This window comes from Notamacropus eugenii, chromosome 4 (assembly GCF_028372415.1).
Source record: "Notamacropus eugenii isolate mMacEug1 chromosome 4, mMacEug1.pri_v2, whole genome shotgun sequence".
Classification (NCBI taxonomy): domain Eukaryota; kingdom Metazoa; phylum Chordata; class Mammalia; order Diprotodontia; family Macropodidae; genus Notamacropus; species Notamacropus eugenii.
In genome coordinates, this window is record NC_092875.1 from 442950062 (window position 1) to 443238419 (window position 288358).

The 288358-nt window shown below is 37.6% G+C and overlaps 1 protein-coding gene and 1 long non-coding RNA gene across 2 annotated transcripts; one reads left to right on the top strand and one right to left on the bottom strand.

The window, feature by feature from the left end:
• Positions 1 to 45571: 45571 nt before the first annotated feature.
• On the bottom strand, positions 45572 to 131506 carry LOC140501929 (uncharacterized). Its single transcript, XR_011966438.1, has 4 exons — positions 131394 to 131506; positions 62686 to 62792; positions 61081 to 61189; positions 45572 to 45740 (listed from the first exon to the last, which is right to left on the bottom strand). It is a non-coding gene; the product is annotated as an uncharacterized lncRNA (long non-coding RNA).
• A 193-nt stretch (positions 131507 to 131699) lies between these two features.
• Positions 131700 to 224708, top strand: ELL2 (elongation factor for RNA polymerase II 2). Its single transcript, XM_072606066.1, has 12 exons — positions 131700 to 132130; positions 152682 to 152729; positions 190947 to 191068; positions 195307 to 195470; positions 202171 to 202430; positions 207704 to 207828; positions 208004 to 208097; positions 211096 to 211696; positions 214543 to 214609; positions 220701 to 220872; positions 223078 to 223122; positions 223210 to 224708. Exons 1-12 carry the CDS (start codon positions 131978 to 131980, stop codon positions 223324 to 223326), a joined length of 1968 nt encoding a protein of 655 aa, XP_072462167.1. The 5' UTR covers positions 131700 to 131977; the 3' UTR covers positions 223327 to 224708.
• The last annotated feature ends 63650 nt before the right edge of the window (positions 224709 to 288358 follow it).

The window sequence follows — 288358 nt, forward strand, 5'->3', positions numbered from 1 at the left end:
AAACTTTCATGAACAACAACAAAAACTAAGATGTTTAAATATTTGCTTTTGGAGTAATTTGGGGATTGGTAGAACAACGTCCTAAAAGCAAATACCTAAATTCAGAAAACATCTTGTGTGCTTCTCAAATGGAGGATAATGCTTCCATGAGAACTAAGCAACCTTGCTAAATCAAGTCTTATTGAATGAATACCATAATTTGAATTGCTTCTCTTCCAATGTCCAGAGGTGTTAATTGCACAAGAGTAAATAACAGACAATTAAAAATTTCCTCCACTCTTAACCAAATTAAAGCTAAAATGTCTTAAATTTTGGGTGCCATATTTGTTCTTTCAGTCAGAAACATTAGCCATCATAGATAAGACAACCTAGTGAGAAACGTAACATCAGGTTTAAAACTACAATCATTTAAATACCCAACAAGCTCTAATAATCAATAAGCAATTAGTTACAGTAAAGAAGGTATCTGAATCCAACTCCAGATAAAAGTTTTTAAGTATTAAGAAACCTGAAATGTTTTTCACACACCTTATAGATATACATTCAAGAAATGCTGTATCTCAGGAAGACACCTTTGACTAGTCTGAACTTTTATTAGGATCTTTACAATGGATATAATATGAAAGGGAATATGATGGTCTTCATTATGTCCCTGCAAAGACAGAAAAGGTTTGGGGAAAAAAGGGAAAGAGTAAAGGAAACCAAAATCAGTTTCTATTGCCCCAATTAATCAGTACCAACTATGTTATCAGTACCAATACTATATCACTAGACACAGGGAGAGTGTGTCATTTCAGTTTTAACTTGTTTAACAGCAGAAAGTATTTTGTATTCTAGGCCTTTTTCCTTTCCCCCAAAAGCCACATCCTCTAACATTTTTGCAAACATAGTACAGTCGCATTCATCCAAATCCAATTACTTTAAGATAATTCATCCTGGGCTGGGTTGAAGTTTATCTTGGACCCCCATGAAGAAAATATTTGCTAAACAATTTAATAGTATAAGCAAAGCTCTACTTGAATCATTTAACCTAATTAAGATTAAAATAATTTTTAAGACCTTAAGTAAATTGGTTGTATATAAATGCATACTGAAAAATTACTCTAATGATTTATTTCAGATTTCAGTTTTAAAATACTGATATCAAAGCATGAAGCATCATGGTTTTTAAAGTATTCAATAATCCAAACTTCCCTCATTTGACTATATATGAAGTTCAAAATAGTAAGGTTTTACTTTATATAAAACACAAAAGGGAGATATAACTGAGGAGAAGGGGCAGCTAGCTATTTGTCGTATAGAGCCCCAAGGCCAGAAAGCAGTAAGCCAATGGGCTGATAAGTGTGATTCCCACAGAGACCTACAGCCATTCAGTGACACTGGAATGATCCATAAGCCAATGTCACAGCATAACCACTTCTTGTTTCTAATTGTCAACAAGCTTTTCACAATCCTCTTATTATACCCCTAAGCCCCCCCAAAAACTGCACATGTTTAGAGATAATATCACCTGGTAAGCCCCACAATACAATCAATCTGACTAAATTCAAGCACTGCTATGAGTCTCAGGTCATGGACAACTAGATCCCAAGTACTTTAGAAGTCTTTTGTTTGCTGAAAATGAATTTTAAAATCTGTCTTTTAAACTATCATATGATATTGCATCCATGAGGAGAGGCACTATCAAATCAGTCTTTCTACAAATTATTCCTGGATACATCTTGTCCTTACCACCCCTTCATTCCATACTGTTTTCGCAAATCCAGCCCTTTCTAAATATACAATCAGATGAAACTGAAACTTTTTTTTTAATTTAAAAGCTATCATAATATAAGCTTTTCAGAAAACACAAGTAATTTGTGACTAAATCGCTTTATTCATCTGTGTGTAGGTTGTAACTATACTTCTTTGGGAAACAATGAGCAAACCTTTACTCCTACTTGGCAACTATTTTACCAAGTCTATTGAAAATAAAACAAGTCAAGCAGAATATTGTGTTATACACTGAAGATACAAATAAAAGCAAAAATAAAAGACATCCCCTGCCCACAAGGAGCTTGTATTCTAGTAGGAGAAGACAACACATAAAATAGAGGTAAAAGGGGGTGGGATGATATCTACAAGATGGTGGCAGCAAAGTCTGAAGGGCGAGAAGCCCAGTTGAGAGGGTAATATAGATTCTATTACAACTGTAACATATTCTCTTTGGCCCCATTCTCTCAGGGTCAGGCCTGCTGCATCTCCCATCAGAGTTCCAGAGGAGCATTCTCAGGATGGCAGATGGGAGGGATGGGAGGTGGGGAATCTTGTTCATTACCATCACGAACCTGGACCAGCTGTCTGACTTCCCTCCATTGTGAGGGGCAGTGACTAGAACCTTAGTAAGTTAACCACTTGCCATTAATGACTTTTGCAAAGATAGAACAAGAAAAAACATACAAATAGTTACCCCAATAATTCAAGGACATACTCTCCCTTACACTCCTACACAATTCTGAAGAAGTAAGCTCAAACTTAGCTGAGTTCCTACATAGTTTTGGTTCCATCTAGTTCACATCCAAAAGAGTTAAGATTTCTAAGTAAATCCGCATTTCTGTTTTCACTGGCATGCATTTGGAAGGCACTCTCAAAGACTGAAGACCATTTCTTGTTCCTCCAACATCAGGGCAAGGCTGGCAGCAACATCCATCCTGATTTCCACCTTTCAGATTCACTCTCCCAACTTGAAGGTTTGGAGACTGCAATCCCTGAACCTAAAACAGAAAAGAATGAACAAAAGGGTCAAGGACCAAGGCCTGTATTGGAGGGCCATGAGGCCTCAGCCTGGGAAGAAGGCACTAAAGACCTCTTTCCCTTGCTGCATAGTCTCTCACTGAATACCTTGAAAGAGTCTTCCATTTGCAAATACAGAAAAGAGAGAGCTGGCTGAAGCTGATATAGACTTTTTTTAAAGATGCTGACTGTTCTAGCAACATAGCCAATAGAAAAACCTCCTCCCAACCACTTAATTAACCAACTAGAACCAGTTGTACATATATCCCACAGTTTCTCAAAGCACTTCCTTCAACACCCTCATGATTCTCCTAGAAAACGTCTCCCCAAAGGCCTCTCTACATGAAGAGATGCTATCTGAGCAAGCTCATGTATCTGTACGTAAGCCAGACTGCCATTACATAACATTGTGAATAATACATAAATCTTTTTTTATTGATCTATCTATATGAATTTCATGGTTTAGGCTTACATGATTGAAAACTAAATGGATGCAGTTCCAAGTCTGAAAAGTTTTGAAGCAATCTCACAATGCCCTAACCTGAATGATGCAAGTGGGACTTAGAAGGCAAATTGACACTCCCCCCACCCAAAGTGGGGAGGATGGCTAAAGGTCTAGACTCCAGGAGGTGATGGGAGGGTAATTGGTTCACTAATACTCAAGTCTCTGTTCAACCACCATAGTATGAGGAAGTCAAAACCACAACAAATCTTTTCCTACAGCTCCGGTCCTATGGGAAGACATTCAAGCCAATGATTCCCAAGGGAAGGAGTAAGGCTACTGTACCACCAATATGCTAGTCCTAGAGGAGACTTAACTATTTGTAAAACTGTTCAACCGGCACTTTGCCCCATGCAAGGTTATCATCAGATGATCTAGCAATGGGTCATTGCTGGTTGGTTGGTTGCTTGCTTGTTGTCTGTTCTCAAAAAGGACCAAAATGACATCACCATGATAAAGTGAAGTTTCAGTGTGTCCAGCTGTGGCTGATCAGACCAATACGAGCTCTGAATGCTCTACCAAAGGTTGGGCACACATATTTTTAGGATGGATACTCCAAATTTGCACATCCTACATTTACTTTGTGCTGTCTCAATTCTGCTTCACTCATAGAGCACAGCACCCTTCCTGATGTGGGCACGCCATGCTGAGTGGTCCTGTGCCAGTGTCTCCCATGTTGCACAGTCAAATCCAAAGTTCTTAAGAGAGACCTTGAGAGCGTCCTTGTATCACTTCTTCTGACCACCTACCCCATGTGAGTTCTCCATAAAATAGTCTTTTTGGCAAGCATACATTTTGCATTGGAACATCATCACCAGTCTGTCAGAGTTTCATTCTCTGAAGCATAGTTTGAATGCTTGGCAGTTTAGTTTGAGCAAGGATTTCAGTGTCTGGTACCTTATCCTGCCAAGTGATCTTCAGAATCTTCCTAAGACAGTTCAAATGGAAGCAATTCAGTTTCCTGGCATGGCACTGGTAGACTGTTCATGTTTCACAGGCATATAACAATGAGGTCAGCACAAGCTCTGTAGACCTTCAGTTTGGTGGTCAGTCTAATATTTCTCTCCTAAAGTTTTCTTTGGAGCCTTCCAAACACTGAGCTAGCTATGGCAATGCATGTGTCACCCTCATTGTCAATGTGTACATCCCTAGAAAGTACACTACCAAGGTAAGTGAACCTATCCACAGCATTTAAAATTTCTCCATTTATTGTAACTGATGGTTCCACTTATGTATGGTGTGGTGTGGCTGATGGAGCACCTGTGTTTTCTTGGTGTTAATTATTAGGCCAAAATTAGCACAGGCAGCAGAGAATTGATCCATACTTCATTGTATCTCAGCTTCAGAGGCTGCATTGAATGCACAATCATCTGCAAACAGAAAATCATGCACCAATACTCCCTCCACTTTGGTCTTGGCTTGTAGCCTTTCCAAATTGAAGAATTTACCATCAGCAAGGTAGCTGACCTTCAGGCTGTGTTCCTTCTCATTGAACGAATTTGACAATATGGCTGAAAACATCATACTAAAAAGCATGGGAACAAGCACACAGCCCTATTTCACTCCACTGGTGACTGGGAGGGCACAAGAGCATTGTCCACTATCCAGAACCCAGGCAAACATGCTATCATGAAATTGATGTACAATACCGATGAACTTCTCTGGGCAACCAAATTTTGATATAATTTTCCATAAGCCCTCACAACTAACAGTATCAAAAGCCTTGGTCAGATCTACAAATGATGTGTACAGACTGCAGTTCTGTTCCTGGCATTTCTCCTGGAGTTGTTGGGCAGCAAACACCATATCGAATAGTTTAATGGATCATCGTAGGTTTGGTATGAAGGAGGTATTCTATTGGCCTAAGAGATAGAATCTCTATAAGTTTCTACCACAGGAGTAGGGAACTTGTGGCCTCAAGGGCACATGGGTCTTTCTAAGTTCTCAAGTGCAGTCCTTTAACTGAATCCAAACTTCACAGAATAAATCCCTTTAACCTCTACATGTGTTCCCTTGGTGTGTCTACTCTTACACACATATGTGGTGTATATATGTGAGAGAGTTGTCTCAGAGGCTCATACATAGCCATAGACTCTAACAATGTATCCTAAAATATTTGATCCTAAAAATAAAACTTGTGCCATGGCAGTACTATTTTTTAAATAACTTAGAAATGTCCTCATGTTAATAAAAAGAATTTGTTCTATGAAGTTTGAATTCAATCAAAGGACTGCACTCAAGGACCTAGAGGGCCACATGTGGCCTTGAGGCCACAGGCTCCCCATGCCTGCTATGACCACAAGAGGGTTGGGACTCTTTTCACATGTGGTTGAAGTTCCCTAAGACCAGAAAAAGGATACACATGACCTACAAAACTGGAGGGAAATGCAGACAACCTACAAGGGTATATTGCCTTTCTCCACCTCCCTTTCCATAGTCAACTTGTACAAAGCCACTTGGGCATACACCTGCTTAGCCTGGGTCAAGTAGATGAATAGCTTGCCACTACCACTATATTCTCATCTAAGTGGAAGTTCTCAGCCTTTGGCTAACCCATGTCTATGCATGAAGAGAGAAGGATGAATGTAGACAGAGTTGATGGAGAGTGGAGAAGCCTCTTAGAATTCTTCCACACACTCTTATCATCCTATACTGGTCACATATGTCCTAACTAGCAAAAAAAAAATAGTAAAGATAGTAGTATATTACATCTGTCTTCCCTGCTGTGGCTCCCTTGCCCCACTGTGTAATGATACTACTCTTTTTATTGAACCCTTCCTCTCTCACTCTTCCTGAAACCAAAATCTTAGCAGTTCTCACAGTAAATAAGTACTATGGACAAGACCAAAGAATTGGAGATTAAAAGGAAATTGGACATAACTCGAAGCCACTGGAGATTTGATCAGAAAGGATGCCAGCATGGAATGGCAGCTGGATCTCCCTGTTAGGGTCTACTCTTTCTCAACAAGCATTACCCTGAGTTCAAATCCAGCCTCAGACACTTGACACTAGCTGTGTGACCCTGAACAAGTCACTTAACCCTTGCAAAAAAAACAAATAAACAATGAGAAAGCTATGATAAGAAGTATCTGGAGATCCCTGCCAGTGACAAAATACTAGGCCAAAAGGCATTATGGTCAGGAACTTCATTTTACACCAGTTAGTGAATCCATGCTTCATGCCCTGCGGAGGAGAAAATCAGAAAAGGATTGGCTTGATATGTGAGGGACCTGTCTTTCAAAACAAAAAACATAGCTTAAATTTGGGGGCTTGGAGTAAAAGACAGATGGCCCACCCCTTGTACCTCAGCTGAGAATCCAGATGAAACCAGAAGTGGAAAGCAGAAAAAAGCTCTAAAACTACATTCCCAAAGGAGCCATACCTAGAAACCACCATGGGGCCCGTGATGTACTATCCAACAGTGACCATATGAAACCAGGAGAACCAAAACCTGGCGAAAAGTCTATACTGTAGTTATGTACCTGAGAGAAACTGTGGCAAAGATGGAAGCCATGATACATAAGACCAATGAGAAGCAGACTCAGAGGGAAAAGTCTGATTATATCACCAGAAAACATTGGTGACCTACTCACACATGTGCTCCATGTATGTACCTCTCTACATGTGTTCCCTTGATGTGTCTACTCTTACCACAGATGTGGCATGTACTTGTGAGAGAGTTGTTCCAGAGGCTTATGGGGGAAGTCTTCTCATGTCATTTTTCTTACTAAGGTACTTCATTAAAAGTCTTAGCTTTCAACGAATTGCAGACTCTGGTTCACTAGTAAAGGAATATCAATGACAGCTCATGCACTATGGCTTTTGTACAGTTGTAGACACACAGCATATCTTGAACCAATGAAAGTTAATAGGGAGGAACTCACATGTTGACTGGGGAAGAGGGTCCCCAGGTGCTACATAAATAATCAGCTTGTCAAATGGGAGAAATGGGCTTGTGAAGCCAGCTCAGGGTTTTAACCAGACTATATAAAAAATAGCCTCATAAATCAGCATGACTTGTGAAAGTTAAAGATAAACCATGTTTGCTTACACATTCAGTAGACAGAAAACAAGAACCATTTGTTAATTACCACCAGGAGACCTGGGAAAAGGAAATAAATGGAATGGATCTCTTTCTGATGGATTCTTTCCTTGTTATGCCCTAGAAGAAAAGATCATACCAAAAAGATAATTATAAAGTTGATTTAGACCCCTGTACAACTTTCAAGCCAAGAATCTGAAAGTCTTTTTAATACAGACCAAAAATTAAATGACAATTTAATAAGATAGTTTTCAGTATGTAGTATAGACATCAAATATAAAACAGATCTATTGTAATTTTTACAAGATAACTTCATGGTCACTTTAATATGCCCTACACCATCATAATTTCAAGTTGCTACTTAAACATACATTTTTTTAAATGGAGAAACTGAGATAGCAAAAGACTATGTGTATATCATCCTAGGGGCATACAGAGGCCAGGGCTAATCAGAATTATCTATGGGTTCTAGTCTTCGGTACAGCTAATTGGTTGAATACCTTCATAGACAGGGATATATGAAGAAATGTTTACCAACTGGCTTGTTGGGGCTGGCGAAATGAGGGGGAAGGAAAATATATACATGGTACACTTCTAAGCTTAATTTGCTTTATTAACATTGTCTCCTTCATTTTCTTTAGTCTAAATAATCAATAGAACAGTAAATCAATCCCGGATTTGTAGCATTTGCTGATTTTCATAGGTATAAATGCTCACAGTGAAAATATAACAGTCAACTTACAAGACTGGCTCCAGTACGCATGTCCTCGGTTGCAGATTAAATAAGGCAGAGAAGTAATCAGTGCTTTCCGCACTTTTTATGATATGCTCACTCACCTCAAGACCACCACAGGCCCCAGATGGTCATTGGCCTATGAAGCCTCGGCCCAATTGTAAAGGACGTGAAGCTTGTCTTTGGTGTTTCCAATGCTCCCCTTTCTGTGTTCTCCATCCTTGGGCTGCGCCCTCTCTTCTTATCTTCCAAAAAGCACTTACTTTCTCTCCTTATCTTTTCTCCTATATTCTAAATACATGCTCTGAGAGAAAAAAACGAATAACTTCATCCACCCTTGATGGACAAGTAATTGGTAAGGTTTAATAATGAAAGCAGTTTCACCCTGTATATATAGTAGGCTGCCCACTCTGTTTTTTATCAAAATTGCACTTTCCCAACAAAATATAACATATGCTATATATATTAATTATATATACTATATGGAGTGCATATATATTATGTATTAATTATGTACACTATATAGTTGCATATATAGGGTATACATGCTATATATTAATTATATATGCATACTATACAGTTATCCCTTGCAACTTTCCCCACCATGTTTCAACATACCACGGGTCAGCATAAGATATTAAAAGGGAATTTTGGGGAGTTTTGCAGAAGCTACAGACAATATATGAAGGCTATCAGATAACACAGAAAAAGTTTAGAAACTCAGAAATGCATTAAATACATGTATAGCATTGTAGAATATTAACTCAAGTTTTACAACATCATAAAAGAAAAAGAAAAAATTCAAGCTTCTTCTCTGGTATGAAGGAGGTGGCCAAAAGATTTTACACAGATTTTTCAAATTGCAGGGAAAGTGGGGTGGGCAGACACACCCCTGCCCCTGGTATGTGGAAGAATTAATTCTATAGTTAAGTATATACCACATATATCACATATTACATAGCCATACTATATATAGTTATATATATGATATGAATTGTAATTCATTCTATATAGAATTGCATGTGTAGCATATACATATATGTACTACAATTAATTATTGATAATTAATAATAAAGCTTGAATTTGTCTAGTACTTTATGGTTTGCACATCCTGTGCATCTGTTACCTCACTTGATACTCATAACAAACCTATGGAGCAGGTGCTATTATTACCCCCTTTTATAGATGACAAAACTGGGGCTGACAGAGGTTAAATGACTTGCCCAAGGTCACCTAGCATTCTGGTGATATCAGAACTGATGTTGAGTACTTGAGGTATAGGAGAGAAGATAAAGAGAAAGTAGGGACTCGGGGCTAGGGACATTTGCTTTAGATGTATTTTTGTCAACTCCACATGCAAGGTTAAACAGTCTTCCTTCTTCAAAACATTTTGCCCTTTGACCCACCACCATTGAGTTAGTATGGAACATACTGAGACTCATGTAAGTCAGTTGCTGAACTTTAATCTGAATATAATGAGGATGTTCCTGATGTTACTGATTCTTCCCCCTCCCAGTAGGTAGTAAAATTCCTTCTCAGAGAATAGCAAAAGCCTCTATGACTTGGACAGTGGTGCAACCCATCCCAAGAAAAGCCAATTCCTTTTCTATTCCCTTTCTCTCTTCCTTTTTTGCCTCAGGCTAGTGTTCTGATCACATTTCTGAAGGGTTCAATCAACTGAAATTGAGACCACAGAAAGAAAGTGCTGAAGACATGAAGAATTAGTTTGGCTTCCTGCCCCCATTTCACATCATTTTTATTCTCATGGACAACATTCCATTCCAGTCCCCTTGTATTGCCTAAGAATGCATGCAAAGAAGACACCCTTTTCTTGCTATTCAGATAAAGACAAGATGGCAGTTGTGTAAAAGAAGCCTAGGATTCTGCAATTCTTTTATCATCACTGCCTAAAGTATAATGGTCACCAAGTCATCCAGAAATCGGAAGTTTGGGCTTTTTGTTTTGTTTTTTAAAGCAACTACATTACTTTTTTTGCTGTCTAAAAATGCTGTCATGACACTTAATACTGAGTTTTTTCTGGAAACTAGATGGTCATCAAAGCAGATGGGAAAATACAAATATTTAAATAAAAACTCCTTGAATTTTTTCTAAGAGAAAGTCTGTAACTAGGACTTTTTGTACCACTCTCCACTAAGGAAAAGCAGGGAAGACAGAGACCCTGGATTATGGTGAAGTGCATGAATGTTGAAGGCACTCAGCCTTGTGGATCATCTGATAGCTTCCACTGTGTCTAAAGAGTCACTGATTAAGTACCTACTAGTACAAGGTATTGGGGAAACAAAGACAAAACAAACGATTCCTGCTCTCAAGATCTCTATATGCTAGTGGGAGGATGACCTGTAAATTGATGAGTATACACACACACACACACACACACACACACACACACACACATTTGTTGTATCATTTCAGCCATGTCCGACTCTTTGTGACCCCATTTTGGAGTTTTCTTGGCAGACAGAGGAGTGGTTTGCCATTTCCTTCTCTAATTCATTTTCCAGACGAGGAAACTATGGCAAACAGGGTAAAGTGACTTGCCCAGGTTCACACTGAAAGTAAGTGTCTGCAGAAGGACTTGAACTCAGGAAGGTGAGGTTTCTTGATTCCAAGCCCAGAGGAACTACATAGCTTTATATGTGTGTATGTTTGTGTCTGTGTGTATGCACATACACACAAAAACACACATATACATACGTATATATGAATAATGTATGTGTATATGTGTGTGCATTTGTCTGTAAAGACTAAAAACAACTGGAGGATCAGGAAAAGGATTCCCACAAAAGTTAGTACATATGTTGAACTTTGAAGGTTTCTAGTAAATATAAGTGAGGAAGGAATATATTCTAGGTATTGAGATAGCTTATGCAAAAGCATAGAGATGGAAGATTTAATACCACATGTGGGAAAGAGCAAGCAGGTCACTTTGGCTCAATGCAAATGTGAAACAAGACTGGCAAGATAACCTGGAACAAGTCTGTGAAGGGATTTAAAAGCCAAGTTGAGGAGTTTGTATTTTGTTCTACTGGTTATAGGGAGCCATGGAAGTTCTTGAGTAGAGACATTATGTGACCAGATATATGCTTTATGAAGATTATCTTGGGAACTGTGTGAAAGATAGATTGGAACAGGAAAATCCTGGAAACCAGAAGTACAGTTCTTGCCATAGTATAGATAAGAGGTGATAAGGGTAAACTACGATGCAGCCTCGTGAGTAGAAAGGAAGAGATGACATAAACTTGACAACATGAGAAGAATGAGAGAAAAGAAAGAGTGCAGGATGATGTGAACTTGAATGACTGGAAAGATAGTGGTGTCCGCTACAGAAATAGGGAATTTTTGAGGAGGAGAGGGTTGGAGGGGGCGGATAGTTATTGATTTCTCATTTAGATGTGCTGATTTTGAAGTGCACGTGGGACATCCAATTGGAGATGTCCAGTGACTCAGTGGAAAAAGCCCTAATGATGAACCCAGAGTCACAGGGTCCAGGGCTGGATCTCAACTCTGACCCTAACCACCCACATGTCTTTGGACAGATTCCTCAACTTCTCTGGGCTTCAGTTCCCTCATTTATAAAATATTAAGGCCTGGATGACTTCTAAGTTTCCTTCTAGTGCCTTATTTATGATCCCCAAATCCGATAATATAAGACTGAAAATCAAGAGAGCAATGATGGCTATATGTATAGCTCTGGAAGTCATCTACATAGAGATGATAAAGATTTTCAAGAGAGAGGGTGCGGAGAGAGAAGAGTACCCAAGAGAGATCCTTGAAAGACAACCAAGACATTGATAATGATCTAGCAGAGATGGAGAAAGAGAACCAGGAAAGAGCAGCAGGAGATGAAGAAGAGGTGGAGTCAGGGAATGTTGCCTAAGTTGAGGAAAGCTATAGAAGATGGTGTGTGACTATTCCTGCTAAGTAGGTACTAATGAGGTTATTCATCCATTCAGCAAGACAGTCATTGAAGGAGTGAGGTATGATACATTTCTCTGCCCACCCATCTTTTTCCTTTGCTACCACTATGCCCATCTACTTAAGAGAAACTCTCTCTCTGATCACATTGATGGTGGGTAAAGTTTGACCCCAAACAGAAAGTGGCAAAGGGCCAGGACCTTTCCTTTAGGCACTGAAGTGGTGGGAGTGAGAGCCAGGGCTGTGGATCTGATCTTAGAGCAGAAGGCAAAAGGAAAAGTAACCATCATTATGAGTCTTTAAGTATCTATACCACTCCAGTATCTGTATCAACCAAAACATTCACTCTCGGGCATGGCAATAGGAAGACCTGATCCCTGAGATGATCTCATAGATCCTGATCTCATAGATCATAGAAAAGGCACCCCATACCACCCATCTGACCCCAGGGTCAAGTGCAGGTGCTGGTTCTCAGCAGCTTCAGGGATCATCTAGTCTTTACCCTTATCCCTGACTAGCCTCAGATTGGGCAAGGAAAGTCCCCAATGGGTCACTTGTAGGTCACCTTGGTTCCTTGTAGGAACCTAAGTTTCCTTTAGGAACAAGGTAATAAAGAGCCAAGGCCCTAATGGAGCCATCCCCACTAGAAAAGTGAGGACTACCAGTGTTCCCATTGTCTGTTTATGTTCACATGCTGTCCTGCCCATGAAAAAGAGAGCTCCTTGAGGGCAGTCTCTTTCTATCCCCAAAGCTTATCATGATGCCTGGCCCACAGTAAGTGTTTAATGAATGTTTGACTGATTGAAAGACTTTCTTGAACCTTGAGTACTGCAGCCCTCCGTGGCCAGAAAGGTTGGAAAAGACTGGCTCAAAACAAATGGGTAGGAGCTTGTCCTAACTCTCCCCCATAACTGGCATCACAACCATTTCTCCAATACTTGTGGTACTAATTTGGTGCCCTTTATAGTTGGTCAAGTAAAGCCCTGTTTGACCTACTCTGGCAATACTTTTGCTGACTCCATCACTGTGAAGGCATTTGCTTTTTGTTGAATAATGTTCAGCCTGAATCGCATAGAAGACTAAAAAAGTAAAAGAATTAACAAATATGAGACAAAATGCCATCTTCCTCCATGTTTTTATTTTTTCCCATTTCTAATTCATATCTATTTTACACAGGCAACACTGTTATCAACATGGTTCAGTATTGTAGATTTGTATAAGGTTTTGCTAAGCCCACCCTTCCCCAGTCTTGCCCCTTGTACCCTAAAAGAGAAGGCAGCAGAGTCATCCAAAACACTAAAGTAATTGGACGAGACTCCACAGCCCAAGAGAACAATGTTGTCAAATTGACACCAGCTGTGAAAAGCCTTCAAGAGTCTAACTGGATATTTTTTCCCATTTGGCCTGGCTTCATTAGCAGGATGGCTAGGGTACTGCTGTTTTCTTTTTTTAAGGACTTAATTAATTGGAAATGCTGAATGGAAAAGGAGGTAGTAAAATGAGGGCACTCAATTCTCAAGATTTCTACTTTATTCCAATGTTTTTACTGCCCATGGAGCTAGCTAACATCCAGAGCAAAGGGCTTTTAAATAATGCTGAGCAGGAATTAAGTTTGGTCATTTTGGAGAGTCACTGAAAAACCAATTCAAATGCTATTAGATGCCCCCTGATTAAGTACTAGTAAGTGTTCATGAATTTAGCCAGTATCCTGGGTGCAATGGGATTCTGGATACAGAAACAAGTTTAAAAAATTAATTACCAGGGAAGACACAGAGAACATTCACTACAGAACATAGCATGTAACAGAGGATTGAATGGCTTATAGACACACATACACACACAAACACACACACCCCTCCACTTGAAATCAAAACTCTGCCAAAATTTAAAAAACACCATCATGTCTGGAAAGTCACTGTGAGACACCTTGATCCTATAGTCTCCAGCACAAGACAAAAATAGCAAAAAGATTTCTTACATAAGAGCAAGAAAAAAAAGGCAGGATTGTTTTAAGATCTTCACTTCATATATAATAAAATCAAAATGTTAATCCCTACTTTTACCTGCAAAATAGTGATTTAACTATAATAACATGACAAGACGTGCAATTTACGAACCTTTCTTCTAATTCAACAAAGAGATCTTTAGGAGTTGTACCTGTAGTGCCGTAACAAATCAATCTTTCTGCAAAAAAATCAGAGTGCTATTTAGTGCAGAGCAAGACTTTTTATTTGTGGTAGGGAGTTAATATAAGGGCAAGGTCATTGTCCCAACCTGCTGAAATTCCAAGAAAGACCTCCCACGTGCTACGTACGTGCCTATTTCTGCCCAGGTGGAAGTGGACATTTTCTTCTAACTGTTCTACTGTTCTTAGATTGCATACATTTTCCAGGTCTTTTTTTTTTTTTCCTGTAAGCAAGGGGGGAGGAAACCTAACACATTGCTTTCAATTTTATTTTTTCTTCTCAGTAATTTTTTTAAAAAAAGATCCAGTTTCAATTTTTCAAATGCCTAGAGGAAACTCACAGAAACACAGCAAAAATTAAAAAAGCTTTTCTGAGAAAAATGTGAACTTTCCTAATATTCCAGATGAAAAGCAAGTTGGGGGTTATTTTTAAAAAATCCCTTAGTTTAGGGTAAGTGTTAGGAAAACTTTCTGTAACATTTTAGGTTAGTGTCAGCCCTTGGGATTATGGCTTTTGGTAAACATAGTATTTATCACCATTTGAGAGTAATAAAGCTGCAGCTTTTGTTTTGCAATCTCCTTTCTTGGCTGGATTTAGTCCTGTGGAATAATGGGAAAGTCTGTGTTTATTTTGTGGCTATTTAATTAATGGGTTTTATTTTACATTTCCTGGTTGGTCTCTTTTTCCCATTGGGGTGCTAGGGGGGTAGGGTGGGAGGGAAAGAGGAAGGGTTAAATGAGTAATGTCAGCAGGACACTGTCAGCATCCCTAATGGTAGGATTAAAACTAACAATGGAGTTTGTGGATACTTTATGTGTTATATTTATACAGACCTCAAATTTAATCAATTTTTTCTTAGTTCTCTTTGGTATGAGAAATCTGTCCTTTGTGAGCTTATCTCAATATAGGTACTATATGTCTTCCCGGCATTTCAGTTGCCTGGCTATCATTTAAAACCTATAAATTAACAAATAGGGTGAAAGTAATCACACCTAGTATACACAGGACCCATTATTTTGGTTCTCTCAGTCATTGTCAGTCAGTCAAGGAGCATTTTTAAGTGCCTACAATGTGCCAGTCATTGTGCTCTTAGCATAAAGGACTTTATAATACAGAGAAAGTGAACAGTTTACTAGGATGACTGAGACCAGGAAGTGAACTTAAAAGGTCATGGAGTTCAACCTGTCATTTTACAGTGGAGGAAACTGAGGCCCAGAAAGGTTAAGTGATTTTTGCAAAGTGTCATAAGCAGGAAGTACCTGGGATGGACATCAAACCCAATTTTTCCTCCAACTTGCAGATTCCAAAACTAGTTTTCCACTACCCCAAACCACCTTTCTGAGTTCATGAAGGCAAGAAGATCTGGGTACCTCAAACAAGAGGATGCCGCCTTACCTTTATCTAGCGCTGGCCATCTGGCATTAATAAAATATTGAGGATTATACATTTGGACTGTGATCAAAGAAGCAGCATAGGTAACTGTCAAACTTGTCAGTGTCAACGAAATGCATTATTTGAACTCTCCTCACAAAATGACACTCATCGGATGACATATAATCAAAGTACAAGGAAAATAAGTAAATTCTTGATAGTTTATATCCAGATTTCTCACACACACACACACACACACACACACACACACACACAAATGAGCCGCTATTTTTTACTGTTTTTTCAGAGACATTTTTTTTGTTATTGTTGTTCAGTTGTGTCTGGTTTGGTTGTTTGGTTTGTTTTGTTTTTTTTTTTACCGTACTTGGGGTCTTCTTGGCAAAGATACTGGAGTAGTTTGCCATTTTTTTTTTCCAGCTCATTTTAGAGATGAAGAAACTGAGGCAAATGGGGTTAAGTGACTTGCCCAGAGTCACATAGCTAGTAAGTGTCTGCAGTCAGATTTGAACTCAGGGAGATGAGTGTTCCTGACTCCAGACCCAGCACTGTGCCACCTAGCTGCCCCAGGGATGATCTATGTCAGATCATTATCTTGATCAATAAACAAGTATTTGTTAAGTGCTTACTATTTGCCAGGCACTGGAACTGGCACTGGTGATGTAAATACAAAGAATGAAGCAATTCCTACTCCCACTGCTACTTGTTCATGGGGAAAACAGGAAATGAGTGGCAGATAGGAGGGTAATATACACTGACACCAACCATATGGTAGTATTAAACTCCTCCCAAAGCCTTCCTTCATCAAGGACTTTGAACTTTCCAAGTAGCTCTCCATTTTCCATCATGGTTCTGCTTGGCTTCAACTACTTCAAATATTATGCCTTCCCCTGCCCCCTGAGGTACCATGTGGTGGCCTCCCTTATCCCTTATCCCCCTGCTTTTCAGCTTCCTTTTGTGTATTGTTTTTCCCTCTTACTTTTGAAAGCTCCTTTTTCTTGTCACTATCTTTCTTTTTCTTATCCCTAGCACTTAGCCCCGTGCCTGGTACAATATATGCCTATTGAACTGAACATAAGTGAAAAGTAAATTAAAGCAGTAAGTCACACCCATCTTATTCCTTTCCCTTTGGACCCAGAGTACAAGGTATGTGAGAATCTATATATGGAAAAACATCCAGGACAGATGCTACAGGAGGAGCCTATTCTGGCCCCTCTCCTTCTTTATTTGAAGCTAAGGGAGGGAGCCATGAATACATACCAATCCAAATGGTAAGAAAAAAACTGCTAAAGAAACATACTTCTTGTTTGGATAGATCCTTGAATAAAAGCAAAGGACACTTTTCTTGCATCTCTGAAAGATCGTAGGAAGCATCAGACTATGAGTTGCTCATCTTTGTTTTCTCCTTATTTTAGAGATTAAAACACATGAGAGTTGGTGGTTTCATCCTTGTAGGGAGTATCAGAATACCTTTCTCTCAGCTCTTTTGTGAATACTTTATGACAGGAATTGGGTTTTTTATGATATTAGCCCATAACCCTTGGCAATATGACACACCATTTGGAAAAGCTTCATTATCTATGAGGTTATTCAGGTACAGATCTACTTCACATAATTATATTTAATTTTTAGATTACTATACTTAATTGAAAATGAACAATTATGAGGTTTTTACAAATATGGACATTATTACAAGAACTTTTCTTGCCAATTTAAAAAAAAATGAACCTTCTAAATTATATGCCAAAACAAAGGCCCAAATACTAATTAAGAGTTCTTATAAATATGTATAGCCATAGTATGGCTGATACTCTTCTGGTTCAGTTGTTTCAGTCCTGTCTCACTCTTTGTGACCTGAGTTTTTTTTGCAAAGATACTTGAGCAATTGGCTACTTCCTTCTCCAGCTCATTTTACAGAAGAGAAAATGGAGGCAAACAGGGTTAAGTGACTTGTTCAGGGTGACATAACTAGTAAGTAAGTACCTAAGGCCAGATTTGAATTCTGGAAAATTTGTCTTTTTTAAAAAAATTTTTAATTTTATTTTTAATTTACAGAATAAATTAAGAATTTCCATAACATAGTACAATAAGAAAGGTGATTACTTATGAAACTGTAAACCTACTATGTACAACTTATTATTCCTTTCAAATATATAACAAAATTATCATGTAAATTTCCTTTTTCTTCCCATACTCCCACCCTAGAAATGACTACTATTAGATATAAACAGATACACAGCATATGTGTGTATGTATATTATGTATGTGTAAATTTATTCTATAAACACTTATATTTACCAGTTTTTTTGGATGCAGATAGAGTCTTCATATGTCATTTATAATTAATTTGGGTATTTATCATAGTCAAAATAATTTATTTACTCAAAGTCATTCTTAAAATAATATTGCTCTTTCTGTATACAATATTCTCTTGGTTGTGCTCATTTCAACCTTCATTATTTTGTGCAAGTCTTCCCACATTTTCCTAAAAATCATTGGGTTCATCATTTCTCATAGCATAGTAATATTCCCTTATGTTTATATACTCACAACTTGTTCATCCATTCCCCAATTGATGGACATCCCTGCAATTTCCAGTTCTTTGCACCACAAAGAGAACTGCTACAAACCTCAGAATACATAGGTTCTTTCCTTTTTCCCTAATTAGGGAAAATAGGGATGATGAGTCTTCCTGACTCCAGGCCTGCCAGTCTATCAATTCTATCACCAGTATGGATGATGAGCCTGCTTTAACACTAAAAATTATTGTTTTGAAATAATTTTGTATGGTCAAAAATTAGAACACATTTGTAATTACTCTCCAAAAAAGTTTATTTTAGATCAACAAAAACTACTGTTTCATTTGGCTATTCATTTTCAACAAAGAATTTTTTATGTGAAATTGAGGGCTCCAAGAAGGTAAGCAGGGGTATACCAGCATTGTTACCTCTGTTTTCATTCTAGGAGACTTAGCAGTTATCAATAATTCTTTGTCTTCGTTGATAGATTTACAGATGCTCTGAACTTTCAGTATTTTTCTGCAAGATTTATGTTACAGGTTTTCTATACTTATTTGTATAGAAATATGTATATGTATGTATACATATGTATATATGTAAAGACTAAGAAATTAAAGATCAGGAAAAATGAAATATTAATTCAGTGATAATTAAGGTGCTTTTAAAAAAGGGGGGGGGGATCCTGTCCTTTTAGTACCACTAAAGAATTAGTGCAGAATGGCTGTTCTAAATAGCTCATCTTTGGAAACAAATGTGAATGGAATATATAATGAAGGATGCTTTCATGTATGACTGAATTTCATTACAGTTATTTCACCTTTCAGATGTGGTCCAAAATCTGCTGCCCTCAGTTCCCAAACAGTTTGCTTCATTTGCTCCATTAGCTAAGCTCCAGTGATGAAATCAGCAATACTATGTGTTTGAAACATTAAAAGAAAGGGGGGAAAGTGAAAGCCACTCATGCAAGGTATGATTTACTGAGACTCTTAGGGAAAGCTTTGTTGAAGAGGTGATACTTGAGATAACAAAGATTCTGGAAGATAGATACAAGGAGGGAATGTATATCAGGCATGGAGTAAATGCACAGAGATTGTAGGTGAAATGTCAAGTTCATGAAATAGCTAATAGTAAAGTTTTATTGGAAGATCAAGTTCATTAAAGGGGCAATCTGAAACAAAACTGAAAAAGCAGATGGAAGCCAGATGAAGAGCTTTAATGCTAAACTAAAGAGTTTGTCTTTCATCTAATAGATAATGGGGAGCCATTGAAGGCTTTTGAGCAAGGGAGTGATATGGTCAGACCTCTCCCAAGGAGATTATTTTAGCAGTTGTGTGCATGAGATGTTTAGGAGATTGAAAGGTTAAGGGAATATAAGATCTTCCCTGTCCATTTATAGGCCTAGGTAACCACATGTGTTCCCTTTTTTCCTTGGAACAGGGCTGAGCTCTCAGGTCTAAAGGTGCACAGGTATTTCAGTCATGGATGTGTTGCTGCTTTGAACTCTATCCCAGTTAACAGCTGTGATACATTCTGTGTTGAGTCACACAGGCTTTCACACCTTTTGCCACAGAGCCAGGTAGGCACTGAGTCACATGAGTTGTGATGCCTTCTAGTTCTGAGCATATTAGTTGAAAACTACATATACTAGGAAGTTAGTATTTTACTTTGGGGCTTACTCATGGGAAGAATATTTCTTTGCGATTTGACCAGATGAGACTCTGGGTAACCATTGTTAAGGGTCCTCTCACCCCCAGCTTTGTGAACCCAGATGCTGGTGTTCCCTGGTCTCGTGATTATGTAACTATTACTCTGTTTAGACAGTTGAAGTCTTGTCTATTGGATTCTTTCGTGGATGCTCCCTTCTCTCTACTTATATATCTTTCTCATTGTTTAATTAAAGTAAGATTATTAATCCCTTTGAAGCTATCTTTTCTTTAGAAAAGCAGATCAAGAACCTGCATTAACAGCTCTCCTATGTGCTGGTGTTATTGGTCTTACATCCCCACAGCAGCTACTGGTAGCATTAATACTACAGAGATAGATTAGGTAACTGATTGGACATGAAAGAAAAGGCAAAAGCAAGTCTTCCTTACAAACCTGGGTGACTAAGAGGATCATGGTGCTCATAATGAAAATGAGGATGTTTAGAGAAGTTTAGGAAGGGAGAGAGATCAATAATGCCCTGATCTATGTACCAGCTAAAAAAAAAAGTGCTGCTTGTGCAAGTGCATTGAATGAATAGCTGGGTATGTGTATATCAGATATACCATGTTGGTCTGAATGTCTTTTCCAAACTTTCTCAAATTAGCTGGTGTAAAATCCAAGTATGACCTAAAATCAGGTATTTTTTACAAACTGATACATTATAATGCATCAGCAATTTCTAAATAAACAATATACCTGTCTCCCTGAAAAAAACCTCCTAATATGGTGATTATAACTGTGAATAAAAATAAATTTCTATTTTTTTAGTTTTTTGACTTAAAAAAATTCATTTTTAACTTCAATAATTTGGAACTGATATTCACCGTGACCTGAGTATTGTTGCCTTTTCATGTTACCTTCAGTCTAATCACTGCCTATATTTTTTTTGTTAATCCTTTCTTCACTATTGTTCAGCTCACAGAAGTCTTCCTGTTTCTATAAGTTCTTCATACTTGTGGTTTCTTATGATATTGTAGCATTCCACTGTATTCATGAGCCACAGGATGCTTCCACATTACATTAAGGTAAGGAATTAGTTATTCTTTACAATTATTGGGCACCTCATTTGTTCCTAGTTTTCTGTTATTCCAGACAGGGTTGCTGTGAATATTTTGGCATATGTGGAATTTTCCTTTTTTCTTGTAATTTTTCTTGCAATTTTCTTGTAATTGGCCTCCTTGGGACATAAACCCAACAGAGTAATCTTCTATCCAAGACAGTGACCAGTTTATTAACTTTACTCACATGATGCCAAATTGGTTTTTCAAGTCTAAGAGCAAAAAGTCCAAAGCTGGGGAGAGATTTGCATAGAATGACTAAGAGGCAGGGCAGAGCCAAGATGGCAGACTAGAAAGATGCACATATTCTAGCTCTTCCCCCACAGCCCATAAAATACCTGTAAAGAATGACTCTTAACAAATTACAGAGCAGCAGAAGCCACAGAACAATGGAGTGGAGGAGACTTCCAGCCCAGGGTAACCTGAAAGGTCGACGGGAAAGGTCTGTGACACTGGACATGGAGCCCAGCCCAGGCTAGACCACACAGCACCGGGAGGAGGACTGGAGCAGGTCTCGGGGGTGGAATACCCAGCAGCAGTGGTTTACAGATCTGTCAATCCACAGGCACCAAAGGTCAGTTAGAGGGCTTTTTCAGCTGGCCGAGAAGGGAGCAGAGTCCTGCCATAGCTCCAGTCCAAGGTGGCATGGCAGAGGTCTCAGCAGGCAGCAGCTCCCACAACAGGCAGCAGCTGACATCCATTGTTGAAGACCTCATCATAAAGCCCCTGGGGGAATTGAGCACATAATCTGAACCTCAGCCTGGAGCCAGGCCAGGGAGTAAACTGCTCTGCCATGATTATGCCACCTTGGAGAAACTGAGATCTTACAGGTCCCCAACATTGAGAAAGAACTCAAAAGTCAAGTAGCTGGTTGGGAACATGCACAAAAAAGGTGGGGAAAATGACTACAGAAGGTTACTTTCTTGGCAAACAGTTATCTTCTCCCATTCTTTTGGATGAGGAAAAATAATGCTTACCACCTAGGAAAGAAATAAAAGTCAAGGCTTCTGTATTCCAAACATCCAAAATAAGTATTCAGTGGTCTCAGGCCATAGAAGAGCTCAAAAAAGATTTTGAAAATCAAATAAGAGAGGTGGAGGAAAAACTGGGAAGAGAAATGAGAGAGATGCAAGAAAATCACAAAAAGCGAGTCAACAGCTTGCTAAAGTAAACCCCCAAAAAATGCTGAATAAAATAACACTTTTTAAAATAGGCTAACTCAATTGGCAAAAGAGGTCCAAAAAGTCAATGAGGAGAAGAATACTTTAAAAAGCAGAATTAGTCAAATGGAAAAGGAGGTTCAAAAACTCATTGAAGAAAATAGTTCTTTAAAAATTAGAATGGAGCAGATGGAAGCCAATGACTTGATGAGAAACCAATAACTTACAAAATAAAACCAAAAGAATGAAAAAATAGAAGACAATGTAAAAGATCTCATTGGAAAAACAACTGACCTGGAAAATAGATCCAGGAGGGACAATTTAAAAATTATGGGCCTACCTGAAAGCCATGATCAAAAAAAGAGCCTAGACATCATCTTTCACGAAATTATCAAAGAAAACTGCCCTGATATTCTAGAACCAGAGGGAAGAATAACAATCACCTCCTGAAAGAGATTCAGAAAGAAAAACTCCTAGGAATATTGTAATCAAATTCCAGAGTTTCCAGGTCAAGAACAAAATATTGCAAGCAGCCAGAAAAAAACAATTTGAATATTGGGAAGTAGAGTCAGGATAACACAAGATCTAGCAGCTTCTACATTAAGGGATCAAAGGGCGTGGAATAAGATATTCCAGAAGTCAAAGGAACTAGGATTAAAACCAAGAATCACCTACCCAGCAAAACTGAGTTTAATACTTAGGGGAAAATGGTCTTTCAATGAAATAGAGGACTTTTAAGCATTCTTGATGAAAAGACTAGAGCTGAATAGAAAATTTGACTTTCAAACACAAGAATCAAGGGAAGCATGAAAAGGTAAACAGGAAAGAGAAATCATAAGGGACTTACTAAAGTTTAACTGTTTACATTCATTCCTACATGGAAAGATATTTGTAACTCTTGAGACTTTTCTCAGTATTAGGGTAGTTAGAGAGATTACATATATAGACATATATAGACAGAGAGCACAGGGTGAGTTGAAAAATAAAATTAAGGGGTGAGAAAGAAATATATTGGGAGGGGAAAGGGGGAAATGGAATGGGGCAAAGTATCTCTCATAAAAGAGGCAAGAAAAAGTATTTTCAATGAAGAGAAAAAAGGGGGAGGTGACAGGGAAAAAATGAAGTTTACTGTCATCACATTTGACTCAAGGAAGGAATAATATGAAAACCTATCTTACACTACAGGAAAGTAGAGGAGAGAGGAATAAGTGGGGTGGGGGGGATGATGGAAGGGAGGGCAAATGGGAGGAGGGAGCAATTAGAAGTAAGCACTCTTCAGGAGGGACAAGGTCAAAAGAGAGAATAGAAGAAATGGGGGACAGGATAGGATGGAGGGAAATACAGTTAGTCTTACACAACATGATTATTATGCAACTCATTTGCAAAACTACACATATATAGCCTATATTGAATTGTTTGCTTTCTCAGTGGGGATGGGTGGGGAAGGAGGAAGGAAGAGAAGTTGGAACTCAAAGTTTTAGGAACAAATGTTGAATATTGTTCCTGCATACAACTGAGAAATAAGAAATACAGGTAATGGGGTATAGAAATCTATCTTGCCCCACATGACAAAAGAGAAGAAGGGGATAAGTGAAGGGAGACTTGTGAGAAGGGAGGGCAGATTGGTGGAACGGATAATCAGAATGCTCGGCATTTTGAGGTCAGGGGAGGGGAGAGATGGGGAGAAAATTTGTAACTCAAAATTTTGTGGAAATGAATGTTGAAAACTTAAAATAAATTAATTAATAATTTTTTAAAAAAAAGAAAAAGACCAAGAAGGAAAGGCATGAAAGTATTGATGACTGATATTAGGAATCAGAATAAGATAGCAAGTTTTTTTTTTTAATAACAACATTATGTCCCTGTCATACTGAGTTATACCAATGACCCTGAGTGATCAAGAAAAAGTTAAATTATACTCAGTATATTATGTTTAAGAAGCCAAGAAAAGGAGGCAGAGCCAAGATGGCGGAGTAGAAAGACGCACATACACATAGCTCCGAATCCACAACCCATAGAACATCTGTAAAAAGGAACTCACGGTGAATTCTGGAGCAGCAGAGGCCACAGAACAGTGGAGCGAAGGAGATTTCTCTTCCAGAGGGACCAGCAAACCTCTCGCAAAAGGTACTTTGCACCACAGACTGGGAGCCAAGCACAGCCCTGCTGCGGCCGCGGCACCGAGAGGAACAGATCCGAGCGGGCTTCAGGGACAGAATCTCCAGCAGCCATGCGGGTCCCTCCCTCCACCCACAGGTGACGGGGGTCAGTGAGAGGGTCTCTTTGGTGGGTCGAGAGGGGAGTGGGGTGCCCCCATAACTCAGGCCCCCTCGGGAGGCAACAGCGGAGACGGGAGCAGACCGGGGCTCCTCAAGCAGGCAGAAGCTCAGATCCATTGTTGAAGGTCTCTGCATAAACCCCCTGAGGGAACTGAGCCTGTGAGGTGGCCCTGCTCCAACCTGAGCACCTGAACTTAATCTCACACTGAATAGCAGCCCTGCCCCCACCCCAAGCCCTGAGGCTGGGAAGCAGCATTTGAATCTCAGACCCCAAGCGCTGGCTGGGCGGATCAGGAGGCGAAGTGGGTGTGAAGAGAATATTCAGAAGTCAAGTCACTGGCTGGGAAAATCCCAGAAAAGGGAAAAAAACCAGGACTATAGAGGGTTACTTTCTTGGTGAACAGGTTTCTCCTCCCCTCCTTTTGCATGAGGAGGAGCGGTGCTCACCATCAGGGAAGGACACAGAAGTCAGGACTTCTGTATCGCAGCCCACTAAATGGGATCAGACCTGGGAAAAGCTCAAAAAGAGCTCAGAAAATTTTGAAAATTATGTTAGAGAGGTGGAGGAAAAACTGGGAAGAGCAATGAAAGACTTGCAAGCAATGTATGAACAGCAGGTCAGCACCCTGCTAAAGGAGACCCACAAAAATGCTGAAGAAAACAACACCCTGAAAAATAGGCTAACTCAATTGGCAAAGGAGGTTCAAGAAGCCAATGAGGAGAAGAATGCTTTCAAAAGCAGAATTAGCCAAATGGAAAAGGAGATTCAAAAGCTCAATGAAGAAAATAGTTCTTTCAAAATTAGAATGGAACAGATGGAGGCTAATGACTTTATGAGAAACCAAGAAATCACAAAACAAAACCAAAAGAATGAAAAAATGGAAGATAATGTGAAATATCTCATTGGAAAAACAACTGACCTGGAAAATAGATCCAGGAGAGACAATTTAAAAATGATGGGACTACCTGAAAGCCATGATCAAAAAAAGAGCCTAGACATCATCTTTCATGAAATTATCAAGGAAAACTGCCCTAATATTCTAGAACCAGAGGGCAAAATAAATATTGAAAGAATCCACCGATCACCACCTGAAAAAGATCCAAAAAGAGAAACTCCTAGGAATATTGTGGCCAAATTCCAGACTTCCCAGGTCAAGGAGAAAATATTGCAAGCAGCTAGAAAGAAACAATTCAAGTATTGTGGAAATACAATCAGGATAACAAAAGATCTAGCAGCTTCTACATTAAGGGATCAAAGAGCATGGAATAGGATATTCCAGAAGTCAAAGCAACTAGGACTAAAACCAAGAGTCACCTACCCAGCAAAACTGACTATAATACTTCAGGGGAAAAATTGGTCTTTCAATGAAACAGGGGACTTTCAAGCATTCTTGAGGAAAAGACCAGAGCTGAAAAGAAAATTTGACTTTCAAACACAAGAATGAAGAGAAGCATGAAAAGGTGAACAGCAAAGAGAAGTCATAAGGGACTTACTAAAGTTGAACTGTTTACATTCCTACATGTAAAGACAATATTTGTAACTCTTGAAACTTTTCAGTATCTGGGTACTGGGTGGGAGTACACACACACACACACACACACACACACACACGCACGCACGCACACGCACACACACAGAGAGACAGAATGCACAGAGTGAATTGAAGAGGATGGGATCATATCTTAAATGAAATCAAGTATTGAGAGAGAAATATATTGGGAGGAGAAAGGGAGAAATGGAATGGGGCAAATTATCTCTCATAAAAGAGGCAAGCAAAAGACTTATTAGTGGAGGGATAAAGAGGGGAGGTGAGAGAAAAACATGAAGTCTACTCTCATCACATTCCACTAAAGGAAGGAATAAAATGCACACTCATTTTGGTATGAAAACCTATCTTACGATACAGGAAAGTGGGGGATAAGGGGATAAGCAGGGTGGGGGGGATGATGGAAGGGAGGGCATGGGGAGGAGGGAGCAATTTGAGGTCAACACTCAGGGGAGGGACAGGATCAAAAGAGAATAGAAGTAATGGGGGACAGGATAGGATGGAGGGAAATATAGTTAGTCTTATACAACACAACTACTATGGAAGTCATTTGCAAAACTACACAGATCTGGCCTATATTGAATTGCTTGCCTTCCAAAGGGAAGGGGTGGGGAGGGAGGGAGGTAAAGAAGTTGGAACTCAAAGTGTTAGGAACAACTGTCGAGTAATGTTCTTGCCACTAGGAAATAAGAAATACAGGTGAAGGGGTATAGAAAGTTATCTGGCCCTACAGGACAAAAGAGAAGATGGAGACAAAGGCAGAGAGGGATGATAGAAGAGAGAGCAGATTGGTCATAGGGGCAATTAGAATGCTTGGTGTTTGGGGGGGAGGGGACAAAAGGGGAGAAAATTCGGAACCCAAAATTTTGTTAAAATGAATGTTAAAAGTTAAATAAATAAATGGAAAGAAGCCAAGGAAAGCATGTAATATATTTGGGTAAAATTTACCATATATATGTATATATATGCATATATATTGCTTAAAGAGGATAAACTAAATCACATTACTAACTTATCCACTTTCTCAAGGAATGAGATGTTCTAGATCAGGGGTGTTAAACATGGCCCATGGGCCACATGTTGCCTGCAAAACTCCGAAGAGTGGCTGGAACTAGATTAAAATGTAAAAGGGAAGCGTTTAACAAAATAAAAATACAATACAACATAAATTGTGAGGATTGGAAGCTCAATTCCGTGTGGATGGTCTCGAGCGGGTAAAAGTGGGACTTCTAAATCTTAGAGTCTTACGAGGCCCTCCATGAACAGCGGGGATTCTAGAAGGTCAGACTGAGCCAGCTCGGCTAGCTCGGGTATTTCCGCCTCTCCCCGGGAGATACGTGATAGGTGGAGTCTCCCTGCCCTCGAGGTCGTCCGGGATCTGGGCACACTATTGTTATCTAACAGCACGGTATTTAGATGCAAACTGTGCGGCTGAAGGTTAAGTAGGATTGAGGAAGCCTGAAAGCTCTCTTAGCACGTGAGGAGCCAAGAGGACAGTAGGCTCCGCTTCTTTTCTTTCCTCTCTCCCCTCCCCCTCTCTCCCCGCTTGTACTTCTACTTCCAATCCCTTAAGATCTTAGCCTCCTTAGGAAATCTCCCCCTCTTCCTCCTAAGGAAGACCCCCCTGCACTTGTAACTAGACCCTGAAATAAAGCTCAACCCTTGTTCGACTCTGGAACGTCCTTTCTCTCATATGAGCATCCGGTTTTGGCCAACCGAAGACCTCGGAGGTGAGGTAAGAAGACTCGGGTAGCCCACACAGGCCTCTAGGCCTGGCAATAAATAATGTGAAATGGGTAGTTTCAGAGGAAACTGGGAAAAACCCATTAAACTGATGCAGAACAAAGAGGGCAGAACTAGAATACTTTATACAATGACAGTAGCATTATAGAGAAAAAACAATTTTGAAAAACTTTAGAACTCTGAGCAAAGCATTGACAAACCACATGTCCAGAAGACAAAAGTTGGAACATACTGTTCATCTCTTGCTAGAGAGGGGATAAACCTAAAACTCAGACAGAAACATCTCTATCTTTTCCAGCAAGGCCAATGTCGGAATTTGTTTCCTCAGACTTGAGGGTTTTGGTTTTTGCTTGTTTGTTGTTCAATTGGGAGGAGGAAAAGGAAGGAACAGATTATGAAGTCACATAAAAAGAAGTAAATGCATTTATTTTTAAAAGGGCTTCAACTTCATTGTTCAAGAGATATTTTTCCACTGACATCACTGGGTTCATAAATCTTTTCTTAATCCAACACCCTCTTTCTCAAATAATTTTGACTATACTTGAAAGCAAATAAATGAGGTTTCCATGCACTACGTTATTCTTATGATTGTTTTCACTGAGCTTGCTTGTCTCCTAGTCTGGGTCTTTGGTTGGAAGCAACGGGCAGGGGAATGAGTGTACATTTTCCTCAGCAGTTTTTGTTGGAACAAGTAATAGAGCTCAACACCATGCTTTACAGAATTACAAATGTATGTGTTTAAAGCCTGCATATCTTCTGCATGACTAGTCTATGGCAAAGTATTCTTTATAAGATGCTAATAACAGAAAAGAAGGATTAGCTGGAAGATTAAGTACATAGGTAGTACTGTTTCCAGAGAGTAAAACAAAGCAATGCCACAGTTGATTTAGATTTTTGTGTTCAGTCATATCCAACTCTTCATGACCCCATTTGGAATTTTCTTGGCAAAGATAATGTGTTTTGCCATTTCTTTCTACAGCTCATTTTACAGATGGAGACTAAGGCAAAACAAGGTTAAGTGACTTGCCCAGGATCATACAGCTAGCAAGTGTTTGAGGCTGGATTTGAACTCAGGAAGAATCTTCTCCAGACAGCACTCTATATACTGTGCTACCTAACTGCTCCTCATTTTGATTGGTAAATTAAATGGAGTAAACTTAAATAATTCTCCAGATTGGACTTATCAACTAATTTGGGACATTTTCAAAATACAGTATGCTGAAAGCTTTGGCTTACTATGTGGTATACACCTATGTAAACTGAATATTGATACTATTTTTTTAATTTACAAGAGTGACCTATATTTAATACTTCCAGTGACTTAATTTACTGGGCTATGTCAGGTTCTATTAATTCTAATATTTGTGCTAATTTTTTATATTTCAATACTTGTTAGATTTGTGATCTTATCCAGGTACCTACTCCATCCAACAATGCAAATTACAGATCATCCACACCTGCCCATCCTGTGCAATTTTTGGCCGGATCCTCTATAAAATCATGAAAGCCAGCCCTCCCAAGGTGCTAAGGTTCCTTCTCTCTTTCTCTAGACACTACATGGATTCTAACTGAGTATGTGAAGTTTCCACCAGTTATCCTCTATTTTTACTAAGAGCCCATTTTTTTTGTTTTTACATTTTTTTAAACTATGAAAATCTTAACTCTAAGTAAATAAAATCATTAAACAGTCCATAATCTTAAAGAACCAAAGGCAGAATTTCTTATTTGTGGTTCCAGTTATATCTCTGTCTTGTTATGAAATGTTATTGATTTATGGACAGTGTGGGCTGGTCTGTTGTTTTTTTCAAATTTTAAGTAGTAATTACAACAATCTCCCCTCCCACCCCACCCCATGAACAGAGAATATAGATTTTGTTAAACTCTGGCCATTAGGGATCCAAACAGAAAAAATGAAACAATCCTTGCCTCGAAGGAATTTACATTCTAAAAGGAAAGATACTTCATATAAATCAAATATACATCATATAAAAAAGCAAAAGCCAAATAATTTTAGGAGGGGAGGAAAGATCATCATTGGAAAAATCAGGAAAGACCTCCTTTAGGAGGTGACATCTCAGTTTTGCTTTAAAAGAAGCCAGGGATTCTTTCAGGTCGGGGGGAAAAGAGTACATTTCAGACAGGTATAAAGACATGGAAGTAGGAAATGAAATGTCATATGTAAAGCCAGTCAGACTAGAAGAAGTAGGCATGGAAGGAAACTAATATGAAACAAGACTTGAAAGGTAAGGGTGAGCCAGATAGCGAAGGCCAGACAAAGGAATATGTATTTTAACCTAGAGTCACTGAAGAGTTTTTAGTAGGGAATGGGATGGTCAAATCTGTGCTTTAGGAATATGAAATTGGCAACTATTTGGAGAATGGCTCGGAGATAGGAAAAAATGGAGACATGAAAATGAATTAGGAGGCTTTGCAACAGTCAGTGTGGGAGTTATATCTGTGTGTATCTACATATCTATATCAGTTTCTAATTTATACGCATATAGATTATCTATATCTATAGATATACCACTATATATATATACTACATATAGTAGATATATAGTATTTCTAGATATACTATATATCTACCATACACAGATTATATATATATAGTGGATATAGACATAACAGATATAGAGTAGAAATAGATATCTATAGTAGAAATGCAATTATATCCACTGTAGATATAGATTATCTGTATAAAGATATCTATAGAGAGACTATATGACAGATGTCAATATAGCACATAGAAGATGTAGCTATATAGTACATATGCATATATATCATCCATATCTATAGATATCTATATACAGATAATCTATTATCTACAGTAGATATAGTACTAACAAATCTATTGTAGATATTGATTATCTGTACATAGTAGATATAGTAGATATAGATTATCTGTATATGGATATCTATAGATAATAGAAAAAATCATCTATATGCATCTAGACTAGATATTGATGTAGATATCCACCAAGCTGGATACGATAGAAAGAAGCCATAGTGCAGTAAGAAGAATATCAGGAGAAATTATTAAAACTTGAACAAGACCTAGTCAAAGAAAGGAGCCAGCAATAAATCCACGGCCTCAGATACTTAATTGTGAATGTACAGAGTAGGGTTAACAAGCAAATTTAAAGAGATCCCAATGCAAAAACAAATTTGACCTCATAGGTATCACCAAAAGTAGAGGGGATGAAGCCCTTGACTGAAATATGGCTCAGAGGCAGTGTACTTTTTTCAAAAGGCACAGGATTGGTAAGAATGGGTGAGATAAAGTACAATTATATATTAAGAAGACATACTTAGAAAATTATTAATTTTATGTAGATTACATGATGGGTCAGAGAACCCTAGAGAGTCAAGTAAAATTTAATTGAAAACAATAACTTCATAAAGTAGCAGTATACAAATAAATCCATAAAAATCATCACCATTTCTACATATTACCCATAAAACCAACAGGAAGAGATAAAGAAACATTTAAAACAATGATAAAATATATAAAATATTTGGGGATTTACCTAGTAAATTTACCAAATTTACCTACCAAATTTACCAAGAAACATACAGGAATGATACAAACCGCAAAACACTGTTGACATAAAAAAGAACGTAAATAATTATGGAAATATTACTCATGGGTAGGCTGAGCTAATATGATAAAAATGACAACACTACCTATATGATTTTACATATTCAATGCCACACCAATAAAACTATCAAGGGATTATTTAATAGAGCTACAAAAAGTCATTAAAAAATAACCTGAGGGAACAAAAGGTCAAAAATCTCAAAGGAAATAAGGAAAAAAGTGGGAAAGAAGGGAACCTAACAGTACTAGATATCAAACTACAAAGCAGCAGTTTTTAAAATGATTTGATACTAGTTAGAAGATGGAGAAGTCAAACAGGGGAATAAATCAGATACAAAATACATAGCTGCTAAGCTTCTATTAAATCCATAGCCTCTGCTACTGGAGTAAGGACTCACTATCTGACAGAAAACTGTTGGAAAAACGAGACAGCAATCTGGCAGAAATTGGGCTTGGACCAACATCGTGTACTAAGTTAAACTCCAAATAGATACATGACTTAGCTATAAAAGGTCATATAATCAACAAATTAGCTAAGCAAAGAAAAAATATCTTTTGCATCTGTGGATAGGGGAAGTCATGACACACAGAAATAGAAAGAATCACAAAAGATAAAACGGACAATTTTGTTTACATCAAATTCTAAATGTTTTTATACAAATAAGACCAATGCAGTTAAGAAGGGAAACAGTTAACTTGGAAAAGCTGTTTGCAGGAATGTTTTTTATAAAGACCTCTTTTCAAGAAACTGACTCCAGGGGAGGAGCCAAGATGGCGGAGTAGAAAGACACACATATGCTAGCTCCGAACCCACAGCCCATAAAATATCTGTAAAGAAGAACTCCCAACAAATTCTGAAACAGCAGAAGCCACAGAACAATGGAGTGGATGAGATTTCTGTTCCAGAGAGCCCTGAAAACAGGTTTGTCATGTACCAGACCCAGAGCAGAGCTCAGCCCTGCCTTGGCCGCGCAGCACCGAGAGGAGCAAATGCGAGCAGGCTTCAGGGACAGAATCTCCAGCAGCAGCGCAGGTCCCTCCACCCACAGGTGCCAGGGGTGAGTGAGAGAGTCTTTTTGGCCCACTGGGAGGGGAGCAAGATGTCTCCATGGCTCAGGCCCCTTTGGGAGGCAGCAGCAGAGGCAGCAGCAGACAAGGGCTCCCCAAGCAGGCAGGAGCCCGGATCCATTGTTGAAGGTCTTCGCATAAACCCCCTGAGGGAACTAAGCCCCATGTGGCAGCCCTGCTCCAACCTGAGCACCTGAACTTAATCTCACACTGAATAGCAGCCCTGCCCCCAGTGAAAGCCCTGAGGCTGGGAAGCAGCATTTGAATTTCAGACCCCAAGTGCTGGCTGGATGGATCTGGAGGCAAGGTGGGGGTGGAGAGGACATTCAGAAGTCAAGTCACTGGCTGGGAAAATGCCCAGAAAAGGGGAAAAAAAATAAGACCATAGAAGGTTGCTTTCTTGGTGAACAGATATCTCCTCCCTTCCTTTCTGATGAGGAAGAACAAGGCTTGCCATCAGGAAAAGACACAGTAGTCAAGGCTTCTGTATCCCAAACACCCAGAATAAATATTCAATGGGCTCAGGCCATGGAAGAGGTCAAAAAGGATTTTGAAAATCAAGTTAGAAAGGTGGAGGAAAAACTGGGAAGAGAAATGAGAGATGCAAAAAAAAAGCAGGTCAACACCTTGCTAAAGGAGACCCAAAAAAATGCTGAAGAAAATAAGGCCTTGAAAAATAGGCTAACTCAATTGGCAAAAGAGGGTCAAAAAGCCAATGAGGAGAAGAAGGCTTTCAAAAGCAGAATTAGCCAAATGGAAAAGGAGGTTCAAAAGCTCACTGAAGAAAACAGTTCTTTCAAAATTAGAATGGAACAGATGGAGGCTAATGACTTTATGAGAAACCAAGAAATCACAAAACAAAACCAAAAGAATGAAAAAATGGAAGATAATGTGAAATATCTCATTGGAAAAACAACTGACCTGGAAAATAGATCCAGGAGAGACAATTTAAAAATTATGGGACTACCTGAAAGCCATGATCAAAAAAAGAACCTAGACATCATCTTTCATGAAATTATCAAAGAAAACTGCCCTGAGATTCTAGAACCAGACAGAGGGCAAAATAAGTATTCAAGGAATCCACTGATCACCACCTCAAAGAGATCCAAAAAGAGAAACTCCTAGGAATATTGTGGCCAAATTCCAGAGTTCCCAGGTCAAGGAGAAAATATTGCAAGCAGCTAGAAAGAAACAATTCAAGTATTGTGGAAATACAATCAGGATAACACAAGATCTAGCAGCTTCTACATTAAGGGATCAAAGAGCATGGAATAGGATATTCCAGAAGTCAAAGCAACTAGGACTAAAACCAAGAATCACCTACCCAGCAAAACTGACTATAATACTTCAGGGGAAAAAAATGGTCTTTCAATGAAACAGAGGACTTTCAAGCATTCTTGATGAAAAGACCAGAGCTGAAAAGAAAATTTGACTTTCAAACACAAGAATGAAGAGAAGCATGAAAAGGTAAACAGCAAAGAGAAGTCATAAGGGACTTACTAAAGTTGAACTGTTTACATTCCTACATGGAAAGACAATATTTGTAACTCTTGAAATTTTTCAGTATCTGGGTAGTTGGTGGGATTACGCGCGCACACACACACACACACACACACACACACACACACAGAAAGAGCACAGAGTGAATTGAAGAGGATGGGATCATATCTTTAAAAAATGAAATTAAGGGGTGAGAGAGAAATATATTGGGGCAATAAAGGGAGAAATGGATTGGGGCAAATTATCTCATAAAAGAGGCAAGTAAAAGACTTTTCAGTGGAGGGAAAAAGGGGGGAGGTGAGAGAAAAAACATGAAGCTTACTCTCATCACATTCCACTAAAGGAAGGAATAAAATGCACACTCATTTTGGTATGAAAACCTATCTTACAATACAGGAAAGTGGGGGAGAAGGGAATAAGCAGAGTGGGGGGGATGGTGGAAGAGAGGGCAGTGGGAAGAGGGAGCACTCAGGGAGGGATAGGATCAAAAGAGAGAATAGAAACAATGGGGGGCAGGATAGGACGGAGGGAAATATAGTTAGTCTTACACAACACGACTATTATGGAAGTCATTTGCAAAACTACACAGATATGGCCTATATTGAATTGCTTGCCTTCCCAAAGGGAATGGGTGGGGAGAGAGGGATGAAGAGAAGTTGGAACTCAAAGTTTTAGGAACAACTGTTGAGTACTGTTCTTGCTACTAGGAAATAAGAAACACAGGCAATAGGGTATAGAAAGTTATCTGGCCCTACAGGACAAAAGAGAAGATAGGGACAAGGGAAGGGAGGGATGATAGAAGAGAGGGCAGATTGGTGATAGGGGCAATTAGAATGCTCAGTGTTTTAGGGTAGGGGGAGGGGACAAATGGGGAGAAAATTTGGAACCCAAAATTTTGTGAAAATGAATGTTAAAAGTTAAATAAATAAATTAAAAAAGAAAAAAAACTGACTCCAATTCTTAAGATTAAGAGCCATTCTCCAAGTGATAAGTGATCAAAGGATATTAACAGTCAGTTCTCAAGTGAGGAAATTCAAGCTATCAAAAGTCATATTTTTAAAAATTTACCAAATTACTAATAATTAGAGAATAACAAATTATAGTAATTATAAGATTATGTCTCACACCATTCAAACTGATGATAAAAAAAGAAAATTTAAAATGTTGAAGAGACTTCAGGAAAACAGCTACATTGGTACACTTGTGGCAGAGCCATGAATTGGACCAGCTTTTCTGGAAAGAAATTCAGAACTATGTAACACAGGTTGCTAAACTATAAATAACTTTTGGCCTAGAAATATCATTACTAGATCTCTGCATCAAAGAGAAGAAAGAGGAAAAGGATCCATTAATAAAAAAAACATCTAGACCAGCTCTTTTTGTGATGACAAAGCACTGGAAACTAAGGAAGCACCCATCAATTGGGAAATGGCTAAACAAATTATAACACATGAATATAACAGAACACAATTGTGCCTTATGAAATGACCAAAAAAAGAATGGTTTCTGAGAAACCTGGGGAGACTTGTATGAACTGATGCAGTGTAAAAATAGCAGAATCAGAACAATTTATATAGTAACAACAACATGGTAAAAACAACTTTGAAAGACTTAAGAATTCTGATCAATATGATGATCAACCATAATTATAGAGAAATAATAATATAGAATGCTATCCAACTCCTGACAGAGAGGGGATATGTTCAATGTGTGGACTAAGATATGTATTTGGACATAGTCAATGTGGTAATTTGTTTTGTTTATGCTTACTTGCTACAAGAGTTTTGTTTTCCTCCTCCTCCCCCAGAAGGAGAGACAAAGAGAACATAAATGCTTATTAATTTTTTAAATTAATTTTTAAAATGTGATCAAATTCAAGAACCAGAATATGAAAGCATAATGGTAAGTAAGGTAAAGATCAGTGGAACAGAGGGAGAGTTTCAGGGACCTCATTAACCAACTTAGATGTTTTAAAGAGATATTCCAAATATGAAAGCAAGACTGATAGCAAAAGATCTACATAAAAAAATGAAAGAGAGAAGGTCTTCTCTTTTCTCTAAAGGAGATAATGTTCAAACTGGAAAGCACAGAACCAAAACTATTAATAGATCATAAATATCCAGGTTAAGTAGTAATAGCTCCTAGTTGACTTTGATGAGTTCAAGTCATCAGGATCAGATGAATCACATACTATTTATGATAGAACTGGTAGGTGCCATTGCTGAGTCCTTGAAAGGAATTTGTTAAAGATTGTGGAAAGCCAAAGAAGAGCCTCAGGACTGGAGGAAGGTAAATGTTTCCATTTTCAAAATAAGGAAGAGAATAGAGTCTGTGAACTGTAGGCAGTGAACCTGACTTTAATTCTGGCAAAACTCTAGAATGTATTATTAAAGAGATGGTTAGTGAAAGAAGAAGTGGTTATCATGAAGGACCAGCATAGCCTCAGCAATAACACATTATGCCAGGCAAAACACATTCTTTTTTTTTTTTAAGAAATTATTTAACTGGTGTATCAAAGGATTGCAGAACATACTGTTTATCTAGATTTAACAAAGCATTCAACAAAGTATCTCATGCTATTCCTTTGGAAAGATGAATGATGGACAATATAGTACCATTAGGTAGATTCAAGACTGGTTCAATGGTAAGACACAAAGAATAGTCATTAATGGTTCCATGACATCTAGAAAGGAAATGCTCCTGTGTTGTTCAAAACTTTTTAGCATGATTTGAATAAAGGCATACTTGGCATTCTTATTCAATTCACAGATAATACAAAACTAGAAGGGGAAGTTAACACACTGAATAACAATCAAGATTCATAAAGATCTTGACAGGTTTGAACATTGGGCCAATTCTAATAAGAGTGATAGGGATAAATGTAGTTGTATTGTTAGCTTTTTAAAAAAGGCAAGTTCACAAATAGAAGATGAGGAAAATCTGGTCAACAGGTCACCTAAAAAAATAAAGGATAGGGGGCAGAGCCAAGATGGTGGAGTAGAAAGAGGGACCTGCTCTAGCTCTCCTCCCACAGCCCATAAAATACCTGTAAAAGATGACTAAACAAATTCTACAGCAGCAGAAGCTACAAAGCGACAGAGTAAAAGAGATTTCCAGCCCAAGGCAGTCTGGAAGGCCTATAGGAAAGGTCTATTGCACTTGTCTTGAAGCAAAGCGCAGCCAACAGAGCGCAGCCTTGGTCTTGCATGCAGCATGTACCAGACCAGGCTTCAGGGCATGGAATCATGGGCAGCAGATGTAGTTTCCAGATTTCTCAACCTACATATGCCAAAGACAGATCCAAAGGTCAGTCAGACAGCTCTTTCACTTGGGTGAGAAGGGAGCAGGATCCTGCCCTAACCCCAGCCCCAGGCAGCTGTAGTCCATCCATTTTAGAAGCTGTCAGCCAAAAGATCCTGGGGGAATTGAGCTGCTGATCTGAATCTCAGCCCTGAGTGGCAATCCTGGGGTGAGGAAGAGTACTGGCTGGTGGAGCTGGTAGAGGTTCTGGACAGAAAATCCTACTTACAGATCCTGGGCAGAATAGTGCTTGTGTTTGCTCCCAGACCAGAGTACAGGCCAGGAGAGGAGTAAACTCCTCTCCCTTGATTGTGCCACCTTGGAGGAACTGAGAACTTACAGGTCCCCAGAGTATACCCTCCACTTGACAAAGGGTTCAAAAGTCAAGTAACTGACTGGGGAAATGCCCAAAAAAGGGGGAAAAAATAAGACTAGAGAAGGCTACTTACTTGGTGAACATCCTTTCAGATGAGGAAGAACAAAGCATATCATCAGAGGAAGATATAAAAGTCAAGACTTCTGCATTCAAAACCTTCAAAGAAAATAGACAATGGTCTCAGGGCATGGAAGAGCTCAAAAAGGATTTTGAAAATCAAGTAAGAAAGGCAGAGGAAAAATTAAGAAGAGGAATGAGAGTGATGCAAGAAAATCATGAAAAGCAAGTCAACAGCCTGCTAAAAGAGACCCAAACCCAAATGGCAAAAGAAGTCCAAAAACCCAAAGAGGAGAAGAATGCTTCAAAAAGCAGAATTAGCCAAATGGAAAAGGAGGTTCAAAAGGTCACTGAAGAAAATAGTTCTTTAAAAATGAGAATGGAACAGATGGAGACTAATGACTTTATGAGAAACCAAGAAATTACAAAACAAAACCAAAAGAATGAAAAAATAGAAGACAATGTGAAATATCTCATTGGAAAAACAACTGACTTGGAAAACAGATCTAGGAGAAACAATTTAAAAATTATGGGACTACCTGAAAACCATGATGAAAAACTGAGTGTAGACATCATCTTTCATGAAATTATCAAGGAAAACTGCCCTGATATTCTGGAACCAGAGAGAAAAATAAATATTGAAAGAATCCACCAATCACCTCCTAAAAGAGATCCCAAAAGGAAAACTCCTAGGAATATTGTAGCCAAATTCCAGAATTCCCAGGTCAAGGAGAAAATATTGCAAGCAACTAGAAAAAAACAATTCGAGTGTTGTGGAAATACAATCAGGATAACACAAGATCTAGCAGCTTCTACATTAAGGAATTGAAGAGCTTGGAAGAGGATATTCCAGATGTCAAAGGAACTAGGATTAAAACCAAGAATCACCTACCTAGCAAAACTAAGTATAATACTTTAGGGGAAAGAAATGGTCATTCAATGAAATAGAGGACTTTCAAGCTTTCTTGATGAAAAGACTAAAGCAGAATAGAAAATTTGACTTTCAAACACAAGAATCAAGAGAAGCATGAAAAGATAAACAGAAAAGAGAAATCATTGTTGGGGGTGTAAGCTCAGTTTCATGTGGACAGTCTCGGGCAGGTAAAAGGTGAGGACTTCTAAACCTTAGAGTTCTCATGAGGCCCCCCAGGGAACAGCTGGGAATTGAGGCGTGAGACCCAGGCTATCTCGCGCACTTCTGCCACTTCCCCGTGGGAAACTTGCTGGGGAGAGCATCCCACCCTTGAGATTAATCCATGGTCTGAGCACACCTGTTGTTGTCTAGCTAAAGGCTGAGAGCAGGCACGGTATTCAGGTGCAAACTATGCGGCGGGAGAGCTTAAGTAGGGTCAGGAAAACCTGAAGGCGCTCTTCGCGCTGAGGGGCCCTTAGAGGGCGGAAGGTCCCTCCCCTCTCCCACTCCCATTCTCTTGCTGTACGATCTTTGCCTCCTTGGGAGGAGGAGGATTCCTCTCTCCTGAGGAAGAATTCACCCTGCACATGTAACCAAGATCCTGAATAAAGCCTAACCCTTGTTCGACTCTGGAAAGTCTCTTCTCTCGATACGTTTATCCAGTTTGGCCGCCAAAGACCTGCGACAGGTAAGGTAAGATTCGGGTAGCCCATTGGCCTCTAGACCAGACAAATCATAAAGGACTTACTAAAGTTGAACTGCTTACATTCCTACATGGAAAGATAATATTTGTAATTCTTGAAACTTTTCTCAATATTTGGGTAGTTAGAGGGATCATATACATACATATATAGACAAAAGGCACAGGGTAAGTTGAATAGGAAGGGATGATATCTAAAAAATAAAATTAAGGGGTGAGAGAGGAATATATTGGGAAGAGAAAGAAAGAAATGGACTAGGGCAAATTATCTCTCATAAAGAGGTAAGAAAAAGCTTTTTCATCGGAGGGGAAAAGGGGAGAAGGTGAGAGGGAAAAAGTGAAGCTTATTCTCATCACATTTAGCTTACAGTGGGAATAACATGAACACTCAATTTGGTATGAAAATCTATCTTACACTGCAGTAAAGTAGGGGAGAAGGGGATAAGTCAGGTGTGTGGTGGGATGACAGAAGGGAGAGCAAATGGGAGGAGGGAGTAATTAGAAGTAAAAACTTTGGAGGAGGGAGAAAATGAAAAGAAAATAGAATAAATGGGGGGCAGGAGGGAGGGAAATATAGTTAGTCTTTTGCAACATGACTTATATTATGCAAGTCTTTTGCATTGACTACACATGTATGGCCTATATTGCATTGCTTGCTTTCTCAGTGGGGAGAGAAGGGAGGAAGGGAGAGAAGTTGGAACTCAGAGTTTTAGGAACAAATGTTGAGAACTGTTTTTGCATGCATCTGGGAAATAAGAAATACAGATAATGAGATATAGAAATCTATCTTGCCCTACAAAAAAAAGAGAGAAGATGGGGATAAAGGAATGGAGGGGTGTGATAGAAAGGAAGGCAGATTGGGGGAAGGGGTAATCAGAATGCATGGTGTCTTGGGAGAGACGGGTGGAAAATTTGGAACTCAAAATCTTGTGGAAATGAATGTTCAAAACTAAAAATAAATTAATTAATTAAAGTTTTTTTTTAAAAAAGATGGATTTTTGTGAACAAGTTCTGTGGGAATCAACAGTATCATATGATATAAGGTAATGAGATCTTGGGCAGCTAGATAGCACAATAGATAAAGTACCAGGCCTAGTGTCAGGAAGACATCTTCCTTAGTGTCTGTAGACCCTGGGCAAGTCACTTCACTCTGTTACCCTCAGTTTCCTTACCTGTAAAATGAGCTGGAGAAGGAAATGCCAAATAACTCCAGTATCTTTGCCAAGAAAACCCCAAATGGGGCCACAAAGAATAAGACACAACTGAAAAATGATACAACAACAAGATCTTGGGGTGCATTGGAGGGTATATTCCTGCAGAAATAGTGGTCCTACTCACATTTAGAGGATTTTATTCATTTCTGAGCAGTACACCAAAAGGCACTGATATTCTAGAGATCAAAGGAAAGCAATTAGGATAGTGAAGGTCCTCTAGTTCATATTATTTGCACCTCATGGTGGACACCTCTGGGGTGGAGGAAGAGGGGCTGTAATGGGAGTTAAAAATCTTCTCCACACGTTGATAGGCCTCTCAGGTGGGACTATTGAGACTTGTTTCCTATGAAGGCCCACACTGATTTTTCTGATTGCTAATGAGGCACTGGGTCACAAGGGGGCCTGCCTTCCAGCTCTAAAAAGAGTATACATATTCTGAGGTGAGATTTTGCTTTGGGTCTTAGTTTTTGGAAGAAGGTTGGTATGCCAGATGACACTCTGGGCAACTGTTTTAAGAAGCCACCCACCCCCCCCCCCCCCATCCCTAGCTTTGAAAACGCAGATGTTGATGCTTCTCTGTCTGATAATGATGCATGCGTTGCCTATGGTCAGACAGTTAGAAGCCCTGTTTGTCTGTCTTTCTGTTTGTATTCTCTGTGTTGGTATATGTCATTAAAGTAAGATTGTTTATGCCTCTTAAAGTTGCTTTCCTTTTAGAAAAGCAGACCTAAGAACCTGTGCACCAGGCCCTCCTGGGTGCCAGGGTGCTTGCTGAGACAGGGGTGCATGATAATTTTGTTGTATGTTTGAAAAGAATAGCAAGTTGTATATAGCAGATTTGCAGTTTTGTGTGTAATTATCTTTTTTATTGTACTATGTTATGAAAATGCTTGTTTATTCCACAAATTAAAAATATCTGAAGATTGTTGAAAAGGTAAGGAATGCTTACCCTGAAGAACAGAACACCTGGGGATGAGGGTGGGAGTGGGGAATTAGTGGAGGATCATTACAACTGTTCATGTTTTTCAAAGATTGTCATCTGGAAGAGGAATTAGATTTGTTCTGTTAGACTTTGGAAGGTAGAATTCAAAGCAATGAATGGAAATTCCAGAGAAGCTAACTTAAGCTTGACATAAGAAATAAAGTCATAACAATGGATGTATTCATAACAATGGATGGTAAAGAAGTAAAGGCACTAATGGGGTACATGTAGGAGGGCGAGTTGTTCTCTACCCATCTCCACCCCTACCCCATAATCACAAATGACAAGATATTTACGTGTTAATATGTTGTTATCCTTTTCAGAAATATGGACATGTTTCTCTGAATTTGAAGGGCCAATGACAAGGGTGTACACAAGTCAGCTCTACCTGTTTGTGAGAATGGAGCCATTTGTTAAATTTTCAGCATGAACATTTAAACCTCAGAAATTGGCCAGTGTTACAAATAAGGGCTTGATTTATTGTTTTCATGATTGTCTAGACTTAAGAAAGTGATGGAGAAAATGTTAATAATGCTGTTTAAACTTCAAAGGGTGTTTTATGCACATTTTTTTCCAGTGAGCCAATTGTTAAACATTTGCCAGCACATCTCTGACTATGCTGGTTGGCAGTAAATACTGGCTGTACTCTGAGGGCCATTTAAAGGTTAAATTTCCACATATATACACAAAAATATGTATGTGTGTCATATATAATTATATTATTATAATATCTCATGTTATTTTTTCAAGTCAGTTGAGGCACAAGCCATCAGTCAAGGAAGAACCTGGCCCCTGAGAAAGAATAGTTCTTGGGAAGGGTGAGACTGAGGGGAGAGGAGAGGATTTCTCTCAACTCTGCCCCAATGGCATTTGCAGGTACATTGTAAGTAACACAACACCCAGACAGAAGGCCAAATGAGCCACCTGCCCAGCAGAGACAATGCCCTAGGGGGATATGAGGACTCCATCAGGAAACAGAGGACATTGAGCGCCTGAGCTCTTGAGGCACCAATTGCCTTGGTCATATGTGTGTGTTTCTTACTTATGTGCTTCATTACCATTATATTCCAAGATCTTGCCCCTTACCCCACAAATGCTATGTATATTTGTGGAAAAATATACCCCAGGTTCATGGGGGAAATGTTTTATAGCTACTATGCTTGCTATGCCTTTTCCTAGTAAATACTTTTCCTCTGAGCTAATCATCTACTGACTTATTCTTCAAGAGAAACTTACAGGTGGAGGGTTCATAAGCTATAATTTTAGCAGCACAGGGTCTATAAACCTAAGGGCAGCTGAGGACAAAACCTGCAAGTGCCAAAGTGGGAAGCAGCCCAGAGAGGGTGATCCAGGTAGACCACAGAAGAGATTTTTTTCAGGTGTGAGTAGGATTAGATGCCCACTGAAATTCCTTCCAACTGTAAAATTCTACAATTATCTGCTGCCAAAAACTTTTGTACTAGGGACTAAAGGACTATAAATCAGCAACCATCTCCGTAGCATCTACTATGTGCTAGGTTCTGGGAATACAAATGAAAAAATGTAAGTTTCTATTCTCAAGGAGCTTAGAACCTCTCAGAGGAGACAACATATAGAAAATAAAGACAGAGTAGTTGAACATAAGGTAATTCAGCACCAGTAGTTGGGAGGTTCAGGAAAGACTTGATATGGTGGTGCTGGTGTTATTAGAGCCAAGTCTAAGTGAAGTAGAGATGGGGAGGGAGGGCTCATTGTGCACTGGGAATGACCAGTGCAAAGACGGGGAGACTGAATGTCTTGTGTGAGGAACAGAGAGAAAATTAATTTGGTTAGGTCACAGAGTATGGAAAATGGAATAATGTATAATGAAGCTAGAGAGGTAAGGTTGAGACCAGTGGTGAAAGGTTTTAAAAACTAAATAGAGGAATTTATATTGTATCCTAAAGGCAATGGGAAGTCATTGGAAATTATTGAGTAGGAGAGTGGCATGGTCAGATCTGCACTTAAGGAAGATCATCTTGGCAATGACATGAAAGGCAGGCTGGAATAGGAAGAGAATTGAGGCAGGATGAGCAATGAGGAGGCCACTGCAATGGGACAAGGAAAAGATGATGAGGTCCTAAACTAAGATGATAGATTGTGAGTAATGAGAGGGGATGAATGCAAGATGTTATAAAGTTAAAAACTAGAGGATCATCATTACAAAGAAGACACAACAGCAGCATATGTCTTTGTCTTCTAGAGGCTTTTAATCTTATACCACTTGGTGAAGTTCCAAGAGAGGGACACAGACAGCAAGCGATGTCATAACTCAGAAAAGTAAGAGGTCACTGTGGACTGGAATGAGCAGGGAAGGCAGGAATTGGACAGTTTTTTAAATAGAGAATGGCTTGTTTTTTATAAAATCACAGGATTTAGATCTAGAAGGGACCTTAGAGATTAACCTACTTGCTTAATTCTTCTTTTTGAAAATGACAGAGTATTTAAGTACTTACTATTAATAGATACTAATGATAGAAGACTTTGATCCTCAGCTTGATGGTTGGTATGTTATAGACAGTTTTTTTAGGGAGGAAGAGGGGGTGAAAATCTGATTTCCTCAGATTATCTTGTGACTGAACCAAAACTTTCTAGCTTCTGCTGAATTAGAATGGAACAAAACTTTCATTTTCATATGGTTCATGTAAACTGTAAGGATACTTAGCCCAATTCCCACTCTCATTATGAACTGGGCCTCCAAAATTTAGCTGTATTGCCCCCTCTGGGTTCTAGTGATACGTCTGATGGGTCAGGGATAATACTCTAATGCAATTGGCTCAAGCCCCCATTGGAGTGTTTCCCTTCAAAGTTATCAGCTGAAAATCATTTAGTCAGCTAGCCTTAAGTAACTTTTAGAAAGGAGTTGCCAAGGTGGTATAGTAAAAACATCCTCCTAAAAATCTATATCACACTCTTACATAATAAGTATATGTAGACACCAGGGGAGGGTGCAACTCACTCATTTTACAAATGAGGAAAATAAGACCCACAAAGGAAAACTAACTTTTGCCTAACTTCATATAGAGAGCAACTGGCAATGACCAGGTTCTCTAACTCCAAATCCAGTGACATATGGGAAGATAATTAAACTCATTTAATAATAAGGTAACCAAATTATGGTATCCTAACTAGCACATTCTAAAGGCACTATGAGAAAAAAAAAGTGAAACACATTTTCTAAAAACTAAACACACAGCACTTACTAAATTTTTAAAAAATGAATTAAGATCATAACTGCTTTCCTGTTTTGTTATATTAGGCTTATAATTTTAACAATGTACAGGAAATTCTCAAGAGTCCTTCATAAATGCATAAAACAAAAAAAGATCCTAGAACATTCAACATAGTTAACAAAGAACCTCATCTAATACAACAATTTGAGCTAAAGGACCCTGTAAAAAGAAAGTAGAAGAATTTTTCAACTATTAGGTCAATAATATAATTATTTCCCTAATTATTTTTATCAGGTTGAAATTATGGTGTCATTTGTTCAGAACAACTGGCCTACATGTGGAATTTCTCAGTAAGAAATAAATATTATGAGACTTCATCAAGATTTTTAGCTCTAATAATAGAATAATCACATCTATTTCAATTAATGAAAATCACAGAAATATCTCCACAATACTTTTACAAAATATTCAAACATTAGTAGATATAATCTCTCTGATAAATGATGATAGAATATAGATCCCTTGAGTCTTGTCTCTCATTAGTACTACTCAGTGGCAACAAATGGGAGAAAGAGAAATCCCTCCTATACTGCTGCCATTTTATTGCCAAAAGGGTTATATTGTCCCCAAATTATGCTATCTAAAGATATCTTGACATTGTCAAAATAAAAGAAAAATGAACAAGTAATAGTTACACACTCTTTTAAATTACCTCCAAACAGGATGGCTCCTTTGGTACTAATGCTCCAGACTACCTATACCTCTTGTTCAGGGCACAACTAGTTAATTTTCCGTGAGAGTTCAATACGACATACAGAAGCTGACAACTGTTGATAGTACTGGAGTTTGAGGGAATAGATCCATAAACTCAGTGGTGTGAGGTTACCTTCAAACAATTCAAAATACAATCTACCCACATTTTCTTATCTGGTGTGATTTTTGTCCCTGTTTTCCCATAAATCCTCCATAAAAGACCCACCATTCTGAAGGAATGACTTTAGCTCTTTCAATATTTTATCAGTGCTAGAGCAGTCCTTGGGATGTTCATCTATTGTGGTTACTTGCTGTCTCTCTATGGTTCATACAACATATGGTTCTATTTTTATATTTTGTTCTATGGTTCTATTATTAAGTTCCATGAACGGCATCCTTTATACCCATTAGAGTATTGTATCACTAAGGATAATACATGGTACCATTTTCCTTTGCATTATCCACAATTTTGATCCTTTAGAAATTGTAGTATTCTCATATCCATATATCACCACCTAGAGAAAAGATGAGAGTTTTGTGTTAGGAAAAGATCTGGGGATTATTGAAAGCACTGTACAATTTCATTCTTTATTTAAATTTTTCTCATTTTTATCTTTTGTTTTTATATTATCTTCATTTCCAAATATATTCCTCTTCTCTGTCTTACCCAGAAAATCATTCTGTGTAGGAAAGAATTTTCAAAAGACAAAAAAAAGGAGTCTAGCAAAAACCAACATACTGACTAAGTCTGACCATATTCTTCATTGATAGTTTCCCATCTCTGCCAAGAAAGGAGGAAAGTGCATTTTCTCATTTCTTCTTTGAGGCCAAGTTTGATCATTAAAATTACACAGCATTTAGATTTTGGAGATTGTTGCTTTTTTCATTTATATTGCCGTAGTCATCATACATATTGTTTTCCTGGTTCTACTTAGTTCATTTTTGCATCAATTCATATAAGCCTTCCCACACGTTTCTCTATTTTTTACATTCATCATTTCATAATAATATTTAATTACATTTGTATACTACAGTTTGCTTGGCCATTTCCCAATTGGTGGACATCTACCTTATTTCTATGTATTTGCTAATACAGCACAAAACTGCTACTATAAATATTTTTATGTATGTGGGACCTTTCTTTCTCTCTTGAACCTCCTTGAGATATGCCCAGTAATTGAATCTCTGGCCAAAAGGTATGGATAGCTTGATCATTTTTTTTTTCAGATAATTCCAAATGGCTTTCCAGAATAGTTTGATCAATTCACAACTCCAGTAAAAACCTTTTAATTTGTAGTAATATTCTATTACATTCATCAACTACAATGTACACAACCATTCTTCAGTTTAGGGGCAAATACTTTGTTTCTAGACTTTTGTTACTAGACAGAAAATACACTACATGGTTTTTTAAGGGTGCTTTTTGTCTTTGGCATCCATCTAAATCCTGTTTCCCTGACCACCACCAAATCCTCACCCCATGTTAAACAGGATCTATATGCTAGCCTATGACTGTTCAAAGCTCTCCCTCTGCCACTTCTTACTCACTGCAAAACAGTCTTCCCCATACTTTCCACTGTCTAGTCAAAAACTACCATTACTTCAGTGTGGTTGACCTTAACTGGCTGTACCATATTTCTCCACATAATCATTGCAGATTTTATGCCAGTTTTTTTTGCCAAAAAGTGGGGTGCAACCATTCTGTGAAGCTTTTAAAAATTGTGCCAGTATTCAACTGATTTAATAGATAGAGAACTGGAACTGAATTCAATTCCTGTCTCAGTGCCCAGAGAAAGTCACTTAATCTCTTTCAGCCTGAATTTCCCTACCTATAAAATTGAAATAATAATGGCATCTATCCTTTAGAATTATTGTGAGGATCAAACAAGAACACTTAGATACTTTACTCACCTTAAAATGTTATATTATTATTAAATGTTAAATTATTATATATGAATAATATTTTACATATATTATGTATTAATTATATCAATATGGCATGTGATATAATATATAAATTATAAATTATTAAATGTTAGTTGTTATTATTCTGACTCCTGCTGCTGACTAAATTAAAGATCTAGGAGAGTTTGATTTCAAAACATTCCTCTCCCATTGAAAGAAAACAATTTTTAAGGTAGGACTGCATGTTTACTTCTAAATTAGCCAAACAAAAGCAACTAGAAGTGCAAAACTTGTTAAATGAATGTCTCCTTTGAAGTCAAAGCAAGAAACAAAAAGGCAGAAATAAAAATAGTTACAATAACAATTATAAGAGGTAGGGGATAATTTGGAAAGTTCCCTGATCCAATTTTATTTTAAAGGGTTTAAAGATAGTGATTCTTTGTGTCATCGGATGGGCACCTTCACAATGAGAAAGTGAGCATGCCCAGTGGCATTCTCTTAAGAAGCCAGGAGACAGTTCTTTACTGGGGTTCAGGACCTGGGCCTGCCCTCCAAATAATTAGTTTAGGACTCTGAGAACAGACTCTTGTCAGAGAAGCCATCTCTTGGTTCTTTCATCCTTTTTTTGTCTTTATTCTCTATAGAACATAGGCCACTTTCTAGCAGAACTGAACTTGCATTCTGAGAATGAGGTAGGAAGTCTTGAGCATGTATAGTCTCCTTCCTTAGGAAATGGTAGTGGTTGCCTTAGGACAGAAGTATATGGTGAAGACAGACATACTTGCCCACAAAGCCTCAGAAGAGGACTCAAAGTGGACTTTCCTTACCCAAGAGAAAGCAGTAGCCAGGGCAATAAGAGAATCCCCCCAAAGAAGCAGCATGAGAAGGAATGTATTTGTCCACCCAACAAATGCTCCTAGGAGGAGAGTTCATGAATGTTCCTGAACCCAAACCTCCTGTGTAAGGGAAGAGGGATTTTGATTCCCTAGCCAATGAAAGCTTTCTGAGGGTAATTTCAGTTTTAGAGATTGCCTTGAGAGTGGGTTTAAGTTCAAGAGTTCAGAGACCTTACCTTCTGGAGAGAAGAAAAATTTCTAAGCAGTATTCCTCTTAGAGAAAGAAGAGGATTACCAGCCAGAGGAAGACTGAGTGAGATTAAAAGCTGTGGTACAGAGAAGTAGATGCAAATGGATCCTCCCCTCCCCAACCCTGCCTTTAGTGAGTTATTTGGACATTGTAGGAGCCACGAGAAAGAGGTTGCCTGTCCACCTGTCCATCAGTACCAAAATTTGTTTGCTTTCCAACAGGGATCCAAAAGACAAGAGGCTTCTAAACAGATACCCTCACCCCTTACCATTAGACCTGCTCTGTCTATATATCATTGCAGTAGCAAGGGATGACAAATGCCCAATCTCCTGTGCCTCTTCCATAATACTGTTTTTATCCTTGCTGTCCTCTAATAAGTTTGATGAACAATCTGATCAACTCCCCCTTACACAACAGAAAAATAATAATGATCATTACCATCTTCTTCCCACCTTGCATTTATCCATTACTTCATGGATTACAGAGAGAGAGAGAGAAATATATGTCAATCTAGATTTCTCTAGATAAATAAATCTATATATTAATATCTATATAATACATAAATTATGCATGTATATATGTATATCTCTAATAGCTCAGCTGAGTGTCAATTCTCTGAGCCAGACTTGGAGGTGGGTAGAGAAAGGCAGTGGAAAGAGCAGGAAAGAACCAACATGTAGCAAGAAGGAACATAGCCAAACTTCTGTCCACACAATTCCTCTCAATAGATTTAGAAAATGCACCAGACTGAATCCTGATAGAGAATTCCAGAAAAAGTTACAGTGAGTCCATTGTCTTGCCCAGGTCTGCATAGCAAGACAGACAAGGAGATCTGTTGGTACCAGGGACTGGATCTGGGCAGCAGCATGCAGCCTAGGGAGGGGCCATGCACTAGGGAAAAAAGAGGTCCCAAGCTCACATGGGGATAGCCCCAACCCATGCTAGGTGTCCAAGTGACAACCAGCTACTTTTTCACCCACTATTCAATTCTGGGTCACAAATCCAGGGCAGTCTGAGAAGAGGATCTGTATATGGAAAGTGTGGGGGAGGGATGGGGCAGGGTACTGTTCCCAGCAGGCAGGCACTGTACACTGTAAAGGAGGAAATTCAAAAGCAAGCAGCAGTGGTTTGGTTCAGATCCCAGGAACAGAGCAAGATCTCAGTTCTAGCCTCTAACAGAGGAATAAGCAGGATAGGAATCCCAAACCAAGGGAGTCCTGCAGTTCTGTCACTCTGAACCAGTAGAATTTCCTGGCTAACTGATGGGGGCTGTGTCCAGCAGCTTTCTTTGTTGCTGTGATCAAAACCCAGGCCAGGAACTTGCACAGCTCAGACCAAAGGGTAGCAATCAGACTTTTTCCTGGATCAGACCACTTTGGGAACCCTCAAAACTTGAAGGTCCCCAGCCTGTCCCTGAGATTCTGGAATAACACAACACTAAATACCCCAAGAAATCAACAAGATGAGCCTAGGCCTTCCCTCCCAGTGTAGCAGAGCCCAGTCCTAATATCAAAACCAAAGTCAGGACATAGGCTGGAAGAATGAAAAAAAAACCCTGCCATAAAGGAGCTATTATGTTGGCAGAGATACTCAAGGCACAAACACAGAAGAAAAGAATGACTCCAAAACATATAGAAGCAAAGTCTTAGAGAAAAATAGATTGGGCACAAACAACTAGAATTTTAAAAAGTTTTCTTAAATGCTTTTATAAATGAAACAAGGGAGCTTGAGGGGAAAATGAGGGGGCGGAGCCAAGATGGTAGAGTAGAAGGATGGACCTGCTCTTAGCTCTACCCCCAAAGCCCATAAAATACCTGTGAAAAATGACTCTAAAATAATCTAGAGCAGCAGAAGCCACAAAACGACAGAGTGAAAGAGATTTCCAGTCCAAGACAGCCTGGGAGGCTGACAGGAGAAGTCTATCACACCAGGCTCGGAGCAGAATGCAGTCCATGGAGGAGAGTCCAGCCTTGACTGTGCAGCATGGCAGGGACAGGACTGACACAGGCATCAGGGTGCGGAATCACAGGTAGCAGTTGTGGTTCCCAGATCTCTCAACCCACAAACGCCAAAGACAGCTTCAAAGGCCAGTAAGAAAGCTCTTTCACCTGGGTGAGAAGGGAGCAAGGTCCAGCTGTAGCCCCTTGCCATGGAACTCACCGCACCACAGCATCCATTTTTCAAGCCATCCCTCTAATCCACCCCATCTACCCCAGGGGAATTGAGCCACTGATCTGAATATCAGGCCTGAGTGGCAGTCCTGGGACGAGGAGGAGTACTGGTGTGGTGGAGCTAGAGGCAGTTGTGGAAAGGGAACCCTATGCATAGATTCTGGGCAGAAAAACTTGTGGTTGCTCCCAGACCAGAGCACAGGACAGGAGAGGAGCTTACTCCTCTCCCTTGATTGCACCATCTTGGAGGAACTGAAAACTTACAGGTCCCTAAAGCATACGCTCTACTTGACAAAGGACTCAAAAGTCAAGTAACTGGTGGGGAAAATGCCAAAAAAAAAATGGGGGAAAAATAAGACTATAGAAGATGATTTTCTTGGTGAACAGGTATTTTCCTCTATCCTTTGAGATGAGGAAGAACAAAGCATACCATTAGAGGAAGACATCAAAGTTAAGGCTTCTTCATCCAAAACCTCCAAAATAAATTTTCAATGGTCTCAGTCCATGGAAGAGCTCAAAAAAGATTTTGGAAATCAAATAAGAGAGGTGGAGGAAAAATTGGGAAGAGAAATGAGAGTGATACAAGAAAATCATGAAAAGTGAGTCAACAGTTTGCTAAAGGAGACCCAAAAAAATGCTGAAGAAAATAACACCTTTAAAACTAGACTAACCCAAATAGCAAAAGAGGTTCAAAAAGGCAATGAGGAGAAGAACGCTTTAAAAAACAAAATTAGCCAAATGGAAAAGGAGGTTTAAAAGTTCACTGATGAAAATAGTTCTTTAAAAATTAGAATGTAGCAGATGGAAGCTAGTGACTTTATGAGAAATCAAGAAATTACAAAACAAAACCAAAAGAAAGAAAAAATTGAATTTCATTTTCCAAATTCCAATTTCATTGGAAAAACAACTGACCTGGAAAATGGATACAGGAGAGATAATTTAAAAATTATGGGGCCACTTGAGAGCCATGAAGAAAAACAGAGCATAGACATCATGTTTCATGAAATTATCAAGTGGGAAATGAGGGAAAAAATAAGAGTTATAGAAGAAAGAATTGGAAAGGGAAATAACAGCATGGCACAAGAGGTACAAAATTTTGCCCATGACTCCATAAGACAATAGGAAATACTAAAATAAATAAAGTCAAAAGGCTGAGGAAAATGTAAGGTACTGTAACATCAAGGATCCCAGTATGCACAGGAGGACCTGCTGCACAGATTCTTAGATCTGCTTTTCTAAAAGGAAAGCAACTTTTGAGGGGTCAACAATCTACTTTAATGAAGCACATATATCATTCACTTAGTTCAGGGGCACAAGCCAGTACTCTGAACTTCAGAGAAAATACAAACTAGAATTGCAAACAGAAAGACCTACAGATAAGGCTTCCAACTGTCTGACTATAGGTAATACCTACATTGTTACCAGAGAAAAAAGTACCAACACCTGGGTTTTCAAAGCTAGGAGACTCCTAAGCAGCTTCCCAGAGTCTCATCTGGCCAAATAAACACTTCCAATGAGTAAGGCCCAAAGCAAAACCTCACCTCAAAGTATATATACTCTTTTTCAGGGCTGGTGGGTACAATGACCCTGTGCCTAATTAGAAATTAGCAAAGGTATCTGAGATCTATTAATGGGCAGGCAAGATCTTTAAATCTTTCTCCCCAGCCACCATTAACATCACACTAACCTTATCAGTATCTAATAGCAAAAAAAAATTTGTTTAGAAAACAGATCAAGGAGGAAAAAAATTAAGAATCACTGGATTATCTGAGTACCATAACAAACAAATAAAAATCCCTAGACATTCTATTTCAAGAAATCTTCAAAGAAAACTGCCCAGGTCTTCTAGAACCTGTAGGCAGAGCAGAAATAAAAAATATACACTGGTCACCTCCTAAAAGAAAACACAAAATGAAAACTTCCAGGAACATCACAGGCAAAATCCAGAGCTTCTAGGTCAAAGAAAAAGTACTGCCAGGTGCCAAAAAGAAAGAATTTAAGTAATGAGGAGCCGCAGTCAGGATCACCTATGATTTAGCAGCCTCCACTATAAAAGAACAGAGAACTCAGAATATAACAGTCTAAAATCAATCAACAAATATTTATTAAGCAGATACTATGTGCCAGGAAGAGTGCTAAAGGATAAGGATTAAAAAAAGACACAAAAGACAGTCCCTGACCTCAAGGAGTTTACCATCTAATGGGAGAAGCATATATACAAAGTAAAGTGTTAGTGGGATAGATAGAAATAATAAATATAGGGAAGGTACAAGAATTAAGAGGAGTTTGGAAAAGGCTTCCTGTAAAAGGTATAATTTTAGTTTGGACTTAAAGAAATCCAGGGAGGTCAGAGTAGTCAGATGAGAGGAAGGAAAGCATTTTAGGTAAGAGGGACAGTCAGAGAAAATGCCTGGAGCTGTCTTGTTTGCAAAATAGCCAGGAAGAGTACATGGCAGGGAGTAGGATGTAAGTAGCCTGGAAAGGCAGGAGGAAGGTTAGGTTATGAAGGGCTTTTAATGCCAAACAGAGGATTTTATTTTTAATCCTGAAGATCATAAGAAGTCAGTGGAGTTTACTGAGTGGGGACCTGGGGTATGCGACACATGATCAGACCTGCCCTTTAAGAAAATCACTTTGGCATCTGAATAGAAGATTAATTGGAGTGAGAGAAACTTGAGACTGGCAGACCCACCAGCAGGCTGTTACAGTAACTGAGGTGGGAGGTGATGAGGGCCTGCCCTAGAAGTGGCAATGTCAGAGGAGAGAAGGAGATATTTTGACACAAATTGGATTGGGGGTACAGGGGAAGGAGCAGATAAGAGGATGAGAAATCCAGAACGACTCCTAGATTGTAAGCCTGAGGAACTAGGAGGATTGTGTTCCCCTCTACAATAATTGGGAAGGTAGGAATGGGGGAGGGATTAGGGGGAAAGAAAATAAGTTCTGTTTCAAACATATTGAGTTTAAGACATCTACTCAACATCCTACAGACAGCTAGGTGACATAGTGGCTATAGTGCTGGACCTCGAGTCAGATCCATCTTCCTGAGTTCAAACCATTCAAATCTAGCTTCAACCCCCTACTAGCTGTGTAATCATAAGCAAGACACTTAACCCTGTTTGCCTCAGTTCCTCATCTGTAAAATGAGCTGGAGAAGGAAATGGCAAACCCCTCCAGGCTATCTGCCAAGAAAACCTCAAGTAGGGTCATGAGGAAACTGAAATGACCCAACAACAACAACACCCCCTTGAGGTCTGGGACCATGTTATTTTTTTCATTTTGGAGAAGGAAATGGCAAACCACTCCAGTATGTTTGCCAAGAAAACCCCAAACAGGGTCACAAAGACTCAAACATGACTGAAACAAAAGAATGACAATTCAACATCCAGGTTGAGATGTCTGAAAGGAAGTTAGAGATGTGACATTGGAGGGTAGCAGAAAGTTTGGGGCAGGATAGGTAGCTTTGAGAATCATCAGTGTAGAGATAGTCATGAAATCTATGGGAGTTAATGCAATCACCAAGTGAAGGAGTATAAGGGAAGAAGAGAAGAAAGCCCAGGACAGAACCCTGAGGGATACCTACAGTGAGAGGGCATGACCTAAGGAGACAGAAGAGGGGTCAGATAGGTAGGAGAAAACCAGGAGAGAACAGTGATCCGAAAACTTAGAGAGAAGAAAGCATCAAGGAGGTGAGATCAATAATGTCAAAGGCTGCAGAGAGGTCAAGGAGAATGAGAAGTGAGAAAAAGACATTGGATTTGATAAGTAAGCGATCATTAATATCTTTGAAGAGAGCCATTTCAGTGGAGTAAAAAGGTCAGAAGCTGGATTGTAAAGGGTTAAGAAGAGAGTGACAAGAGAAATTGAAGGCACCAATTGTGGATGGCCTTTTCAAGGAGTTTAGCTACAAAAAGCAAAAGATATAAAATGATAGTTAGTGGGGATGGAAGGATCAAATAAGAGTCTTCTTCAGAATGAGGAGATATGGTTGTGTTTGTAGGCAGTAGGAAATGAGCAGTAGACAAAAGAGATTGGATATAAGTGAAAGAATGGAATGACAGAGCAGGAAATCTATTGGAAGAGAAGGGATTGAAAGAGATCATTTGAACAAGTGGTAAGGAGAAGGCCACTTCATCATGTGTGACAAGGATGAAGGAGGAAATAATGGCAGAAGGCATTAGGAAATGAGAAAGAGGGGGAAAGAGGGAGCTCACAGTGAATGGCTTCAATTTTTTTCTGTAAAATATGAAGCAAGGTTCTCAGCTGAGAGAGTAGGTAGAGGGGGAGTCACAGAAGGGATGAAAGGTTTAGAAGAACCAATGTAGCAGATAATGACTTGATAGTAAAAGACAATGGATACAGACAAGAATTTCAGCAAAACTGAGTTGCTACAGAGGGTAAAAAATGGACATTCAATGAAATAGAGGACTTCTAAGCATTCCTGAAGAGAAGACCAGAGAGCTGTGGAGAAACTTTGAAAATCAAACACAGGAGTTAGAAGGAAATATAGGAAGGTGAACATGAATGAACAGTAATAAAGGATTAAACAAGGACAGATGGATTAAATTCAATTATGGCAAGATGATACATGAGTCCCCTTTGAGCCCTGTCATCATTAGGGATCATACATAAAGGGAGTCCAATTGGACAAGATTGGGAAGCCCTCTGTTTCATCTTGATTACTTTAAGAAAAATGGAAGAGAGAAGAAGTATATTGTCAGTGGAAGGAAGAAAAGTGAAGTTAGGGAAAATCATTTCACATAATTAAACTGCACAAGAAGATATCTGTAGACAGGACAGGTATTATTGTCTTCATTTCAGAGATGAAGACAATGTGGATCAGAGAGGTTAAGTGACTTATCCAAGGTCAAAATCAAGTGGTGGAAAGAAAACTCAAACCTGACTCAAATTCTGTTGTTTTTTCTATTCAGTACATGTCCACAAATTAAAGGGAGTTTTCGTGCATTCAGAAATTACTTCTGGTTAGAAATTTTTTATTTTTAATCTTACCTCACTAAATAAGCAATCAGCAAACACTTATTAAGTCCCTACTATGTTCCAGGCACAGTGCTAGATGCTGAGATTAAACAGTCCCTGAATGGGGGAAGCTTATAATCTAGCTGGGGGGGACATAGATCCATGTCTATATCTAGAGATCTACATAGATACAGATATAGGCACATACAAAATAGATATGAAATGTATAATGGAGGGGGGATGTGAGGTATTAGCAGCCAGGAATATTAGCAAAGGTTTTATGTATAAGATGAAGCTTGAGCCAAACCTTGAAGCAAACTAGGGATTCTAAATGGCAGAGATGAGGAGGGAGTTCATGAGGGACAGCTAAGACAAAGGCACAAAGATGAGAGATGAAGTATGATGTGTGAGGAACAGAAAGAAGGCCTATTTGTTGGGATGTATCCATGTTCATAAAGTGGAGTGATGTGTAATAAGGCTGAAAAGGTAGGATGGGGTCAGGTCATGAAAGGCTTTCAATGTCAAATAGAAGCATTTATATTTGATCCTATCTTGACATAATAGGGAGTCACTGATGTATTGATACATGATCTTTAAGAAAATCACTTTCATATCCATGTGGAAGATAAACTGAAGTAGGGTAACTTGTAAAGAGACCAGCTTGAAAGTTATTACAGTAATCCAGTAGAAAAATGATGCAAGTTTGAACCCATACAAAAATGTTCAATTTCAGCTGCCTTCACAGCCCTTAGCACAAATTGTTCTCTTCCCACCATTACACTGGTGGAAGTCTTTACATGCTTGGGAGTAGACGTTGCCCTAACTCGCCAACAGGTTTGAGGCATGTTGGTTACCCTCAACCTGGTTTAGCCTATCTTCCCACACAGAATGGGGCTACTTTGCATAAGCTACAGTTTCTTGGAACCACAGGTAAGAGTTGAATACCAGGTGAACATCAAAGATAGATAAGCAGCCCTGAAAAGGGTTCAGCAAACCCTCACACCAGAGGTGCTAGTCCTCCCTGCACACTCCGTATACCCCAGGTGCTATATAAATGTTAGCTATGCAGGTACATATACACATGTATGTATTTCTTGTTCTATTGAATAAATGTTTATTGATTGATCGTGGGTCAATTATTTAATCTCTAAATGCCCTAGGTAATTCTCTGAGAGGTAAGTTATGAGTTGTTGTTTTGTGTTTTATTTTTTTTAATTTAATTAATTTATTTCTTTTCAGTTTTCAACAATCACTTCCATGAGTTTTAAATTTTCTCCCCCTTTTCCCCCTCCCTCCTCAAGGCAGCATGCAAACTTATACGGGTTCTATACATATGTTCTTATTAAACACATTTTCACCTTAGTCATGTTGCCTAGAAGAATTAAAACGAATGGGAGAAACCATGAGAAAAAAATAAAACAAAACAAAGTATAACACAAGAGAAAATAGTCTGCTTCGTTCTGCATTCTGATTCCATAGTTCTTTCTGTGGATATGGATGGCATTTTGCATCATGAGTCCTTTGGGAATGTTTTAGGTCCTTGCATTGCTGTGGAAGGCTAAGTCTATCAGAAACAGTCCTTGAATACTGTGGCTCTTATTGTGTATAATGTTCTCCTGGTTCTGCTCATTTCACTCAGCATCAGTTCATATAAGCCTTTCCAGGCTTTTCTGAAGTCCAACTGTCCATCATTTCTTATAGCACAATAGTATTCCATTACATTCATATACCACAACTTGTTCAGCCATTTTCCAGTTGATGGACATCTCCTCGGATGTTCTTGGCCACCACAAAAAGAGCTTCTATAAATATTTTTGTACATGTGGGACCTTTTTTCATTTTTATGATCTCTTTCAGATACAGCCCTAGAAAAGATATTGCTAGGTCAAAAGGTATGCAAATATGTATGTATTTCTAGGGAAAGAGCTAGAAATTCTACATTTATTATTTTTTGTGTGTGTCACATTGTACTGTGACTTCTTCTTCCAATAGGCCTAGAAGTCACAGTGACTTAATAGTTGCCATTCATTAATTAATGCAAAATTCATTAAATATAAGACTTTTGCAAATAAAGCCTTGCTATTTGATTTCTTCAGTTTATAGAACAATTAATGGATATAGATATTAACCTAATAATTCTATATGAGAGCATTTTTTACCTTAATTCCCTACATATTCCTAAAAAAGTGCTCTCCATTTCATTTTTTTAGAAATACTTATTTGTACTATATTACAAAAATTAATATTATCCTTCTAAACATATTTCTCATACATCTAACTAAACCATCTACATTGGATTAATTCCTGGGAAATGTTCTAATATTCTCAGCAGGAAATTAGCTTAGGTTTTCATCATAAAACATCTAGAGACATCTTAAAATTGTTTGTGTCTCCAACTATTTTAAACCATACACATTTCTATTCTAGCATTCTCCAAAATACAGTTTGGCAGCCATGTGTGGTACAGTAAGGATTTCTGATAGTATTTTCCTTTCTCACTGGGCCCTGCTTTCCACAGTCCAATGTTAGCATAAGGTATGAAAAATGACTATTGAAGAAAAAACAGACAAGAAATTCAGAAGACATTATAGGTATGACTATAATATTTTTGTTTTAAAGATTGCCTGAGAATAGACATGCTACAATGGACAGGTAGTTAAATGCAATTAAATAAACTCCATGCTAATATTCCTGAACTCTCAAGAACATTGCAAAGGTATAAGTACTTTTCCTGTCTCCAAATGTCATAATTTCCTTACTATATTCTAGATCATTGAAGGCTAGCCTATTCTCTTAAGCTAAGTAGAAAATGTGTTAAAGGAGGTAAGGGATGGGAAGGAAAGAAATGGGATGGTTTATTCTTCTTACTAATAGTTTTTAAAGCAAGGGACAGTGTAATATAGGGGATGGTATACTGTCATCTGGAAAGCAGAATGCCATCCCACTTCACCTCCTCCTTCCAGAGCACAATGAGAATACATATTAACCTCTCTATGGGTTGAAATTATGTTCTATTCACGTTTGCATCTGTTATAGCACCAATCATAAAACCCAGGAGGTACTCAATAAATATTGTTGAAATAATCATTCTTTTATGACGCCCCTTAGTTTTATCCTCTTTATATACCTATGGCTTTACTCCTATGGGTAATTCCCTCTATGAACACAGATTGCAACCTTTCTACAACTTGACAAGCAGTCTTTAAGAGTAGCCAAGAAATCCCTCAGCCTGCAATCATACTGGTGATGGACCCCTCCAACCTTCGCTAGGCTAGTCCTCAGATGACAGACTAGCTGAGGTGGCACGTGATGACTTTCCAACCAATTCCTACCAACAGGCTCTGTTAGAGCGTAAGCTCCACTAGCATGGATTTCAAGAATTCAGGGTCACATCACGTTGGGACAGCTAAGCACATAACTGGTACATAAACGTTCCAGAGTTTGCCACTGCTATGATTTGACAAGAATGAAGAATTCCGAGAAACATTGGAACACTTCCATGAATCAATGCAGAGGGAAGGCAACCTGATCTAGCCAAACAATATAGCCGATGATTGCAACAATATAAATTCAAATAACGAGATCCAAACTGCGTGCTGGACAATTTTAACGACCAAGTTGGACTGTAGAAAACCATAGAGAAAATGCTCTTTCCACTTTTCATTGGCTAAATGGAGAGACTACAGGGTTCCATATGCTTTCAGACATAGTCAATGTGGGCGTTGCTTGGCTCTGTTGACGTATTTTTTTTTTCTTTTTTAATCTTTGTTACAAGGGAAGGCTCGCTGAATGGTATGGGTGGGGATGGTGAGATATATATGGAAATAAATGTGCTATAAAGACAAAAGACAAAATACAAGTTTTAATTATCTATAACACCAGTAATAATAACAACAGGTTCACCTCTGCACAATGATAAGACATCAGAGAAGGACATTAGAGGACAGTTTCGTAATTACATACTAATTCAGCACTGTTATCCAACTTAAACAAGGAGAAAAAGGCATTCTAAAGGAAAACTCAAGAAATAAAGCATTAAAATAATAAAACTGAATAAACAATAGTGATAGCTAGCAGTTATATAATGCTTTAAGGTTTGCAAAGTACTTTACAAAAATTATCTCATTTTAATCTCACAACAATACTGGAAGGTAAATGCTGTTATTTTCCCCATTTTACAGATGAGAAAACTGAAACTTTAGAAGTTAAGTGACATGGTTAGGGTTACACAATCAGTAAGTATCTGATTTGAACTCAGGTTTTCTTGGCTTTAAAGTCAGAAAATCTGAACTCACTTTCTGACTATCATACTTATTTCATGTGTGAACTTGGGCAAGTCCTGTAGTTTCTCTGGGCCTCAGTTTCCCCATCTGTAAAATAAAGAGGTTGGAAGAGATAATTTCTAAGCCTCCTTCTAGCTCTTAATCTATGATCCTAAATTATTTAACCTCTCAATTCTCCACCCCTACCCCAAGTTGCAGAGCAGAGGCCAATCTATCCCATCAGACTATGAACTCCTTGAGAACAGGGACAGGTTTTTGGTTTTTGGTCTTTCTTTGCATCCCTAATATTTAGCACAGAGTTCATTAGAAGACAATTTTCTCATAGGAAGCTACCCATATCAATGAAATCATAGGTCTAGTGGCAGGGGGGGAGGGAGATAAGGGAGAAATGGGCATAATATTGGTCTAAGATGATAAAGAGATGTCATCTACATAGTATCAGGCATAATGAGAAGATCATTCTCCATGCTTCCCTAATATTTTATCCTTCAACCAGTAATTGGCATTTATGGAATAAATGCATATTTATAGTATGAGAAACAAAGGTTCAAAGGGCACTCTTGAAATCACCATGGACTGTTCACAGGCAAGTCAGAATCACAACTGTTTACACATAATGAAAGCATATTGGTCAATTAATTGAGGAACAAGGCATCCAGACCACCTTTTAAAACCTCTCAGGAATATCTGATAATTATGTGATTACAGTTTATCCAAAGTACAAGATTTAAAGTTGGTGATGCCAAAAAAGAAAAGAAAATTACAGGTCATTATACCAATTAGAACTTTTAAAATGCTTGGATATTGAGCTATTGTTGGACTGTCATTTTCAAATGTTCTGTCGACAAAAATGAGGCCAGAATATGTGCAGAAGGATTTCCTGTGGTATTGAGTTTAGGACATAATCTGCTCCTCTTAGTGAACAGTACACAGAGTACCAAATGACAAAAACTACCTTAGACCACATTTTCTTTTGACATATCTATAAAATAATCTAGTCTCTTTAGACAACTTTTCCTTTTCTTCCTCACTGGTTATCATTGTTTGTGTTAACAGAATTTTGGTCTTGAGAGATTATTTCCTCTGCAGAATTTTAGTCATAGCATCCCTACATACCCTTTTCCTGAATTCTTTAAAAAAAAAAATTAGCTCATCAAAATTTATGGTCAGTCTCAGAGTACACATGGTTTTCCTCTCTCAAAGATGACTGTGGTCAGTTTCCTCTCAAGGTTCTCGTTATTTTTACTTCAGCGTCAAGTCCGGAAGTCACTCCCCTTATTGCTTGTGACTTCAATAGTGTGGGAGAGGAGGAGGCTTGGAGTAGCCATGGATAATTCACAAAGAATGTTAATCTACTTGTGGACAGATCAAGACATTATCAACTAGATAAGTAATTCATTCATTCATTAAACAAATGTTTATTTTACACATACTGTTATGGCAGCCTCCCAGTGGGTAGCAGGTGCCTGGTCTGTTTTTTTTCCTTCACTGCAGATTCTGTATCTTCAGGAACCAGAGACCCAGAAGTGTGCAGCTGAATACCTAGCATATGGAGGAAAAGGGAATTAAAACAAGCTGTCTGTGTCATGCTAAGTCAACAGTTATTGACATTTTTACTTTTAAAAGGCACCTTGCATCTTGTTCCCTCACCCTTCTCACTTTTGCTCTTTGGTGTTCAATGTCCCTGATGGGTACGAAAGGTAAAGCCTTTCATAACCTGACCCCTTCCTACTTTCCCAGTCATCTTTCACCTTCCTCCCCTCACATACTCTGATATGCTACGACATGGCCTCCTGGCTATTTTTCCCTCTCCCAGTTCCAGGCACTTTCACTGGATGTCCTCCCTCCACACACACCCCCAAACATTGTTCTCCTCATTCCCACCTCCTAACTTCCCTGACTTCTTTCAAGTCCTGTCTTAAGTTTTACCTTCTGCAAAAAGCCTTTCCTCTTTAATCTTAGTGCCTTCTCTCTGATTATCGCCAACTTATCCTGCAGGGATTGGTTTATTTACAGCTGTTTTGATACTGACTCCACCATTATACTATAAGTTCCTTGAAGATAGGAACTGTTTTTTGCTCTTTTTTTTGTTGTTGTTAATTTCTCAGGGCGTGGCACAGTAGGGCATAACATAGCAGATACTTCATAGGCTAGTTGACTAACTCATTCTCCTAGTGATACAACTGTAGAACTTGAAGATCATCCTGCATTGGATTCCCTGCAGGGGTGGGGAACTTGCAGGTCGCAGGGTCACACGTGGCCTTCTAGGTCCTTGGGTGCAGCCTTTTGACCGAGTCCAAGTTTTACAGAATAAATTCTTTTATCAAGGGGATTTGTTCTGTGATGTTTGGATTCAGTCAAAGGGCCATACTTGAGAATCCAGAGGGTCACATGTGACCTTGAGGCTGCAGATTCCCCACCCTTGTAGCCTAGGAGGATATTCCTCTTCCTTTAGTTGAAAGGTTGATTGAATAGAGGTATTCTCACCTGGTTAAGGCAATTAATCAGGGAAATCCCTTAATCAATTTCCATATACTCTTCTTAACTGGGAAATACTTATCCAAATGAATGTTTGATCAGTCAAAAAAAATTATTAAATTATTTATGTATTTAGTAAATGTTTATAAATGCATTTATTAAAATGCATATTATGTGCCAAGTATTGTGTTGGGCGGTGGGGATACAAATTCAAAAGTGAGACAGTCCCTGTTCTCAGACAACTTAGATTCTGACCCCAATCTATCTTTCCAGAATTAACATATGTTATTTTCCTTCACATCCTTTGTGACACAGCCAAACTGGTCCATTTGAGGGTTGTCACACAGGACACTAAGGTACCCCACATGCCTGCAATGTACCCCCCCTTCTTGTTTGCATCTTACAGTACCTAGTTTTCTTCAAAACTTAGCTCAAGTCTGACAGAGGGCAGCAGAGAGAATGAAGGCGAGCAGCAGATGCTTTACAGTGTTTACTATTGTAATTAATTCTGCGCCAAGTACAGTACTATAAGTAAATAAGCATATTTTCTCTCTTCTTACCTGTAGGCAGCTCTCTTACTCTATGGTCATGTGATTAAGGCTCATGAAATATAGCAAGTTCATGAAGGAAGTAGAGTTTGTCAGAGGAAAGGTCTCAGGTCCTGACTCTGAATGAGGAAATCCACAATAATTCACACTTTTATCATACAATGAATCTGAGTGGCCATTGAGAGAGGGGTGCTAAGAGGAGGGGATGGAGAGGGAAAAGTTGGTGACCCTCCGTGAACCATGAGCGTGAGCAACAGTGGCCATGAGACTCCCAACACCTGATGTTGAACATGGCCAAGAAAGTGACTACAAACGGCACTGGTGGTGAGATCCTTGAAATCCTTGGGGAGAGTCATTTCAGTTGATTGGTGATATCCAGGAATCTAGGACTTGCAAAGTGAGTGAGAAGACAAGAGAAGGAGGGAATGGACACACACTGCATTATCTAGAAATTTGGCTGCAAAGGGATGAAAACTCCAATTTTAATTAGTTATTTTTGCTAACTAGGTGTTACTTAGGTATATTCAAAATGAAGTATTTATTAATTACTAACTATGAACAAGACACTGTGCTAAGCTCTGGAGATACATATAGAAAACTAAGACTTCCTGTTCTCCAGGAGTTTCAAAGTCTATTGAGGGAGACAACAAATATGGAAAGTTTCAGCTGTAGTCAGATGGAAAGGTTCCATGGTCCTTAAGGTAGAGAGGAAAAGTAGACGTTAATACCTCTTCATTAATGTCATCTCCACTGATTAAAAAAAAATCGTATCCATTTCTGATGTTGAACCATTTGCCAGGGGCAAAGATTTTAGTGGTGAGAACTTTCTTTTCTTAGTCTTCAGCAGCTGTGGCTATAGCATCTGCGGCTATAGCATCTGCAGGAGCAATTACCAGGCCACATTTCCACAGAGATTGCTTCCCAGGATAATGTCTGAGAGCACTGGCCTAGAAACATTGCTATTCTGAAGACTCCTGAGTTCAGGGTCCTAAGCTGTCCCTATCAGGAACCAAAGGAAACTAAAGGACAAGGTGGTGGGGCTGGTTTGACTTGAGTGGCATTTACTTCCTTCTGTTTCTCCTTCTGGGTGCCTTGCTGCTTCAGCTAGGCTAGCTTGCCTACCCTGTGCATAGTAGTAGGTTGGCAGTTGGTGGAGATGGCTGGCCCCTTCTCTACAGGAATTGTGGAAATTGTGGACAATTTCCTGAATGATGTCCATGGGAATTGTACTAGAAGCAGTGGTGGTCTGGGGCATTCTGCCACTCCAAGAGTTTCTATACCTATATGCTTTCTGGTGGCAACTGGTCAGCTGTTGTTATGATGGTAAAGAAAATGTTGGACCTCCCCCTCACACTGATTTCTCATCTCATTGGTGGCTGTGAGGGTTGAGCAGGAAGCAGAATGACAAGTGTGGCAGTCAGAGAAGGTGGGTCTATACCTTTTGACCACCACAGTCCCTGAGTGCATGTAAGTATAACTCTTCCAAGGAGTGAAGAGGGTGGAAGTAGGAGCTTACTCACATTGGAAGAGGGATTAGATTTCCTCTGTTTGGCCCCCAAACTATGAAAATGACTGGAGACTGCAAAGAGGCAAAAAAAAAAAAAAAAAAAACCCAACAACTTAGTAAGAATAAGAGCCATCCAAAAGTAGAATGGACAGCCTTGGAAGACAGAACTTTACTCCTTATTGGGGGCTGCAGAAAAGTTAGATATCTACTTTTTGGATATGCTCTAGAAGGGATTGCTTTTGTAGTATGAGTTAGACTAGATGGCCACCAGGGTCCTTTCCAACTCTAAAATTCTATCATTTTATGATTACACGAAAAGCCTTTGTATGCTAAATATATACATATGTATATGTAATAGGAGAAAAGCTAAAATCAACACACATTATTATACTACAATGAATATTAACTATACAATATTAACTCTTCAGGAATTCCAGATCAATGCCACACAGTGGGGCCTTGGTCCAATATAAAGAGGAAGCCCTGCGCAGAGTGCTTTCTAGAGGAAATAGAGCCCCGAGACATGTATTCTGACATTTACTGGGCATGTGGGGGCTGATAGTGGACAAGTCACACAGGTTCACTTCTCATCCATAAAGTTTCCAGCAAGTGATAGGAGGGCAAGGTAGTGCATAGAAGTATAACAGAGGAGGCAGGAGGGACAGGAAACAAGAGATAGGCACAAACATAAAACAAAGATCAACAATCTGTTTGGAAAGTATATGTGTGTGTGTGTGTGTATACATATATATACATATATGTCTATTTATACACCTATAGCTATAGAGAAATACATCCAAACAATTGTAGCCCTGGTGGGGAGGGGAAGAACAAAGTAAAAAAGGGCACAGCAGAGAACAAAAGAAAACTTACAAGGAAGCAAAGAAAAGATGGACAGTTCTCAACACCAAGTGTATTATTTATCATACAGGCTTTCTTGAAATGAAAATTTATTGCTACATATTTTGAATCCTCTCTTATGTTCTGCTATGCACAACATGCTTTTTTTTTTCTTTCTTACTTTGTATTTAAGTTCCAGTATTTAAGTTTATGATATGTCTTTGTTTCTTTTCTCTATTCTGTATTTGTGTTCTGGCGCTTAAGTTTTTAAACTAAAATTTAAAAAAATAAAATAAAGTTTCCCCATCTCTAAAGGGAAGGATTTAAGAACCTATCTTGGAGAAGACAAAGTCAGGTGTTTAGCTGGGGTTAGGGTCTTGAGAGAATTCAAAGGGTGCCAAATTGGGCTCTGGTGAAATGGCTATCCATCCACAGTACAGAAGGTGAAATGGGAGGTAGAGGAGTTTCCATACCTAGCTTGGTCCACCCCACGCTCCTTCAATCCTACACTCTCTTCCCAATCTGGGGGATTTTGAGCCAAGCAACTCTGCCATAGATAGTCTCTAAAACCCAAAGTTATAGGTGATCTGCAACAATAGAGGGAGTTTCCACACTAGGAATTTCCCATCCTGATACATGAGCAGATAGCTTCTTGGACTGCATGTGCATATACATATACATGTACATGTATGTGTATAGATGTGTGTGTTGTGGTTTGATCATCTCAATATATTTTCTGTGGTGTCAGAAAATAAACAAAAGTAGTGGCGCTATTAATGGTAGCTTCATATATAGGAGGTGGATGACAATAACAAGTACTTTCCCTCAGAATTGTTCAGCTACATCTTCCTAGGGAGTTCAAGTTCAACAACAAATATCTAAGAGAGGGGTAGGTAACCTATGGCCTCGAGGCCTCATGTGACCCTTGAGGCCCTTCCATCAAAGGGGCACACTTGAGAAACTAGAGGGCCCCACGTGGCCTTCAGGCCGAAGGTTCACTACCCCTAAAAGAGATCCCAAGGACCCCACTGAAGTAACCATTCACACAATAAGAGTGACAACACAAACTAGACTTCCTTTTTTGTCCCTCTATTGAAGGTCTAAACCTTATGCTTCTACTTATTAAAGTCCCATGGTTTCCCATTCTTAGGATCAGTGGGTCATAGAATTAGAGATAGGAGATATTTCAGAAACTATCTGGTCCAAGTCCCTCATTTTATAAATGAACCAACTACGACCCAAGGAGGGAAACAGACTTGCACAAGGCCACACACGTTTTCTGTGACAGAGGCAGGATCTTGAATTTAGGTCCTGTGACTCTCAAGGCAGTATTCTGTCCACTGCATCAAGCTGCCTTAAGTAGTGCCTTAAGGGAATGTTGTAGGTGATGTCATAATCATGGCTAACACTTTCTACATATTAATGTCCTTTGATCCTCAAGTCATCCTTGTGAGGTAGATACTATTTTTATCCCCATTTTATAGATGAAGAAACTAAGGTGAAATGACTTGCCCAGGGTCAAACAGCTAATAAATATTGGAGATAGGATTGAAACTCAAGTCTTATGGATGGGAATTAGGACGAAAGGGTAAGGGTGGCATCAAAGATTGCTACATGAAGGACAAGACGAAATAGTGAAAACCTAACTCTACCTATTATTCATAAAGGTGAATGTGACTTGGGAAAGCAATTGCTAAATCGAAATCAAATGCTTGAGGCAAAGAGCAATCAAATAATTCTATAAATAACAAATATTTAAATCTCTTAATTTATACACAGTACATAATTTGGTAACAACCATGGACAAATATGATCTAAGGAAGCTATGGAATCATGGTAATGGCTACTGAAAAATGAAACTTCAGACTAATCCCAAGAACTTATTCAGTCAAGGTATATAAAATGCTCAGCAGGATAGCAGGCATTCTCAAATGGTACAACTCCCTGTAAGGTTAATGGTGGGTACAGGGAAGAATTAAAGATCTTGACACTTTTTACTAATTTCTAATGAGGCACAGGGTCATGATGGTCATGCCCTCCAGCCCTGAAGAGAGTATATATACACTGAGGTGAGGTTTTACTTTGGGGCTTATTTTTTGGAAGAAAGTTGGTGTGCCAGATGAGACTCTGGGCAGCCATTTTAAGGAGCCCCCTGGCTTTGAAAATCCAGGTGTTGGTACTTCTCTCTCTGGTAATGATGTAAGCCCTGTCTGTTGGTCTTTGTGTTTGTAATTTCTGTTTGTATTTTCTCTGAAGTTCAGGGTGCTGACTTTTTCCCTGAATTAAGTGAATGATATATGTGCTTGATTAAAATGATTGTTGACCCCTCAAAAGTTGCTTTCCTTTTAGAAAAACAGATCTAAAAACCTATGGAGAAGGCCCTCCTGTGTATGCTGAGGTCCTTACTGTTACACTTCCACATAAAGACTGTAGAGTTACATGAATTTTATTTTAAAGCCTTCAAATTACACAATTACTGGCATAAAAAAAGCAGTCTCTCTTCCATTAAGGGAAGAAAACATTCAAGTTCAGTCCACAGCAGCAAAGATTTCCAGAGTTCTCTGTGTGGCTTTCATGTGTGGCAGGACTGGTGCTTGTCCAACACTATTTTTTTCTCTTCATTTGAATTTAAAGGTTATGTATTCATGAAGAGAGGTGAATTAATTTTTCATAAGTATATGTCCCATAGTTAAAAGGAAAACTCTAGGTCATGAATTTGAATTCATCAAAACCATTCTTAAAATATACTAGAAACATGCCTTTTATCTTTGCCAGAATGTTATATACCATAGTTTCCTAACCAATGAGAAAATTTGATTTAAAAAAAGTTTGTCCAAGAAATAATCTGTTAATATTTTGGACTCCAGTCAAGTAAGTTAGCTAAATAAGTCTGCTATCTAATTTGCTAGATCTACCTCTCTGATTCTGACCTTGTTGTGCCCTTTGTCTAGAATGTTCCCTCCCCCCTCTTTCTCTCTCTCTCTAGTCAGATGACTCCCCAATCTACACATCCAGCCAAAGTCTCTCCCCTGAGTTTCAGTCTCATATCACCAATTGCTTATTGGATATTTTAAGGAAGATGTCTTAAAACATTTTAAACTCAATATGTCTAAAACTGAACTCATCTTTCTCCCTAAATCCTCCCTTCTTCCAAACTTTCATATTTCTGTCGAAGGTACCAGCGTCCTTTTGGTATTTCAGACTTGTAATCTGAACATTATCCTAGACTCCTCACTATTCCTCATCCCATATAGACAAGTTGCCAACACTTGCTATTTCTGCCATTACAAGTTCTCTCATTTCAAACACCTTCTATACACTCTCACAGCTATCGCCTTATTTCAAGGTCTTATCACCTTTCACCTAGATTACTGCAACCACCTCTTAATTAGTCTCCTTGCCTCAAGTCTCTTCCCACTTCAGTCCATCCTACACACTATTATCAAAGTAATTTTCCTTAAATAGAGATCCAACCATATGCTGCCTCTACTCAACCAACCTCAGTGACTTCCAGTTATCTTTAGAATAAAATAAAATCACCTCTGTTTAGCTTTTAAAACCTTACATAGCCTGGTCTCAACCTACTTTTCCAGACTGGTTGAATATTACTTTTCCTCCTGCACTCAACAATCCAGTTAAACTGGTGTTCCCTCTGTTCCTCACATATGACATTCCTGTCTTTGTGCCATTGCACTGGCTACCCCCTATGCCTGGTATGTATATCCTCCATATTTCTGCCATAGAGACTTTCCCTGCCTCTAAGATGCAGTTCAGACACAATCTTCTGCACTAAGCCAACTTATTCTTATTCTCCAACTCCTAGCGCCCTTACTTCTACAGTATTTTGTACAGAATGTCCCACAAGTTTTATTGACTTTAGCAAGACAGTTAATAAGACTTTTGGGGTACCAACTGCTTTGTATACATAGATGTATTTATTAACTTTATAATTATGTTATATGTATTGGTATATATACCTGCTGCCTCCTCCATTAGAATGTAAGCTCATTACAGGTAGATAGGGATCATTTAATTCTTGCTCCCTATAACCCCAGTGCCCAGCACAGTGCCTGACACATAGTAGACACTTAAATACCTGTTGACTTTAACTTGAGACCTTCCTCCAAGTTGAACCATTGATGACTTCTCTTGAGTTCCAATCATTCAACCAGTTCTAAATCATTTACTTGAGCCACCATGTAGTCCATCTCTCTCCATCTTATCCACAAACATAATAACATGGCTAAAATCCCAGATAGACTTTGTCTACATCGTTCCCCTTGTTCATCAGTCAGATTAAACTATCCAAAAAGAAATAAAGTCAGTCTAGTTAAGAGGGCTTCTTAACCTGGAGTATATAAGCTTTTTGTTTTTAAAATAATTTGAGAACTATAATATGATTAGTTTTCTTTGCAGCTCTATGTATTTTGTTTTATGCATTTAAATACATTATTGTGAAAAGACTTCACTAGAATGCCAAAGAAGCCTATGACACAAGAATCTTGGGCTAAAATGACCTGCTCTAGATAAAGCCATGTAGCTTCTTAATGACCAGTGTTTCTTTTGTAATTACTCACAATCCCTTTCATAATATACTTTAGAAATTTTCCAGGAAAAGAAGTTAAGTTCACTAGTCTTAAACTCTCGTTTTAAAATGTAGGACATTTGCCCTTTTATAACTCCAAGCCTCCAAAATATTTTAAAGATCACTGACAGCAACTCAGCACTTACATCTGCCAGTTTTTTCATTATTCTAAGGCAATGGCATCAAACTGAAACAGAAAAAGGGCCACCAAACTATACTTAAGGATAGAAAACCACATTTTATTGTATTTTTATTTGTTTTGCTAAATATTTTCCCAATTACATTTTAATCTGGTTCAAGTTAAACTTCGGAGTGTTGCAGTTCACAATGTAGACTACAGGAGGAATGTTAGACACCTCCAAGATCTAACATATAGTTAGTTCATCTCATCCAGATGACCTGAATTCACTGAAACCATTGAGATGCCACACGACTCCTTTACGTTGGGGGTGCACTCCCTGCTGGCCATTTTTGTCCTATTCCTTACCATCCAAAGAGTATTCTCTTTGGTGATCATAGAAAAGGAGAAAGGACCTACATGTACAAAAATGTTTACAGCAGCTCTTTTTGTGGTGGCAAAGAATTGAAAAGTGAGGGGACAGATGCCCATCAATTAGGGAATGGTTGAACAGGTTGTGGTATATGAATGTAATGGAATACTATTGTGCAATAAGAAATGATGAGCAGGCAGACTTCAGAAAATCTGGAAAGATTTACATGAACTGATGCAGAGTAAAGTGAGTAGAACCAGGAGAACATTGCACACAGTAACAGCAACATTATATGATGATCTACTATAATAGACTTAGCTCTTCTTAGCAATACTATGACCCAAGACAATTCCAAAAGAATGATAGAAAATGTTATCCACATCCAGAGAAAGAACTGATGGAGTCTGAATGCAGGTTGAAGCATAGTATTTTTCCTTTATTTTTTTCAGTTTTTTCCTTTAGTTCTGTTTCTTCTTTCACAACATGACTAATATGGAAATATGTTTTACACAAAAGCACATATATAACTTATATAAAATTGTTTTCCCTCTTAGGGAGGAGAGAGGGGAAGAGGGAGAGAGAAAAATTTGGAACTCGAAATCTTATTTTAAAAATGAATGTTAAAAATTGTCTTCACATGTAATTGGGAAAAATAAAATACTATTTTTTAAAAAATGAGTATTCTCTTTGGAAGAAAGAACAGAAAAAAAATAAATAGGTCAGCCTTCTTAGCACCATTCATTATCATCAACCCATATACCCTAATCAGGGTTATCAGGTTTAGAAATAAAATTTCCTTTGTTATTCCTTCCAACAATTAAAAGATTAAATAACGATTAATATAAATCACCAATTTATTCACCGCTCTGCTTTTGAGAGAGAAAATGCCAGCAAGTTTTTGAAGTCTTCTTTCACCACAAAAATCATAATTCTGTGAAAGGTGTGAGGGTTGTTTGCAGTGGAGAGAGCCCCAGCCTGGAGTCAGGAAGATCTGGGCTCAAATCCAGCCTTAGACACTAACTGTGTGACCCTAGGAAAGGCCTGTTTAATCTCATTTTCCTCGTCTGTAAAATGAGTTGGAGAAGGAAATGGCAAAGAGTCAGAAACACCTGAAACAACTGAATAACAACAACTGGTCTGGGAAGAGAAAGTGTCAGTAGATTTGGGAGTCTTCTTTTATCACATTTAAAACCATAGATCTATGAAAGGTCTGCAGTCTGTTCCCCAAATTCTACACCTAATTTCTCCTTCTGCCTACAGATCATCTGTAATAACACTTCTGTTTTCATTTCCACCAAGATGCCTTTCCTGGTCCTTTCCCCCAACTCCCTGCCATTTCTAATACCTCTAATAACAATAATAATGATAAATAATTCCTTCCCTCTACAACAACACCCCCCTTTCCCACCCCTGCAGCCTTTTAAGGGTATAAATATCTTGAATGTACATAATTATTGGCATGCTTTCCCCACCATTAAAATTTAAATACCTTGAGTCTAGAAACCATGATTTTGCCCTTTTATGTATCCTTAGTACATTGCCTGGCATACAGTAAGTGTTTAATAAATGTTTGTGGAACGACTGACTTAACTGATTGTTTTTTCTGTTTTTTAGTATTTTTTTATGTTACACTTTGAATTCCAAGCTGTCTCTCCCCTCCCTCCCAACCCCACACTAGAGGAGGCCAACTTTTGACACAGATATATATATGAAACCATACAGTACATACTTCCATATATCAGTTCTTTCTCTGGAGGTAGATAGCCATCTTTCTTCATAGGTCCTTTGTAGTTGATTTGAATATTCATATAACTCAGAATAGCTTAGTCATTCACAGTTACTGTATACAATAGTCTCTTGGTTCTGCTTGTTTTACTCTTCATTATTTCATGCAAGTCTTTCCATGTTTTTCAAAATCAACCTGCTCATCATTTCTTATAGCACAGCAGTATTTCATCACAATCGCATACCACAACTTATTCAGCCACTCCCAAGTGATGGGCATCCCCTCAGTTTCCAGTTTGTTTCCACCACAAAGAGAGCTGCTATAAATATTTTAGAACATATAGGTCATTTTCCTTTTTTCTTGAGCACTTTGGGGAACAGACCGAATAATGGTACTGCTAGGTCAAATTGTATACACAGTTTTATAAAACTCTTTGGGCATAATTCCAGATTGCACTCCAAAATAGTTGGATCAGTACACAACTTCAACAACAGTGTACTAATGTCCCAATTTTTCCATATCCCCTCCAACATTTATCATTTCCCCTTCTATCCTTTTAGCCAGTCTTGTAGGTGACAGATGGCATTTCAAAGTTGTTTTAATTTGCATTTCTCTGATCAATAATGATTTAGACAATTTTTTCATGTGATTATATAGAGCTTTCATTTTTTCTTCCAAACACTAGCTGTTCATCTTTTGGCAATTTATGAATTGGGAATGACTCATATTCTTATAAATTTGACAACATTCTCTATATATTTGAGATACAGGGACTTTATCTGAGAAACTGTAAATTTTCAGCTCCCCTCCCCCCAAATCTCTGCTTTCCCTCTAATATTCACTACATTGGTTTTATTTGTACAAAAATCAAATTTAATGTAATCAAAATTATACATTTTAAATCTCACAATACTCTCTATTTCTTATTTATTCATAAGTTCTTCTTCTATTCATAAATCTGATAGATAAGGTGTTCCATGTTCTAATTCACTTAAGATATCTACCTTTAGGTTTGGATCATGAATTCCTTTTGACCTTAGCTTGGTAAATGGTGTAAGATATTGTTCCATGCCTAGTTTCTGCTAGACTGCTTTCCAGTTTGCCCAACATTTTTACAAAATGGTGAATTTTTATCCCAAAAGCTTAATTCTTTACATTTATGAAACATTAGGTTACTATAATAATTTACTACTGTGTACTGTAAATCTACTCTACTCCACTGATCCACCATTCTATTTCTTAACCACTACTAGATAGTTTTCATAATTACTTTGATAATTACCAGTTTAAGATCTGGTACTGCTTGACCTCCTTCCTTTACATTTTTCCCACATTAATTCCTTTGATATTCGTGACCTTCTGTTCCTCCAAACGAATTTTGGTTTTTTTTTTTAGTTCAATAAAATGGTTTTTCAGCCACTTCATTGGGATGGCACTGAATAAGTAAATTAGTTTAGGTAGACTTCTCATTTTTATTATATTGGCTCACCCCCCACCATGAACAATTGCTATTTCTCTATTTAAGTCAGATTTTATTTGTATAAAAAGTGTTTTATAATAATGTTCATATAGTTCCTGGGTTCATCTTGACAGGTATACCTTTGGGTATTTTATATTGTCTATGGTTATTTAAAATGATCTCTTCTTGTAGGGCTTTATTAGTGAAACATAGAAATGCTGATGATTAATGCAGGTTTATTTTATATCCTGCTACTTTGCTAAAATTCTTGATTGTTTCAACTAGGCTGTTGTTGTTGTTGTTTAATCTCTAGGATTTTCAAAAACTTCAATCATATCATCTGCAAAAAGAAATAGTTTTATTGCCTCATTACCCATTCTGATTCTTTCAATTTCTTTTTCTTCTCATTGCTATTGCCAGCATTTCTAGTACAATATTGGAAAATATTGATGATGATGGGTATCCTTCTCTCATTCCTGATCTTATTGGGAAGTTTATCCCCATTATAGACAATGCTTGCTGATGATTTTAGGTAAATGTTTCTTATTTTAAGGAAAAATCTATTTATACCTATGCTTTCAAGTGTTTTTAATAGGAATGAGTATTGTACTTTGTCAAAAGCTTTTTCTACATCTATGGTGATAACCACATGACTTTTTTGTTTTATTATTAATATAATCAATTGTGTTCATAGTTTTTTTATATTGAACTAGCCCTCCATTGCTGGTACAAATTCCACTTGGTCACAATGTATAATCTCTGAAATATATTGTTGTAGTCTCCTACTTAGTATTTTATTTAGGATTTTTGCATCAATATTCATTAATGAAAATGTCCTATAATTTTCTTTATCTATTTTTGCTCTTCTGATTTGTGTATTAACACCATAATTGTTTTGTAAAAGGAGTTTAGTAGGACTCCTTTACCTATACTTCCAAAAAATTTTTTTAATTTTAGAATTAGTTGATCTTCAAATGTTTGATAGAATTCACTTATAAATCCATCTGGTCCTAATGCTTTTCTCTTAGGACGCACATTTATGGGTTGCTCAATTTCTTTTTCTAAAATATGTTTATTTAGATATTTTATTTCCTCTTCTGTTAATCTGGGCAGCTTATATTTTTGTAAGTATTCTTCCATTTCACTTAAATGTTAAATTTATTGGCATATAATTGGGCAAAATAATCCTAATAATTACTTTAATTTCATCTTCATTAATTGTGTATTCACCCTTGTCATTTTTTATTATGGTGATTTGATTTTCTTCTCTGTTTTTTAAAAACCATATTATCCAATGGCTTATCAATTCTATTGGGTTTTTATATGAAACCAACTTCTAGTTTTATTTATTAATTAAATGGTTTTCTTACATTCAATTTTATTAACTGCACCTTTAATTTTTTCAAGATTTTCAGTTTGGTATTTGATTGAGGATTTTTAATTTGTTCTGTTCCTAGGTTCCTTTTTTCAAACTGCATACCCAAGTAATCTGCTTTTTCTCTCTTTTATTGATGTAAACATTTAGAGATCCAAAATTTCCTCTGATTACTGCTTTTGCTGCCTCCCATAAGTTTTGAATTGTCTCATTATTATCATTTTCTTTAATATAATTATTTGTTTCTAGATGTGTTCTTTAACCCATTCATTCTTTAAGAATAGGTCAGTTAGTCTCCAATTACATTTTAATCCCTGTTTCTGTGGTACTTTATTAAATGTAATTTTTATTGCATTATGATTTGAAAAGGGTGCATTTAATATTTCTGCTTTTCTGTATTTAACTGTAAAGCTTTTATAGACTAATATAGGATCAATTTTTGTAAAGGTACCATTACACAAGGAATATTTCTTTCTATTCCCATTTAATTCTCTCTAGATGTCTATCATATATAGTTTATCTAAGATCTATTCATCTCCTTGAATTCTTTCTTATTTAATTTTAAATAGATTTATCTTGTTCTAAGAGGGGAAGATTGTAATCCTCCCATTGTCATAGTTTTCCTATTAATTTCCACCTGTAATTCATTTAACGTTTCCTTTAAAAACTTGGATGCTATAGATTTTGGTGCATATATGTTATTACTTCATTATCTATGGCATCTTTCAACATAATATAGTCTCTCTGCTTATCATTTTCATTAAATCTGTTTTGGTTTGTATTTTTTCTGAGATCATGATTACTACCCCTGCTTTTTCTTACATCAACTGAAGCATAATAAATTCTACTTCAGCCCTTTATTTTTACTCTACATATGTCTCTCATTTTAAAATATGTTTCTTATACACAACATGCTGTTGGATTCTGAGTTTTGATCCATTCTGCTATTGTTTCCATTTTATGGGTGAGTTCATCCCGTTCACATTAAAAGTTATAATTAGTAGCTGTGTATTTCCCTCCATTCTATTTTTCCACAGTATTTACTTTCTTTCTCTCTTTTTTTACCCCACCTCTCCTCAGAAGTCTAATTTACTTCTGATCACAGTCTCCCTAACCCACACACCCTTCTAATAACCCCTTTCTTATCCTAACCCCTTGCCCTCCTATTTCTTAATCCACACATCCTTCAAAGAGTCCCTTCCCTTATCCTATCCTTCCATCCTATTTCTAAGTTAAGAAGACCTTTATACACTACTATATGCATATATTATTCCCTTTTTTAACCCAGTTCCAGGGAGAATAAGGTTTCTACATCACCAACCCTCCACTCTATCCTCTCCTTCACTGTAACAATTCTCCCATCCACAACTCTTTCGTATGAGATAATTTGCTCCATTTTACCTCTCCCTACCCAATTTTATTTTGTTGGATCATCCTATCATAATCAACTCAACCCCAAGCCTCTATCCATGCATACACAGTCTTTCAAACTACTCTAGTAATGATAACATTCTTAAGAGTTACAAATATCATTTTCCCAAATAAGAAGTAAACCATTTAACCTTGTTAAATCCCTTATAATTAGACTTTCATGTTTACCTTCTTATGTTTCTCCTGATTCTTGTAAGTCAGATTTTCTATTCACTTCTGGATATTTCCTCAAGAAAAAGTCCTCCTTTAGTTCATTAAATATCCACTTTTTCCTTACAGGTCTAGACTCAAGCTTTGCTGCCATATCATCTGCTCTTAGGAATATCATATTTCAAGACCTTTGGTCTTTAAAAGTAGAAGCTGCTCAATCTTGTGTTATCCTGACTATAGCTCCACAATATTTAAATTATTTTTTTCCAGTTGCTTATAATTTTTTCTCCTTGACCTGGGAGTTTTGAAATTTAGCTATAATGTTCTTTTGAGGTTTCATTTTGGTATCTCTTTTAGGCAATGATTGGTGGGGTTTTTTTAATTTCTATTTTACTCTCTAGCTCTAAAACTTCAGGGAAATTTTCTTTAATAATTTCTCAGAATATAGTATCTAGACACTTTACACACACACACAAACATACACATACATACGCACATACAGTGTATGTACATATATATGTGTATGTATGTATGTATGTATATATACACACACACACATGTGTGTATACATATGATATATAGGAATTTTCAGGTAGTCCAAAAATTCTTATATTGTCTCTCTCTAATGTGTTTTCCAGTTCAGTTGTTTTTCTACTGAGATGTTTCACATTCTCTTCTACTTTTTCATTCTTTTGATTTTGTTTTGTTATTTTATGGTGTCTTATGAAGTCATTAGCTTCCTTTTGCCTTTCTTATTTTTAAGGCATTAATTTCTTTGGTAAGTTTTTGTATCTCTTTTTTCAGTTGTTTGATTTTCTTTCCATAATTTCCTTGATTTTCTTGCATTACTCTCTTTTACCAATTTTTCCTCTCTCACTTAATTTTTAAAGTTTTTTAAAGCTCTTCCAAGGATTCCTTTTAGGCTTGTGACCAATTTACATTTTTCTTTGAAGCTTTACAAGTAGCTGTTTTGACTTCATTGTCTTCTTCTGAGCTTGAACTCTGATCTAATCTATCACCATAGTAGTCATCTATAGTCAAGTTCATTCTCTGTTATTTGCTCTTTTTTTTAATGGCCTATTTCTTGCCTGTTAACTTCATGTTAGGGTTGTGCTCTGCTCCCAGGATGTGGGGGATAATGTCTCAGGCTTCAGGGCTTTTATACTATTGTTTGCTTTTTTGATTCTTCCAATGTTCTGTGATTCAAAGCCAAGTGTGATCACTATTTCTCCAACTTACATCTTGGTCTATGAATGACCTTAGATATTCCTCTTCTATCCTTGACCCTTGACCAGAGTCCCCAGCACCTCCTCCGTGCCAAATGCTCTTCGTTCCTGTGGTCCCTTAGGCAACTGCGGACATCTGCTTGTTCCTCTGCCCTGGAATGGAAACCAGGGAATCCTTTCTCCTGTGAGTGACCATAACCCACAGGGCCCCCACACCTTTATAAGACTGAATTAACCACTCCTCCTCACTGGTAGCCACAACCAGGACCTGCCTAGTCAATGTGACCCAGCATTCAGCACCAGCAATCCTCTGCCCCCAATCTTCCCCTGATCAGCTGCCCAATTCTCAAAACCTCCATGGGGCAAAAGCTGAGGATGCCACAGATACAGCTGCCCCCAGGGCTTGCTGTTTGTTGACTTGGGTGGCATCTGCTAGGTAGTATCTGCACTTTGCTCTGACCGGGTTAACACCCTGGGAGTTGAGATCTTTCCTAACATCATCCCAAGTTGTCTTTGCCTGGACAACAACTTTACCCTGACTTTGAATTACTCTTGCTGCTCCAAAATTCATATTAAGGCATTATTTTAAGTTACTGGGGGGGGGGGGGGGGAGAAAAATTTCGGAGATCCAGGTAATTTCCCGCCTTATTCCACCATCTTCCCACAATTCCCTTTAACTGATTTTTAATCACATGCTACCTGCCATGTTTTCTTGTACTTCTCCACAAAACTTTGTGTATATGCAGCACCTCTAGCCCCCACTGAATGGTTCAGATTAAGAGGGATGTTCAGCAAGATTCCAGGATCTTCCTACCCTTCTTCCATGTTTGTATGTTTTTCTTACACACCTGAATTATGTGAAATAATAAATTCCCCCATCTTCTTCCTCATTCCTTTTCTAGTATACTTTCCTGTCTTTCCTTTCCTCTTTTAAAGTCAACAAAATAGAACAAAATCAAATTCTGGTCCTGTGCTTATATGTTCCTTAACTCCCTTTTTGCTTTTTGAAAATAGTGGGATTCTGAACTGATTCTTTTCTCCCTCTATTAGATCAAAAGTACTTCATCATTATTTAATCCCTTCCAATTGTTGGGTATATTTACCTTTCCAGATTTTTCTTGACTCCTATTTATTTGCATTTCAAAGTTTCTATTCAACTATATTCTTTTCCTCAGGCAAGCTTGAAAATTTTCTATACTAATAAAGGCTCTATTCTAGTAAAAGTTCATTTTTCCCGAAATAGTTATGCTGTTTTGAAGAAAAAAAAGCTGTTCTTGATTATAAGCCTTTATATATTGCCTTTTGGATTCTAGTAATCACAGCACAGTGTCCTGTCATTCTGACTGTGGTTCTTTCATTTTTGAACTCTTTCTGTTTACTTGCAATAATTTTTTCTTTGACTTGGAAACTCTGGGTTTTGGCTATGACATTCCTAGGTGTTATAGTTTTGAGATTTCAGTAAGGAAGTGATTTTTCTTTTTTTACTTTGTCCTCTGGTTCTAACAGATCTGGGTAATTTTACAGTTTTCAAAATAAAAAATACAGGGTTGGGTTTTTTTTTTGTTTTCTTTAATTTTTTGATTGATTGGTTATGGCCTTCAGTGAATCTAATAGTTCTGAAAATCTCTCTTCTTGATCCTTTTTTTAATGCAAATATTTTTCATCGTGGTTCCCTTATATTTTCTTCTATTTTTTTCTATTTTTTGACCTTGCCCTAATATTTCTTATGGAATTGTTGAATTGATTACTCTATTTCATTTTTAGGGGAATTCAATAATTGTGTGAGATAGTCTATCTTCTCTGTCTTAAAATTTTCCATTTTCTTCCCATTCTTTCCACTCTGAAGTACTTATTTCAAGTCAAATTCCATTTTTTCATCTATTTCATTTTCTCTAGCAAATGGCAGTCCTTATGGATAAACCATTTCCCCCCTTAAGACTTTGTTTTTACTTTTTCTGGAATTACTCTCTTCTTTTGAGTTTACCACTTGGGCCTCAGTTAACCTATGATATTTCTTCAAAGTCTTCTGTTGATTCATATTTCCAATCTCGGTCTTTGCATTGTGACTTTTTTTCCAGAAGCAAGCTCCAACATCATTGGCATTCTTGGATTGGTTGGATAGGCACTGTATGATTTTGTCTTCTTTATAGTCTGTATACTGCTGTTATAGCTATTCTGGATAATATGATTGGTATGACACCTCACCTTCTGCCTCAAACCTTGGTCTTGGTCTATCTCTGTGTACTTTTTGTGCAATCTCCAATTGATAATTTGTTACATATCCTGCTGGGGTACTGACAGGCCAGCCTGATCTTTGGGATTGTGCTAGCTCTGGCCTTTCCTTATTCTCCCTTCTCCCAGAGCAAGTGCAATGTTGGCCCTATCTCCTGATGAGATTCTCAATGCTCCAATGACTGCATGAGGTTAGCCCTATCTTCCTTCAGAGTGACCTATAAGGGAAGTCTCTCTTCATCCATTTCTGTTTGGACAGTCTTGGATTGCAATTTTATGTCAGACCCCATTTACCACAAATTGTTTTGGTTTTTGATCCACCTCTCACCTCACCCTGTAACAGCCTCATTCACAGCACTCATTGGCTTCCTTTTCTCTTACCAGAGGTCCCACTGAATTTCCCAGTGTAAGACCTTCCCCATGACCCATAGTCTTCAGGACTATTTATTTGAGTTTATGAGGGTTTCCTGGCTCAGCCTATCACTGTAAGACTATCATAGCTCAAACTGAATTCTCTGGTGCAAGTCCTGTCCAAGGTTCTGATGGATTCTGTCTTTTTGTGAAATTGTAAACTGAGGCTAAGAAATTACCTCTCTTTCTCTTTTGTTTTCATGATCATTGCCCTCTTTTGAGATATTTGCTGGAGTGAATGTAAGACTGCTAGACTTCTCAATAGCCTTTACACATTACCATCTTAACCAGTGTCTCTCTTCATCCAATGTTTTTCCATTAAAGATAATGCTTGTTCTTGGGTTTTGATAGTTACTGTAAAAGTCCATTTACTCCTATGCTTTCCAGAGTTTTTAACATAAATGTCAGAAGTTATGGTGATTTTTATCATTTTTAATCATTTTATTATTAATCTAGTCTATTATTTAGATCGTTTTCCTAATATTGAACTGATCTTGAATTTTTTTATATAAATCCAACCTGGTCATAGAAAACAATCTTTTTCATATGTTGCTATAGACTCTTTGCTAATATTTTACTTAATATTTTTTGCAGCAATATTCACTATATATATTGAATTATAGTTTTCTTGTTTTATTTCTCCCTGGTTTAGGTATTAGGACTATATTTGATATATAGAAGAGTTTCATAGGATGCTTTTCTTTTCTCTATTTTTGCAACTTATGTGATATTGGGGTCAGCAGTTCTTAGAGCATTTCACTTGTAAATCCATCTTGGTTTGTTTTCTTTTTTCCTTTGAGAGCTCCTTAATGGTTTCATCAATTTATTTTTCTGTAATTGGCTATTTAAATTTTCTACTTCTTGTTCTGAAGCAGAAATTTTTGAGGGCATAAGAACTTTAATATTTCTTTAGAGCTCAGTTTAGTGATCAAGTAGTAAGTGAAAACAAAGGCTGTTCTGGGAAAGTCATACTGAAGTTAAGAATGATTTTCACTGTGACCCTACAAACAACCCAAATCAGCAACCTTTACTAGCATGCTTTGGCTATTTCTCATAAATATTTTATTAATAATAATTATTATTATGCACTTATTAATAATAATAATTGTGCGCTTTTTATTATTAACAAGAATAATAACATACTTAAGGCAACCCATCTTTTGAGGCTGAAGTGTAATCTTTCAATATTAAAAAAATAACTATCTGTTTATTAGAGTGGCTTCCTAACGTAGTCTTAGAGGTTCAAAAGTTACTCTGCCTTATCTCCCCCATTTTCTGTTGGTAAGTTTAACTATGCCATTGAAAATCAGGAAAATCATCCTAAATCTATCATTTAACATAAGACAGTTTATGAGGACTTATTGATAAATTATAAATTATGTTTATAGTCAATTTTGTTTAAGACAGATAGTGGTTGATATGTTCTGGAAAGTATTGGCTGAAACTGGCATTTTTTTTCCTATTTCATATGACAAATGTAAGATATATTTTATTAAGTCTACTTAAGTTTTGTTTAAGAATATAAACTTGTACATGAGATGATTTGTAAAGTTGCTACCTCAGTGCCATGTTTTTTCTAACTAGGTGTCCTATGGATTTTCTGGAGCTTTTGAGTGGGAGGGGGTAAACAGGAACAGGAATCTTTTCTGTCAGTCTTCATTGCCTTCATGTCTACTACCATGTTAATCTTCTTGCCCCAGAGTCCAACTGTAAATATTGAGATGATGAGACTTTAGCTACTTGGAGAGGATGAAACTTTTGCTAAAAACAGCAAACTAAAAGAAGCTCCAGTATTATTAATTAAATAATATTAACTAATCTTCATAGGGGCAACTTGTGGCAGTGGATAGAGCAGTGAGCCTCAAGTCAGAAAGACCTGAGTTCAAATCCAACTTCAGATACTCACTAGCTATATGATCCTGGCCAAATCACTTAACCTTTATTTGCCTCAGTTTCCTTAACAGCAAAATGGGGATAATAATAGCATCTACTTCTCAGGGCTATCATGAGGACCAAATTATACCAAAAGTGTAAAGACACTTAGCACACTGGCTGGCACATAGTAGGCACTATATAAATGCTTATTCCCTCATGCCCTCCCCATACCCCTTCTTTGACTTTGTATTGCCCCAGAATGGGCCATCTCCAGTCGTCCTGATGAATATCAGGCCACTGGACCCAAATGACTCAGGAGAAGAAAGTGAGGCTGGTGACCTTGCACAGCCCTCCCTCACTCAAATCAAAGTCAAGTGCAAGTCATGTCATCATCTTGATGTCATGGTCTCTTCGAGAACGAAGGACAAACACAACAATTGCCCCAGAATAACTATTTTTTGTAAGAGATTTTGTATTTTACACATGAGGTAGAATAGGAAATATAAAAAAGAACTCGAAAGGACAGACTCCTCTCCTCTCTCTGCTCTATAACTCATACAAGTTTTTCCCCTAGAGAAAGCCAATCAGGCAGTTGCCTATGATTTGGAGGCCAGTTTGGCTAGATTCTCTAGGTTTAAAAGTTCCTACTTTAATATGAAATTTCACCTATTATTTTTTAACTCAAGTTAATTTTTCTTTGTATTGCTTTTGTATTAGTTGCCTTTACTGCACTTAATATGACTAAGTCTCATGGCAGATGGGAGCTAAATGTGTGATTTCTAAAAGAATAATAAAATGATTATGTGGATACCTTGCTAATTCAGTCAGCAATTTAATTAACTTTTAAAAACCAATGTATTAACAAGCTCTTATCATATAACACTTTTGGAACTTTGTTCATTAATAGTGACACTGTATCTTAATTTACTCTGTGCCTCATGAATGTCCTAGAATTCAGAAGGAAGGCTGAATGTGAAACAAGAAAAATGGGACTGGTAAAGATCAAGTCTGTTCTGGGGAAACAGCACCGGATTTAAGACTGCTTTACTCTGATTTCATACCAAACAGTCCAAGTTGGCAATCCTATACTAATATGATGACTATTTCCTATACGTGTTTTATTAATAACAATAATCATATTCCAAAGATATCTCATCTTTTGGGATCCGCAAGTGAATTATTTGCCTAACTAAAACTAGACCTACCTAGGCAAAATTTAAAATTCCTGGCATTTGTTTAAGGTTCTTCTAATTGAAAATATGAGTGAAGACTGAGTAACAGAGATTTCTTATGATGTTTAACTGCCAGAATTCATATTTTATGCTAATTTACTTTAAAGAGACAGGCAAAATCTAGTGAAAATAAAACCAAGGCTTAAAATTTTGAAGTCTAAAGATCCCCTGGAGTGGAATCATTCTTAGCATTTTCTTCTTTTATTTCTCTGTGCTCTCTATTCACTCTGGCTTTTTTTTTCAGTCCTCTTTGAAGATTTTAGCATTTATTACTTTTTAAAAATACAAACAACATACCTTCAAACTGTCCAGACTGAAGTTTGGACTTCAAGCTATAGGGTGACTTTGCCTCATTCTTGACCTGTCCTTTTCAGAAGATAACAAAAACATACACATACACACACACACATATAACTATATGTATACACAGACATATATACATATGTACATATCTCTCTATGTGCATATACATATATATATGTACATTTTGAGGTATACAAATCACTTTATAAGTATCTCATTTGATCCTTATAACTCTAAGAGGGAGATACTATTATTATCCTCATGAGGAAACTGAGGCAGATAGCGGTTAAGTGACTTGATCAGGGTCGCACAGCTAGTAAGTGTCTGAGGCCAGAATTGGACTCAGGTCTTCCTGACTCCAGGCCCAGGCTCTATCCATGGTGACTATCTCACAGCCTCAAATAGAAAATGGCAAATCAAGGCAAAACAAAATTAGGTGTGTCTTATATGCTAAGCCCCAGAGAAGATAGTTTTGAGTGAAGAAGATCTGAGTTTTACTGGCTCTTACCACACAAGTGCAGCTTTCTCTTTACAATAATTTACAACAGTTCCATATGAAATGTTTTCATTGAAGCATGTGGAGCTGTTGTAGCTAAAAGAACACCTCCAAGGCACTAATTCACTTTGCTTCAGAATATACACAAAAGATAAAGAGCAGCTGGGCTATGTGTTGATGAATAGTGAGATGATTTCCACAGAACATTTTACAGCAACAAATCATCTCTAAGGATAATCTAGAACAAACAAAAATTATTTCTATTTTTACTCCATTATGCCAGGAAAGAAAAAGTATTTGGTTAGTCTCAAGGATAAAGTCTACAACAGCATTTTCTATTTTTAAGACAATTTAGGCACCTGAATTGTTGACATTTTTGCCCGCCTACCAGAACCCAATTTAGTGGTCTTCCTACCCCAAGGCAGCCTACGGGACAAATAAATGTGGGTTGAAGCTATATAGGTGGACTCTTATAACCACTTACAATGTGTTCTAAATTCCTCTATTTAACTTCTTCTCACAAATCTCATTTTCTCCTTTTATTTCATTGCTTTGGAATAATCTCAGCCTTCAGACAAAAAGAAGAAACCTGCTCTGAAAGCTGAAAATAACTTTAGATTACTCTAATGGAGCATGATTAGGAATTCTGAAGAAACTTTAGACTTGGTGAGATCCCCTTTCAACCTGGTACCTGTATGTTTCTCTCTCTTTGCATCTGTAGGTAAGCATAGGTAAGATGGATCTTGTTCCCAGAAACCTTGGAGGCATGAAAATACTGGAGGGATTATAGAGGATGTTGGTCAACTGAGCAATGAACAATTGCTTCCTATTTCTGTAGCACTAGGCCTCAGTGAGTTCCTCCCTAATTCCTGACTCTATCATACCTTCATTTGTTCTAAAGAGTCCATCTATGCTTCCAGTCATAGAGGCAGAAAATAAAATTCTATATCTCTATCTCTCCATACTTCTAGGAGCTCCATCACTGATCTGGAAACTAGAAGATCTGAGTTCTGATTCTAGCTCTTCTAATAATTTCATATGTCATCTTGGGTAAAGTCATTTATTTTTTCTGGACCTCAAGTTCCCTTGCCTATAAAATGAGTATGTTGAACTAGAACCCACACAAATAGAAAAATCTATGATTCTTAAAAAGAAAGCTGAAGTAGGGATAGATCTCCCTCATTTCACAGCTTCTTTGATTAGGAAGTCAGATCTGAGCTCCCCTCTGTGCTAGGGGGCTCTATTCTCATGGATAAGGCCACGGGGTCTGCTTCATCAAGACATATGTTCATTTTGAGGCTATCCTCTCTGTCTCTCTCTTCTCTTTTGTGCTAAAGAACCATTGACATCTGCTGCTGTTGACAGGAGGCAGGACCTCTGGCTCCAGCAGCATCAAAAGCAAAGCAAAACAGTTGGAAAACACCAAGGCCTACCCCTTTTTCATTGACTTTTCTCTTGTTTCTATATACCTGTAGATGAGTTTAGAGATTAACAAGCAATGGAGACATCCAACTAGTTACATTAAAAAATCTCCCGTGGTTTGGAAGTGATACCTACTATTTAGCATATTATTTAAAGCAGACTTTTACCTTGGTCTTACATATTATAGGATTCTATAGACACTAGACTGGAACTGCTGTATGTGGGCAGGGGGAATAAAAGGGAAAGGGGGCTAGCATTCATATGGAAAAGTTCAGAAATATCTATCTTAGGGTTTTGAGAATTCTTTATATTTTCAAAGTTCTTTATAACAGTTAGGATTAGTAATTCCCTGTCACCAAGATAAGGTGGTGAAATTATATTGTTTGACAGAAAACAAAGGTTGAAATGCTTTCAGCCCCAAAAAATATAATCAAAGATGAGGTGTTTTATTTATAAAATAACAAACTTTAAAATATCGAGCTCTTTCCTTATTATTTTGAAAATACTTAAAATAATTTAGGACATTTCACTTCTGAGTTAAAATTTAAATAAAAATTAATTAAACTTACAAATTTCAAAATGTGGAATTAGTCTGTATTTGCCACAAAGTTCATATAAACATAAATGCTCCACTTACAACTACCTCATTTAGCAAAACACAGGACCAAGAGCATCTAGGGAGTATCAAAGTCTGAAGAGTACCTTCAATATCTGATAATGTTTCAAATTATTACATGCTAAAAACCTTGAAATAGTCACATTCTTTAAAGCAACTGTAATGATTCACAATGGAGAAGGGACCACCTACCACTTATGTTTATTTTGTACATATTTCATCATCTTTGAACACTTTCAGTAGATGATATTATTATGCGATTTTCCAGTTTTAAAATGTGAAAACATGGTACCTCTTCACCATTTTTCATTATTTAGAAACTTCATACTTTTCTGTTATGTACTATGAGGCTGGAACATACTTCAGTGACCAAAAGTTGCCTCCCCACCCACCTGGAGGGTAAAATACTATAATTCATGTTTAGTAGGGAAGATGGTTTTGGTTCATATAGTTACTTTCCCAGCTGAAATAACACAGCAGATTAGTGCTGTTTGAACACTGTTAATTGTTGCAAGTTCTTAGACTTAGTAAACAAGCCAAATTGGCCAGAAACCAAATAGTAACCCAAACAGTCTTCTTTTGATAAGATAAACACTGTAACCTCAAAATTCTTGTTGGATTAAATCTTTCAGTTGTATGGAAATAGATTTTTTTAACTTTTATTATTTTTTAAGTAGACTATACATCTAAAAAGAATTTGGAATGAACTGGGACATTTGAGGAAAGAATTTTCACTTATCCAGCCTTCACTAAGTTAAAGGTCATTGTAGCTAATGCCTGATTCAGTGATGCTGGTTCTATACCTTTATCCCATGGGAATTTAACTTCAGAGGTAGACTAGTTCAAAATAGAAACTCCTTACTTACAAGGTCATGCTGTGTTTTCTCATTTCTGCTTGGGCAGCTACATAGAAACAGTCAGAAGCCTAACCAGGGCACAACAGGCTTTTAATGTATAATATATCTGATTTGTTTCAGTCAATTTTTGCAAAATCTTGGAACTGAAATACTTACGTAGGAATGTAGAATGTTAGAAAGAACTTTAGAGACTGTCTTTTCTGGATAAAATTGTACAACTGCTGAGGTATTTTTACTACTACAACATCTGAGACTTTTACAGTTGTTTTCGAGCTTACAGAACATTTGAGATATTTGATTTCAAAGTCTTTACTTGGTCTTTCATCCTCTGGTTATATATATTGCTGGGTCAAGCCCATCCCCTTAGTCATAGAGAATGACTGCTGGAATCAGCTCAGCATACCTAGATTTTGTTCTGTGTTTAGTAGGTTTTAAATATGAGCACAGCAAACGATTTTCTTCTCAACACCTCTCCTCGAAATCTTTAATCAAGTAGATAATAAAGTCAGTACCCTATCAGCCAGTTAGCACAGAGAAAAATCCATTTCTCAGGTACAGATTGTACCACTGATCCCCAGCAATCTTTCATAAAGGGTGAGATAGAAGACAGTGTAATCCATTATACCATACAACAGCATGCTGGCATGAATATTTTATGCTTAGGGATGATAAATATATTTTGGTTTTCCAAGTTTCCTAATTAATGATGGCATATTAGGCTTTTAAATAGTTTTCATCAATGTTTCCAAATTAGCATTGTAACGCAGCTCCATGAGCACTTTGCATTCTAAGGCTTCTAATCTAAAATGAACAACGGTGACAAGGAAAAGAGTATACAGAGCCAAATTAGCCCTTGGATAGCTCTAACGATCCACAAGAAAATACAAAGTGACAAATGGTCAATTTATTCCAAAAAAGCATAAAAGAGAAGTGAGCTTCCTTAAGTTTAAGCATTTTAGTCACTGAGTATTAATGGGGGGAAAACATAGGCATAATGAAAAAATAGCACATTTTCAATACATTCTTTCACATAGTAACTTATGTGCTTTATAAGTACTTAGGCTCTAAGAGAGCTGCTAGGTGGTACAGTAAATAGAGTGCTGGAGCCAGGGTCAAGAAGACTCATCTTCCTGAGTTCAAATCCATCCTCAGACACTAGCTATGGGATTCTGGGCAAGTCACTTAACCCTGTTTGCTTCAGTTTCCTCATCTATAAAATGAACTGGAGAAGGAAATGGCAAACCATTCCAGCATCTTTGTCAAGAAAAATCCCAAATGGGATAGCAAAGAGTCAGACATGACTGAACAACAAAAAGCTTGTAAGAAGTAGATGATTCTCTAAATTCACTCCACTTTGCGTCTGCTGCCCTACCTGGTCTCAACTCCATGGAAGAAGATGACACTCCCAGAAAAAGCTCATCATTTCACAACTCACCACTTTGCTATTAACTCAAGCCTTGATTGACCACCTCTTTTCAGTCTCCTTTCCCCTCTAATGGGAGGGTTGGAAGGCAGAGTCCCAAACTCCTCCCAATGCCTTCCTGTATAGAGGATAGAAACTGAACTCTCTCAGGTCACTCCACTTTTCAGCTGATGCTTAGTCTGGTTTCAACTCCAAGGTGTAAGATACCCCCTGACATTCTTCCACTTCTCCCTCCCTTTTCAGGTCCCTTTTGTGTTGTCTCCCTTTTTGAACTGTGGGCTCTTTTAGGGCAAGGGCTATCTTTCCTTTTATTAATTGTATCCCTAGCACTTTGCACATGCCTGGCACATTTTTTGTTCAGTCATTTTCACTCTGACTCTTCAGATACTAGAATGGTTTGCCATTCCCTTTTCCAGCTCATTTTACAGGTGACAAAACAGAAGCCAATAGGGTTAAATGACTTGCCAAGGGTCACCCAGCTAATAAGTGTCTGAGGTCAGATTTGAACTTTGGACGAGTCTTCCTGACTCCGGTCCAGCACTCTATACACTGCTCCACTTAGCTGCCTTTGCCTGGAACATAGAGTAGATGCTTAATAAATGTTTATTGGATGGAAGTTAGTATCACACTTCATCTTTCCATGTTATGTTATCTAACAGTCAGCTTTCTCAGATTTTTTCCTACTATACTTCTACCAGAAAAAAAACCAGGCAGGTTTTTGAAGTATTCTGTAGGAGATGATGTCCTCAGAGTCACACAGTTGACTACGCAGTCATATATAGTTTATTTATGTATACAGTTTATTTACTATAAAAAGGCCTTTGATGTGGTAGAACAAAATATCACTTTAAAGATTTTCCTTCAACAAGAGACCTTTCTCCTGTGCATGTGTCAAAAGCATGTAAAATAATATCCTTAAAAGCTGTAACAATAGGTAATATTGTTCAGTACTCTATTAATATTAATTAAGGTGTAAAATAGGAAGACATCTGCTTATCAAAGGTATTTGCCACCTTCATAGAAAATGCTCAGTGCAGATTCCCTCTTCCCTCGGGCACTCAAATTTATAAATAAAATGTGTTGATCATATCAAGTCTCAAAACCCCCAAATGAGATATATAATCCTTTTAAACGATTTGACCCACAAAGAAAAACCAACTGGTGAAAGAAGTCCTATCATGTAGACTAAGATATGCAGATAGATTGATAATTCATAGAGTTGGTCCATCAGTACATATTTCTTGGACAGACACTGTGTACAGATAGGGATTAGGGTCCAGAATTGTTGTTTGTCCTTCATTCTCGAAGAGGACAGATGATATCACAAGGGTAATGACTTGTGCATGAGTCAGATTAAAGTGAGACAGAACTGCACCAAGAGGTCAACCTCACTCTCTCCTTCAGAGCCATCCAAGTCCAGTGGCAAGACAAAAGTCAAGATGACTTGGTCATGGAGGAAAGCAAACTGAAATGCTTTTAACCATCTTTTGGAAATATTCTCTTCTAATTTCTCCTCTGATTTGTCATAGATCCAGAATAATGGAGGCCTATTTAAAAAGATTTTCCTTCATAGCTGAAGGTTTTTCTCTTAACTTTTTATAAAATTTGCTGTTTGGTACTGACATTCTGAAATTTAATTATTACCTATTTTGGTTTCAAGTATGAGATTTCTCTCTGAGGGCGATCTGTGGATATAATCAAGAAGATTTTACCATCGATATGCAAAACTTCTAGGCGGTTTCTTTCCACCATTTCATGTGGTATGATATTCAAAAATTTTTATTTATCACATTTTTCTGGAAGACTGATGATGTTTCCATAATCTCTGCACATTCTGTCTTTGAAGTCAGTTGTTTTAACTTGTATATAATTTACATTTTTTCCAAGTTGTTTTTTTTGCTTCTCTTTTATATGATTTCCTTACATTTCATTTTTTTTTTTTTTTTGGTTCTAAATCTGTCTTTCTCTTTTCTTGGAGCCTCTGTCATCTTGGAGACATTCTTTATGGTGTGTTACAAGTTGTTTACTCTCTTGTTTTCATATTTATTTTCACTTTGAGTATTCTGTTTGCTGATCTAATTTTTCACCCTAAAGTTCTTTTTTTATCATATTTCTCTTTTAAAGCATTCTGGGATATCTTGATGTTATTTCAGGATCACAGGAGAATCTGAAGAATGTATTGTTTTGTTCTTTTTTATTATTATTATTAATGAGATCTATTAATTCCCTGGGCAGCTAGGTGGAGCAACGAAGACTGCAGGGCCTAGAGTCAGGAAGACTCATCTTCCTGAGTTCAAATCCATCCTCAAACACTTACTAGCTGTGTGACCCTGGGCAAGCCACTTAACCCTGTCTGCTTCAGTTACTTCATTTGCAAAATGAGCCAGAGAAGGAAATGGCAAACGACTCCAGTATCTTTGCCAAGAAAATTCCAAATAGGGTCATGAAGAGTCAGATATGACTGAACAATACTGAGAGTCAGACGTGACTGAACAACAGGGATTCACTATCCTTTAAATGAGGGCTCCCAAATGTTTTTTGTGTAATGGACCCCTTCTCACAATAATGCTTTTAAATGCATAAAGGAAAACACATAAGCATACAAAGGAAAACAATTATATTGAAATAGAATTATCAAAGTACCTTGTTAAGAAGTTCTTGGGCCTCAGGTTTAGAACCTCTATTTTAAAGAATAATACTTATACTTTGTGTTGTGGCCTTTTCAAAGTGTTTGCTCACTTTTCCTTATGTCTTAATATGTCACATTGCTGGTTTATCTTCTTGGAAAACTAAGCTAATACTCAACTTTTCTCTTTGATTTTTTTCTCTTTAAGCCTCTTTTTAATTTTTCCAGGAGCATTTCCCCAGTTTACCTCTTCACAATTTGGTCAATCCCCCGTCTATTTCTGGGGTAAGGCATGCATGGTTTTGTTTGAGTTTTTTCCTGCACAGACCTCTAAGGCTGGGAAATTTCTAGTTAAGAAGTGTGGAAGCCCTGCTGGATACCCTCCCATAATCAACTCAATTGAGAGAGGAATAAGTCTAACTAAATTGCTAATCTCCTTTCCCTCGGGTGCAGGAAGCCTTTCTTTTTTAAATGTATTTGCTCTGTGATATCTTCTGACTTTCCCCTCCCCCTTTTCCCTTAGTTGGATTCCTTGTCCTTCAGAGGGCCAACTGGGCAAGATCACTATCTTTCTCTTCTTACATATGAGGATAAAAAGGTTCAGACTCCATCATTATTGGGAAGGGCTTCAAGTAGGAGCCGCCACATCTAGACCCTGAAACACTGGCCTATCGGGTTATGTGTGATTCACCTTGTACAAAAATGGCAATACTACCTAACACAATATACAGTTGTATTGGCATATCAATCAAACCACCAAAAAATATTTTATAGTACTAGAAAAATAATAACAAAATTTGTCTGGAAGAAATAATTTTAAAAGTAGGAAAGAACGGGGCCAACAAGTCCCAGATCACAAAGTATTCTGCAGAGCAATACTAATCAAAGCTATTTGTTAATGACAAAGAAAAAAAGTGATTGATCAAGGAAAAAAAATATATTTACAAGATCCAAAAGCAGAAAAAAAATTGCACAAAATAAATGCAGCTCATATTAAAAGTAAAGCAGTTAACTAGGGAAAAAATCTTTGCAGAAAATTTCTCCGATACAGGTCTGATATCCAAGGCATGTAGGGAACTGAAAAATACAAGTGCTATTCCCCAACAGATAAACGGCCAAAGGACAGCAATAAGCAAATCCTTCTCAGAAGAAAAAAAAAGCTAATAAAAATATATCAAAATGCCCCAAATCACTAATAATAAAAGAAATGTAAATTAAACTCTGAAGTTTCACTTTACACCCATCAGATTGGCAATGATTGAAAAAGGAAAATGACAATTACTGGAGATGCTAGTGGGGGACAAGAACACCAGTGTATTGTTAAGCAATTCAACCATTCTGAACAACACTAAATTATGCATACCCTTTGACTCAGTGATACCACTACTAGGCATATATACCCCAAAGACATCAAAGACAGAAGGAAAAGTTTCATATCAATCAACCAGCAATCCATATGCACAAAAATATTTATTGTAGCACTTTTACTATGTAGTAAAGAACCCCTACTAATGAATGTTCATCAATTGGGGAATGGTTGAACAAATTTTTCTATATGGATGTAATTTAATATTACTTAACCTGGAAAGATTTGCACAAGTGCAAATGTAAAGTGAACAGAAGCGATAAAATGATTTATAAAATGACTGCAACACTGGAAGGGGAAACTACAGTCAAAGAATGAAGAAAATGATCCACACAATGATATAAATCATACTTCCCAGCTCTTAGTAGAGAGGATAGACAATAGAGATACAAAATGATGCATACATTTTCCTTCATGACTAATGTGTGGATTTGTTTTCTTTGACTATTTACTTCTTATAAGAGAGGACTTTTGGTAGGCAAGAGATTTGAGGGGAATAGGACAGTAGTGATCGTGATAAGAAAAAAGAAAAAAAAAGAGCATTAATGAAACATTAAAACAATATATACCCAAGGGTAAAAGGAAGTTCAGAAGTGTACACAGACAAGCAAGGAACTGTTGGAACTACCTGTTATATTTAATTACTTTAAAAAAAATAGACTACATATAACAGAGATCCCTGGTATTATATACTGGTGCCCTCCTTTTTCTTCTTCGTATAAGGAAATTTTCATAGTTGTTAATATCTATCCAATTTATAATAATGAAAAAGAACAAAAAAGTTTAAAGGACAAGAGAGCTTTACAGTAAAATTAGGACAGAAGCAAGGATGTTCATTGTGACCATTATTATTTAATATGGTTCTCAATAAATCAGCTGTAGCAATAAAGGCATGAAAAAGAAATTGAGAGAATAAGCATAGTCAAAAAGGAAATAAAATGAGCATTTTTTTTTTTTTGCATATTACACGGTACAATGAAAAGAATCTTGTCCGTAGAGTCAGAGGACCAGTGTTCAAATTCTGCCTCAGATGTGTGACCTTATGCAAGTAATTTAAACTCCCTGGTTTAAACTCTCTGGTTATGATCCTATGACTACACACACACACGCACACACACAAAAATACATACATGTATATATATGATAGTTTAAAAAATCACTAAGGAAAAACATGGGAGAAATATTCATTCTTTGACAGACATTAAAGTCAAGTATTAGAATAAACTAAACATAGCAACAGACCTTTAAATATGAGAAAAGATGCTCAACAATTTTAATGAGAGCAAAATGCTTTTTGTACTGTTAATAAAGAAAATAAAAATGTAACAAATATCTATGCCATCTCATCCTTCCCAACTTCTAGTTTTGCAAATGTCTTATAATGTATATAATATTGATAGTCCAAGGGTATACCATCATAATAAATAAATATGAGCATATTGGTGGTATGTGCTCAAACATTTTTGACTGATAGAGGTGTATCATTAAAAAAAGTTTGAAAATCACTTCTTTAGGGGATTCTTCAAAGATTTTTTGGCAAACTACTTATACTTCAGAGAAATTATTGTTTTTTTCTTATATTAATAACATTTACTATTGGGGAGATCCAGGATATTTTCCCTTTCTGGTTCCTCATTCAGAAATCAGTCAGAATCTGAGGAACATTGCTGATAATGAGATTGGATTAACTTTCTCCTAGATCTTGTTCTGACCCCACCCAAGTGTGGAAGCCCACTGTGTTCTGCTCAGGCTTGGGGGTGGGGAGGATGGGGGTAAACCCTCTGTCTAGATTGCCCAAGGCTGGGCGTGGTCTGGGAATAAGAGTGACATAATCAGTTATGTCCCCCAAACCCTCGTTAGAATAGGTCTGCTTCTCATTGTAATACTCACTCTTCTCATCAACTGTTAACCAATCAGAGTTGATTACCATCTGTCAGAAATACTCACTCGTCCAAGGGTATATAAGTGTCAAGAAGATACCCCATGATCCATCTTTGGTTTAGGAGAGACAACCAAATGATCCTTTTATTAATTATCTGGTAGCTATAATTAATAAAATGATTGCTAATTACCCAGAAAATACATCTCTTGAACTTTTTTATGCATAACATACTTCAAAATGTTTCTATTCAGTTTAAAGCTAGAGAGTTTCCCACATCTTTATGGGACTAAGCTTAAGCACAGGAGCTTTTTCTCCTCTAGGATTCTCTCTCCCCAGAACTGTTTACAACCCAGGAGGCACTAGAGAGCAGGGAAGAGGAGGTATCAGAGGTGTGCATTCCTCCCACAAACTTCCTGCGTCTTCTCCAGTCCCTTGCCCTCTTCTCCCCCAATTCCTCTCTAATCACTGACTTCCCTCTCCCAGCACCACCTCTATGAGAGGGAACTCAGAATCTTTGTTCTACTTGGAAATAAAGTGTTTATTTGAATTAGATTGAGATTAAAATTGGGAAAGAAGGAAAATTACACGTGTAGCTATGATGACAGTAGAGGTGAAGGTTTAAAAATCAAGACATGTAACTGTTTTGTACAATGCATTGCATATTCTGGGCCCTTAAATATTGATTCACATGGTGATCATTTTGATTTTATTTCTCAATTGCATCATTTCTATTTCTTCTTTTCTCTTGACCACTTCTAAAAGTTGCTTGGGCAGCTAGATGACTGAACAACAACAATGAAAGATACTTATTAAATGTTAAGGACAATAAAGATGTTCACCTGTACTACAATAATAATAAACTTCAAGATTTACACAGCACTTTGTATCTATTATCTCATATGATCCTACAATAATACAAACTGAAAAACAATAACAAATATTGAAACTGAATACTATGTAATTATAATGACCAAGCTTGGCCTTGAAGAAGAGGTGAGAAAATGCTGACCTCTCCTTTTCTTCCAGAAGTGGAAGACTATGGGAGTTGAACTCTGCATATGCAGTCAAATTATTGATATCTTGGTTACTTTTTCTGAATATTTTTTTTCTTCTTTCATGTTTATATTTTGCTATAAGGAATTGTTCTCTGGATCAGATATAAAGGAAGAATATATCTGGAAATGAAGGTGATGTAAAAACAAAAGATAACAACACAAAAAAATTTTAAAGAAGGATCACTTGCCATGTGGATATATTGTTAGAGGGAGCAATGAAACAGTCAACCCATTCTGAAAAAACATTTTGGAATTATGTGGGGAAAGTGGCTAAAACAAAATATGACCAAAGTTGGCACCAGAGAAGTCATAAGAAAATGTAATTTTAAATGGTGAATACTGCATATACTTTTAGACAGAGTTAATTTGCTAGTTGGTTTTCCTTAACTCCTTTTTTATCTTTGTTATAAGAAAAGGCTTGGCAGATAAAATAGTGCTTGATGATATATGTTCAGAAATGAATGTGATATAAAAGCAAAGAGTGTCAGTAAAACTTTTTCAAAATGTAAAGTTCTTAAAAGAATATTCCCTTGTGTGCTGTTCATTTGCTTAGGTGGGTAGAGGAGAGGCGGTCACAAAGAACTAGCAATCAGATGACCTATGTTTGATAAGTTTGCCATTTACTACTAGCCTTAAGAGTTCAGACAAGTCACTTCTCCTCACTCTATATGTGAAGAAACTATAACTTACAAGGATTAATAACATACGTCTTGCCTACCTTACAGGCTTTGTGAGGATAAAAATGAGATGATATAAAAGTGCCTTTTGAATGATAAACCACTATATAAAAATTATCAAAATGTTCAAAGTAATTATTAAATAAAAGACATGGGTCAGTGGGAGGTAAGCAACAAGTACATAAGAGGGGATAGAATAATACACCTCACTTGATATCCGGGGAACCCTTAATTTCCCTAAATCCCATTGATCTTAACATGGCCTATATGAAAATGTAAAGGAATATAGTTTTACCTTATAATTATAGCTGGGCTCCATGATTTCTTTCTATCAGTGAGCTATGTGATAAACTTCCCAGTGCCTTAGAAAGTTAATTAATTTAAAAACAAATTGAACTGACACCTGATAACCAAATTCAACACAGCTAATCAAACCCCAAACACCCAATTAATTCACTTTTCTAGGAACAATTAACACCCTGATTACAATTACTGGATCACAAAGAGATTATCAAAATTCTGTGGAGTCTTTTGGCTGTCCCCCAAGTTTTATTCAGCTTTTTCCAAACATATTAAGATCGCCACAGTTGGCACTGAAATCAGTGAGCAGAAGGACCCTGGAGGTTGGGGCTGTGAATTCTTTCAATTAGGAGAGGGCTACATCATTTCAGTTTATATTAAAGTTCTTCATTAATTACAGTCACCTTATATTCTAGGCAAAGGACATACACCATGTACTTGATGGAAGTTCAGCAAATATCTGCAAAGGATAACATGTTTTCAGTAACTTTTACATAGACTCCATTTTCCTACAGTAAGGCACTTTGCACCTAGAACTCACTCCATTTTAACTTTACAAGTACAAGAGTCAGTGATAAGCTTAGACAGTAGTTCGTGTCTAAAGGTTTTAGGAGTCTATAAACTCAAATTTAATTGGCAGTGTTGTTGTGCTCGTCCTTCATTCTTGAAGAGGTCCAAAGACATCCGTAGGGTGATATCTTGACGTGTAAGTGAATTGGATTTAAGTGAAGCAGGGCTGTGCAAAGTCATCAACCTCACTCTCTCCTCCAGAGTCATCTGAGTCCAGTGGCAAGACAAGTCAAGATTAGCAATGGCCCCGGATGCAGTGGGAGAGCATTGCCTTTTTAAGCTAAGATCTTTCTCAGGTCTTAGTTTGTCTGAGGCAATGCCCATTCAATAAATAAATATTAGGTAAGAATTGAGGCAAAAGATGGCCTAGTTTGCTTTCACAAATGAATCAGTCTGGAAGGGAAAAGCTCTTAGAGTTTCTGACCAGAACAGAAACAGCTGCTATTTAAACTCATTCTGAGCCATCAAAACCAAAACCATGTGCAAGTAAGGCTTGGGCTGAGACCTATTACTGATCAATCAATGAAAACCAGAGTGATTTGGGTTTAAAGGCATAATCAAGTAGCTCCATCTGAATCACAATGGGCTTTATCAAAGCTTGATTTTTCAAAGCTATAATTCAAGAGAGATTTTCGGGGTCTATAATCTCAAAATGAATTGGCAATGTGATGTGGCAGTCAAAAAAGCTAACATTATTTTGGGCTATGTTGGAAAATACACAGCTATTAGGATACCTGCTATCCCATACCTTGGTGAGACCACACCTGTGTAATGCTGTGTTCATTCCAGGCACCAAAGTTTAGGAAAAACTGATAGGATGGTGAGTTTCCAGAGCAGGGCAAACAAGATGGTGAAGGATCTTAAATCCACACCCTATGAGAACTGGTTGAAGGAATTGAGGAAATTTTGGCTAGAGAAGAGACAATTTGCACTGGATCAGCAGTGGGTGGGTAGGACAAATGAGACCTTAAGTATTTGAAGGGCTATCAAGTGGAAGAGACCAGTTCTGTTTGGCCTCCAAGAACAGACTCAAGCAATTAATTAATAAACATGTATTAAGCACCTGGCATGTGCCAGGCATTGTGCTAGGAGCTAGGAGCTAGGTTGTAGGTGCTAAACAGAAGACAGTCCTCTACCATCAAGGAGCTTACAATAAACTAGGGGAGTGTAATGTTAAGGGAATTTGAAGATCTTCCCTGCCCCTTAATAGGCCCATGTGATCTGCTTTGAGTTCTGGCCCAGCCCAAAGTTTGAGTCACATTAATCCCATGAGGGGAGGAGTTTGCTGAACGGGTGGAACAGGAAGGGTGCAGCAGGAAGAGCAGAGCAGCTAGCCTGGGTGAGAGAGGGGCATTTTGCCTAAGGGAGCTTCTTTAAGGGGAGGCCTGACAGAGGGAAGGCTTGGGGATGGCAGGCCTCCCTTGATTGGTAGTGTGTACAAACTTCCTTGTTACCATGGTGGAACTGGCTTTCTGTTATCTCAATAAATATTTTGGTTCCATCCTTGAGGAAGAGATTTTATATTTTATGAATTTACCCTGGAAAAACGCCTGCATATCCATAGTGTCTGCTATAGGAGACAACATGCAAACAAATTGTGTTCGTCCTTCATTGCCAAAGAAGACCATGCCATTAGAGAAATGATGACATAACTTGCAGTTGACTGTTCTGAGTAAGGGAGGGCTGTGCAGGTCACCAGCCTCACTTGTCCTCCAGAGCCATCTGAATTCAGTGACCAGATATTCATCAGGATGACTGAAGATGGCCCAGGATGCCCTGGGAGACCTTGGGCCCTTCAGGCCAAGGTCTTTGCAGGTACTCACTTAGGGTGAAGCAACACCCATTCATTGAATAGGCCTGTTTAAGAAGGAGCCAGGGCATGGCCTCTTTAATGAGGTCAAGAAAAAGAAAGCTATCAGGCTGGGTGGGAAACAGCAACAGTTACTATTGATAGTCATTCTAAAGCTAGGAGGGTCAAGAGGAGCTCTTAGGCAGGGGCCCACTGGCATCCCAGTTTTAAAGTGCAGTAGGTTTAAGGTTTTGTGAGAGGACAGGACAGGAGAAAGGGAAAGGCAAAGGGAAAGGGAAAGGAAAAGGAAAGGGCCCAATAAAACCCAAGTCAACTGGGCATCTTTTGGCCATCCAAATTTACCATCCAGTAACTGTTGCTGTTTCCCACTAAGCCTGATGTCTATATATTCTCCCTCAAATACCCTAACCACTCAGTTCCTCAACATTTTATAAATATGTTGAAATTCCCCTAGTATGAAGACAGAAGTTGGGGAGAGAGAGAAATTGTAAGCCAGGTAATGAACTCATTGAGGAAGGAAGGGGAGGGACCTGGGAGTCTGTAGACAACAACTGCCAGGATTTTGATTGGGTAATAAATACGAATAGCATGGATGTCAAAGGAAAAGAGGATACTGAGTGACAGAGGAAGGGGTAGAACCTGGAAGTTGTAATAGGGAATAAGGTGTATTCCAAGTCCTCCACCCCAGCCAGTAAGCCAAGGAGGATGATTGAAAAAGGTGCAGCCAGTACTGGAAAAGGAGGCCAGAGAGGCCATTTCAAGGGGATTTTAGTAAGCCAGATTTTAGTAAGAGTCAGTAGTCAGAAGGAGTAGGAGAGGAAAAGATTTAAGATGAGGAAGTTTGCTGACTGTGAAAAGGGCATTCCAGAGGACATAGTGGCAGCGGTGGGTGGACTTAAGCTGAAACTTTTGAGTAAGAGGGTTGAAGGGAATGGGAATGAAAAATCAAGAGTAATGAGTATAAATTGCAAAGAGGCAAATTTTGGCTTGATATCAGGGAGAAAAAACCCTAACTGCTGTCCCAAAGGGGAATAGACTACCTAGGGAAGAAGTGGATTCCCCCTTATTAGGAGTCCTAAAACTTAAATGACCATTATTGGGCATACTGTAATGGTAATTACTCTCCTATTATGGGTTGTATAAGAGGGCCACTGAGAAATCTCAGCTCTAAAATTTTGTGTAAGTGATTCTGTGTATATGGGCACAAGCCTAAAGTAGCTCTCTTTTATTTGGTGAAAAAAATAAAAATCAATTTATCACATATTTATGTAAGCTATTATTTTCCTTTCTAATTCATCAATAAGGTAGATTTAAGGACCATCTCATGTCAATATGAAAACAAGAAATGAAGATCTAGCTACTAAATTCTAAAATATAATCAATCTATAAATCTTTTTTTAATTGTGAAACTGACGAACATTAGCAAACATGAACTTTGCACATGCAAAGAAAAATAGAAAGTGGATATTATATGAAACTGTGAATATTGATCATATGTAGCTTTTAAATATATGCGCATATATATAATTTAATGTGACATAACTAATACTAACCTGCTTCTCAGTGTCCCCCTCAACTTCCTTCTGCTCTTTATTATGTATTTTTTAAAAATGTTTCAGAGAAGCCCTTCTCTTCTTCATATTGTTCCCCCTTTTTGTGTCTACTCAGTTTGAAACAATGCTTGCCCATATGACTTTGGTAAGTGGGACATAAAGAAGTAATGAATAACATATAAGAGGTTACGCAAGTAAGGGGAGCTGAAGGACAATGCAAACAGGATGGATAATAGAAATACTGTAAAATCACAAGAAAATAATTTCTGATAAGGCAATATGATTGGAGTATTGAGAAACAGTGGAAAAATAATCAGTCTGGCATTTGGCAGTCAGGTAAGGTATACCAATGTTTAAGTATAGTGCCCTCATGCTCTAGACCAGGGTATTATTTTGTGTGTGTCATGGACCCCTTTGGCAGTCTGGTGAAGCTTATGAATACCTTTTTATAATAATGCTTTTAAATAGCATAAAATAAAACACATAGGATTGCAAAGGAAACCAATTATACAATACAGTTACCAACATATTTTTTTAAAAAAACAAACAAGTTTATGGACCTCGGGTTATATCCCGCAGCAAAGCCACTGAGAACTTCTTACTATAATGAGGCAATAGAGTAGGACTGAATTGTAATTAACTTAAAATTCAAATAAACATTTTGTTTTCACTGACAAAATTTAAAAAGCTACAGCTCTAGAGGCAACTAGTAGCACAATGGATAGAGTCCAGGTCAGGAGTGAGGAAGACGAGCTCAAATCTGACTTCAGACACTTACTTAACTGGGTGAGCCAAGTCACCTAGCCTCAGTTTCCTCAAATGTAAAACAAGGATAATAATAGCACCTATCTTACAGGGTTGTTTTGAGGATCCAAAAAGATATTTGTAAAACTGTTGAACACAGTGACTAGCACATAGTAGGTACTATATAAATGCTTGTTTCCTTCCCTTCCCCTCAGCCAAGACCTGAGAGGGTCTGACATGCAGGGTCTGCTCTTAGCAACTCCAATTAGAGCCTAAAGAAGACTCTACATATGCATAAAAGGTTCACATTTTTCAATGCACATCCACACAGATAAATATTGATCATTCCAATAGTCATATGTTCATAGGAAGAATGATGGGAAAACAAGAAATAAGAGAAACAATCCCATGATTTGTTAGCTTTTCTCAATGCAGTAATTCTATCTGGAATATGATTTCCAGGTCAGTGATTACATTTCCCATGGAAAAACTAATTACCCTATATTTCAGTGTGCAGCATCCTTCAGTCAATAACCTAACATTACTCTCCCTTCTTCAGGGTACCAATGAGGAGAGGAAAGAAATGATTGTCAGAAGGGTGTTTAAGCTGTCGGGGTGAGCAGATGAAACAGTGCGATGCTTCTTATAAAAGGATGACAGAGAATCTGGGTTGTGATTGCCTGTGCTTGACAGGAGCTTTTCAAATTATTTTTAAAAGTAGGTCATGAGGGCCTGCTTGAATTAGGAAAGGTTTCTCTTGGGGTTTCTGGTTTGTTTTGTGGAATCTCCCCTGGAGCAGAATGCACCTTGTACCAAGAAGGCAAACTGCCCTTAAAAACTGACATCTCTAAATCTTCATCTTATCTCTAATATCCCTAGGTCAGAGGCAGAACTACAAAATTCCCTTGATTACTGTCTGGGGACCAATTATTAAAGACACTGCTAACTTAATGTCATTCTGAACAACATCATTAAGAACTCAGTAGGCAAGGAATGATTTAGATAGAAGCTTGTGAAATTCCTTAGAGATCTATGACTGGTGTGTCTCATTTATTGTGGATGCCATGAATGACCTGGAAATGGAAATTGTATAAGTAATGACTTCTAATTGAAAGTTACTAGCTTAAGTTTCTGCAGAAAGTTCCTTCTATATCATATTCCAAGTCAAACAGAGGAAATTAAATATGATATCCAACATTTTCAGGCTTCCAGAAACATATTGCTATTTGATTTCATAATACCTTCTCCAACTTACAAAAGTATTTCCTAATAAAATATTTACAAAAATATTCATATTCATTGAAACACATTTTGTTGAAATTTCACAATGCTGATAAAGATAAAATTGAGATACTCTAGAGCAGAGTTTTCCAAACTGCGGGGTGCTCCCCAGGAAGAGTATGCAAGGCCCTCCAAGGAAGGGCTCCAAAAAATGTCCAGAATACTTGGTTATTTTCAAATACAACTCTCACATAAATATATCCACTTTTTTCTGTGAAACAAACTTTAAAACAAAGTTGACAAGAGTCAGACTAACTCCAACTGACAGTGAATGCAGCCCAGAGATTATTTGTTAGGATATGCATAAACAAGGTCAAGTCTGAGTCAATATGTGCACAATCTGCCAGCCCATCTTTAATGTAGGTTCATGACACAGGTGAGTTGTGTTTTTGAACTGCATGCTACATCTAAACATGAAGTGTGTAAAATCAAAATTAAACAATCTTTTTGTGAAAATTAAAAGTACCACAATATATTTCTAAACATCATTCACTAAGTATAAGCAGTTTTCCAAAAACATTTCAACTAAAAAAAAAACCCTAAAATTACTCAGGAAAGGTAATCCTTTGAAGATAATTGACATAACTTGAGATATAAATTTACATTCATTTTAATTCTTGTCTCTTTTAAAATTAAATAATATCTATTCATGATGGAAAAATACATAAACATAAAGACAACTGAGACCGTTTAAATAGAGGAAGTAGAGAAATATTAAGTAAAAAACCCAAATTCTGAAAGACTAATCCACTATCATTCAAATTCACAAGGAAAGACTACTTATACTGGGTGTGTTCAGTACAAATGATTTAGCTTAAAACAGCATGAAATCTAGTATGTTAAAACCTCTTGAAATTATACATAAAGAATGTCTGTAAGACAACTGAATTATTCCAGAGAAAATTAAAAACTTTTAATAAGCAAAAAAAAAACTTTTACAAAAGCTATACCTGTGATATCAAAAGGATTACTTGCAATGTATAAGATAATTCATAGAAATGATAAGTAGAAAAAGCCTCATTTGATAGGAAAAAGTGTTGGTAATATATACAGCTATTGACAAGGTTGAAATGACAGTGAATTATATGTAAAACAGCTTCAAATGTTCCTACTTGAAGATAACAGAATGGGAAGGATAATTGCCCTCATTCTCAAAAACTCTATCAATTGAAAAATCATTCTGTTTTGCATTTAAAATGCATCAAACAACATATGTACAAGGTGCTCATTTGACTGCAAATTTACGAACGTCAATGAAATTGACGTTAGGAAAGACTTGCTCCTTCATTTGTAGGAATTCAAGCAGAGGGTAGATGACCATTTGTTGGTTATTTCAATGTAAGGATTCCTTTTCAGGTAAAGATTAAACTTATTTGGTCACTAAAGTCTTTTCCAGCACTAAATTCTTTAGTTCTTACACACCTCTACTCTCACCTCACACACACCAACAGGCATATCTTAAGACCTGTGGTAGGTGCTCAGGTACAAGACAAAACAAGCCTACTCTCAGGGAGCTTATATTGTAATGGGGAGATAACATGTACATATGTAAGTCTATATAGAATAAATAAATATAGAGTAAAAATATTATTAAATGAAAGGTAGTTAGAGAGAGAGGGAACCAGCTTTGGACAGGGTATTATAGGGAAATGGCTTTATGTAGAATGTAATGCTTGAGCTACATCTTAAAGGAAGTGAAGGGTTCCATGAGATGGAGAGGAGGAGGATGTTCATTCTGGGTATAGAGCATGGCAAACACCTTTATGTTTGCACAGAAATGGGGGTTAGGGCACCACATGTGAGGGACAGTTAAGAAGCCAATGAGTCTCCATTAGGCTGCTGGATGAACTAAATATTATCATCATTGACATTCACACTATAAATAAAATCATAAAATGCAAGGAAGTTACAGCTAAATGGAAGGATAGTTGATAGGGTTTTTCTTGGCACTCCAAAGAGAAATAGGTAAACAAATGTGTTGGTGGAATTCACTGTGTCATTCATCCAAAAACAGTAATATCAGATTGCTTCATGACACATTCAGTCATCTTATACTGTGATGCTAAAGACAAACATAAGCAAAGAGACCAATATAAAGATAATTATAACTTATAGGCTAACATTTGTTGAAAAAGATGAAAAGATAAATTATATGAACAATTCAATAAGACCCTCCAATTTAGATCAATATGTCCTTTAATACTTAGTGACTTCAGTGTGAGGATGTGCATAGGAAAAGATGACCCCAAAATGATGGAAAATAAATTCAGAATCAAGAAACCATGGGATTATAGATTACACAGAAGTTTCATGACTATATGTAAAAAAACAACCTTTTTTCCCCTAGAAGACAGCATTAAGAAGACATGTATTTAAGTCTTATTCATCACATGTACTAGCTGTGTGTCCAATGGTAAATCATTTAAACTTTTATTATCCCAAGCTACCCTCCAATAGTATATTCTACAGATTAGTTGTTGATCTGCATAGGTTTAAGGAGTTTCCACATTAGAAATTTCTTGAACTAATGAATTCACAGATCTGGGACTGGGGTGTATGATAGTGAATGTTTAACAACCAATCAGGCTCTAGGAGTAAAAAAAACAAAAGATGAATAGGACACACTACCTTTAATCTGAATTATCAACATTTTCTCTATCACTTTCTTAGCTCTAGATAACTAACCAAACAATAAATCAAGACCTGAGTCATAGCATTTTCTGATTTCCAAGGCATAAATGCTCACAGTGAACATTTAACAATTGGTTCTCAGGAACAGTAAGAACTAACTATATAGCACATCATTATCTGGCCCAAAAAATTTTCTTCATGAGGAAAGATGGAAGACTCTGAGGTTCTACCTCATCAAAATGGCAAAGATGACAAAAGAATAAAATAAAGAATGTTGGAAGTACTCTGGGAAAACAGGCACACAAGGAAGATGGAATTGCGAATTGGTCCACCTGTTCTGGAAAGCAATTTGGAACGACACTCCTAAAATGAATAAACTGTGCGTTCCTTTTGACCCAAATACATCTACTAGGCCTATACCCTAAAGAGATCAAAGAAAGAGGAAAAGGTCCCATTTGCACAAAAATACTGATAGCACCTCTTACTGTAGGAGCCCAAAATGGAAAACTTAGGGAGTATTCACATATCAGGATTTGGCTAAACAAATTACAGTTATGTGAACATAATAGAATATTATATTGTGCAATAAAAAATAATGAAAGGGACAATATCATAGGAAACTGGGAAGAACACTATGATCTGATATAAACTGAAGAAAACAAAATTAGGAAAACAAATTATACCACGATAATATCATAGAGAAAAACAACTTTGAAAGACATTAGAATTCTGATGAATGAAAAAAATAAATCACAAATTCAGAAATCTAAAAGAGAATCATGTTTCCCACCTCTTTCCAAAGAAGTGAAAAAATATAAAATCTAGAATAAGACATGTCTGTTTGGACATGGTCAATATAGGAGTTTTGGGTTTTGGGGTTTTTTTTCTGAACTGTGTATTCGTTGTAAAGTCTGGTGGTGGTGGTGGCAGTAATTGTTCAATTGGGGGAGGAGACAGGGGAAGGAAGAAATAATAAATTCTTATAAAAATAATTTTTAAAGTTTAATTTTAAAAAAAGACAGAGTTGAAATACTCTGGACTTGGCAAGTACCAAACAAAAATGCAATTGACCCTATCTGAACAGACAGGAAACGTCTATTGATGAAGCAATCATTTCTAAATCAGCTGCTGGTGAACAGTCAGACCACTGAATGTATAAAGACCAAAATCAATAACTATTTAGAGAAAGAGCAAATGATGCACAGCATGCAACTGAAACAGTACCAACTGACCTATACAAAAAGTGTTCTAAAAAGAAAGAAAGAAATGGATCATGGAACAAACATCAACATGGACCATTAATTTTCCTAGAGAAATTTAAACTGATATAAAGTAGCCACAATGTAAACAAAAGAACTTAGAAATTGTATCAGACAGAAAACAGTCAGTTCTCTGTCAGAGAAACAGTCTATACACTATACAGGTTTAGAATGTCAACTCATTCATAAAACTTTTTAGAAAAGGATTGTGCGAGATTCTTAGCTACGTTGTTTCATGAAACAAAAAGAAATGAAGGAGAGAAATGAATTTGCAGAAAGACTGATGAGAGACAAACTAGGCCAAATTATTTTAGGAACAGTCAGTCAATAAGTATTTATTGATGACACTATGCATCAGACTCTATGCTAAGCAGTAGGCATACAAATACAAGCAAAAAGAATAGCCCCTGCCCTTGAGGAGTTTACATTATAATGGATAAAGACAAAATATTAAAGGAAGCTGAAGGGTTAGGAAGAAGTCTGGAGTATAGCCTGTGCAGAATGAAGAGATGGGGGTCTGGGTCCCTTCCTTAACTGGAGGGTCTAGGAAGAGTCATCCAGTCAAAGGGAGGGGCGCCAGGGGGAAGAGTACTTCCAAGAAATGAGTTACAGGGCTGCAGAGATCTTCTGGGAAGTCCTAGAAAAGAAATGTCAGGATATCTGCAACAAACTAATGTCTTTATATATGGTAGTGATGCTGTCACATGCATACTTTAACATTACATTTCCTGATGTCTTGCATAAATAAGTGGAAATGCCACAAAAAAACAAAAAAGGACAGCAGGACTAAGCCAATTATAGAGAGGGAGGCCTCTACCAGAGATAATACAATTTTGAGTATAACAAGGGATCAGTTTTCAGGATATCTGGATGAGGGCAAGTAATTGAACTGATAGGAAAAATCAGATAGCATTAATACTGGAAAAAGGAGGTCAAGAGAACAATAGGAAACTACATGTTTCCTATTTCTATAACATTTTTTACAATAATAATCTATGTATGCATTGTGGGTATTTCTGATAGAAACACAAATATATATTATATATTTATACAGAATATAAGTGAAATATTTATATTTCCATATAAAATAGAAAAGTTTTTGTAAAAAGTTTTACTATTTTTAAAAAGCATTTGATTCGATAACATGTTACTGTAAAGGCACTTCTCCAACAAGGTATCTCCCTTGCATAAATTAAGAGGCTATAATATTCCTTGATAGAGATACTGTTCAGTGATCCCCTGCTTATTAATGTCAACTGGGGATTAAACAAGAAGATATATTCTCATCTGGTGTATCTTACACTGTCATGGAGGATATATAGTACTGAGTCCAACACTGGGATTCATTATAGTGGGGTTTCTATATTCTCCTACAGACACTGCAAGGTGTTGATTACATCAAACTCCGAACCCCTACAGAGCCCCCCTAAATAGGATTTGCCACTACTCAAAAATGTTCATTGTAACTGTCTACACAAGTTTATTCTTAATTCAAAAACCCATATTTTTAACACCAATACTCTTCCAGGGATATTACATGGCTACAAATAAGAGAACACTGAAGACTCTTTAAGAATCAAAATTGTGGGTCACATTTAGGGCAATGAACATAATAGGAATTAATTACTGCAGTATATGGTCTTGTATATAAAAAGTGGTATAAAAGATATCATTAAAGAAATGTATGTCCAAAAATGTAACAGTCAGGTGAGAAGGAAGATGGACAGTCTGCATACTACACTAGCATTTATATGTCTTGGGACAGGCCTGACTCAGACAAATATGGTGATTTAGACTTACAATTGGAACTCAATGAGACACTTGTAGACCACAGAACGTTTATTACGAAAAGGATATCTCCAACAAAGAAACAACATTAATTCAGTTTGGTGCAGCTGCCCTCACCTACCCACCATTTGCCACAGCAGGCAACCACCCAGGAGGCATGGCATGTCAAATCTGAGAGGCTACTGAGAATCCACTGTTAGAGACTCAGTCCTCTAGGCCAGTTTGATCTTGGGAACAGTTTTCTTTGCTTTTCTTTTAAAGGGAAAAATTAACAGGCTATGTGGAGGGTCCTATGATGTTGTTGTTCAGGAATTTCAGTCATGTCTGACTCTTCATGACTCTGTTTGTTGTTTTTTTGGCAAAGATACTGGAGTGGTTTGCCATTTCCTTCTCCGGCTCATTTTACAGATGAGGAACTGAGGCAAACAGGGTTAAGTGACTTGCCCAGGGTCACACAGCTAGTGTGTGTGTGTGCGTGTGTGTGCGTGTGTGTGTGTGTGTGTGTGTGTGTGTGTGTGTGTGTCTGAAGTGGGATTTGAACTCAGGAAGATGAGTCTTTCTGACTCCAGGTCCTGCACTCTATTGTTGTACTCACTGTACCACATAACTGCCTATGACACTAAATAATGTTTAAAGATTCAGGGGAAAGCCCCTCACCATACTTACTGATCAGTCTACAGAGGATTCATGGAAAGACCTAAGCAAAAGTTGCCCATGATAAGAAGGAATGGATGGACTGTATGTACTCTACACTGTTGAAGAGAGCTCATACGTTGATGACATCACTAATAATAACAACTTATATTTTTACAAGGGTAATGGCTTACAAAACACTTTCCTCACAACAAATCTGCAAGGTAGTATGAGAACTCATACTCATTTTACAGCTGAGGAAACAAGGATAAAAGCATCACAGAGGAAGCAGTTCTCTAACAAAGATTCCAATTTAGGTCTCCAGACTCTAAAGCAGATGTTAGCAAACTACAGTTCCAAGAGTCAAATCCTGCCTACTCCTTGTTTTTGTGCAGCCAAGCAGATGAAAATGTTTTTACAATGTAAAATTGAAATTTTATATTAAAATTTTATAGATTTGGTCTTTAAGTTGTAGTTGGCTGACCGGTACAATCTCATCCCAGAACCTATCCATCTGAATTATTGTTGCTGGTGGTAGTGTCAATATCATCATCATCACCATCTGTAATCAATAAATACTAACATCAAATTCCCTAGCCCTATCAATACTTGACTGTACATGATTTCCAGAATTCTGGTTACTTGTGTAAGGCTGACTAGCCAATGGGAAGGCAGATGTAATGTATTCCCCTATATATGTAGGTATATGTATATCTGTTTTCCCAATGAATTGTAAACTAACTTTATACAACTAAAATTCTATACTATAATCAATGTACTGTCTATTACAGACAGGGCCACAAAAATGTGATAAAAGCTAGAATGTCCCCATTGATGTATGATTTTGAAACTAAACAAATTAATGACAATTTTACAAACCTTATAAAAAGATTCAGTGTTTTCCAAACCACTACTCCTTTAATTCTGTTTCTTGCTGTCACCCCCCCCCATAAAAACGCAGCAGAGTGAAACTGCTTCAGTGGTACAAGAAGAGTTTCATGATCTCTTTAGATAAGGGGTTGATCCCCTCTCAGCGACCAAGCAGTGCTTTCTTTTTCTTTTCCTCATTCAAATAGGGAATTTTTGCTGACTAATGAACTAAAAAGTTTTGTGAAGTTAAGGAAGAATAGGTAATAGAAGGTCTCTTTTGGTCAGAAGTTGCTACACTTGATTATTTTTCAGGAAACTCTCCCTGCAGGCATAGCTATATGAGGTAACACATTTCTATTTGCCTGAGATGGAAGCCTGAAATATTTACAAATTATAAAGGGATGTAAGGCTTGCATTCTAAGATACCTGAAATCAAACTGCTTTGGTAAAGAAATTCATCCTAATCGGAAACCATTCAAGTTGATGGAAACCAAATCCTTTAACTTCATTTGAAAATGAGTAGAAACCAAACTAAGAATGAAATAGATAAGATGAATTACACAGCTGGTCTTATTTTCTATGCCACCTGATGGGAAGCACTGAAGTGCTGGTTCTCATAGGTTTATAGGTGTAACTACTATCTAAACAGTTGTAGAGGTATCATAGCACCCATGAAACAAAAGAGTTCTTCATGGAGACTGGTAGGGAGTTTCTCAAAGTCGTTGATTAGCATAAAAGTTCTTATTCAGATTTTGGAATTTTGACTTTGATTTTGACTTGATAGAATGATCCATTGGATCCTAAGTCTGAAGCTCAATTTTTCCCTTTCAGGAAAAAAAAAAGAGAAGCAGGTATGGCTGGACCACTTCCCAGTCAAAAACAGTAATAGGAGGTCACTTCAGAAAGAAGCAACCTAAGTGGAAGGGAATTGGTCTTTTTATTTGTATTAAAAGAAGGGGAAAATGTAAATGTGCAGAGAGCCACTGAGAAGTTAGGAGTTTTCCATCAAAACTATTAATGGAAGCCAATTTTAAGCAATTTTGCACTTGAATATTTTATATAACGCTTCCTAGGAAAATTATTGATAGAAACCAATTATGCATATGTTAAATTTTTACTTAAAGCACAAACATTTAAGCCAAACATCTAAACCTTTCCTCCAGAAGGTTAAGGGCAAGTATATCTTTCTCTCAACCTTTCCAAACTGCATGGCTAGAGACTGAGCACTGAAAAAGAGGACTTTAAAAATTTACCACAGGACATGGAAATTCAGCTTCTATTTATATTAAATCAGGAAATAAAATGGGAAGTAAAAACAGTAGTCTCAGTCTAACTTTGCCTGGGGCTGATTTCTTCCCCTCAGAAGAATATGAACCTTTTGAGCTTTTGACTAAAAGCAAAATGTTACTGGTGGTACTTATAAAAACTTACCAATGTTTAAAATTATGTTCAAGATATGTTCAAGTTTTAAAAAATCACAAAGGTCATTACTGTTCTAAATTTTTAGATACTATCATAGAGGAACTGGATTATCCTAATTATGGGTTAGTACAGTCACTAGTAAATCAACTTGTATTAAGCCTCTACCTAGAAGGGCTTTGCATGTTAAAAGTCAAAAATGTGATTAAGCAGAAACAAGGGTCTTATTCCCTGGTCTTAGTTTTGTTCTGAAGCCTTTCTTCTTACCACTTACATAACAAGAAGAAGAACAAACACTTATATAGGACCTACAATGCACCAAGTGCTGTGCAAATATTATCTCATTAGATTCTCACAACAACCCTGTCATGTGGGTGCTACTATTATCCCCATTTTACAGAGAAAGAAACTGAGGCAGACATAGAAGTTAAGTCACTTCGCAGGACCACACAGTTCAGTGTCTGAGGCCAGATTTGAATTCAGGTCTGAACTCAGGTCTTCCTGATTTCAGGCCCAGCACTCTATCCACTTCACCCTCCTTACTTTTCTATCTGAATGGGAAAGTAAAATTGGGGTTACAAAATTGGAAAACGGGGGAACCCCAGACTGAATGGCAATTTTCTGGCAGACTGCCACCCAAAGGGGCAGCTAGATGACGCTGTGGATGTAGTCTGGAGTCAGGGGCCTGGAGTCAGGAAGACTCATCTTACTGAGTTCAAATTGGGCTTCAGATACTCACACTCAACTGTGTGACCCTGGGCAAGTCACTTACCCCTGTTTGCCTCAGTTTCCTCATCTATAAAATGAGATGGAGAAGGAAATGGTAACCTACTCCAGTATCTTTAACAAGAAAACAACAAATAGGGTTATAAAAAGTCAGTTGTGACTGAAAACAAAATGACTGAACAACAATCACGGAAACATTAACATTAGGATTAACCCAGCAAATAGAAATTAAGCAGTAATTTACACAGACCTTCTGACTCTGATTTAGAAGGAGCTCTAAAAAGCTAAAAATTATGAGCTAAAAACTGTGTCAAATGACACAGTTAATTCAAAAATTTGAATTAAGCTAGGAAAGCTATAAACCTAGGGTTGCTTGCTCTGTGTTCCCAAAAGTTTGGTGCTTGAGACAAGGAATGGCTCCCTGGAAAATAAATGGCTAAATAAAATTTGTCAAGGCTCAGAAAAACAGACCTGGTGCTAAAAAATAGCAGGAACTGTCTTAGTTTTTTTTTGTTTTTTGTTTCATAGAGTAATGACTGTGTTTGACCTTCTACCTTTTAAAAGAGTTATAGCAGAAGACTAAGAAACTACTCCACCATGCTTTAATCTCTATTCCCCCTTCCCTCTGGCAAAGATCCTGACTTACACTGGCTAGGTCTGATCCTAAGGATGTGAATCCAAGAGGTTAATTTTTTGGTTCACTCCCCCAAACCTGAGTTGCCTCAAGAATATGGCATACTCATAAATAGGTTATCATCTAGTTATCCAGATATGGGGGAAAGGGTCCCCTGCTTCCAGAGTGCAATATGAGTAATATAGGGTAGCCTTTATTTCACCCCAAGAAAAAACAAAAAAGATACAAAAAACTCACAGAAGCTCATGAACTGATAGAGAAATACATAAAAGCCCTTAGCACATCAGCTCCGGTCAGAAGGGAACTGAATATGGAGATGCCATTAGAGCAATACCCTGATTCAAGTACAATTCTTCTCTCCCAGGGTCACACACAGTCCCCAAGACTAGTCGTAACCCCCTATGCTTTAGACTGGACTCATAATTTAAACATATCTGAGGTGTCGCTGAACAAGCAATCAATCATCTTCCCTATGGGCCTGCACTGTGCAAATAACTCACTGATTTTCCTCTCCAGAAACTATATGATTCCATCTTTCTCCATGCTAAACAAGAAAATCCTGCCTTCATGACCAACTCTTCTTCTTCCTCCTTCTGTCCCTGCCCCCCACTTTCCTTCTCTTTCCTCCTTTGTGGTCCTGCCCAGCATCCTACCCACATACCCAGGAGTGGCACTGACAGCATATAGGCTGGACTGGTTCTTTAAGTGCGCAGGAAGGCCTTTTGGCTTCCATTCCACCTGATGAATGAAAGACTCAGTCTAGGGGGATTGGTGTTAGGTTTTACTGGAGTGCCTGAGGGAAATGTCTTCCTGATCTATAGTGGCCAGTTGCCATGGTTACCATAGGGGAGGGAAGTAATAGTTTATGTGATTCAGTATTATTTTCAACTTTGGAAATGATATTCTTTTAATCTGTTATCACTAAAATTGTTTTTATTGCAATTAAGGTCCTCAAAACTGCTTCACTGCATTCTAATTCCTGAAGTTGAATCATAGGACTGGTCCAGGTTAGGCCTGGCTGAAAACATTTGGTGAAGGCAGCCAGGGTGATTTTGCAATGGCATTGTGGTTAAATGTATTTTTTAAGTGAGGAAAGAATGTTGTGGAAGAAAAGGAGCATCAGGTGATGGGTTAGCCAGGCATAAGCCTTTGGTTTCCTGTGGTTAAAGTATTGTTTGTGGTTTACTAGAAGCCTTCTCAATAGAACAAGGAGAAAGTTCTCATTTACCCTACAAGACTGGCATAATAGAGGCTACAGGAGTTTGATAAGGAAGATAAATTGGAAGATAAATGTAGACATTTAGTGATAAAAGAAACAAAAAAAAGTTTCGGTATAAAGATTTATATTGTCAAAGGATGTATGATATTGCCACTGTTATAAACTGTTCTAAACATTTTCATACATAGTCTGGAAAAACAACTTTGTTTTAACATATACTGTCAACATGTGTATGAAGAAACAGCTTTCAGAAAAGATTTGGATAATTTTGGACTGAAGCAATCTGTGGAGTAAATGTGAGGGTCCAGATATCTTTGTTAACAATATGTGGGTACAGTTTGTTATAAAGAGAAAAAGATATTTTATTTATCAAATAGAGAAATAAATACACATGTAAAGAAACAGTTTCAAAAGCACTAAAGAGATTGGAGGACAATGTTGAGGAGCTGCCAACTGATGGGTACCTTGGCTAGTTTACTTATACATGTTTTGTGACTAATGAGGGTAAAACTAAAAAAATAAGAAATCATAAATAGTTGGACTATTAGTAAAGGTGTTTTTTAAAAGGAAGAGGAGGAACTTAGAGATATGTGACTTTTTAAGTGATACACATCACTAAAAGTCAGGAGGCTCTCAGATGAGACACTGAAACCAGTGAGTTCTACCACCAAGTTGTAGAAGAACCTGCCACATAACCTGAGGACAATTCAAGGGAGGGAGGAGAAGAGGCTGAGAGCTGCTCCCTTACAGCTATGGCCAGTAGAAGTAGTCAGCTGATACAAGGTTTTAGCTGAGTGATTCCTCATTGGTCAGTGAAAATTGATTTCATTGGTCAAGAGCACCAATGACAGTAATTGCTTTTTAGACTTGTTGCTCTCTACTGCCACATGTGGTTTGAGAAGGAAAAGCAAAGGAGGCTTTGGATCTTATCTGCTTGGGTACCCTAGAGAGGTGTCTTAATGTGTCAACCCGATTTGTGTTACTGTGAGCTCTTTTTGGATTGAATGGTGATGCATCCAGGTGTATTAATAACCAGCTAGTCTGGTCTGTCTAACCAGGAGATAACCATATTGAGAAAACATTCAGTTCTCTAACTTAGGAGAAATGCTATTTGCATTCAGAGCCAGCATGGGCCTGCTCTGCCAGGTTCCAGAAAATGTATTCCTACTCTTCATCTTAGATATTGAGCACATTGGTAAAAGATCACGACCCAATACAATGGATATCCATTGATCCATGATCCATTATATGTGTACTGTGAGGTACTTGCTTTAATATTAATGTCTATAATATCGTTGTTTCTTTTGCCTTATTATTGAGTGTAATGTTTAAGATCTAATAATGTCATTATCATGAATGGCTGATTGTATAAATATCACATACCATGTGGATATTGCCTTTTGGGTGGCAGGTTGTATAGACAGAAAATTTGATAGTTGGAAACTCAAGAGTCAGAGTGGCAAATAGGGAAAACATTCCTTAACAAAATCAGTCTAGGATTCTGCAAGAGTTTAAATGTAACTGTTTAGTAGTGGTTTTTCTCTGGAAACTGAGACCTGCTAGTATGACAGCAGGTTAGCATGCCAAAACCAGAGAGACATAGGGCATCATATAGACCTAGGTGAGAGATGTGAAGCCCCTACACAGTGGGGGTATTGACTAGAACCCCAACTATACTTGTAGTGCTACACATTTGTAGTATTGCCCTTGTATATCAAGTAATTCAAAGCATAGGTGAATAAACTTTTGATTTAAAAAATCTTGCCTTGGAAGACAGAGAAGTGACTAAGGGATCTGTTAACACTGATAAAAAAGGACAAAAATAATGGTTAAAATAACCTATTCGGCACCTACTTCTTGAATAAACTTCATATTTCTCCATCTCCATAACTTTGCTCACACTATTCTCTTTATGCATTCATGTTTACCCACCATCTTATCCTAACAGATAGGAAATCCTAGCTATTCTTCAAAGTCCAGTTCATATCCTACTTCTTTGAAAGAAGTACTTTCTTCCTCTTCCTGTAGCATCAATTGTCTACAATTTCAATTCCATTTCATAAATGAGGAAACAGGTTTACTGAGGTTAAATGATTTGCTTTTGGTCACACTAACATTAAGTAGTTCAAAGCATCTTGATCTTTAAAAATGCATAATGTGGCTAATGGATCTGTTAACAAAAGTGACAGGTCAATTATTTCATATATGTATGCATATACACATATTTTTTTTCAAGATCTAGATCTGTAACTTCTTTGGTACAAAGTATTTCCCATATGAAACTCCTTCCACCAAATCCAGATGAACAACTCAGTGGTAACTTATGATATTAGAGTACTTGAGATACTGAGAAGGTAAATGATTTCCCTGAGGTAACACAGCTAGTATGTGTTCATGTCAAATGGCAGGGCAGCTTGGATCCAAGTCAAGACTTCCTGACTCTGACACTGGCCCTTTTCCATGCTCCCACATTGTATCTCACAGAAGCATGCATATATTGTCATAGACATATATCACCTTGTATTAGACTCTTAGAATGTTAGAATTAGATCAAAATCTGGATGAAGAGAAAGTCACTTTTCTAGATGTTATGACACAAATAAGTGGAAAGTTCCTAAGAAGTTTTCTATATTAGACACTAAAGCCTTTAAGGATTTTCTTGGATAACTCAAGAAACAAGATCTTTGTCCCAATATTTAGGAAATTCTTGTGAAGTAAATGTTTTGGCCTTTTAAAAGGCAGAGACTAAAACTTGGGACAATATTCTAAGGGATTTCAAGGACAACTGATAAACATGAGAAAACACTATACATTTTACCCAGTCCTCATGAACTCTCAAAATTCCCCGAGACAAGAATTTTGTACAAGAGGTAAAGTAATTTCAGTAGATACCCAAAAGTCTAATGAAGTAACTATTTGATGAATTAACCTCAGAAAAGGATAATTCCTAATCCCAGCACTCATTCAATATCCCTTCCCTAACCAGCCCCCACACTCTGAAAGAATGACACAACAGGACCCACAGGCTTGTGAGTCAACAATTTTCTTGCTGCTCCTGCAGCCTCTGACAAAACACCCATCACTATGCTTACCCACAATTCTGTGGCAACAAGCAGTAGAATTCAATCCTGTTCACTTTCACCCCTAAAGAGAAACAGAAAGTATAGAAAAAAGGAAGGTGCCTTGAGGGAGGAGCATACTACCCTGCACTAGCACTCATCCAAAGTACTAAAGAACAGAGGGCAGAGTGCCAGTACATGTGGAGGGCTGCTCCAGGCCTAAAGGAAAGGGGACTGACATCCAGCTGAGGCCAATTCTGTCCTCTCAGAATTCCCTAATGTGGGAGATTTAACATCCAGCCCTAGGGATCAGCCATCACAGAAAGAGGAGTCAGAAAATGAATGATATTCCTGATTGGGAATACTTTCCATATTCTACAAATAGAATATCTTCATCCTGAAGAATAGGTATTACTTTGACAGAACTTGGCTATTGTTTGATTTTTGTCATATTTTGGGCCCTATGGCTAGCTGTACAATAACTGATTAACATGTTTCTATATTAGTGTTGGTATGAACATTGTGCTAGGGCCTAAGAAAAGCGTCCCATTTTAAACTGAACTAGAAACAGTGAAAAGAATATTTAGAAGAGAATCAAAAGGATGTTTGTATAGATTTTCCTTTCCAAGAAAATTGTACCCACAAAAATGCTAAAAGTTAGCAGTTTTTCTTACCTCAAATAACAGTTATCAAAATCTTGATTTCTAGGCAGAACACTGATTTAAATATATAATACACTATAGCTCAGAGCTTTGAATAATTAACAGATCTACTAACTGCAGTGTCTCATAGCTCAGGCAAAGCCTTGATTCTTAATTTAAATGCTGGATTGTTGTTCAAATGCTGGATTGTATGTATAGAATATATCATATACAGTGAAATGCTATTAGAATAGGTATAAATTCTAAGTCATATATCTTGTTTTACCAAGCAGGAGGATTTTTTAATAAAATGTCTTTAAAATTTTAAAAAAAAAAAGTGAATCATAGGGGACAATAAAATTTAAAAAAAATACTGAAATTGCCAAAGATCTTATAAGGAAAAAAACTCAATTAAAGACCTTGAGTACAAGCAGATAAATCAAAAGTTAAGATACTAAAGCATAAGAAAATATGGCCTCCAGAATATCTAACCAAGTCCAGATATCTCTGAATAAATAATGCAATACAAATGAAAACGAATCAATACCTAATGGGACAAAGGAGTCAAAAGCACATGGAGCCACAGCAGAATGTTCCTGAATGTTTCAAGAAGGAAATGAGAATCATGAAAGCAGACTTTATGACCTGCACAGAATTTTTTTTAAAAAAAGGCAGAATAGAAAAACTGGGTTCACAATGATAAGTCTCTCAAAAGAAACAAGAGAACAATTGATTTGGAATACAAATATTCATGATCTTTATACAAGCAACACATATTCATCTAGAAGAAGGGATGCAGAGAGACAACTTAGTTAATAAAAAGCTGTCCTTGAAGAGAAGACAATTGTTTAGTCCTATCTAACTGTTTTTTATTAGTTTAACATTTTTATTAATGACACAGATAGAAAGGCAGAGATGTCATGCTCATCAAATTTGTACAAAACTGGTACAAACATGAGCTAACCTGCTGGATGACAGATCTTGACAGGCTACAGAACTGACCTATTCTGAATATAATAACAGGAAAATCTTCCATTTGGTTTAAAAAAATCAGCTCCACAAATAAGAACTGGGATAGGCATGTATAAAAAGCATTTGTTCCAAAAAGGGTCTGGGGGTTTTAGTGAACTACAAGTTCAATATGAGTCAGGAGTGTGGTACGGCAGCCAAAAAAGCTAATTAAATCTTAGCTCCATTGAGGGGTATAGTTTTCAAGAATGGGAAGGTGCTAGTCCCACTGCATTCTTCCCTCATCAGACCTTATCTGGAGGACCATGTTCAGTTCTAGGTGTCATAATTTAAGGCAACTTATTATCTGGAAGATGTCAGGAATGGTACCACAGGACATTAAAGGGCCCAGGGACTCTGTTTTTACCTTTCTCTGTATTCCTGGTTCTTAGTACAATGCTGGCATACATTAAATGTTTAACAAATACTTGTTGACTGAAATAAAAGAATAAGTTAAAGGAACTAGACAAGTTTAGCCTCAAGAAAAGTCAGGGGAGACAGGATAGCTGTTTTCAAATATCTGAAGAATTGTCATGGAGAAGGAATCAGACTTGTTCTATTGGTGTCAAAAGGCAGAACTAGAAACAATGGGTGGAGGTGACAAAGAAGTTGAAATTTTACAAACAGAATTAGAAAGAGGCTTAAAGTTAAACAACAACAACAAATCTTAACAATTAGAATAACCCCACAGCAGGATGAACAGCCGTAAGAAATGGTAGGTTCCCCCTCCTTGCAGGTTTTCAAGCAGAAGCTGTCAGTCAGTGGTTGGCTACTTTGCTGTGGTTATTCTTCCTGTGTATGGGTTGGTCTAGTGATATGGGGTCCCTTCTAACTCTCAAGATTTACGTAAAAACATCAAGCTTAGTGCAATAGGCAGAAACAGCTACATGTCATCTATCTTTTACAAGTGTCATAGGATAAACGTGGAAAGTCATAATCATGTTATTGAGTTCAGTCATGTCTGACTCTCTGGGCCCGCAATTGGGATTTTCTTGGCAAAGACACTAGAATGGTTTGCCATTTTCTTCTCTAGATCATTTTACAGATGAGGAAACTGAGGCAAAGAGGGGTAAATGATTTGTCCAGGGTCCCTCAGCTAGTAAGCGTGAGGCTAGATTTGAACTCAGGTCCTCCTGGCTATAGACCTGGTGTTCTATCTACTGTACCATGTAGCTACCTCAGAGAGCCATAATACTGTTACTTTTAAAGAAGGTAATATATGTAAAGGAACCTAAAACACACATAAAATTATTCCTCATTTTAAAAAAATTGTGAAGATCTATAGCAAATCCAGAAATGATGATAGTGAGCCCTGGAAATAATGGCTAGCAGCCACAAATCAGAATTCAGTCTAAACAGGTGTGCAAAGAGGTACTAGTAATACTTAGGTCTTTGTGACCATACATATAGAAAACATCACCATCTTCAGCATGATTTTCAAATTAATTGAGTCACACATGGATGGTGTATGTGACCACAGGATCTAAGCATTTTAGAGCTGGAAAGGTCCTTAAAGATCATATAGCTCATTCATAAATAAAGATTCAGAGACTTGGTTATTTGTACCTGGAAATGACACCAGGAAACAATGCTGTTAAATGTTAAAGAGCTATCACCTTGCTGCAAAGTCATTAAAACCAAAAGCTGGGCATTATCACAGCCTTACAAAAAGAAAAGGTCTCTCTTGAAATTTCTGTCACTGGCACAAAACTGATCTCCCTAGTTTGGAAAACCACTGAAGTAATGGGTCCTAAATAGACAGTCAGGGATGATTAGAGCAACCAACAAAGCTAAACTGATGAAAGGTGAACCAGTGCAATCCAAAATTCCCTTGCAGATTTTGCTAAGGTTGGGTTGTGCCCTGAACAATAGAGCAGCAGATTCTGAGCCAGTTTCCTTGGTTTTGCCTTTCCTTTGCTCCAACTGGGCTGAGCCAACATTAAAACTGGCAACACCATTCTGGTACAAAATCCAAACCATAGATAATCTGTGTGGTCTAATAGAAAAAAACAATACTGTAGAAGTGGAGGTTCCAATTCTTCCACTGAGTTCAAACACTAGACAAGTTTCTTAACCCCTTTATGCCACAATATCTTCATCTGCAAAATAAGAGGATTAAAATAGGTGCTTTCTGAGGTTCCTTTTAGTTCTAAAAGGATCATTTTACAAACATGTATTACAGTAAATTATTTGTATGCTACTCTACCAATTATAAAAATTAATCAACAGTCAATCTTTTTGCTGGGTGGCACAATGACTAGAGTGCCAAGTCTGGAGTAAGGAAGACTCATCTTCCTGAGTTCAAGTCTAGGTTCAGACACTTACTAGCTTTGTGACCCTGGACAAGTCACTTCACCTTTTTACCTCAGTTTCCTCATCTGTAAAATGAACTGGATGAGGAAATAGCAAATGACTCCAATATTTTTGTCAAGAAAACCCCAAGTGGGGTCACGAAGAGTTGGAAACTACTGAAACAAATGAATAACATTCCATGGCTATTTTGTCCTGATGACTAGTAGTGTTTATTAAAATCGAGTATCCTCTTCCCTGCACAAGATTAGAGATACTCTGACAAATTCTACCTTTGTCTAACACTTCACAGAGACTGCCACTCTTCCATTATGCCATTGCCTTGTACCAAGTTCATAGGATCATAGATCTATAGCTGAAAGAGACCTTAGAGACCATGTAGTCTAACTCCTTGCTTTATAGGTGAGGAAAAATGAGATAAGGGAAATTAAGTGATTTGCCTAAGGCTACAACTCTGGTATTATATTATCTAATTGTGTGGAATTGGCTTATTTTCCATTGGATATATTTTAGTCTTCTAGATAGAAATTTGGGAAGCCCTTTAGTTCTCTATGATACGGGAAATTCTAGTCTCAGATAATATTTACAATTAATCTCTTAAAGTAAATTATCTTAAAAGTAATTAAAGGGTGGCTAATCTCATCTATGCTTAATCTAATTAGCTTCAATTTCAAAAGATGACCTTTTTTGAATCTTACCACCACATTCCGATGGAGACTTCTAGTACTGGTAATACTACAACTGACACTTCCAAGGAACATGCCTGGAATAGTAGACATAGGTCAGTATTCTGACTAGGTCAGGTGGCCTTTCCTGATTCCCTACCTCTCCAACTATTAATTAGTTATTCCTTCCTAGATCTCTCATACACAAAGCCATAACCCAGAGACTTTGACCCTGGGGCAAGCTTCACAAAAGGACAAAATTATATAGAGATGTGCCCTCAACTTAGCTTTTTAAGATAAATTCAGGTGAAGATACATTGAGGCTGATCTACCAAAGCTGTGTGGAGGAGTACATTGTATGAGGAAGGTAGGAAGCTCACCTGCGGTACAGCAGCAGCCAACGGTAGGAATCACCTGGCACTTTCCTATTTCAATTTATTATACATGTTAACTAATCAACCAAGAAAGAAAATAAGTATTTAAATACCTGTCTGTGCCAAGCACTGTGCTGATGGTGCTGGGGACAGAAGTTCGAATAATGAAACAATCTCTACGGTAAGGGAGCTTTTATTTGTAGTGGGAGACAAGTACATACGTAAGTATAAAGTCTATAAGAGATATAGAGGTAAAGAACTAGCGGTGGGGGAGCTCAGGAAGGTGCCATGTAAGCATAACCTTTTTGTGTGTCCCTTTCAGCAATCTGGTTAAGCCTGTAGATCCCTTCTCAGTATGTTTCTAAACTCATAAAATACATAGGATTACATAGGATATTCATTATATTGAAAGTTATCAAAATACAGGTACTTTAAGTTCATAGACCTCAGATTAAGAATCCCTAATATAGGTGAACTGCATCTTTTTTAAAAATAGAATTTTATAATGGGAAAGGGTACCACATGTACAAAAATATTTATAGCAGCTCTCTTTGTGGTGGCCAAAAATTGGAAATCAAAGGGATGCCCATCAATTGGGGAATGGCTGAACAAGTTGTGGTATATGAATGTAATGGAATACTATTGTGCTATAAGAAATGATCAGGAAGACTTCAGAGAGGCCTGGAAGGACTTACATGAAATGATGCTGAGTGAAAGGAGCAGAACCAAGAGAACTCTGTACACAGCAACAACCACAGTGCACAAGGAATTTTCTGGTAGACATAGTCCTTCAGAGCAATGCAAGGACCTAAAAAATTCCCAATGGACTTGAGACAAAATGCCTTCCACAGCCAGAGAAAGAACTATGGAATTGAATTACAGAATGAAGCAGACCATTTTCTCTTGTATTATGTTTTGTTTTATGGTTTCTCCCATTCATTTTAATTCTTCTATGCAACATGACTAAGGTGAAAATGTAGAACACTGAAAACAAATAATTTTTTTAAAAAACAGAATTTTATTTCTTTTGTTTTTACATCTAAGTTTTTTTCCAGTAGTCCTCCCATATAATAAAGAATATTTTTTTAAAGAAAAGGAAAATGAGAGAAAAAAACAAAAAAACAACCTAGCAAAACCAATCAATACATTTTTAAAAATCTGGAAATAACATGCAATGTTCCACACCAGTGGATTCCCACACATGCAGAGGAGTGAAGGGAAGCATCTTCTCATATCTCTTCTTTGAGGGCAAGGCTTATTCTTTGTAATTCTGCAACATTCACTTTTGATTATTTTGTGGTGGTTTTTCTTTCCATTTACTCTGTGTATCTTCTTGACTGTTTTACTTTACTCTGCATCAGTTCATATAAGTCTTTCCATGCTTCTCTATCACGTCATTTTTGCAGTACATTAATATTCCATTACATTCAAGTATCACACATAATTTGTTTAGCAGGAACGGCTGCTATAAATAGTTTTGTATATCAATGACCTCCATAGGATATATGCCTAGTGATGGATATTTTAGTCATTTTACTTGAATAATTACAATGTGCCTTCCAAAATGGTTATGTTGATTCACAGTTCCACTAACAATGCACTAGAGTGTGCCTATCTTCCCACAATCCCAACAATAACTATTCCAGTCTTTCATTAGCTTTGTCAGTTTTGTGGATGTGTAAAACCTCAAAATGTTGATTTGCATTTCTCTTATTATTAGTGATTCAGAGCAGAAGTGTCAAATACCTATGGGCCCACAACACTCCTGAGGACAGTCAAAACGAGATTAAAATGTAATTGGGCAATATTTAACAATATAAATAAAGATACAGTAAAATCATAGATAATATCAGTATTTGGTTTTCTAAGTCAATATGCCACCTGCAGGGATCATGATCATATATGGGTTAGTGGCTCCAGTTTTGAGTTTGACAACACTGACTTTCATGTTTGCAATTATTGCATGTGTTTTGTAATGTTAATAGTTTGTGATTCTTTTGAGAACTACTTATTCACATTCTTCGATCTACTGAGGATAGGTTTTTGTGCTTAGCAGGGTTTCCCAAAAGTCTTAGTGCAATTTTAAGCTTTAGCAGCTCAAAAACAGTAGTTACAGTTTTGACTATATGAGGACTTTCTTCTTATCAGACTTCTGTGGGATATATGCCTAGTAATAGAGATTTGAGTTACTTAAAGCACTTAAGCGTTTAAAACTGTACCAAGAATTTTGGAACACCCTGCAACTCCCCAATCTGAGAAACTGGATCATTTTTTTCTCTGTATTCCCAGTTAGCCACTTCCTTTCTTATCCTAGATGCACTGAAGTTGAGCTTCAGCTTGAAAGAGGGGGAAGACTGTGAGATGATGGTGAAGAAGAAGTATTTCAAGTATGGGGCATGGCCAGTGCAAAAGCAAGGAGATGAAAAATAAGAGTGAGGTGTTCAAAAAAAAAAGAGAGAAGGCTAGTTCGACTTGGACATTTTTGAAGGCAACAGGTAGAAATCAGGAATTAAAGGAGAAGCTGAAGATTAGACTAGGGGGATGACTTAAGTTGTCATTTAAACAACAGATAAATAGGAAGCAGTTGAATCATCAAGTGCACATGTAGAAGGGTTGACAAGAAGAATGGCTCTGTCATTGAGAAAGGCTGCAGGAAAAGGAAAGAGTGCGATGAAGTCAAGGAATTCCGAGATGAAGAGAAGAGGGAAAGAGGGAGCACATAGCCAATGATCTCAATTTTCTCAGCTAAGTTAGAGGCAAACCCTTAGCTAAGAGGTTCTCAGTTGCTTCTTTCAATTACAAGTGTGTAAGTATAGTTAATATCCTTAAAATGTTGGCACCCTGACCCTCAGGTCCAGCTGCTCTGCCCCAGTTCTGCTCTACTTCTTTCATTCCCTTACCGTATAATTGTACTACAGTACAGTTACTTGTGCATTTGTCTTAACTCCCTCTGTTCTCCACTCCAGTAAATTTCTTGAGAGAAGAAACTTTATTTCAGTTCATCTTTGTCTCCCTAGTATAGTATAGTACATTGTATATGTTAGATAATTAATACATACTTATTGAATTTAATGTTCAATCAACATCCTAATCATCCTGACCTAGGCAACTTTAGAGCACAGGGGCAAAATTGTAATTCAATTATGTCATTAAGAGTGGACAAAGCAAGCTCCTACCAGAGAACCACTGCACATCACAAAATATGCAATAAGGAAGAGTAGCGAGAGCATTATTAAATGCTAAAGCAGCAATGGAGCCAGCCCTGGGGTCAGAAGTTTTAAGTAGTTTTAAGTCTTGCCTCTGACACATATTGGCTATGTGATCCCTGGTAACTTACTTCACCTCTCAGTAAAATAGAGACAACTCTCTAAGGTTCTAAGTGTAGAATAGATACAGATTTCCATTTGTCAAGAGAAATTCCTCAATAGGAATTTCCTCTCTCCATAAGGTCACAGGTGTAGATTGATTTGTTTATTAAAAATATCTTTTCCTCCAATTATATGTTAAAAATAAATTTTAACATTCATTATTTTGTTTTTAAAATTTTGAGTTCCAAATTTTATTCCTTCTTCTCACCTCTCCCTCTCCCTGAAACAGTAAGCAATATGAAATAGTTTAGACATGTGCAGTTAGGTAAAACATTTCCATATTAGTCATTTTGCTAAAGAAGACAGAAAAAAGGCAGATAGAAAGAAAAAGAAAAGAGAAAGGAAGGAAGGAAAGAAGGGAGAGAAGGAAAGAAAAAAAGGGAAAAGATTATGCTTCAATCTGTATTCAGACAAAATAAGTTCTTTCCTCTGGAGGCAGACAGCATTTTTTATCATGAGTCCTTTGAGATTGTTTTGGATCATTATATGGCTGAGGATACCTTAGTCCTTCACAACTCTTCAATGTACAGTATGGCTGTTACTGTGTACACTTGTATCAGTTCATGTAAGTCTTTCCAAGTTTTTCTGAAATCATTCTGTTTGTCATTTCTTATACAGCACAATAATATTCCATTACAATTATATACCACAACTTGTTCCCCAATTGATGAGTATACCTCAATTTCCAATTCTTAGCCACCACAAAAAAAGAGCTGCTATAAGTATTTTTCAAATAGGTCCTCAAATATTCAAACAGGTCCCCCACACACACTTTTTTTAAAAAAATCTCTTTGGAATACCAAAGGATCAAAGAGTATGCACAACTTTACAGCCCTTTGGGCATACTTCCAAATTGCTCTCCAGAATGACTGGATAAATTCACAACTCCATCAACAATGCATTAATGTCCTAGTTTTCTCACACCCTCTCCAACATTTATCATTTTCCTTTTTTTGTCATATTAGTGAATCTGATAGGTGTGAAGTAGTACCTCAGAGTTGTTTTAATTTGCATTTCTCTAATCAATAGGGATTTTGAGCATTTTTTCATAGATAACTTTGATTCCTTTGTCTGAAAACTGTCTGTTCATATCCTTTGATCATTTATCATCTGGGAAATGACTTGTATTCTTATAAATTTGACTCAGTTCTCAGTATTTGAGAAATGAGGCATTTATCAGAGATACTTGCTATAAAAAAATTTTGCCCAGTTGTCAGCTTTGCCTCACAGGGGTGGCTTTGAAAAGAAAGGAAGGAAGGAAGGAAGGAAGGAAGGAAGGAAGGAAGGAAGGAAGGAAGGAAGGAAGGAAGGAAGGAAGGAAGGAAGGAAGGAAGGAAAGAAAGAAAGAAAGAAAGAAAGAAAGAAAGAAAGAAAGAAAGAAAGAAAGAAAGAAAGAAAGAAAGAAAGGAAAAGGAAGGAAGGAAGAAAGGAACAAAGGAAGGAAGAAAGACAGGAAGGAAGAAAGACAGGAAGGAAGAAAGACAGGAAGAAAGACAGGAAGGAAGGAAGGAAGGAAGGAAGGAAGGAAGGAAGGAAGGAAGGAAGAAAGAAGGAAAGAAAGAAGGAAAGAAAGAAAGGAAAGAAGGAAGGAAGGAAGAAAGAAAGAGAGAAAGAAAAAGGAAGGAAGGAAGAAAGACAGGAAGGAAGGAAGAAAGAAAGGAAGGAAGGAAGGAAGAGAGAAAGAGAGAAAGGAAGAAAAGAAGAGAGAAAGGAAGGAAGAGAGAAAGAAAAAGGAAGGAAGAAAGACAGGAAGGAAGGAAGGAAGAGAGAAAGGAAGAAAGGAAGAAAGAAAGAAAGGAAGGAAGGAAGAAAGAAAAAGGAAGGAAGAAAGGAAGGAAGACAGGAAGGAAGAAAGGAAGGAAGAAAGACAGGAAGGAAGGAAGGAAGGAAGAAGGAAACAAGGAAGGAAGGAAGGAAGGAAAGAAGGAAGGAAGGAAGGAAGGAAGGAAGGAAGGAAGGAAGGAAGGAAGGAAAGAAAGAAAGAAAGAGAAAGAAAGAAAGAAAGAAAGAAAGAGAGAAAGAAAGAAAGAAAGAAAGAAAGAAAGAAAGAAAGAAAAAGAAAGAAAGAAAGAAAGAAAGAAAGAGTCATGACTTGATTGGTGGCCTACAGCAGCATGGCGCAGGGAACAGAGAACAAGTCTCAAATCTTGGAAGACCTGGGCGAGTCACTTAATTTCCCAATGCTTTTGCCACCTACATCAGCCATGGGAGTTCCCTCATGTGGAAGTTCCCCAAGACAATTAAAACACAGTTCCAGTTCCCATCCTTCTGATCAAAAAGTCCTTCTCTGATGCTTTATCATGAGGGTATGGAGGTCAATGGGTTCACAAAGGCTATACCAGTGAAGTATAAATTCTGCGAGGTCCTACCAAGCAGGAAAGGTTTTGAGAACAGGCCCAGTGATGGACTGTGCACATTTGTATATGTACATGTATCTTTATATATACATATGGCAGATTTCTCAGGACAATTGGTCTGTCTGCCTCAAGCGTCTCATCTATCCTACACACTGCTGCTAAAGTAATTTTTCTTAGGAACAGATCTGACTGTATTGATTGAGCAGTCACATTCTGCCAAATATAAATTCTGGTTAGCTTTTCACAAACTGCCTCCAACCTATCTTTGTAGCCTCGTTGGACATAATTACTCTTTTCTCACTTTCCATGTAGTAGCTTGACTTTTCTCCTCCTTCTACATTGCCTAAATGCAAAATTCTATTTGACAATCAAAACCCTTAATAACTTAGCCTGCACCTTTCCAGTCTTCTTCCTCCTTACTCCCAGAAACATACTCTTTGATCCAGTGCCGCTGGCCTCTAGGCTGTTCCCATACATAAGACATTACATCTTTTTGGCTCTGGGCATTTTTTCTGGCTGATTTCTGTGCCTGCTACTCTCTCCCTCCTCCATTCCAACTACTGAGCTTTTTGACTTCCTTTAAGTCTCAACTACAATTGTACCTTTTACAAGAAGCTTCGCCTAAGCCCCCTTAATTCCAGTGCTTTCTCTCATTTAATTATCTATTTATCCTGTATATAGTTTCTTTTGTATATATTTGTCTGCACATTGTCTCTCCTATTAGATTGCAAACTACTTGACAGCAGGCACTATCTTTTACCTCTTTTTTGTATCTTCAGAGCTTAGAATGGTGCCTGCTAAAGGGAGACACTTAATAAATGTTTATTGAATGAAATAAATTAATCTCCCACCTCCTTGCGTTTGCACTTGCCATCCTCCTACCTAAGTAAAATGCTTTCCCCCATTATTCTCTGCTTCAAAGTCCCTTTCTTCTTCTTAAGGCAGCATGGTTTCTCTTCTAAATTACCTTGTATTTAACTTCTTAATATAAATATTTGTATTTATTCATCTTATACATACAGAGGGAAAGGGAACAGGTTTTTTTTAAGCTTCTGTTCTTTGCCAGATATGTGCTACATGCTTTACAAATATCTCCAATAATCTCTACAACAACCCTTCAAAGTAGGGTTGTTGAGGAAACTGAGGCAAAGAACAGTTAGGTGACATGAGTCACACAGCTGGTGAGCATCTGAAGCTGGATAGTATCTCAGGCCCTGCAAGCTATCCAGTGAGCCACCTAGCTGTCTCACATATGTGTACTTGTCTTCTTCATTAGATGTGGGCATTTTTTATTTTTTATACTCCAATCCCCTAGTCCACAAGAGTTCGTCATAATGGTAGTTAACTGACTGATAAACTAGCCAAACTAATTAGTTCACAGAGGTTCATCCGCAGGTGGGTTGGATAACAATGAATTTTTCATGTACCACAACTCTCAAAGACCACACAGACTAAGTTCAGGAGTTACTCACTGACAACATCACCAATCCTTAAAGTATGCAGTTGAGTAAATGTACGCCAGTAAATCACTTTATAATAGGGTTTTATGGTATACTTACACCCCACCAGACACCTAACACAATGGACTGAAAAAGTCCCTGCCCCACCTCCACCTCCTTATCTATATCCTACCGGTTCTTCAAGGCCTAAAATCTACCTGTTTCATGAAACCTTTTCCACCTATGACAGACCACACAGGTCTGAATTCCTGAATTCCTGCTACACTGACACAGTATTAAACAATGGTTCAGCACTTAATTGTTGTCTATTTTATGAATGTTGCTTCTGTTACCACAAACAGAATGTAAACTGCTTGAGATGAGGATTTTATCTATATTTATCGGCATCCCCACAGGATCATGTACCTTGTTAAGTTAATCTTGCACATTGTAGGTATCCAATAAATATTGACATGGCAAACTGGATATGAGCTATTAAAACAAATAACAAAAATAACAACCTTTATAACTGCCTTTCTTCATCACTCCCCTCATAATCACCCTTACCAGCATCACAACTCTGCCTATCTTCATGAAAGCATGATGTACTGGGTGCTTATGAGGCATCAATGAATGACTGGCAAATCATCCAAATAACATTTTTTTCTTGATACATTGTCTTTATGAACATCTTTAATGACAAGAAATGAAATGCTTTGGTTCAAAGAAAAAAGTAGAAATGTAAAAATTAACTCCCTCAATACAGTATATGCTCCAAAATATGAGAAAAAATTTCCAATATACCCCAAGTTATAAAATGTGAAATTCCCAACAAGAGGCTTCAAAGTTATAGTGGCAATAAATACCACCAACTACTCATTCAATCCCTTAAGCAGAGTTACCACCATAGGGAAAAACAAATTAAGATGGTTTGTGTGAGGGAATTCAGTCATCAAAAACCCTTTGCAGGCAAAGAATTTAAATATAGGTTATACTTGTTCTCAATTAACACAAAAAATAAGTGAGGCTATGGATATATAACTAGAGATTCACTGCCAAAGTGAAGAAGAAAAAAGACAATAGTTTTAAGAATGGAATCGTTTTAAGATACTCACTACTAATAGTCAATAACACAATGGAAAGTAATTCAGACCATAGTCTAAATGATTTGAGCCATTCTTTTACTTTGGAAGTATATTAGAGATCTGGCCTTCTAAAAAGCAATCAATTCTCAGAAAGTGTGAAAAGAGACACTGCAAGAATACTCTAAAGGAGTTTTAAAACAATTTAAATGTGATGTATATTTCCTTATGTTCACAAATAATCAGTTTAAGACTGTCATTAACAACCTGATAAACAGAGACAAATGTTTTAAGTCATGACTTAAAAAATATTTCTTTAATTTTAAAACCATACTGATTAGCTAGAAAAAGGGGTATGGGAGAGGGACAATCATTTATTAAGTGCCTACCCTATGCTAGGCACTGGGCTAATAGCTTTACAAATTTTATCTCATTTGATCTAACTCGACTTTAAAGCTAGACCAGTGTGGATGGCTTGATTGCAAAGAGGAATGCGATAAAATAAGAATGACAACCTGGGGAATACTCCCTTTAACTCCTGTGTTACATATTATACAATGTATATGATGTATACAATCGTTTATACATTATTACATTATTAATACATTATTTCTAACAATTCAGCTAACACTAATTTTCTGCATTCTATCTGTAAAGTTCACAGAAATAGGAAAAGGATTATTGGATATCTTTAGCTCTTCCAGCTACATCCACAATACAGACAGAGCTTGACATCATATCTTGTTAAATGAGAAGTATAAGATGACCTCTATATTTCCCTACTATTCTTAGATTCCTGTTGGCCTCTAAACCTTCTCCCTCACTGTCATTTTAATGCATTCAGGTGTTCCCCCTTTCTTGTCAAATAGACAAATGCTGATAAAATTAACAATGTTATTTAGAATGTAGCCCAAGGCCCATCTCCTCATTAATAGTTTTCCCAATTGGGCTATTTTTGAAAGAAACATTAAATTTTAAGTTCCAGTTATCTTTGAAATTCCTCAGGAAACTAGCAATGTCTGTGCACCAGGGTAGGCACTTAATTAACCATGCTCCCTAACCAACTTTGGCCACTTGTATGTAATTAGGGGTGGGAATGGGACTGATCTTGTATCTTGGAACTGCATTTCAAGCAGCCTGGTTTGCACCACTGGATATACTGAAGTGTGTGAGTAACAACTATTGTAGGATTACAGATCTGGACCAAAAGGAACCACGGAGGTCCAACCCCTTCATTATATAAATGAAGAAAAAGTCCTAGAGAGGTTGAATGATTCAATGCCCAAAGTCACAAAAGTTAAGGAGCAGAAAATCCACTTTCTTGTCAGAGCAATCAAAGAAATTAAGGGAATCTAATACAACTTTCCAAAGTCTATAGCACCAACTCTGGGTTCAGGGTGAAAATGATCAGGGACGGCCCCTCCCCTCAGCACCAGAGCCCTGCTGGGTCTCCCCTCTCTCCTAGCAGTGGATTCCCCTCCCCCTTCCCCAGCTGTAGAGTCCCCGCCCCCCAGCTGTAGAGTCCCCGCCCCCCAGCTGAAGAGTCTCCGCCCCCCAGCTGTAGAGTCCCCGCCCCCAAGCTGTAGAGGCTGAGCTTTGGAAAGACAAGTTCACCCACTGCTCTCACAAGAAAGACCAGGACTTCTCAATCTTAAGAGGGCAAATTTCCTACTTGGTCATCACCAACCCGTCCCCTGACTCAGCCCTGGTTCCTCACGTCTCAAAAGTCCACACAGAAGTTCAGGCATTCCACTGAAAAGGGGTAAACTCCAACTACTACCGGCAAGCCCCGCTTTCACTCCCTCACTGGGAGGGGCTCCGGTTCCAAGTAACCAGAGTCTAAACCCAGCCACCCAATTAGGATAAGAGCCACTGGCCAGGCCAGCCAATCGCGGCCGACGGGCCAACTCTTCCTTGCGTGACGTCAGAAATAATTAAGTAGCGCGTCATCTCTACGTCAGTCCTTCGGCTCCCTGGCATCCAGTCTCCGAAGCGAAACTGAGGCCGCTAGAGGCTCCGCCCCACTCCGGGTGGAGCGCGGCCAATGGAGGAGGGCCTTGCAGTAGGAGAGCCAATGATAGGAGGCGGGAGGCGGTGACCAGGCTTGGGGGGCGGAAAGCAGTGGAAAGGGGCGGGACGCGGCGGCCGCGGGGCAGCGGGAGGGTTCAGTTGCGCTCAGTATATGACAGTACGTCAGCAGCGGGATGGCCGTAGCTGTGGTGGCGGCTGCAGGAGCCGGAGCAGCTGCGGCCGCAGTGGAGGCAACAGTAGCAGCAGCAGCGGCACCCGGGGGAGTTTAAGATGGCGGCGGGGGGGCCGGCGGCAGCGGGTCTGCGGGAGGAGCGGCGCTACGGTTTATCGTGCGGGAGGCTCGGCCAGGACAACATCACCGTGTTGCATGTGAAGCTCACCGAGACGGCGATCCGGGCGCTGGAGACGTACCAGACCCACAAGGTGAGAACCGAAGCCGAGCCGAGCCGGAGCCGGAGCCGGAGCCGGAGCCGAGCCGGAGCCGAGCCGAGCCGGAGCCGGAGCCGAGCCGGAGCCGGAGCCGGAGCCGGAGCCGAGCCGGAGCCGAGCCGGAGCCGGAGCCGGAGCCGGAGCCGAGCCGAGCCGAGCCGGAGCCGGAGCCGAGCCGGAGCCGAGCCGAGCCGGAGCCGGAGCCGGAGCCGGAGCCGGAGCCGGACCCGGAGCCGGAGCCGAGCCGGAGCCGAGCCGGAGCCGAGCCGAGCCGGAGCCGGAGCCGGAGCCGGAGCCGAGCCGGAGCCGGAGCCGGAGCCGGAGCCGAGCCGGAGCCGAGCCGAAGCCGGAGCCGGAGCCGGAGCCGAGCCGGAGCCGAGCCGGAGCCGGAGCCGGGCCGGGCTGCGGAGCGGAGTGGGCGCTCCTGCCCAGCTCTCGTCCGCTCCCGTCCTGTCCCGGCCGGTCCCGGCGGGGCAGTCACGGAGCGGGGGGCAGGCGCCGCCTCAGCCCCGGGAGGATTCTGTCCTCCCTCCCGGGGCCGTTCTCTCCGCCTCAGCCCCGGGAGGATTCTCTCAGTTCCGGACAGTCCCAGGCCGGCCGGCGGGCGGCGTCCGTCCTGGATGCATGCCCCTTCCGCGGGTGGCAGCTGGGCGGGGGCAGGGAGGCTCCCCCGAGTCCAAGCGGGGCTCCGAGGGCGGTCGCAACGCGTCCCTGAGGGGGAGAGGCTCAGACGGACCCGCCGCTCCCCGGGGAGCGGACAGCCCCCGGACACCCCGGCTAAAAGGAGAGAAAAACACTCGGGACAGAGTGGATACAGAGCCCGGGACCCGCCCGGCAGACCGGGGACGGAGGCGACAGCGGGAGAAGGGGCAGAGTCGGGACAGAGGCTCGGGGACAGCTGTCTGAAGGAGCAGTTGGGGGGGGGGGGGGCACTGAAACGCACACACAGACCCCATTGGGGGGTAACGGGGGTGGGGGGTAATTCAGAGGCACCCACCAAGTGGAGGTAGAATGAATGACACAGGGACACCCACCCGTATGGGAGAGGAGCGGCGGGGACCGAAGTGTGTGCGGGAGGAGCAGAGAGAGACTGATATCCAGACAGAAAACACCAAGGCCAGGGACATGTGCACACGGGAACGTGAATTGGGGTACAGGCTCAATAGAAGGCATAGAGACACCCCCAGGGAGGAAAACACACATGCATGGGAGCCATACATGGGAAGAGAGCGACTCATGAATTCACAAGTGGAAGTGCATACACATAGAGGAGAGGGACGTTGGCATAGAGTGAAAGGACAAGCACCGGGGGAGTCTAAAGGCTGAACAGATATTCAGGGATCTGGGAAAAGCCCCACCATAGTTGAGGACAGAGAAATATGGATCGAGAGGGATGCACAGATAAATGTGAACAGGCTCACAAAGTTACCCAGGATACTAATGGAAAGGTGAAAAGAAAAAATGCAGAGGAGAAACAGGCCAGATTCGGGGGCAGGATAGGCTCGGAGACAGACACGAAGCTAGAGAAGAATGCAGCCTGGCAGAGGAAGAGGATGAGAATGGGTTTAAGTATAGGAAAAGTGGACTTGGGGAGGAAAGAGGGATTATGGACAAAAACAAAGTCATGGGGGTGACAGTAAGGGCATGTAGAGGTGGGAGAGAAAGACTCAAGACAGACAGGTGTGGTTAAGAGGGGAAAAAAAGTCTCACAAGGAGAGAGATATGTACACCCTGAAAGAGATATGTACACCCTGAAAGATAGATAGAAAGAAACATACACACAACGTGAAGGGAAAAGAGTGGATACAGAGGATGACAAAGACTGACTTAGTTTTATCCTGAGAACAACCCTGACATATTGGGAGAGATGTGCTGTTTAGAGGGTAGCAGGATGATTAAGTGATTCAGAGTCTGTGCTGCCCTGCACCACCTCTGTGCCTCGGAGAAAGGAGACCCATTTATTTTCCCTACTTTTCTCTCTGGCATTCACTTATATGTTCCACTGCTTTCAATGTCTGGTTAGTATGGGGTTAAGATCAAGCAAATTCGAACCCAACAGCTTTCAGCTCTGGGCGTGGGTAGCAGGAAAAGTCTATCTTCCATCATCCTCGCTGAGAAGGGAAGGAAATCTCCCATCACCCCCTCTCCACAGTTAGCTTGCTCACTTGAGTCTTTGGATCAGTCTGGGGGTTAATATTAGCGGTGTTAGCTTTGGGCTTTTTCCATAAAGTTACTTTCCTCTTCCATCTGCTAACTGGTGGAATATGTGTACTCTTTGTGTAGGGACAGAGTGAGGTGTTAAGGAAAAATTTGTTGTTGTTTTTGGTTTTTTTGTCCCTTTATTTCTCTGTGCATGGGAGCCAGGTGGGATGGGTCAGACAGAAGATCCCTTTTCTCCCATCCACCAGGCTGGAGGAAAAACTGTTGCTGGTGCTGTACATAGTTCCTGGGTGCAGGAGGAGGAGGAGGAGGAGGGGGAAGGGAAGGGGAGGGGGAGGAAACCTGCTGACTTGGCATTTGCCACAGGACAAGGCCCAGCTCTGGGCTTAACCAGTTCCTATCCCAAGGCCAGACAGACCAGCGGTCAGTACAGCACCAACAGAACTTGTTAACATGCTTGGCAAAGCTATGAGTCAGGGTGAGGCTGCCTAGGCACTATGGATCAGAAGTGGGAAGAGTTTCAAGAGGTAGGGGAACTATCAGAAACTAGGGAGCTGCCACATTGACTTTTTTAAACCAGCTAATGGAAGGTTATTTCCCAATGCAGCCTCTTCCCATGCGATGTCTGACTAAATCAGACACAAAGTCTGAATCAGACACAAATTTATCTTAGAACTCACCCTGCATTAAAGTGCTTTTCCTCCTGACTAATAGTTTGATCCTAGTCAGCCAAATGATTGGTAGGGAAAAAGCAGCTACAGTCCTCTGCAGTCACTCCCAAAAAAGAAGTATACTGATCTATAAAAATATGCCAGTCTGGTTCTTATTTCACCCTGAGCCCTTGTTGGAATAAATTATAAAAACTTTAAGCTGCAGCTGTAATTGGGAATTGTACATATGTATCTGAATGTCGTGTAGGAGCAAAGAAGATTTAGGCCTGTGCTCACAGAAAAATTTGCTTCAGTTTCCCATATAAAATTTCCCTCACCCTTCCTGTGTTCTTCATTGTTAAAGAGATTGGTGCCAGAACAGCCAGCATCCCCCAAGTGACTTCAGGCTGGGCAAGGTTAAAGCTATTATTATTACTTCTCTCTGTCTGAGGTCTTTAAAGGGACAATACTTTCTAAGAGCCAGAAATTTCAGCATTGTAATTAATAGAACTTTCCCAAATTAAGCTTGTTCTTTGTCCATTTGAATTACTCTTCCAGGATAATCCATTTTGACTTGAAAATTGAGAGGCTTTGAGGAGATGAATTTAAAATCATTTGGGGGCTGTGAAATAGAAGAAATGAAAAGTTCTTAGTGGTAGTTGAGTGAACCTAAAAGAACTATGCAACGTAGAGTTCATGAAAATACTTGACTTTAATTAAAATTCTGAAATCTCTTATTTCTCAAATCACAATTCCTTACTACTTCAGAAGACATCTCAAACTAATTGATTTTAGTTATTTAAGTGCCCTCCTTTTTGTTGAAAAGAAGGATAATGCCACATGATTGTCAAATGTTTTTTCCTATGTAGTGTGATTTTTAAGTGTACAAATTAAGTCTATGAGTAAAAGCTGCAGTGAGAGATAATTTGTTTTATAAGAAATTTTCTAGTCAATTTGAATCTGGAAACAGTTTGAAACAGGTTATATGTGTGAGTGTGTTAACTTAAAAGGTTTTCATGACTTGCATTATGAACCAAACATGTTTGAGCAGATGAGTATGTGGATAATTTGCTGACATTAGCAAAGCTGACTTCTTAACTGCAGGTAAATGTAAGCTAGATAAAGAATAGGGCAAGTGAGACGTGAAATTTTTAAACATTTGCTGTCTGAATGTGCCAATATTTGGGGAAATGCATATTTTAATATAATTTTATCAGTTTTTCCTAACTACTTCCCCAGGAGCAGTATTGAATTTTAGTTAAATGGTTTGAATTAAGTGGTTTGTCAGTTACCATTAGTAAAAAATCATTTTGCAGTTTGAGTACTTAAACTGAAGATATAAAATCTTGTGCAAATTTTACTTTCATTTCACTGCCAATCTAATCAATTGAATATTGTTGTCTCTTGATGGAAATTTTTAAAGGCATTTGATTGATACTCAGTGAATGAATGAATGAAAAAGCATTTATTAAACTATGTGCAAAGCAATATTATTAATATGTCCATTTCCAGTTAATTATAGCATTTCTATTTAAAATCTTTTTAACTTTAAAGCTCCCTAAGCTATTTAATGTGTGTATATGACTGGGTGAAAGTTAATTTCTAGAAAGGAAGAATAATTATCACATTCATTAATTAGTATCCCATTCACACATTCTTTTGTAAAATCTAATAATTTTACATTTGAACAAAATTGTCTTGTATTTTTAGTACCTGGTAGTAAATAATGTACATATTCAAACATAAGCATTTAAAAATTCATAGTTTTAGGTTTTGCTTAGCATTAGGGCTTAAATCAATATTCTTAAGTACTAATATTTGTTGTCACAGAAGAAATTTTCAGAACTTAAACTAACAAAATGATTATCTGTGTAATATGTCTTGCTCATGACTTAATACATGTTTGAATCATACTTTACTTCACTGTAGAACCATTATACACTCTGAGTCCTAGATTATTTTAAATAAATTTCTTCAGTCTACTAGTTGATACCCTCACTATGTAGGTTTCCACAATAGGATTAATGGTCATTTAAGTATTCTAGTTAAGAGTTAGGATAAAGTAAAATCTCACCTTCTGCCAGAACTTTCTGGTCTCCCTAAATGCTAGCACCTTATGAGATTACTTTCAATTTTTCTTCCATGTGTCTTGTTTGAACACAGTTGTTTGCATAATTATGAGCGCCTTGTGGAAAGGGACTATTTTTTTCCTTTCTTTCTATCCCTAGCATTATCCCAGGCACATGATAGGATTGAATAAATTTGATAAATGCTTCTTGATTTGACTTAATGCTGTTTCTTGATTACCATCTTCTTCCCTCACTCCCATCAATATTCTGTTTCTAATTGTTATTAACATTTCTCAGTTTCCCTCCCATAAATATGATTTATACACAATTGACAAAATACATTTAACAAAAATCCCTCTTCACTTAAAGTAGCCAAGGTTGTCATTCAGTAAATCATGTATGTGGATTTTTAAATTTAAAATAATTTAAAATGCAAACCTTGATCTCAAGCTTTTTGACAAGCAAAATTAAAGATTTCATGCAGTAGAGAGTTCATAGGAATAGATCATTCAGTGATAACTAAAAGGTGATGATAAAAGAATTGTCTGAAAAGTTAGAGAACATGAAAGGAGAAAGTGGAAGGTGAAACATTATACATGTGTATACATGTATACACACATAAATACACACACATATGATTAGAAAGACATTTAAATCCTGAAATAATTATCAGTATGCTTAGTGACAACAACCCCAGGATCCAGCCTTTACATCTCTGTTTTTACTTTCAAAAATTAAAGAAGCAGTGTTCATACAGGCTTGTTAGATTGTGATCAGAGTCGAAGTTCCCAAAAGTTCTAAAATATAATTTTCAACTGTTGAGTCATTGGCATTATTTTGCAATAACCAGACTCTTCTCCTTATTTTACAAAGAGTACAGCCTGACCATTTCTTAGTTTTGGCTGGGTGTATTTGGAAACTAGGTATAAAAAAAAAAAAAAGATGTCACTGAAAGAGGATAGTATCCCAAGTGGTAAAGCATTTTAAATGACCTAATCTTTTTCCTTTTTTTGTATGTGTTGAAGTGATTTTTCAGAAAATTCCAATGCATTTTTTAAAAATATCATGCCTAGCTAAATTATTTTTGACTTAATTTCACCTAACCTTCTCCTTCAATTGTTTAAAAAAAATTTTTTTTTAAAAAGCAGGTAGCATTGTAACACAGTTCTAACTGGTTTTTCATGTCAAAATCACTGTTGGGAAATACGAAGCATAATCCAGGCCAGAGTTACTTTGGAAGGTTGTAGCTCTCTATTTTGCTTGGCTATGGAGGTATTACTTTCAATAGGTTATGTTAAACCTTCAGGAAGAACTGGTTCTAAGGATTCCACTGGCAACCTGGAAAGTACATACCTGGAACCCAGGAGACAGAATCCATGGTTGACATTTAAGGATGGGGGGGAAGGGGAGGACAGCACATTAAATAATGAGTACATAAATTATTTAAAACTTTATGTATCAAAATCCAGGACCTTAAACCCAGAAGTAATTGGTTGCTCCTGTTTGAATATAGAACATTTAGCCAGCATTTTCCAAACAAGAAGTTTGTTCTACTGGTACTGCAAGTAATTAAATTATTAATACAGACAAATAGGGTCATGCTTCAGCTTTCCTTATTGGAGAATGTGTCTGCTGTCAAACCATAAATGACCTTTAGATGACTGAAAGCAAATCTACAGATCTTGACTCTAGATTTTTACAATCCTTCCAGTGTTAAAGCTCAGAGATGTACACTAAATTTTTTCAGCTAAGTTAAAGGATGATTAGATAAGTGGTTTGTTTGGGTGAAGGTTTGAAAATTGATTTTTCTATCAAGAAAAATATCAGAATGTGAAATTAGAAGATTGTTATTTCTTAAGTCAAACTGAAAAGAAATCTTGAATGTAGTGGGTATTTTTTGTCTTTGCCTTTTTTTTCTCATAGCTAAGAGGATTTAGATTTTGAGATATGTGTTTTAAGTCCTTTTTTGATAGCTTTAATTGCATAACCTCTATAAATTATACATAGAACTTTGAGATTTCTGTTAATAGAAAAATTCTATTTTTGCTTGAAGACAGCCATTGTACTTCGTCATTCATGACTGTCATGAAGTTAAGTAACACTATTGTGATATGCACCCTTATTTATATTTTGAAGCTCCATTTCTAAGTCTAATAATTAAACTGTTGAAAAAAGGAAGTCATTTTTTTCCCTTGTCCTTCAATCTCTATTCTCCCATGTCTTTTGATTGTCTCAATTCCCTTTTAGTTTAATAATTTCTTTAAGGAAATTTAAAAACACACACTACTTGAGTACATAAAGCTTTCATTATACGTTTTTAAAAGTTAGAACAGTGCAGTTATCAACACTTGATTCATGGTTTGTTGAGGTAACCTGCCAGAAAATTTTTCTACTAAACAATGAACCTTGTTCACTGGATAGGGTCTGACCTGTCAAAGGAAGTTTGACAACAGAAAATCTATGCAAGAACAATCCAGTAGATTAAATTTTCCTCTAGGATGCACTTATTCACTTTGGGATCTAAATATTTATCTGGAGAAGACACTTTTACATGACTGCCTGTTAAAAAAAAATTTTCATTTCCACTGATGTTGCCTGTCAGCATTTTCTCCTGTGTGATAGAGGATTAAGTTACATATCTAGGCCAACAAAATAAGAGAAATAAAACCTCTACCTCTTGGCTTCCTTGAAGTCACAGCTAAAAATCTCACCTTCTGCATGAAGGCTTTCCCTATCCCTCTTAATCCTAACACCTCCTCTCTGTTGATAAGTTCCTATTTATCCTGTCTATAGTTTGTTTGCATGTTGTCCCGCTTGTTAAGACTGTGAGTGCCTCCAGAGAAGGGACTGTCTTTTGCTTTTCTTTGTATCCCTCAGTGTTTAGTGTGGTGCTTGTCACATAGTAGGCACTTAATTAAATGTTTATTGAATGACTGACCTTGGAACACATACTGTAAAAGGAGAGTTGAGTAATTTAATAGACATTTCTTGTTTCAATAAAAATATTAATGAGAAAGTGCTGGTATCAGATCTATAAAATATCCCATATCTTGAAAGAAAACAAGAATATTATTGAACCATAAATTTATTTGTTGTGTAGGACAGTTTCTTTGAAAGGCTTTTGGGTATCAGAATTATGAAGTTGACTATTATTTACGGTTTTAGTGATATGGGAATTGTTTGTGGTTTTTAACAAGTAATATAGACCTTTTTCCCCCCGTCTGTTTATTCTTAATATATATTTGCTGAATAAATGACTAGATCCTTTACAAATGGAAAATCCAGTTTTGTAGTATCTATATGTATATTGTTGAACTTTTCTTCTAAAATACCTAGGGGGTGGAAAACATCATTCTGTAGATCCAAGTTAGTGTTGGCATACTCATGGCTCAGTGTTAACTCTTAACATATGTTAAAACAATGCCAAGTTTTCTTTAGCTATCAGCAATCCAACTGCTTACAATATGTGTATAATATCAATGCAGATGTATTTTTGGAAGCTGAGTTCTATAGACCCTCCCTTAAGCTATGGAACCTTTCTAAGTTTTCAGTATAAAGCCATATGCCTTTTCATAAGCCTATATAGTGAGAGCTAGAAAGCGCTTTAGAAGTTACCTATTACAACCTCCTCATTTTACAAATGAACCAAGGCCTCGAGAGGTTAAGTAATTTGCCCAAGGTTATACAGGTAGAGAAATCACAGAGCCAGGATTCAGTCCTAGACTCCTGTCAAATTCAGCCTTCTTCCTACAGTACCATCTCACCTCTAAGCAAAACTTACTTTTACATTTTTCATTCTAAATCTTCAGCTCAGTTGGTCTTGATCATGGAAAACATAGTTCAGTTCCCTTTTATGAGGAACAGATAAATATAACAGATAAATTTATAAAGCAATGAAAAGGCCAAAGTGGATCTCTCTTGGGAAAAAAAAAGGCAAGGATGTTGTGCTCTAGCAGATACAAAGTAAAAGGTGATTCATAAGAATTCATTTTTTCTTTAGCCCACTGCTACAGATAAAAATTTCTCTTAAATTGAGCCATTTAAAATCCTAACATTGAAACAGTGCTTCTAATATCTTTGATGTTCTTAATGTTCAACCTATAATAAATATTCTTTTGCAATAGCTATTACTTAGTAGTATTCCTCCTCATAGAATGACGGTGTAATATAGTGGTAAAAGACTGGCCTTGGAGTTAGGAAAACCTGGGTTTGTCTTGTCTCTGATGCACAATAACTGTGTCCTGGTGGACAAGTCACTTAATTTTTCAGTGGCCCAGGCAACGAACTTTTTAAGACTTAAAAATTACAGTTGTCCATCTTGGATAGGGGATTAAAATCCTAATTCCAAAACAAATAAAAGTAACAAAAACCTTATTATTTTTGCTATATGGAACAGAGAATGGATCTTTTTTTTAACCCCCTTCTTACATCTTTAGGTTTGCTGTAATAACTAGCAATCAGTCAACTTGTTCTTTACCTGACAAACTGCATAATATCTTTACTTTAGTTGCTGAGTGTGATGCCTACGCATCTGCAGAGAAGAGTTATGATACATTTAGGTGACATAGTGGAATGCATGTTGGGCCTGGAATCAGGAAAACTGAGTTCACAATCCAGCTTCAGGCATTTAACTAGCTGTGTGACCCTGGGCAAGTCATTTTACCTCTGACTCAGTTTCTGTCACCTAAAAAATGGGAATAATAATAGTAACTACCTCCCAGAATTGTTGTGAAGATAAAATAAGATATGTAAAGGACTTTGCAAACTCTAAAACGTTATCTAAATACTAGTTGTTGCTGCTGCTGGATAGTATGATTTTCTGACCCTTTGAAGGGGGTATTTAATAAGAGTTTAGTATAAAGAAACTTATTACCCTGCCAGAATCTGGATTCTCTGTAGGTTTAGTATCTATTTTGTCACTATTTTCACCTCTCCTCCCATGAACCCAGGAAAATAAAGGTTGGTTGTATTTGATTTCACCACAAGGCTGTCGAGTTGTAAGGCTGTTGGGTGTTTTATCATAGCATTTCCTCTCACTGCCTACCCTTGTCCCTAGGCATACTTCCCCAACTAGATATTTAACTACATTGACCTTTAAAATAAAATATTTTTTTAAAGTATTGTCTTTAAATAGTATAGTAGACTTCTTAGGGAGGGAACATGATATTTTCTGCTAAAATGTAGGAAACTATATTGTAACAGCCAGTGCAGCAGTGAAAAGTATCATTACACTAAACTTTAAGGCTTTTTTTTTCTGTGTGGCAAGGGAAAGAAGTTCTTTGCCATCTATCTTTTAGTCTTTTGGATGCAGAAAAAGGAAAAGACTAGCCAGTGATGATGATGGTTTGTATAGATTAAACCTCTTTTAAAATTATCATGTGAAATGCATACATCTACAATAGAGAAGGAATGTAATCACAAAATAGCAGGTTACATTCCTTTGTCATGAAAGTGAAATGGGGGCAGGGGGGAGAAAAAAATCAACAGATTGGCCGTGCCTCAAAATATAGAACTCATTCTGCTCTTAAGATTCACCTGCTCTTTACTGAGAAGAGGAAAACCTGCTGAATTCATGATTGGTTCTCAAACACCAAATTTCCATAGACAAAGTTTGGGAAACATTTGACCCAGTCTTAAGATGAATCAAGGACCACAAAGTTTGTTACTTTGTGTCACAGCAATAGCATTGGAATAGGTGGAAGTGTCCTAAATCAGTATGAAGTTGCTTCTCTGCATAAAATCATGGTAGCTGGAGGCAACCTAGAAACTTGCTGAATTGAAAGGGGAAGCCTGCTGGGAATTCTCAGCAAGACAGAACCAAATTATCCCAGAATTGGAAGGTGCTTCCTAATCGAACTCCTGCCTAAGCAAAAATTGCCTCTAAATCATCCTGAACAAATAGGAATTTAATGCCATTTGAAGACATGGAACTCCTTTCCACTTTTTGTGCAGTCACAGAAAGTTCATGCATTTTTTTCATACAAACAGTTGTCTAGCTTAGGGTCTAGATGGGTGGCACAGTGGATGGAGCTCTGGAGCTGGAGTCAAAAGAACATGAGTTCAAATCTGATCTGATCAGATCTGATCAAATCAAATCTCAGATACTTAACCAACTTTACTTGGGCAACTCACTTAACCCTGATTGCTTCAGTTTCCACATCTGTAAAATGAGCTGGAGAAGGAAATGACAAACCACTCTAGTTAATCTTTGCCAAGAAAATCCCAAATGGGGTCATGGAAAGTCAGACATCCTGAAACAACTCAACAACAAAATTGTCTAGCTTTGCCTCCTCTATCCTATACCTTTGCAGTTTTTAAAAATCCAAGTACAGAATCTAGTCTTACTCATTTTCACCTTATTTCAGTCTGTTATTCTAGCTAGACATCAATAAAAACAATTGAATAAATACATAACATGAGGGGCACTATTTTAACCCAAACTCCCTAATTTTTAACAAAACAATTCATAACACAAGCAAATGTTTTTTTGTCTTGTATCCTTTTGGCTCTGTCCAAAATTATATGACCTTTTGGCCTTGTTTTTCCTTTGCAGATTTTTATAAGTAAATGACATCTGTGCTTTCATCCAAGTTCTTAATACAAATACAAATATTTTAATACAAATATTGAACAGCCTGTTAAGGAGTTAAGTAAGGATAGATCTGTAGGACAGAGCACTAGAGAACTTCAAAGCTGAAATCAATCCAATTACTTTTTTAAATTACTTTTTAATTTTGAATGTAAACACCAAAAAAGGGTATTTCCACATACAGAACAAAAAGAATTGAATGTTAAACTTTGAATTTCCATTTTATACCAGTTAAGTATTTTTAAAAGCATGTAATAAATTCCACATATCGCTTTCAAAATTGTCTTGTGTGTCTTTGCTTCCTTCTGAACAATCCTCTGGTTCTCTGTGCATTTGAAAAAAATGTCTCAATGGAACCTGACTCCTCTCTTTTCTCCTAACCTATCCCCTATTGAAAACCCAAGAAAGGGGAGGGGAAAAAGCCCATTGTAACAAATAAGCATAGTCAAGTAAAACAAATCCACATAGTAGCCATCTGACACACACATCTCTGTGTGTCAGAAGGTGGGTAACGTGTTAGCCTGTAGTTCCTCTGGAGATAGTTATTCATTGCCTTGATGAAAGTTCATAACTGCAGTTGTTTTTCTTTGCAATGTTGTTATGCTTGCACAATCTCTTGCTTCTGCTCACTTCCCTTTGCATGGGTTCATACTCCCTATGATTCTCAGAAGTCATGTTTTTCATAGTTTCCTATGGCTCAATAGTATTCCATTGAATTCACATATCACAGTTTGTTCACATTCCCCAACTGATGAACAACCTTCACATTCTAGTTCTTTGCTTTTCTTCTGTTTTAATTTCTCCATCAGGATCAAAGCATTTTATTCTGCTCTTGACTTACGAAGAGAAAGTGGTAACTTTCCTGTTATCCAAATAATGAACTCTCTGAAAACTAGAATAGATTAAAGAGACTCTGAGACATAAATTCATACATTCTTCTTCCACTTCTTTGCTTTATAGCTTTCATTTCGTTTTTTTCTGTCAGTTCGTTTCTTGTAAGTACTTGTGTAGTTCTTATGAAACATGCATTTTTTTCCCCTTAGGTCTCTGCTTACAGTCATTGGAGAGTGACTTTCCTTTTGAAGGAGCTCTACATTTTTTTTATTGTATACTGGTCAGTGTCTTCTTTGATTTTTTTTCATCTCTCCGGCTTTATTTCCTACACTAGGGCTTCATGCCAGGAACAGGCTCTGCCTAGTGCGTTGCTCTTTGGGCGGGGTGGTCAGGCTGGCTTAGTAGTTTTGCCCTGTGTCACCTGAGTTCCTGGACTGAAGATCTCTTTCCTGGGTTAGGCTTGCCTACTCCTTCATCTTTGAGATTTAGAGCATTGACTCTTCAGGGCCTTCTGGGGTCTGTCAGGACAAGTGACAAGGGATCTCTCGGTTGTCCTGCCGAGAGTTATGTTCACTGTTGCCCTCCAGGGCTCCTAAGGGCCCCTTGGTAGGTTTACAGCCACCCTGGGACTTTCTGGGAAAGCCCTTCTCTCTTGCTTCCTCAAGACAGAAAGCCCTGCAGGCTGTGAATGTCTGTGGCCCTTCTCTGGTCAGCTGGGAAGCTGGAGCTTATATATCTGTGGCACTAGCTTTGCTGATGATACTTTCTGGATGGAAAAAGTCACCTACTGCTCTGTACTTTCTCATTGGTTTTCTTGGTCATTGTTCAGTCTAGTGAGAATTTCAGGGTTTTGCTGAAGTAAATAGGGAAGCTATGTAGCCCACCTCAGTTCGGGCAGCTGTCTTGGCCAGAAGTCTTCCAACCTATTATTTACTCATTTTTGGATCTCATCATTTCAACCAGTTCATTTTGATTTATTTTATTGCTGTATTTTGTACTTATAGCACTTTTGTTTACAAAATATATGCTTTCTTCCTTACCACTCCTAGAGAATTTTCCCTTATAAGAAGGAAAAGGAGTGGAGGAGCAGGGAACAGAACGGCTCGGCAAACCAATTAAAATACATCAGCCACGTCCGACAGTATTTACAGTGCACCAAGCTCTCAGTCCTCCACCTCTGCAAAGAAAGGAAGGAAGTGATTTTTCTCTTCTCTGGGTCAAACTTGATTATTATAATTAGGCAGTTCTCAAAAAAACCAAATATTTGTTAAGAGCCATGGATTTGTGATTTCACAGTTGTCAGTGGCCCCTCCAGGAGAGCAGATTCTTGTCAGTGTCATTCAGTCAATAAGCATTTGTGGAACACTTACTGTGTATCAGCACTGGGCTAAACGCTAGTGATGTAAAGGAAAGCTAACGATAACCCCTCCTTCCAAAGAGCTCATCATCTGGTAGGGGAGACATCATGGAAACAACTATGTACAAGCAAGGTGAACGTAATCAAGAAAAGCAAAGGACTAGCATTATCAGAGATTAGGAAAGGTTCCTTGTAAAAGGTAGGATTTTATCTGTGACTTGGTCAAAGCTAGACAGGAGAGGTGAGAAGGGAGAGAATTCCAATGAAAATGCTTGGAGTTGGGATATAGTGTCCTGGGCAAGGCACCTCTGGAGGCCCATGTTCTCCCAGAAGTTCACTACTGGTTCAGCCGCCATTCTGAGTGAGGCCTTCCTCTCTCTTGACCCCAAGAGGCTACCAGTAGAATAGAGGTGGTCCATCAGGTGTTCTTGCTCTTGCTGTATCAACCAGCCAATCATCTTTTTTGTTTATACATCTCTGTGGCAACACCCTTTACAAGACTTATTAATTTACAGTCCTTCATAATTCATCAGAGACCATTCAAATGCTCCATGTGCCTCTCCACTATCCCCTCAGCTCCTGTGACTTTAACTGTCATCTATCTCCATGCACATGACTCAGCTTCAGATACACGGCCCCTGTCTTTTCCCCGATCTTCAGCCCTGCATTACTGCTTACTTCTTGGACATATCAAACTGAATGTCCCAAAGACATTTTAACCTCAACATGTCCAAAACTGAACACCATAAGTTTTCCCCAAATCCCTCCATCTTTGCTATTTTGTTGAAAGGCACCGCCATCTTTCTAGTTTTTCAGGTTAGTAACTAGGTTCCTCATTCTCCTTCATCCCTCATATCCAATTAGTTGCCAAATCTGGCTGTTTCTAGCTCTTCCATGTCACCTATTCTGTCCACTCACACAGTTCCCACCTTAATTTAAGCCTGTACTACCTCTTACTAGGTTACTGCAATAGCCTCTGAATGAGTCTCGCTGCCTCAAGTCTCTCCCTACTCTAGTCCATCCTACATACTGCTGCCATGATGATTTTCCTTAAGCACAGATCTTTCCACATGACTACCCTACTCAAGTAAGCTCCATTGATTTCCTATTTCCTCTATGATCAAATAAAAATTCCCCTGTTTAGCTGTCAAAGCCCTGCATAATCCTGGTCCTTTGGCACTCTACTTTCCCAACTGCATTAGATAATACTTCTTCACCCTGACAGTGAAGGAGTCAAACTGGCCTGCCCTTCTGTTCTCAGTCCTAATGCTCTCATCTCTGACCTTTATCCTATGCCTCTCCCTCATAAAAGTCTTTCACTTGCTATAAGATATACTTTTAAGCACCATCTTCTACATGAAGCCTCTCCTAATTCCTCCTAACTGCCAGCACCCTCTCCAGCTGCCTTGTATGTATATATACCTTCTATTATATTGTTTATCTCTATATTTTGTAAATATACCTTGTGTATTTTATATGTATGTGTATATATGCTACATGCATTTTTATACATCCTTGTCTCTTTAAAATATAAGCTCTTTGTGTGTAGGGATTGTTTTAGTTTTTGTATTTGTATCCCCAGCACCTAGCACATTGCATGGGACATAGTAGGAATTTCATAAATGCTTGCTGTTTGATTAATGCTCATTTTCAGTTCTTTGGAGTTAGTTATATAGAAAGCTCTAATACTATAAAATATTTTGCATTTTGTATGAGGTGGAATGGATGGGGCTGGACCTATGATTGCACTAGAACTTCCACTGAGGAAATTCCCTCTGCCAGTTCAAATCAGCACCTTTGCCGTTTATAGCTTTTGAGAGTAGCCTGGGACTCAAAATTTAGTACTTGTGTCAGAGGTGTGACTTGAACCCAAGACTTCCTGACTCCAGAGGAGGCTTTCTGTGCTTCCCACTCCTACGCCCCAGCACTGTTGCCTACTCCTTCTGACTGTAAGAGGTTGAGGAACATTTATAACAAGTCCATAACATTTCATTTATCATGTAATTGGAACATTTGACAAAAGGAGTTTCCTTAGGTCTAATTTGCAATTCAGTTTCTTGTCTGACTTGTAGATAGATAGATATAAGACTTGTGTTTTTTTCCCTTATGCTAAATCCTGCAAAACTACTTTTACCTTTGAAAGTATTACTCGGTGCAGATATTTAGGTATAGTTTGACAGTTTAAATGCTTTGTTAATATTTAACTAATTTTCAGTGTAAATTTCCTCTGTAGTTTCATCATTTTGAAATATGCCATTTCCTTCTGGCCAATTAAATGTGCATAAAATTAATTTGTCTTTCTTTATCTTACGGCCACTACAGTTAAGTCATGTTTGTTTAGATTTAGCCTAGAAACCTAAAAATATTCTTAACCAGTAAGTTTACTATAATCGTGTTCATTCTTGAGACTTCACTAGTCTTAATATCTGTCCCTTCAGTATGGAGAGCTTTTAGATAATATAAAACATGCTATGAAGTGTTCTGCTTGTCTCTTCCTGTTGCATTTTTTATGGCATTCAAGAGCTGCAATGCAGGATTGTACATAGAGCCTGGAATTAGAATTTAAAACAGTATATTATTTGAGGCTATTTTAAGTCATTCTGCTTATAGATATATTCTGCTTGTTAGCTTTTTACTAAAGAACTTGTATTCTGGCATACTTGAATTTATATGCAAGGTTCCTTTATTAGTTGTGAGATTTTCAGTTTTTCAGTGAAAGAATGAGAATACAATCCCTTAGAAGTGTGTTCCATTACAGTGGGCCATTCCTTATCACTAGAATTACATTTAGTGACAGAGATGTGCTTCTTGGAGATTTCTTTTTTTCTATGTCAAAGTGTTTTAACTCCACAAGAGAAAAATTGTAATGATTATGTAAAAACTGTCTTTCTTTAGAATCAAAATACCAAAATGATGATGAAAAGGTTCTTTTCTCCATCTTTCTATTTCTGTACTGAACCATTCTGGAAAGATAACTGCCTTTTTACAAATTTCTAGGGAAAGCATTCTGTTGGCTCACAGTCCTAAAATTCATGTATTCAGCAACTATATTTTAAGCAGCTGCTGTGTTTTGAGGACAATATATTAGGTAGCCATAGAAATGGAAGACACAGTACCTGCCTTCTAGGAGCTTCCATTATCACTAGAGAGCCAAGTCACTCATTATGGAAGAACTTACAGAGCAGTAATAAGGAGCAGTGCTAATAGCTGACATTTGTATAGCACTTTAAGAGCTTTGGAAAACATTTAACAGGCATTATTTAATTCGATTCTCACAATCACCCTGTAAGTTAAGTACTCTAGGTATTTTACATATGAAGGAACTAAGGCTAAATAAGAGAAGTAAAATGATTTGTCAGGCAAATAACTAGTGAATGTTGAAAGCAGAGATTTCTAAGTCTTCTGATTCCAAGTCCTGGGTTTATTCCATTTCACCAATCTGTCTCTCTAGTGCTTAGCATAACATTATAGTTAAGTGTCTTGGAACTAGAAGCTAGGCAGTGATCAGCATGGGGTATGTATAATCTGGGAAGTTTTCTTAGATTCTTTCTTAGAATCAATCAAATATTGATTTGAGTTATGAGGGAATTGAGTGATCAAGCTGGACTGACCAAGAGGGCTCAGGAACTCTTCTGGCAAAGGGGAACAGCATGGGACAAAAGCAAAGGAAAACAAATCACTTCACCTTTGGGAGACTGTTTCATCTGTGAAATGAAGGGGTTGAGGTCTCTTCCAGTTCTAAAATAAATGATCCTGTGAACCCAGTTTTTCAATATAATCCTTCATTTTCCCTGCCCCCCTTTGTAATGTATAGGAGTTACCCTTCTTCATTACCAGAGCTTAGTGCAGGCCATCATCACCTTACACCAGGATCTCTGCAGCAGTAGTCCAAAATGATCAACAGTTTCTTCCAATATATAGTTTGTCTAGTTTTATCTTCTGAAAGCACCCCATTCGAGAAGTTGCCTATTGTCTGTTTCATTTAATTTAGATTCCCTTACCCAATTTTCAGAACTTTCTATAATTTTGCCTCCATTCTACCTATCAATTTATTTCCCTTTATTTCCCATTATTTCCAAATTCAGAATTGTTTCTTTCTGGTACACATCATACCCATCCTGTCCCCTGTGGTCATTATACTCATTCTTGACTTGATTTTGCTCATGCTATATCCCTCAGTTCCTTCTTCTTTCTTGTAGCCTGCCTTAGCGAGTCTGTCCTACTTGCTCTGTTCTCTCGTTTTTCAGAATCACTATTTGTATAACTGGTGCACAGCTTAATACCCCATTGTTCTATATCATAAACTGCTCAGGGCCAGGGAATCATGTCTTATATTTGTGTATCTCTCATAGTACTTGATATGGTGTTGAGTCTAAGTATTAATACATTATTGATTGATGTGGGGATTGAAGGAGAAATAAGGCCAAAAATAAGTCTGAAGTTGTGAGTCCATGAGACCAGGATGCTCATGGTTGTCCCTGGTAAAAATAGAGAAAGGGTTCCTCTTTTGATGGAGGGTGAGAGGGAAGAAAGTAAATTTTCAACATTTCATATAAGGAGAAATTAGAGTGTACTTCCAGAGATGTCTTTTAGGCATTTGGAGTCATAAGATGAGAGAGGGAAGAGAATCAGAATGGAGGTGCAGATTTGGGGGAAGTTATTTAAAGGTAGTAGCTAAAACTGTAAGAGTAATGAGCTTCCTGATGAAACAAATATAGAATGAGGAGAAGAGGACCAAGGAGAGGCGTTCTGAGATAACTACAATTAAGGACTGGAGAAAGAAGAAGAGGCAGAGGCAGAAGAAAAGCACATTAAGGGTGTGGGGTCAAATGCCAAGAAACAAGACAGGTTCAAAAAGAAAGTGTCAAGATTACCTAATAGCCACAACAGCAATAATCGCTAACATTTCTATAGGGCTCTGAGGTTTGCAAAGCACTCACATGTTACCTCATTTGATCCTTACAATAAGCTTGTGAGAGAAGTGCTATAATTATCATTCCCATTTTACAGATGAAGAAACTGAGGATGAGAAGGTAAGTGACTTGTCTAGGGTCAATCAGCTACTAAGCGTCTGAGGCAGAATTTTAACTCTGGTCTTCCTGACTTCCACATCCTACCACCCACGTAGCCAGCTCCCTGTGTGGATTAGGAGCAATAACCTTTCTACATGGAAGATTAAGAATATGAGAAGTGATGAGGTCATTGTGTGGCTTTAGAGAGCAGTTTGAATGGAATGGTGAAGTCCGAGGCAGGCAGGGATAGACCACCTCAGTTCTGGCAGTTTAACTGTGAAAGACAGCAGAAGAAATTGGATGAATGGATGGATAGATAAATGGATAACCTGCAGTTAATAGTTTTACACCCATAGCTCCAAAACCAACAAATGAATTTACCTGTTAAGAAGTTTGGTTTTTGTTGATAAGCCTACAAGTAGCAATTATGTTCATAATTTTATTTTCAACTTCAGACACTTAACTGTGTGACTCTGAGCAAGTCATTTACTCTTTTTGCCTCAGTTTCTTTGTATGTAAAGTAGGAATAATTATAACAACCTCCCAAGGTGGTTTAAGGACCAAATGAGACAGTAATTGCAAAGTGCTTAGCACAGTGACTGGCACAGAGTAAGCACTGTATAAATATGATTTATTATCATTATTATTATTATAGTACCTAGGCATGTAATATTATTCCGGAAAGCTTTATTTTTGTCCATTTTCATGAATTACAGATAGATGTTTCTCTTTAGTTGTTGTATAAAGATAATATCCCTTTGAATCAGGGGCTTCTAATTTACCTATATCTATTTAACTAACTGTCACTCCCATATTACTGATATTACAGTGTGAAGAAAATTTTTATAAACTGTAAATTTAAAAAAAAAACAAAGAGAAAGAACATAGAAGTGTTTGTGCATGCTTATATATTTTTATCTGTGCCATAACAAGAAATTGTATTCAGTATTCTTGTTATTCTACATTGAGTATGAGGTATAGATTCACTCCATGGGATAGATGTGTTCAATTCAACAAACCCAGATTGAGTACAACCAGCTTAGTGTTTGACAGTGTTTGTTGAGTGACTGAATACTCCTGGATTCTAAAACTCAATTTACAACCTAGATTGGGGGATGTGGGAAGGTACAAAAAAAGTGAAAGGAAAATAAATGTTTTTAAAACTAAAATTTTGGAAGATGCATTTATCTCCTCCCTGCCAAAAATGGTCCTAAGATAGATCATATTTAAAAATGAAACAAATCTTTTAAAGTTACATATTTAAAAGTAAAATTACTTTCTGACCAACTATTCAACTCAAATTACAAAGGACACAAACAAGTTTTATAATAAAACTGAAAATCTTATACCAGAAAATATATTCTTTTGGAGCTAGATTGTTGGGAAGAAATACACCTAAATACCCCATATACTAAGCTGGCCCTTGGTTTCATCTCTGGTAAAATGGAAAAGGAGGTGGTGGTACAGAGTCTTCACCAAATGTTCTGAAACATTTTAGTTACTTAATTTATACCAGCGAACTGCATTTCTGTATTTCTCTTTGGTTTCTCTTTTCCCCCCCCAGTCTTAAAATTTTTGAGAAACTGAGCAAGAATATATACTTTTACGGCATGTAATCAACAAATTCAGTCCGTATGGGGAGAACATTTAAAAATGGGAACTTTTTTAGGTTTTATAGTTCAAGCAACATTATATCTTTTATCATGTAACCTTAGTCTCATAATTCTGTTAAAAGTAAGATAATTATATTTTTTTTGTGAGACATAACCTCACCAAGTTTGCAAAGGATTTGAAGTTTTTAAGAGATTATTACTATGTTACTCTAACATAGGTTAAGCTAATTGATGTGGTTTTTTTGTCTTTTTTTTAAATAGAATTTAACTCCTTCCAGACCTTCAATTCAGTTTCAAGGACTCCAAGGGGTGAGTATTCTTTCTCTTTCATAATTTTTCAGGAAAGTGTCTTTTAAAAATTTTGCCTTTTATGTTCAAATTTCTAATCTGTTGTTTTCACCTGTTCCTCTTACAATCAGTGATAACTAAGGGTACTAGGTATCCTAAGCTCATGGTTTGGTTTGATAAGCACTTAGGCTGTTCGTCCTTTGTGAATTTGAAGTAAGAAAGTAGATATACGTAACTAAAGTGTAAATTACTAAAATAATTTTAATAGAGCAAGACATGAATTACTTTCACTATTTTTATAGACTGTATAACTGATCATATAATATTCTAGCTCCATTTGATGATACCCTAAGAAATTAACAATTATAAGGAAAACATAAATACCAATGTTTTTAAATGGAAAAAAAATCCAATTTATCAGAATTCAATATTGGAAGAACTTTTTAGTATTTGGAGATGCGTAAAATGGAATGAGTTTCCTTTTTAATTAGTGAGATCCCTGTCACTGGAATTATTCAAGCAACAGTTAGCTGACTGACCAACCAACCACTTTTCAGGAATGTTGTAGAAGGTACTCTTACAATTAGAAAGAGTTGGTCTATACTATGATACTGTGCTTTACTCTAAAGAATTAAAAACAAACAACCTATGGCTCTCTAATTGCCAGTATTGAGTGTAATATGGCAAAATTTCAAAATGTATTTAAAGTGTATAAGTATAATATGTGAATAGAAAATTAAGATTTTCTTATACATATAGTAGTAGCAGGTTTAAAGAATATAGCAGTTTTCTATGTTCAGTTTATTGCTTCACTTAGCTACATAAAAAATGACAGAAACTCCAGACATAGGATATTCATTACAGAGAAACCTGTAATTAAAATTGATGATATATATACATATAAATTAAAGAAATCAAATATAAGTAATATTAATTTTATAGAAAAGCAGATAGGTTCATTTTCTGTATATACCACACGAATACAAATCCCTTCCCTTATATGTCTGTCTTAAGCATTGATTATGTTATGTGTTTTTTTTTAAATACATACATTTCTGGAAGTTAGTTTTCTTGCCAAAGAGGAAAAGGAGTTGAAGAAAAAACTTTTGATTTGGTGATACTTATACATATTATTGTTTCTGTTGCCCCCCCCCCCCCTTTTAGCTATATAAAGGGAATGTGCTTTTGGTTTGGTTTTTTTTTTATTTTTAGTTTGAAAAATAAAGTTCTATACACCTTTTTATTATTTTAATAATTCCAGGGACCAAGAAATATCATGCTACCCATTCACATCAGTTCTTAAGAAATAAGTTATAGGAGCTCCCCCGCCCCTTTTCCCTTAAATCTGTGTTGTAACAGATTTTTATATTCTTCTTTAGTAAAAATCTTCACATCCGTTAGGGCTGAGCCATGTACATGGGAGCATTTCTCTAACGGACACCCCACAAATGAGATGTAAGATGAAGCAGTTTTCTAGGTTGGATTTTGCTCTGGAAGAGGCATTGTACTGCTCGGCCCCATTGCACAGTGATAATGGAGTCATTTTAAAAGTTTTACAATCGAGGAGTTTAGGGCTTGAAAAGGACCTTAGAGATATGGTGTAACTCCTTTCTTTGCAGATATGGAAACCAAAGAATTTGTGGAAGGTTGCACAAAGTAGTAAGCATGAGCAGAATTCAGACCTTGGTTCTTGGACCGAATCTGGGACTCTGATAACATTCATTGGTTTAGAAGAATTTCTTTTTGATATGTGAATCTTTACGGCATCCTTAACTCTTTCATAGGGATAAAATTCTAGACTTTCTGAGGATTTTCACCAGCACACTAGGGAGGAGGTGAGAAATGAGAGTCAGAGCCTACTCTACTTGCCCCTCCTTTGCAGACACATGACCATATCTCAGGCCTCTTTGTCCATTTTTCTTTTCCTCTCTCCTCCCAGTTGGGGAGGGGACACAATTGGTCAGAGGGATACCAAGTTAGAGTCAACCATACTGACCTGGGGGGAGGAAGGAAGGCTGAGGTTTGTAGCATTCCAAATTAGTCCTTATAGTTTAATTTAACCATTAGTAACTCAGGCATTGTGAAGGAGCTTGACTCTTTGTGAAACACTGGCTGCCTCCAAGCCCTGGGCAGAATTACAAAGTTTATCTTGGGAATCATTCCAACTGCCTTTCAGAACTTTTCTCCTTCATCCTGAGGATTGGAGAATTAAGGATAAAGAAGATCCGCAAGCAGGTGTATCTGACTTTTGGTCTTGCTTATTTGGAGCTCACACCTTCTTCCCCCTTCTACTCCCCCGTTACCTCCCCCTACCTCCACCCCTCCACTCACTTTAACTAGTTCAGCTGGTAACAATGTGAATTCAGATTTGTTTAGTAACATGTACCCACCCACCCCTTCCTCCCTTTAGTGGAGCTGTCTGTACTACTTGAGGGCTCAGTAAAAATAGATTCATTGCTGGGAAGATAGTTTTGGTTGACAAAACCCACAGCAAATTTGTGAAACAATAAATGTAAGTCTCCTGCGTTTCATTTTTATCTTAGAGACTCTGGTAATAAAATAAACTAGTATAAACCTTCCTGAAGGAATATCTGCTTATGAAGTTTTCATGTGTGATAAGTAGACCTTTTTTTGGTAGGGGAGGGGTACCCAAACCCCTCATTTCATCAGTATAGAAAATCTTCAGTTTGAAAATATTCTCCTCTAATGAAGAATTAGTTTGTTCGTCATAGTCTCAGCCTATGCCACTGAGTAGTTAAGGGACTTGCTCAAGGACACAGAGATATTATATATCGGGAACAAGAGTTGAACCCAGGTCGTCTTGACTACATGTATGACTATACTATACTATACCATATATGACTATACAATGCCATGCTATATAGATGAAACTTAAAAACTTGATGGTTTCTGTAAATTTATATTTGCACCCTGTGTTTTTTCCTCTGAAGGAAATTTTCAGAAGCTCTTTCAGTAAGGTGGTTGAGACATTTCTGAGATATTCATACCTCTTCCTTGAAGGGATTCAGCAGTATTATTTACAATGTTACATTCCTTAGGTGTTAGCATTGGTTTAAAATCTTCATTAATTGTCGTGCCTATTTAGTTTATAGGCCTATTCAAAAATGAATTGAAATGTTGTTAAAATTCCAGTGGCATCTTAAAGCTGAATGTTCACCTCTCTTCTGTTGTACCTGCTGAGACCTGTGCTGAATCCTTCATGGTACAGGTTTTTTCCCTCTTGCTCGTCATGCCATTGTTTTTTAGTAATATCTTTTGGAGATCAGCATTTTCCATTTTGTACAAATGAACCTTCAGTTTGGCTCTCAAGTGTATTTCACTTTTGTGTCTGAACATGTTCAAGTTTAGATTTTCCTCTGTGTGCAAACTGAAATGTCAAACAAGCTATAGATGATCTAATAATTCATTTTAATTAAAATGAGTGAAAATTCTGAATAACTTAATTCCCTTGTCTTCTATTCTATAGTTCCTGCAGATATATTCTAAAGGGTACAGTGTGAATAGGTTTTAATATTCTCTCTTTTTAAAAAGCTAACATAATTAGATTGTCCTATTTATAAAGCACTAAGTGCTACAAAAAGGAGAAACAGGGAAATGTTCCAGTGAGAATAGGGAATATTTTCTAAAACTGGTATGTGTCAGGACTCTTTATATACCTCTTGAAAAAATGCAGTATTCACATTCTGATTAATTAAACAGAACATCTTTGTACAAGTTCTCAAACCCATATCCAGAATGCTCATATGTAAAATTTTTATAGTGACTGTTAAGATTCTTTTTATAGGTAAATATTATTGAACAGTAAAGATGGTTATTTTTGCTAGAACTCTATTTGAGCTATTGTACTGGCATGCTAAAATTATTTAATTCAAAGGCGCGTATTAGTGATATGCTAAGCCTCTCGATTTTATTTCATTTCCTCATAAGATTGTTAAAGTGCAGAACACAATTCCTTTATATACCAAAAATGTATGTGACATGGGCAGTCCCAGCAATTTGTATTCTAGAGGCGTGTGGTTGTTGTTTTTTTAAAATAAATCTGATATTTTTCTGATCTTTGGATGTGAGTATTTATTAAGTGCCTATTGTATGGCAGGCATTGTGCTAGACTGTAAATACAAGGAATGAAACACTCACTACCTGCAGGGAGCTTGCCTTCTAATGGGCAAGACAAAAAAATACATAATGTAAATCTAAAAATATACACAGCATAAATATAAAGTTAGTAAATACGTATGTATGTCTGCATGTACATGTACAATGCAGAGTAGTTGGGAGAGGGAGCAGTTGCGTGGGGGGGGTCAGAAACGATTTCATGTAGAAAATGATATTTCATCTGTATCTTAAGGGAAGATAAGAGGCATTTGAGGCAGCCAGTACATCAGCATAGAGATGAGAGATGGAATATTTTGAGTGAAGAACAAAGAGAAGGCCCTGTTTGATTGGATCACAGTGTGAGAGGAGAAGTAATATCCATGAAGGCTAGAAATATAGATTGGAACCAGGTTGCATTGGGCTTAAAAAACTAAATAGAGGAATTTTTAATTTGATCGAGGAGGTGATAGGCAGCTGCTTAAGTTGATTTTTAGTAGGAAAGTCATATGGTCTGTGCATAAGGAAACTTAGGTAGCATTGTAGGATGGACTAAAATAGGGAGAGATTCAAGGCAGGGAGAGCAATTAGGCTAGTACAGTAATGTAAATGAGAGATGATCTGAGTTGTAGTTCTGTGAATAGAGTGATGGGGTCACATGTAAGAGCTGTCATAAAGGTAAGAAACAGCCATAATTGGCACTTGGTTAGATACATGGAATGAGGAAGAGTGAGAATAGTGCCAAAGTTATGAACCTGGAAGGATTGGGTGGTGCCTTCCACAGAAATAAGGAAGTCTAGAGGAGGGGGAAGGATTTGAGGGAGAGTTCACTGTCTATTTTGGACATGTTGAGTTTAAGATGTCTCTGGGACTTCCAATTTGAAATATCCAGTTGGTAAATGGTGACGTGGAACTAATGTTCAGGAAGGAAGCTAGGGCTAGGTACAAATGTAGGAGCCATTTGCATAGAGATATGGTAGCTAAACCTGTGGGAGCTAATGAAATTACCAAGAGAGAAGAATATAGAGGGAAAAGTGGAGAGGACCTAAGGACCTTGGGGACACACACAGTTAGGCAATGTGATAGACATGCTAAACCAGCAAAGAAGATCAAGATGGAGCGGTCTGCACTTCACTTCCACCTATTGGGGATGTGGTAGGGAGAGTGAGGCAGAAGAGAAGAGTCATGAAAAGCTAGGGGAGAGTATTCAACCATGTAGAACTGAGAAAAGAGGAGAATTGGTAAATCAATATAATTGGTAACTGGAGAGAACAACTTTATTTGAGTGATGAGGTCAAAAGCCAGATTACAAAGAGCTGAGGAATGAGTAAAGATGAGAAACTTGAGGGCAATGCGTGCAGACAACTTTTTCAAGGAGTTTGGCTGACCAAAGGAGGAGAAGTACTGTAATCACTGTAATACATTATCCCTGTCTAGTAAAGGATGTGGAGAATGTGAAGATGGAATGAACTTCTATCTGTTCCAGGGAGGAGGAACTGTTCATTAGTTAAGCCCATCCTTATACTTCTTTTCTCATTTTAACAATGTGTTTAAGTTCTCTCTAATTCATTATAGTCAGTATCATAGTATCATTTTACAGGAGTTAACCAGAGTTAATAATATTCTGAGATTTCATGCATGTGTGCATTTAATTTACTCTTGCATTTCTTAGCAGCAAATTCAATTCAGAAACTAAGAAAATGACTCACAGTTAAGTCACCATAATATAGAATAGAGATAATTTGCATACCAAAGGTATAAACAGACTTCTATGCAAGGTTTAAGGTTTAAATAAAGATGATTTCTGACTGGAAGAAAGATCAAAGAAGAAGGTATCATATCATTTGATATGAGTGGAAGAATTTTAACAAGCTTGGTTTAGGAGTAGAAATTGGAGGTGGAGGGAAAGGCAGGTATTCAAAAGAAAGGTGAATATCCTGAGCAAAGTCATGGAAGCAGGAAAGCATAGGATGTATATGAAGAGGGATAGTGAAGGCCAATTTGTCTAGAGCAGTGGTTCTCTTTTTGATCTCAGAACTCTTTTATACTCTTAAAAACTCTTTGGGGGTCCTTAATAAATTTTATGTGGATTACATCAATGATTGCCATATTAGAAAATATATCTTAGTATACTATTGTAGTATAGAACTTTTTCACAATAGTTACAAACAGGAGTCTAATTACACCAATGAATCTGGAATCTTATTAGTGTAGATATTCCCTCCAGTGATGCAGATAGCAACCCATCCATGCCTGTCCATACTTTACGTTTCTTATCTAAATCCTCCCATAAATTCATTGCTGCACAAGATCCACCCAGTGCTCTAGGGGCCTTCTTCATGTTCTCTTGATATTGTAGGGATACTGATGAAGCCCAAAGTCTTGTCAGTTAATCTCTCCTTTTCACCATTTGACTGGCCCCTCTTCTTTTTGAGTCACATACTGCTTTGGAGACACCCTTTATAATACTTTTCTTATCTTTTTGCGCAGGCTTATCATGGGTGCATTGTAACAGATAACCAAATAACAAATAACCAAATATCTCATGAAATTTTATGTCTTGTTGCCTTTGGCTACACAGAAAACCCATGTCTGCCAATTCCTTTATTTGCTTCTCTTAGAAGAACCTGTGTGTCATTATTTTATTTAACTGAAATTTCTATCTTATGGTTTCATTTATAGTAAGAAATACTATATAATAATAATGTGGTGATGTATCACCATACAAATTATATATACACAATTGTATATACATTATACATAATTATATAATAATAATATAGTGAGCCAAAATTTATAACAATTCTTTTTTTCTGTATAATTCCACATTTATAATGTGTTACAGCCTGATCAAGCCCATCATGGACCTCTCTGATGCCCTTTGGGCAGTGATCCTTAACTTCATTTTTGGAGGCTAGTATTCCATGTCCTGCAGTCATACTATGTTAGTAGAAGAATGTTGATATTAAAAATATAGGCCATTGTTTCAGAGAGAAACTTGGGAGCTTAAGAGCATTGCTGAGGCAATGTAACCTACTTCCCTGCTCCTATTCACTTCTGGGCCCAGTCCATTGTACATTTTTTAGTGTTTGTACAAGATGAATGGATGAACTCTGAGTTCTGTACAACTGCATGTATAATAGTTTGTACAATAGATTTTTCTTCCTCTACTTGTACTTTCCTTTGTGAATAGCTAGACAACAATTATTTTGAGTTATTGTGTATCTCATTTAGGAGACTGCCAGGTTCTAGCCACCAGAATGATAATATCTGTCCACAGAAATATCTGGTACACCTCATGGTCTGTGTGGGATACTCTACACAAGATTTATTCCAATGACCATGACAAACTCCCTTGACAAGCCAGCACTGTTCTCTTTTACACCTTGCCTGATTTAAATGATCAGGCATCTTAGCCTTAAAGGAATCTTGCATTATTTTACTTACATGAGTAAGTATATAGTCCATGTTGGTGGAAAAACCTCTAAGCTAGCATTTAGCTCTACTGAATCAAATTGTTTTCTCTCCCTTTTTAAATAATCATTAAGTACAGAGGAACTAGACATTTACTAGCTGTATGACCTAGGCCAGGTGACTCTGTTTTCCCCAGTCTCCTCAGCTTTAACATAGGTAAAATAATAGTACCTAGTGCCCAGAGTTGTGGTGAAGATCAAATGGTATAATAATTGTGAAGTGCTCAGCACAGTGCCTGGCACATAGGGCTATATAAAAAAATTCTAGCTATCCATAGTAGCAAACACCTCGCCCATCTTCTTCCATTTTTTTTTTTCAAAAAAAGTTATTTGTGACTTATTACCAAGAGGCTTCTGTGTAGTTTACAAGATTTTAGCCTATTACTTTTCCAGGGTGTTTTTTTGTCATTCTTTCCTGTTTTTATACATGCATTAGAGGCACCAAGTATCAGAGTATATTTTGATTTAATTTGGAAGGTCAGTACATTAGCCGCAGTTACTTACCTAGTAGTCTTTTGCATATGTTTATCTTCAAGGCTGTATAAGAGATGTGCAGATGTCCATGACTTTTACAACTTGTTATCTTTGGCTGCACAGTAAAATCACCATTGCCAATTACTTTATTTGCCTCTCTAAGAAGAACCTGTGCCCTATCTTTTCATTTAGCTGCAGTTTCTTTCTGTCTTCTAGTTTCATTTATAGCAAGAATGTCAATATTGATACAATTCATTATCTTTAGTATGTCCACTGGGTCATTGAATAAATAGTTCACATTTTAGAGTCACAGTCAGTCCAATCAGTTAGCATTTAGTAAATGCCTGGTAGCCTACTATGTGCCAGTCACTTTGCTAAGCTCTGGGGATACAAAGAAAGGCAAAAAAATAATGCCTGCTCTCAAGAAACTTGCAGTCTTGTGGGGAAAGACAGCATGTAAACAAGTATGTACAAACAGGAAATATACAAGATAAACTGGAACTGCTTTTAGAAGGAAGCCACGAAGACTAAGGAGGATTGGGAAAGGCTTCTCGTAAAAAGTGGGACTTTAGCTGAGACTGAAGGGGAGCCAGAGGAGGTAGGAGGTGGTTATGAGAACAGAAAGCATTGCAGGCATGAGGGGCAGCTGGTGAAAATGACCAGAATTGGGAAATGGAGTATTACTTGGGAGGAGCAGCAAGGAGGTCATTGTATCACTGAATATATGAAGGGGAGTAAGGTGTAAGAAGATTAGAAAGGTAGGAAGGGACCAAGTTATGAAAGGATTTAAATGCCAGACATTTCATAATTGGATACAGAAGTGATAGGGAACCACGGGAGTTTAATGAAAGAGGAGTAGCATGGTCAGACCTGCACTTTAGAAAGATCAGTTTGATGGTTAAGTGGAACATGAATTGTAGAAGAGAAAGACTTGAAGCAGAGGGACCAAAAGTCAAGCTTCTATTTGTGTTTGTCCTTCATTCTTGAAGAGGACCATGACGTCAAGATGATGACATGACTTGTATTTGACTTTGATTTGAGTGAGGGAGGGCTGTGCAAGGTCACCAGGCTCTCTTTCTCCTCTAGAGCCATCTGGGTCTAATGGGCAGATATTCATCAGGACGTCTAGAGAAGGCCCAGGATGCAATGCTTATATTTACAGATAGTCCAAAATCCATATGATTGTTAGCACCCTTCTGCCACCTCTTTCACATGAATATGGACCATTTTGTACTATTCTTTGTTTTTATGGGTTGCCATGGCCAAAGAATTCTTCACCAAGTGGTCAGCCTATAGGTGATAATGCTCTCTGTATTTAAGATAGATCTTAGGAAAATGGGCACATTCTGTTATGAGGACTGTACTCAGAATCTTTCCAGCATTGTGGAACCTGCCAGAGCTTGTGGTCCACTGGCATAGATTTGAAGAAAGAGTCCAGTATCACCTACATGCTATGATGATTCAGCATCAGCCTAGGACTTGGTGCAATCACCCTCCTTGTCATTCCTCTTTAACCCATCTACTCAAAAAGGAAAGAAAAATTTCATAATAGAGTATTTCCTTCCCAAACCCTAGCCCATTATTTCATTGTGGTATAGAGGCAACCCAGGGTTCCAGAATCCTTGAAGTATTGAAGTCTTATCTAAAACTGTCCACATAGGACTTGTATTGAACCATGACATGTGACTTGACTTCTCTTCCTTGGGGATTTTTGTTCAGACCTATGATTTAATTGGTATAGGGAATTCCAGGTGAGGAAAATCCTTCTACCACTGTAAATTAATAGAACTTATTCTACTTTTGTCTTAACAAGTTTTCTGAAGCACTGATAGGTTGAATCACTTACTCAAGGCCACATAACCAGTATATATCAGAGTTGGGACTTGAACTTGGGAATTTCCAGACTCCCAAGGCCATCTCCTTATCCATTGAGCTATACTATTACAGATGCATGTACTGTTATATGGGTGGATAAAATATCTTAGGGGATATTAAGAAATTTTTTAAACAGCTGACATGTCTCTGGTACATTTGTGTTTTAGATGAACTGTGAAACACTAAGATCTCCATCTGCAAGTAATGACTGATTATGCAGCCATGTGATATCCTAGGGTGGAATTGAATCCTAGGTGGAATGATTACACTGAATGACAGGATTATGAAGCAGTATTAATCTTGATGCTAAATACATTTAAAGTCCCAGTAGATTAACCCTGTATTTTTAAGGGAATAAGTTTACACTGCTTATATATGTTGTATATCATGGTTAATTGGTTTAAATTTGGGACAGAATGCTACAGTAACTACAGTAATGCAGTTAATCTAGTCCTGTAACCTTCTCCTTTCCCTTTTCCCATGCCCTATTGTTGGTGGTTGGTCTTTTTTTTATTTTTAAGAAAATTCACTTAAAAAGAAGGTTGAACTCAAGTAAGCAAATAAATATGACATACATATATGCAAAGATGCAGCCAGATTAACAAGTTTTAAATGTTTTGCCAAAGAGCTCAGTGATCTTTAAAGTATTAGATCTCAGGTCAAGCAGATGACTGTGAATATTAATAAAGCTGTGCTTCACGCAGCAGTCTAGCAAATCCATAAGAGTAAAAAAAAAAGTTTTTTACCATCAAAACTCTAGCAAAGCATTTAGAAATGCTTTGCTAATTATTCATTTCAAGTTATTTGGAGATGGGTAGATGTCTTGGTTTGAAAAACCAAATTATATAGTGTTCCCAATTAGCAGGCAATTTCAGCCCACTTGAAACCAGCACCTATGCCTTAGACCCTAAAAGTGCTTCCTGCCTACTGCCATTCCTGTGTTCGTTATGGACTTTAAAGGCATAATTAACTACAGGCCTGAATCAAGCAGTGGAGATAAAAATAAATCCTTAAGGCTTCCTTTCCTTTCTAGACGGTATCCCTTTGTCCTCTTGTTTTTTCCATCTTTGCTTTGAATAACCCATAAATTATCTCATTGATTTCTTTAGCACTGACAGTAGATGACATTTAGGTACTGCACATTTATATTACATTATCTATGTGTATGTCTATAACTATGTGTATAAGTGATTTGCTTAAAGTTGCACATGTAGTCAGTAACAGAGCCAGAAATTAAATTTTGGTCCTCTTATTCTCAATCCGGTATTCTTTCCACTGCATCTTCCTTAATGATGATAAGTAGGTTACCTTTATGTAGCACTTCCTGGATAGAAGGCAATTCCACATATTATATCCTATATTCTGCATGAAATGTTTCCTAGTTCCCCTTATGCTAGTGACTTCCCTCTAATATTATCTCCAGATTGTCTCAGCTATATTGTTTGTACATAGTTGTTTGCATTTGGTCTCCTCTCCCCTCCCCTTTTAATCTCCTTGAGATTAAAGCCTGTTTTGTGCTTTTCTTTGTATCCCCAGTGTTTAGTACAATGCCTAGCATACAGTAGGCATTTAATAAAAGCTTATTGACTTAACGAAGTTATAAACTTCTTGAGGGCAGGGACAGTTTTTACATTTTTTTTGTGACTCCACTAACATAATAGGTATTAAATAAATGTTTTTTGACTTGACATGCATTATATCATTTCATACAAAAATCTACCAGTGTAGATGGCACTAAGAATGTATACTGTCACTTCTCAGACTGGTGCAAAACACCAACCAGTTCAGAGAAGTAGGCTTAACTCTTCTTTTGAAGTGGGAAGGCATATATAATCATAGGTAAAAGATCTGAAGAGAGATAACTTCACATACTTACTGACTGCTTGCCAGTTCAAACTTTAGGCATCCTTAGAGTCCAGATTCTTTGGAATTATAAATTGTATGCATAAGTCAAATCTACAAGCACTTATTAAACACCTGTTGTATATCTGGCATTATGCTAAATGCTGAGGATACAAAGAAGGGCAAAAAGCTGCCCATGATCTCAAGGAACTCATCAGGTAATGTTGACAATCTACTGGTAACAGAAATCCTTAAAAGAAATAACTTAACTGGAGTTGAAAATAAGGCAGTATTATCCTTTCCACAACAATCTGTAATTATCTGTTAAGAATAGTAAAGAGAAAGTCTTAGAGTTATCTGGAATATTAAATTACTCCTAGTGTTAGTAAATTATGCATGAATACTAAGGGGCTACCAAGGTTTAATATAATTACTAAGCAGTTCACAATCTTTTCTTTTCCTTGGACACACTTTTTTTTTTGTCCCTAAACACATTCTAGTGCTTGGATCATTTACAAATAATAATACTAAATTTACAATTCTCCAAGAAAGATCATTAAATCTGGAAAAACATTCTCTATTAAGAATTGAAAACTGTTTTTTTTTCCTCCAGGATTCTATTTAAGTTCTAGAGACATTTATGCCAATGACATAAAAAAGTTCTCCATCCTGTTAATATGGAAATGTTCATTTTCTTCATCTCTCTGAGCAGCTGCTTTTGTAAAATTCTTATATGTTTTCCATTTGCATTTATACCAATTATTAGGAACTTTATCATTTTTCTGGGAACTACTTGAGAACCCAGAATTACAAATAGTATAGAAAATTGTTTATCTTCTATTGTGAGCTCCTTGAAGATAGGGACTTGTGTCACTTTTATTTTTGTATTCCCAGTATCTTATATATTATAGGTATTTAATAAATACTTGCCTAGTGAAATGTCACTTAATTCATTGACATTAACCAGAAAGATAAGCCTAAAAAAAATTACTCATCTTGACACATTCTAAAAACACTACCTTGCTTTTTTTTTTACTAGAGCATTCCCTGAATTTGAGCCACCAGTGTTATTGTAATAAAGATTCATATTTATTTTTAACAGATATCACTGCAAAAAATATCTCATTGTACACCAAGCATTGCCTATTTCAAGAAGCAGTTGATACCACAACATAAACAGTAAAGTAGAATAATTTAGATGATCCAGTAGAGTTTGGATAAGAATCTATTTTGTTTTATTTGTTTTATTTTGTTTGTCCTTGTGTGTGTTATATGTGTGATACACTTTTTTATCTAAAAAAATCATATATATCTAAATGTATCTGAATGTGTACTTAAAACACTTTGCAAACTCCAGTGTGCTGTGTAAATTATATTGTTATTACCTTTAACAACAAGAACTGACATTTGTTTAGCAACTTAAATATTGAAAAATACTTTATATATTTTTGCATTTGACTGTCATAAAAATTCTGAGAGGTAAATACTACAAACGATATTCCTGTTTTCCCATGATAAAAACTGCCTCTCATAGAGGCTTAAGGAAATGAGTATTAGAGGCTGGATTTTGACTGAGAGGTATCCTTGACTTCAAGTTGAATACCCCACCCAGTTTGCACACTTGCCGTTTTTGAAATCTTCTGCAAACTTATAGGAGCCATTCTTTTTATAATCATATGCAGAAATTTACAGGAAATAAAAACTTAATAAAGCACCCCTCAGTAAAACTCATGGCCTAAAATATCTATACACAAATATATAAATACATAACAATAGAGTTCCTAATTTAAGGAGACAAATTTGATGTCAGTAGTTATTACCAATATTTGATGAGACTAAATTCTGGCTCATATGCCTTATTCAGAAGAAAGAGGGTAAGGAGAGGAAAAATGTGGATGGAAGAAAGTAACATCATTTATTAAGGTGTATACTCAAGTGAGGAAAATAAGAATCAGGTTTTGGGGAAGAGGGAGAAGATTGGGGCCAAATGTGAATATTAACACAGAAAGTAAGTACAAGGCCATGTTGTCATGGGAGTACACTTCAGATCAGCAGTTCAGAAGGAGAAAATAGATGATGTATTTAGGAAACAAATCACAAGCCTGGCATGAGAACATAACATAAAGTGATGAGAGGCTTTAGTTATCAGTTATTAATTATACAACTATTCACACTCCCTGCTAAAAATAGAACTAATAATTTCTTATTTTGACATAAATTATTTTGTCCTTTAAGGAGTCATTGAAAGGAACTTTGCTTCTGTATCTGATAGTGACCAGCAAAGAGGAATTGATTATGGGAGGATAGGGCAGAAATGATAAGAGCATCGGGCAGAAGTTACCATTGCATCAAAGAAAAAGCTGGCATAATGTGACATATGCCTTAAATTTGGGGATATCAGATTTCAAAGTATTTGTAAAAGAAAAGATTGCTTCCCATTCTACAGAGGAAGTCAACCTCCAAGGTCTGAGATGCTCTCAATGAAATTGTAAAGACAGAGAGAGAATTACACTACAAAAGAAAAATGGGGTCTGACTAAAAAGAACCCAGATGCACAGGGAATTCATCAACCAATTTAGATTTTTTTTTTAAAGACACATATATTTGTCTGAAGGACTCTCTGAATATTTTGGCAACAGTCTTATTGACATGTATCCATTCAAAAAATGTAACAGAGTGAAGTTGAGAGTAGGTAACAGTGAATTAATATAAAAGCATGGTCTGGTCTTCTGTAGAACTGAGTCAGGAGCTGTAAAGCTCAGAATGAACTGAAGTTGGTAAAGAAAGCTAGAAATAATGTTTGGGGCTTTTTCTTTTTTTAAAGAGAAAAGGTGAAGAGAGGCAAAGCAGGGATCAGGTACTCACTAGTGAGAGAGAGGACAGTTAGCTGCTCGGATCTTATTTTGCTTCTGTTTTCTCCACCAAGGAGAATGATATTTGGAAAATACAAAGCCAGAATGGCTAACAAGTTGATGCCAAAGGTAATTAGGCAGATAGTATTGAAAACATTTAGTTTGCCTTGATTAGTTCAAGTCACCAGACTTAAATGAACTATGTACCGAGGTACTGAAAGAACTCGAGGTTATGATTGCAGAGCTCTACTATTATTGAACTTTGAAATACTTCAGAACAGGAGAGATGCAACTGGACCACTGAAGGGCAGATACTGACCCAGTTTTCCAAAATGAGACTAGAGTCTGTGAACCATAAGCCAGTGAATTCAGCTTTGATTTCTGGTAAAATTCTCTAGAACATACCATGTTGTCAAAGGATCGTAGGTTTTGAGCTGAAAGGAGCTTTAAGGGCCATCTCATCCAACCCCTTTATTTTACAGATGAGGAAGGTGGTACCCAGGGTATTGCCCAAGGTCCTGTATGGGTAGTAACAGAACCAGCTTTCAAACCATGAACCTCTGGCTCCTAATCCAGCTGTTTTTACTATACCACAGTAGCTGGGGAGTGAACTTATATTTTAAGACAGTGATGATCACAGGCAATATGACTTCATCAAAAACAGTTTATGCTAGTATTTTCATTTTTTTATAGGGTTACTAGACAGGTAATCCTATTACTAAATTGTTAGGCAAGTTCTGAACTTAAATCCCTCCTTCAGTACTTAGAGTTGTATGATATAGACAAATCATTTAATGTCACTGAGCCTCAGTTTCCTCATTTGTAAAGTGGGAATAATAATACCTGAAGTACCTTTTTCACAAGGATATTGTGAGGATCAAATCAATAATGTATGTAAATCACTTTTTAAACTTTAAAGTGTTAAGTAATAGTTATTAGTATTACTGTATCTGGGGAATATTATACATATTCTTTACTTAAATTTTAGCAAATCATCTGACAAAATCCCTTATGTTGTTCTAGTGAAAAAGAGGCAGAAGTAGTTAGATGGATGTTGGGTAATTAGGTGGATTCAAAGATGACTGAATTACCAGATCCAAAGAGTCAGTCATTAACGGTTCATTGTCAGCTTGGAAGAAGATCTCTTAAAGGAGGATTTGAGGAGTCCATGCTTGGACTTTGTAGGTTTAAGTTTTTTGTCTCAAATAAAGACATCGATGACATGGTTATCAAATTTGTACATGACTCAAAGCTATAAAAGGTGGCTCACACATTGGATGATAGCCAGAATTTGAAAAGATAGACCAGTAAAATGGTGGGCTAAATTGAATAATTTGAGATTTAATGAGGATAAATGTAGAGCTGTCCTTGGGTGGGTGTCCTCTTGGGACTAAACTGTGTTTGAGTTCCAAAAATCAATTGTTGTTTTTCAGTCAGAGAAACTTTGACTAGACAGAGGTGGATGGGGGGGTAGAGAAGACCTGGAGATTTTAATGGACTACCAGCTCAACGTAGGTTAATAGTGTTATACAGCAGCCGAAAAAGCTAATCTGATTTGGGAATATATTAAGGGAGGCATAGTTTGTAGGGGGAAAAGAACATCAATGAAACATTGTTTAAATTTACAAAGGTAAATAAAAAAGTACAGAAGGGGATGGACAAATAGAGCAGTTTTGTTACCTATTAAATTTTATATACGTGTGTATGCATCTATACACACATATCTTTAAAAAAATTGTACGTAACAGAAGTTCATATTCTTTTTTTGTACGATTGAAATATTTGTGTCAATTGAGAGTTGTTAATTTCACAGTAAAAGAAAAGAAAAAATAAGGAATTTGCAGTCTCACTATAATTTGCCCTGATCAAGCGGTATCTGGAATACTGTATTCAGCTCCTTTGGTAGATAGGTGCTTATTCAGAGATGGAATGGATTAATGGATTCTTGAGCCATGATTTCAATTAGAAACAGGTTGAGAGTACTAAATATAAATGTTATCAAAATTATCACTGTGTACCCAAATCCATGTTTTGGAACATGTTTTTGTTCTTTCAGGCTGGAATTTCTCAATTCCCTACAGCTAAGATCTTTTCAATAAATTTTGCTATATGCAGCATAAAATACCTACTTATTTTTCCTTATATTGCTTACTTATATCAACAAGACTTTTTAACTTTGTTACATATTGAGTCTTGCAATACAAACAATTTATACTTCCATAACTCAGAGAACTATAATTTCACTGGTATGAGTGTAATGTTTCCCCTACCCCTTAATAGATAGTATACAAGAGCCAAGACAGAAAAACGTCTTCAACTAGTGATCAACTGTCTCATAATGACACTCAGCTGGACAGCGGTGAATCTTAGGGGGAGACCTGGAGGTTTCAATAGACTACTAGCTCAATATGAGTCAACAGTAGTACACGGCAGCCAAAAAGTTAATTTGTTCTGGGTATGTGTTACACGAAGCATAGTTCTGAGGTGACCGACACGGTGTTTGTCTTCCACTGTACCTGAAGCCTTTCCTGCTTGGTGGGCCCTGTCAAGAGCTTTCCATTACTCTGCCTTGACCACTGAGAGCCTGGTTTATCTTTATGTGATGGTATGAGGCATCAGAATAGGACTTATTTATCCTCAGAGCACAATAAACATGTTGCAGGTCCCTGGAAATTATACCCAGCAAATCCAAGATTTGCTTTCTAGATATTAGTCAAAATTTATATATTTTAGTCTAATAGAGAAGAAAAAAATGAATGTGATTCTAGTGTAAGACTACTTTCTAAATATTATAGTCTAACTACTGGAAGTTTTTTTTTACTAGTGTTCAAGGAAGCTTAAAATTCCTTTTATTTGATTCTTTTGTTAAAAAAAACAAAACTAAACTAAACTAGAAAATGGTCCTACAGCTTACTTGAAGAATAAATCAGGTAAATATAGTTAGTATGGGAAATGAGTAACATTTATTAAGCACTTGTAATGTGTGTTGTATTAGTTTTAAAGATGATAATGAACCACAAGTTGAATATAAATCCGTAATGAAATGAGGTTTTACAGAGAAGTATGATAATAAACTCTATAATATGATGATCATCCTCTTATGATTTTAGTATTGGTTAGGCCCTTAATAATAATGAACTTGGAGGTCTCAAATTTAAGTGAAATGTAGAAAACTTAAAGGAAATCCTAAAGAAAAGCAATGGGAAATGACTAAAAGTTTGAAAAATAGTCTATGAGGAAAAGTTATTTGAGTGGGAAGGACTTGAAAAATTATCCAAAGCTAGCCAAATATCTCATGAGCCAACTATTTAAAATGTTGCTTTGTCACCTATTGGCTGAGTAGAAGAACTCAATCCCTACCCTCAGATCTCTGTTTGGAATGGGAAGCACAGGCAGGCTATGTCACTGGCTGTTATCAGGCGTGTGGGAGGAGAGGCTACTTTCCTACAAGTCAGCACTAACATTTCTGAGCACTTATATAGTGCAAAAGCCTGGTACAATGATAGAGAAGTGAAAGGGTGTCCCAGATAGCAAGACCCAGAGATTAGACAGATAAACAATTTGTGAGAATCAAAAGAAAAAAGACAGAGAGCCCTGCAGATCCTAGAACATGCTTTGGGATGAAGAGGTGCTTAAAAACTGGTTGGTTTCATTGTGAAATATTAACCCGGATAAATTAATAGAAAAAAACCCAAGAAAATAAAATTTAAGTAGAAAATAAATGACTGACATTACAACTCAAACAGCTTTAATTTGGAGTTCCTGAGGGATAGAAAGAAGAAAAAGATCCCTTATTCCCAGCATCAGATTTTGAGGCTACTTGTCATGGAGAGTCAGTGTTAGGGGAAGAAACTGCATTGGGTTACAGCAAAACCTACCCCCTCCTCTTTAGTCTCCCAACCCTTTTCCTTGTGGAGATTCTTGGCACATAATAATAGCTGATATTTGTGTAGGGCTTTAGGGTTTAAAAGTGCTTATGTAAATTGGTGATCAGATCACCAACTGTCTAGTTCACCTGCCATCTCTATGCTAGTGATTCCTAAATCTTCATACACAACTTTTATTTCTATTCTAAGCTTCATTCACGCATCTCCTATAGCCTGCTGCCTCTCTCCACCTGGATATCCTATAGGCAACTTGAACTCAACATCTCCGAAAAAGAATTCATGATCTTTCCCCCCTAGATCTGTCCTTCTTCCTCAATTTTCTATTTTGTCAAGGACACCACCATTCCTCCAGTCACTCAGGTTCACAACATACAAGTTATCCTCATACCCCCATATAAAATCAGTTGCCAAGTCAGATTGAGTCTACCTCCTCCATATGCCCTATAAATGTCTCCTTCTTTCCACTCACCTCACAACCACCCTAGGTTCATACCCTCCTTACTATTGCAGTTATCTCCTAATTTTCTCTCATTTTATCCACCATCTCCCATTCTCCACAGAGCTGCCAAGCTGATCTTCCTAACATCTTGGCCTGATGGTATCACTCCCCTGCCCAGTGGCTTCCCATTGCTTTGAGGATAAAACTCAAACTTGTTTTTGGTACTTAGAGCCCTTTATGGTCTGATGCCATTCTGTCTTTCCAGACTGATTATATAGTATTCCCTCTCATGTACTCCATTCTCCAACCAAACTGGCCTATTTGTTGTTGCCCATAAAGTGTCCTGCCTCTCAGATCTTCTGTCTTTGCACTGCTCTTCCCTGTTCCTGATATACTCTCCCTCCTTTCCTTCTACCACTTGGAACTCCTGGCTCCTCCCTTCAAGCATTTACCCTAGGGCTACTAACTTTAAGAGCGCTCAGTGCCCCACAAATAACTGTGAATTGATTTTCTATATATCTTGTATCTGCTGATTTGTGAACATGTCAGATTTCCTTCCAGTAGAATCCAGTTTCTTTGAGAGCAGGGACCAACTCACCTTTGTATTTGTATTACTAGCACCTAGTGCAATACCTAATACATAATAGGAGCTTTAATGAAATGCTTATTGTTTATCTTATTCAATATTCAGATTAATCCTATGAACAATTACAATAAATAATATCATTCCCAGTTCTAAAATGAGGAAATTGAGGTTCAGATAAATTAAATGCCTTGCCCAATATCACAGAAGTGGAAGAACTTATCCTGAACTCAGGTCTGATTATCAGGCCACTTTCAATATAATAGCTTATATTTATAAAGCATTTTGTAGTTGCAACATGCATTATTCCCTGTCTCTATTACTGCAGAGAAAAAATATTTTACTACTTTGGGATAATTGGATCAATCCCATGAGCACATGCTGTGAAGGGGTAGGGGGTATTTAGAGAAGGACCAGGCAGCAAGACCAATCTTGTTTTGTTTTGTCATTACAGCATGTAAGAGGTATATATTGGCAGTAAAGTGGCAAATCAATATGTTGACATCCATCCTGATTCAACAGCCCAATAAAGCTGGTCTTAGAAATCTATCAGAAAACCGTCTACAAAATGAAAATTAAAGAGCAAAAGTTTATTCAGTTCTAAACTGAAATTTTATCGTAAGCTTATTCTCACAATAGATGTGTCAGATCTCTAAGAACTAAGGCTCTGACTTCTTTGTTGCAGAATTAGAAAACAGAAAGTTATACAAAACTAATTGTAAACAACATGAGCTCTGTTTTTTAGCATGGGTTTACCCTCTGTCACTGGGGTATTGTGAAAATAGGTATTCATAAAGCCTCTTGAGAACCATGGATGAAGTAAATACAAAATTCTTTGCAACTTTTTACTGGCAATTTTTAGTATTGCATTTTCAGTGCTGATTATCTTTTTAATATATGAAAACAATACCAACCTAAAAACACTGGCAGCATTTACCAAGGTTTTAAGGTATCAACGTTGTCATTCCCATGAGAACTCTTAATTTTATTTCCTCTTGTCTTTGTTGTGCTGTAACTAGTTTGTGGGGCTCTCTGGGGCTCTTGAAAGACTGTATATTTTTTTCTGCATGGAGCACTTGGGAAGCAGTGTTTGCTAATCTCCTAGAGAAACAGCACTCATCTGTAGTTTTTCATCATTACCAGTATTTGTGTTGCAGTTGAATATTTATTGCACCTCTTTTACCCATAATTAAGTTTTATAATAATTACATGTACTGCTGTGATTTGTTGGTAAATTTTGTGAAAGAATATATTGAATTGCTTACTAAGAGTCCATCGCCACTAAAATCTAACCCTGAATCCATGATTCAGAGTTTCTAGCTGCTTAATTTCTGTAAACCTGGTTTGGGGGGTGGGTGGAAGAGAACTCTTCATTATCTACAGGAGATTTATTACCAGTCTTCCACCCATGGGAAAGAACTTTAAACACTTCATTACCTCCCATTCTCCTAAGAAAAGTATATGGATGACTTAAATAGAATTCTGAAAGAGAGCAGCCCCACTTAGGTTGATGCTTTACATCTGAAGAAACATCTAATTTTTAATGGCTTACCTTTTAAGCCACTTGAGGGAGGGCCTAAAAAAAGTCATTGGTTTTGTTTCTTTAGGATAAGAGGTACAAACAAAAGAAATGAACCACATTTTGTACCAAAACATCCCTACAATGGGGTGACTTCAGGGGAGAAATTGACCAAGGGTAGCAAATAGAAAATCTATCACTTTCCAGCTTTTCCTGAAGCAGACCTTCACATTAAACAAATATTGAAGAAAACTTCCATCTCCTCCTTATCTGTTAAAACATATGTACAGAAATGCATTCTAAGCTCAGCACTATTTTAAAGTGTAAGTTAGTGTACCTTTTAAAAGGTCTTGATGAAATAGGTATCTATGAGGGGCTCACCTTAGAAATTTACATGAACCTTCAAGTTGATTCAAAACTTCCAAACTTTGGAAGGTCAGAACTTGTAGCTCTTTTCAAGAAAGATGATGAGAATTTTTAAAAAGAAAAATGCAGAACATAAATCTGTGCCCTACAAACCCAGGAAATAATATAATCTAGGGAAATAAATGTAGCATAGCAGAAAGAGGCCAAAAACTCATTCTCATCCTTACTTTTTTAACTAAAAAGTTAGATGATTTCCATAAGACCAACATACTCACCCTTCCCTTTATTTTGTTTTGAGTTTCTTTCTCTTCTTTCCATAAACTCTTAAAAGCCTGCAATTCCCTGGAATTCAGTTTCATAACATGTTTGGCTTATGTTTTATCAAGCTTTCTCTGTCACTTGCCCCCAAATTTTGTTTTTGTGTAAAACACTGGTTTTATGGGATGTTTAGGCTTTTAAAGAGAGTGAGTCAATAAAAAATTAAATACAACTTTATTATGTTTGTCTTCTGGACATCATTTAGCTTTTTAGTTTTTCTTTATTGCATCATTAACAAGTGAATCAGTATCATCCATGACTGGTTTAACAAACTACAAATTTAAGCAAATACTAGAGATTCTCATTTATCCAAGGATTGATACCATAAAAGTTTGCTTAAATAAATTCACTTAAAACTGAAATAAATAATTGGGGGGCAAATTTTGATTGGAAATTTATCTTGAAAAATGAAAGCAAAAATAATGAAAATTGTTCTATTTGATATTTAACAAAATTTAGCTTAAAATTTTAACTGTGTGCTAATTCTTAGAATAAACAAGGGCTTAATCATGGTGATTTTTTGGCATAATTTTTTCTAACAAAATTAGATAAAAGTACAAAACAAAACCCTTCAGTTCACTCTAGGCTTTCTTCTTCAAGTTCCTATTAAGAGGCATCATTGTTGTAAAAATATCCTTGCATAATCCTTTGATATGCAGATCATTCTCTGAAACAACTACTTCCTGATAGACCTACTGGGGTGAAAATAGACACTAATGTTAAGCAGGAGGGGGATACTTGAGTGGGAACTAATTTCATACATGGCCAGTTCCATGGTGAAGACTTTCATATTATGAAAACTTGCTCCCCTATGCAATCTTTGAGGTAGCTTAAAAGAGACAGTAAAATCTTCAGGTTTTGCCTTATCACATGCTATCAAACCACTTAACCTCTTAGTGCCTCAGGCGCATCCCTGAAACTAAGTTGCAGAATATTTGCAGATTTGAGTTAGTAGAGTTTCTTAACTGAGTGTTCCCCATACCAATAAAATAAAAGGTACCAGAAAAAAAATACAACAAAAACAAAACCAAACATGTCACTAAGGGGACTGGAAAAATAAATATTCAGATAATGAGAACTTCTCTCTCTCTGTCTCTCCGTCTCTTCCCCTCCCTTTCTCCTCTCCCCCTCCCCCTTTCCCTCTCTTCCCCCAACTGCGATTTTGGTGTCCAGTGTAGTCTTGTACCATCCCTAATGCAACTTCCTTTTCTCTTCGTGTTCATCAGGCAGTACCTTCTCTTACTATTAAAATATCCCCAGGCCCATATAACTTTCTTTTTTCACTACCTAAAAACTGCCAACACCTTCTCTTCCTCCTACAGCAGGGATTCTTGCCTTTTTTTGTGTTGTGGTTCTTTTTGGCTATTTAGTGAAGTCTGTGGATCCCTTCTCATAGTAATATTTGCAAATATGTAGGATTACAGAGTAAAGTTATATTGAAAAACAATTGTCAAAATATTTTTAAAAAACAAGTTCATGGAGCCCTACCCTAGAGTACCCTCTTCAACCCTTACTTACCCTTATCTTCTGGCCAGCTATACCAAAATGTTTTCCAGCTGATTTTTAATAACCATTGTTGAGCAATACTAAAACCTGCTTTGGAAAATCCTAACTTAGCTGATGAAAACAAAATGAATTTAGTGTATTTAGCAATAAAGATAAATGCAGCCACGTTAAAACCATCTTGATCACTTCTCAGCACTATAATAAGAAAAGGGAAAATGACCTGAATTATTTCATTTTTCATTCCTGTGTATTTGAATTTGAAAGACTCTTCATTACTGCAGAATAAATCTTTTGTGTGTAATTTCTATTACAATTGCTTTTGAAATTTGACATTATTTTCTTTTTTAATAGTCATACCTTAAAAAGGATACACTGTTACCAGGACTTATTGATTTCCTTAATAAGATGCTGAATATAAATAGGAAGTGAGCTGTCAATGAATAGCTGCTTTTTAGCAAAACTGTTGAAGAAATTCTAAAAAAAAAAAATATGGAGAAGCTTTTCCTCTAACTCTTCATAAGTTTCTATTACTAGTACTTTCCTTCCTTTCTTAAATACATGTGTTTCTTAAAGCAGTAAGAACACCAGGAAAATACAGTTTCATTTTTTTTTACTGAAGGATTTAATGAAATTGACAGGCTAATTGCCAAGGTCTCATTTGTCAAACATCTCTTCATCATGCTCTCAGCACTCTGGTCATTTTCACCATTTCCCCTCCTTATACCCAAGAAACTGATTCTGATCCTGGTACTTCAGAAAGTTCTGATAGGTCAGCATTTGCCTGATCTTGCCCTGAACCAGTTTTTTGCACACCATTTCATGCCCTCTCTTCCAACATGCCACCAAGTAGGCAAGTTCTTTCCTCTACCATTTTCAGTTCACCTTTACATATTGTCTTTCTTATTAGAATATAAGCTCTTTGAGATAAGGAATTGTCTTGCTTGCATGTATTCCTTACCTTTACCACTTAGTATATAGTTCCTAGCATATAGTAACCAGGAAACCTTGGTTATTTCCTGTTGCTGAGAAGGTAAGGCATTTAATAAATGCTCTAATTTGTACTGACTTTCCTTTAATGGTTCTATCACGGTTGATAGGCATAGCATTCCTGTTGTCCCATGTGACTCATGAAGCAATTTTCAGATTTTTTTGTGTTTTTTTTTTGTCAGCAGTTATAATATTATACCTTGTTTTGTTTTCTCTTGTTCTCATAGATCTATACCTTGCCTGAGGTTATTTAACTCTCAGTCCCACCCCAAAACTCCTGGTTCTGCCACTAAGTCCTGTCAGAGTAGTCTAAGGAAATACATCTTCCTGGTAGAATTAAATTTTAAAAATTCTTTACAGTAAATCATAGAATTAGAGGGGACTTGAGAGGCCAGCTATGTCATCATTCACTAAATGCAAGGCTTTCATAGAAACATCTTCATTAAATCTTGCAGTCTTAAGCTTCCAAGAACCAGTAACCTCATTGCGGTAGAATATAAAAATAAAGCATACCTTATATATGTTAATAACAATGTGGCATAGTAGGTGAAGCACTACATCAACAACTCCGGAAACCTGGGCTCTTAAGTATTTGTAACCAGCACGTAAAAACTAAAGCAGATTACTTAATTTTCCTGGGTCTTTTTTCCTTTTCTATAGAAGCAAGGAACATAGTGGCATAATAGAAATGTAGCTAGATTTGGGAGCAAAAGGCTGTTGAGTGCTGATCTCAACTATACTCTCTAATTATGTATTCCCTTAATTGAGGTGACTCATTTCAAACCTTCCTGCCTCTGGTTCAGTTTCTTCTTTGATAAAATGAAGAAACTTGATTGGAAAATTTCTAAGGTCCCTCCAAACTGTCAAATTCTAGTGATCAGATGATCCCAATGAGGCTATCTCACTAATATGGACTTGTGAGATAATGAGAATTTGCCAATAATCCGAGTAAAAATGGTATTGGCTATTAGTCCTAATAGAGAGACAATTGGATATTTTAAGAAAATTTCCTAATACGAATGGAGCTGAAAATAGTGAATTTCTTTGACCAAAATGTTGGCAGTCTTCTACAGTAGAGGTACTAGTAATACTTTAAACCAATATTAAAACAGTTGTGGTAGTAACTTTGGTATGTCTTCTGTCTTCAACTTTACAGAAATGAGAGATGCAAAACTGGTGAAATGACAATTCGTATAGTATTCTATCCCATTGCCACATGCCTGAGCATGAAAGTGAAAATAATTAGAAGCTTCAACATATATATACCATGGTATACTGTGTTTATGTTAATTATAAATGTCTGAAAGTTCCCTGAAACTTTTTTATTCATAGCTTTTATCAGAGACAGACTGGAGTTTGGGATAAGGGTTGTGGATTGTGGTCCTTAACCTTTGATTTGCAGTCTCTCATTTTTGGAACAAAAATAAAAATTTGCTTTGCCAGTTTTTCCAGAATAGAATGGGATATTTTTATAGCATTCATCTTGATAAAAAAATTTACTTACAGTTATATTTCTTATTACTTTTGAAATATTATAAATTTTAAATCTAAATGGTGATTGAGTTCTGAAAGAAGTCCTCAAAAACCACTTGCATTATGAGTTAAATGGGCTTTTATTTAACCACTGTGACATAGGGACCATTCCGTACTTTGTGATAAGGGAATTTGCCACTACTGGCACTCTTCCTTTCTCCTCCCCCCACTAGGTCAGCAGCCTTCTAGCCCAGCTGCCATCTGAACCAACATACGAGAGGGGGGTCATCCAGATGTGACCTCTCCCCCCAATTGTTGCTTCTGTGCTGGGTGCCATGCATAGAGCAAAATGGGAATATAAAAAGTAGGCAGATACCTCAGGAGAACATTCACCAGTCGAGGAATGCTTTATTGCTGTCAAAACTGTTTTTCTGCCCTTCCTATCCTGCTGGTATTATCCACTGTTTCCTGATACTATCACATAAAATCATTGTCAGGGTTAGGAACAATATCTAGGTCTCTTTTCTAGGACAGACTTCAGCAAAATACAAGTCTAACAAGTTGCTGACCAACCTGTTCGTTGATCTGCCACCATTGTTGGCCAGGAGATGATACTAATCTAAACAACCCTTTTCATATAATAAATGCTATGTCTGAAAGTACTGGGTAATTTGAGATGAAACATGAACAATTAGCAACTTTGCCCTAAAAGATATACCATCAGCTAAGATTAGTTCTAGGATCTCAAAGCTAAGTCAGAAAGACCTACAGTGGTTAACAGACGTAATAAAGTCCTGCTCTGGACTCTGATAATTAACTGTCTCTGTGACACTAGTCTACAAAATGAGGGGTGGGGTATGTGATCAGTTGATTAAGAAATGGAAAGGTGGGTTTCACTCCATCTTCCCCAGAATAACTTATCTCCAACTCAATACCAGCCCCTTTTATCTATTATCACTCCATTCCCCACTCCCTTTTCCTTCTACTATTGGCCTCTGATGTCTTCAGGGTAGTTCACTAATGACCCAGGGTACCCACAGCAAATGAACATGAAAAGTCTCCCACCTTTTCTACCCTGCCTTTCACACCTACTCGTAGAAGTGGTAGGCACCTATCAGTGCTCACTCAGAAAACCAGCATTTATCAAGCTCTTATTGTTGTCAGTATTATGCTGTGTACTAGGAATACAGGCAGAAGGAAAAACAGCCCCTCCCTTGCAAGGGAGTTTTCATCCCAATCAAGAGGACCACACGTAAAAGAGAGCTGCCGGGGTGGGCGGGGGTGGGAAGCCAGAGGAGGAGGAAAGGCAAAGGTAACAGTGTTGGGGAGGAAGCATGGAATGAAAAGGTGGAGAGTCAGGTGGTTGACCTGAGCATTGGAATGTCTGGAAGGAACCAGCCAACCCGAGGGAAAGGGACCAGTGGAGCCAAGGGTACTTCCAGTGTGGGCATTCCTGGGTGGAGCGAGTTTCCAGTGTAAATAGATCTCTGTTAATGGTAAAGAAAGTCAGAGGAGCCAGAACTGTGATCTGGAAAGGAAGGAAGACCCCCGGTCCCCAAGCACGGAGCCTCTGGGTTGTCCTGGGCTCCTCGCTCTCCCTCAGTCACACAGCTAATCCACTGTCAGGTCTTGGCTTGTTTACCTTTACATCTCTCATCTCTTCCCCTTCTCTCCATACACTGCTTTATTTTAGCCCTTCTACTTATTGCCCGAGCTATTGAAATAACTTCCTAATGAGTCTCCTTGACACAAGTCTGTTCCTTCTTATCCCTCCTCCACACAGCTAAACATATTACTCCCTTACTCACCAAACTCCAGTGACTCCCTCTTGACTCTGAGATCAATTACTATTTCATCTTTTTTATGTTTTTGAAGGTGTATGTATAATGTACATGAATATATAATTTATAAATAAGAAAACATTGCACACATTGGTGTGTACTCTTTTTTTTTTTTAACTGCGGATGTTCATAATAATTATCACTGATCTGGAGCAGTTCTTGGTGGGTGAGTAGAATAGTTTCCAGATGTCCTTGAATATTCTGATGTGTGTATGTGTATGTATACATATGGAGGGTAGGTATTAGAGCTAGTTTCTCTCCCTTCCTAGAGTAGAACAAAAGAGTTCCAGGGAGTATGACTGTCTAAAGAAGGAGCTTCATTAACCCAGGAGGTCTCTGTGACCCTGCATGCTTAGAGTGACTACATATCAAAACCAACTTTTAAGATCCTTGTAGCCCTGTTGGCTCTGATCCAACTAAGCTATCAGGGAGTTTGACTGGGCAGCATCATCCCCCAGCCTAGAAGGATATGCTTAATGGTGCTTATGTGCCAGTCTGCTTTCCTGATTTTCTGCCTGGGTGCCAGAATAGATTGTCACTAGTTGCCCAATACAAAAAGGGGGAGAGGGGGCATTACGAAGACCATTTAAGACTGTCATGTTATATATCCACTTTATTCTTAGCTCAATATTTGAGTATTTGTTTTACTGTTTGCTGGAAATAAAAATATAACGTGTATACCATATAAATTTTGAGTATTAAAAAATTTTTTTAGGTAGAATTTCCCCCATGCACTTTGATCTTTTTATAGCTTAGAAGTCTCTGGTATAGCAAATAGATGGTGAAATATAGTCATAGCTGGATCGGCACCATATTCAGCTCAGATCAGAACCATAAATTGCCCTGGGCAAGTGGGACTTTGTTCCAAAGTGTCAACATCTGGAGGATTCACACTTCTTCCCCAGAAAGAGTTCTCTCTGTGACATCTTCTTCTGCTCCTTGTAGTGATATTGAATGTTAATGTTCAATGTTATTGAAATTCTAATAAAACATTCTAAATGTCTTTTTAAGAATATCCAGGTACCACTCTCACACACCCTGTTACGTATGCATTACTCCTGTGTAATAGTAATAATGTTGATTCACTTTAAGGTTTTAAATATGTGTACTAGTGCTGACACCTAAAATACGTGTTGTACAAATCCCAATATTTTACTTTAGGGCAGTCAAGTTATGTTCTTAATGTATGTCCTTTTAAAGAACTTTCATTAAATACAGAATCAGATCTTTGACTTTTAAGATATTATTTAAACCCTAAAGATGTTATTTAAACACTCAAAGTTCACATTTTTAGGGTAAGAAAGAAAAAATATCCAGGAAATTCTCAGCACTTCAGTAATACTCATTTTTTAAGTATTTTGTTCAGTCTAGTGATAAGATGTAGATTCAAATTCTACCTTTGCTACTTACTTTCTGTGTTATTGAGCAAATTAAATTAGTTCACCATTCTAAACATTAGTTTCCTCTTATGTAAGTTGAAAGAAGTTTAACTAAGTCACTAATGTGGCCCCTTCCAGCTCTAAATCTTTGACCCTCTGTGATCCTGTGATTTGGCAGCAATACATAGTTTTAGAACCTATTTGAACCTATTTCATTCCTCCAAAAAAACTCATCTTTTACGCCAGTATTCTCTCAGTGATGTTATGTGGATTGCCACGTCATAGAATGCTGTCATCTGTAAGCAAACCTGTATTAAGCACCTAGTATTTGCCAGATGCTATGTGTACTAGGTACAGGGGAAAGAAAGATCCTGGAGTTTACTGAGTTGAGGATAGTGCCTTAGTTGACTGTACTTTTGTTTTTCTAAATTTTGCACCACATCCATTTATTGAGCATGTACTGTCTGCACAGCACTGTGTTAGGTCCTGGCTGACCTCAAAAGTTTAGATGCTGTACTGCTTCACAATCTCTGCCCTCACATTCTTTAGTATCCAGTAAGAGGATAAGACTAAAACAGATAAGGGGAGAAAGCCGACCTGAGATGTAGGAAGATAAGTTCAAGTGCCACTTATGACACAAATACTGGCTGTGACCCTAGGCAAAAAAAGCATAATTTCCCTGTGCCCCAGGTAACCCTCAAGACTCTTAATGCAAATTAAAACAACTTTTAAATTTCAACCTTACAATTCATCATATTGGCAAAGATGACAAAAAAAGGGAAAACTGAGCATTTTTGGAGGGGCTGTGGGAAGGCAGGCAAACAAATAACACTATTAATGGAGCTATGAAGATATCCGGCTGTTCTAGAAAGAAATTTGGTACTGGCATGGCCTTTAACCCAGTGACACTGCTACTGGGCACATACCTGAAGGAGATCAAATAAAGAGAAAAAGAATTCCCTTATACCAAAATATTTAGAGCTATATTTTTTATTGTAGCAAAGAACTGGAAACTAAGGGAGTTTTCATTGATTAGGGAGTGACTGAACAAAATATAGTGTACAAATATAATGAAATATTATTGCACAATAATAAATAATGAAAGAGATTCAGAACAACAAACGTCTGTGAACTGAACCAGAAGAATATTGCATATAATCAGTACAACATTGTAAAGAAAAATAACTGAAAGATTTAAGAATTATGAGCAGTGAAAGGAGACTAGAACAATGAGTTATGCTTCTCACGCTTCCTGTCAGAGAGGTCATCAGTCGGAAATGCAGCACAAGACACATTTTCAAACGCGGCTGATGCATCTGACTATAGTCATTTGTTGGGTACTACGTGGTGCCGTAGATACAGCACCTCAGCTGGAGTTAGGAGGACCTGAGTTCAAGCATGGCCTCAGACACTTACTAGCTGTGTGACCCTGGGCAAGTCACTTTGCCCTGTTTGCCTCAGTTCCTCATCTGTAAAATGAGCTGGAGAAGCAAATGGCAAACCAATGTCTTTGCCAAGAAAACCCCAAATGGGGTCACAGAGAAAGACACAACCGAAAAACAAAGCAAGCAAAGAACAAGTAATTCACTTGTTATACAGGGGTGGGCTCTTTTTGGAGCAGGGGGAGTTGGTCAAGACAAAAAAGTTATGGTAGATAGGGACAGTGCTACTAAAATAAAAGAAAAAAAGAGTATCAATGAGTCATTAAAAATGAATGCTCCCCTTTCTTGCCTCTGACACTATCACTCTAGTAAAGGCCCTCATCACCTCATGCCTAGATTATTACAATAGCCTGCTAGTGTGTCAGCCTGCCTCAAGTCTCTCCCCACTCGCATTTTCCATTCAGCCACCAAAGCAATTTCCCTAAAGCACAGGTCCAACCATGTCTCTACCCTACTCAGTAAAGTCTAGTGGCTCCTGATCACCTCCAGGACCCAGTACAAAATGCTCTGCTTGATACTCAAAGACCTTCATAACCTCGCCCCTCCTTCCTTTCCAGTCATCTTACACCCCGCCATGTACTCTTCATTTCAGTGACACAGGCCTCCTGACTTTTCCAAAAGCAAGATACTCTATCTCTCAGCTCCAGGCATTCTCTTTGGCTGTCTCCCATGCTTGGAATGTTCTCCCTCCTCCATTTCAGTTACATACCTCCCTGGCTTCCTTCTAAGCCCCAACTAAAATCCCACCTCCTGGAGGAAGCCTTCCCTCCTTATTTCCTATTTATCCTTCTTATGCCTTGGTTTGTATGTTTGTTTGCATGTTGTCTCCTCCATTAAATAGTAAACTTTTTGAGGGCTGAGACTGTTTTTTGCCTCTTTTGTATTCCCAGTGCTCATCAGTACCATGCACATAGTAGGTGCTTAATAAATGTTAAAACCTTAATGTCCCAAAACCTTAAACCTACTGCACTCTGAAACTGGGACTCCATTGGGGACCTGCCTGAGGGCTCCTCTGGACCCTCCTAGATTGAGAGGGATTATCAATTGTAACTTTTGCTGTTTCCCACCCAGCCTGTTGTCCTTCTTTTCTTGACCTCATTAAAGGGGCCATGCCCTGGCTCCTTCTTAAACAGGCCTGTTCAATGAATGGGCATAGCCTCACCCTATGTGACTGCCTACAAAGACCTTGGCCTAAAGGGCCCAAGGTCTCCCACTGCATCCTGGATCATCTCCAGTCATCCTGAGGAATATCAGGTCTCTGGATTCAGATGGCTCTGGAGGAGAAGTGAGCTGGTGACCTGCACAGCCCTCCCTCACTTAGAACAAAGTCAAGTGCAAGTCATGTCATCATTTCTCTGATGCTGTGGTCTTCTTCAACGACGAAGGACAAAACACAATAAATGTTTACCAATTGATTGATTTGATCATAATTAGTAAAATAGAAAAAATTTCAGAAAGGAACCCTGCTCTTTATGTAAGATTATTTTGGAGAGAGGTGAGAGTAGAAGTGAAAAATAAAGCTGCTTAACACAGCCTCTGGCACATAGTAGGTGCTTAATTAAATGCTTGTTGACTTGTATAAAGCATATTGTTATAATCGAGACAGATGGCTTGTACTTGTGGGAATAGAGATATTTATCTTCACCATAATCTAAAAGAGAGGTGCTATTATTATCTTCATTTTACAGTTGAGGAAACTGAGGCAGAGAGAGTTTAAATGATTTGCCAAGTGTGACTTAAGTAATAAATGTCTCAAGGGCCAGATCTGAACTCAGTCTTCTTGACTTGGACTCTTATATCTTGTGTTTTATCTACTTTACCACCTAACTGCCTGATAAACTCTACTACATGATTGGCTGTCATCATCATCAGTCCTAATCCTTGGTGGGAGAGAATAGATTAATGCATAAATGTGGTATAAATTAGTATGTTAACATATCAGAGGGCACTAGAGTCATCAAAAAATGTCAGATCACCTGAAGAATAAGTTACTTCAAGGGGAGAGATATCTAAAGGCATATTATACGGAGAAGGCATCCTTTGAGCTGAGTCTTAATAGGTAAAACAGTAATAGACTGAGGTGGAGAAGCATTATGTGCATATTGAACCATGAGAGATGAGGTGCAGAGACAGGAAAACATGAGATATATTCAGGGACTGTCAAGTAAGCTAGCTTGGCTAGAGGGCAGAGCAGTAGTTCTCAAACTTTTTTTTTTTTTTTTTTTTTTGCTTACAGCACAGAATTCTTTGTTATGAGAAATTCTAGCACGCTGAACATTTATGTTGGCAAGACTCCAGGCAAGTCAGGAAACTCAGGCATGCACAGTTTATCTTCAATAATAGTAGCCATTTTTGTTGAGCTTTTTTCAAGTTGAGATAATTGGGTGTGTGTAATAGGCAAGGTTTGTTTATTTTTCAAACACTGTATTTGTATTACATTCACTGGAAAAGTAAAAGGTGTATTAAACAAAGTTATAAATTTTCTTTTTTTTTTCATAATTAACAAAAATTTCATGGCACATCACTGAGAATGACTGATGTAGAATTCATGAAAATTGTTAATGTGAGATAAAACTGGAAAGACTTAATAGGGTTGGGGCCAGGTTATGGACACTCTTGAAGCCAAGTTAAGGGAGGAGGTGTGTTTTATTTAGTGAGGAGCCATTTACAGTGTTTTGACATGATCATACCTATGTGTTGAGAGAACCAGCCTCCAGACATGTGTAGTGAAGATGCCTTCTTAAGTCATAAGTTTTCCATTGAGTTTATCATCATCATTGTAACCAACTTTTACAGAACACTAAATGTAAATTTGCATAGTGCTTTACATTCAGTACCTCATTTATGCTTTACAGTAATTCTGATTAAGTAGATTTGTGTGGTATTAATCTAGTTTTTCAGATGAATAAAGTGTGTCTCATATAGGTGAAGTGACTTGTCTAGGGCCACATAACTAGTGTTAGAGGCAGGATTTCGATACAGCTGGGTGGTGTAGTATATAGAGCACCTATGGATAAAGTGAAAAGGTGGTGCACCAGGAATCAGGAAGTCTGGAGTTCAAATCCTGCCTCAGACACTTAGTGACAGTTTGACCCTGGGTAAGTCATGTAACCACTGTTTGCCTCAGTTTCTGTTTCTGTAAAATGGGGATGATAATAGCACCTACTTCCCAGTGTCATTAGGATTAAGTGAGATATCTGTAAAGTCTTTTGTAAACCTGAAAGCACCATATAAATGCTCCCACCACCACCACCTATTCCTCTTCCTCCTCCTCCTTCTCCTAACCCTAGATCTAGTCCTCAGTCCATTAAGCCATGCTGCCTTTTCCAAAGTTAGACTTCAGGAATCCTGTGCCACTATCTTGTCCTAACCCTGAGGACCATAGGAATATAAATTTCTGGTGCTATGGAGATGAGAGGATAAGCGTAAGAAATGTCTCTCCTAGGAGTAAAGGAGACTTAAGGATAATGACTCCTACCAATCTAATATTGTTCACAGAGAAAGCTAAAGCAAGCAGAGAGAAACTATTACCCCAGTATGCAGGAATAGATTGGGCTTTCTTCTTCAGTCTCACTTTGATGTTGTCTTTGCCCATTCTCCTTCCTGTGTTTATAAAATCATGGAGGAGACAGATGAGTTAATGGTATATATAGTATGAAAACAGGTGGTTCACAAAATCTCAGAATCCTAGAACTAGGGAACATCCTGGAAACTTGAAAAGAGTAAATTGAGAAGAAATGTTTTAAAGTGTTAGTTTATACTGGTAGCAAAATTATGGAACTTGTTATTCCAAGAGGTAGTCGTCACTATGTATACAACTTTGGTGAATCATTGCACCTTTCAGAACCTCAGTTTTCTCATCTATAAAGGGCTAAACTAGAATATACTGCTATTCTGTTGTTCAGAAATAAGGGGTTGAGTTTAAATAAATTCAAAATGATGGTTTCATAATAAGTTATCTTAAATCTTAGCCTCTCTGGCTAAATTGTGAAGCAGCTATGGATAAAAAGCCATTGTCCGAGCTGTTTACCTTCATTCATTTAACATTCACTTTTCCTCGTCTTCCTCTTTTATTTTTTTATTTGCCCACATCCATTTTGTTTTCAGTTTGTCTGAAAGTGACCTGGAGGTTTTATTGGACTTCAAATTAAATATGAGTCAACAATGTGATATGTCAACCAAAACCACTAATATAAATTTAGATCATATCGAGAGAGACCTTAGTGTACAAGATGAGAGAAGGTGATAATCCTACTATATTGTACTCTGGCACCATGTTTTATGAAGGAGATTGATATGTTGGAGAGCATCTAAAGTAAGGAACTAGAGTGGTGAAAGGCCTCAAATTCATGATGTGAGGATCAGTGAACAAAATGGACACATTTAACTGAGGCAAGAAGATTTAGGCAGTGTTTTACCCCTTATGTATAAAGTGGAGCCTTTACAGTCATTGCCAGGAAAGCATTTTTGTATACTTTGAAATACAACACTTATTATTAACAAGTGCTATTGTTAATAGTGATTGGTTATTATCCTTCATTCTTGAAAAGAGCCAAAATGACATGTCATTGTTAATAGTAATAAGCCTTAGAAGCCCCCCTCCCCCAAATGAAAAGACTTAGAGGGAATGTGATAGCTATCTGCAAGTATTTGCAGAACTGTCATGTGAAAAAGGGATTTGACTTGTTCTTCTTGGCCCCAGAGGTCATAGCTGAGAACAATAAATAGAAATTATGGAGAGGCAAACCAGCAAATTTCTTACCAAAAAATGTAAGAAAAAAGCTTCCTAAAATTAAGAACTGTCCAAAAATAAAATAGGGGCTAATGGGTCCCCCTCACCAGAGGTCTTAAGCCAAAGTTAAATGACCACTCATTGAGTACAGGATGGTTTTGAGGGGATATTTGTTCAAAGTAGGTTTAACTCTGTGGTTCCTAAGGTCCCTTGTGCTGAGATCCTGTAATCCTGTACATGCCTCATATATCCCAAGTACTTTGCTAAGCATTAGCATAGGGTAGAACGATAACACAGTCTCCTCAAGGAACTGAGATCCTTCTGGGATACGGTATGTGTTAAGAAACAGCTGTGTCATGTCACAAAAAGAATTCTGGGTTTAGAGTTAAAGAACATTGGTTCAAATCTTAGCTCTGACACTTGGTACCTTTGAGATCTTTGGAAAATTGTTCATCCTTCTTGGACTTCAGTTTCTTCATTTGTAAAAAGAGTGGATTGGATAAAATGACCTCTAGAGTCCCTTTCAACTCTAAAGCTAGGAGCATATAATTCTGTGGTCCTAAATAAATATAAAATAATTTGATGAGTTAGAAAGCACTAGTATGGGGTGGGGATAGAATTGAATAAGACTTGGCAATTGATTGAATGTGGCATATAAGGAACATGGAAGAATCAAATATGAGTCAAAGGTTGGGATAAGGACAAACTGGGTAACTGAAGGATAATGGGGGGGGGGCTCCCAGCAGATATAGGAAAGTTTGGAGAGGGATGATTTGTCTGGCAGTGGATAATGGATGACTGAGTTTGTGATGCTGAGGACCATTCAGGTGGAGATGTCCAGAAGACCATTGGTAATGCAAGGATTCAAGAGAGATTAGGGTTAGAAATATAGATACAAGAGTCCTCTGAATAGGGATAATTTTACCTCCAGGATTAAAAGCAAACTTTCTCTTTGGCATGTAGCTGCATAAAATGGCTCCAACCTGTCTTTCTTGGTTTAGTAAATCCTACTCTCCACACCCTGTGATCCAAACTGGTCTGCTCTTTCTTGTACATAGTATCTCATCTCCCACCTCCAGGTGGTGATTGCACTGGCTCTTCCAGATGCCTGGAATGCATTCATTCCCCTGCCTCTAAGAATTCCTAGCTTCCTTCAGATTGCAGCTCAAGTGTCCCCTCCTCCATGGAACCTTTCCTGACCTTCCCTCCCCCCAGCTGCTAATGCCTCCCTGCAAATTCTCTTATATTTACTTTATATTGTGTTTTGCATTAACTTATATAGTATGTATTGTGTTCCCTCAATAGAATGTAAGCTCTTAGAAATGAGGAAAGGTTTAACATTTGGTTTTTGTATCCTCATTGCCCAGCATAATACCTGACTGATGTAGGGGTTTAATAAATGCTTTGTGATTCACTGCTTGAATAAGAATTAAATTGTTTAGAAATTAAAATCATTCGATCTTGGCTGCAATACACTGTGCCCTACCTCTTTGTAGAAGTGGGGGACCATGGATGGACGTTGATCACTTCCCTCCCAGGATTGTTATGAGGATTGAATTGAGTTCTTTTATATGTGTGAAGTGTTTTATAAACATAGCTATATAAATGCTGGCTACTGTTATTATTATGGCATCAGACTTTATTCTAAGGTTAGTCTGGGAGAGGGAAAAGGGGGTATGGGGGAAATGGAGGAAACAAAAAGATCTGTAAAAATATATTTTTTAAAAAATTAACGTGACTTCATTGGGAGGCAGTCACACCAAATTAACTTGATTTCTTTTTTTTAAATAAGCATGCAACAAGCATTAAGCCCGTATTATAAACTGGGCACCAAGAATACAAGACAAAAATGAAACTGCCTGTACCTTCAAAGAATTTAGAGTTTGCTAGGGTGGGGTACACAGATAAGGAATTAGAAAATACATACAAAATGATTTGGTAGGGGCCACATTGTCTTCTGGGAGGGAATCAGGGAAGTGCTAAGGAGTTGGCACTTGAGCTGAGCTTTGTAAGAAGTTAGGCATTCTAAGATGCCGAGGTGAAATGTCAGTATGGAAAGCCAGTTTTGCTGGAACTTAAAACTTTTGAAGAGAAGTCATGTGAAATGAAATCTGGAAAAATAAGTTGGAGTCAGATTGTGAAGGGCTTTAAATGCCAAAGGAGATCCTGGAGGCCATAGGGAATCAATGAGGCTTATCAAGCAGGGGAATGACATGATCAGACTTGTACTTGAGGAATATCACCTTAATAGCCATGTGGAGGATGGTTTTAGGAAAGGGGAAAGATTGGAAATAGAATAGATAGGTCTGGGTGAGAGGTGATGGGGACCCTGAACTAGAGTGGTAGTTCTCTGAGAAGAGGAAAAGGGTTCAGGTAAGAGATTTTATGGAGGTTGAATCCCAAAAACTTTGCAAACTGATTGAATATGGGAGATGAAAGAGACTAAAGGGGTGTGAAGTTGACTTGGAAGCTACAAACCTGGGTGACACTAAGGAAGATGGTGCCTTTAACAGACATAGGAAAGCCAGGGTGGAGAGCAAATTTGAGGGCAAAGATAATGAGTTCTGTGGATTTTGAGATACTTACTGGACATCCAGCAAAAATGGGGTTAGTATTTAGGAAGGTACATTGGATGTATAGATCTGGAGGCTCATCTGCATAAGAATTGATGAGTTCACTAAGAGAGTGTATAGAAAGAGAAGAAAAGAGGCCCAGAGGGTTCCTGAAACATACTAAGGGCTAAATAAAGGTTTGTTGATTTCTTGATTGTGACCTATGGTTGGGATATGGGTGGTCATCCAGACTGAGGAACAACAGACAAACCAGAGGAGACCCAGAAGAGGATTTTTAAGAGAGTTACTATAATATTGATTTCTTCTTTTTGGCTAATATGCAGTTAATCTACCAAACCTTATGAAAATAATTATACTTACAGAAAAGGGTGCAAGTAAGAATCTTGGAAGGATGTCAAAGGACTTATTTTCAAATGACAAATGCCTTGAACTTATTATCAATTTTGTGATTTATGAACATAGCTCTCAAGAGGGCTTCAACTTAGTATATTACTTAGGATGTAGCAAATTTTGTTATGAAGTCCTGTACTGAATGTATAATTTGAGCCATTTCTCTTCTTTTAGCTTGTCAAAATTCCCAAAAATGATCCTCCAAATGAAGTGCATAACTTTAACTTCTACTTGTCAAACGTTGGCAAAGACAACCCTCAGGGAAGCTTTGACTGCATCCAGCAAACTATCTCAAGGTAAGTACATTTTATGTCATGATAGAGAAAAATATTTGTATTTATGTCCGAGATTTTTTATTAAACTATAGAATAGTGGTTAGGATACTTTAATGCTAAATCAGACTTTTAAAAATTAACATTTTTAATATATATGTATTTATATTATTTAATATGTTGTTATAGATACCTTTGTGTGTATGTGTGTGTAGAATATCTTCTTTCAAAGCAAACAAATTAACTACTTATTTAATATTTCTTAATATTATATTTCTAATTGATGAGCTCCCTGGAGAATTTATACTTTTTCCTTATTCATAAAGTAGCTTTAGTGCTCCCTAAAGCTTGTGTGGCTTGACCTCAGTACATAGCCTCTGCCTTTTGCCCAGTTGTTCAGTTGTCCAGTCACATCCTTGATACTCATAAGGTATTTAATAAACATTCAGAATGTCTTACTTTTTGTGGGGAGAAAAACAGCATTAGGGATTGAAGATCAATGTAAAGAAATAATACACATAATTGAAATTTTACTTTAAACCATGAGAAGGAAGGTAAAAAAAGCAGGCATTTATTAAGCACTCATATGTGCTAAGCTCTCGGGAAACAGATAATAAGCAAAAAAGAAAGATGACACCTGCACCCATAGAATGTACATTCTTATTGGGGAAGGTAGTCCACAAAAGGGACGTGGAAAAGGGCAGAGAGGAGGGAGTGGTGGAAATAAAGGGACCCAGGGCAGGGACATAGTTGTGAACACCAGAGGAAGTAAGGATCAGGGCTGGGAAGAGAATGAAGGCTGGCCCTTACATGAAAGGCACTGACTAGTGGGAGAAAGTGGGGACAGGACTGCCACTGAGTGGCATTCCCTGATTGGTGGGTCATATATTCAGAACCAAAAGTGCTTTTTCATAGTAATCCAGAGCAACATCCTCATTTTTTTCAGATGAACTCAAACTTATAGACTTTGATTGACTTGTCCAAGGTCACACAGTTAATTAGTAGAAAATATCAGTGATCCAGAATTCACGTTTCCTGACTTCCAGTCCAAAATACCATATTCCTCATTCTCAGTTAATTTAACTGATTTCTTTTAGAAAATTGTTTGTTTTATTTTAATTTTATTAAAAGACTTAACACCATCTTATAAATAAGTGATATTATGCAATTAATTGCCTATCCGTTTCCACTTTTAAACCTTGGAGTGCTGTATAACAGTGTTAGCTATACCATTACTGTCATCATTGTTGTTACTGTTAAGTGTTCTTCACTGTAGTTAGGGCATATACTCATACTTACCAAGATGCTAAATATGAAGTTAATAGAAATTATGTCTTTCACCAGACCTCTAAAATATGGTCCATCTTATCTAATCAACCTAAATGTCTAATATACCCATCAGTGGGAACTGTGCAACATTTATCAACATGTTATCTATTCTGTGATTTACATATGATGATATACTAGGATTTTTATGATGATTTCTGATCTTTTTGTGTCTATAAAATTTATCTCATGAACAAGATTGTAAATTTGAAGGAGAGAGACTGTGCCTTATATTTACTCTGTCTCTCATAACCTGACCTCAGTAAATACTAGTTGACTGGATTCCTTTATTAACTTCTCTGACTGACTCTTCTTTCTTTTCAAGTTCCTCTATATTTCAAGTTCCTCCTATAAAGGGTGGTCATTCCATGGCTTTGAGCCAAAAGAAGCTATTTGGAGTTTCATTTTGTGTTTAAAGCGAGCACAAAGAAAAATGCCATTCTGAATTGTAATTACATACTTTGAAAGACCTAGAGTAATATTACTGAGAAGACCTTAGGGAATTCTGTCTCTAAGCAATCACTGATTAAGAAAAAAAAATTTTTTTGAGCGATGATTGTCATTTATTTATTGTGATCTTTCACTTATGCTAAATCTGACTCCCATCTTTTCTCCACATATGCTACCTTAACTTTCTAGTTGACATTTTCTCCCTTTGCAGCTGACATTTTATTATGTAAGTATGTGACAGTATTAGGCTAATCATTAATAGAAATTAGCCAATAGGTATATTTGGCCATTCCATGTAACAAATTAGTGTACTGAAAAAGGAACCTCCTTATTTCTTATATTTAAGTGTTTTTTACCTTTCTTTGACCATTTACTGAAATGTGTTAAAAAACCTATAAGTTGTCCTCATCCCCTCTTAAGCATTACGCTCTAATGTTCTTACTATTGATCCCAATAATTATGAACTATTGGCATTTATCTAAATATGTCACTTCACTAAAGTGACCAATATGAAAAGACTAGGCACATCCTTTTACCAGAAATTCGCAGGGACTAGCTAGTTTTTTGTATTGAGTTTCCTTGAAATAACTACTCTATCCACTGGGATTTAGAAGTATTGTTTGTTTGTTCTTTTACATAGGGATTTTTTTGTTTCTCTTAGTACCCGATGCCAAGAATGTTCTTCCTCCTCACTTTAGCCTCTAGGCTTTTGTGGTTTTTTTCTTGACTCAACTCAAATCTTACCTTCTCTAGGCTGACTTTATTCTTCCCCTAGCTGCTAGTGCCTTCACTCTGAGATTGCCGTCCAGTTACAGCGTATCTGTCTTGTGGGTACATTGTTAAGGACCTGTCTCCTGCATTAGAATGTGAACTTCTTGAGGGAGTTTGTTGCATTTTTTTTGTATCCCCCGAACTTGGCTTAGTGCCTGGCTTGCACTAAGTACTTAATAAATACTTGTTGATTGGCTGAGACTGATAGTTAATGATCAGTGTTGTATACTAATAACAGCTGGTTTATACTATCAGGCACTATATACTAACTGCTTTACAAATATCTCATTTGATCTTCGCAACAATCCTGGAAGGTGGGTGCTATTATTATCCCCATTTTATAGATGAAGAAACTGAGGCAAATAGAAGTTAAATGACTTGCCACAAAATATCAGTACCTTATATTCTTTTTAAAATAATTTTGTTTTTTCCCAATTACATGTAAAAACAATTTTTAACATTCTTTTTTTTTAAATCTTGAGTTCCAAATTCTTATCCCTCCCTTCCTCCCTGAGACAGCAAGCAATTTGATGTAAGTTATACATGTGTGTTCATGTTCCCTGTTAGTTATGATTTAGTCTGTATTCAGTACTTTCTCTACAGGTCAATAACATTTTTCATCTTGAGTCCTGTGGGATTGTCTTGGCTCATTGTATTGTTTAGGTTATCTAAGTCACTCACAATTCTTCACCATACAGTATTTGCTGTGTACAGTATTCTCTTGCGCACCATGTATTCTTAAAAATCCTCTACCCTTATTTTTACTAGAGCTGCCAAGGGTCACACAGCTAGTTATATTCTGAGGGCATATTTGAACTCAGGACTTCCTGACTTCCAGGCTCATCATTCTATCGACTACACCACCAAACTGTCAAACAAAATTTGACCCATAGAAATATTGCTTGAGAGAAGTATCTCTCCAGTTGTCACTCCATATCATGTTAGAGTTGAACATAGTGAACTAATTAAACACAAATCTCATTTGCCTTATTTCTAGCCCTGTATGTCACCTAATAAATGATACTAACACATTTTACCAATTTTTGCACTTGTGAGGCAGTTCATAAATGACTTCAAAAGTCAATTTCTAAATCTGTAAAACTGATTTTTTTTAATTTAACCCATAGTTATTTTTTCCCTTGAATTTATTAAGGAAGTTGTATCCATTGATAGCAAAAGTTACATAAAGAAAGTTAAAGAACCTGCAGCTAAGTTTAAGTTTTTTGGAATAAATTTGCTTTTTCTTAAAAAATATTGAATTGCTGCCACTTATTCATTCCCTGCAAGTGAGTTTTAAATGGAAAGGCTAATGTAAATTCTAATGTGTTTGAGGATCATAGGATAATAAAACAGGCTTTAGTACTTGCTAGAATTTTGTCACCAACTAGAATACTATTTGCAAATTAATATTTAAGACACATCTCACTACTCAGTTCAGTGCTAAAGATTTGTCCTGTAAAGAGAGAGTTTATTAAAATAGACTTCATTTCAGGTCTAGTAAGAATCAGGAGTAAAAGATTCTTAAGAATGCGTGGCACTCGTTGCGATAGACCTATATGGCTCTACCTATTCTGTTGGGGGTACAAAAGAAGAAAATGTTGGAAATTAGAGGAAGACACAAGAATTGAATAATTTGAAAACTCTAGCTTGCCTCTACCAACCAAAAATAAATTTAAAATAGTCATCTCTTACAAAGCTACTTTGTTATTCTGCAGTTCTGGTGCCTCACAGCTCAATTGCCTGGGATTTATACAAGATAAAATTACAGTATGTGCAACAAATGACTCCTATCAAATGACACGAGAACGAATGACCCAGGCAGAAGAGGAATCCCGTAACCGAAGTACAAAGGTTATAAAACCTGGTGGACCATTTGTAGGTGTGTATATGCTTCCTTTTTTTTTTTTAACCCCTCTCATAAAGAGCGATTGAAGTAGTTTAGGTTGCCATGTATACATTCCACGTCCATTAATTTTTACTTAATTGTTGAAAGTGATTTTTTTCATCACTTTATTTCCCAAACAATTCCCAATGGAGCTAGTCTGTACTGCTTTACAAAATGTCTCCTGATATCTCAGAAAGTGACACAGGAGGTTGGAATTGTTGGGCTCTTCCTTGCCTTCAGGAAATATAATTTTAATAATGAAAAACGTTGGATAGTTCTTGTTTTACAGTTTAATAATTATTTTTGAAATAAAATATTCCCTATTAGTTGATTTTGGTTTTTTTGTTGAATGACCCATCATTACAGACTTCTCCTTGCATTTTCAGTGGACACTTAGAAAGGAGGTTTTTTTTTTTTTTACCTCCAAGAGATACAAAGCCTCAGGGTACAGGCACTAAAGGAATGAAATTTAATTACTCTTTAGTACTTTAGGCTGTCCTCTAGTTTTCTAGTGCTTTTTCCATCTGTCAGGCAAGAGAATGGCTAAAAATTCAGGCTTTACTAATTCCACTCAACATAACCACTAGAACAATGAACTGCAAGAGTGGCAGAAAGGTGGATTGTTGGCCATGTCTCTTATTTTGTCTTGACATGGAGAAAGAAGTAGATGTTTTATCAGACCTAACTTGGTGTATTAATTTTTATGACTGTTAATACTATCAGGAATTAGATGAACCCTTTGTCAGTTTTAAACAGCACAAGCATACTTTTTTTAAAAAGTGAAGTATTATTAATTTCAAAACTTAAATTCTAGCAGTGACAGCCTCTCTGAGGACCAAGCCCCTTAATCTTTATCTTTCCATGGCTGAGTATAATTCTGCTTCTGTGTTTTTCCTTCTGTGTGTGAGCCAGCTACAATGCAATCAGTGTTTAGAAACTACACTTCTGTCATTAATAGGCACTTTTTTGGAATGAGGCCAATGCTCCTGGGAATGAGTGCTTAGCTTAGATACACTTAGTTTGGTTTAACAACAATTCACAACTTCCCCAGGTGTCTGTACACACAGGACCAAGTTCTCTCTGCAGCAGGCAGCCACCAAAGAGCATTTTTTCCCCTCTTCTAAGGAGTAAAATAACAACCTTTTATCACCTTTCTTCTTTATCCTCAAAATTGACTTAATTAAATTGATGTACCAATTGTCTAATACTGCTGTATTATTTTTAAGATTCCCAATGTAGTGTTTATTTCAAGTTATGTCCCATCTCCTTTTAATTTGATGGAGCAAGATTATTTAAAAGTATTAGAGATGGCATGTCCTAAAAGTTGTATCATTGAAGTTTGAATTTTGTAAGGAGATGGAAAAGGTGAGGTGTTGGGTCTCTGGAACAGGAATGGGAGCAGGGAGCAGGGACAGGGAAGCTAGAAGTAGAATAAAAATCAAATTAAAAATTTCTGCCTCTGGCAGAGTCAGTTGAAAATGCTTTGGAAAATATTTTGATTTATTATAAAACAGAAAACAATTGGGGCTAGAGGGGGGAGGGGGAGTGAGGAGAGACTGAAGGAATATCGTTTCTCATCAGAGATTGTTTTCTGATTAAACCCTTTGACTTCACATTGAAATGGTTTGGAGGTTTTAAATAGACTTCAGCTGCTAAAGATTTCTTGTTTGTCTAGCAGCACTTTGTGGTTAGCGTGCACAGGATTTGAAACACCTAGGTTCCTACAAACCACACAGTGTAAGTTCAATATACGTAATGATACTGAAAGGTAACCGAGTAACTTCAGCCTTTAAAAAAAAACGACACTGCAGCTTGGCGTCACTGGTGGCTGAGCTCCATTTTTCCAAGAGATAACTCAAGGACTTAAGAGATTTAAGGTTACTGAGTCTCCCTTTTTCACTGAAGATCAACGAACGTGTGTCAGCTATGTACAATGTACTATTTTTAGTTATGACTGCACCCAACCATTCCACACAGAGTTGTTGTCTACCTTGCTATTAAAAATTTCCCTTGGCAACATTTCCTAGGACCTCAGTTGGGTCATTCTTCTATTAGAGTTAAGAATTTGTAACATCTTCATGACATGTCTCAGATAAGCCTCCCTATCTCCTCCGACATGGCCACCACCCTGGTGCAGGCTCTTATCATTTCACACCAGACTATTGTGAGAGTCTGCTTGTTGTCTCGCCGCCCTCAACCTGTCCCCACTTCAGGCCATCCTTCACCCAGCTGTCATATTGGTCTGACCATGTCACCACCCTGTTCAGTAAACCCCAGTGGCTCCCTATCACTGCTAGTATCAAATGAAAAAGACTCTGTTTGGCATTCAAAGCTGGCCCCCTCCTAGCTATCCATTTTTCTTACACATCTCTCCTCCCCTCTCCACACGCTGCAGTCACATAACACTGGCATCCTTGCTTTTCCTCAAATAAGACCCTCCATCTCCCGGACTTTTTATGGGCTGTCCCCATGCTTGAAATGCTCTTCCGTCTTCTGAAAGTCCCAACTAAAATCTCACCTCCTTCAAGAAGATTTCCCTGATGCCCTTCAGTGCTAGTGCCTTCCCTCTGTTGGTCATCTTCTGTTTATCCTCTGCGTCTTGTTTATTCATACTTACTTTCCTATTGTCTCTCCTTGAGAGCCAGATTGTCTTTTTGTCTTTCTTTGTATTCCCTCCAGTGCCTGGCACATAAGAGGTGCCTAATAAATGCTTACAGACTGATTACTTTCCAAACTTTTCTCATCCTCATTGAACCAACTACTTACAATCACCCATCCAATATTCTTTCATGTGCTTAAATCCTGTTGTGACAGCTTTCTTCAGCTTCCCTTCTCCAGGCTAAAACCTGAAGTCCTTTCAGCCTTTCTTTGGATGGCTTGTCTGCCAACCTCTAATCATTTTCATTGCTCTCTTCTGAATCCTCTCTAGTTCTTCTTATCTCCAAGCTGAAAACAGGACAGACTGCTTTAATAAAGGTTTGATCTTTATTATAATGCTCTTTTAAGAGGTCCCTCTTGCTATCTCATTTATATTCAGTCCTTATGGCATCACATCTCTTTCAGTCATTTTTTTCTATTTATTTTTTCCCATCTTCCCATTTCAGCTAATTTGTCAAGGTTATTTTAGATTCTTTTCTCTTCTTAAATGCTAGCTAACCACCCAGATTTTATCATCAGCAAATAGCCCTTGACCCAGTTGTATAGTCTTCATAAAACAGTACCCCTTAACTGTTACACCATGGAAAGCCAAGGTCAGAGTCAATACAATGATGCCTCAAAAACCAAAGATATTTTTCACAGAAAATCCGTCAGGAAACAAAAGAATTAGAGAAAGTTCTGATCTCAGGTAAAAGCAACCCAGGAGTTCAGTCTCCAATAGAGTACTTTAAAAAGTGAACCAAGGCTTATAAGATAATCACACCTGGGAGCAGGGAAACCACTGTGCATTGTGGTCTTCTGCACTGCTTCCATATCAGCTTCCATATCACCAGTAGAGAGGCTCATCCCCCAGAGGCAAAAGTGACCTATGTAGATTGAGAGGCCTGGGAATCCACAGCTTGAATGGGAGAGAAGAATCCATATTCTTGTTCCTTCTATAATATTTCTAGTTTTAGTAGCAAAGTTTCCTGCAACAAGTGTGTCTTTATTATACGTATACTTTTTGTTAAGAGAAAATTGGTCATAGCTCCTTCTACCAGTCAAATTTCTTATTCCTTTAAGAGGAAACTAATCTGTTTTTTGTTTTTTACCCTATCCATGTGATCTGATTAATGCTTATAAGCATATAAGCATGTTTTCTAAATGTGCATGTTATTGACTATCAATTTTTCTAGATAAGTAAATATAACCAGTGTAATTTTCAAGAATATACCTTCCCCTTCCCTCCCTTAACATAAATGTCAGTAGTGTTTGTTAATATACTTGCATGTATTTCTGTTTATTTGTATGTGTTTGTTGCCTTTCAAAAATTAATATGCTCATTGAGCTATATAGTGTTAAAGTTTATAGCATCTCCCTACTACTTCGAGTCATTGTTTTTAAAGTCCAGTATTGGTCCTCTATTGTCAAAGTCATTGTTTTTTATTCCCCCCACTCCCTGGCCAGAGAATCAGTTTCAAAAAGTCAGTTGGGTATATCTATTCTCTTTCTGGGACATGGTATTTTGTCTCTTGTTTCAGCTTGCATATTTGGTAGTTGTTAAATATGGGAAATGAATCTCTTACACTCTCTTTGAGTGGAAGATCAGGAAGCTCTTGGATACATAGTATTAGGTATCCGTCTTAATATAGTGAAATATAGATTCAGATGAGCAGTCCCCAGGTCACACAACATAGTTAGATCCACTGCCACCAGTTATATGAAGAGCTCTAGGGATTGATTAGAAGCTGGATCTGGAAAGAGAATTAGGTTCTCCCACAGGTTTCATTATAGGGACTTTTCTGAGGTTAAAAAAAAATGTTTTCTCCACACCACCACCCCTTATACTTAATACGTCCTGCTTTATTTTTTGGCCTGTTATACAAGTTAATGTTTTCTTTCTTCCATATTGTTTTTCCTGAGTTGAATAGGAACTTTAGAGTGGGCAAAAGGATATACAATTCCTTGAATATAACTCATTCTTTCCACATGATAGGTTGTCATTTCAGATTAGAATGCTGGATCAAGGGAAGTGTAAAATTAGACCAAGGGGAAGGGTGCCAGGTTACCTGGCCAGCACTAGGCCCCTGCAGAGACCATTCTACTGTGTCACTACCCTGATAATCACTCCTGTGCCCTCCTAACCAAACCCAACTGCTTGTCCTCAGTGAAGATAGTGCCATGAAGAGAGGTAAAGCTAAACCAGGACCCTGGCCTCCGTGCTACCCTGAGCAAAAAGGAGCATATGTATTCAGAAGGGAAGAAGCTAACTGCCATGCAGTGAGAAAAATATTGCCACTTTTTGTGCTTGTTAACATTTATCTTCCTCTTGGCCAGGAAGCTGTACCTGTTTACTTTTGTAGAATGTGCTTAGCTCAGATTAAGGGTGGAAAGATTTGCTCTTGTCATTGTTAGAAATTTATTGTTTATTTCCAAACACTCCAATGATCTCTAAAATTAGGTGGGAAAGTAAAAAAAGAGATTTTTTAAAACTATAATACTTCCCTACGTCATCCCTCAGTGCAGACCTGCTTATTTCCTTAGACCTTACTACCTTTCTGTTGAGAGTCTTTGTTATGTACTTTAAGGAGTGGTTTTTGCCATTAATCAATCATGTCCAGATGCTAAAATAAAAAGTAATTATGGTAGGAAGAGATTCTTTGAGATCATTCAAGTTTAACTTTGGTCAGGATAATAAAAAATAAGTCATCTCTCCTTGCCAACTCTCCCTTCTCCTTACCTTTTATGCTCTGACCTCAGTTATAAACTGAGTTATAAAGTCAATTATAAACTGACAAGATCATTTAGAGCTTTCATTGAAGACTCCAGCATTTACTTTTCCTTCTGAAATATTTGAAGCCAATTAGTCTTATTTGTAACTCAGCGGTCCAGTATATTGGGCTGTCATTTTAATTATCCAAACGGCTAGTTAACTAAGGGGCATAGGCAACCTACCCTCCAAATAACCCAACAAGTTTTTAGGGAGAGGAATCAAAACTGGATGAGCCCCAGATACACCAAAATCACAATAAGAGGCTTTTTCCCAAAAAAAAAACTTGGTCAATAAATTGTGTGCTTTGGTACACAACGCCCATTTCAGCCAAGCTGTCTATATTTGGAAGAGATACTTCTTGAATAATCAGACATAAAGCAGAGTTTAGTGAGATTTAGATTCTTATGTAGATGTGATCCGCATGAAAATAGTGAGAAAGGCCTCCTTTTTCTCTTTGCAGAGGCATAACCTACTTACCATCCTTCCATGGCTGAGGGGTAGAGATCTGCTTATTTGGGCTTGCAAAATGTCCAGCTCTACCGCTGATAAGAACATATAATTAGTAGGTGCTAGCCCTACACTTTGTGCTTTCTGTGAAAAGGTTAATTTAACACATGTAACTGTCATTTAACTAGCCCATTCTCTGGATAGGCTCGAGCAAGTTTTAGTAATTTTACTATGTGATTTTTCTAGATTTATGTATAGCACAGAGAAAAACAAACTGTACATTACAGAAGTTGATATTTTCATATGCAGTCCTCTTTTTGTTCTGTATAGGAATATTCATCTTTGTTGATAATTATTAAGTTCATTTTTTTTTTAAAAAGAAAATATTGAACTGGGAGTGAGGCGTTTTGGGTGCCTGTAGTCCCTTTATCACTTTGGGCAAATCACTTTAATTCTCTGGACCCCAGGAATTGGACTAATTTTATCTCATTAGAGTTAATCTAATGAATGAGTGTAGCTGAACCAACAGTACTTTGAGTTACTGTTTGCCTCAGTAATATGTGTGTTACCTTCAGAACTCAAAAGTAAATCAACAAAATTAATCACAGAATGGTGCTCTCTCATATTCCAAGCGCTTCTTCACCCTTTTTAGGATTATCAGGCTCTAGATAAACATTGAACTGGTGGAACTAACTTTAGGACAACTAATTGGGAGGTGGAGGAGATAGACTTAGGGAAATTTCAAAGTATGAAATGTGAAGATAGCTACCTCAGAATACTGACAGATGCTCATCATAGCATGTAGACACTGACTGCTGTCTTTTCCACTGGACACAGGTAAAAGAGTGCAAATTCGGAAAGCACCTCAAGTTGTTCCCGATGCTGTACCCGAGAGGAAAAGATCAACTCCTATTAACCCTGCAAATACAATACGAAAGATCCATTTAAACAATAATGTTTCTCAGCGGCCCTATAGAGACAGGGTGATTCACCTCCTGGCACTGAAGACATACAAGAAACCGGAGCTACTTGCTCGATTACAGAAAGATGGTGTTAACCAAAAAGACAAGAACTCCCTTGGAGCAATCCTTCAACAGGTGAGACCAGTTTTATCTGTGGTTGTTACTTCATCTTCTAGAGAGAGATCCTCACCTTCAGTTAAGATGGCTTGCTCCTCTTTAAAACAGAGAACTGTCAGGCTCAGTTTAGTAAAAGGACAGTTTAGAAAATATAACTAACTCACTTATGCAAATTTGGACTACCTCAGGTAGCCATTTAATTCATAAATGACAGAGAAAACTTGAAGTTATAATCTGAACAGTCTAGACTAAAAGAATATGCACATTTCAGTGGCTACTGGAAACCCCAGGTCAGGGCATTTAGACTCCAATTCGAAATTGCAAGGTTGGAAGCAGTGCATTTAATCTGTAACCTCTGTATACCCCACAGATGAAGGAGTGCTAGAAGATCTGAGTTTGAGGCTCAGCCCTGCCATTTCCTAGCGAAGTCATCTAGGACAAGTCACTCACATTGGGCCACAGTTTCCTTATCCATAAAATGGGAGTGGCAAACCTAAATGGCCTCTAAGACCCCTTCTAAATATAAAATATTATCTAGAAAATGTAAACAAGAAAGAATATTTTGTACTTTTTAATCGAATTACTTGAATAATTGTCCCCGTTTCAGCTGAGTAGACACAAAATAGGGGTTTGACAAATTGTCTTTTTGTCTCATTTTTGCGTTTTGGCTAAAATGTATTTTTAAAATTACAAATCAGTTTAGAATATGGGTATCCTGATGATTTTCTATTGCTATTCTTGTCCCCCTTTCTATTAGCTACATGTGCTAGGCTTCATTTTCTGTAACTAAAACATATATTTAGGTTACAAATTTGGAGGGAACGTGAAGTGACCATAAGTGGTTCTTATAACATCATAAACCCAGCTTTGAGTCTCTTATTGGAATGTTAATCTTTAAGTTGACAGTCTTAGCCTCTCAATTTATGAAGCTGTTCAAGTTTGAAAAGCATGCAGACCTTTGATTATGGTTATGGGTATGGGACTTGTTATCCTTTGGTTTTTTCTAGAAACAGTTTCCCTTTGGGAGTAACTATTAAGTTTCACTAAAAGCTTCAACAGGTTTTAATCTATTATTCTGAAGACTAAAAACTTTTTATTCCCTCATTGAATGTCTAATTTGTTCATGGCATTATCTACTAAATGATATGCAGAATTAGAGAAGAAATACTGATTTGTCCCATCCTAGCATGTGTATAATCATTTCTTTAGGTGATTTAGTTGATTTAGATGATTTGAGTATTTTTTAAAACTGTCCAGGAAACAAAATCAGTTTAAGTTCATATGACAGAGAGCTCTTTGGGGGAAAGGTGTGTACTGCAGGCAGGTTACAAATCAAAATTATTTCCTTGGAGTGCAGAGTACAGAGGTGACACTGAATAGGAGTGACAGAATGGATAAGCTTGGTTGGTGTTGATAAGTCTCAAGTATGGCACATGTGCATATTTGTATACAGAGATATCTTAAAGCCTTGGGCTTACATTGATGAATGGAGCATTTGAGGGAGTTGTTTTGGGATTCCTGATATGGGGACCCCACACTATGTGATTCTTGACTATTCTGACTCCCTTGAAACCATGAGATGTAATAATATGAGGAGAGCCTAGGCAAAGCAGTGATAGAAGAAATTCATAGGAAATTAATTTCCTTTAAATTTGCCATGTAAGCCTCCCATCCTCTCTCTCCCTTCCCCCAACACACAGCAATATTAATTTTATCTTAGTACCTTTCCTAAGTAGAACAGAAGTTCCTTGAGGGCAGAGCCCCATTCAGTTTTGTCTTTTTGTCCCCAGTGCTTTCCATTGAATAGTCACTTAAATACTTAATAATGTCAAATTATATCTAATTGAATTATGTCTAGTATCTGTGCAGCTCATGAATATATTGGTTTAAATTTCACTGCCTTTCTTTTCTCTCTGAGTCCTTGGAAATGGATGGGAAGCTTGTCCCCAAGGACATGTAAAGACTAGAAAGAGAAAGATCAAGGGATTGTCCACAAACTGGTTAATCACCTCCTGAGTACTGAAGTTGAAAAGTTGCCTAAGCTAGTCCTGTTCCTCCTCCGCCAATAGGGATGTGTGCTGCATTGTTGCCCAACCGGACTATTACCAGTCATCCTTGGAAAGCTGTTATTAATTCAGTGCTTGATAGCTCCTCAAGCTAACCTGCCATTGAGGTGATTAGGCCTCAGTTTAAACTTAGCTTAGTATTTTTGAAAACTTGGATAACTTGTTCCTTATTCAAAAACATGTATGACTTTGTTCTTCGTTTTACCTTATCACTCTCCAGAGAACATTCTTGTGTTTCTGTTTTCCTGGCACAAGGAAGATCAGCTCAGATGTTAAGGCCAGCCTTACACTTCCAAAGGAAAGAACTGAAGCAGCTGTCTTATAGTTCAGCCTCAAAGCCATCGTTAGTAGACATGTAATCAAAGCAAAAAAAAATCATTGGGTTTTCCTACTCAAATCATCTGGGTGTTTGGATTAGCTGTCCATTTTGCTTGACTAGAATAAACTTAGATTTAACTTCTTTTTAACTTGGACTTGTGATTTTATAGATGTGGAAACTCCTTCTGCCCATGCATATCCATAGTTCTGTAGCTTACATTCTTGCCCAGGTTAATGAAAGGTTAAATAATTCATCAGCAGGGTCTTTGAAAGGCAGAACTTGAATCCAGGTCCTTTGACTGCCAAGGTCCACATTCTCTCCACTGTACCTTTATGATCAAATATTAACTGGTTTTGTTTTCAAAAGACAACGTCAATGATTATGATACTCATCAAACCAAATAAAGGGTTAAAAGCATCTAAACATAAAAAATAAATGTAAGAGATAATATTTTGACAATATCTTCTTTTCCTGTAAATGAAAATGAAATTTCTGCTATTAATAACCTGAGGTTTGTTGACCATTCAGTAGAGGCGTGACACTTCAGCTTATTAATCCTACGTCAGCTTCCATCGTGGCCTGAATGGTTTTGGTGCTGAATCACCCTGTGCCTGTCACAGTGAGTAGTCAGGATAGCCAGAGATGTGGCTACAGATGATTCAAGAGAGCAGGAGTCATAAATTTCATAAAGGACAGTGGGAAGCCTGGGGATTTCCTTATGGAAAACAGGAATTACATTGTGCAGATCTGGTGGCCTTGCAGAAAAATGTTGGGGATGTGATTTTCACTTAAAACTTTTCTGCCACAAAATTAATAGTTCACATTAGTTTCCATATCATCATAAAATACAGACGGCGTAATGAGGGCGTGAGCTGGACTTGGAGTTGGGAAGAAAATTTCTCTGACGGTAGTCAGAACAAGTCCGTGAACCTCAGCGTGCCTCAGTCATCTCCTTAAGTCTAATCTACCAAGTCGTAGACTGGTTGCAGTCTGATTGGAGGGAATTACTGCACCAGGAATTCTCCTCTGCATTACCAGTAACAAGTCCTTCAAGTATCCACTTCTTGTCATCAGTGTATAAACTGTATACATTTCAGCTGAATTGCAGTGATAAAACTGTTTAGTTAAGGATATCTGATAGGTGATTTGAAAGTCATGAAAGGAAATGACCATCTGTCCCCCCAAAAAAGTAGAGATTCCAGTGTAGAATGACACCTTTCATCTAATCTAGGAAAAAAAATAACTTCTGGTAATTTACCAGTTCTGGAAACCATGAATTTGTGTGGCTAATAGAATTTGTGAAGTTAATAGAATCAATGGATTGGTGAAAATAAGCGGTAGAGGTAAAATGTTAAAAAAATAAACTGATAAACTTGTTTTCACGTTACTTTTACCTGTTTATTATTATATTATACGTATAGTGCCCTTTTAATGTTCCATTAGGTCCTGGAAGGTAGGAGGTAGTTAGTTACTTCAAGTCTATTTAAACATCTATGGAAGCTTCAGTAGTACATAGAGCAAACAGGTTTGGTCAAATAAAAACATGAACAGTGTAATTTCATTGATTCTTCTGGGGTGAGGTTATTTCTGGACAGTGGCCAAAGGAATACTTCTTAACGTGAAAGGTTAATGAGTTTTAATTTAATTCAAATGTACAATTTGTTTTTGTCCTTAGAAGGTACGTGTGTGTTGGGAGCATAGATGATTTGAGAATTGACTCTCTTTGGAGATGAATACTGCTGTAACTAGTCACATGGAGAGATACTGATAAACAAAACTGTTGCCTATGGTTGGAAAAATGGAAATAAATTTATCCAAGAGATACTTTTTCTCATCTATCCTAATGATATTTTCCTACATATCTTTGCATATCATAGTAATATAAGAAATGTAATATATAATAAATAGTAATATAAGAAAGATGTTTCCTGAAGAAAACATTTAGATGCCCACAAAAGAAAAAAGCTAGAATTTCTAAAATAAAATAATGGGTGTTTAATGAAATCTGCCCTGTACCAAATTAGCCATCTTTTATATGCTAATTCATTCAGTAGTGATTTTTAAGTATAAATCTTAAAAGTTGCTGCTGGTTCTGTACTTTGTTGCTCAGTTGATTCTTTGTGATACCATTTGGGGTTTTCTTGGCAAAAATATGGGTGTGGTTTGCTGTTTTCCTTCTCCAACTCATTTTACAGATGAGGAACTAAGGCAAATTGGGTTAAGTGATTTGCTCAGGGTCACCTTTTCCTAAGTGTCTGAGGTCAGATGTGAACACCAGAGAATGAGTATTCCTGATTCCAGGTTCAGCATTCCATCTAGCTGCCCATGGTTCTGTACTAGCAAAAGTATTAAGTAGCTTATAGTGTGAGGCAACAAGCATTTACTGAGCACAGTGCCAGGCACTAGAGATAAAAAGAAAAGGCAAAAATACAAACCAGCAAAAAAGAAGCGGTTCCAGATCCCAGCGATTTCCCAATCTAATGAGGGAGACAACGTACAAATAACTAGGACATTGTTGTTTAATCAGTTAGTCCTGTCTGACTCTCCATGGGGGTTTTGTTGACAAAGAAACTGGAGAGGTTTGCCATTACCTGCTCCAGCTCATTTCAAAGATGAGGAAGCTGAGGCAAATAGGGTGAAGTGACTTGCCCAGAGTCATACAAGCTACTAAGTGTCTGAGACCAAATTTGAACTCAGGTCCTCTTGACTCCAGGTTAATACTCAATGCACTGCCTAGCTGCCCCCAGAAACATCCAGGTTTACCAAACATGATGTATATATAGGATAAACTTTGGACTTCGATTCCTAATAGAGGACTTTATCATTGATTCTGGAGATGGTAAAGAGCCAGTGCAGATTCTTTTACAAATTGGTCTAATATTGTATTCTTGTGTCCTATCCTATAGGTAGCCAACCTGAATCCTAAGGACCTCTCTTATACCTTAAAGGATTATGTATTTAAAGAGCTCCAGAAAGATTGGCCTGGATACAATGAGATAGACAGGCAGTCACTGGAGTTAGTGCTGTCTAGGTAAGTTGTTTTGTTGCTTTCTAAGGGGAAGAATAAAATTATGACACTCAACATTGGCAGTTAATGTTGTTTTGATTTGGGGAGCGGGAAGGCGAAATGGGAGGGGGGAATAAACTTTCTCTTTAAAGTCTTGATTAAACTTTAGTATAACCTAGAGCATGTGTGCCCTTTGCAGAAAATTAAATCCATCTCTTCAGAATGCTACCAGCACCAGCGGTTCAGAATCTCCTGTATGTTCTAGTAAGGATGCTGCATCTTCTCCTTCTCAGGTATTTCATAGAATCATAGAATGTTAAGAGCTTAAAAGGACCTTGGAGATCATCGAGTCTGACTCTGATTTGTAGAAAATGAAGAGACTGAGGCACACAGAGGGGAAGTGATTGCTGAAAGTCACACAGCGTGGAGAGGGGCCAGAGCCAGGACTAGAACTCAGGTCCCTTAGCTCCCAGTGCAGTGCTCTTTCCACTCCCAGTAGTGTCTCAACAGGAATGCTTCACTTTGACCCTCTGGTTCAACAGACACAACAGATTTTTGAGTGGTGATTCTAAAAGCTTAACTAGCATAACAGGATTTTCTTCTATTCCATTTGATAACTAACTAGATGACTCTCAAGTCTCTTCCAGCCCCATGATTCTGTGCTTTACTGTAGGAAATTCAAGAAATTTAATCTTAACTAGAAACGTGTATAACTTTAATTTTTGAAACATTTTTAGCAATTTTCTTAAAAGCCCTTACTGAAAGTTCATAAAGAAAAAGTGGCTAAAAGACAGCTAAATTAAGTAAATCTAGAAGGTGTCTATTCATGTTACAGAGTAATTATTTGTTTTGTAAAAGCATTCATCTTGGAACATTCTTTTTAAAAATTCTTTTTAAAACTTTTAAAAACTTCCCTTAACTTGAATATTTAAATGAAACTATACACTCCTTGAGTGTGAAGGGACCTGGTGAAAATTGCTGCCCCTTCACACCTCACCCTGATTGATTCTTAGCCATTTCTTTCTAATAAATACTCTTTAGATAATCCATTTAAACTGCCCGAGGCCTTCCTTAATACATTTAAAGCCTGATTCACTTTTTTAAGAGCTTTATTTTCACATCCTTTTTCAGGAAAGAAATATGTCAAGTAAGTTTGTTTTTAATATGCTTGTAGGTTCAAAGAAAACATTTTCCCATATATTCCAGGGGTGAGGGGGAAAAGTGTTACACCAGAATTACAAGACAATAAAAAAAATTGATGTGCTTTTTTAATTTTTTTTTTTTGTCTAAAAGCACAAGTAAGAAGATCATTGTTATTAGAAGTTTGTCACTGAATGGAAGGAAGCAAACAAACATTTGCCATGCCTTTCAGTTCCCAGAGGCCAGTCAGGTTGTAACCTCTCTGAGCTGGGGTATCCCAGAGGATCCCCTCTGACTTGGAATGACACCCCAGTGGATTAGGCCTAATCCAGAGGGAGATCAAAAGTAATTCTGGGTTAAACCGGAATCATTCTGCCTGAGGTTGAGCATAATGTGTTTCTGCCCAAGACTTAGGAAGCAGTCTCGAACAAATTTGATCGTTTATTCTTGGCAGTTGACCCAGATCCCTGGTGGTACTGGTGACCAGAATAGACCTCCCACTCTGGGCACACATGCCTGGGACTGGGAATAGAAGTGACCTGTGGTAAAGAGTAATGAAGCATGTCTTGGGTTTACTGGCAGCTGTTGATTCATCCTCATCATTATCCCTGTTGCATAACTTTTCCAGGCTTCTTGCTAACAAATTTACCTTCAGCTATTAGGAAGTGGTGGAGATGTGTTGTGAGGAGCACAGGAGAAAATAAAATTTTTGATTTGTGTCTTTCTTCTGATTTCTCAAAGCTTTGCCAACATAGCAAATAACTGTTACGACACTACTTGTACTCTGATCTAATTATATACTGAGAATTATTTGATACTTCATGATGGCAAATAAATGGTGTTAAATTCTGAGAGAGTAGATGAATGAATTGGGTATTCCTTATGTTGTTCTTATCACACATGAAGCCTCCAGTATTATATTACATTTAATTTTAAACCTATAACTTGTACTTTGAACTCCCTTGCTTCACTTTTTATTTAAATCCCATTTTTTCTATATATTGTAAAGGGAATTCTTAATCTTTTTTGTGTCATGAGGCAGTCTGGTAAATCCTGAAGATCCCTTCTCAAAAAGATGTTTTTAAGTACCTGAAGGAAGTACTAAATTTCTCTTGGAAGTTAATGAAAATAGAGATGTAATTTTCATCTCATCCAGCTTCACCAACCCTCTGAAATCTACCCATGAACTCCTTTGGGATCCATGGACTCTAGGTTAAGAACCCCTGGTATAGATGGATAACTTTGTGACAGTAGATAGTCTCCTGGTTGAGTCAAAATCATTCCCTATCATTTTTCTGATATCATTTAGATCTCTCCTATAACCTGAAAGCAGCCTTGTGGTGCCATGGATAGGTAGAACACACACTTAAGAGTCAGAAATACCTGAGTTCAGTATGTCCTTAGAGACTTATTAGATATGTGGGTACATCTTATCTATAAAATGAGGATGATAATAGCACCTATTTCCATGGCTTGTGAGAATAAAATGAGATCTAATATTTGTAAAGCACTTTGTAAACTTTGAAGCACTGTGCAAATGCTAGCTATTATTATATGTTATTATAATGTAGTGGCAGAATATTTGAGTAAAAAAGCAGTAGTGTTTCAGTAAAAATAGGTACTTAAATTACTAAAATTCCTGTTCCAAGACAGATGAAATAATGAATACAAGCCATAATAATTCATTCTAAAGCTGAAACATTTTCACACATTAGGAGAGACTAAAGTGTTGACCTATTGCCTTTTGCTAGGTCTCCTTAGTTCTCACAGGATGAAATGGTATAAATTGCTTCCTCCTCATACTGCCAAAAACTAGGTCAACTGTGACCGGCGGAGCTTGACTCCTCGCTTTATTTAGTGCTATTACTGCGTCCTAAGATCCCAGTGACGGAGGCATTGATAGAGAGGTGGAGATCTGATCAGATAGATCTGAATACCGTCTCTCAAGGAGAGTGTCCATGAGCCAGACAGTGATGTTCACATTTATTTTTTATTGTTGCTGACACTTGAGAAAAAGTTAAAGTTGCCCCCTTACCATTAAGGTGTGAGCAGTTACTCGACTGGCCGTGCATTAACCTGTCACTTAAATTTTGGGTTCCATCTTTGTGCCAACTAGCCTCTTTTGTTTTCCTTCCTGTTATTGTTTTTCAGAAACGCCTCTTGGATTCAGATTTCATAGATCCTTTAATGAATAAAAAAACTCGGATCTCTCACCTGACAAATAGAGTTCACCCAACATTAAATGGTCATTTGAATTCCACCCATGAAAAAATTGCTGTGGCTCCACCACCACCACCACCACCTCCTCCTCCTCCTCCACCACCACCTCCTCCTCCTGCAGCTGCCGCCACCCCAACTCCACCTCCTCTCCCTTCAACCTACCTTCCAGTTTCAAATCCTCCTCAGACTGTAAATTCTAACTCCAATTCCCCTAGCACTCCAGAAGGCCGGGGGACTCAAGACCTACCTGTTGACAGTTTTAGTCAAAATGGTAGCATCTTTGAGGACCAGCAGGACAAATATACCTCTAGGACTTCTTTGGAAATCCCACCACCTGATTCAATCCTGTTGAAGTGTCCAAAGTCCGTGGAAGAGAAACATTCAATGTCACATAAAAAATCTAAAAAAAAATCTAAAAAACATAAGGAAAAGGACCAAATTAAGAAACAGGACATTGAGGAAACGGAGAAAGACCTTAAGGCAGAAGATGAAATTGCCAAGCTAAATAACTCCAGTCTGGATTCAGATGAAGGTACTTGACATTTTTTAAAAGACTGCTGTTTTAAACGGTGTGGGCTTGTTAGTGGGACTTTGAGATGATTGGTCCCTAGTGGGAGAATGAGGTGGGGTCACTTGGGTTTTCCAGTGATTTCCAGTGTTTGAAGTTCTTATCTTGACCACGTTTTTCTTGTAACCTTTTCTTGCATTGTCTTTCTGTGGTTTCCTTTGAAAATACTCTCTTAAAAGATTTTTAAATATGATTTTACACATGCAACATTTGGTAATAAAGCAATAGGGTTCACTCTGTCAGTCCTCCCAAGAATGTTAGATCTCTTGTAGAAAGTAGGTCTTATGAAAGCTTTACAGGACTTTAGAACAGCTATAAATGCCATTTTTAAACTTATTTAACAATAAGGAATATTTACTAATTATTCCTCCCCCAAAAAAGACTATAGCTACTATAATTAGCATTAGAAGCAAGAAAATATTTTTTAAAAACCTTTGGAACTTGCAAATAAAATTAAATTTGAGGAACAGACTCTTGCCAATTTTCCGTAAGTTGCTATTTTATTAGTTTGATAAGTCTTGTGTAACTATTTTGTACTATAACAATAGTCTTGTATATCAATAAAGTAATACAATTAAGAAAATTCTGGATTTCTGTTAACCTGGTTGTTCGGGGTAACAGAAATACAAGGGATAATATGCATAGGTTTCTTTCATCCAAACCTAGAAGAAATGTCCTCTTTTCCCAAGAACCATAAACACAGAAAGTCTACGTGTTCTAGAGAAGCTTAATATTATAAGAAGGGGAAAAAAAAGAACAAGTATGTAGGCTAAGAAGCCCCATTTAAAGAAAACACGAAGCTAACGTGCTGTAATTCCCACAGCAGAGCACAATAGGGTGCTTTCTTGAAGTTGTTCCTTACGTTAAACTTAAAATCTGATAATGATACAATTCAGTTTTTTGCTTTTCAAAAAGAAATACTAGCCTTGTGGAGTACTTCTCCAGGAGCTGAGGTCAGGCTTACCAAAAAAAGGGAAGAATCCAAGCCCATCTTTCAATCTTGTAGCTAATTATAAATGCAGGACATGACTAAGGCAAAATTTCCGAGAAAAATTACTACTTTTGTCAAGTGTATGAATAAGGTTTTAAGGAGTGTCATGTTGTACTTTCTATATTTGCGTATGAAATTGAAATGGCTCAATTCTCTAATCTAACTTTTTTTTGCTATATGATGTTCTTAACGGTGAAAGTCATCTGCAGAAGTGGTACAGTAGACGCTAGTAAAATTTATTATTAAGGTGAACTTGAGTGTAAATAACATGTCAGTGAATATCCTTGGAAGTACATATAATATGGACTCTCAGCATGGTGAGTCTGAAGCAGGGCCGTCTCTCCCAAACCCACAATATTTAATTTAGGCAGATAAAAAGGAGGCATAATTCAGTAACCTCAGAAATGCAGGATTGAGAATTTATAGGTCAAATCTCTAAATATATGCTGTCTCCTAACCTCTCCCCTTGCCTGCAAGATAGAATTCTTTTTCTGACTTAATCTTGGTGTTGGGATCCAGAGCAGTTTAATACTTGGGGACACCCATTTCAATGCTTCTGAGATGGTCAGGTCAGCTCTTCACCAGTCTCAGTGGCTCCTCAGAAATTCAGGAGGAGTCAGACTCCTTTCCCTTGACAGAGTCAGTCTCAGGCTTCTTGGAGTTTTCAGTCAGAATTTGGAGCCTCCCAAAGCTAATCCTGGTTGAAGAAAAACAACAAGAAAATCTAGAGCCACATTCCCTGAACCTGGTTTGAAGTCAGGTTCCTTTTAATGACCAGGAAAAGGGACCAGATGACATGTACTCAGGTATCCACAAAGACGTCTTCTCCTTCGGCTCATACAGAGATGCAAGGGATAGGTTGTTTGTTTGTTTGTTTGTTTGTTTGTTTTTGTGGAGTTTGTTGTTTGTTTTTTTTATCCAGACCTTCCTCAGATATCCTTAAGAATCACAAACTTATAAATTCTGTGTGTTCTGGAAGGAGAGTTCTGCATTGTAAGGGGTGGGGGGAGCAATGGATATGAAATTGCAAAGTGTTCACTTTTATTATGCAAAGAAGACTTAAGTTTTGCCAGCAAGCAAGTGGTGGAATATTAGTTTATTAGCCTCACTTTACTTTGGATGGCACAAATTTACTCTAATTAAAAGAACAACTAAACATGCTCTCTGAAGATAGTTTACTCAAATGGAATACTGTGGGGATTTTACACACTTTCATAACAGTCCTCAGGGACTTACACATTATTTTTTTTAAAGCTGTGTTTAGCAATAGGGCCTTATTTTAAGTGTCTTAAAACTGATGGGAAAACTTCCGACACAATTCAGCCGACTTCATACTTCTCCTGTCCATCTCCCCCTAAAAGGGATGGCAGTAAAAATACAGTGACTAAAGCAGTCTGCTACCTCACATTATTGTCTTGTCTGTCTTGTTCAAATCCCATGAAAATCCGATGTTGATGTAAAACTTGTATCTCCAATTGTTTGACTGCATCTGCCACCGCAGTACTTGAATGCTGTGCAGATGCCACAATTTTTCTTGAAATAATAGAAGACTGACCTTGGGTTAAGATTGGATTCCTTTATTGTGCAGACGCTGCAGTAGCCAATGCACTTTCAACGCCTGGTATTGGCCATGGTAGAGCTGGTCATATGGCCTCTATTGTTCATGTTCAATTGTATTCCTTGCTCACTGTTGCTTATTGAGGTGGCAGAATAGAATTTCTAGGAAGAGTGTTCTGGGTGCTTCTGATCTGGATTAGAATTTGAGGTTTGTTATAACCGTGTTAGGTGATGAACATCCTAAAATTCTGTTTCTTCCTAGGAGTTAAAGAGGTTTGCACTGCCTCCACAGATCCTTCATCAACTATTGAACTACCAGATTACTTGATGTAAGTTGAAATGTCTGCCACCAGAAAATGACAGTGGCAGCAGGGGGGTGGGGGGAAGTGGTTTAAAAGCCTCCAAATTCTCTCTGCGTGACTTCCAAGTCAGAAAATTGAAGAAGGCTTAAAAAATAAAATACTTGGACAGTTTTTCCTCTCAAAAGACTCCTAAAAAACTGATATTTCTAAAATTAGTTCTGCCAACTAACTTTCCTGGTTAAGCTTGTAGTACCACCCCATCCTTCTTCTAGGCTCTTCTTCTGTTCAGTGGCCTTTAAGTGTACAAGAATCCTGTTCTTTGTTCCCATGGGTAGAGGAAGCATTTGAATATGGAAGAATTCAGCTCTCCAATACTTCAAAGCTGACAAGCTTGACTTAGTCAGGGGGCCAGTCATTTTCTAGCCTCCCAAAAGAAGGCTTAGTTGTTAGTAAATGTGGAATCACTGGGATTTACAGCATGCTTTTTAATTATAAAGGACAGCAATACATTGTTTTCTTCAAATATTGGAACAAACACTTAAAGGTCTGTTCTCCCTTTAAGATGGAGAAATATTGAAATTTGAACAATGCCTATATAGTCCTAATTCTTCCGTCTGTATGTGAGTATGTGAGTATGTACATGTGTATACATATATATTCATGATACCACCCACATATTAAAATGCTGAGTTGGGACTGTTATAAGCAGAAATTATGATTTGGGCACCTCCTGCTTTCTGTAGGATCATAGGTTTTGTTGGATTAGAAAATAAGAAGGAGGAGGATGGAGAAATTGAGTAAGGCAAACCATATTCCAAGTGCATTATGAACAAATGTACAACATTTATGAAACATGAAAAGCTAGTGTTTGAAAGGACCTTTGCCACTGTCAGATTCTCATATTAGATTAGGTCAGACTTTTATGCTATCCAAATTTTCCAAAAACACTCTTTCCAAAATATAATATATCCTTAGAGTACTTCAAAGTTCCTGTCAATGAAGTGATTACATTATTTTGAAAAACTAATTTAATTATGGATGATAATTCCCTTAAACATAGAGTAATAAATTTAGTCCTGAAAGGGAGTGCATAGGTCATCTCCAGAGGTAACAAACTCATGACCCACAATGCTCTTGAGTGTAGCTAGGATCAGATTAAAATGCAATTGGGAAATAGTTAACGAATAAATAAAAATACAATAAAACATACACAATGTTAATATGTGGTTTTCTAAGTCAGTATCCCACAGGGATCCTGTACAGTTTAGTGGTCTCCGTTTCTATTTGAATTTGATGCCCTGATCTAATCCAGCGCCCTTATTGTATAGATAAAGAAACTGAAGAAAGTAAGATAACTAGTAAGTAGCAAGTTGGGATTTGAATCTAGTTCCTTTAACTCCAGATCTAGCATGCTTTCCACACTAATTATTACTTGTACAGCTCAAAAGGCATGCAAGAAGGAGTGCTAAAGGATCCCTTTCATTTGAATTAGTGTGTGATTTTAGAGCTCTGTAGAGAAGCCTAAAAAAAAACAAAAAACAGCAGCCAGGACCAAACCAGCTACTTCACAGTGTCTGCTGAGCTGGCACTCAGTGCCTCTGACAGTCAGCAGTGCTGTCTAGTGAGACAGCACCTACTCCTTGGCTACAGAGGATGCTTTTTTGTAACTACAGAAATGGCTACAGAGGATGCTTTTTTGTAACTACAGAAATGGCACTGTTCTTTAGAAGTTGGCCACTCTCATATGATAAGTGACAGGACAGTATTGTATCTTAAGTCCTTTCCTTGTAGATGCTGGATTTACCATGATGGAATGGTAAAATGTACTTTGTCAAACGTTGACTCTTGGTGTGCGGAACCAACCCCTCCTCCCCCATCCACGTAACTAGCGATGACATCATCATAAAGGAATGTGGAAAGATACTATTTTTCTTCTCTTCAGCATCTAATGGAAATTTAAGGCCATTTGTAACTACATTTTTATTTTCAAAAGAAATCACAGTTTAAGTAGCTCTTTTATAGTCCTTTCTACATGTTTGTGTTGATGTTTATGATTAGCAAACTTACGCTGGTAACTTTCTACATATACATGCAAAATGAGTGTGAGGGCTGAATGAGAAACTTTGGCCATGTTCTTTGGGTTTATACACTTTTAAGAAGTTTGACACCCTAGTCAATGAACCAATATTTTTCACAGTATGAGTCAGTAAGCATTAATGAAGTACTTCCTATGTCCCAAGTATTGTACTAGGCACTGAGAAAAAAACCCAAAAGTGAGATAGTCTCCACCCTCGGGGAGTTTATGGTGGGAGTCAGGGGAAGGGAATACAGTGTGTTCACAGACAAGTTAATGAAAGATATTTACAAAATAGACACCAAGTGACACATGGGGTCAGGGGACACTACAAAGAGAGAATCAAGAAAAGCTTCTTGAAGGAGATGCTCTAGAGCAGAGGCTTGAAGGGAACTACAGGTCATCGGGTAATCAAGTCTAGAGCTGGCAAGTGAGAAGGGGAGAGTATTCAAGGCATGGGGACAGTGGAGAGAGGCTATTCATAGGTACAGAAGTGAGAACCATATAAAGAGAACAGGAAAGGTGGCCAGCTTGGCTAGAGAGTATAGAGTAAGTGAGGGAGAGTAATCAATCATCCTGGAAAAATAGATTGGAGCCAGGTTAGGAAAGGCTTTAATAGCAAGTAGAAAAGGTTGCATTTTATTATAGCAGACCGGGAGACATAGCGCTTCTGGAGCAGGGTAGTGGCATGGTCCAACCTGTGTTTTAGGAACATCAATGTAACAGCTTTGTGAAGGATGGAAAAACTAGACTGGAGAACAGGGAAGCCAGTTTGTCCAAATGACAGGTAATAAGGACCTAAATTATCACAGCTGGGGTATGAGAAAAATATTCAAGAAACAGAAGCAATAATCCCTGACAATAATGGCTTGGATATGGGGGAGAAGGAATAAGTGAGTGAAGAGTAGTGGCACCCTACACAGAACCAGAGATGTTAATTAGGAGAAGTCGGCATAGAGAAAGGGATGACTTTCTGTTTAAGAGATAGTGAATTTGAGGTATCTGTGGGACACCCAGTTAGTGGGAGGTGCCTGACTGGAGCTCAGGAGAAAGATGAGAATTGGACATGGAGATTGGAGAGTTGTCAGCATAGAAACGATTGGACTCCATGGGAGCTGATGAAATCACTGAGAATATAGTGAGAGAAGAGACTCAGGACAAAGTCTTCAAATAAAATGATACAGTGGGGATGGAACTGAGAGATAATTCATCCTACAAAGGAAATTCAGAAGGATCCATCCTGTAGGTGTAACTAGAACCAACACAGACCACTATCATGAGAAAAGAAAGTATTGTTTATAAGGATGTGAGGGTCAGCTGTGTCAGTGTCAGTTTTTCTTATCTCGAGTTTCCATGGACAAAGTTAGTGGACAAATAATTCCCCCATAATTCTAAACTTCATCCTAGCTAGTTTTGATCTAGCTAAACATGTTTATGAGGATGCTTAACTGTTAGCAAAGTGGATGTGAGTTAATTTGCCTTTCTTTTCTACTATCCCACTTCCCCAGTCTTGCTAACTTAAGGATAGCAAAGTATCTCAAACACTGATTGTGAAAGAAAAGAAGGCAAAATAAAAGTAAAGGACCCCAACTTGGTTAATCATCCCTTAAAAAGTGGGAGTTGGCCACAAGAAGAGTAATTCATTTTGCATGTCTCATTGCCATTTATCATCTGTTCTACTGCCACTTTAAGTGTCATTCTTTAACAAAAAGGTGAGCTATTTTTTTTAATTTTAAGGAAATTTTTTAAAATGTTTAAATAGAAGTTATAAAATACTGACAACATCCTAAACTACATAAACCACTAAATAAAATAACTTTAGCTGGAAAGCATGAATCTGGCAAGGGATAAATATCTTAAGTGATAAAACTAAACTTGATTTTCTGTGTAGCCGTTTTACCTATTTTTGATATTGCCAGCAAATTTTCTTTTTTTTTTTCTGGGCTCCCTCTGGTGTGCAGTCAAGGCAATCCACTTGCAGTAAAGATTAATTTGCCCCTCCTTGGCAGTTCTGGCCAGCAGGATAGCTTGAAATTGGCATGGCCATGCCATCTCAGTTACACTGAAATTAAACTTGCATACCAACTCTGCATGAATAAATATACTAAGTGGAGCATTAAATCACTGTTTCCTGTAGCATCTATAGTATATCCATTACTAGGAAATCAATAGGATCATGTAATAAATGGATTTGAATGTAAATCAAGAGATTTTCCTAGGAAAGCAAATTTAAAATAATCTTACATTAGGGGGAGTGCAATAACCTCATCTTAAAATGTATGGTACTAGATTCCAGGTGTCATCCATACAGTGTGACATATAAGTATTTTCAAAAAATTAAATTCTACAAAAACCTTCTCATTCTAATCCCTTGACGTCGTTATCTCTAAATCTATAGCAGGCATGATTATAATCCCTTGTCTTCTACCTCTCTGCCTAAGAGAGTAGACTTTGTTCTGTTTAAATGCTATGATTGTTAAATGAACTGTAACACTTGTTTTATATCCTATGGATATGTCCTGTGGATATGCTGTCATTAAGTTGCAAACTGGCACCTTATGAAATACTCCTAGGGCCAAATTCTTTTGTGAGAATCCTTAACTTTTTTTGTGTCATGGACCCTTTGGCATTCTGGTGAAGCCTATGGACTCCTTCTCCGAATAATGTTTTTAAATGCATAGAAATGCAAAGGATTAAAAAGACAACCAGTTACCCTGAGCTGCAGTTACAATTGTTTTAATTAGGTTAGGAGCCCCTGCTGTATTGTAAAATCTAATAATATTATTCTTCTGGTTATATACTAGCATTCAAATTCCTCATGACTTTTTAATCTCTAAATAAACTTTATTAACATTATCTGTTTCTTATATCATCATAGTTATATCCCAAGTATCCTTTTCTTTCCCTACACAGAAAACCATTCCCTATATCATATAGTATTTTTTGAGAAGGAAAAAAAATCAGCACAACTGATCAGTACATTGAAAAGTTTCAGAAACATACAATTTGTAACATCTGGAGACCTTTAAAGGGGGAATCTTTTCTCATATCTCCATGTCTCTTCAATCAAGTTCTGCTTGATTTTTATAATTTTGTTAGATTTACTTTTGATTTTTTGGTGTACAGTTGTTTTTTCTGTTTACATTGTTGTAGTTATCATGTATGTTGTTTTCTTGGGTCTGCTGATTTCACTCTGAATCAGTTCATATAAATTTTTACAAGCTTCTCTGTATTCATCACCCATCCCATTACATTCATGTACCACAATTTGCTTAGCCATTTTCCAGTCAATGGGCATCTGCTTTGTTTCTAATTCATCACAAAAGATGCTGTTATAAATATCTTGGTATTTTGGGGGACTCTCTTCTTATTGATGGCTTCATGGGGGCATAAGCTCAATACTATTCTCTGCTTCAAAGAGTATGGACATTTTAAATTACTTGATAACTCTAAATGGTTGTACCATTTCATAGCTCCACTTATAAGGAAATAGGTGCCGATCATTCCACGGCTCCTCCAACATTAACTGTTGCCTTTTTTGGTCTGGGCGTAAAGTGTAAAACCTTAGGGTTGTTTAGATTTGCATTTATCTCATTTAGAACCTTCCTTCCTGTGACTACGAGTACTTTGCAATTCTTCTTTATTCCTTATGTCTCAATGTGTCAGCTAGTTATCTGTGATTAGTGTCGTGGTAGCCTGCTTTTGGAAAGAAGTAGTTTTAATAGAATAAATCTTCCATAAATTATTCTTTTTTAGCCTGAAGACATTTTAATTCATTCTGTCACCTAGTTGTTGTTATTGATGTTGTTTTACATTTTCTCAAATTTTGTTTAAGACCTTAAGCTTTTGATAGCTTGTTTATGACAGCTCAGCAAAGAGAATATTTGTAGGCTTTTTCTTGCAGTTGGTAATAGAGGCATGAAAATGGAAACTACCAAAGATGTTATTTTCAAATATTTGAATAAAATCTTCGGTCAGAATGATGATACTTATATTTTTAGATGTTCTGCCTTGTCATCTTAACCTTCACATTTTTTTTATTAGAAAATATATTGCTATTGTCTCCCATGAGCAACGCCAGAATTATAAGGATGACTTCAATGCAGAGTATGATGAGTACAGAACTTTGCACGCCAGGATGGAGACTGTAGCTAGAAGGTTTATCAAACTCGATGCACAACGTAAGCGCCTTTCTCCAGGCTCCAAGGAGTATCAGGTAATAAATAGGTAGACTTGACCTCATGGCATGATGAAACTTTTCTGTCTCCAGCTTCTATTTCTAACCAAACAGTGCAAACCCACTATCAGAGAACCTTGGCTCTTTTACAGTGCCCAGAGAATGACCAATCATTCTGTTCCCAAGTACAGCTATGTGATGTTTGACCTTATATAAAATTAGAGAGGCAATACATAGTTCACAGAGCTCTTTAAATGGAAAAATTATTACTGATAGAGATGCTGAATATCATCGCATGCGTGGGAGGAGTGTGTCCTTTTTGGAGGTATAGTAACTCTTTTATGAACCCATAATTTTTAGGGCCATGAGAGAATACTACCTTGGCATGAATAAAAATGGGGACTTATCCTTTAGTTCATGCTTAGCATGGATGCTCTGTGCCCTGAGCCTGTGGTTCTTGAAGAAAACATTACCTATTAGGAATTCCGTTTTTTTGCACTTGTTACCCAAAAGAAATTTTTAAATCATTAAAACACTTACGAACACATATAGCAGTATTAAAACTTTGCCCCACTATGTCTGATTGAACCTTTCCTACATTCTAATTTAATTGCTCAGATATTCATTTGGGCTTTAATTCTTAATTTCTTCTCCTGCCGTCTGCTGAGGGCAATATCTGGGTAATGCCATGTCAAGTCTTTGCTCATGTGGTGAAAGTACATGTGCCAAATTGGTGTTGATGATACACTCGTGTCTACTGCTTATTTTCCTAGATAACTAGTGTTTTTCACCTGTGAGCTTATTACATAATTTTATTAAATATTCTTCCTCATTGTCTCGCTTTTTTTACCAGCCAGTTCTAGTAAAGTGGAAAATGGCTTTCTAACTGGCCTTCTTGACTCAAGTCTCTCCTCTATTCTTTTCATGAATCTTGACGCACTGATCAGACAATGTCATTAGTGTATTTTGTTTTTTAAAAAAAACAACTGTGACTAACAATTGCAGTATAAATGTCTTTACTTGGCACAATCTGTCACTAATCCACCTTTCCTACCTTTCATCTCAAGTTGTACTACCTCATTTTCATCCTGGTCTCTCCTGTCTTTTTGCCTTTATGCATGCCATTGCCCCATAGATAAAATGCGTCCACCATTCCCATTTTGCCCTTTTTGAAATAATTCCCTTACTTCATAATCCAAGTCACTCATCAATTATTAAGCCTTTCCTCCTCTCCCTATAACAGAAATTCCTAGATTTTTTGTAGTCTATATCTGGATCTCTTCCTTTACACTTACTTAATTCTTCCTTGTATCATATTTTGCATGTCTTATTCTCTCTCCCATTGTGTATGGTAAGCTCCTTGTTGGCAACTCCTGGCCATCTTCAATACCTGGTATATTACCTTGCACATCATAGACATTTAATAAACATTTCTTTACTAACTATTGAGACTCATGTATGTTAGCACTTAATCTATGTATTAATATCCTTACATAAATCTTATTATATTCTTAAATATATGTGGAATCACTTTACCCTTATTTCAGCCCATTAGGAATAAAAATTTAGTAAACACTCATGACAATATAATATAAACTGTGACTACAAGCAAATAACATAAATTTGGCAGTCCAACTTCAGGTTTAACCTTCCCAGCCCTTGTTCAAGCTACCCAAGTCACTGGGCTCTAACTTCCATTTCAAGTGGTAGCTGTTACTATTATCACACTTAGGAGACCTAGAACATAAGTACTTGAAGTGTTTCCCAACCCTCTGGCTGAGGGAATTGTTCCTAATTCACAAAAGAAGGATCAGGCTAGCTTACCTCATCCCTCCCTAAGTAAGGCAGGATGGCATTTGCTCTGTAATGTGGCCATAAAATGCATATAAAATCTTAACAAAATAGAATAGATGAGAATAGGTAGGGACCAGTATAAATCTGTCCTCCCCTTTGCCCCCGTGGAAGAACAACCTGAAGGCTCATGCCCTCGAGATTCATTACATGACAGATTTAACAGAGTTTAATCTTTTTGTATACATTTTATGGAGTTGCACCATTGTTATAGGATTACTCAGTGTGTTTAGGGTATAAGCAATGTAGATGGATTTAATTTTTAATTCCTTCTTCATTATTAGTTAATAACAAACTTCATAAGAAAATTCAGCTCCTACCAATGAGATCAATTTTTCATTCTTCCTAAAGAATCCTGCATTCCTTTCTCATTTCAAACTTTTTGTTTTGTAGACTATTCATGAAGAAGTCTTAGAAGAGTATAAGAAGATCAATCAGGTAGGGACAGTCAGTGTTTTGTTTTCTGTTCTGTAGTGAGAAAGTACAATATGTGTTTCTAAAACTCACTTTCTTTCCCTTCCACAGTCTAGTCCCAATTACCACGAAGAAAAATACAGATGTGAATATCTCCATAACAAGTTGGCTCACATCAAAAGACTAATAGGTGAATTCGACCAACAGCAAGCAGGGTCCTGGCACTAGACTCTGCTTAGACCAGAAGATGTGAATAAACTTAAGCTTATTTATTTCAATTCCAAATGAGTTGCTCTAAGATTCTAAAAAGTTGAAACTTTGTCAGTTGAAAGTTTCAGTATTAGCAAACTTTGAGTTACTTTTTTATTATTATTTTTATTTTATTTTGCTTCCCTGCATATTTGAAGCTGCTTTTTCTGGTCCCTTCATTCCCCCTCAAGACTTTAGTTTGTCCATGAGATCACTTTTAGATATTGGGGGTCCAGTGTCTATACTTAAAGGTTGTGCACATTTTCAAAGAAATAACAGTGTAGCAAGTTGAGATGCTTTTGGATAAATATAGGCCTGTTTTATTAATGCGAACTCTTTGCCTTAATTGGTAGAAGGTTTAGAAATTTGCACAAAATACAAAAAAAAAGTTAAAACATTGTGTGGGAGGGTTAAGAAATAGGAAGGTGTGTGTATATATATGTATAAATTATATACATTCTAACTTGATCTCGAACAGTAATTTATCCCTACAAGTTAACCCCCCAACCCCCATTGCAATGGTTGCCTTAAGGTGTTTGCTTGTTGTATACATGGTGTAGTTAATCATTAGCTACACTGCTTCCCATTTTATTACAGCAATGGAGAAGCACATTGTGGCCTACCAGCGTCTGTAAGAGTGTGCTTGTACTTACTGTATGTGTGCAGAGGTTGTGTGGATGTGAGCATGCATGAAGAAAAAAAGCTGCTACTCTTAGTAGGCCAAAACGCTCAGGTTCAAACAACTGACGAGTGTTACTGTAGGTTTTTTCCTATAAAATTGCTACTTTTATTGTGGAAGACAAAAGCATTTCCATTTCAACAGTTTGTCAGCTTTATTAATGTTGGGGAAAATCGATGTTATGAAAATGAAATTGATCTATAGTTTTGGGGCAAAATTATAAAATTAAACATGTAGGTGACCTATTTATATACTGCTATAAAGTATTTTTTTGAAGAGAGATATGCAAAGAAGCTATTGCCTACATGAAATGTATATTTAAAGATTTTTTTTTTCTCCTGGGTGACAGGACTATAACAAAGAACAGATATATTTAACTATAAAATACTGTGATTCATCAAACAGCACAAACTTTCATTTCATGCAGTTTATCTGTTTACTTTGATTTAAACTATCGCTTGTTTTATCATGTGGGAACATAAGTTATTTGGTCAAGCATGTAAGGATTTTGAACTAATGTTGGCTTAAATTGTGTTGTCTTACCGTATTGTCTTTTCAAAGTGCTGCCAATTGAAAAGGGAAGCATTATGTTTACAAATCTGATTTTTGGAATGTTTGCCAAAATTTTGGTAGTGTCTTTAATAAATGTCTCCAGCATCCAAAAAAAAAAACCAACCCAAAACCTAACCAAATTTGTTGTGTATCGCTGTAAACCAGAATATGTTTGGTGTCTAGGATACTTGAGGTACTATGTCATCATCCAGTAGTCTGGAATGGGAGGGGGAGCTTTCTTTCCAATGTCCTTCCAGGACATTTACCAAAAAGATTAGGTCGTGTGAGAGAAATGTGCAAAGGCCCAAGTTTGCCCTTGACTCCAGCTTCTTTTCACATTACTATAAACAATGGTCCTGTTACTATGGAGAGCAGAATTCATGGTATTTTACTACTCATAATTGAGACTTCTTGGTGCTCTTTCTCTTACCTCATAATTGATACAATCACTATTAGATGTTAATAGGATTCCAAATTTTTAAACAAAAAGATACAAACCAAGGGGAATTTATTAAGGAATAAGGCAGAATTATTTTATCAGTGTATCTCAAGTGCTTTATCTATAAGTAATGCAGTTGATCCCAAAGGGATTCACTGGTATAACTACTTGGATGATGATGAATTGGAAGGTTTAAAAAAAAGCTATTGGCTTTAAGACAAGAAATGTATGCTTCTAAAGGCTTGGGTACAACTCCAAATCTTCAACTCTGTAAGTCATAGTGTTTTAGAGCTGGAAGGGACCCTAGAGATCATCTTTCAATTAAAATGCAAGTTTAAATAATAGGAAAAGAGCAAAAAGGCTACCTTATGTGTCTGCCCATCATCACGTACAAGTCACTTCTCCTCCAGTTGTGATGCAAGAGCCCTTCTATAACTGTTTCCATGCCAATTCCTATTTAAATATATGTTTACAAACAAGACTCCCAAAATTTTGTCCTGCTTGAAACTACTACCACAAACATGTGAGCACATCTTCTGGTTTACAGGTTGGGTAATGACTTAAGCTGGAGATCACATGTATAGTCCAGCACTGCACATCCTTAGGCTTCACCACCTACTGTAAAAGCCTTAATGTAGATGGCATCCTTTGCATTGGGCATATCCCTGCAAAATGTATGTCCATCTATTGGTTGCAAGATGTAGTTCTTTAAATCTACATATCTGCTCTTACTCTAGTCTACATCTCTGTTGAATAAGTGTATGAACTTATCAAAGTGATATTTTTTAACAATATTAATCTCTCACTGCAAGATTTATAGATTCTCTCAAATGAAAGCCAAATGAAACTTTTCAGGTGATGGTGATGGTGCAGGTTCAGTACACTACTCTCTGTATAGAGTTTGATTCATTTGAGGGAAACAGTAATAGTAAAGTAGCATCCGTCAAGGTTGTCATATGTCTTTCACTGCAGTTAGTCTAAATCAGTTGGAATACTCATTAAGAGTTTTTCTTCTTTAATTAACTCTTATGAAATGGAATGAATAGTTGATTTAAATCAAACCAAAATGATACTAAACAGTTTTATAAAAGCAAAAATAAACCACAGATTTTTTTCCTCATTTTGTTGGTTTTCTGTTTCTCGAGTGATAAATTAGGAAGAGGGATCGACCTTTTGAGTAGACAGTCAATCCTGATTCTTGCAGAGTAGCTGGTTGAAACAAGTTTAGATCATTGCTGGCTTCTTTTATTTTTAAAAAATTCAGTGTTAATTTCTATGTATATTTAAGTCATCTTATAATCTTTCCAAGAATTTCCTTTTCCCTTAAAGTATTTTACTGTGTTATGTAACGCAAGGACAAATTCAAATGTTAAAAGCAAGGTCCTGAAATGAGATTTCAACAAAAATGATCCATCATTTGAGATACTGTAACTTGACAGTTCTACTCATTCCATCTTTATTTTTTAAACTTTACTAAGACATTTTAGCCAGTTCGTTGCTTTTCTGGCGGTGTTAACTCACCACATGTGTTTGGCATATGCCGTCGCTACTTTTGAAGTTGTTACAGCTAGCTCTCTGCCTAAGTGTTACTAAATCCTTTCCTTCCACATCCCTAATGGGAAAGAGTTAATATAGCCAGCACTGTGAAAGGAACATTTGGGGGGAAGAATATTGAACTGACACTACTAAAGGAAAACAACAGGGGATGTTTGCAAAGCATTTTGTAACGTGAAGACTAAATAAACAAGGCTGTGAGGCTCCTTTTTGAATTTTTTGAACTGTTTAAAAAACATATATACCCACATTATTTCTCAGTTCCACACAACCCATATTAGGACTCTCAAAGGTAAAATGCCACAGGGGCATTTTGTTAAGCTAAAGAACACTTGAGCCATTGTTGCCCCCACTGTTCTACACCAATTTTAGTTCAATAAAACAAATGTTAACTTTGCAGTCCTGTTGTTTTTCTTGTCTTATTTCAAAATATTTAACTTTTTAAAAAAAAAATCTTTGATAACTGTTATAAAGGCACACAGGGGCAGCTAGGAGGTGCAGTGGATAGAGCACCAGAGCAGAAGCCAGGAGGACCCGAGTTCAAATCTCACCTCAGACACTTGACACTCACTAGCTCTGTGACCTTGGGCAAGTCACTTAACCCCAATTGCCTCATCCCTGGGTCACCTTCAGTCATCCTGATGAATATCTGGTCACTGGATTCAGATGGCTCTGGAGGAGAAGTGAGGCTGGTGACCTGCACAGCCCTCCCTCACTCAAAACAAAGTCAAGTCCAAGTCATGTCATCATTTCTCTGATGCCATGTTCTTCGACAACAGAGGACAAACACACATACGTAAAGGCACACAAAGATATTCCTGGTAAGATACTTGGGCAATGTAAACTAGAATCGTTTACTCTAAACCCTTTTCATCCATACAAGCATGACATTCATTGAGGGGGTATTCCTCCAGCTAAGGTAAATTTGTGAATTGCTAAGCATGTAAAATTAGGTTCAGAAAAAGGCAGTCTCAATTTTAAAAAGGTAAAGGTGGAGGGTGGGTAGGATGGTGGACTTGAAGTCAAGAAGGCATGAATTCAAAATCCTGCCTAAGACATTCACTAGCTCGGGATGGGGAACTTGTGGCCTTGAAGCCACATGTGGCATTCTTGGTCTTCATGTGCGGCCCTTTTTACTGAATCCAAGCTTCATAGAACAAATCCACTTAATGAAAGGGGACTGTGAAGTTTGGGTTCACTCAAAAGTTTGTATGTGGGGACCGAGAGGGTCACATAGAATCTCTGGTTCCCCACCCCTGCACTAGCTGTATACTCCTGGGCACAATTTCCCTCACTGTCAAATAAGGGAGATTTGGACTCTAAGGGTCTTCCAGCTCTAACTCTCTGATTCTATGATCCTAAGTTGCTTAGGACATTTCTGAATCATTGGATCACTGTAGTGGTAAAGATGAGCCATAAAATGCTTAAATAAAAGATGAGTTATCAAGAAGATTTAGAATAATATGGGGATAGAGAATGAGAAACAGCAGAGGAGGATAGTCTTAATTGATGTTTTTATCAAAGGAGTCCTGAATATAAAGTTGAAAATAAGCAAAAAAGACTTGCTTCTTAAGCAAGTTCATAAATTCTAAAGCAAAATTTAACCTTTTTTGTGTCGTGGAACTCATCGGCAGTCTGGAAAAACCCATGGATGGATGCCTTCTCAGAATAATGTTTTTAAGTGGGTAAGTTAAAATACATAGGATTACAAAGGAAACCAATCATGTTGAAATACAGTTATCAAAATATCTTTTTTTAAAAGTTCATAGACCCAAGGTTAGGAACTTGTGGCTCTAAAAATGTTTCCATTTCTTAGGCATCCACTAGTTTCACAAATAAGAATATTAATACTGGAAAAGAAGTACATTTGGGAAAGCAATAGTTTGGAATAAGGAAAGTGAGTGGCCTCTTTAAAATTAATTTAAAAAATTATCTAAAGTTGCAAAGTGTGAGATCCAGTCGGCATGAGTGCCATTGTAATTTTCCTAAGTTCATAGTGAATAAATCCACCATGGATGATTTCTGGAAAGACATGAAAGAGAATCTTCAACATTCAGATATTTAGCAAGCGCCTCCTATATACCAGGTACTATGTTAGGTGCTAGGAATACATATACAAAAAAATGAACTCATCGCTACTCTCAAGGAGCTTGTATTTAAGGAGACTATAAAGATAGCAAATCCAAAGCAGCTAAGTATAAAGTGGTTTGGGAAGGAGGGTGCTGGTAGCTAAGGGATCAGGAAAGGCTTCACCTAGATAATCATGCTCAAGCTGTGTCATGAAGACAGAGATTCCATTTGGCAGAAATGAGAAGAGTTGGATTGCAGATATATGGGGAATGACTAGTGCTCAAAGGCAAAGAGATAGGCAGGAGATGAGGGTTTCATATGGAAGGAACAGGGAGAAGGTCAATTTGGCTGGATGGCAGAGTGTAGGAGGGAGAGTAATGTTCAATATGACTGGATAGGTAAGCTGAAGCCTGCTTGTGAAGGGCTTTAGAAACTAAACAAAGGGAGTTTGTTTTCCCCCTAGAGTCAGTAATAGAGAGCCATTGGAGTTTGAGTTGAAGTCCTGAACCAAGGTTGGTAGCTGTATAAATAGAGAAAAGGGATCAGGTCAAAGATGTGGAAGTAAAAATAGTAAGATTTGGAAATTGATTAGATATATGGGATGAAAGAATGAAGAGTTGAGGCTAGTGATGAGGTGACTAACCTAGGAGACTGATAGAGTGCTCATGCCTCTAGCAGAAATAAAATTTGGAGGGGGGGGAGGTTCAGGATGGGTGGAAAATGAATTCTGTTTTGAATATGTTGGTTTTGAAATGACCAGTAGGCAATGAGTGATATGGAATTGAAGTGCATAGATCTGCATTTTGAGATGATAATTAAATCCCTGGCAACTATAGGTGGTACAGTAGATTGATTTGTGTTCCTGGAGTCAGGAAAACCTGAGTTCAAATCCGGCCTCAGACACTAGCTTTGTGACCCTGGGTAGGACATTTAACCTCTCTGCTTCAGTTTCCTTAACTGTAAAATGGGGATATCAGTATCACCTACCTCCCAGGTATGAGATAATGTTTGTAAAGTACTTAGCTTAGGCTTTATACACCTTAGTAGATGCTTGTTTCTTCTCTCTCCATGGGAACTGATAAGGACTCCAAGAAAGAAAATAGGAGAACAGGATTCAGGACAGGCCCCTGGATAATACTCACAGTTAGGGGATATTATGATCAGGATGATGAGCCAACAAAGAAGATATAGAAGGTGAGGTTAGACAAAGAGAAAGAAAACCTGGAGAGAGTAGTGTGACAAAAGCTTTAAGAAGAGAGTATCCAAAATAAGAGGATGATCCATGGTGACAAATCCAGGAGATGGTTAATGAGATGCAATGAGTATCTATTATGTACCAAGTACTGTGGTTGAGGATGAGGGACTAAGATCATCAGATTTGATAATTAGGTCAGTTAATTATTAGATTTGTAATTCTGACAGCTGGGTGGCTCAGTGGATAGAGCACTGGTCCTGGAGCCAGGAGCACCTGAGTTCAAATCCAACCTCCCACCCTTAATAGCTGTGTGACCCTGGGGCAAGTCACTTAACCCTTATTGCCTCCCTCACAAAAAAATCATTGCTAGCTCTGGAAAGAGCACAACTATAGAGAATTAAGAAATGAGTATGAGAAGAAAGGACAAGGGCCAGCTACAGGACCATTTTCTAGGAGTTTGGCTGAGGAGAGGAGAAACACAATTTGAAGGACTAGTAAGGCCTATTGATGGTTATTTAATAATGGAAGAGATCTGTGTGTTTGCTACCTGGGAAGGTCCTAATAGATAAGGAAATGTTGAAGATTAGCCTGGGAGTGATTGAAGGATAAAAATCCAATCGCATCACAAGATGTAATCAAGGGCAAATGTGGGGTTGGCCTTGGCCGAGAGACAGACCACTTCATCAAAAGAGACTGGAAGTAGGGAGTGTGGGTGAGGGGATAGTGTCAAGGAGTTATGAGATGAATAAAAGGGGAGAAGATGGTGCTCATATTGAATAATCTCAATTTCTCAGTAAAGTAAGAGATAAGATCCTCTACTGGAGGGAAACATGAGAGAAGAGATTTAGAATGGTTTCTATAGAGAGTAAGATAAGGAGTCCACTAGACCAGGACAGTGTAAAAAGATTGCCTTGTTGCAGTGAGGGCCAATTTAAAGCTGGATAGCATGAATTTATAATGTGCCCAGTCAGCATGGTCGATGGGAAGAAGACTAATTAAACACGTAAACTGAATTGGTAAAGCATTTCTGTACTGTATTTATGTAATCTTTCAGGTGTGGAATGAGGCTGGCCATACAGAATTTCACTTCCAACCATAGAACTCTGTATCAGATGAAGCAGTCTCCTGGGAAGAGGGAGCTGTGGATTGGGGCTTCATCCATGGAATGCTTTGTAGCTCTGACAAATCTCTTTAACTTATCCCTCTTCTAAAAATAAAAATAATGCCTACCTCAGTGGACAATTGGAAGGACTAATTATTGTTTGGAAAGCACGTGCAGTTCAATGGATGAAAGGTATTTTAAGTACAAACCATGTGCATAGAGTGTTGAGTGCATAGAGTCTTAAAGATCTATTGGTCCATTAGTTTCAAGGTGAGGAAACCTGTGATGAATCAGTTTTAAATAAATACAAAGGAGACAAAGGTGGGGAGAGGCTTGATGTTTTGGGGTGGAGTGTCTGGGGGTTTGTTTTATTAAAGGTTGGGGCCTATACTTAACCTGTCCTACAGGTTAAGCTAACCAGGAAAGTCAAGAGGGAAGCAATGGTAAGTCAGTAGCCCTGACATGGGGTTATTGCTAAATGTATGTTTGGGGTCAAATATTTTTGTCATACGTGATTTAATGAATGGGGAGTGAGGACTGAGGCCATGAACATGAGCTATTTGCAGGTTTTGCCTCGATGATTCAGCTGGACTCCCATGTCTTGTGTGTTTGCTGTAGTTGAATCCTTAGTACACCGTTGGTTGGTTGGTTGGTTGGTTGGTGTCCTTTGTTCTCAAAGAGGACCAAAATGACATCACCATGATAAAGTCAAATTTTAATGTGTCTGACTGTGGCTGATCAGACCAATACAAGCTCGGAATGCTCTGCCACAGATTGGTAGCCATTTGTAGAAAGACAGTGAGCTATAGATATTGGTCTCTGAAATATAGAAGAGATTATTTGAATTTGCTAGCAGGACCTAGGACTTAGGACCCTTCATTTTGTTCTACATCAATAGGAAACCAAAAGGTTAGCAAGTCTTTAGTGCTACAAACCTGGTTCACATTCTTAACTGAAAGAGAGGAACAAAATAATGTAGAACCCTAGGAGATGCTGTAAATTCTACAGACAAACCTGGAGGAGTCTTGGGTGAAGTATACAGACCCTTCTCATAAGTAAAAATTAATATGACTAAAGTAAATAATATATTCAGTATGCAAAGTAGCAGCAAGTATTTAATGGAGTTTTACAGTCTTAAGATACCAAAGTACCTCCCATGTTTTTGCATTTAGCCTCCTAAAACCCAAGCATTCCTTCTGTTTGTTTCCCTAGCACCCAGCATAGAACTTGGCACATAGTACGCTCTTAATAAGTAGTTGTTGATTGATCCTATGCCTATTTTTAAATTTCTTATTTTTTACATTCATTTTGTTTTTGTTTTCAGTTCCAAATTCTCTAGCTTTCTACAGCTTGTCCCCCACCTATTAAGAAGGAAAGCAATGATCCTATACCTATTATGTTGAAGAAATGCCCTTGATAAAAGCACTTTCCCTCTCTTTACATGTTCTGAGACCTGAACTTTTGATGTAGGTAGCAACTTTCCTTGGCATCTTAACTCTATCTTGCATTGCCACTGGTTTTGTGAATGAAAATTACATTAAAGATGCATTACCATCTACTTAGTCTCTGCACCAGAAGCACCATGGGCCCTTTCCATCTTGACTTGCCGCTGAAACTTATTTTGCTATCTCCCCTTCACAGAATGTGATCTCCCTAAGAATAAGGACAGTCTTGCTTTTCTCTTTATATTCCTGGTACTTAGTTTACAATGCTTTGCATATAGTAAGATCTTAACCAAAGCTTTTTTTATTTATTATATATCACTATAACATACATATCACTTCTCAAACTTTTTGGTCTCACTACACCTTTATTCTCTTTAAAATTATTGAGGACCCCCAAAGAGCTTTGATTTATATGGTTTACATGTATTGCTTTTAACCATATTAGAAATTAAAACATCTTAGTATCATGAAAATTGTTTTGACCTCACAGATCCCCTAAAAGGTCCTCAGGGATCCCCAGAGGTCTCCAGACCATACTTTGAAAACCATTACTGTTATAACACATACTCCATGAGAATGAGCACTGTCATTTTTTTTAAGTCTTCAAATAGCCGTAGGACCTAGTACAATGCCTTGCGTATGAAAAAACCCTTAATAAAGGACTCTTTTCCTAAAGAATGTTATTTTAGTTGTCCATAACATTCAAGTTTATTTTGGGTATTCTTAGTAGAATGACCATTTTTCCACTCTTCCTGAGTTGTATCAGAATTTATTGAATTTCAACAGTGTATTACCGTGGGCAGCTAGGTGGTACAGTGGATAGAGGGTTGGGCCTGGAGTCAGGAAGACTTCTCTTTGTGAGTTCAAATTTGGCCGAAGAGGCTTCCTAGCTGTGTGACCCTGGGCAAGTCACTTAACCCTATTTGGCTTGGTTTCCTCATCTGTAAAATGAACTTGAGAAGGAAATGGCAAACCACTCCAGAATCTTTGCCAAGAAAACCCTAAATGGGATTACAAATAATCAGACGTGACTGAACAACATCATTGTGGTACCCCAACTTCTGATTGCATGTCCCTTTTTTTAATGCTGGTTTAGAGTCTCCCAGTGCACGCTAGAACAAGTTTTTGCCCCCTAATACTTACAAAACAATAAACAAATGCTTATTCGTAGGCACAAGGTACTCCATATAAAACTGGTCCTATGTTAAAAGATCTTGCAGTCTAATTCGGGGAGATAAGAATACACATAAAGATGTAACTAAAAATACAGGACAATAAATAAAAATCAATGAATAGGGCAGGTAGAAAAGGAGGGAGGCTCCCTGGAAAGACTTCTAGGAGGGGGTAGAATTAGATCTGTGCCTTCAAGGATAGCCTTTGATTAGGGAAGGGAGAGACCATTCTACACAGGGGAGGAAAGAAAAGTACAGGTTATTATTTCAAGGGAGAAGTGGTTAGACCAGTTTGGTTAGGGCTTATATAGAAGCATGGTTGTAGATAAGTCTGGAAAAGTCCATTTGCCTCTAGGTTTTGGAGAGGTCCCTAAATATAAATATGAAGCATTGGACATCTAGCCTGTAGACAGTGGGGAGCCATGGAAAATTTTTAACGGAAAATTGAGGTAATGTGAAAAAGATGTAAGAATTTAATGGGTTGCTGTGAAACTCTTTAAGATTCTGCTAGTGATGTTCTGTGGCTCCAAGTAATAAATAGAACATCATGGTTTCAGAAATATCAATGTTGCAAATTGAGAGTGGTAACAAAGTGATGGCAAACCTAAGTAGGCTGAAACATGCTACCGTGATTTGCGTTTGTGAAAAATAACTGTGTATGACTAGAAAAGGAACTCAGTGGGTCATGTAGTGAAAATTCTTTCTTGCTAAAGAAGTTCAGTACTAGGAAGAGGACATTCTCTGTCTCAATTCTTGTCAAGCATTAATCAAGCAGAGACTGATTAAAGACCTTAACTTGAAAAGGCCAAGGTACCCAACTGCATCCCGGACCATCTCCAATTGTCCTCATCTATATCTGGCCACTGGACCCAGAGGACTCTAGAGGAGAAAGTGAGGCTGGTGACTTTGTACAACCCTCCCTCACTTAAATCCAATTCACTTGCTTGTCCTGGTATCACCTCCCTGATATCATGGTCATACATCCAAATTGATACTATTTCCCCAATTCCCTGAAAGATTATTTTGTATTCATGTGGTGCATATTTTGTATTTACATATTTGTGTACATGTTGCTCCCTCCCAATAGGTTATCACCTTGAAAGCAGACAGCACAACGTAGCAATGACAACACAACATTTATATGGTGCTTTACAATGTTATCTTATTTGATCCTCACAAACTCTAACCCTGTGAGGGAGATGCTAGTATTGTCTCCATTTTACAGATGAAGAAACTGAGGCAGAGAGAGGCTAAGTAACTCTCCTGAAGTCCCATAGCTAATGACTGGGGGGGAGGGGGTAATCTGGTCTTCTGACTCTGCTACTGTCTACTTTACCACCTAGCCATAGGTACTTAATGAATGCTTGTTCAGTTGGATTGCTGAATGAGAGACAACAAATGGGCAGCCAGGGGCAGTACCAGTACCCCTGAGATATGAAAAGAATCACAGTAAGGCCTCTAGTGCACTGAATGGAGGATTTATGGACCACCAAGGAGAATTGCACAAGATGAAAAGGCTCAGAGATGGGGATATTGTGCCCTTAGTAAATGGAGTTTCCGTACCAGTGAAGTCACAGATCTTCCCAAGTGCTAACAGATAGTTTGGAGGCAGCCACTCATTGGAAGTAAAAAATGAGAGAGATGTTTATAAATGAAAGAGATTCCCACTCTTTAACTCTAGATGCTGAAGTTTCTGTAAATGGATTCCTAAGGAGGAATCTGGATCATTGCATGATCCAAGGTCTCCATATTCTTCCTCTTCTGTCCTCAATATCACTAATCCAATCATTTGGATTAGTCAGCTACAGAACCTCTATCAAGTTGGTGGACTTGAAGCTTCTTCTCTTTGTATAGCCTATCAGCCTCTCAGCCTACCCTTCTCTAGCACTGAATCTATTCCCTCCCGTGTGCAAGGATTTCAGTGTCTTCTCCAGTCATTTAACACAACTGGCAAAAAGGTTCCAAAATTCAGTTCAAAATATTAGCTATCTTGCATAATTTTTAAATAGTTTTTGCCTACTGATCAAGATCAAAGCATGATTAACCTGGCAATGAACTTCATCAACATGAAAAATAAAGCAGTGAAGTAGATTTTCTCTGTATTTGTTACAGGAACACTAGCTAACCGATTAATTTATTTTAATTCAACAAGTATTTGGCATCTAGTAAGATGTTTGACACAGATGTTTGGAAGAGATACAAAGGAAACATACCATTAACTTATAGACTGTTATAGCTGGAGATCCTAGAGTTCATCTAATCTGGGAATTCCTAATCTTTTTTTTTTGTGTCACAGACCCCTTTGACAGTCTGAAGTCTGTGGACACTGTCTCCTAACAGTGGTTTTAAATGCATAAAGTGAAATACATTGGATTACAAAGGAAACCAATGATATTGAAATACAGTTATCAAAACATCAAAAGTTCCAAGTTTGCGCACCCTCTGGAATTTATCCACAGTTAAGCATCCCTCTTTTCTAATCCAACTCATGAAGAGACAGAGTAGATTCCAGGTCATAAGACTTGTTTCTTCTTTTCAAAGAGCTTACAGTTTTATTATTGCAGATGCCATTTACATATGTGAAGCAATTCAAGACGAATGTCAGGCAGGAAATTATATAGTATTAAATGAATAAAACCAGTTGCTAAAACTAGATCTGTTTTCTCCCCAAGTCCTAAAGGAGGCGTGGGCAAACTGACCCAGCAAAGTGCATACCAACATAAAACCAGCCAACAAGTTGCATTATTATGGTTTGAATTAGATGTTTACACAAAAAATTGAATATAATCTATTTGAGACAACTGTGGTGTAGTAGGCAAGATCTGAGGCATACAGTAAATACTGACTCTGTCTTCTAAGAAATCACCTTTCAGTATTAATGTTTTCAAGACCTCAGCTGAGTCACAGAGCAGCAGGGAAGCGCTCCCTAATATTACAAAAAGCCTTGAGGTATTTGGATTGATTCATCTCTGAGTATCCTCTCTCCAGCTAAGTTTTACAGCTTCTGTATTTTAATTAAGTCTCAGTGGTCCTAAAGGGGTGGGGTTTTTGTAACAAAGGTATTCACACACCCAAGAAACCGGACACCTGGTTGCTTTCTGGGGTTGTGGGGTGGGGTGGGGGGGAAGTGTTTAATCATGGATCAAATGCTTCTAGACAGAGACTGCTGTGAAACAACTCCACCCAGGGCTCTGTAAACTTTCTTTGCCCTTCAAAGGGAAAGTATCCACTTAGTTCAATGTTCCTTTAAGTAGGGTCAAAGAAGTTCCAAGAGGGTCTCCAAGGAAGTCATGGCCACCTGAGCTACCAAAGCCCCAAGCTGGGAACAGCTGTGTGGTAGGGGCTGTTAGCTCAGCCTCCTGCTTCCCCCCTCAACCCTCCCTTTTGTTGACAAATCTTTACCGTCCTGTGGGGAGTGCAGTGGAAGCCAATTATCACCTCCCCACCTGCTCCTTCCTCAGATCCTTTCCTGTCCTAGGATAAGCAAAAGCAAGATGTGGTCATGACTGTCCCCTTCAGTCAGCATGGAAATCTGGCCCCCATTTTGTTTGGGGTTTAGGGGGGAAAAGTAATAATAGGGAGCTAGGGCCAGGTCAGAGAGAGTGCAATACTAGTATTTCCTTCACGTCGTTCAACATCAGCCTTCATCAAGCTTTGTTTTGTTGAGAATAAAGCAATATTTAGGCAATGTTGTGGTTTATGTTTTATATTAAGAACTCTCAGTGGGGAACAACTTCAGGACTGAAAAATGCCCCTTGATTATTCCATCTTTGAGACTTGACACAGGTCAGTTTGAAGCATTGACCCTAATGTTTTAGATTTTTGGGTTGGTTGGTCAGGCTATTTAATATATCCTACTGCTAAAATCAAAACAACCAGTCCTGAAATTTAGGCTCTTAATTCAGACATGTAAGAAATTATATATAAATATAGATATATCTATATCTATTGTGTGTGTATATTTTACATACATACATATGTGTGTATGTATATGTGTGTGTATATATACACACATATATACACATATATGTATGTACATACAACCTAAAATAAGGCAATAGTTTAAATCTTTGGAAGAAGTAATAACTGCCTTCCCCAAGAGCCCCAGAATGATCACTAATCCCTGAGGTTAAAGGTTGGTGTAATGAGTGCATAGGGAATTAAGATTCACAGGTAGAGTGAATTTAGAATGTCTCTCTGGGCTATACCAGGAAGTCTAGGCTAAGTCATAAGGGTCTGTTGTCCACAGGCAGTTTAGCAAAAAGGAAAACGACCTACTAGAATGGCAAGCTTACGTTGTGGGCATCCAGAAAACATTTCTAGCTCAGAGTCAGCATGATATAATAGAAAAGTCAGAATTTGGAGTCAGAAGACATGAGGTTTCAATCCCACCATTGTCACCCACTACCTGTGTGATCTTAGGCAAGTCACTTTAGAGAGACCTCAGTCTCCTCATCTATAAAACGAAGAGATTGAATTGCCTGATCCCACAATAGCCCTGACCAACTCAAAAACTACTATCCTAGTATAGAGGAATCTTTATTTCATCCTTGTGGGCACGTCCTCCTCTGATGCAAATGACAAGTTTTCTACCCCTACCCCCTTCTCAGAGAGTCTGTGTGAGCTGCAGTAGCCAATAAACAAATAAGAATTTAGGATCTAGTAACAATAAGTAAATATATAGGTAGATGGATGAATAGATAATTAATAAATTAACTTAATTAAAGAGCTAATAGCCAAACTACCAGACCCATATTTGAAAATTTCACCTTAGTAGGGCCTACAAGTAGCTAAGTTACCCAGTGGATAGAGCTCTAGCCCTAGAGTCAGGAAAGCTTGAATTCAAATCTTGTCTCCCTTACTATGTGACCTTGGGCAAGTCACTAAGAATCAGTTTCCCTCAGTTTCCTCATCTGTAAGCTAGGTATATTAATAGTACTTACCTCTCAGAGTTGTTATGAGGCTCAAATGAGATAATATTTATAAAGTGCTTTGCAAACCTTAAAGCACCATTATATATAATTGTGTCATTATTATTATGTATATTATTTTTATCTATCATAACTTGACTTTGACTGGCATATCCTATTTTTAAAAAAAACAAACAAACCCAGGGTTACTTCAAACAAGAGTAAGAAACCTGAATAGGATTTTGGTGAAGAAATGTAACAACTTATTTTAAGAGCAGAAGGCCAGTGATACAATGATATAAGCTTTAGATCTGGTGATGAAACAGGAAACAAAGTCTGCCTTGGTAGAGCCGTTCAAGGACTGACCTTAGAATCAGGAAGACCTGGATTCATATCTTGCCAGTGACTGGTACTAGTTGTCTGACTCAGCTTTTCAGTGCCCCAGGCAACTTTCTAAGACTTATGTTGCAGAACAAGTGCCAACCTGCAGTGGTAGGAGAAGTGTCCTCACTAGGAGTTTCTAATGCCAGTGAAATCCCGGGTCTAATTTTTTAAAAATGGCAAGATGAACAATAGAAAGGTTGAGCGAGTACTCTAAGAGATCCAGTAAAACTGAAAAGGGAAGACCCAGAGACATTTCTGGGCAATGATGGGCACAGAGGAGAATCAAAGTGAATTCTTAATATTACCTTGCATTTTATTTTGTTATTTTTATTTCATCATATATTTCCACAATTTCATATAAAAATTTTTAGCATTCATTTTTTAAAATTTTGAGTTCCTAATCCCCACCCTCCTTCACATCTCTGAGGAGATATTCAATTTGATATTGACTATCCATGTGAAACCATATAAGCCATGCTGTAAAAGAAAACACAAAGTAAAACAATAAAAATAAAGAAAATTTTTTAAAAACGTACTTCAATCTGCATTCAGAGTTCATCAGTTTTCTCTCTGGAGATGGATAGCATTTTTCATCATGAGAGGCCTTTGGAATTATCTTGGATCATTGTCTTGATCAGAGTAGCTAAGTCTTTCAGAGCTTATCATCAATATTGCTCTTACCGTGTACAGTGTTCCCCTTGTTGCGCTCACTTCACTCTATCAATTCATATAAGTTTTCCCAGGTTTTTCTGAAACCATCCTGTTCATCATTTCTATTATAGCACAATAGTATTCCATTACAATCATATACCACAACTTGTTCAGCCATTCCCACATTGATGGGTATCCCCCTGATTTCCAGTTCTTTACTATCACAAAAAGAACTGCAATAATAAATATTTTTCTACATATAGATTCTTTTTCCTTCTCTTTGATCTCTTTGGGGTACAAACCTAGTAGTGATACTGCTAGCAAAAAGTTTTAGAGTCCTTTGGGTATAGTTCCAAATTGTTCCCTAGAATAGTTGGACTAGTTCACAGCTCCACTAACAATCCATTAGTGTCTCAGCTTTTCCACATCCCTTTGAGCTTTTGTCTTTTTGCTTTTCTGTCACATTAGCCAATCTGATAGGTGGAAGGTGGTATCTTAAAAGTTGTTTCAAATAGCATTTCTTTCATTAGTAGTGATTTAGGGCATTTTTTTCAAGTGACTATAGATAACTCTTGATTTCTTCTTCTGAAAATTGTCTCTTTGTATCCTTTGACCATATACCAATTGGGGAATGCCTTTAATTTTTGCAAATTTGGTTCTGCCCCCCATTTAGTTGAGAAATAAGGCCTTTCATCAGAGAAATTTGCTATAAATTGTTTCCTAGTTTCCTGTTTTCCTTCCAATTTGCATGCATTTCTTTTGTTTGTATAACAGCTTTTTTAATTACATTTCATCAAAATTATCTATTTTACTTTCTGTAATCCTTTCTATCTCTTGTTTGGTCATAAACCCTTCCTTTATCTATAGATCTAATAGATACATTTTCCCATAGAGCCTTCCTTATGATAATGCCCTTTATGTCCGAATCACTTATCCATTTTGACATCTTGATACATGGTATGAGATGTTGGTCTATAGCTAGTTTCCAACAAATTGCTTTCCATTTTTCCCAGCAATTTTTGTCAAGTAGTGAGTTCTTAATCCCAAAAGCTCGAATCTTTTAGTTTATCAAACACTAGATTGCTATTGCCATTTACTAATGTGTATCCACCGCTCTATTTCTTAGCCAGTACTGAATTGTTTCAATAATTACCATTTTGTAATATAGTTCAAAATCTGGAACTCCTAGGCCATCTTCCTTTACATTTTTCATCGACTCCCTTGATATTCTTGACCTTTTGTTCTTCCAGATGAATTTTGTTACTGTTTTCTCTAACTTTATAAAATAATTCTTTGGTCATTTGATTGGTAAGACACTGAATAAGTAAAGTAAGCTGATCGAATTGTCATTTCTGTTATATTGTCTCAGCCTACCCATGAACAATTAATATTTCTCCAGTCATTTAAAACTGTCTTTATTTGTGTGAAAAGTGTTTTGTAATTATGTTCATATAAGCCCTTAGTTTGTCTTAGCAAGTAGGCTTTCAAGTATTTTGTATTGTATACAGCTATTTTAAATGGAATTCTTTTTATCTCTTGCTGCTGAACTTTCTTGGTAGTATATAAAAACGTTGGCGATTTATGTGGGTTTATTTTATATCCTGCAACTTTGGTGAAGTTGTTAATTGTTGCAACTAATTTTTCAGTTGATTCTCTAGGGTTTTCTAAATACACCATCGTATCATCTGCAAAGGGGAATAGATTTGTTTCCTCATTGTCTATTTTTATTCCTTCAGTTTCTTTTTCTTGTCAGTAATATAGCTAGCAATTCTACTACAATGGTGAATAGTAATGGTGATAATGGATGACCTTCCTTCATTTGTGATCTTATTGGAAAGGCTTCAAGTATAGCCCCACTACAGATTATTCTTGCTCTTAGTGCTAGGTAGATACTTATTATCTTTATTTAAAGGTTCCATTAACTATGCCCAAAGGGCTTTATAGGCCTGTACATCCCCTTTGGTCCAGCAATACCACTACTAGGTCTGTATCCCAAAGAGACTTTTTTTTTTAAAGGGGAAAAGAATCTATTTGTACAGAAACATTTATAGCAGCTCTTTTTGTAGTGACTAAGAAAGTGAAACTATATATATATATATATATATATATATATATATATATATATATATATATATATATGTGTATATGTATATATATATATATGTGTGTATATATATATATATATATATATATGTGTGTATATATATATATATATATATATATATAAAATATATAAGTGAAAATTGAGGGGATGCCCATCCATAGGGGAATCTGAATAATTTGCAGTATATAATTGTAATGGAATATTATTGTGCTATAAGAAATGATGAGCAGAATGATTTCAGAAAAACCTGGAAAGACTTATGTGAACTGATACAGAGGGAAGTGAGTAGAACCAAAAACATTGTACATAATGACAGCAACATTGTATCATAAACAACCGTGCATGACTTAGCTCTTCTCAACAATTACAGTGATGCAAGAAAATCCCAAAGGACCCATGATGAAAAGTGCTATCCAGCTCCAGAGAAAGAACTGATGCCATCTGTACAGAGCAAAACAAACTATTTTTCACTTTCTCTCTTTTTTTATTTTGTTCAATTTATCTTCCACAAAATGACTAATATGGAAATATTTTACATGATTGCACATATAAAACCTATAACAGATTGCTTACCACCTCAGGGATGGGAAAGGAAAAGAGAGGAGGAATGGAATTTGGAACTCAAAACTTAAAAAAAAAGAAACAAGGTTTAAAATTGTTTTTACATGTAATTGAGGGGGGAAATGAAATATTGAAAATAAAAAAAATAACAACCAAAGAAAGGCTCAATTGATTCCTATGCTTTCTAATGTTTTTTTTTATAGGAGTAGGTGTTATATGTAGTCAAAGTCTTTTTCCGAATCTATTGAGATAATTATATTATTTTTGTTATTAATACGGTCAATTATGCTGCTATTTTTCCTGATATCAAAGAAGCCCTGCATTCCTGATATAAATCCCACAATAGTGTATGAATTGTGTGACATATTGATGTAATCTCCTTTCTAGTGTTTTCTTTACAACTTTGCATCAGTATTCATTAAGGAAATTGCTCTATAGTTTTCTTTCTCTGTTTTTGCTCTCCCTGTTTTAGGTATCAATATCATTTGTATGATAAAAGGAATTTGGTAGAACTCTTTACCTATTTTTAAACGTAGCATACATAGTATTGGCATTAATTATTCCTTAAATGTTTGGGAAAATTCACTTTTAAATATATCTGGTTCTGTTTTTATTTTCCTTAGAGGGCACATTGATGGCTTTTCCATTTCTTTTTCTAAGATAGGGTTACTTAAGTATTCTATTTCCTCTCCTTTTAATCTAGGAAATTTATATTTTCTGTAAATATTCATCCATTTCACTTGGATGGTCAGTTTTACCAAGATATAACTGGGTATAATAATTGCTTTGATTTCATTTTTACTGGTGGTACATTTACCCATTTCATTTTTGACAGGAATAATTCGGTTTTCTTCTTCCTTCCTTCCTTCCTTCCTTCCTTCCTTTCTTTCCTTTCTTTCTTTCTCACTTCTTTCTTGCTTGTTTAGCCAAATTAACCAATGGTTTATCTATTTTATGGGGTTTTCCCCCATAAAACCAGTTCCTAGTTTTATTTACTACTTCAATAGTTTTCTTTCAGTTTTATTCATCTCTCCTTTGATTTTTCATGATTTTGATTTGGTATTTAATTGGAGATTTAAATTTTTTTTCTAGTTTTTTTTAGTTAACCTACCCAATCCATTAATCTGTTCTTTCTTTCTTTTATTGATATATATAGTAAGAGATATAATTTTTTTTCAAAGTATGGCTTTGACTGCATCCCATAGATATTGGAATGTTGTCTCATTGCTGTCATTCTCTTTAACAAAGTAATCAATTGTTTCTAAGATGTGTCCTTTGACCTACTCATTTCTTAGGATTAGATTATTTTGTTTCCAATTAACTTTTAATCTGTGCTTCCAAAAAAATCAAAAGCACTTTTATTTCTCCCTGAAAGCTATTTATGGACCAAAAACCTATGGTGCATCACAACTACTCTACTCAGTGCTGATTGAGCCACATTGATTATTGATAAGGACATGATCCTAGAGAGATGGGCTAAACACTTCAACAGACCATCATCAATCAATGCTGAGGCCATTGACTGTTTACCTCAGGTTGAAGTCAATCCTTCCTTAGCTGAACTTCCAACTGAAGAAGAGGTTTTGAGAGCCATTAGGCTCTTTCATTGGCAAAGCATCTGGTCCTGATTCTATTCCAGCTGAGATTTACAAGATAGAGGGACTGTTGCTCATACTCTGGGTTATCCCCCATGAGTTCAAGGATGTCTCAATTGTCCATCTCTATAAAGGTAAAGGAAATAGATTGTCCTGCGACAATCACAGGGAAGTCTCTCTCTTAGTCATTACTGGCAGGATTCTTGCTAGAGTCCTCCTTAGTAGGCTGATCTGATCCTTCACCTGGAAGATGGTCCTATACCTGAGAGCTAGTGTGGCTTCAGGAAGGGCTGAGGAATAGTCGATATGGTGTTTGCTGCCCAACAGCTCCAGGAGAAATGTCAGGAGCAGAACAGAGGTCTGTATACAACATTTGTAAATCTGACCAAGGCCTTTGATACTGTTAGTCATTTGGTCTTATGGAAAATTATGTCAAAATTTGTCTGCCCAGAGAAGTTCATCAGTATTGTACATCAATTTCATGATGGTATGTTTGCCTGGGTTTTGGATAGTGGGCAAAGCTGTCGTGCCTTCCCAGTCCCTAATGGAGTAAAACAGGGCTGTGTGCTTCCTCCCATGCTTTTTAGTATGATGTTTTCAGCCATGTTGTCAAATGCTTTCATTGAGGATGAACATGGCATCAAGGTCAACTACCATACTGATGGTAAGTTCTTCAATTTGAAAAGGCTACAAGCCAAGACCAAAGTGGAGGGAGTATTGCTGCATGATTTTCTGTTTGCAGATGATGGTGCACTCAATACAGCCTCTGAAGCTGAGATGCAACAAAGTATGGATCAATTCTCTGCTGCCTGTGCTAATCTTGGCCTAATAATTAACACCAAGAAAACACAGGTGCTCTATCAGCCACCACCACATGGAATCATTAAGTACACCAAATGGAGAAGTTTTAAATGCTGTGGATAAGTTCACTTACCTTTGTAGTGTCCTTTCCAGGGATGTACACATTGACAGTGAGGTTGATGTATGCATTGCCAGAGTTAGCTCAGTGTTTGGGAGACTCCCAAGAAAAGTTTGGGAGAGAAGAAACATTAGACTGACTATCAAACTGAAGGTCTACAGAGCCGTTGTGTTGACCTTGTTGTTGTATGCCTGTGAAACATGGACTGTCTACCAGCGCCATGCCAGGAAACTGAACTGCTTCTATTTGAACTATCTTAGGAAGACTCTGAGGATCATCTGGCAGGATAAGGTACCAGACACTGAAGTCCTTGCTCAAGCTGAACTGCCAAGCATTCAAACTATGCTTCAGAGAGTGCAACTCCAATGGGCTGGCCACGTTGTTTGAATGCAAAATATATGTTTGCCAAAAAGACTATTTTATGGAGAACTTGCATGTGGCAGGCGATCACATGGTAATCAGAAGAAGCAATAGAAGGACACTCAAGATCTCTCTCAAGAACTTTGGATTTGACTGTGCAACATGGGAGACACTGGCACAGGACCACTCAGCATGGCATGCCCACATCAGAAAGGGTGCTGTGCTCTATGAGTGAAGCAAAATTGAGACAACACAAAGTAAATGTAGAATGCGCAAATCTGGAGTATCCACCCCAAAAGTTCATACAGACTATCTGTGCCCAATCTGTGGTAGAGCATTCAGAGCTCATATTGGTCTGATCGGCCACAGCTGGACACAGTGAAACTTCACTTTATCATGGTGATGTCATTTTGGTCCTCTTCAAAAATGAAAGACAACAACCAACCAATCTGTGCTTCTATAACCATTTATTAAATGTAATTTTTTATTGCATTGTAGTCTCAAAAATTTGCATTTAACATTTCTTCTTTTCTACATTTGGTTGTGAAATGTTTATACCCTAAGATATGGTCAGTTTTTGTAAAGATGCCATGTGTAACTGATAAAAAAGTATCCTGTTTTATATTCCCATTCCATTTTTTTTTCAGAGATCTATCATATCTAATTTGTCTAAGCTTCTGTTCATCTTCTTGACTTCTTATTTATTTTGTGATTAGATTTATCTCATTTTGAAAGGGGAAAGTTGATGTCTCCAACTAGTATCATTTTATTGTATGTTTATTCCTGTAACTCATTTAACTTTAAGAATTTGGATGCTGTGCCATTTGGTGTGTATACCTTTTGTTGGGGATGGAAGCTCAATTCCATGTGGACAGTCTCGGGCGGGTAAAGGTGGGAACTTCTAAATCTTAGAGTTCTCATGAGGCCCCCCATGAAACACCAGGGAATCGAGGAGTGAGACCGAGCTATCTCGTGTATTTCCGCCTCTTCCCGTGAGAAACGTGATGGGAGGAGCATCCCCACCCTCGAGACTGTCCCGGATCTGGGCACACCTATTGTTATCTAACAGGCACAGTATTCAGGTGCAAACTACACAGCTGGAGAGCTTAATTAGGGTCAGGAAAGCCTGAAGGCGATCTTGGCGCGGAGGGGCCCTGACAGGACAGAAGGCTCCGTTTTTCCTCTCTTCGCTCTCCCCTCCCCCTCTCTCCCCACTTACACTTCTGCTTCCAATCTCTTACTGTAAGATCTTTGCCTCCTTGGGAGACTTCTCTCTCCCTCCTAAGGATGAGTTCCCCCTGCACATGTAACCAGGACCCTGAATAAAGCCTAACCCTTGTTCGACTCCGGAAAGTCTCTTCTCTCATACGTTTATCTGGTTTGGCCAACCGAAGACCTGGGACAGGTAAGGTAAGACTCGGGTAGCCCTCAGGCCTCTAGGCCTGGCAACCTTTGGTATTGATATTACTTGGTTTCTATGGTTTATGGTCTATGGTTTCTTTTAGCAAGCTATAGTTTCTCTGCATAATAGATTCTGCTCCATCCCCTTACTTTAACTCTGTGTGTGTCTCTGTTGCAAGTGTATTTCTTATAAACAATATGTAGTTACATTCTGGTTTCTAATCCATTAGGTTGTTTCTGTTTTATGGGTAAATTCCTTCCAATTCACATTCCCAATTATGATTGCTAACTGTGTATTTCCCTCCATTCTCTTTTCTTCTTTTTATCCTTCTCTCTCTCTTTCATCCTGTCCCTCTTCTAATGTCTGTTTTGCTTCTGACCATTGGCTTCTTTTATCTACCCTCCTTTTTATCACTTTCCCTTTCTGTTATCCCATTCTCTTCCTTCATTGCTGTTGGGCAGGATACATTTTTGTTATCAATTGAGTATATGTATATATGTGTGTGTGTGTCCTGCTTTGAACCAGTTTAGAAGTTAGTGAGGTTTAAACATTGCCTGCCTCCACCATCATTTTCCCCTCCATTATAATAGTGCCTCCTTGTGCATTTTATATCATCCCAACATAATCACCTCAATCCTGCACCTTCTTTTTATATAAAAATCCTTCTAACTGCCCTAATAATGGTAAAGTTCTTAGAAGACTCATGTATCATCTCATATAGAAAGATAAATGGTTTAACCTTATTGAGTCCCTTATGATTTCTCTTTCTTGTTTACCTTTCTTATGCTTCTCATGAATCTTCTCTTTGAAAGTCACATTTTGTATTTAGTGCAGACCTTTTCATCAGGAATGCTGAAAAGTCTTCTATTTAATTACTTAGCTATTTTTTTCTCTTCAAGGAGTATACTCAGTTCTGTGCAGTAGGCTATTCTTGGTTGTAATGCTAGCTCTTTTGCCTTCTAGAATATCATATTCCAAGTCCTCTGTTCCTTTAATGTGGTAGCTGCTAAATCCTGTGTGATCCTGTGGCTCCACAGTATTTGGCTTTTTGACTTTTTGGAAGCTTGAAGTATTTTCTCTTTGACTTTGGTAGTTTGGGAATTTCTCGATAATATTACTGGAAGTTTTCATTTTAGGATCTCTTTCAGATGATGATCAATGGAGTCCTTGAATTTCTATTAACTCTCTGGTTCAAGGATATCTGGGTCATTTCCTTTGACAGTTTCTTGAAATATGTGTCTAGCCTCTTTCTTTGATCTTGGTTTTCAGGTAATCCAATAATTCTTTGATTAATTCTCTTCTATCTATTTTCCAGGTCAGTTATTTTTCCATACTTCACATTTTCTTCTATCTTTTTTCATGCTTTTGACTTTGCTTTATTGTTTCTTGATGTCTCATGTAGTCCTTAGCTTCCAGTTGCCCAATTCTAATTTTTAAGGAATTATTTTCTTCTGTGAACTTTGTACCCCTTTTTCCATTTGGCCTATTCAGTTTTTTAAGGTTTTATTCTCTTCAGTAGTTTTTGTGCCTCTTTTACCAACCTGTTAATTGTCTTTCCATATTAGTCTTCCTTTGCTTTCATTTCTTTGCTTAATTTTTCCTCTACCACACTTCTTTGATTTTGAAAATCCTTTTTAGCTCTTCCATAAATTCTTGTTGGACTTATGTCCAATTCACATTTTTTTCTTTTGAGGCTTTTCTTGTAGCTGTTTTGACTTCATTTTATTCTTCTGAGTTTGTGTCTTGATCTTCTCTGTCACCATAATAGATTTTTATGGTCAGGTTATTTTAATGTTATTGTTTGCTCATTTTTTCCACCCTATTTCTTGATTTGGAATTTTATGTTGTGTTTGGACTCTGTTACTGCCATGGAGGAAGGAAGGGAGGTATCTCAAGCTTCAGGTTTTTTCATATTGCTATTTTCAGAGCTAGTTCTGGTAGTTTGAAAGTTTGAGGTGTTTCCAAAGTGGTATGATCTATGGAGAGTTATGGTCACTGCTCTCCTGTTCTGTATTCTGATCCTTATCTAGGACTGGGCCCAGGCCTTTTGCATTGCAATTAATAGTGCTCTTGAGGAGTGATATTGCCCTCAGAGCTTCTATTCCCTCTGAAAGTGTTTCCACCCTTGAACTATGACCCAGAAGTGAGTACACACAATGGAGTTGCTAAACAGATGTCCCTCAGGGCTTCCACTCCCTCTTGTCCAAAGTATTCCTCCCTGCCCTTGAACTATGACCCAGAACTACAGACAATGGAGTTGCTAATCAGTTGCCCCTTAGAACTTCCCCTTCCTCTTGACCAAAAGTGCTCCTCCCTGCCCTTGAACTATGAAGTGGATATAGGCAATGGAATTGTCAAAGGGTATCTGGTACTGTGTCTAGTGATAGCCCAGTGGACCCCTGTAGTCTCTTTCTGACCAGTTACCAGGCCCCCTTACCTCTGACTTGAGATCTCCCTAAGCTGCTGCTGCATCTGTCACCACCACCTAGTCTGACCACTGGTGTTTCATTCACATGGCCTCTGGACCAGCCTCCACCTCTATGTCACATATCTTTCCAAACTCCTAAATTGCCTTCGTCTCCCTCTGACTTTTTATTGCCTCTGCCACTCCAGAATTCAATTTAAGGCATTATTTTAAAGTTATTTGGAGGAGAATGTTAAGAGGACTAAGCTGAGCATTTCCTCTCCTCCATCATTTTGGCTGTACCCCTGGAAGTCCAGCTACCTTGGCATTTTATCACACTTTATTCAGCTTTCAAAACACTTCCAGATAAAATCAGCCAATCAAGTGGAACATTTATTAAGAACCTATATGTGCCAGACACTGTACAAAGTGCTAAGGATACAAAAAAAGAGGCAAAATTCTTGTTTAATCTTTTCCTCAACACTTAAAAATGGATCACTGAAGTAGATTGAGCACAAGTTTTGTGGACATGCCAGAGGTAAAGTGAGTTGCCTAAGGTCACACGTCAGAGCAGAGATCAAAATCTAACTTTTCTTACGTTTCACCTAGGGCTACTTCCCTCTTCAAATTTGAGTGCAATGCTGTCTCCATCCAAGGTCGGGTCACCATCTCTTCTCACTCAGTGCTACTTCCATTAGCCTGCTGCTTTCACTCTTCAAAGTGCTGTTCCTAACCTACTCTCAACCAATCAATCAATAATTATTAAGCAACCAATAAATCGCTAAACATTATTAAGTACCTATTTTGTGCCAGGCACTGTGCTAAGTACTAGAGATATGAAAGGAACTTAAACTCTAAAGAAAAGAGGAAGGCAAAGTGTAGAATACTAATTAAGGTTATCCAATCCCAGAGGCTGAGGTAAGTGAGATAAGAAAGTTCTCCCATGGGGAATACCTCCCTCTTTCTAAGAGTATTTCGTTGAACCTAGGGTTAAATAGGAATCTTCCTTTTCAGAATCAGCTCTTTCTCCCCTGGCATTGCTAGACATGGACTCAGTGCTGTTCTTTTACCTGATCAAAATTCCTTCTTCCCTCCATAGATACTGCTGTTTAAATAAATAGATGAGTGAATGAGTAAATAATGAATGACAAGGTATTTGTTAAGCATTGCTACGTGCAAAGCACTGGGCTCTGTACTGGGGATATAAATAGAAAAGTAAGACAGTCCCTGCCTATGGAGCTCACGTACTGTTGAGGGAGAAGACACATGTGGAAGCTTTCACCTGCAAGTCAAATAAAAAAGTCCACTAGCCCTTGATCTGCTAATCTGCAGAAAAGTTTTATTTCAATGCCTTTTCTTTACTGTCATTTCCCCTATAAAAGCATCAGTTTCTGATATTGAACCATTTGATAGGGTAAAAAACTTTGGTGGCAAGAACTTTCCTTTCTGGGTCTTGAGTAGCATGGTGGTAGCATCTGAAGGAGCCTTTGCCAGGCTGCATCTCCAGAGGGGTTGCTTCTGAAGATGGTGACATTCTGAAGATGGGTTGAAAACATTGCTATTTCCAAGGGTTCAGGGTCCTGATCTGTCTCCGTTAGGGTCTGAGGGGAAGTGGTGGTCATGATGATAGTGCTTGGCACATGCTTCCTCCTGGCTCCCCCTTAGAGTGCCTTTAGGTAGGCCTGTTTGTCTACTGGTGGCAGTTAGGATGTTAAATATCCATCTTAATGTTCATCTCTGAATTTTTTTTAATTTTCTTTTTTTTCCCCCTTGAAACTAAAGAAGCTAAGAAATGAATGTTTTGAGGCAGGTAAAGGTTTCAGACATGCAATATTGTCTCTTTTAGATTCAGCAACTTGTCATCTAGACATGTAGTCCCAAGGACACAAGTGATGTGATTTGTTTATCCTAACTCAACTGTATGTGTCAGTCTTTCCTGACTGCTAGGTCCACTGTCCATTATGTCATGCTGTCTCCCTAATTAATTGCTTTTCCATAGCTCCAGTCATAACCAACTCTTCATGACCTCATCTGAGAGTTTTCTTGGCAAAGATACTGGAGTGGTTTGCCATTTCCTTCTCCAGCTCATTTTACAGGTGAGGAAACTGAGGCAAAGTGACTTGCCTAGGATCACACAGGTAGGAAGTGTCTAAAGCCAGATTTGAACTCATGAAACAGCATTTTCCTGGCTGCAGGCTTAGCATTCTGTCCATTGCACCACCTAGCTACCCCAGCCCTCTCCCATCCCCATTAATACTAAAGTCATAGCATTTAAGAATTAGAAAGGATCACCCTATCTAGCCTCCTCATTTTACCTACAAGGAAACTTAAGTCCTGAGAGGGGAATAATAGTTCACTTTTACTTTGCTCTTTATGGTTACAAAGAGCTATCTATCTACATGATCCTTTTAGTAGTTTAAGGGATGTAAGTAATAGTCCTGTTTTACAGATGACAAAGCTGAGGCTCAGAGAGCTTAAATGACTAACCAGGAATATGAGGTTGTGAAAGGACTATTGAAAAATCTAGGTTCTAGTCCTGGATGTGCCACAAACTCTCTGTGTGTTCTTAGGCGAATCATTTCATGTTTCTAGTTTCTTAATCTGTAAAATGAAAGGCTTCTGTTACTGCTTTCCTCCTGCTTAGCAGAAAACCCAGCTAACTGCCCAGTGAGGGGAAGGGGAAAGGAAAGTAATAAGCATATTTTATAGCTTATGTGCCAGACACTATACTAAGTACGAATATCATCTCATTTAATCCTAACAGGTTGTTGTTGAATTTGTCCTTCATTCTTGAAGAGGACCATGAGATCAGGGAGATAATGACATGACTTGCAGTTGACTTTGATTTGAGGGAGGGAGGGCTGTGCAAGATCACCAGCCTCACTTTCTCCTCCAGAGCCATCTGGGTCCGGTAGCCAGATATTAATCAGGAAGACTAGAGATGGTCCAGGATACAGTGGGAGACCCTGGCCCTTTTAGGCTAAGGTCTTTTCAGGTTCTCACTTTGAGTGAAATAATGCCCATTCAGTGAATAGGCCTCTTTAAGTAGTTACTCAAGGGGTGGCCCTTTTAATTAAAAAAATAAAATAAAACTGGAAGGGGAGGCCCCTCAGGGTTGCTGGTCAAAAGAGGAACAGTTACTTTTGACTTTCAGTCTGAGCCAGGAGGACTCAGAAAATAGCCATTAAGTGGTACTTGGACAGGGACCTATTGTCGTCCAACCTATTGCACTTCAGTCTATGAGCTCCAGAGTGAATTGGGTTTAAGGTTTGGTCTTGGAGAAAGTAATCTGGGCAGTGAACCCCAAGTGAACCAGGAAGCTTTTGGCCATCAAAAGTTACCTTCCTTTGAACAAGACAGGGGAGAAGGAGAAGGTGAAGGAAACAGACAGAGAGGGAGAGGGAGAGGACAAACTGAGTTACCCAACTGGCTAGGTCCCCATTCAGGTAGCTCAGACTACTCACTGATCCTCGCAACAACCTTGTGAGGAAGGTCTTGTAACATTATTCCCATTTTATAGTTGAGGAAACTGAGGGGGACAAAATGGTTAAATGACTTGCCCTGAGTCTGGGGTCATATTTGAACTCAGGCCTTCTGACTCCAAACCCAGCACTCTATTCATTGTGCCACCTAGTTGCCATCTATAATAAATAATTAATAAATATCATTACTGGAATACAAAAAGAATGCTGGTATTATTGCCATTTCTTTTATATTAGTTCAGGGGCCACTCTCTCAGGGTCAGGTCTATCACCTCTCCCCCAAGGTACCCTGAGAGGTTGGAGGTGTCCCTTTTCTCCACTATCAGCTGAAGCCCCCATAGACTCTGTTGCTCCCATTTGCTAGGAAGCCAGTCACTAGCACTCCATTTCCATTTAACTATCAATGGGCAAGAAGTAAGTGTGACTCATTGCCTTTTAGGTCCTCAGTCACACTCTGGAGCTACTTTGTGGACCAGCGAATCTTTCCACTACTTGTTATGAAATGGCTTACCAATGGTTCACTATCTTGCATTCTTATTACACGCCTAGGATTCTTATGAACTCTGTCTTGTTTTGACAGTGAACTAGAGTGTCCTGCTATCACTTGTTTCTATTAGAACTTTTCTGAGCTGAGGCCATAAGTAGGTAGTAGACTACTTTCACCAATGAAGAGACTTCACCGGTTATGAGTCTTGGGACATTTCCATCTTCTGAGACTTCAAATACAAGTCATCTCGTGCTAAGGAATAGGAAGAAGAAAGCTACAGTAATAGAAACTTACAGGAAGAGCTCCTTCCAGGGACCACCCTCCATCTCAATTCTTTTTTCTAATTTCTTACTTTATTATATATGTCTGGAAGCAAACTTTTCTAGGCTTTTTAGGGAAAAGTTTATACCCAACTGAGACAAGCAAAAATTGCTTAACAGATTGATTTCCATCAGTATGTACTCCAGGGCTACCTCTAAACCTGAAGATTTGGAGTTTGGAAATGGGGTTATTAATGACAATTCTTTCAGCCAAATACAAAACACAAAAAGAGTTTTCAGTGTTCAGTTAGACCCCATAATTTTCTTAGAGGTCAAAGGGGAGGGAAGGGAGAAAGGAGCCTTGCATAAATCCAAACAATTGTCTTTCTGAGTTTGACAAAGAAGCAGAAGAGACTGAGAATGATTACAGGAAGAAAAATAAAGATTTGTGTAGGAGACATTTTTTATACATTTGAGCATAATGTCAACTATCATGAAAATCTGATGTAAAATATGTTAAAATTAGCATCTTGGAGTTTTTCAGTCAACAGCTTATCTAACAATAGCACTGAATCTCTAAATCCACATTGACAAAGGGTGGACCAAAGGGAGCCCAGTGCTTGGGACATGCACAGTATGTTCTGTCTGGTCTCATCCCATAGTGAAACTTGATAAGCCTGCAACACAAAAGTGTGGTAATGACTTATTGAAGGAACTTGCCCCTGATGTAGGACATATGCAAGTATTTTGACTGTTTTCTGCCAGCTTACTGTTTGACAATGAAAAAAAATCTTTTAATTGGCTGCTGAAACACAGCTGAGTATGCATACAAAAGACTTGAATAGACTAAATCCATTGAGACAAGAACTTTCTGTAACAGTAACAACTAACATTAACATAGCTTTTACCATATGCTGAGTACTGTGCTAAGTACTTTACAATTACTATATCATTTGATCCTCTCAACAACCCTTTAAGGTAGATTCCATTATTTTCATCCCCATTTTACAGATAAGGAAACTGAGGCAAACAGGTTAAGTGATTTGCCCAAATAAGCCTCGGTTTAGGGAGATAGGAGTATCATCTGTCTTATCTCCCCTCCTTGGCCCACCATGTGGTAGTGAAACTAAAGCATTTTCTGTTAATGTAGTGTCTATTTTCTGATCTTAGGTGAATAAATATCAGAGACAGGCAGACCAGCTTATGACTTTGTGAGCTTTGAAAGGCTGGAAGAGCCTATAGTCTATTTTTGTTTTGTTTTGTTTGGGGTTTTTTTTTTTCATAGCTTTATTTATTTATTTTTAGATTTTGACATTTATTTCCACAAAATTTTCAGTTCCAAATTTTCTCCCCATCTCTCCCCTCCCCACACCCCATAAGGCCTTGGATTCTGATTACCCCTTCCCTCAGTCTGCCCTCTCTTCTATCACACCCCTCCCTTCCCTTATCCCCATCTTCTCTCTTTTCTTGAAGGGCAAGATAGATTTCTGTACCCCATTACCTGTATTTGTTATTTCCCAGTTATATGCAATAACAATTCTCAACATTTGTTTCTAATACTTTGAATTCCAACTTCTCTCCCTCCTTCCCTCCCTCCCTCCCCACCCATTCCCACTGAGAAGACAAGCAATTCAATACAGACTATATATGTGTAGTTATGCAAAAGACTTCCATAATAGTCATGTTGTGGAAGACTAACTATATTTCCCTCCATTCTACAGTGTCGCCCCTTATTCTATTCTCTCATTTCACCTTGTCCCTCCCCAAAGTGTTTACTTCTAATTACTCCCTCCTCCCATTTGCCCTCCCTTCTATCATCCCCCTCACCCCAAGAGCCTACAGTCTTGCAATTAGACACCATGGAAGAGTCTGACATGGCCACAGCAGCTGGTCCAAATGAGGAGTCAATCCTAAGGAGAGAGCTGCTTGACCTCCAGTCTCCCTCTTAGCTGAAAATCTTGCCTCATATTTCATTGAAAAAATAGAGGCCTTTTGCCAAGAGCTCCCTTTTCTTTTCCCCTAATCTCACATCACCCAGATGACTTCTGCCACTATCTCCTTCTTCACCCCTGTCTTACATGAAGTGGCCTTTCTCCCTGCCAAAACAAACCCATATATGTGCACAAGGGATCTCATTCCATGCTCTCTTCTCCATCTAATTGCACTCTCTATCACCTGCATTCTCTCTCATCTTCAGTTTCTCCCTTTCTGCTGACTGCTTCCCAACTGCCTACAAACATGCCCATGTTTCTCCCATTTTCAAAACATTTGTGTTTTATCCATCTATCCCAACTAACTATCATCCCATATCTCTCCTCCCTTTTGTAGCTAAACTCCTTGAGAAGGCCATCCACAACCCATCCTTCTTCTTGATATTCTTGTCTCACTAGATTTCCATGACGCTACTCCGTCCTGGTTCTCCTATCATTCTGAGTGGTCCTATTCAGTCCCCTTTGCTGAATCTTCATCTAGGTCACATCTGCTAACTCTGGGTGTCCCACGAGGCTATCTTGGCTCCTTCTCCTCTTCTTCCTCTATACAGTTTCACTTGGTCATCTCACCAACTCCCATGGATTCGATTATCATTTCTGTGCTGAAAATTCTCAGCTCTACTTATCTAAACCTCTCTGCTGAGCTCTAGGCTCACATCTCTAACTACCTACTAGACATCTTGAATTAAATGTCATGTAGATATTTAAACTCTACATGTTCAAAACTGAGCTCATTTCTCTCCCAAACCCTCCCCACTTCTAAACCTCCCTATCATTACAATCCTTCCAATCACCTAGGCTTACAACCTATGTATCATCCTTAACACTCACTTTCTTACCCCCATATTCAATCCATTGCCAAGTCTTATCTATTTCGTCTTTGCAAAGATTAAAAAGAAATCAACCCACGTTTTACAAGGAGACTTACCCAATCTCTTTGATTATCTCCAATTTATCCTGTCTGTATTGTGTCTGTACATGTTTGCATGTAGTCTCCCCACTTAGACCATGAGCTCCTTAAGAGCAAGGACTATTTTTTGCCTTTCTTTGTATCCCCAGTACTACTAGTGCCTTGCACGTAGACTTAATAGATGCTTATCAACCCACCAGAAGAAATGTAGGTTAGGAGAGCATTTCAGGAGACTTCTGGGAGGCTCCCACTTCAGCCGAATATTTTCTCTGAAATCAGGGGCAAAATCTCTTGATTATGCCACATCATGGAGTGAGCTCCTCAAATGTGGATCGCTACTAGATAGAGTATACTGTGAATACTAAAATGACTGGGCTCCTACTGGCCAATCCCTATTATACACCTATGTTCATGAAAGCTAACAAGAAACCGTCCTGGACTTTAAAAATAATCCCTATTAACTTGTCACATTTTGAGCAGCATTATTTATGTGTATAAAAACATTACCCAGAGAAGAATCTGATCAGAAACCAAGTAAATATGGCAGAAATGACTTTTGTAGGCCAGAAATTTGACTCACACCAGTCCTCTGGATAAAGCACTGATTCAGTTGAGTTTCCAGTCTCGTTCATGCTACTTACTGTGCAGAATGAAATCTCAGGAAGATGTTAAGAGCCTTGATTATTTCGTATCAGGTGACCAGAAAGCTATGTCAGTAAACTGAACCTTAGTCCTTCTGAGTCAATCATAGTTTCAGTACCTTCTAAGGAAAAACTGGCCTAACTTCCATAGGAGTAGGGAGAAAGTGTTAAAAAATATTAGATATTGATTGTATTGATTGTACAACCAAACCTATGCAAATGCTTGTCTCAGAGGACAGTACTTCAGCTGTCAAGAGCACCCTGTTCGTGTTTAGTGATTTTCAGTTGTGGCCAACTCTTCATGACCTTTTGTGGAATTTTCTTGGCAAAGAAAATTTGGCTTTCCATTTTCTTCTCCAGTTCATTTTACAGAGGAGGAAACTGAGGCAAACAGGGTTAAGTGATTTGCCCAGAGTCACATAGCTAGTAAGTGTCCGAGGCCAAATTTGAACTCAGGTCTTCCTAACCTGAAGCCAGTGCTCTATCCACCACTTAGCTGCCATGAGTAAAGGTGACATTAAAACAAGCTCAGAATCTATCAACATACATTGACAGAACTGGCAATGTAAAGAGAGTTGTTAAAAATGGAAATACTATCAATTATGAATCTCCAGGAATCTAATTCTAGTCAGAAGTTAACAAATGTCTCATCATTGCACATTTACAACTAGAGTTTTCATCCCTAAGATTTAGAATAATATGGCATTTAGAGCAAGAAAATGGAGGAGGGGAAGAAAGACCTTAATGATCATAAATCCCGAGCCTCCCTTTGTACTCTCCTCCATTTTACACCTCCATTTTTTTTCTTTTAGCTGACGAAACTGGGAGGGAGGTGAGTACGAAGTCATACAGATAATTAAAAGCAAAACCAGGATCTGAATTCAGTTTCTCTGACTCCAAATTCAGACATCTTTGTCCTCTAGGAATTTTAAACTCTTCCTTAACAAAACTAAATCTGCCTTTTAGACTGTTCAACACATACAAGAATAAACATTTTAGAAGTGTTTTGCCTCATTGATTCTTCACTAATGCTGCTATTTATGTTTTTACCTTTAAAACAGAGCCCTATAATTGTACTACACTCTCCTTTAAAAGGAATCTCTTCCTTTTAGTGGAAGTCTTGGGGTTTGTCCTAATGTGTTTGTAGAGAGAATTCCACTAATGATTAAAAGAAGATTCTCTGAGGATATTTAGACTCTGACCTAGTGTTTGCTTGGGAAGCTGCCACTGTTTTCCTTAGAGCTGCAACACTATACATGTACAGAGAAAATAGGTCAGAATCTCCCATTTGTACTGCACACTTCCTCAACTAAAGGTCAATCTTAATCCTAACAGAGCTTCCAGAACTTCATGTACAGTTGCGCGTCTCTTAATGTTCCCTATCTGGAGCAAGACTGTGTGTGGAAGGACATGGATTTCAATGAAGTCAAGGAAGGCTAAGTTTCTTCCTTGTTAGGATAAGCCTTAAAGTTACCACTCCTCCTTTGGAAAAACTACAAGAAGTTCTAGGGAAACTTCATTGTGATGTTTCCAGAGGTTGAATTTTGGAATTCTAGTGCTGTATGGAATCGCAACTGGAAATTTCAAACATGAATACTGCATGCAGCATTTTTGAGTGTTGCCAATGTATTGATTTGGTTTTCTGGCTATACTTATTTCCTATAGGGATGGTTTCTACTGGACAGGGTTGTGGTGGGAATGTGAGTCAGTGAGAAATAACAGAAATGCAACAAAAAAAAGGAGAAGAAAATCAGTGAAACTTTTTTTTCTTTTTAATGCAGAGAAGAAAACAAACTGTTCAGAAGGGGACAGAACACATGGTAACTTTATTTCTACCTATAAGATTTAATATACACTTTTTAAAAACAGATCGTGTTATAGGATTTCAATTTCATAATTTCACAATACTTTGGTTTTTTTGTATATTGGAATATTTGTGTTCATTGATGATTAAATTTATAATAAGGAAGAAAATTGACAAAAACAAAATAAACCTGGCATGCATGGAATTGTAAAATGAGAGGACTCCACTTTTCTCTAAAAGGAAAACAGATGTTAAGGTGTAACATGTATAAGCCAGGCTCCAACCCACTCATTTTCTACCTACCTAAAAGTCAAAATGAGGCTCAGATATTCTGTAGCCAGAAGAAAGACAAAGTTGGAAAATGAAATATAATCAAATCACAGAATGCCTTAAGATGGACTGAGTTAACAAAAACCAGTTTTAAAGAATTCTTCCCAAAGTGGAAAATGCCAAGCTAGCCCCTCAGTGTGATAAACATTGCCAAGAACCAAAATGAAGCAGAGATTCAATATCTGAGTGATAAGCCTCGCGAGGCTGGCCCTTTCCAGGATAAATGATTACGTCACCAGCTCTACTCAAAGTCTTTCCAATTTTCATTTCTCCACCTTCAGTTACCCAGCTCCCAGGGAGAAGCTGGGAAAAGTTACATCAGTACAACTAAGCCCCATGTTCCTCTGTTCAAGTCCTCTTCCAAAGCTCCATCTTGGTGCAGAGGTGACCTTGGGTTCTCTAGTGGAATACAAACTTGATCCAGGATTGTTGTTGTTAAGTCGTTTCAGTTGTGTCCAACTCTGAGTTACCCTATTTGGGGTTTTCTTGGCAAAGAGACTGGCGTAGTTTACCATTTCCTTCTCCAACTCATTTTATAGATGAGGAAAGGAATCGAACAGGGTTAAGTGACTTGCCCAGGGTCACACAGCCAGTAAGTATCCAAATTTGAACTCAAGAAGATAAGTCTTCCTGTTCCAAGTCCAGTACTCTATACATTGCACCACCAACCTGGAAACACTTCAAGTGCAGTTCAAGCAGCAGACCCAGAGTCTGTTATCTGTTAAGCAATCTAGCAAAGTGCAGAAAAAGCCATCACCAGAAAACTAGTGATGCCACGGCATGAATCTTTTTAGCCATAGCCCGTCGTGAAATTCTATATGAAAACCTGGGGGTCTGGGGAGGGTTACATCAAAGCGAGGTGTGCATAACCATACCAATAAAAACAAGGCTTCAATGCTGAAGTCAACTACATGCCATTTACTCTTTGCAGTGAAGAAATTGTTTTCAAAGGCAAAAAGCAAATTTTATATTCTCCAAATAATGATCTTATGACAGCTTGAATTATTTTCTTTTCTATTCTTAATCATTTGGGATTCTGGCTGTGATCTTATACTTGTCACAGCCTGGCACAATCCAGCATTTAGCCCTTTTACCTTTGGCTATTGGTCTAACAAAAGTATGATATATGATTGTAAGTGTATGATATTTTAAAAGAGACTCAACAACAGAAAACTAAAAACAAGCACAATTTATCACTGCCTTATTTTCTTAATGTTCTCCAGTGTTTATCTGTTCAACAAAGAAACCAGGAGAAGGTCTAAATGCGTGTGCACACGTGTGTACAAACACACACACACAAACCACATAAATGACTGTTCTGTTCCTTTCTGGAGATATTATAGGCTTCTGGATGTTGGCCATAACATAAGTACACATACTCGCACAAATGTTTGTTGATTATTGCCTTAATAAATATTTATCGATGCCCCTATCTATCTTATCTGATCTCATTTACTAGAAAAGTTGTTTGCATTAGTGAAGATGTTATTGTAAGCACTTCCCCCACCAAAAGCTAGATTTATGCTAAAATAAGAGAGCATTGATATGAAAAGAGAAGCATCTTCTTCTTCTTGGTCAATTATGTCTGATTCTTTCTGACCCCATTCAGGGTTTTCTTGGCAGATACTGGAGTGATTTGCCATTTCCTTCTCCAGTTCAGTTTACAGATGAGGAAACTGAGACAAACAGGATTAGGTGACCTGTCCAGGGTCACAAAGCTAGTTAGTGTCTGAGATCAGGTTTGAACTCAGGAAGATGACTCCTGCATCCAGGTCTGACACTATGGTCACAACTTGATTAGAGCTATGCGCAGTGTCATTCAGTTGAACAGACCATTTATATGACACCAACCATTTACCAATTGATCACTCCCTTGAAAATGATAGGTACCAAATACTTTGTTTGTTGAATTGTTACTGAAGGTACATGCTTAGCTTAGCTTAGAGATTAAATAAAATACAGACTATGCCTTCAAGGAGTATATATTGATATGAATATATATGGAAATATATATGTGTATGGATATGTCTATGTAGAGAAATATATATATACATACACATACATATATGTGTGTGTGTTCGTCCTTTGTTGCCGAAGAACATGCCATCAGAGAAATAATGACATGACTTGCACTTGACTTTGTTTTGAGTGAGGGAGGGGTGTGCAGGTCACCACCAGCCTCACTTCTTCTCCAGAGCCATCTGAATCCAATGACCATTCATCAGGATGACTGGAGATGACCCAGGATGAGGCAATTGAGGTTAAGTGACTTGCCCAAGGTCACACAGCTAGTGAGTGTCAAGTGTCTGAGGTGAGATTTGAACTCAGGTCCTCCTGACCCCTGCACTGGTGCTCTATCCACTGCACCACCTAGCTGCCCAGTGTATGTGTGTATATATCTATCTATGTCTAACTATTTTTCTATCTATCTACCTATCTAATTATATGGAGGGGATAAACAAATCCCTAAGTAACAACAAGTAGAGGCAGATTTTTTTGTCTAACTTGAAAAAATCATTGCTAGATCAAGGAGCTGAAACACTCGCTCCTCCTTGATTTGAAACTAGGCATGTAGTTGGACCAGGTTCAGTCTCTGGGAGTCTGCCTGTAATGAGAGGGGTTAAGCTTCCTGTCTTCACATTCTTAAACTTGTTAATCCCTTCCCCCTACTCTCTACCCCAGCATCCCAAGGATACTTCTACTTAAATCTGAGTAGGTTATGGCTCATGTCTAGGGTTTCTCCCCCAAAACTGGGGGTAGGGTATAAAAAGGTACTTAAAGTACATATGGATCATGTATGAGAAATGTAGTCTATTCCTATGCACAAAAGGAAAATTCTAAACCTGAGAACCTCCTCAGTGTGCATTTGACAAAAACAACCTTAGACTTAACTTATAACTACTGTCATAATGTGCTAAGGATCTGCTACTTAATCTTCATCAGAACATGAAGCAGTTTGCAGCACTGCTAATTAACCACTCTTATTTCACCTTGGCATTTTGCTATCTAAACAATTCCCAGTATGTGTGTGATCGTAAAATAGACAGGCTTGAGCGAAGCCTGAGAAAACTCAGAGCAGCTGTTGTCTGGAGAAGAAGAACACTGGAGCAATTAATTGCTGAGGACTCTTTCCCTGCTGCCATTCAGCTCCATCTGGATGGGACCTCCAGACCTCTCCAATTCATAAGGTCACCTCTAAGGCTGGACACAACTGTCATGGTCTAGAGACTGGTTTAAACTCAGTCTTAGTCCTCCCTTGGTAGGACATGTGCTTTAGATGCCATGTGCTCCTGACCACATGGAGGTTGGGGTCAGTAGTAAAAACAAGTTACCTTTCTTCCCATACCTCTCTTCTGAAGGATCTAGAAAGAGTTCTGATATGATTTGCAGCCAGAAGGGAAGAGAGAGGTGAGTGGATAGGCTGTTCCCTTTCAAATTTCTACCAGGTCATCAGATGGTCTAGCCAATAAGGGGACTCATATCATTTCAAAATACAAGCACCTGTGTAACAAGTCATGCAAAAAGCCCTCCAGAACTTCCATGTGGTTGGCCAGAACTAGAAATGACAACTCTGAGCATGCTCCATGGGATTCCTACACACACACACACACACACACACACACACACACACACACACACACACACACACGGAAAAGTCAGGTAAACTGTGCTTAGAAAATTAGAATAGAGAGAGAACTTTCACACAGGGAAACTCAAGAGGGCTTCAAGAAGAGAATGCACCTTAGGCAGGTTTTGAAGGAAGAGAAGAATTTAACAGGGTAGAGACAAAGAAAGGGCATTTGTTCCAGTGCCTTTGGCCAGGCCCCTATGGGAAGAAATCCAAAAAATAAAGCCACCTCTGCCTGTGTTAACCCTTTTGTTGTTGTTCAGCTGTTTCAATCAAGTCTGACTCTTGGCAAAGAGACTGGAATGGTTTGCCATTTTCTTCTCCAGTGTCAGAGGTTAAGTGACTTGCCCAAGGTCACACAGCTAGGAAGCTTCTGAGGCTGGATTTCACCTCAGGTCTTCCTGACTCCAAACCCAGCACTCTATTCACTTCCCCACCTATTTGCCCCCGTTTAATGTTTTTGCCTGGGTTCAAACCACTTTTCCCTTCTCATCTAGTTTCCTGTCCCACTTCTTCTCTGTTCTCATCCTCTTCTCCCCTGCTCAGTATTTCTTCACCTTACTTGGTTCCAAGCTCAGCTTTCATAGGGGGATCCTAGACTTTGAGCTGGAAGGACTTTCTGTGAATGCCCTCCCTTAGGGGAAGTCATAGTCCCAGACCCAAACCAGGACTTTTCACTTCTCTCCTTGGATTGCACATACAGATTAAACCTGGATTCTGACTTCCCATGACATCAGTGGTCATCTCACCACAGCCATGAAGCAAAAGAATCAACCATAATTCCAGATGAATTCAAACTCCATTTCTTGTCATTCAATTTGGATTTTTTCCAAAGTATTTAGAATCCAGTGGGTGTGGTAACCTGAAAGTCAAAACTTATAAGTAGCTATAGCAAGGAAACACAAGTAAAGCTAACTTACTTAGCCTGTATGACTGTTGTGGGCTACTAGCCAAGAGGGTGCTAGAGGGTTAATAGGCAGACTTGAATGTCTGGTTTGCAAATATGCCAATTACACAGAAACATGACAGCTGATAATGACCTGGGCTTAAGGAATTTGCTTTTGACTTGAGCTTGTAGCAGGTGTTCAAGCCTTCCAGGTCAGGGAACTTCAATGAGAAGGTTCAAAGTATCCCTCGTCAGCAAGAACTTTCAAAAAGTAAGGTAAGGTATTGTTTTTAAACCGTAGGCTTGAATCATTCCATGTCTTCCTTTTTTCCACTTTTCAAACCTGCTGAGGTTATGATTTTTCATTTTTTCTAGGATAATTACAGGTCATTTGGGCCTTAGATTCAAAAGTGCCCTGTGTAGCCACTTCCATAAATACTTATGATTCTTATGAGCCACCATTTTCTGAGTTATTTGCTCTGTGAGCTATGTCTTGAAGTGGAGGTCATTTTAGATCTGCAGAAGACAAAAAAATTAATTAGTATCCTTTAGTAGGATAAGTACAATTTAGTACTTACTAAATTGTAAGATCCTTGTGGGCAGGAACCATGGCTTCCTTATCTTTGTATCTCCCTCTCCTCTTATATGGAGTTACTTGAGAGATGGTTCAGATAATCCCAGGATCAAAAGAGATTCCAAAGGCATTCTATTCCAACTTCTACCTGAGCAGAAATCACATCTACACCATCCCTGACAAGTGCTTATTCAACTTCTGCTTGAATATCTCCCAAAATGAGGAACTCACTACCTTAAATGCATTCTACATTTGTGTAGCTCTCTGGGATCAGACAGAACAACTCCAACCCTCTTGTAGGTGACAACCCTTCGAATGCTTAAAGACAGTTTGATGTCTCCTATAATTCTTCTCTTCCTGTGACCAAACTTTCCAGGTTCCTTCAGTCCAACCTTCTTTGGAGTGTCTCTGGTCTCTTTGCTCCTCCAGATGACCTCCTTTGGAAGAGGTGCAGTTTATGAACATGCTTTCCAAGATGTCATACCCACAACTAAACAGAGAATTGAATTGTAGGAGGTAATTCCATAGACTGAAGTCCCATAGACTTGTTACTTTCCAGTTTTATTTCGCACAAGTTTTACATTGGCCTGCAAGCACTGAGAAGATACTTTGAGTTTCAGCTGACTCATAATTTCATCTGCTGAGTCACTCATGAGTCAGTGGTGACAGAAGCATTTTAAACTTATAAAATTCAAATGCAAACCTTGACATAAATAGAAGGAAAAGAATATGTAAAATTGATTGGAATAGAAAGAAAGCATGTCAACTGAACATCTGTTAGCCTGTAGTAACTCAAATACAGACTGGGTTTTAAAAAAAAAAAATTTTATGTCTTCCAGCCTTTGCTTATGTTGTATCATTTGATCTTCACAAAAAATCCTGTGCTATTATTATCCCCATTTTACAGTTGAGGAGAACTGAGGCAAACAGAATGAAGTGACTTGTTCAGAGTCATACAGCTAGTAAGTGTCTGGGTTCAAATTTGAACTCAAGTCTTCCTGACTCTAGGGCAGCTAGGTGTCACAATGGATAGAGCACTGCTTAGAGTCAGTAGCTGAGTTGAAATCTTTGCAACTTGAAAAATGCTATATAAGATTGACCCATTAAAGAACTGGAAGATGAAATTCCCTCCAACCTGACACTTGGATGTTACAAACAAAAGAAAAAATTAATAGAAAGATAGGAAAAATGTACATTGGGATTAGGAATGAATCATCCAAAACTGGAGGTCAACACCATTTGAGAACAGAGCTTCTAAGCTACTGGTTTTCTTTCTTTCTTGCTTGCTTGCTTTCTGTCTTTCTGTCTTCCTTCCTTCCTTCCTTCCTTCCTTTCTTCCTTCCTTCCTTGCTTCCTTCCTTCCTTTCTTATCCTGCATGTGTGATTGGGACAGTATAAAAATTGTTTCTAAACTGTTCAAGTAACTTTGGGGTTCATAAAAGTAAAGGATTAGGAACTCTGGCTAACTTTAAGCCCTATACACACTGGAGCTCGCTGTACAAGTTTCTCAACCCTGATTTGAATCTCTGGGGCCAAAGCTGGGTGTGTTCCATGTGACCTTTGAAATTCCTTTGCCCTCCTGGTCTGATAAGACCCTAGATTGTTGACCTCTGGTGGTGGGAGGAGGGGAAAGGAGAGGGTTACAGGCATATCAGTTTGGTTGGACGTGCCCAAGCTCCTACTCTTAAGAGGCCCTGTAGTTGGTTGGGTTTCTGCTGCATGTGTCCCTCGTTAAGAGCTGTCTGTCTGCCTACGGGCTCACGGTCCGAAGGTCAATGCATGCAAATCTTAAACTAAATACATCCATTATCCAGGCCTTGAAAATGAATGTTTGGTACATTCTGAAGTCCACCCACTCCATAGTCCCTTTGGAGAGCCTTCAATACTGAGTATATAGCCCCACCTCTGCTTAGTAACTGGATGCAACAGGTGCTATATATATAGTCTCAGTTGCAATCTGGCCCCACTAGCACCATTGGGATCCAGAGGATCAGCCCTGGGCCCCATGCAGGTGGGAAGTCTACCATGAATTCAGCAGGATCACCTCAATATTTCTCCTTTGCCTAGCTCCCATGGAAAGACTCTTACATAATATCTGGCTATGTAAATTTTTATTTTCTTTTTGTTTTACCATCCAGCTCAATTCAACAAAAATCTATTAAGCTATGGTCTTCTTGAAAGAGATATGGTTCATTGGGTAAAAGGCTCAGGAAATTTGGCCTTTTCCCATCCCTGTTCTGCCTCTGATGTCCTTTGTGGCTACACACCACCTCAGTCTCCTGTTAAAGGGGATGGGGAATCTGGCCATTTGAGACTGAACTCTATGAAAGCAGATGGTATTATACTTCTGGAGCCAAATGAAGAATGCTTTGGGGGTTGGTGATTATTTTATATCTCTGTTGTTTTTGAGTGAATTGGTGAATGGCTATGTAAATGTGTCTGTTCCATCCATATGCATATTATACAAATGAAATTATTTGTTAGAGTTTCCCTTATACTTTATCTTCAAAGAACTTTACAATCATATGGCAATTAGTACTTAGGTGTTTGGCACATAGTAGGCACTTTATGAATGCTTTTTCATTCTTTCATTTAACATGATCCGAATCCTATAAAACTAAATGTGATGATGATTCCTTAAAGACATGAGATGTGATACCCCAGAGAATATTCAACACAAACGCAAGCTATTACTGCTTCTAGGGGATACTAGGGAAAGCAAAGGTCCACTATCCACTCTCACCTTTACCTCCTTCACAGAAGCTCAAGAAAATGCCTAGCAATGCAAGTGACAGACACTATACTGAATTGGAAGGAAATGGCAACTGTCTAAATCATTCTTCTCCAAGAGAATACCGTATCTTAGATGCCTAATGAAAATTAGCTGGTGATTTAGCAGCTGGATAGACTTCCAAGGGTCAGGGTCTCCCATCCAAAGCATAGAATTTCCCAAGATATAGAAGTGTGCCAAGCAAAGAGGACACTGAGCTTGGAGTGAGAAGACCTGGGTTCACATTCCAGCTTCACCCTTTAACTGCGAGCCAGCCCTTTAACTCTGAACGTCAGTTTTTTGTCTCTAAAATATGGATGATAAATATTGGGATCTACCTATATACCTCATGGGACTATTGTGTTTTTTATAAATATAACACAAACATTATTTTATAAATTACGAGGTGTGGTATAAATGAGAGTTGCTATTCTTATCATAAATATCAGGATATGTCAATTTATAGGAATCTGTTCTGCTTTCAAACATATGGACCTCCAGTTTTTGACTAATGCATACCTACCCTATTGTCCCTTTTTCCTATCTTACCATCATTTTCTTTTGCTTGTAACAACCATATGTCGGTTTGGAGGAGTTTCATCCTCTAGTCTTTAATGGGTCAATGTGAGGAAACTTTGAGGTCAATGAGGCCAGCTCCACCTTTTACAAATGAGGCCCAGAGAAGTTCAAAGACCTACTGAAACTCAGTAATTGGAAGAGATGGGATGCAGACCTGAGTCTTCTCACCACAAATTCAGTGCCTTTTCCATGACAACAATGCTCTATATTAAATTTTTACTCCTCCCCTTCCTCACTCTACAACTAAAGGGTATAAATCACATGGTTTATGATTGTTGTCATCATAAAACTCTTACCTAATACTCTGGAGGAGGGAAACCCTGAGATCTGATCAAGGAAGAAAATTTCCTGCAGATTTCCCCTCATCCAACTCAGCTCTACCCATATTATCTATTTGGTGGAGCCAGGGCTTTTAGAATTGTTCATCATATACAGATGGGGGCCAAGGGGAAAAACACTCTGTAGGAGATACTAGGATGTTGTCCCTACACATTTTACCATCAACGGATTGGAAGGGAAGGGTGGTGATGAACAGGGGCTTGCGGTTATGTGCTCAACAATCTTGTCTCCAAAAAGGCCAGCAAACTTTTAAATTTAATTTGCATTACTAACATTTTTTTCCATCACTTTCTTAAGTTCAGGCAATCAAAAAAATATTAAATCAAGCTCTGATTTGGATGGCCTTTTGCCAGATTGGCGAGGTATAAGTTCTCACACTAAAAAATCTAACAATAGCTTTTAAGAGCTTGTTGGAGCTGGCTCCTGTATACCTCTGGGATGTTAGAGCCTGTTAGAGCTCGAACTTGTCACCCACTGAAACCCTTGTTGCCTTAGGAGTTCAGACATGAGTTGCTCAATTCTGTGGTTTGAGATCACTCGTTAGTCATGGGATTGTTTAGCCTTACATGGGAATGCATGGCTGAGGTAGAAATAATAAACCTCACTGACCTCCTCCTCACAAAACAATCTCTTCCCCTTTGTATCCCTTTATGCAAAGCCCTGAAGAAGAAGGGGGAAAAAAATCAATCTCCCAACTGGGGTTAGTCCTTTTAAATCCATATTCTGCTGTAATCAGAAGTTGTCTTGCCACAGGCATCACATGGGTTGCTATCACAAAGTAAACATGGCCCAATCTGGATAGCAAGAAGGACAACATTGCCCTTTAAAAGCTTTTAAATGCTGTTATATTTTTAAAACCACTTACTGAAGAGGTGAGCTATTTTCTACTCCACCTTCCCCAGAAGCATAGCCATTAAGGTTACCTGGAAACCTGTTCAGGAAGCATGTGACAAATAGCAACCATGCAACAGAAGCATCCGGATGTGTCATCTAATAGGAGATTCTATCAGCAAAATCATTTTTGACTGGTGCTGCAACGGGTTATCTTAATTAATTAACTCAGTATCTGGAAGGCCTGGCTCCTTCACACATGTACTCCCTTAATTTCTTGTTCGCTCTCAGACTTGGGCTCAGAGGGCATTTGGTTCATATAGCTTGGAAGTGAATGACACAAGTAGTTGGAACGGATTAAAGAAAGTCAGCACTGATCACATATTTAAAGCCAGAAAGGACCTGAAAGTCCTGGTCCAGTACCTTCATTTTAAAACCATTTTTATTGAAAATTTTGAGTTCCAAATTCTATCCCTCCTTCCTTCTTCCCTTCCCCGCTCCCTGAGAGGATAAACAGCCAGATATAGGTTATACATGTGCAGTTATGTAAAACATTTTCATATTCGTCATTTTGTATACGACTGAAACAAAAGGAAAAAATGAAAGAAGTGAGAAATAGCAGTGCTTCAGTCTGTACTCAATCAATATGACTTCTTTCTCTGGAGGCAGAGAGTGTGATTCATTATTGATCCAAATACCCCCATGTCACAGATGGGGAAACTAAGGCAAACAAATTAAATGACATGTCCAGGGTTACACAGCTAATGAATTTCTGAGAAAAGGTTTGAACTCAGGTCTTCAGGACTCCAAATACAGTACTGTAGTTATGGAACCCAAACTGCCATATCAATCACTAGGCAAGGAGTAGAAAAGAAATAGAAAAGATTATAGGATGTGATCCATGCTCTTGGGGAGCTTACAATCTGTTTTGGGGGATGAAACAAACACAACTACAGTGAGCCTCTCAAAAACAACACCAACAGAATGTAGGCTGGTTCAGAACAATCTATCATGAATTTAAGAGATGAATGTTGAGGAAGGAAATGGTCAGGGAGGGGTCCAGGGTGACTTCTTAGAGGAGGTGGATTTGGAGTCAATTTCTCAAAGATACAATGGATAGGAAAGGGTTGGAAAGAGAGGAAAGAAGATATGTTTTGTGGGGAGGAATACCAGAAGTGTTTGTGAAATCTTTGTGGCAGAATTGTCCCCTACTATTTTAAGTAATTTAACAAATATTTTGTTTATTACACATATAATATATAAATCATGTTATTATTTATTAAAATATTATTAGACTAGGCTACTAGGAAGCTAGGTGATGTAGTCGATGGAGCATCTGGCCGAAGGTCAGGAAGACCTAAGTTCAAATCCAGCCTCAGATACTTCCTACCTGTGTAAACAAGGGCAGGTCATTTAACCTGTTTGCTTCAGTTTCCTCATCTGTAAAATGAAGAAAATAATAGCACCTACCTCCCAGAGTCACTGTGGTGATCAAATGTGATAAAAGTTGTGTAGCGTTTAGCACAGTGCCTGGCACATAGCAAGCACTATAGTACCGTAAGCTAGTCTTCTTCTCCTTTTTCTTATTATTATCTGTAAAATGGTGATGATAATAAAAGCATCTGCCTGCCAGGGTTGTTGTGAGGATCAAGTGAGATAATAATGGTACAGAGCTTAGCACGCTGCCTGGCATATAGTAAGTGTTATATAAAGGGTAGCCGCCATCATGATTATTAGTTGATGATTTAGTCTAATAAATCACTTGTTTATTTAAATCTACTAATTAATTTATAATGGGCAAGTTATTTTTATTAAGTTAATGGGAGTTTATTAAGTTAAGGGGAATTGCCAACTCTGCCCTTACAACTCTAACTACAGAATTTGGAGAAACACCCCAGCTTATGTATTTCATTAAACCTCATCAAAGCTGCTCCCAAATGTGTATTTCATATCCAAACACCACCCCACCTAATTCCAGATGAGATGATAATGTTTGTAATTGCAGCAAAGAAGCAGAGTCATGAGTCAGCTGTTTCACCGTGCCTTGGCCCCATTGCCTTCCTTGGCCATGGGTGCCTTGGCCACCGTGCCTGCAGAGCTGATGCTCTGAGTCAGAAATGCATATCAGTTTTAAGTCAGCAAGACAGCAGTGAGCCAAAGGCATAAGGACGTGCATTATGTGCTTCTCAGAGGTTTTCTCAGGAAGGTTTTTCTTCCTCCTTTATCTTTTCCCTCTTCCCCTTTTTTTTTCTCTTTTTTCCAGTTCATCCTTATGAATAGTTCCCTGATCCAGGCTTCTTTTCTCCAACTAGTCTACGAACAGAGTCATGAAAAGTCAGTGGAACCGAGGACAAAAAAAAAAAAATACATTGGATTTGCATAGCACCTTCCTGTTTATAACCCTCTTTTTCATTTTATCCTGACAACAACCCTGGGAGGTAGACCAGACAGCTATTTTATTGGATAGGCAGGAAAGACCACAGGAAGAAAAGCCAGAAAGGACTTCAGAGAGGTCCTCCATTTTTAAGAGAGTTGAAGTCCACAGAAATTAAGTGACTTGGCCAAAATCACACAGGTGATTAACATCAAAATCAGAATTTGAACTCAGGGTCTCAACCCAATGGCCTCTTTCCCCTGCACCATACTGCCCTCTAAGAGCTGTTTAGTTTAAGAGCAGCTAGTCATATAACCTTAGGGGAAGGGGGTGGGGGTGGGTGGAAAGCTGGGACTTGAGCTTAGGTCACCTGACTCCAAAGTTGCTTTCCTGCTTTGTATTCCATTCCACACTCCATGAATGTCTCTGGAATTTCCATTCTGATCTAATTCCACACACCAGTCATTACTACTATCCATGGCATCTGAAAAGCAGCATGAGTCAGTCTAACATGGATACAAATACTTTAGCAACCAGAATGAATTATGCACCAAAAATACAGACAGGAAGTTTCTCTTGTGCAAAAACACTTCAGGAACGGAAGATGAGGAATATTATGAAAGCCCAGATGATGTTGTAAACCTTGTTGTCTACTACTTTCCACACTTAAAATAGATAAAACTGGTACTGAACAGAAAATAGCGAGCTTCTTACAGGGAAAGAAACACATTGAAATGTGTCACTGTGTACTTTCTTACTCTTACTGCGCCATGGCTTCATTTCATCCCTCTTTCCTTCTTTTCCAAATCTAGTTTGCTATCAGTACTCTCTAAGAGAGTGAGTGTCTGGATTTCCTTATAATTGGCCACTGGAAACAAAACTTTCTACTGGGTAGAATAATATTGTTGTTTGGCATTTAGTTGTTTCAGTTATAACTGATTCTTCATGACTCCATTTTTTTTTGGCAAAGATACTGGAGTAGTTTGCCATTTCCTTCTCCAGCTCATTTTTATAGATGAAGAAACTGAGGCAAACAGGGTTAAGGATGAGCCTGTTAAGTGTCTGGGATCAGAGTTGAATTCAGGTTTTTCTGACTCCAAACCTAGTGCTCTGTCCACTATGCCACTTTGCTGCCCAGGTAGAATAGTAGGTGCATTGAAAAGCAGAAATGGGTGTTCTAGACTTAATATCCTTCTTTGACCTTGAATTAGTCACTGAACTTCAATCTTATCATAAACTAAAGGTATTTGTGTGGGGGGGAACATTAAAAACCCCAGTGAGCCTTTCCTCACTTCATTAATTATCATCAGGATAAAACATCTGATGTCTGGGAAACATTGCAAGATCTCTAAGGAGATTTTGTGTTGGGATAGGGAGAGCACAGAATTAGAGGTCATAAAATCCTAGCTCCAAATTATAATACTAACTTTAAGAAAGTAATTTAACTTGTTTATGTGTTTGCCCATCTGTAAAATAGGGATAAGAATTCTTACTCATCTACCACTTTTTTCTTTTCATAATTTTCTTTTCTTTTATAGAATTTGTTTTCTTTGTATCATATTCTGTAATATAAATTTTAAAATTTTTAAAATTCCAATCTGCAATTCATTATTGTAATTTATTTTATTTATTTACTTACTTACTTTTAGATTTCGACATTCATTTCCACAAAATTTTGAGTTCCAATTTTTCTCTCCATCTCTCCCCTCCCCCACCCCCAAATACCTTGCATTCTGATTACCCCTTCCTTCAATGTACCCGCCCTTCTATCACACCCCACCCTTCCTTATCCCCATCTTCTCTCTTATCTTGTAATGCCAGATAAATTTCTATACCCCATTACCCATATTTCTTATTTCCCAGTTATATGCAATAATAATTCTCAGCGTTCTGTCATTTATTTTAGTGGGTAGTTAGGTGGTACAAGATTAGAGTGCTGAGCCTGAAGTCAGGAAGACTCCTCCTCCTGAGTTTAAATCTAGCCTGAGACACTATATAGCTGTGTGACCCTGGGCATGTCACTTAATCCTGTTTGCCTGAGTTGCTCATCTGTAAAATGAGCTAGAGAAGGAAATGGCAAATCACTCCAGCATCTTTGCCAAGAAAAACCCAAAATGGGGTTACTGAGAGTTGTACATGACTGAAGAAAAATAATAATTTATTTTAGAGGGTTCTGAAACCTCTCATTTTATTTTCCCAAAAATAATTTCAGGGGACAAAAAGTTCCTGTGGAATTAAACTTAAGTCTGTTTTTAAAATGATACTGCCATGTAACACTTGGATAAAACTGGAATAACACAATTTCTCACCTGTTTAAGCACCAGGCATGTTTCCCTCCCAAGGAAAACCCTCTCCTGGAAACCAAGCTAGAGAAAGCACATCCCTGAGGCAGTTCATTCCTAATTTACAGATTCAAGAAGGTGGGGGAAAGAAGAAGCAGGTGTGGGCCTGTGATTTTTTTTTTATGTCATTCAAGAAGAAACTCCTATGAAAAGTCTCTCTATCTGTGTAGATCAGCAACTTTTCATATAATTTAAAGTCTTAGGGAGTTGCCTGAGGACAATGGAACTTGTCTATGGTCATTCAAGTAGCATGGGAAGAAACAGGACTTGAATTCAGGCCTTCTTGATACCAAGACCGGGCCCTCTAGCCACTACTTGCTACTACACTGGGGTGTGGGTTTTTTTTGAGGCAGGGTCACACAGCTAGTAAGTGTTTGAGGCTGGATTTGAATTCAGGTCCTCCTTACTCTAAGGCCAGTGCTCTATGCACTATGCCACCCAGCTGCCCCAAAAGTTCTTTCGAAAGTACATGGTATGACCAGTTAAGATGGCCATGTGAAATGTTACAAAGGAGTTCAGGGCTCTTCTGTAGGAGCCTAAAGCAGCATTCCCCTTAAGGTCAGTACCAGCCCACATGGTACACTATGTTAAACAATGACCACAGAATCCCAAGGAAAAGATCCAGTAAACTCTTCCAGTCAGCCCAGGTCTACACAAAAAGACAACCAAAGTTGTAGGTGCTAAAAGTAGAGGCTCTTGCCAGAAAAGTCATCAAGAACACAGGTAAACCAGGCTGACTAGCAAACTTTAAGAGGAGAAGGAAGACCTAACCAGGGAAGGTACAAGGGGATGGAAGCTTACAGTAGCACACTGATAGGGGAAATGCCAGACAGGAGAGAAGCTGGTGGTAGCACCCCAACTGGGAATGTCTTGGAAGGATGGAAGATATAGCATTCCAAGCAGGGACATCCCCGGATCCAGGAGGGCAAAAGATAGTGATGCCCCAATCAGAAACACTGAAGAAGCACAAGAAAAGCAGAAAACTCTGATCAAGGATGCTAAAATCTGTCAATACTCTGAGTACAGATATACCAGGAGAGGTGGAAGTCAGTGTCAGGAATCCAGGAAATAGCTATTATGAGCAAATTGGAACTTACTACCCCATTCAAGATTTTGGAAAAGAGTAGAATCCATCCTTGGCACAAAGTCCCAAATCAGGAACTGATTTAAGTAATCACAAAACCTTATGAAGAAATATGAGTTAAGTGATTCTGAAGAGATAAACCCAGAAAAAGAAAATAAGTCCATAAGAACTAAATGTAAAACCTCAGAGGGGGGAAATGGCTTGGTCATAATAACATAAAACTATTTAGAAAAAATAAAAGAAGAGAACTTAGGAGGAAAGAATTATGAGGGTAATAAGTATTTTATAATAAAAGGTAGGAAATTTTGCCAAAATAGAAAACTCTCTGAAAATTAGAATGGAGCAAAAAGAACTAATGACTTCATGAGGCAACAAGAGATATTAGAACAAACTCAAAAGACTGAGAAAAATTTCGTAAATATGAGGTATCTGCTATCAGAAACAACTCACCTAAAAAACAGGTCAAGGAAAGAAAATGTATTATTCATCTTGACATCTTTCTACAACCCCCCCTCCCCCAAAGAAGTATAGACACCAAATTTCAAGAATTCATAAATGGAAACTGTCAGGACCTATTAGAGTCTTACCGTAAAATGAATATAGAAAAAGTCTATCAGTAACCTCCAGGAAAAAAAGAATGAAAAATCCCAGAAATATGGCCAAAACTAAGAGCTTCCAGGTGAAAGAAATGCAAAGGACTCGGGGTTAGGAGGAGAACAGTTCAAGTAATAAAGAATTATTGTTAGTCACACAAGACCTGGAAGCTACAGTTATTAAGAAGAGAAAATCTGGAATATGATATTCTGAAGGCAAGTATATATTCTGAAATAGCCAAGTATAACTTAAGATGAAATATACTCCTACATGGGAAAAAAATAGATCTTTAAAGGAGTATAGAATATTCAAGTATTCTTGATGAAAAGACTAGACCAGAGTAGAAATTTCAAAAAGCAAACACAGGAGTCAAAAGAAATCTAGAAAGATTTGAGCAGTTAGAAGGTGCCAAATTATGATGAATTGAATAGGGACTGGAGGGAAAGAGAGAAAAGAGAAAAATTTATCTACATGATCCCAATGACTTCAAGGGTCACAGTAGAAATGAAACAAGAGAAATGGAGACAAAAGGCAATTTTTATTCTGTTTTGATGGTTTTAAGAGAGGAAAGAAAAAGGAAGGATGAAGAAGAATGTATTAGAGAAAAAATGAATAAGAAAGGCTGGAACTTACTATTTCTCATAACTCGGGAACATGAGAAGAAGAATATATAAAAATAAAGAAGAGGAGGAACAGTTATCAGATAACCTTATCTGAATTGAGAGGAAAAAGAGGCACCAAATATACTTGAGTTTTTTAAGACGTTAAGCCATGAAAGGAAAGAAAGAAATATGATAAGAATCAAGGATGAATGTATCAAGGGAAAGGGAAAGTATGGGAGCAAATAGAAACAAAACAAACTTCACCTTTGAAGCATGGATCATAAAGGGAGAATTAAAAAGGAATAAAGAGAGTGAAAGAATCTATGATCAGAGTCTAGGCAAGTGAAAGAGAGAAGGGGCAATAGAGTAGAATCAAATGTCTGCAATTGTAGATCACTAATATTAATCAAATTCCTTCTTTTCCCTTACTTTTTGAATAAAGAGATTTGTGGGAGGAAAAAAGAGAAAAAGTATTAAGAGGATATGATGGAGAGAAATGCACAATTAGCCACATTGGCCATAAATGTAAATGAATGGACTGGCCTATAACATAGGAGAGGATAGCAGACCTACTTAGAAAGCAGAATCTATCAATATGCTGCTTATAGGTTTATACTTGAAACAAAAAGAGTTAAGATAAGAGGCTGGAACAAGATTTGTTGTGCTTTGTGAAATCAAAAGAATGGGAAGATTTTTTTAAATTTCAGATAATGAAACAGCAAAAATAAAAAGATAAATAGAAAAACTATATTATGTTTAAAGATGACACAGACAACAAAATAACAGCAATTCTTGACATTTGTACATTCAATGGCATTGCTTCTAAGTATTTAAAGGAAAAATTTGATCAAATTATAGGGAAAATCTATACCAAAATTATAAAGTTGGGGAGCTCTTTTCATACCTACAAAAATTTAATTAAAAATAAATAAGAAAGAAATTTAAAAATGAATAGAATTTTAGAAAAGTTAGATTGATAGCTTTTTAGTGATTTTTTTCTTTAAGGGAACTAGAAAGAAATATAGGAATTCCTCAGGTTAGCATAGCACCATTATGAAAAGTGACAATGTGTTAGGACACAAAAACCATAATATTAATTACAGAAAAAAAAAAGAAATATGAAATAGAAAGAGTGAAAGTATTGTTTTTGACATTTGTACATTTAATGGCATAGCTTCTAAGTATTTAAAGGAAAAATTTAATCAAATTTTAGGGGATTTTGTAAGGTTTTTGTAAAATTGTAAGGTTGGGGAGTTATTTTCATGCCAACAAAAATTTAATTAAAAAGAAATTAAAAAGAAGTTAAAAACTGAATAGAATTCAAAACTTCTGGAAAAACTGGAATGTAGTCTTGAAGAAAGTAAGCAGAACCATCTCACACTGTTTACCAAGATAAGCTCCAAATAGGTACATGATTTAGACATAAAGATTTATATCGTAAGCAAATTATTGGTGTGTGTAAAAAATTATCTGTCAGATCTATGGACAGGGGAAGAGTTCATGACAAAAAAAGAAACAGAGAGGTTCATTGGAAATAAGATAGATAATTCTGATTACATAAAATTAAAAGATTTTGCAGAAACAAAACCAATGCAGCCAAAATTAGAAGAAAAGCAGGGAATGGGATGCAACAAGTTTCTCTGATAAAAGTCCAAATGCTCAAATATATAGGGAACTGAGCCAAATTTATAAGAATAAGATCCCTCATATAATTGGTAAATGATCAATGGATAAGAATAAGTAGAAATATTAACTGGCGTTCCTTGGAACTGATACGCATGTGGTGATTAAGAATTGGGATCTTATACCACACAAAACAGTCATCAAAAGCTTCAAAATGATGGAAATTTTGAAGGCATTAGATGGATCTGAAGATGATGCACTGTGGCAGAGCAATGGCAAAGTAAGCACATCTGATATTAGCGGCACTGAAGATTGCACATTAGATAACGAAACCAACGATAGTGATGCAGAATCTTTGGACACAGAAGATTAAATTTTGTTAAGTCTGTACTTCACAACACTATAGTAAATTTTCTCAAATGTCATATTTTGACTTTAATGCACAAATCAATAACAACTTTATAATAACTTTATTTTTCAGACCAGAAAAATGTTTACCAAGATGTGCATCTATTCAACTTTAATGTATATTCATGGGTATTCCATGCATCCTAATCTTGCACCAAAAACAGGTTAGTAATACATGATTTTTATGTAATAGAAGCACAATTTTTAAAAGCTTCGTATAATGATCACACCTCAATTTTGGCAAAAAAAATTGTTATAAAATCTGCGACAATTATGCTGTGAAATATAGTAAGTAGATTTTGATGGAATGATAAAAAAAATTATTAAAGGGTGAAAAAAGATTATATTGGGAGAGGAGGAAAGGGGAAATTAGAATGTGGTAAATTATACTACACAAAGAAGAGTGAAAGACCATTACAGTAGAGGGAAAGAAGGGAGGGAATGAGCATTGTTTGAGCCTTACTTCCTATTGAATGGGACTCAAAGAGGAAGTTACCTCTTCTCTTGGTTGGGTATAGAAATCTATATTACCCTACAGAGAAGTAAAAGGGGAAGGATAAAAGAAAAAGGGAAAGTAGTAGTAGAAAGGAGGATAGATTGAGGGAGGCAGTGGTCAGAAGCAAAACAAGTGAGGAGGGACAGGGTAAAAGGAGAAAGACAAAAAATTATAAATGAGGGGAATTAGGATGGAGGGAAATACACTGTTAGTAATCATAACTGTGAATGTGACTGGGGTGAACTCTCTCATAAAACAGAAGTGGATAGAAGAGTGGATTAAAAAAAAACCAGAATCCTAAAATATGTTGTTTACAAGAAACATATTTGAAGCAGAGAGACACACACAGAATAAGGGTAAAAGGCTGGAACAGAATATATTATGATTCATCTGAAGTAACAAAAGAAAAGAGCAGGAGTAGCAATCCTGATCTCAGACAAAGCAAAAGCAAAAATGGATCTAATTAAAAGAGACAAGGAAGGAAACTACATTTTGCTAAAAATTGGTACCACAGATGATGAAGCAATATCAATACTAGATATATATACACCTAGTGGTATACCATTTAAATTTTTAGAGAAGTTAAGGGAGTTACAGGAAGAAATAGCAAAAATATACTAGTGGGAGACTTCAACATCCCCCTCTCAGCACTAGATAAATCTAACCACAAATAAACAAGAAAGCAGTTAAGGAGGTGAAGAGAATTTTTTTAAAGTTAGATATGATAGACCTCTGGAGAAAACTGACTAGAGATAGAAAGGAGTATACCCTTTTCTCAGTGATATATGGCACCTACACAAAAAGCTGACCATGTATTAGGGCATAAAAATCTCACATTCAAATACAGACAGGCAGAAATATTAAATGCATCCTTTTCAGATCATGATGCAATAAAAATTATATGTAATAAAGGGTCATGGAAAGATAGATTAAAAATTAATTGGAAACTAAATAATCTTAAAGAAAGAGTGGGTCAAATAACAAATCATGGAAACAATCAATAATTTCATCAAAGAGAATGACAATCACACAACATACCAAAATTTATGGGATGCAGCCAAAGCAATACTTAGGGGAAATTTTGTATCTCTATATGCTAGAAATTCTGGAAATCAAAGGAGAGATTAATAAAATTCAAAGAAAACTATTGAGCTAATAAATAAAATGAAGAACTGGTTTTATGGGGAAAAAAACAATGAAAAGATGAACCTTTGGTTAATTTGATTTTTAAAAAGAAGAAAACCAAATGACTAGTATCAAAAATGAAAAGGGTGATTTCATCACCAATAGAGGAAATTAAAGCAATAATTAGAAGTTATTTTGTGTAACTGTATGCCAGTAAATCTGACAATATAAGTGAAATGGATAAAAATTTACAAATTGCCCAGATTAACAGAAGAGGAATTAAAATATTTAACTTCATTTTAGAAAAAGAAATTGAACAAACCATCAGTGAACTCCCTAAGAAAAATATCTCCAGGGCCAGATTGATTTACAAGTGAATTCTACTAAACATTTAAAAAATAATTAATCCTAATACTATATAAACTATTTGAAAAAATAGACAAAGAAGGAGCCCTGCCAAATTCTTTTTATGACACAAATATTGTACTGATACCTAAATCAGGAAGAGCCAAAACAGAGAAAGAAAATTATAGACCAATTTCCCTAATGAATATTGATACAAAATTTTTAAATAAAATATTAGCAAAGAGATTGCAGCAATTTTTCATCAAGATAATACACTGTGACCAGGTGGGATTTATACCAGGAATGCAGGGTTGGTTCAGTATTAGGAAAACTATTAGCATAACTGACCATATCAATAACAAAATCAACAGAAATCATATGATTATCTGAATAGATATAGGAAAAGCTTTTGGCAAAATACATCACCCATTCCTACTAAAAACTAAAGAATATAAATATATAAAAATCTATAAAAAATAGGGAACATAAGAATAAAGGGAACTTTCCTTAAAATGATAAGTATGATCTATCTAAAACCATCAGCAAGCATTATCTATAATAGGGATGAACTAGAAACCATCCCAGTAAGATCAGGGGTGAAACAAGGATGTCCATTATCACCACTAGTATTCAATATTATACTAGAAATGTTACCGTTAGCAATGAGAGAAGAAAAAGAAATTGAAGAAATTAGAATAGGCAAAGAAGGAACAAAGCTATCACTCTTTGCAGATGATATGATGGTATACTTAGAGAATCCTAGAGAATCAAATAAAAAGTTACTTGAAATAGTTAACAATTTTACAAAATCATAAGACGTAAAACAAACCCACGTAAATCATCAGCTTTTCTATATATTATCAACAAAACCCAGCAGCAAGATAGAAAGAGAAATTCTACTTAAAATAACTGTAGACAATATTAAATATTTGGGTGTCTACTTGCCAAGATGAACCCAGGACACAATTACAAAATATTTTTCGCTCAAATGAATTCAGATCTAAACAATCGGAAAAATATCATTTGTTCATGGATAGGTTGAGCTAATGTAATAAAAATGACAATTTTATCTAAATTAATTTACTTATTCAGTGCCATATCAATCAAACTACCAAAAATTATTTTATAGACCTAGAAAAAATAATAACAAAATTCATCTGGAAGAACAAAAGGTCAAGAATATCTAGGGAATTAATGGAAAAATGTAAAGGAATGTGGCCTGGCCCTACTAGATATAAAACTATATTATGAAGCAATAATCATCAAAACTATTTGGTGCTGGCTAACGAAACAGAGAATTGGATCAGTGGAATAGATTAGATACACAAGACATAGTAGTAAATGACAGAAGTAATCTTCTGTTTGATTAACCCAATAATTTCAACTTCTAGGTTAAGAACTTACTATTTGACAAAAACTGCTGGGAAAACTGGAAAATAGTATGGCAGAAACTAGACATAGACCAACATCTCACACCATATACCAAGAAAAGGTCAAAATGGGTACATGATTTAGATATAAAGGTGATACCACAAGGCAAATTAGGAGAGCAAGGAATAGTTTATCTGTTACATCTATGGAGAAGGAAAGTATTTATGACCAAATAAGAGATAGAGAACATTATGAAATACAAAATGGATAATTTTGATTACATTATATTTAAAAGATTTTGCACAAACAAAACCAATGCAACCAAGATTAGAATGAAAGCAAAAAGATGTAAACAATTTTTAGAGCAAGTGTTTCTGATAAAAATCTTATTTCACAAATATATACAGAACTTAGTCAAATTTATAAGAATATAAGTCACTCCCCAATTAATAAGTGGTCAAAGGATATGAACAGGTAGTTTTCAGATGAAAAAATCAAAGCTATCTATAGGTATATGAAAAAAATGTTCTAAATAACTATTGATTAAAGAAATGCAAATTAAAGCAACGCTGAGGTACTGCTGGGAAAACTGCTCACACCTATCAGATGACCAATGACAGAAAAGCAAAATGATAAATGTTGGAGAAGATGTGAGAAAAAGTCAGACACTAATGCACTGTTGGCATTAGTGAACAGAGCTAGCCATTTTAGAGAGCAATTTGGAACTATGTCCAAAAGGCAATCAAACTATACATACCCTTTGATCCAGCAATACCATTACTAGGAAGGTATCCCAAGGATATAAAAAAGGGAAAAGGACCTACATGTACAAAAATATTTATAACAGCTCTTTATGCAGTGGCAAAGAGCTGGAAATTGTGAATGTTTGAATAAGTCATGGTATGTGACTATAACGGAATACTATTGTGCTATAAGAAATGATGAGCAGGCAGATTTCAGACAAACCTGGAAAGACTTACAATAAATTTCAGGGGTGGGGGAACCTGCAGTCTCAGGGTCACATGTGGCCCTTTAGGCCCTCAAGTGTGACCCTTTGACTGAATCCAAACTGCAGAACGAATCTCCTTAATGAGAGGATTTTTGTGTTAAACTTGAACTCAGTCCAAAGGCTACACCCAAGGACCTAAAGGGCCACATGTGGCCTTCAGGTCGAAAGTTCCCCACTCCTGATACATGAACTGATGCTGAGTCAAGTGAGCAGAACTAGGAGAACATTGTACACAAGTAACAGCTAGGTTATTGGATGGTCAACTATGATTGCCTTAGCCCTTCTCAGCAAAACAATGATGCAAGACAATTCCAGAAGGCTCATGATGGAAAATGCTATCCACATCCAGAGAAAGAACTATGGAGTCTGAATGCAAATCAAAGCGTACTATTTTCACTTCTTTTTATTTTTGGTTTTGTGTGTGTGTGTGTCTTTTCCCTTTTATTCTGTTTCTTCTTTCACAACAGACTAATGTGAAAATATGTTTACATGATTGTACATGTATAACCTATATCACATTATTTGCTATCTTGGGGAAGGAGGATTGAAGGGAGAGAGAGAGGGAGAAAAAATTTAGAACTCAAAATTTTATAAAAGATGAATGTTGAATACTCTACATGTAATTGGAAAAAATAAAATATTATTTTTAAAGAAAAGAATAAAGAGCTTAGGGACCAAAAAAGAAGTACAGGTTGATATATGTAGATACAGATATAGATGTATACATATACATATATACATATCATATATATGTATATATATATTATTTTTTCCTCTTTTTTCTTATTTTTTTCTTTCTCTGGAACATGGTCAGTGGAGAAATATCATTTGTGTAATAGGTATTATGTTTTATTGCCTTGTCTCAATAAATGGGAGAGGGCTAGAGGAAGCGGAAAAATTTGGAAATGAACAAAAGGAATATTTGAAATATTTCAAAACAGTGATCTTTATAAAGGGATTGTGCTATCTTGAAAACATAAGAGAATACTAGAAATTTAGAATCCATTGCTGAAAGGTGGAGTCTTTTTAGCCATTTTCTGTGGATCGGGAAAAATCCAGCTGACAGACCTCACAGATGTGAAGAAGTTAGTATGCAAAAGTATTGTGAAAACTCCGGAATTTCTAAATGTCAGAAAACCTTTGAAACTGAAGTGCACAGCTTGTGAGACTGAATTGGGACGTAGGGGATCACTTAAAACAACAAGTTAACAAGGTTCTTTAAATCTTTTATAAGTATAAAGACAAACATTTCAGTTTTTGGAACACTAAGTGACAGGAAGTCTTGTACACTGGAACAAGTGAAATCTGAAGGGATCAACATAACTAAATTTGAAGCTTCAAGAAAATAGAATATTCACAAAGGTTAGCCCAAGGAGCAGTTGTATGCTTTGCTCACTATTGCTGTCTTTAAACTTTCCTATTTTCTTGCATTCTACATTACTTGATTATTATTAATATCGAACCTTTTGGGGGAAAAAGACAATAAGTAATGTAACCCAAAAGACTGAAAGAATAAGTCGTAGAAATTATAGACAGAAATGACAGCAATGAGACAATATGCCAAACTTGGGGGTTCAGCCAAAACAATCCGAAGAATATATTTATTTATGTAAATAATTTCACCAGCAAAAGAAGAAAGAACAGACAAATAAATTTGGATATGCAACAACAACAAAAATTAGGACTGTTAACATCCCAAAAACCTAATTGCAAAAATAAATACTGTGGAAATCAAATAAATAATAACAAAATTGAAAGCAAAAAGAGACTTATCTGATTGATAAATAAAACTAGGGGTGTTTTTATTGAAATATAAATATAAATTTATATATAAGTATGAATATTTATATTATGTATGTTATATATAAATATTTATATTATATATAAATTATATATACATATTTATATTCTACATAAATTATATATACAGATATAAATAAAACTAATAAAACATTAGTTAATCTGATATTTTAAAGAATAGTAAACAAAATTACTAATATGAAAAATGAAAAAGGAGAATTCTTATTAAATGAAAAGAAAAAAGGGAAATTATTAGAAATTATGTTGTACAACTAATGATTAGGAACTAATATTGCCAATTTTTTGTTGTCATATTATTGATACTATTTTATAACATACAGAATGGATGGATATTTACAAAAATATAAAAAATTTCCAGATTAGAAGCACGAAAAGATAATTTAAGTAATGAAATCTATAAAAAAGTAATTGAACAAATCATAAATAAACTCCCAAGGCAGAACAAATAGGATCAGATAGATTTACAGGTGAATGCTATCAAAAATTTCAAATAATAATTAAGTCTAGTAATATTTAAACTACAAAAACACAAAATTAAAGGATCCTACCAAATTCCTTCTATGAGACAAGTATATTCTTGATATCTAAACTAAGGACAGAAAAATCAAAGAAAGAAAAATATAGCTCAACATCTCTAATGAACATTGACAGAAAAATAATAAATAAAAATGTTAGCAAAGAGATTTTATGGCAGCATATTAAAAAGATTATACACTATAATCAAGTTGAATTTATACCAGGGATGAAGGATTTGGTCAGTATTGGGAAAACTATAAATGTAATAGACCACATTAATAAAAATGATGAAATGACATGATGATTAGTGAAGAAAAAGTCTCAACACTCATTTCTGTTTTTCTAAGATGTTAAAACATGAAAAGAAATGATCTTTTAAAAATGTGATCAACAGAATCTATGTAAAATCAAAAGCTAGTATTACATGTAATGGAGAAACCTTAGAGCCCTTTCCATTAAGATCAGGATAAGGACTAGTATATCCATAATTACTGCTTGTGCTTGATATCATTCTAGAAATACTCGTTCTAGCAATATGACAAAAGAAGTAAGTTGAGGGAGTAAGCACAGGCAAATAGGAAACGATAACTTTTTTGCAGGTGGTGTGATGGTCTGCTAAAGGGAGAGGTTCAACTAAATAATTGAAACAACTGATAACTTCAACAAGATATAAAATAAAGCTGTACATACATCATCAACCTTTCTGGTTCCAAAAAACCCCATAAGAAGAGAAATAACTACAGAATTTATAAACTATTTGAGAATCTGCCCAATCAAAACGCACACACAGGAATTGTATGAATACAGCAATGAAACACTGTTTACAGAAGTAAGGACAAATCTAAATAATTGGACAGATATTACTTGTGACTGGACCATGCCAATAATTTTTAAAATGGCAATGCTGTATAAATTAATTTACTTATTCAATTCTACAGCAAAGTATTAAAGTGTTATCTTGTATCACTAGAAAAAATAATAACAATATTAATCTAACAGAAGAAAAGAAAATCTGAAGGGAAATTTTTTTTAAGTGGGCAGTAAGGTGACTTAGCAATCACTTGTAATGTAGTATCATAAAAATTGGTTGGTATAATTTTTGACAAAGGATACACTACTAGACAAAATTTGCTGTAAAAACTGGAAACAGTCTGGCAGAAATCTGGTTTAGATCATTATTTCAAACTACATACCAGAATATTTTCCAAATAGATGTATAATCTGATACCATGTGCATATAGTATGTATGTATGTATAATATGCAAGATCATTTAATAAAAAATCAAAGAAGTAGGGAAGGACATCCCTTTTCTAATTGCAGATAGAACTCATGGCCAAACAAGGAATCAACCAACCAACAGTTATTTAGCACCTACTATGTTCCAGGCACCATGCTAGTGTCTAGGATACAGATAGAGTGAATAATCCTTTCTCACAAGGAGCATGTATTCTAATGGGTAGACAACAAATGCTTATATAACTATAGGCACTCCATTAGAATTTCGTTAGTATAGGAAACTCCCATGTGAGGAATCTCCTTCTACTACGTAGGTCAGCAGCTACTCTTTGACTTATAGCTTTAGAGTACTGCCTACAGCAGTGGTTCACAAACTTTTAGGGATTACTATTTACCCTTTATTCTCTTAAAAATTGAGGACCCCCCACAAAGAACTTCTGTTTGGGTTACTTATAGATTTTTGCTCTATTATAGATTAATTAAAGCATTTTAGTATTATTATAAAAATTACTTTGACCTATTTGACCAAAGAGTTTTAGCCTCCCAGAAAGGGTCTAAGGGACATTTAGGGTCCCCAGACCACACTTTGAGAACCTCTGTCCTACAGCACTGAGCACTTTTGTGACTTGCCCAGGGTCACGCAGCCAGTATGTATCAGGGGTGGAATTTGAACCCAAGTCTTCGTGGCCAGTGCAATCCTCTCTGCCATTTGGTTTTTCTCTTAATAAGTATAAAGAGAATAAGTATGAAATAGTTAACTACCAAACAGTTTGACAGGCACTGATAGAGATGCTCGCAGGACATAACTTTAGGACATTATTTTGATTACATAAAATTGAAAAGTTTTTGCACAAACAAAAACAATACAGTCAAAATTACAAGGGATGTAGTTAATTGCGAAGAAAACACATTTGCTGCAAACTTCTATAATAAGGCTCTTGTATCCAACATTGTGCCTATAGTGTTGTGCTTACACAATAAAAAAAAAACTTGGGACAGTTTAAAATGTCCAAGATCTTTAGGCTTTTAAAGGCTGGATTTCAGAGTGGCTTAAATTATAAGCTCTATTAATTCAATAGAGGAAAGAGACCAGGTGAACAGCCTAGATGTTCTAGATTAGGCAGGTGGTCTTTAGCTCCTGGAGCAGAAAGGGGGATCTGTGTTCAGAAGAGAAAGAAGGACTGAAGCTATTTTGCTGGCTTTCCTGAAATCTCTCAGTCAAAGAAACAAAGGACCGTCAATATCCTGACATTTTTGCCATCCTCTGTATAATATCAAGTCATTTTTGGTGGGAAGCAGAGTTCTCACAGGAAAGGGATTAAAAAGGGAAAGGCAGTCAAGGCTAGAAATAGGAGTCCAGGGATGGGTTTCTGAGAAGTCTTTCTCCTTTTCAGAAAGAAATGAATGGAGGAGGGGTCAGGGGTCAAAAACAGTAGGAAAGCTGCCTGGGAACAAGAATGAAGAGGGTTTAAGAATCACTTCTTATAGCCACAGGCATTGGAACTGCCCCCAAGCAAGTGACCTCTGACATAGTTAAAGAACTTGCCAGGTCTGAATTCTATTTCCTCTATTCAGACATCAATATTTCTCTGGCCTTTCTTGAATGGAACCTATACCTTGGAGTCAGGAAGACCTGAGCTTTAATCTTTAGTGAGACACTCCCTAGCTGAGTGACCCATCACTTAAGCATTCAATGCCTCAGTTTCCTCATCTATACAATAAAGATAGTAATAGTTACTTTCCAGGATTGTTGTGAGGCTAAAATGGGATGATCTTTGTAGAAGTCATTCACAGATCTTAGTGTTAACTATTTTTTTTCTTCAGTATTCTTTGACAGTTGCAAATTCAAGATAATCCCTATTTTTTTTTAACTCAAACTCTCAACAATCCAATTAGCTCCCCTGAATGCCTAAACTATCACTGTCTCACAAGTCTTCTCCCCAGTTTCAAAATTCCCCCATAATCTTTATGATAAGGCCACCATCAACCCATACATTCCTCCCAGGTGCAAAAGACAACTGAGGACAAACCTTAGCAACTCACTCCCACACCCAGTCACCTGCACTTCTCACTCTCACACCTCCTCTCTTTGTTATCCCGGATCATCAAACTTTCCTCCTACACGTAGTCCCTCTGAGCTTCCTCCTAAGGCAATATTTTCAAAGTTTCCCAGGTGCATCCCTATCATACACCTTTAAGCACCTGGCTACCTACCAATTCAGGGTGACAGAAATTGCAAATAGAATCCTCTGGTTGGAATTGTAAAATTCCTTTTAAAGAATTAAAGAGTTGAATTCCTTTCATTAACATAATAAAAATAGTGGCATAACATAAGAAGTTCTATCTGTAGGTAAGGGGAAGTGTAAGACTGATTTAAAGAAAGTGAATCTGAGTCACGGTAAGGTTCAGAAATGAATTCAACATGAGCTCTTGGTGCCCATAAAACCCAGGGAACTGGGTGACGGTGAGCTCCAGCTAGGCACACGCAAGCACTTTGTTTTCGACCTACATTGTCATCAAATGTTATCATTACCTACGATGTGTGTCGTCTTCCTCTGCGTTTGGCAGTAGCTACCTTTGGGCACTCACACCAACCTCATACAAGGTAACTCTTGCGATCCTTCAAAGGAATTTTACAGCCAGAATGGGGCCAGATGCTCTCAGGAGCAGACCATGGCTACCACCTGCTGGAGAATATAGATTATAGCAGTGGCCTGGAATTAAAACGAAGTTGCTGGGCATTACCCTGAAAGTCAGAACTGAAGCAGGGGAGGTAACGTCAGGGAAGTACCCATGCTCAGTAAAGTCAAATTATTTTTCTCATTATATTCACCAGACTCCGAGCTTCCTCCTGGTTGGGCCTCTGAAACACAGAATTAATTGCATTGTGATTTAGGATCAGCTAATCTATAAAAGGGATGATACCAGGAACCGGAGGGAAAATTTTAGAGAATTTTTCAGACTTCATCTATACCCCTTCACTGCTGAGATTGACAAGCGATCCTAATAAATGTCAGGATCAGGGTGATCCTGTAGAAAGAAAAAGCTGTTGTA

Bases quoted from the DNA above. Each gene is read 5' to 3' on its own strand.
- ELL2 (XM_072606066.1), top strand. From the start codon at position 131,978: ATGGCGGCGGGGGGGCCGGCGGCAGCGGGTCTGCGGGAGGAGCGGCGC. The intron at 208,098-211,095 runs GTATTTCATAGA...ATTGTTTTTCAG, and splicing joins CTGCATCTTCTCCTTCTCAG to AAACGCCTCTTGGATTCAGA. The intron at 211,697-214,542 runs GTACTTGACATT...GTTTCTTCCTAG, and splicing joins CAGTCTGGATTCAGATGAAG to GAGTTAAAGAGGTTTGCACT.